The 236,116-nt window shown below is 36.7% G+C and overlaps 2 protein-coding genes, 1 long non-coding RNA gene and 1 pseudogene across 3 annotated transcripts; 2 read left to right on the forward strand and 2 right to left on the reverse strand.

Annotated features, from left to right (window-relative positions):
- Nucleotides 1-1,220: 1,220 nt before the first annotated feature.
- LOC149787562 (protein SPMIP1-like) lies at nt 1,221-2,721 on the reverse strand. The gene has a single exon (XM_089973711.1). It carries the CDS (start codon nt 2,590-2,592, stop codon nt 2,011-2,013), a length of 582 nt encoding a protein of 193 aa, XP_089829837.1. The 5' UTR covers nt 2,593-2,721; the 3' UTR covers nt 1,221-2,010.
- Nucleotides 2,722-2,786: 65 nt separating this feature from the next.
- LOC149787563 (F-box/LRR-repeat protein 5-like) lies at nt 2,787-150,659 on the forward strand. The gene is made up of 10 exons (XM_089973713.1): nt 2,787-2,875; nt 9,228-9,563; nt 13,176-13,320; nt 19,402-19,605; nt 25,219-25,370; nt 25,933-26,046; nt 30,109-30,191; nt 33,908-34,849; nt 43,903-44,132; nt 137,597-150,659. Exons 1-9 carry the CDS (start codon nt 2,789-2,791, stop codon nt 44,129-44,131), a joined length of 2,292 nt encoding a protein of 763 aa, XP_089829839.1. The 5' UTR covers nt 2,787-2,788; the 3' UTR covers nt 44,132; nt 137,597-150,659.
- LOC149787564 (uncharacterized) lies at nt 67,560-69,045 on the forward strand (annotated as a pseudogene).
- Nucleotides 150,660-200,092: 49,433 nt separating the features above from the next.
- On the reverse strand, nt 200,093-205,015 carry LOC149787565 (uncharacterized). The gene is made up of 2 exons (XR_016424368.1): nt 204,740-205,015; nt 200,093-200,466 (listed from the first exon to the last, which is right to left on the reverse strand). It is a non-coding gene; the product is annotated as an uncharacterized LOC149787565 (long non-coding RNA).
- Between the last annotated feature and the right edge of the window lie 31,101 nt (nt 205,016-236,116).

Genomic DNA, 236,116 nt, shown 5'->3' on the forward strand with positions numbered 1-236,116 from the left:
TGGTCGCTTTTGATATCTCAGTTCTTAACAGACGAATATACGGGTACGGAGCCCTACATACTTTGTAAATTGAATACTGTAAACAACTGAATACTGACCTGGGCACAGAACAAGAATTTATTTTAGATGTGTTTTGTTGTGGCTCATATCAGCCCAATCGCTAAGCTCGCAATGAACTTGTCCAAGTACACAGCTATACTCAAGATAACTATACGATATTCTTGATTTAGCGCACTTAGCTATACAAAACTTATTATCCATTACATTAGTTTCTACATACGTTCGTGAAAAACAACAGGTCCTTTAACAAATATTACAAAGCAATATTTTTTTCTGACAATATCTTCACGCTGAACACCTTGCATGTAATCTTAAAACACTTCATGTGTTTTTATGTACGAAATGGTTGATAATATGCTTTAGATAGGAATGACATGTATTGAATTTCCATCCATGAAAGATAATTGTGTTAATTTATAGGCAGCTGCACGCATTGTCATCAAAATCCAGGTAAATTGATAAAATAATGGTTAGCATGCCTGGTTGCTCATTGCGGCAACAAGTCGGTACGTATCCGCAGGTAAAAGATACATATTAATTTGAAAAGAGGTGTGACTGAGAAAATTATATTGAAGCTCATTGAAATTGATAGCACGGAACCAGTCTACGAAACAGCTATTAATCACGTTATTTGAAGAAGAAAAAATTCCCCAAACTTATTAAATAAATTGTTTCACAGATTTCTAATTGAGATGGTCAAATGTATCTAAACAAAATCACTACACAGTAATCTAAATAACATAATCTGCGTAGGTTAAAAAACACCATACTCAGACGCAAATAAGAAAGCATGGTGACACACAGTTAAATTATCATTAATGTAGAGAATTTATAACATTATTTTGTCATCAAACAATTAGTAATATGGCCTGTGGGCGACCTCATCTCAAATACAGTAATATGGGAGGCAATACAGAAATACCAACTATGAGATTGAGTACCAGTACATATTTTGTAGGGTACGTGTGTGTGTATGTATGTATGATGTATGTATGTATGTATGTGTGTGTCTGTGTGTGTGTACGTACGTGTGCGCGCGCGTTCGTGTGTACTAGTTAATAACGAGGTATGGTTGCGGTGGACACAAAGTGCAAAAGGTATACCTTTTTGCTATAAACACAGCGATCTTCTGGGGCATACAAAATAAACAAAGCCACAAGTTCAGCAGCAGAAATAATTTATATACAGTTATTTTGGTAAAGGATTAAATTTGTCAACCTATATGGATAAGATATTACGATATAATAAACTTTTTACATTATTGTACATTTTGCATATGTGCCAAATTGGACGGATGACACTGATAAAGGATGAGTCTGACTAAGAAGTCAAACAAAGCTAACATCTAGAAATATATACTACTGTATTTACAAGGTGTATGTACATATTGCATAATATGCTGCAAAATAATTCACCACACTATCATACAACAACACACAATTATAGTTGAGCATTTGAATCTTAAATATAAATTACAATGATGTAACTTCATATATTAAAACGAGAGTTAAACTAAACACATACATTGGCGAGGTTAACGTAATACCGACAAGTGTAGAAGTTCATTCATTTCTTCTTGACCTGCTATATCGTGGCCATATTGTCCGTAAGTTGAAGGCTTGGAAGTGTATCCTTTTATCACGAAAGTCTCGAAATTATCTTGAGAAATCCAAGGAACGAGATAACGTAGAACGATTGATGGATACATCGCTGCAAGGAGGGCTGGCAATCATAATTCCGAGGTGCGCCTGACACAAACGGCATATCATATTATTAAGTCCAGGAAGAGCCCCTTGAATTGATATTAAGTGATAAACGAGTCTTCAACTCCTAGTTATCGTACGAGGGCATTTCAATTAAAGCATCGTGAGAAAATCGTTTAAAATGAAATAAAAAATTTACTTTGCAAGAAAATCTTCAGGAACACTGGCAAAAAGTACTGAATAAAGCTTAACAAGTTTCATACAATGGGTTGTTTGGAACGCCTGTTCTAGTATAGAAGGTGTCCGCTACAATACGGGTTCTACCGTGAGGGGGTTTCTTAATGTTCTCCTTTCTAACCACATCCCCCAATCTCCAACCATATTCCCAGGAGCTTAAGAGCGGGAAAGAAAATTTGTCCTCTGGGCTCTTCATGTATCTTGAATGTAAGTATTGATATCTACCTTTTCCCTCCTTGGTAAAACCATCGAACAGCTTCAATTTGGTGTTTGGGGTAACCGGTCGCATCTCCGCCGTGAGCAAGCTAGGATCCAAGGATTCCTTTGCCGTAAAATCATTGTTATGCGATATTTTCTTGTTAAACCTGGATTCCTGAACATCAGTGTTCATTCTTTCTAATAAACCATCTCTTGGTTTCGGAGCATTTTCAATTTTCCTCTTGAAAACTTCGTATTGCTTTGACTTCTGTCCAGTTGTAGCACTGGTTGAGCGCTTGTGAAACCAAGCCAGGCGAGTGTCTCTTTCTTTGTTGTATGACTCCTCCAAGAATTTCTGGATTTGTGTGTTAGCTGGGTAGTTTCTGCTAGCCATACTCGCAACTTCTTGTCGTAGCTTGTTTGATCACCTTGGAAATAGTTTTCCGTTACATTATACAGTTAACTTGCCGAGGCACATCAGTAAACGGAACTGTGCGGAACATATCAACGTCGCCAAGAGCAACGTGACGTAACAAAGTCTCGCGAGTGGACGCGAGATAAACTTAGTTCCGCTTAAAATCTCAATAAACATGGCGCCTAACTGTCCTGAAGAAGTCGATGTGTTTACAGTTCCTCATTCGCGAATGAAAGAACTTGTACAGAAATATTTGGACATGGTACCCTAAATGATTGCCCTATTTCAGAGATACATTTTGGTGTTGTTGCCATTTTCAGGCAATCAGGCAATATTTAGACGCACTTAGTGTTTTTGTCGTCATTTTGACACTTGTTTTATGTTCCGATTTTGCCTCTGGTTATCATGTGTTATGGTAATTTGCACGGAGCAGAACCTAAACTGTTTATTGTAATTCATTCTGACTGCAGGTAGTTTCTAAATTATGGTAAATAACAAATGGGTACAAAATATTGAATCAAGACCCTAATAATGTCGTCGTACAACAAGTCCCCCTTTTTTGCGTTCCATTTATCCGTAAATAATAAATGTACTGTTTATCAGGGCCGATTGGGGATGGGGAGAGGTACGTGCCCCCTCCCCAGTGATAGGACCCCACCCCCTGGCTGCCACGGATAAAATTACATGAGTTAAAATAACCACATTTAGATCTAAACAGTCTAATACATAGCCTAAAATAGATATACACCTATGAATGACTGTTTTCAGGGCATTTGTTTAGATCTATAATGGCCACCTATCTTACGTGCACAGTATCCCCCAAAACCTTAAGTCATTGATATGAGCCAACTACATGTCAATTTTAATTTCAAAACTTTATATAATACAAGGGAGGATTCTTTTACTGTCACCTTTTAAGAATCTACGTTGATGTCTAAAACTACACATCTGGTAGCATGAAAAATTTAGCACTGCCACTTAGATTAGTTATTTGAATTCTAATGCATACATAAAATTTGATTTCCTTTCCCACCTTTAAGGAATGCCAGTCTGTTTTCCAACATTACACTAGGACATGGAATACTGCACACATTGGTTAACCAAAAATGAGGTGATCATCTGGCACAGTGCACTGTTTTCTGTAATCCTACAATGTAAGACATAGCACATGTTGTTTTGCTTTAGTGCAATGTCTTACCATCCAAATAATGGCCTTGTATAGCGTGTTCCGATGTCATTGATGTTGGAATGAGCAATCAAAGTTTCAGGAACATCTCACACACTTGGCAGCCTAGATCAACACTCTTCTCCCCCCCCCCCCCCAATGTTTTGGACTACATGCATCATTTTCTTCAGCGTACTGACCTGGTTGTTGATAACATGGTTCAGTCTATAACACCGTTGGGTTCTATGGCTTCCAACTACTGTGTTATAGTAGGGTCACACTAGTAGTAACTAGATTACCCTATTTTAAGTGCAAGTTAGTACAAATGTTTAATCAACAATCCTTAATCAAGAAATTTTATGATTTCTTTCCAAGTTCACCATAAAATGGCACTTGAAAAGATTTCTAAATTTGTTTGAAACGACCCCTATACCATGTACACGAGAGCATATGCACATGTCTTTCAGATCATACTGTTAGTCCTAATTTCTTTGTTGCTGATAAAACTTTACAGTAACTGTTCATAGACAACACTCTGAAGAATTAAAGTCAGTATATGAATGAATTAAACTCTTTGTTTCAACCAAATCAACGTACCACAGTCAACATGCAAGTGTATCTATTTTTAGAAAGATGGGTTTTCTTAATAGAGCCACTCACTTTGTAGTTTATTAGGATTGCATATGTAAGGTATTGTTTGTCTGTGTACCTATGGTAACATCAGGCATTGGTTTGCTGATTTTCATTACTTCATATTTTTTTACATGAATGAGTTAACTCAGAATACAACCTTGACTGTACAGCATTTCTCGAATTACACTACAGAGCATTGTCTTGCATGTTTCTGACCTACATAATTGCATTTTAAAGCTAAATCTTCAATAACATAATATTTAGACTTTGCTTTCTATGAATTGTATATTTTCCTGACAACTTTTATGAAAGAGACAGTCTAATAAAGTGGTACTTCCCGGACACTGATGTACACATGGCAGTTAAAAAATTCATGTTACCGATTTTATTCTTAGAACACAAATTGCTATTATGTTTAAGTTTCAAAAAGCATGTTTTTATCATGTAAGAATAACTTGCAGAAATTGATAGCTGCTAACTTACTTGTGAAAGGGTTAATTGTCAATCAGCTATCAAAACACATGCCTGTGAATGTGCAAGACTTTGTCGTCGCAGTTGATATCAATACCAACTATATATTGGCTTGAAGCCTACATTTCGCTTTGATCTATATAACATAACAATGGAACTAACTTGATAAGGTGAAGGAGCATTTCAAAATGATCATTCAGTGTAACGTCTCTTAAAAAAATCACAGTACGAAGTTGTTTTCGCTTTCCTAACAGAAGAAGGCAAGTTTTCATTTTTTACTAAGTCACCCACTTCACCTGGTAGTGTGACCCCTGAGTTGTTGTTAAAAATATTGCATGTATTCATCTGAAAACCAGATTATATAGCAATAAGGATATACATCTATCATTAAACAGGAATCACATTTATATTTGAAGATCACATATACATATATTAACATATGAAATAGTTTCTGATATACTCCTTGTCCCCCAGCTGAGTCATACCAAAGACTTATAAAAATGGTACTAACAGCTGCCTTGCTAGGTGCTCAGCATTAATAGGTTAGTGTTAGTACTGGTCGGCCTGGTGTCAGGATAATGTGACTGGGTGGGACATCATGCTACATGTCTGTGGCATGATGCCCCAGTGCTAGACATCACTATAAACTGTCACATTGCTGACATCGTAGCTATAAATTTGAAAAATTGTTAAAGCAACATTAAAAATTCAAATCAAACACATACTCCTTGTCCTTTATAAAACCCTGAATTTATTTTACAATGTTTAAACTGTTATTTGGTGAGTGGTCTCTTCATTTTCATTACGATGTTTAAACTTATTTGGTGAGTGGTCTCATCATTTTCATTTCTTTCAATTACATTATTTATTTCCTCCAGTGTTAAAATCGTTCTCTTTTCAACTGGTGGTTCTCCCATTGTTATTAAGATGCTAGGTCTAGGTGTTGAGATTATGAGTGCTCATTTGTAATAATGACTGATGATGATGGTTTTGATTAGGGTTTGGGGAAATATGGAATATGTACATGTACATTTTATATGTACCTTTGAAAGAAATATAAAGACATCAGCACACAGTTGACAATTACAAATAGTTGAGCAGATCCCATCATCATTCTTGTGTTTAAGTAGAAATTAGACTTACATTTTGATTGTTTTGTGAATTTAATGTTCAAACACACACAGCTGTACTGGATCTGTTTCTGTTTGTCCATAGTGACAAGTTTAGGCTTTCTGCCAAAATCAGAAATCACTCCATCTCAAGATTTTATCTAAGTTGGGATGAATTTTCTTACAAACAGAAGATTAGTCCATGTCTCATGGGAAAGAACAGAGAAGATTCTGTTCCTGTTGGAGGCACTGAGAGTCAAGAGCACATTGTTGGCTTGTCCTTTTATCTCTTCGCTTGAGACCTTGAAATCATCACTGGATCTGGTTCTCTTAGGTAAACTGCACACTTGCATCCTATCCAGTTTCCCCTTTCGGCAGCATGGAATCTACATAGGGACTGATAAATTACTTAGATTATTTTGAGATTTCTGCCATTATCTTATTTGGTGGACAAATCATGCCTGTTTCAGGTTGGACCCGGCCCCCACCCCACACCACTCTTACCTGTATGAAGCCATTTCAGATTTGTGGTGGGGCACACTTCTAGAGCCAGAAGGAGTGATTCATGACCCAGGAAGACTGTACTTTCCACATCAACAATTTGGAACTGGACTGCTTGGGTGGCCTAGTGGTTAGAATGTTTGCCTTGGATACAGGTCACAGGTTCAAACCTTGGCTGAGTCATACCAAAGACTTTTAAAAATTGTACTAACAGCCGCCTCACTTGGCGCTCAGCATTAAGAGGTTAGTGTTTAGACTGGTTGGCCTGGTGTCAAGTTAATGTGACAGGGTGGGTCATGGTGCTATGTGTCTTCGGCATGATGCCCCAATGCTAGACATTACTATAAACTGCCACACTGCAGATATTGTAGTGATATGACTGAAAAATTGTTAAAGCTACATTAAAAATACAAATCACACACGCACACACACATTTGGAAATGATTGCAGTGTTTGGGTGCAATTTTAAATTGACCAAACTTTACCAAATCAGAGTTCGTGTAGTGGTTTCCATCGGCATTTTGGTGGTAGCTTACCTCAAGAGACAACGAGGCACATATGCTCCTTCTCTCAGCATGGAGGTTTTGAAACTACCTTTTTTTATCAACTTAAATTTGTCACATTCCTGGCAGAAATATTTTCATGTGATTTTTTTTTCTTCTTCCTATGTTTAAAAGCAAACTCTCTCAGTGAAATTACTATCATTATATTTTGTATACCAGCAAGCTTTCTCACATGTCCACTTTGGCTGTGCCTGAGACTCGAACCCATGCAGATGGAGGTGAGATGGCAGTAATCCGTAACGGAGAGCGCTTTAGACCACTTGGCCACTCGGAGCCCCAAGTATTTGTTGTAATATAGCACTGAATCAAAAGCTGACTTCCTTCTGTTGTGTTAATTTTGTCTTTGGTATCAAAAAAAGGGGTGGACTAGTTGAAAGGTATGCAAATCCAACCTGCATAAGAGCTAGTGGCCCCGGTCTAGTGTTAGGTCGACTCATTTCCAGCAATCAATCGATCACTGTACAATTTTTTGGGAGAATGAAATATAATTAAATTATCTTAAATTAGCGTACTCATTCACAAATTTGAAGCAAGACAACCATGCAAAATGAATACTTGTTGATATAAAATTTTGTTTCACACATACGTTTTATTGATGAAAAGCTGGTTTCAGAGTTTGTAGTTAATTTGTAATTCCTAAATTGGCACTTGGAGATTTCCTCATGGAAGAGAAGTTTCGCTATTACTTGCAATGAAATCATGGCATCAATATTTTATTATAGAACAATAAAAAATGTGACTTTCGACTATGCCATTTGTTCCGTTTGTTTTTTTACAATAAAAGGAATCTTGTTTGATTGTGAATTTGAATCAATAATTAGTCTGGTTCCCTGATTAGTATGCTCCTTGAGTTGCATTCCACAGAAGTAGAGAGTAAAACATGGAACATAAGGATCAGGAAACCAGACTAATCAACAACATAAAGCAGTGATGTTTTTACGTACATGTGAAAGTTGTTGAAACATGATGGAATAATGTTAGTGACCTCACAGTGGTTGGACATCTTGAAAATAATGGTCAGTTTTACATAAAAACAAATAACTTTGTTAGAAATACTGCTTTATTGACATTTATTTTCAATGTGATTTTTAAACAAGTACTCGGCCATTAAATGGATCAGTTTGCTTACCCACCCATTCACCTCCAACACGGTTTTCTTGATGTTCAGCGAGGATGGTATAATTTCATATTGTCTTGGAGATTCCTCGATAACTCATGCCCTCGCTTATAGTGCAGTCTGTGTTTTATGTTGTGCATGAGTTATCAAAGGAGATGTGTATTTTGTTAATCTGATTTGAAAATGGTGTGATTTGATCTCAAAAATGGCCACAATGGAGGCCTTCTTGAATATCTTGTTACCACTATACCCTCTCAATAGATGGTTTTATTGACTTAATTCCACACAGGCAGAGGTGAGATTTGAGTTATCTGTAAAGGCAAGTGCCAGTGGCTTTAGACCACTTGGCAGAGGTGAGATTTGAGTTATCTGTAAAGGCAAGTGCCAGTGGCTTTATTCCACTTGGCAGAGGTGAGATTTGAGTTATCTGTAAAGGCAAGTGCCAGTGGCTTTAGACCACTTGGCCACCTGGCGCCTCTGATTAGTTCAGTGATCTTGTAGTCATGATGGTAAAGGGTGGTGACAAAGATTTTTTCTTGAATCTGCGAATAATGTCAGTTCAGAAAATGTTTTTTTTTACCATATTTGTTGTGTTTGAATTTGTTAAGAATATCTGAAATGTTTTACATTTTTAGTAGTTCAAACAAACTAAAAGGAGAGAAGAATTATACTTCTCATGAATTCCTGTACATTCTTTTTGGTTTAAATGCATGTACAAATATCTGCACACAAACAAATCATGCACTTTGGTAAAAAGAAAACTGTAATAACTCCACATTAACTTCACATTTGTTAAGAAAATATGAAAACTCTATTACTTGCATCACATGAAGTAATCCCTGCCTGATTTGGACTAGAACTATCCTTCATCCCATTTTAAGACTGAAATGTCCATCATAAATATTTTCAAATATGGCATGTATATATTTTTACTGGATTTGAGCTTTAAAAAGAATCTTTTGATTAAGTGAAGCAATGTTCTTGAGTTTTAGATTTCCCCAAACAGCATTGTCCACATTTTTCTAATGTCATGTTGGTTATTACTTTCATTTAAGATGATCTCCACAAATTTTTCTGATGTGTTTCATCTGACTACACTGCTGAAGAACCTGCTTAATACATTTCATGAGTTCAAGGCTCACGAGCAGATCGAGAACAAATACATCATGAAAAAATTGAAGAGCAAGCTAAAGGCCCTGTCAATTCAGAACACAGCTGTTTGTAACTGTCACAAGGATAACAAGCTTACAGATATTCTCAGTCTCCTAGAAGATGGCTATCAGTGTACAAAGAAATCGGATGCAGAGCGGATCAACTATGGAATCAAATTGCGCAAGGCTTTGGAAGATTTTACGCAAGATTTTATACCTCATATGGAGGAAGAAGAAGAGGTAATTAGCTTTGACATTACTAGGAGGGAAATTAAATCACTTGTTAATTGGAACATCTTTACCATATGTTCCAGCACATTATATAGTAAAAAGCATCTTAATGTCTTAGAGTTCTTTTATAGATCGAGAAATACTGTATGCACTTGCTTATAAGATAAGTCCAGCTGCAAACTGCACAGACCCAGATCTGCCATTGCATAATGCACTGGCAGATCTGGGTCTGTGCATTTTTTTAAAAAGGAGTAATCAGCAGAACAAACAATAGACATCGATCTGCAGGCACATTATGTGACAGCAAATCAGGATCAACTTATAAGAGAGCATGCATGGTAATCCAGTAATCTTATTACCATAAAAGAAAATACTTGTACTTATAATTAATAATAAATTGTCAGAAAGGAGCTAAAAGAGATGAACATGTCTGAGATAATTTGGTAAAAGTTTGGAAAATTAAAAAAGTATTCCTTATTCAACATATTTAGTACTTGTAAATATTTGAAATTTGAGATTATGTTTCAGTTTTGAAAGTCATAGACCCTCATCACTAGGAATGCTATTCTCAGTTACTGTAGTATCATTTATTTTTGTGGGAATCATTGTTCATGGTTTGTTTAAAAATAATAAATTAAACTTGAACACCAAGAATGGCTTGTCAAGATCAACTCAACACAGACCAATTATTCCTCCATCAGTCATGTATGCAATCGATCAGTACCTGATGCAAGATAATCCTATCACACTCCATCAGACATGTATGCAATCAATCAGTACCTGATACAAGATAATCCTATCACACTCCATCAGACATGTATGCAATCGATCAGTACCTGATACAAGATAATCCTATCACACTCCATCAGACATGTATGCAATCAATCAGTACCTGATGCTAGATGATCCTATCACACAAACAGGGTTTGGTTATACCTCTCCATCCACTTTGTTACATGTGGATTAGAATTCCACAGCCAGTTAACACCTACCAGTCTTGAAATCAGGTTTGATGAAACAGGGGCTGAATGTCATTTTGACACATCAAACTATGCAAAAATATCATCAGGGAGACTTTAATGCTAAGAAGGAAAATTCTGACAATGTATGTAACTGGTGGTCAAAACTGCCCAGTCATGTCAGTAAAATACTACCTTACATGCATTAATCCAAAAGCTGAATCACTGTTTTGTCACACTGATAAAAATGCTTTTGAAAATCCCCAATTGTGTCAAATATGGTACACAATAAGATGTGTTGGAAAGAGACAATTTAGCAGTTTCATGCTTGACATATGCAAAAATGCCCATATATCTGCAAAGTATACTGCCCACTCTTTTGTGCCAGTTTTAAATACAATGACAGATGCCAACCTTCCTTCTAGGCAGTTTGTCTCTGTCTGACCACTCCAATGAGCTTTCATTGAAAACTTACACAAGGCCCACTACTCATCATAAGCAACAAATGAGCAACATTCTTTCTAATGTATGTTCAAATGTAGCATTGTTTGCTTAAGACTCTTCTGCAGTACTGTCTCATGCCACTGTAAATGTTCAAATGACCCCAACAAACTCAAGCAGCTGTTTAAGTAAATGTTCAAATGACCCCAACAAACTCAAGCAGCTGTTTAAGTAAATGTTCAAATGACCTCAATAAACTCAAGCAGTACTACTCAAGTAAATTTTACTGAATCTGCTCAAAATCCTCTACAAGCACTATCACATAATAAAATGAAATATATGACAGGTTTCATTACCCAATCCACCTGTCATTTCAATAACTGCACCTTCCAGTTTAATTCCAACTAAAAAAGTAGGTGCAATGAAATGAAATGCCCCATGTCAACTATCCAGGCTAGAATAATAATTGACAAAACATCATGTATCACTCCTGGTTTTTATTATATGGCAATTTCCAGTTAATAATTATAGAAAAATTAAGAAAATGCATAAGAAATAGTTGATACAAGTACAAATATTACAGTTGTAAATACATGAATGTGTCATACAATTTTTCATTTTTATAGTGATATTAAATTCCTGTATTGTAATTATTATTGTACTATATGTAGAAATTTAAGCAAACACAAATGTCACAAATTACGTTGTCTTGCTGTTTTGAACCCGTGTGAAACTCTTAACTTCTTACACTAAGAGCATTCAACATCATCATTTACCTCTGCTTGCATCTGTTCTTTCGTGTGTCTGTCTGTTTATATTCTACATTGACGTCACAAATTTGATGAGCAGGATCAGGTTATGAACCATTGTCACTAAACAAAATCATGGAACAACAATAGGGATAAAATACATACTCAACTATTTTAAGCTGTGTGTGTCTGAATGAATAAAACTGATTTTCACACACCTTCTGTATCCTAACCTCATACACCTACATGTATTAGTCCCGCCTGTTTATAAACACAGAAATAGGTTTTGAAGAACGAAATTAGATCACTCATGTGTCAGAACAGTGATGAATCTGCCAAATCATCATGTCAGTCTACAAACACACAAGTACTTAGAACCATGACATCGTGACTTTAAATATTGAGCTTCCACTTTGAATACACATGTCCGTTTAGGTACAATATAAAAATCATGGTAGCATTGTTCAGATCCTTATATTTGCTTTCACTGGTTAAAGGACTGGTATTATCATGACCTCATTATGATTAAGCAGGACAATCCCAAATGCTATAAATAGCTGTGTAACAGAAATCCCAAGCCTGTATTACTATGCTCAATGAAGATTTTTTTTTTTATGATGCAAACAAAATAACATAACGAAAAGTTTCAATTTCAATTATAAGAGTTTATCAGTTTTTCTCAGTTTATCATGGTATAAACTTGCCATTGCCGACTCACAGTTTTCATATTTTGGCGTTATTTGCCATGTGAGTTGGCAACTGACAGTTTATACCACAATGAAGTCAGAAAAAACAATGTTAAACTCTTAAAATGAATCGATGGTTTTGCCTGTCAAAGTTTGTAAATTAGGAGGCATTTAATTTCATGCTTTAACGCTATGAAAACCAAAGATAAAAAAAAACAAAAAAATACAACAATGCCAAAAGAAATGGCAGTCACTTAAGTGTTTAAAGCAATATTACCGCAATATATCGGCATAAAGCAAAGTTCAGTAAGTACACTGTTTTTGTCCAAGTGAAGAACCTCAATCAGAACTGACACAACCAACAACACTGAAACAAGATGAGCACAAATAAAACACCTGTCAGGATCAGTCACTTACACTGGTTTCTTCTGAGTTGAGTCCTGAACATCAAAGGAAGCTGATGCCATCAAAGATGATAGTTTAACTGAAAGACTTCAAGACAGCAGAATCATTCCTTTCTCTGCACCAGCTTCATGTACAGACTAACTTCAATCACTATACATACTTCTGTATTTTGTTTTTGGAGATGTGGGATGGTGTGTGGTCACTAATTTATGGACTGTTTGAGAATGTAAATTAAGTTTGTTATAGTTGCAGTCATAATGTTGGATAAACAGGAACAGTTTAAAGTTTCTCAAGTTGTGTTGCAACAGTTGTCAAAAAGTAACAAATTTGACTTTAAAAATTTTTTGTTTTGTAATGATTCACTATTTTGTTTTTAAACAGGTATTTCAGCCACTGTTGATGAAGTATTTCACCTTTGAGGAACTTCGAGAGCTTAAAGCCCAGGTTCTTGAGCAGCATTTTGAGAAGACAGAGCCCAGCGACACATCACCTGACTCAGAGAAATACGTACAGGACAGTTTGTCCAGTAAGACATATTGCTAATATATTAAGCACAACTTCAAACACAAAACCAGATGCATAGAACCATTAGAAAATGTTTTGGAGGCTTAGTGTCATCAGTTTAAGTTGTTTTCTTAGACTTTGTGAGCTGAACATTCTTGGTCCATTCACAGTTATCCCCCAGAATTGTTCCATGTCCCACAATGGGGCAGAACATATTATCTTATGAGATCTTTCCACATGTTTGTCCGTGCATATGATTCCCAATTAGTTTCTGAACATTAACTCGAGTTTGCCACCATCTGCTCAGAGATTCTTTTACATGGATATGTGCTGGCTTTTACCAGTAAAATTTGTCACTGTACTGGTGAAAAGAGCGGTTGGTATTCATGTACAGACAGACTGTAAAATGTATTTCAAGTTGTGAAAGATAACTTGTCTCGCCATCAAAGTTTGTATGAAGCTGATCTATTTTCTTGTAATTGTAGACCATTTCCCTACCCACTTTGATCAGTGATTGACAAGGACAACAAAGCAACAAAAGAAGTTGGCTTATCTCTCTGATACAATGGCGTAATTGTGTATACATGCAGTATAAGTCTCCTGGGCTAGTCTGGTAGAATAGAGAACTTACAGTTAGGGCTGGAGTTCCCATGGTTATCAGATTACTGAAAGATGGTATTTGATTGCTGCTGCAATTTAACAAGTGAAAGAGCTTAGAGGTCAGTTTCATCATGTATAATTTCTGTCAAAACAATGCCTAAATCCATGAAAGTGACAGTTGAAACTCCTTCCAGTACTGTTGTTTGACTAATTGCAGGTGTGCGAGGCAATAAGCAATCTCATTTCATCTTCCTAGATGTTAATCAAAGCTTTTATTTCTTTTTTTCAAAAGAAATTATTAACTACATGTTTGTTTGCTGAGGGTCTTATTTGGTTTGGATTTTACCACCTATGGATGACTGTAATTCGTGTGACCTTTTAAGCCATGCTGAAGCTGAAGGCTTTCACTCGAACCAAGACACTAAAATAAAACATATGCCGTGCAGGTAAATGCTTTATTTAGTTTATATAATTGAACTCAGAACCAAAGTTGTTAAGGGGGTATTGATTAAGTTATTGACTCACAGTGACAATAGGGGAATTGGATTGCTTAGAGTGTCCTCCCACCCCATTTAAGATATTTTGACATTTATGTTGGGGTGTGGTCATGAATATGGCAAAGTTGGAATTCACTGCAACTTGGAGAAAGTTAGTTTTATCAAGCATAGAGCACTTGTCAGCAATGTTTATTTTTGTGTGACATCATTTGACTACTGCATTGACCTGTGGTCTCTGCTTGATGAATCTGGTTGCCGTGACAGCGACAGTTTTCTGGTCATTGTTCTTGGATTAAAAATGTTCAGAATTAAGTATGCTTTAGTTCTTTTTACAGGTATGATGTGACTTTCATTTAATATTTAAATTATTTTACAAGGGTTTATTGTTGACAGTTGGACCTGTGATGTCATGGACATGTAGGTTGCAAGATTTGTTTAGTCATGTGACTAGCAATGCAGATGTTAAGTACAAGGTCAAATTTCATCAATGCAGTAGTTTTGTCTGTCAGCAGTTCAAAGACAGTGAATATTATACTCTGAATTTTTGGAACAAAAAGTCATCTTCCTATTGCAGGTAGTCCTAGACTGAAGGTTATTTAAATTTATATGGTCTGTCATGTGCAAAATCCAGCTTTTTTGATAGGCAAATGGTTCTGACCCCACACCTGAACAAAAATGTCAAGTAGCTAAATATGGCAACTGTGTTACTGAAGAAATTCCCATTTGATTCAAAATGCCAAGAAGTGTTTGAAGGAGGGGTACTAAGCGAAAGCATACATATGCACAAGGAAGGGGGTAGAGAAAAAGAGCACAATACAAAGGGGGGAGGGATTGGTTGATCTGTTGTGTATGTACTAAATTTTCAGCCCCTTAGAAGATGTCTGTCAGTTCTGGGGTCAAAAACTAAGGTTATTGGCTGAAGAAAAAAAAAAGAAAATGGCCTATGCACTGTAATTTAATTTCTACTTCATAGACCTGGACCAAAGCGTTGAATGGTTTGCAATTGGGGAAGGAAGAAGCCTATGCATTTTTGGGTGTAAATGTCAAAGGTCACTGTGGCTGAAAGAAAAATGGTTAAAGCATAATTATAGTTCTTCATTACAAGTCTGGGTAGAACTTTGTGGAGGACTTGTGATTGGAGTAAAGTACAAGCCTATGAGTTTTGTGGTCAAACCCAAAAGTCAGGGATGCTGGCTAAAAAAACTAAAAGTGCAAAGAATTTCAGTTCTTCATGTACTTTCACTAAAGTTTGGGATGATTTGCCTTTTAAGTAAAGTACAATCTTATTAGTTTGGGAGTCAAAGGTCAGGGTTGTTTAATGGAAAATTAAAAATGTTTTGTGTACAAGACTTTCATTTCTTGAATATGTACTTTCACTAAGGTTTGTGGGAGAATATCTATTAATTTTGATGTCAAAGGGCAGAGTTGTTGGCTGAAAAATTAAAAGTGGCTTGTGCACAATAATCTCATTTCTTGATCGTATATTTTCATAAAAGTTTGTGGATGAGTGGCTTGTTGAGTAAGAAAGAAGCTTAATTTAATTTTTCTGGGCCAAAAGATCAAAGACAATGAAGCTACCAGGCCTTGTGAGTGTAGTTTTCATGAATAATTGACAGTGACATGATTTGATATTAGCTGTTTCTGAGAATTTGCACAATAAAATGTGAAGTTCCACAAATAAAAAGCTCTAGAGTGTGAATAATCTGAACAAAGTCTGTCTTTGGTAAATTTGTCTGCTTTTTTCCTGATCACCAAGGTGTATTTTTGTATATCTGAAAACCTTTTCCATGCTTCTTTCACACTACTGAACAACAGGTGATAGAAGTTCCATTAAGTTGTGCTGAAGAAAATGGCTCATTATAAGTAAATTACAGTTTGCTTCAAATTACCCTCTATCATAATTTCTGACTCGGATACTGAATGTGCTGTTTATGACTTGGAAACGAGTAAGACTTCAGATGCTGCAGTGGGACCACTGATCGAATGGAAACAGTTGAAGTTTCTAAGGGAATTGGTGATTGCAATTTTAGTGTTGGCTGGGACTCTGTATATAAAGAATCCTCTAACAAGAAGAAAGAGTAAAAATTTCAGAGGTCTTGCTGTCAGGAATACAAATGCTTAGAACTGAATCACACCACAGTAGATATGTTGTGCAGTTTATATAAACAGTGTGGGGAAAATAATCCTTTTACATTGAAAGTTGGTTATCTGAACAGGACAATATTTATACAGCAATTTTCAACAGAATAACATTAATACAGCTACAGGCTGGTTCAAATGACAATTTCAGTTTAATTTGGGTATTGGATATGGCATTGGAAGGGAAAATAAGAGGTGGGTGTAAATGGAGAGATGCCACCCTGGAGATTTCATGACTCCTGCTTTTTGGAACTAAAGAAGGTCCTTGTCTTATCTAGCTGATTCCAGGCAGCATCACTGTAAGTTCAAGGTCACTAACTGATAGCAGAAATCTGGTTTTCAAATAATTACTTGAGTTCTAGACCACGTACCTCAACCAGAGAATTTGGAAGTGCTTGCATGTACATTATTAAAAATATTTATTCGTTTTTTGGGATCAGAAGGTCAAATTTCAGGGTAAATAAGTTTCATGACCACTTTGTGCAGTACTTGCATTTAGAGTAATAAAGAAACTCTTAGAATTTATGATCTAAAGGTTAAAGGTCACATCCTTGGTGCCTGTAATAAGAAAAAAACAGTTTCTTCAATACTGCTGACCTCGATCTGTTGTCAAGATCATATAGACCAACAATGCTAACTTAGTGCCTATAGGATTATTAAACACAGGACAGGCATATAATGTGCTGTTCATGGTTCTCTTGTTTGACGACGCAGTCATGGTTGTATATCCTTCATATTTCCTGGAATATGAAGGGTTGTCTTGACAAGTCCTTGAATTTTTGGAAAAAATGGTTTTTAGCCTTAAGAAGTCAATGAATTAGTTGAAAATCTCCTTGAAAGTTTCCTCAAACTCTTTGATTTTATCGGAAAAAATTTGGGTATGGGGTTGCAGCCAAATTACCTATTGAAAATACAAACGGTGAAAATTATGAAAGGAAGATAACTTCACTCTTTACATTCAGAATTTTTACTTGCTTAATTTCCAAATTTTTTAAAAATAAATAGGATAAAATTAGATTGATGAAATGCCACATGATGTGGGTAGTGACAGACCAGATAGATTTGTTTAATTCTGGACATATGATGGACCAGATTGTATAAGGTAAGTAAATACTGTAGCAGACGTACCAGTAAGAAAATCTCCCAAGGGCACAGAAGGTTAAAACAATACTTGACATGTGCACCAAGACAGATTAGTTCTGACAGTATGCTAATCCGAAGTCATGGTATCATAAAAGAGAACCTGCTTTGAGGGTAAATTATTAGTAACTAAATGCTTGTAGATGAGCCATTTAAGAAAGATTATGTTTATCTGTTTATTATATAATTGGGATTGATGGCATCTGTTTGTATAAATGATCCATAGAATGTTTTTACATGTTTAATTAATATACCTGGTCTTTATTACTAGGCATATATATGGCTTTGCTTTTGATGCTTTGCCGACAGAGACTCAGTACTTAGAACATCGATTTTGAAAGGATGTACATTTATTTACATAGCCCTGACTGTAATTTATCTTTACTAGCATGTCTAGATGTCAAAAATGACCAGTCAAGTGTCATTCACTTGAACTATTCTTCCAGGATAAAGGATCAAAGGTTTTGAATCTGTACCAAAAGCCAATTTGGAGAAGAATTTGGCATAGGAACATTATAAATTATATCAGTATTTAAACACAGTGGATTATCATTCATAATCCTGACGGACTTGTTAAACTTGTACTAGCATCTCTTTCCTTACATATTTCTTGAGATGAGGATTGTACAGTTTTCTCCAGGACACCAAAACCTGTGTAGCTTTAATTTTGGACACATGAAAAATCCCTACAACTGATTCCAATTTGTGCAAGTTTTTTATAATCAGCAAGCTTTTATATTATTAGGTACATTTCTGCAAAGCATGTATCAGTCATGTATTTGAGCTATCAAACAAATTTGAAGGAGTGTAACGTGATTAGGTGAAGTTATATCGGTTAGATCTTAGCGGACAAGGAGATTAAGACACATGTTCATCATTCATCGGTACCTAATGATTGTTTTTAATAAAAACTAATTATGCTTTGATACATTGTTTCAGTAAGCATCATTCAGCAGCTCCATTGTATTGTAAGTCCTTCTATGATGTTTGCAGAACTTGCATTTTATTATGTACCATATTCAGAAAAATAGTGCAAAGATTTTGTGACTTAATTTTTTATCAGAGGAATACAAACTCTCATGTTAAATGTCATAAAAAATCAAAAAGTCCTCATTGTCATGTACATTCAAGTGATTTGCATTCAAGTGATTATCGTGTGTACTTTCCGATGGCAAATTTACATTTATTCTTGTATACCATGTACAAAGGTACAAATGAGCCCAAATCTTGCTTGGTTGGCTGATAGAAAGTTGTAAATGCATCTAGTTTTGATAAAGAAAACAGTACCTCAGAGTGACTGAGATTTTGGGAATGAATCTGGAATAAGACTTTTCCATAGTCTGCAAAGTAAGTAAACACTTATCAGCTTTATACACTCGGACTTGTTTCTAGACTTTGCTCTTTTATCTTTTTAGCTGATATAATTTTATTAAGAATTAAATCCTGTCAAAATTCCAGGACAGATTTCTAGTAACTCTTATGCACCAGCCATCTGTCCAACTTGTAATCCATGTGTTATGGATTTGGTATCTGCCAGGGCATAATAGGTCAGCTGCATCCATGTGTCATTGTGAAAGGCACTTGACTAAAGTTTCCTCAGCCAATTATGTCTTGAGAGTGCCTTAAAAAAAGAACCAACCACTTTGTCAAGTTAAATATTTCAGGTCAGTTTCTCTTTTCTCAGATATTTGCATAGGTTGCATATTGAAAGGTTTCATATTTTCCAGCTGAAACAAAGGAAGAGGAAAAGAGTGATAATCCAGAAGAATGTCTTGCAATTGAGCAGCTTCCTGATGAAGTGTTGCTGAATATATTTTCCTACCTGAATCCCCAAGATCTCTGTCGAAGTGCCCAGGTGTGCCGAAACTGGAATAAACTTGCCTTTCATGGCAGTTTTTGGAAAAGTTTATACCCTGTGCAGTGGGCCAAAGGTGATTTCTTTAATTAGCTGCAGAAAAATGTTTTCATTTCATGGATGCTGACACCTGTAAAGGTTTTGGATGAGGTAGTGATGATAAACCAAGATTTTAACACAATTTGTTATTTAAAGTGCTTTTTTTATTTCTGTTATTCCAAAATAGTTGCTTTAATTGAAATGATAGGTTGAATTTGGAAATAGAATTGAGTTGATTCAGATATGAAGCATGAAGCAGAGAGCTTATAGATTAATTTAGAATCCTTCAAAGCCTTTTGCAGACCCCTTTGGTGCATAGAACCTATCACAGCAGAGATTTCGATTTATTGAAACAAATTGTGAAAAAAAATTTAGGGTTCAAAAAACACTATTGCCTGTGAATGCAAAATCTAAGGCAGCAGAAGAAAAGGGAGTCATGGTAGCTCAGTGATAGAGTGTCAGACTCAGAATCCAATGGTCATGAGTTTGATACCCACCTGGGCCAGTCCAAATTAAAAGTGTTATAACTAATGAGAACGAGCTTATTACGTATTATGATGTGGTGCCTCTTCCATTAAGCACTCATGAATGTGATTCTTGTTAGAGTTGTGTGGGATATTGGTGAACTGTGCATTGAATCTGAGTTACATTTAATATGTGGACTAGGCATTTACAGTAGTTACATAAAAGTTGTAAGATTAAGCATCTTGATAAATGCAACCAGTTCATAGCATAAGGTAGGGGAGGTAACTCTTTCAGCTTCAGCTGCTCCCAGGGTGTGCAGTTGCATGATTTGTGTAAATTTGCACACTTGGATTGCAGTGATGCATGAGAACTCTGCAGATTTATTTCATGTCATGCATATAAAAATGTACTCTGTGCTGTATACAACTTTATTCATCCATTCACTATTAAATGGGCTTGTGAATATGGTAAACATTGTAGTGCTTGTTGTGATTTTTTCATAATTGTGTACAGGTCTGGTTTGTTTGGCTTGGCATAAATGTTTGTTCAACTAAATTTAATTGGCCCCATAACAAGCATTGGTGTTGGAGTTTGAACTTTGCATCAAGGAAGTTTTACTAATATACGTTTGTTATATGGGCTATCTAGAAGACCAAAAATGGCTGATTCCCAACGTTGTTAATCTTTAGATAACAATTTATTTCAGCATATACTGGCTAATAATAAAGTTTGGATTATCAGATTATAGGTGCTGGGAAAGTGTTAATGGAGAAACCAGTGAGTGATTTTGAACCCAAAAAATGGCATTAAATAGAATCCGATGTACATTAAGGATGGACAAAAACAGATGGCATGCCAGTCAACCCCTCATTTCAAGCAGTATTTTGACATTAAATATAGAAAAGGCAGACAAACAAGCCAAATTAAAGTCAGACAATTTAAAAGTAGAGGGCACTTTTTGTTTCTTTTCTCATCATAATTTATATCCTGTGTTACAAAAAGATATAGGGGGCCCTGAGTGGCCGAGTGGTCTAAAGCGCTGTCCGTTACGGATCACTGCCATCTCACCTCTGTCTGAGTGGGTTCGAGTCCAGGATTCGGCCAATGTGGGTATGTGAGAAAGCTTGCCAGTAGCTTCTCGTGGGTCGGTGGTTCTTCTCGGGGTTTTCCCAGGTTCTTACTCCACCATTAATACTGGTCGCCATGCATAGCCTGTTGTGTGCTGAAAAATGGCGTTAAACCCCACAACAACAACAAAAACATATAGCCCTAGCATAACGGTTACAATTAATCTAATAAATAAGAATCTAAAAATAAAATTATAAAGTAAAATACCTGTTTGAACAAGTAGATTATGGCATTAATGGACTTAATACAGCATTATGGATAGTTAATCAGGCATAGTAGTCAGTAAAGTTCCAGTTCAAGAAAGTGACATTTTGGCACAGCCTGTGTTAGTAAAAAATCTTATTTTGGAGCAGAATTATCCAAAAGACAATACCTGTGAGCTGTGAAAGGAGGTTCACACAACAGAACAATATTCATGCACAGATATGAAAGAGATTAAGCTGTGAAACAATGAACAGATTGATGCTTATCTAATTAGAGGCAACATCTTTAAAAATTTTGATTTCATTAGGGTTCTTATAGAGTGGGCAAGGAAGAAAGAGATGAATATTTAAGTGTTATTTAAAGGTCACCGGCCATACTCCAAACATTTTCCTATTTATATCAGATTTGAATTACATGATTAAAAATAGATATACTCGCACAAAAAGAACAAAGAAACTTTCAAGTGTAAAGAAGAAATAATAATTTTATTACTCGAAATAGAAGTATACAATGCTGTTACTTCCCCATAGTTACGATTTCCCACCTATAGAGGATGCAACTGGAAATGACGTACATTTATCCATACAAGACAAAGTACATACTTCTTCTTGTCAAAAAATAAAACACTATAAACTATGGATAGGGAATATTTGGATGAAACTAATGATAACTAATTTACTGTTCAGCCTTATATTGGTATGCGTGCACAACACACTAGATTGTGTCGCTTTCAAAACTGTTCCATTGTTTCAATTTATTTTGAAAATTCCCATTAATACAGGTAAAAATAATCAATGCTGGCTTCCCTGACTTTATATAAAAAAAGATGAAAGCAATCGGCACACTTATAGAATCCAAACTTTACTTCATTTTGTTGGCCGACTTCAGAAGAACAAATTGGCACACTGAAAAGATACCAAAGTCAAGTTTCGGGGGTTGGTTTGCATTGTAATAAAATAACCTGTGTATTTGTTATCCTGTCGGTAATTTTAAATAATGAGTTTATTGCTCCCTGCCAGTTGTGTTTATCACCCGGGCTTCTGTTTGTTTGCCATATGTAATCATAATTGATGTTTGCAGGGCAAATAGTATACACAATAATAACTTGTTTTAATAATACTTTTGTAACTCATGCTAGCAAAAAGATTATCATTTGCACTCACATTGAATGTATTTTAAAATAATGATTTCTTTTATTTGTGAGATACCGACTTATAGTTAACCTGGATACGATACAATCTGGGTCAGTTTGCAGTAAGTAACTTATCATGCATAAATGGCAGGTGCCTTCAAGCAATTGGGTGATACTTTCGTCTCATTTGCGATTTTGTTATTTGACATAAGTGATACACACTACACTAAGGATGCATTTGCAAGCCGGCATCCACTACATATATGGAGTTCATGGATATATATATTTTTTAAAAAATTTTCGCAGGATGAAAAAAGAAGGAATATATGATAACAATACAAGGTTCATTTCTTTCATTTTATTTGCAAACAAGTGTATGTTTATCAATTTATTTTGTACCGTGTGTGTGTGGGGGGGTACAAATTAAACACAAAATGATTTCCTTTCTAATTTGTATGGAATAATGGAGTAAATATGATTGACGATATTGACCAGTAATGACAAGCTTTCAATTTACGCACGCAAACACTAAGACAACTTGAAAAATAAAAACAAACAATAAAATTAACTGGAAAGAGCCTCATATTGCAGCAACTAAATACTGAGAAAATGCTCAACATTGTTCTCTCTCTCTCTCATGTGTAATCTAGTATGTATTGTATGCAGCTGTGTTACAACGTGAAGCCTAAAATTAAGTATATTTGTTATAATATCTCATATACACTATCCTTAGCAAAATATATACATATTATGTAGAATATTTTCTGTTACATATTTTTGTTTTATAAATGATTATTGATAATTTGACCAGAAGGCTTAAATTGAGAATGTTGTTGTGCAGATACATATCGTTGTTAGCATAAAAAATGCATATAAATATTTTAATTAGAACAAGCAAGATATGTCAGTTTGTGTTTTCTCTCATAAATATGGATGTTACGAAGTATCATTATTTTCTTTCAAAGAATATCAAAATAGTTTGGTTAAATTTATTTTTTTCCCCTAAATCTATCTTACATAGCATCTGCTTTTTTGTTGAAGAAAAAAAATGTACAAACTATTGTTAAGTTTGGCTGAATTGATTGTATTTCGAGTTGGGCCGAATTGTCTTTGGGCCAGATTCACTATAATCTGGCATAAATGATACAACTTTCCCATCCCTCCCCTATTCGATCCCACAGATTAAATAAAACTTTTTTTCTGGTAAACATGTTTTTTTGGAAAAAGAAAGAATGCTTTTCCCCATCATCACTCTCTTGGTTACATCTGTGTGCAACACAGTGCACCATATTTGCTGTACAAAAGCACAATCATATGCTATATCACATAGACATTTACTTGGGGAAATTAAGCACTTGAATGGCTAGGTTGAATAGAAGGGATAAATGTATGTCATATCCAGTTTTGGCATGCGGAAACTACCAATTGTTTACGGAGATTGCAGAATAATTTTTTCATTTTATAAAGCGGAGTTTTAAGTCTAATTAAACATTTTTATGTTGTGCATACATAACCAAAGCGTTTTGTTTATAACTATAATAGTATCACACGTTTGTACAATATAGATGGCCAGTGACCTTTAAGTATTGAACTGTGGCTCTTTCCTCTTCCCCCTTATTTTTGTAACAATGCGGGAATTCCCCCTGATGATAAAATCCTGGGAGCATCCCTGCTTGGTGGTGAGGGTGCAAGGGACAGTTTCATGCATAAATTTAATGCCATATTCACCTGTCTAGTATGTACAATCTTGAAAAATAAAATAAACAAGTGGGGTATTTAAATAAAAGGTCCATTTTTTTGGATAGCTATCATAAGAATATTATTCACTTGACCAGAGTAGTCAATGGCAGTTCATAGAAAACGAAGTTTATGCACCACAACCCCAAATATATACCTGTAGTTTTCATGTCCAAAGGTAATTTTTGACACCATGTGATGCTCATAGTGCAGACACAAGCCTTTTTCCTAGGTGATAATTCTGCAAAAGATGGTGTACTAAATAAGTTGATACAGTTGAAAATAGTTGCCATCGAAGCCATTTCCGAGATAATCTTGCCTCGAACCCACATGTTTACTGGGTGGATAGCTCTTCTTCCTAGCCAACTAAAGGTATTCCATTGTCTACATACTGTAAAATAACTATGGGATGTGTACATGCCTTGCAGCACTTTCAAGAATAATAAAAGCCGGAAACACCAAGTTCACAAATATATCCATATCATTAATTAATAAACAATAACAGCTGAAAGAGTCGCATCGTAGCCTTGAGTTAAGAAATTTGACGGGGCCAATTTATGAAATCTAAAATAGTAGATTGTCTATGCATACTCTTTGTAAAGTTTAATATTTGACATTTATGCTTATTGAGAATTTAAGTGAAGATTACTTTGGGTTGAGGTTTTAACATTTTATTTACTGTGAATTCACTATTATTTATGGAAAACCAATTTTTTTTAATTTCATGGTCCCACAAGCCAAAAATTTAAAAACTCCAAAAGTCACGACTGTTATGTAGAAACAATAGGTTGATGTCCCTAATGTGTGAATTTAGCACCAGTGGAAGCATGATAATTATTACCCCATCAATTTAGTACCAGTGAAAGCATGATAATTATTACCCCATGAAAATAAATGACTACAGCAGTTTTTATGGTATACTAAAACTTTGCCTAAAAATTACTGCCTCTCTACATAATTATGGCATTTACAACTGATATACAGGGCACTGGGATTACCATTTGGGGGACTACGTTGAAGAGGAGGAGGAAGAAAATGTAATGGATTTTCTGATGGTCAAGAGATTAGATGAAGATGCTGATATAGATGAGTCAGAAGGAATTGATGAGAGGCAAGAAGACAGCTGGGCTCGTCAGGTATTCTTAATGTTAGACCTCAGAATTTTTTTCCAGAGAGAAATAACTTAAGTGTGTGTTCAGGATACACAATCATGAAATTCCTTCTAGTGTTTTAAAAATTGTACCAAAAGGTTAACAAAATGCATGTAAAATTGTGCATCATATTTTCAAACCCTGCATTTATTTCTTCATTAAATTCCTCATATTTTCTGATAAAATACAAATGAATGGAGGGAATTTCCTCCCTAAATTGTCATTTCAATAATAGACCATGTAGCATGTGTCCAGATGTATTAATTTAGTGTCTCATAGATAATTGTGTATGCCATCATAATTTACTTCCAGATTTATCTAGTATTATTATCCACGTAGGACTAGATTATTGATCATTTTAATAATGTTGGCAGGTTAACCGCCAAGCAGTCCTCATTCATCTGGGTACTAAATAACAAATATACATGTATATACTTCATAGGAATATAATTCAGTCATGATATTAACAGAATTTAAATTGAATATTTTTTTATGGATGAACTTTTAATTTATTCATGAGCATTACACTGTTAATGTATTTTCACAGGTGCGCCATGAGTCCCAGATCCTCACAGATATGATAAAGTACCTTGTTCCTAAGGTTGGCAGCTTTATTAGGACTTGCAGTTTTGCCTACAGCAAAGGACTGTCCAATGGAATAGTAAGTTGAGTTCATTGTCAGTAGTATATTGATGATGTTGGTGATGATGATAAGATAATGAAGATGATGATCATGATGAAATAACATAATGAAGATGATACTTTGAATGATTGATTGCTTTCTGCATTTTTCCATGCAAGATGGAACTTTCCCTATCAATTGATATTAACCTTGCAGTATAATTAATTCAGATGTTATTTAGATACATATTAGTTTACATTGTGTTTACATTAGTTGTACATGATGTTTTCATTACTTTTTACATTGGTCTTGATATCTCAGCTTTGCACCTGAAGAGACTTTAGAGAAGCAGATATTTGAATGAAGAAACTTAAGAATTATTTCACAGCTTGCAAGGGGCCCTGAGTGGCTGAGTGGTCTAAAGCGCTCTCCGTTACAGATCACTGCCATCTCACCTCTGTCTGCGTGGGTTTGAGTCTCGGATTCGGCCAATATGGATATGTGAGAAAGCTTGCCAGTAGCTTCTCGCGGGTCGGTGGTTCTTTCAGGGGATTTCCTGGGTTCTTCCTCCACCATTAATATTGGCTGCCATGTATAGCTTGTCGTGTGCTGACAAATGGCATTAAACCCTACAACAACAACACAGTTTGCAAGTTTTAGTTTTTTCAGATATTTTTCTTTTTCTGCCCAACCATGAATGTGGAAAATGCATATAGTATTACCCTTGCCCTCATGTTTGTCCTTCCATCCATCACACCTTTGTCAAATTTTGTATATATGTCAGTTTCTTGGATATTTTAAGCCTTAGAACCATGCAGTTTTGTATACAGATGTGTTCATGGGAGTACAACAGATATTAACCTAAAGTAAGTCACTGTCATCAAAATTTTATGGTCCAGCGACTTTATTTAACTTTTACCATTTATCAAAAGTAATTGACATGGCACATGATCGAGACAAGTGGAGGGAACTGGTCAGATGTTCAGCAGCACAGTGCCTCGACGACCACACTAGGTCATGAGACATCATCATGATGATGATGATGATGATGATGAAAAGCAATTGCTAGCTTAATTACCAGCAATGGAGTGGGACTTAAAGACCACACAATTGAATAGTTTGTCAGGAAACATGTAATCAGCTTATGACCAATGAATCATACTTAACTGTAAATACCAGTGGCCAGTCCAAAACCAAATTTCTGAATAATTTTGGATTTAAAAAGAAATTTTAGTTATTAACTGTTGAATGTGAATGTGTTAATTGTATATGCATTCCTTTTTAGAATCGTCCAATAATTATCAGGAGTGTACTTGTTGTCTATATGATCATGACAATATTTCTGAAGTTTACTAATTATTTCCTGTTTTTGTTGAGTGTGTTTTATGTTTACTTGCCCTCTCTGATAAATATCTTGCCCATGTGTTGGCATCCCACTCAAAGTTTCCCAGACTATTAGATCAATAGTTCAGTTAGAAAAACTTCAGACATCATCATCCAACTTTAGTTACAGCTTTTTAGATTGTAACTTGAACAACAATTAACATACATATAGCAAATTCATCTACTACATGTACAAGGTACTGGCCATTTAAGGGAGGGGAGTGCTGTGATTTTCCTTTGAGCTGAACTATTTTATATTCGTTTATCTCAAGATAATTATTTTTTCCAGTTCATATCATGGATATAATACAGTTTTAGTTTGCTATAAATCAGAGCTAGAATTATTTTTTCAGCTATTGACAGATGGAAATTAAAAAAAAGTGGTAGTCCCCTGCTCCAGTGCATTGAATTCTTGGCCCCTTCCCTAGAGCATTGAATTCTTGGTCCCCGCCCCAGAGCATTGAATTCTTGATCCCTGCCCCAGAGCATTGAATTATTGGTCCCTAATATAATTGCAGTATACCTTGGTACTAGGCTCCTGCCCCAGAGCATTTAATTCTTGGTCCCTGCCCCAGAGCCTTGAATTCTTGGTCCCTAATATAATTGCGGTATACTGTGGTACATATTGCGGTATTTTCAGAGATACTGTGATGTTCAGAAAAACTGCAGTACAAAATTTTCCTTGATAGCAAGCTCTGATTATGATTAGCTCTTTTATGTTAATTTGAATTTCAGGTGATAATACAGGCTTGGAGTTGGTCCCATGTACACTTTTTCAGGTGATAATACAGGCTTGGAGTTGGTCCCATGTAAACTTATTCAGGTGATAATACAGGCTTGGAGTTGGTCCCATGTAAACTTATTCAGGTGATAATACAGGCTTGGAGTTGGTCCCATGTAAACTTATTCAGGTGATAATACAGGCTTGGAGTTGGTCCCATGTAAACTTATTCAGGTGATAATACAGGCTTGGAGTTGGTCCCATGTAAACTTATTCAGGTGATAATACAGGCTTGGAGTTGGTCCCATGTACACTTATTCAGGTGATAATACAGGCTTGGAGTTGGTCCCATGTAAACTTATTCAGGTGATAATACAGGCTTGGAGTTGGTCCCATGTAAACTTATTCAGGTGATAATACAGGCTTGGAGTTGGTCCCATGTACACTTATTCAGGTGATAATACAGGCTTGGAGTTGGTCCCATGTAAACTTATTCAGGTGATAATACAGGCTTGGAGTTGGTCCCATGTAAACTTATTCAGGTGATAATACAGGCTTGGAGTTGGTCCCATGTAAACTTATTCAGGTGATAATACAGGCTTGGAGTTGGTCCCTTGTAAACTTATTCAGGTGATAATACAGGCTTGGAGTTGGTCCCTTGTAAACTTATTCAGGTGATAATACATGCTTGGAGTTGGTCCCATGTAAACTTATTCAGGTGATAATACAGGCTTAGAGTTGGCCCCATGTAAATGTATTCAGGTGATAATACAGGCTAGGAGTTGGTCCCATGTAAACTTATTCAGGTGATAATGCAGGCTTGGAGTTGGTCCCATGTAAACTTATTCAGGTGATAATACAGGCTTGGAGTTGGTCCCATGTAAACTTATTCAGGTGATAATACAGGCTTGGAGTTGGTCCCTTGTAAACTTATTCAGGTGATAATACAGGCTTTGAGTTGGTCCCTTGTAAACTTATTCAGGTGATAATACATGCTTGGAGTTGGTCCCATGTAAACTTATTCAGGTGATAATACAGGCTTAGAGTTGGCCCCATGTAAATGTATTCAGGTGATAATACAGGCTAGGAGTTGGTCCCATGTAAACTTATTCAGGTGATAATGCAGGCTTGGAGTTGGTCCCATGTAAACTTATTCAGGTGATAATACAGGCTTGGAGTTGGTCCCAAGTAAACTTATTCAGGTGATAATACAGGCTTGGAGTTGGTCCCATGTAAACTTATTCAGGTGATAATACAGGCTTGGAGTTGGTTGCTTGTAAACTTATTCAGGTGATAATACAGGCTTGGAGTTTGTCCCTTGTAAACTTATTCAGTGATGCGTAGTTTACAATTTGTTTCTTTTACAAAATGTAGTTTAGCTTGATAGGTAAACAAAAGAATATCACAGAAAGGTATTTGTTATTCATTGCAGCTCATACTAGACTTTAGATGATTAGGTTACAGGTTTTAATCCTTCCATTAGATCAGCCATGGTGTACCCATTGGCAGGGTACTTTACTCCAAATAACCTTATTGTTTTGCTGTGCTATAACACGCCAAATCAGACGTACCAGGTTGATTGACTCTGACAGTTAATGCCTGAGAAACTGACCTGGACACAAACTTAGCCAGTCACTGGAGTGCAAATTATCGGTCAGTCACCTGATCTTGGTAGGGTGCTGTTGCATACATCAAAATGCATCTAAATATCTGTCTAAATCATAGATGGGCATTGCCTGAGACACTGAAATAATCACAGAACTCTGTAGCATTAAAATTAGATTATATTTGCCTAATTTTGGTTGATGTGTGTCTGGGGGGACATGGCAGTGTTGGAAATCTTAGTGCAGAATATAAGCAAGGTGTTGGGATGGACAGATTTAAGGCCAATAGTGACACTTTATGTCCCTTCCACATGAACACATTTCTTCTTTTTTACTTGAATGCATGTCTATAAAATGTACTTTGTGATAGGATATCATGCTTATTTCTTTCAGTTATACAGAATTTTTTCCCTTTGTCCCAATATGGAATATCTAGATCTGACCCAGACAAGAATAACAGACTTGGCATTTAAAGGGTAAGTAAAGATTGTTTTTCCTTTTTTCGGTAGATATTAACCTAGGTAAGGGTTGACATGTACGAATTTATGGAGGAAGAAAAGATCACAAGATACTGTGAAGTTTATGAATAGGAGACAGCATGGCTAAGTTTTGCAGATATACAATTTTCATCACAGACCACAGTGTAAAAGACAGTTGCTGAGATTAATGCATAGTCACACCAACAACCCATGTAGAAACTACACTCACTTGAGAAGAAAACAATTGTTTCCTGTTAGCTCGCATGTTTTCCAGACAGGTTATTTTTAGCACAACACTTAAAGCAGTCAGAATCAGTTGCCCAATAGTAGTTGCTTTTACACCAGGTATATGTCATGCTTTATTTTACCAGTGAATCAGATATCATGAAGTCCAAAATCCTATCACACTCTGATGAAATTGCTCTTATAAAGAGAAAAGAAAAAACAAACAATTTTTATACGAGCTTAGTAAATGGTCATTTGAGAGAAACATGTAAAAGATGAAATTTGGTGCCCTAAGTAACTATTAAACTTTCAAAAGTAGACATTGGGCGACCTGCATGAAAATTTTAGTGACTGTTTAAAATTTTCTGTTGCCAGGACTTAATGATTTGATCACCTATGACTTTGAGTGCAGACAGCCAATGAGTATGGAATTAATGGCAGAAGGTTACAAAATATGAAGGTTTTAGTTGAGCCAATGTAAGGAATAATTGTATAAAAAAGCATATGCTTATTTATTACTTTTACACCCTGATCGGTCTGACAACTTTTAATAGCCATGGTCTGCTTCATTCTCAGGCCAGCCATTTAAATTAATTATTTAGAGTTCTCAAAATCATCTCTCTACATATTGACTGGCATTAATTGAGTGATACAAGGGCCATTGCCTTTGCATTCTTCTTACCATAGTTTATATTAAAGCTTTTTTTTTTGCCGCTCCGGTGGCCTAGTGGTTAGAGCGTCTGCCTCGGATGCAGGAGGTCGTGGGTTCGATCCCTGGCCAAGTCATACCAAAGATTTACAAAAATGGTACTAACAGCTGCCTTGCTTGGCGCTCAGCATTAAGAGGTTAGTGTTAGGACTGGTTGGCCCGGTGTCAGGATAATGTGACTGGGTGGGACATCATGCCACATGTCTGCAGCATGATGCCCCAGTGCTAGACATTACTAAAAACTGCCATACTGCAGACATCATAGCAGTATGACTGAAAAATTGATAAAGCTACGTTAAAAATCCAAATCACACACACACATATTAAAGCTTTTGCCAGATCTTGTAGCTATTTTAATACTGCTTTAGTTTTCCATGTTTGCATTTTTTCCAGATCTGTGGTAGTACCCCAGTTGTACAAAACAAGGCCAGTGACCTACATTTGACATTTTTTTTGGCCTAGGTTAAAAATTTCATGACTACATAGGTTTTTTGCATTTTGTTTACAGTGTTCTATCCAGACCCATGAAACACGGTGACAGAATTTATCTTAATGAACACTACACCTACATTAAGTAGTAGGTCATTATGTCTTATATTTTAAGATTCTCTAATGTGGGTTAAAATTTATGTTTTATGCTCAATTCCCTGGCACTGTTCATGCTATAATTGTAAAATTGATGTTAAATATTCCTATGAGTATCATGTCCTTGGAACAAATGAGGCACATCTTGACCTAATTAGCTAATTTTAAGAATAATTAGCTAATTTTAAGAATAATTAGCTAATTTTAAGAACAATTAGCTAATTTTAAGAATAATTAGCTAATTTTAAGAACAATGATTTAAATGCAAAAAAAAACCCACAAACCAAACTGATTATCATTATGTTTTTTAATATTATTTTTTGTTGTTTATGAACTGTCACCATATATGTATGTTATTTCATGGTATGTCAGCACAGTACTGGTTATATAGTGCCAATTAAATGTTAAGTTTTTAGAAATATCAAGATAAAAAGATGCTTAAAAGCTTGTGCTTGAAAAGGGTCAGCATTTGTTTGTCAACATCACTTTTGTGTAAAAAAAATTCAGCATGATTATGTTTACACAGGCTGCTAGAGATCTCTAAAAGCTTTCTTGAGGTGAGCCATAATCATCAAAGACAGACTTTAACCGATTCGGCCCCGATCCCGTCTGTAGGCGCGATGAGGCTGTACCCTACTTCGAGCTCTGCAGCATCAAGGTCATTTAAGATACACCAACATGGGTGGTATTAAAGAAAAGCAAACAGATATAGTTCTAAAATGAAATCAAATAATCTGGAACTCCAAATTTTACCCTTCTGCTCATGCACAAGCAAAATAACCAATGGAAAATGATGTTTCTAATACAATTAGGCATTAATCTCATGGAAAATCTGTTGAAAGCCGATGTATTTCTTTGTATTCAGAAATAGCCCCCCAAATGTCTTTCCTACTTACATTTCAGGCAAAAATGACAAAAACCTCTGGGGCCGAATGAGTTAATGGGAGAATTTTGGTGACGTCACCAAATCTGAATATTACTTATTTATTTCATCATTTGTGCATCAGTATTGCACATAAGTTACAAAAAGAGCCATTCTTTGACAATTTCTAAGAAATTTCCATAAACTTGATTAACCGATTCGGCCCCAGTCCTGTCTGTAGGCGTGATGAGGCTCTACCCTACTTCCAAGCTCTGCAGCATCAAGGTCATTTAAGATACACCAACGTGGGTGGTATTAAAAAGAAGCAGACAGATATATCTCTAAAATGATATCAAATAATCTGGAAGTTCTAGTTACACTAATCCTCATTTTTTTGGACCTGTTTTTTTTTTCCTCACCCAAATTATGCTTGTGGTCGGTATGCAATTTTGTGTCCGGATTTTAGACCTTTTCGCCTCTGAGATGTAAGGCAGACTGGTCTGAACTGCACACAGACAGGTGAACCTTTGCAAAAACTAGGATAAGGTGGGCATTTGGAGAAAAAGAGAGGTCTCCATAAGAAAATGATGGGTCCATTAAGCAACAACAAAAAAAGTCAAAATTTTACCCTTCTGCTCATGTGCAAGCAAAATAACCAATGGAAAATGATGTTTCTAATACAACTAGGCATTAGTCGCATGGAAAATCTGTTGAAAGCCGATTTATTCAGAAATAGCCCCCCAAATATCTTTCCTATGCACATTTCAGGCAAATACGACAAAAACCTCTGGGGCCGAATGAGTTAATAGCATCAGGACGTTAGTGTTTATCATCAATCATGTGTTAACATCAAACAATGTATATTTTACAACCAAGAAATAGTTTTATATCAACATTATGTTTTGAAGTTTGTCTTTGGTGCCTAAATACCAAGCTTGACGGATAGCTTGGACTTAGGGCAAGAAATAAAACTTTAGATTTGAGGTCTAATGGTCAGAGGCTAGGGTCATGTAAAGTCTGATAAGGAAATGTTTCTGCTAAGTAAATTTATTTCTTCAAGACTGCATGTCTTGACCAAAGTTATGGGTCATTAAGACCAGTCTGTCAGTAATTTTTAGAGTTAACTGAGTCCTGCTAGTGCTGACATTGAGGGCTGTTAAACATGGGGCAGGCATATATTCACAGTACTCTTGTTTCTGTATATTTACAAGTTTGTAATTTTTTAGGCTTTTGACAGATACACATGTTATCATTTGAAGCACAGGTCAGGAAAAGATGAGTTCCTTTGAATACTACAGACAAGAGTTAAATTGAATACCATTTCTATTTCAGCTTAGAACAAAGAAAAGGTGGATGCAAACTTCACCACCTAGACTTGTCTGGATGCTTGTACATCACAGACAGAACTCTGAAGAGACTTGCCCATTCCTATGGTGTAACTAATCACAGATCTGGTCACACTGAAGTGTCTGACAGTGAGAGACAGTATGACAGTAAAACTCAACACCATCAGCCTGTAGAGGAACTGTCAGAGGAATGTGCCAATGAGGGTCATGACAAATTTGAGTATTGGAAGATTGAGAAAATACAAAAACATGGAGATGAGATTGATTCATTAGATACAAAGCACTCCATAGCTCCGGGAAAAGAATTACTGGATAATGATGTCACAGCACTAAATCTGTGTGTAACCAGTCACGAGGATAGCCCATTAAGTGGCTGTTCCAAAGCTGTAACTAGATCACAGAGTTGGGATAAAAACAACGTTAAACAAAAAGAGATTGATATTGAAAATTGTGTACCAAACACAGTATTTAGTGAGAAAATGACGCTGAATGCCAAAGAAGATCCAGATACACATTTTCAGTTGGAAGAGAGGGCAGCTGTATCTGGCAGGACAGTAAGAAATTTCTCCAATTGGACGTCCATGCCTGCTGGAGAGGACCTTCATACTGCCAGATACATACATTGTCAAGGATTGTCCAACAGGATGGTGCAAGACATTTTGAAAAATTTACCATCTTGTGACGTGGTGGATAACAGTACTTCTGGGAAACATCTTGACAGAAAATGTTGCTCTGATACTGAAAGGACTACATGCTGTCACACAAAATCCAAATGTGATTTGAAAAGGACTAACAGTGAAAGAGAGCCAAGGACAGAATACGGTTCTCAAACTGTGCCACAAAGACTTGATCCAGGACAACCATGTGATTGTTCGCTGGAGTTTCTCAGTCTCTCTGGTTGTTTCCAGATTACAGATGAGGGACTGAGGTATTGATTGTTCTCACTTTCTCACTAGCATTAACTAGCAGTGAGGCATATGTATCAACATTTCTAATGGCAGTGATTGAAGATTTTGTGTTGAAGTTTGGAGTTTTCAAATACATTGGAGTCATCTTAGATACATCGGGGTACTGTTTATAGGTTAGTCATAGTATTAAAAAAAATACCATTATTATCTAATATGACTAACGTAAATTGTGCCATAATGTATCTAATATGTCTTTTTCTGACATTTAAATAGCAATATGATGTATCTTACCTGTAAACTGTACCAAGATATTTCTAATATAACTGTGACATGTAAACTGTACCATAATGTATCTAACATGACTTGGTCTGACATGTATGCTGCACAAAGATGTAGCTAATATGACAGTCTTACCTGTAAACTGCACCAAGATATATATAATATGACTGTGTCTTACCTGTAAACTGCACCAAGATGTATCTAATATGATAGTGTCTTACCTGTAAATTGCACCATGATAAATGTGATACGACTAGGAAACTGCTAATTTAACCATTGTTGACGGACCTTACTTTTAACTGACATGATTATAATGCCCAGTCAGGTTATAGTGTGGCACTGCATCCTTTGCATTGTCCATTGTTGACTTAACGAATTGAACTTGTCAGCATCATTTCATCAGGACTTTTAAATTTTGTGAAAATGGTTCCTGTTCACTCTGAAATATTGGGCACAGGTAACAGACATTGGGCACAGGTAATAGAAATTGCAAAAGCTTTAAATTGTTTCTTTTTCAGGCGTATTAACTGATTGTAAACCAGAGTTGACAAGGAATATCCTAACATGGAAATCCTTTCAGGCATATTAACTGATTGTAAACCAGAGTTGACAAGGAATATCCTAACATGGAAATCCTTTCAGATGTGAAAACATGATGTTGATTTGTTACCAGATATGGTAGTTATCACTAAATAACAAATCCATTAATCTTTTTTTTGTTCAGAGTTGTTAGTTGATCATAAATGAAACTGTATCGCTTCGACAACCTATATTATTTTTACAACAGCCATCTTGAAAATGTTATCATCACTAATTCTTAATGGATTGTCATATCAAAATATGTCTTCTTTTCATGTCTGGTTGGTCCTATTAAAATTGTACTAACCTGGTGTCCAATATGGCAGCCATGGCAGTCATCTTGAAATCATGATGTTCAGGAATGAATCCCTAATAATGTTGAATGAGGATCCATTTAAATGTTAGAAAGCTCAACAGTACAAGTTTCCACTCATTGCACAATTAGTCAGGAAAAGGCTGTTGGAGAGACATTGTTACCACACAGAGGGCTGTGCTGTGTTCAGACGTTGATGATATGTTAATTTTCCTCAAGAAATAAGCAGTGACTTATTTAGCATCTTGCTATAAATAAAAAAAGAAAGATAGTTCTAATGTAGTGAAGTTGTAATTAAAACATAGACTGACTAGAAATGGCAGTGAGATTTTTGTTGCTAATAATAAGACTTATTTTAGGTAGTTTGTAGATTTTTGTTATTTTTATGTTAATTTTATGTTCAGTTGACTACCATTTGATGTCTTACAAGGTAACATCACTTAGAGATGTTTTACTTTTCCAGTAGTAAATGTTATCGTGATTTTTTAAAAATCTTTATTTTAAAATCAAGATACTAGCTTGTCTGTTTTTTTATTCAGTTACAGGTTTTGTATTAGATGTAGTGGAATTGGTCAGGGAACCAGACTAACTTTACTGGAATACCTTCAGTGCTTTAAAGTGCAGATATTTTGTGATGAAAAACTTATAATCAGGCTGTTGCTTATTTTACTTTTTTATTGGCATCCAACATGCAGCGTTTGAGGAAGAAAGGGACAATAAACTCCTTAAAAAGTTTTAATTGTACAGAAGAATCAGAGGGTATACTCAGACTCTTGAAGGAAAAGGTCAGGAAGAGCAACTATCACGTTTAATGAACATGATGTATTGACTTGAGTAAGTCAAATGGCAGGAGAGACAACTGCCATCACCATGGCCAAAGTAATTTTTTAAAAAGGATTTATGTCAAGTTGAGAGATATTAAGAATCTGTTGAGCTCCTTAGGGTCTGCAACTGCAGTTGTGAACTATGTATGAGGTAATTAAGGTTGAAGTTGAGCTCCTTAGGGTCTGCAATTGCAGTTGTGAACTATACATGAAGTAATTAAGGTTGAAGTTGAGCTCCTTAGGGTCTGCAATTGCAGTTGTGAACTATACATGAAGTAATTAAGGTTGAAGTTGAGCTCCTTAGGGTCTGCAATTGCAGTTGTGAACTATACATGAAGTAATTAAGGTTGAAGTTGAGCTCCTTAGGGTCTGCAATTGCAGTTGTGAACTATACATGAAGTAATTAAGGTTGAAGTAAACTTTTCAAGCTTTTTAGTTTAAAACATTGTTTTCCATCACTGGATAAGTCTAGAGTCATACTTTTGGACTTTTAACGCATGTTTTCCAGATTGAAAATAGAAGTACATGATATTTTTCTTACACCTTACTAAAAACAGGTCCAACTTAAGGAAACAAAATTGGCTGCCTTACTAAGTCTTGGCATCTCTGTTACATAGATTTCTCCTTCAGATATCCCCAATCACATTACATTAGGATCATTACCTCATGAATCCAGCTACTAAAAGATGAAAATCATCTTTTCTATTGCATGTAGAAAATGGGCAATAACTCTTGCCCACTACCTTCCCTTACCACTGCCAGGTGTTGCTACTTTTTTTATCTTTGCTGCTGTACTGCTAACATCATACGTTTTAACTCCAACAAGCCAACCCATTTTATTGTTCAAATTAGACCATCAAACCTTAATTTTGGATTTATTGTTTTGGACATCTGCCAAATTTGAGTGACTTTGTAACCTTTATGGCTGTCATCTGTTTAACACCATGTTACTCCATTCTGTCATTGACCTCATGTCGTCATTTATGAGTTAGCATGACACTATTTTTGCTGATTCCATTAGAGAGTTAGTAGCATGCTGAATTGCTAATTTATGCTATTTTCTCTTTGTGTCATTTGAGCAGAAATGTTAACCGAATTCATGAAATGCATAAGTACAACACGTGGCCTAAGAGGTTAGAGCATCTGCTTCAGATGCAGAAGGTTGCTGGTTTGAACCTCAGCCAAGTCATACTAAAGACTTATAAAAATGGTACTGGCAACTCCCTTGCTTGGCTTTCCACATTAAGAGATTAGTGCTAGGAATGGTCTGCCTGGTTTCAATGTAATGTGAATGAGTGGGACATGATGCCCCATTGCTAGACATCACTATAGACTGCCACACTGCAGATATAGCACTATGACTGAAACATTGTAAAAGCTACAATAAAAATCCAAATTACACAATCACACATATGTTCAAAGCTTTTTCTAGAAGGCATCATAATATGACTATTTTTATTACTCCGTTAGTAACAGGGGTGATATTAGTGTGTCATATAACATGCTGAATTATTAGTTTAAGCTTTGTTTTCTTGTGTCATTTCGCTAAAGTGGGTATGTGAGAAAGCTTGCCAGTAGCTTCTCCTAGGTCGGTGGATTCTTTCCGGAGTTTTCCCGGGTTCTTCCTCCACCATTAATACCGGCCGCCATGTATAGCCTGTCGTGTGCTGAAAAATGGCATTAAACCCTACAACAACAACAACAACAACAACTCTTTTGTAATTTCAGTAGAAATGTCAACTAAATGCATGAAATGCAAAAGTTCATAGTAAAGGAAGTCAACCATGACACTTGTTTTGTATAAACTAAGTCTGTATAATCTTTGACATGCAGTGTGTGTAATACATGGACAAAGGCAGTCTGGGCTACAGAATTAACGAGTTAGTAGAAATGTCAACTAAATGCAAGCAATGCACAAGTTCAGAGCATAGTCTTGAGTGAATTTTTTCTCTCCAATAACAGCTATAGTCCATAAGACAACAAAGGGAAGGAAAGATGTTATAATTTGAAGAAGATAAAATTGACGTCCTTAATATATATCCAAAGACAACACAAATTTCATCACCTCCAATTAGTTTTTGGGGGCAGTGTCCCCTCAATTTTAGGCAGCCCAGTGAGCATAAGTTGCCATGTATGCATGTCAAAGCATGGTCTTTGGGCCTGTAAGTCAGGACGCATGGGTTTTGTATCATTAGATCTGTTTAATAATACAGCTTCACCATCACTGGCCCTCCAGCCATCGCTGACTGTAAAGCATGAATGACCTTTTGAGAAAATGGTCCAGCCGACTAGGGTTTATTAGGATCTTAGTGACTAGCCATAACTTTGGTGACATTCAGTGACAGATTCAGTGAGAAATCTGTCCATCCAGACACGCCCTCAGAATGGCAGGTATCAGTGATAGCTGTCCAACCATCCCAGCATGATCAAATGGTCCAGCCAGCTAGGATTTGCAGGGATCTTATTGACATTTAGCCATAATGTCGGCGACATACCCTTCTGCTGCTCAAGATTATAAAATAAAAGCATTCGAAGATTTCTGCCAGGAGGAGGAGATGCCATCCTTTTGGCTCCTTCCCCAGTTGGCTAAAATTAAGATCAGTGACCATCTGTCAGGTAGAATTGCTGACTCGGGGAATTCTAAGGCTTTCTTTTCAGGAAGATATGTTCTTGTGTCCCTTTACACAAAAAAATGTAGCAGCAGGTCACATATCTACTCCACTATTTATAAAGTGGACAAAAATGTTTTCCATGCCACGTCAAAGCTAGTATGGAATGTAGTCGCAGCATCTTCAGTGTTAGACTTAAAAGCCAATGTGTTTACTGCTTCAGCCAGCTTCAATCTGATATGACGTGATGCATGTCTGCAGTCAGTGTCACTCAATCATGGCTTTACAGATGACCCCGTTTTGGTCACTGTTACTCTTTCGAGGAAAAATTGAAGAAGTTCAGGGCAGGCAACTTAGGAACTGCCCTCCAGCTCCCCACACAGGCATTTTGAAACAATCGGCCCCCTCCACTGCAGAGAGACGACTAGCCGACAAGGGATCATCTCAGTCAGATGTGCAATATCGATCCCAGCCTAATACCAGGAGACAATAGTCTAACCAAGCCTAATACCAGGAGACAATAGTCCAACCAAGCCTAATACCAGGAGACAATAGTCTAACCAAGCCAGGAGGCAACCATACAGAGGCTTCAAGAAAGCACGTTTCTGTCTTCACATCTCCTGACTCTAGACATTGACCTACTCTCCCCACCACCTGTGGACAGCCTACCTGTTAGTGGCCACCTCCTTCAGTTTCAGGCTCACTGCATTACCATATTCCATCAGAACAATTGGGTGATCCATTTCATTTCGGAGGGGTTTCAGATTTAATTTATCCTTCCCACCCAGAGTTTTAATCAAGGCTGTTTCTTTTTTTGTAAGGCAACAGCAAGTTAAGAATTAACCAGAGTTGCCTCAATTAATTCATTTCAGCACATAAATTCAAGATGGAGACAGCAAGATCAATCCATTTCTCATGAGTATGCCATCAGTCTTGATCTGAAAGACACATTGTCATGTCCATATCCACCCCCCATTACAGAAATTTCACCATTTGCTTACCATGACAATGGACCGCTATGGTGGCCTAGTGGTTAGAGCATCCGTCTCGGATGCAGGAGGTCTTGGGTTTGATCCCCAGCCAAGTCATACCAGAGACTTACAAAAATGGTACTAACAGCTGCCTCACTTGGCACTCAGCACTAAGAGTTTAGTGTTAGGACTGGTTGGCCTGGTGTCAGGATAATGTGACTGGGTGGAACAAGATGCTACATGTCTGTGACATGATGCCCCAATGCTAGGCATCACTATAAACTGCCACACTGCAGACATCATAGCGATATGACTGAAAAATAGTTAAAGCTATGTTAAAAATTCAAATCCCTTTGGCTTCAACTTCAGCCCTTGGGGATTTTATCAAGGTTATGGATTGCATCTTCACCCAGTTCCGATCAGCTTCATCTGCAAAGATGGCAAAGTACCTGGATGACATCCTTCAAAAACATATAAGTTCCATTTTACTCTAGGGCAGAAATGATTTTCTCACTTTTAAATCATCTAGGCTTTCGAATGGACTGGGAAAAGTCTGACCTCCATCCATTGTTGTCCATCTGGGTATGGAGTTTATCACCATCCTGAATCTGATATGACTTCTTTGTGTGGCTGTCTTTTTATGCAACCCATACAAATGACTTTGCCCATACAATGGCACCCTATTTCAAGTTCCCCTGATCAAACAGTCATGATCATAACCAAGATACAATCATTCCTGCATCAGTGGTGCAACCCTGGTTGGCTGTCCATGGGAATCATGTTGGAGAAGCCCCAAGCAGAAATAATGGTATGTACCAAATGGTATGAATGGTTGAAGTGCCCAACTTCACTATTGTCATTGACTTGTGGGAACCAGGAGAATGGCCTCTACACATCAACCTTTTAGAAATGACGGCTATGATCAATTCTTTGCACTTCTGGAAAAATTGACTCTCATGCAAAATGATCCTCATTATGTCCGACAACTCTGTGGTGATGTCCTACCTCTCCAATTGGAGGCACCAAATCACCCAACCTGTGTGTTCTGATTTGGAAGTTTGTGTTGATGCAACAATCTCCCAATCAACATACAAGTCGTTCACATTCAGACTCAATATTTTGGCTGATGCTAACCAGGTAAGGTCAGGTCCTTTACAATGTACGGTCTTTCCATCAATCATCTTTACTCGGATCTGTGCAATTTGGGGGTGTTTGATGATGATCTTTTTGCAACAAGGTGGAATCACAAGTTGCCAATGTTTGTTTTTCCAGTTTCAGACCCAGAAGCTTGGGCCATGGACCCTCTTTCAGTCAGTTGGGAGAGATTTGGTGCATTTGCCTACCCCCTTACGGTCTTGATACCAAAAATAATCCTACAGTTATAGGGTCAGAAATGCAAGATGATTCTGATAGCCCTGCCCAGGAACCATGGTCACAGGTGTTCCAGCCCAGACTGTCTTACCGCTTGGCTCTTGTCCTGACAGCCTTGTGAGACAAACATTTTAAACCTTCGATTGTGGTGAGACTCTCGAAAGCAAGAAGGCCCATCAGTCTGAAAGCTAATGAGTGATGGTGGCAAATTTTCAAAGACTGGTGCCATATCAATAACACTGTCCCTGTGAGTTTCTCAATCCTTCACCTGGCTGACTATTTCACTGTCTCTTCAAAGAGAAACAGTTGGCCCCAGTTACTATCACAGGCTACCACTCCATGATATCGGACACATTCTGGCATTATGGTAGACAGATCTTTTAGCCAAATTTGATCTCAATCAACCAAAATCCTTCACTCTGTTTCAAAATGGAATCTGTTCTGAGTTTTAGCCATGCTCAAATAAATTTGAGCCTTTAGCCCCCACTTTTCTAAAGTTACTATCATACAAGCACGTTTCCTGATATCTTTAGCTTCAGCATACGGGGGAACAAGCCACATACCCTTTCCGTTGACCTGTACTATCTTCAGTTCCGATTCGATTGTTCAGTGGTCCTCTTTAACACAACCAGGCATTTTAGACAAAAATAGGTTACTGTCTGTCGGTAATCAAAGAATTGTTATTCACTCACATTCTTCCTTAGATAGGTCAAGAACAGATCTTGTTCATGCACTCGGGTACTACGCACAGAGACAAGTTGTGGACTTGCATATGCCTTTTTCTTCTGGTGAAAGCCAGGAAACAGGATACCCCTCCTCAAGCCCTTGCTTCATGGCTGAAATGGATTGTAAGCTCAGCATACTCAGAGGTCTCACAAGATCTGAATTGCCCCATGAAGATTACAGTTCATGACATTAGAGAGATATCTGTGAGCCTCGCGTTCAGACTTAATGTTTCTATCCAAGTTGTAGCAGAAGCCATTGGCTAGCATGCAGAGTCAACCTTCTTGAAATTTTATCCCAAAGATTTAGCAGCCCAGATGACCATCAGACCCAATCAAAATAACAAAGCCTGTAAGCTTTTCTGGATTCACCAGAGAAATTTTGTAGGAAGAAGATTTCAGTAATTATCTTCTTAACCATATATAGGGTTCATAGGCTGTGTTGCATATGTCATTTGAAGATCAAGTTTTGATTTGCATGGGGAATCCAGCCATCATTTCCTAGTTGGATACCTGAGGTAGAGGTCATATGCTCAGTACTTCCTCCTATTACCTATTCTCCTAATATAATGTGAATGGAGAATATATTTGAAAGATAAAGCAAAATGTTTAGTACATTGTGTTTCTCCAGTCACATTATTCAAACACCCTACCAACCACCCTGCCATGTGAGCATTTGTGTTCGTATATCGCTCAGCTAAAATAAAAAATAGTGACACCTGGCAGTGGCATGGGAAGGTAATGGGCAAGAGTTATTGCCATTTGTCTATACAAGACAGAAAAAGATGATTTTTGTCTTTTGGTAGAGCTTGATTTGTGAGGTAGCACACTAATATTTCTAATGTATAGTGCTTGGGTAAGCTCAGAGAAGCACAATTTACTTAAAAATTTGCTTTCTTGCCCAGCTGCTCTTGCATATGTATATTAGGCAGATATCAGCCAATGAGTCATCTCATATCCACTTGGGTATCTTGTTATTATCATGAAAATATTTCAGGAACCGTGTTTTGTTTTTGTTGGTTTTAATACATTATCAGTCATATTATGCTGAGAAAATAGTAGTTAGGGGCCTTTCCCAAGGACACACAAAGGAAGCTGACCCAGGTTGGTCTGGGTGGACATCAATCACACGACCATTGAATTATAATTATGATGCTCTCCCCACAGAGCTATCGTGACTTCCTAAAATGATAACAAAACTGCAACAAGGAACTATTAATCGGAAGTTCATACTTCCTTCCTTCTTCGTTTATAGAAAATTTAAAGGTAGTTTTCAATAAGGAAAAGTATGACTGTTAAGGAATTTGTAATTGTCCTTTTACAATACTAGAGACTATCTTTAAACCTATACTTATTGAGAACTTTTTAAACTATTTTATTGATGACTTTACCTATCACATAACAGGAGCTTGTTGGGGAGTGGACGGTTGCCATACTTGGTACATCTTGACCTGTCTGGCTGTATGAAAATAACTGGTGGAGGACTGGATGAGTTTGTTAGCCACTGTACTAGGCTTGGTCCAGAGCACTTGTTCTATTGTGATAACATACTTGATGGTCCCTACCTTGACAGTGCCAATGGATGTCAAAACTTGCAGTGTACTTCCAGAGTCTGCTGTCGTTCAGGGGAATAAGGTGAGCATATATTTTGAAAAATCACTTTTTTTAAATTATTTTTTTGGTATGTTTTCAGACACTTAATTTCTAATTGCCACATTTTTGTGTGTGCCAAACTTGTTGTTCATGCCTTGTATTTTTTATAAATATTTATGAACTGATGTTATCAAACACGAGTTTTATTCAGCAATGATTAGATAATAGAAATCAATACCATGTTTGAAAAGTGGAGGAATGGCTTGCTTTTCCTTGGAAATAAACTTTGCAGATTGCATGTTTGAATCAGATTGTAGAAATTTAAGAGAACCACTTTTGTTAAATCGCTGAGTCTGATACATGTTATGTACCTGTAGAGAAAAAAAGCTAAAAAACTTTAGAAGTCTCTGGAACCCTATCTTGATCAGATTAAGATTATGTCATCACTGTCTTGGATGAGTTTGTGAACACTCTGGAGGCCATAGTTGTGGTCTAGGGTTTGCATAATCTTTTGCCTCTTGTTTAATTATAAACTCTGCAACTATTTGGAGTTATATTTGTGCAGATTCCCATGATGGTGATGAGTAGATGATGGTAAGAGAATAAAACATGACTGGTTATTTTGCTTCATTTGTGAAGTTGTCTCTCAGTATGTTTGCATTTTCATATGGACTGAAAAAATTGATGTAACTAGGCCTGTGATGTCATTGCATGATTACTTTACCACGTGAATTTGGCTCCAAAAAATAGTGGAATAGTGCTTACAGATATTAGGAGCACTTGAATTAAGTTTTCTTTCAATTGTTTGTTTTTGTACGCTGAATGAAATAGGAGGGTATTCAGAAAGTCATGAATATTAGTACGCTATACAACAAAGGTCTTTATTAGTGAATAGTACATCTGTGCATCCCCTCAATCTTCTCCCTGTGCACCTCTACGAACGTCCTCAGTCTGGTTATTAAATGGCATATCTATAAACCTTTTGGTACTTGGTTCATGCAGTGGAAAACCATTTTTCCAACTGCATAAAGACTTTAAAATTATCTGCCCATCAGCAAATCTTTGAGAATAGGATTCGGCCAAAAGGATGAGGTTCAATAAGGACTGCTTTTGGCCCCCAGTCAATTCCCGTGCAACTTGTTTAGATAAAAGAGAAAACAAGGAAATAAGGAAACTTTCAGGTTTGATAAATGTCAAAAATGCTTTTGTTGTACATTGACTGGGAATCTATTCAGAAGAAGAACTCATAAGCTATCAGGCACAATCCCTCAGACATAACATCAAGCTGTTGAGCATCTGGTCTTTTTATCAGGGGAGCAGCATACTTAAGGATAAATATAATTTATTCCCAATTTTAGGCTGGCAATCAGTCTATTACTTTATCATTTAATATAACATAATGCAATAACTATGGCTGACAATGTTGCCCAGTACTGACAAGATTCGAGTGGCATGTGCACATACTCATATTTGTATATATGCAACACCCAGATACAGATCAAGTGGCAAAATACTAAAGATATGCCTAAAAAAGACTGCCACATTTCTAGTTAGGGTCATTCTCTCTCTCTCTCTCTCGTGTTATGGATGCTCTTGGTCAAATATTGATAGGAATATATATTTGTATGATAATCCAAATTCATTTATAGACTCAGCTCTCTGATGATGTATAGTGAGGCATACAGTGTAACAGTCCCCTCTTTACATATACAACAGATAAGTCCGATGATGTATAGTGAGGCATACAGTATAACAGTCCCTTCTTAACGTGTACAGCAGATAAGGCATTAAGACCTAAAATTGATACGTCTCGTGTCACAATTGACCTTGCCCATTAAGGGTCAAATGGTTATATATTATTTTGCAGTTGAACGGAGACCTTATGAAAACTGCAGAAAAAACCCATTCTTTTAAATTCATTTTAAACAAGACATGTGAAACCTCTTTATGTCTTAGGGATTCAAAAACATTAATTTTTTTTTTCTGGAAGTGGGGAACACAGCTGCTTAGTTGGTAGAGCATTGGATTCATAATCTTAGGGTTGTGGGTGAGATACCTTCCCAAGCCACAGCCTGGGCAGGCTGTCTCAGTATGTTATTGGGAAGGGCACTTCCTTTGGCATGATCATTGTCTGTAAACTGTTGTTAAAACCCCATCCAAACAACTACTGTGTCTGATCATTAGCACCAAAAAAAAAACATTTTTTCCTTTTCATCATCAGTCTCCATCAATGATGAGATGACTGTGTATATGTGTGTGTGTGTGTGTATGTATATATATATATATATATATATATATATATATATATATATATATATATATATTACACACACACATGCGCACACAGAGTAAAAACTGTTATGAGCAACCTCTGCTATGAGCAGCCACCTGTCATTTCCAACCACAATTGTAATGCACAGATCTGTTTTATTACATAAATGCTCTGTTGTCTGCGACCATCTGCTGAATGTGACCAGTGACCGTGATGCCTTAGCAAAATATGCATTTCAACACTGCTATGAACGACCACATCGCAAAAATGACGATAAACTCCATCAACCTTTATTTAATCCCTGTAACAAGAACCGCTCATACCATTCTGAAAAAAATAAAATATAGGCTGGCTACTAATAGCTGAAATTTTGTAGGTTTGCTTATAGTGTTTTATAGTTTCTTTTGTAAAGCAGACTAAAGTACATATAGATTATTCCTTTGTGTGGTTCCCTGCTTTCTATGCTCCATGCATTGTTCTCTGCTATTCGTATCATCATCATCATCATCAAACCCTTATGCCAAGAGGTCGCTGGGGCTCCACAACCAACTCTCTCCATCTTTCCCTGTTCTCCACTGCCCTTTGGGAGTCTCCAGTTCTCCACTGCCCTTTGGGAGGCTCCATATCCCATGCTTGTCCACTCTTTAATGTTGTCTTCCCACTTCTTTTTCTGTCTGCCTCTTCTTCTGCACCCTTGCACTGTGCCTTCCAAGATAGTTTTTGCCAGTCCAGATGATCTTGAGTCATGACTGTACCGCTTTAATTTACACTCTCTTACAAGGTGTCTTCATAAGATCTGATGGCACATTGGATCCTGTTGTGGACTTCTTTGTTGGTTACATGGTCAATGTATGAGATACCCAAGATCTTGAGGTAGCATCTCATTTCGAAGGTTGGAATCCATCTTTGTAGATTTGATGTGAGCGTCTGTGTTTCACAAGCATACAGAAAGATGGATATGACAATAGAGCACATCAGCCTGATTTTGCAACCAAAAACAATGTTGGTATCTTTCCATATTGGTCTCAACCTTGTTATTGCTGCAGTTGTCTGGGCAATCCTGCAGTGTAGTTCTGGTTTGGAACCCTCATCTGTGATAACTGATCCCAAGTACTTGAAGCTTGTGACTCTTTCCAGCATCCACTGACCTTTATTTCTGCACTGATGTCGTTGGTATTGTTTGTCATCAGTTTGGTTTTTTCAGCACTAATCTCCATACTGTATGCTGTGGAGGTTGTGTCGAGGCACTCAACCAGGTCAGCTGGTTCTTTTTCCTTTCCTACTAAACCATCAATATCATCTGCGAAGCAAAGGTTGGTGATTGTTCTTCCTCTGATGCTGCCCTTATGGTCATGCAAGGCATCCTCCATGATCCTTTCCAGGAAAATGTTGAAGAGTGTAGGTGACAGTCTACATCCCTAACTCCAACTGTTGTTCAAAACCAATCTCCTCTGCTGCCATTGATGAGGACAGCACTGGTGGCTTTGTCATAGAGGTGCTCAACAACCTGCACCAGGTTTGAGCTGATGTTATGCTTCCTTATAGTTGCCCATAAGGCTATACCCTGTCAAGGCCATTTTGAAATCTGTAAATACATGGTATAGATTCTGCTGATGCTGAAGGTATTTCTTGCAAAGGGATCTGAGATTGAAGATTTGTTCTGTGGTACTCCGTTCTGCTCAGAAGCCTGCCTGCTCTTCAGTAATAATTTTCTCTGTTTGAGGCTTTAGCCTGTTGAGAATTATCTTCAGCATGACTTGGCTCGGGGGACTAATCAGACTGATGGTTCTCTAGTTTTGTCATCGCTGTAGGTTTCCTTTCTTGGGAAGCACGATTACCAAGGATTGAGTCCATGTGATAGGCTATTCTCTTGTCTGTCATATCTTGTTGCAGATTGTTGTCAGGAATGTGACTATCTCCTCTCCACCTGCTTGAATGAGCTCTGCTGGTATGTTGTCAATGCCAGTTGACTTTCCTTTCTTTTGTGACCTAACTGCAATTTCTACTTCATGAAGAATGGGGTTATCGTCAATTTCTTTTTCTCCTTGGGCCTCATGATTGTACAATTCTGAGTAGTATTCTATCCATTGCTTTAGGATCTCTCGATCTTCAGTGAGGCATTTTCCTGATTTGTCGTGGATGGTGGTCACAGTTTTCCCTTGTTTATATGTTGTGAGATCATTTCTACTCAGACTGTCTTCGATTTTGCAGCATTGTCTTTCTATCCAGGATTCCTTTGCCTTTTTTCATGCTTTTCCCGATCATGTTGTTTATCTCCCTGTATTGTCTAGCTCCTTCATGATCTCTTTTTCCCTTTTTCAGTTCTCTTCTTTTGTCACATAGGCCATCTGTTGTGACCCAAGGTTTTTTTGTTTAACGATATTTGCCAATGATCTAGCTAGCTGTGCTTGTTACAGCTGTGTTGAATGTGGTTGTTAAAGACTTGAGGTCGGTGTCTTGGCTGTCCAGGGTTATCAAAGGTGGAGATTTACCACCTATCATTGCTTGGAAGGCTTCTGCGACTTTTGGATCTTTCAATTTTTCAAGGTCAAATCTGATTCTTGGTTGGTTAGGTTTTTTGATAATTTTCAGGTGGAGGCGAAACATCATTAATAAACCATGGTCAATTTCAATATCTGCTTCTGGAAAACTTTGTGTTCTGGCGATATTCATTCCTGTGCAGAATTTTTTTTATGTAGTCAGTCTGGTTGTGATATTGTCCATCTGGACTGTGCCAGGTCCATCTTGTAGATGCTTTGTGAGGGCCGAAGATTGTTGTAGGCAGCAAACTCCAAGAGCTTGAGTCCTCTTTCATTTGCTTCTGCATTTCAGAAGGGTCTTCATGTGCTTTGCCAGTTTTTCTGTGAATGAACTCCCACCTTTGTATTCCAGTCTCCTTGTACAAACAGAATGTCCTTCTTGGGTGAGTTGTCAATGACATCATGCAGTTGGTTGTAAAATTTGTCCAGTTCATTATCATGATAGGCCTGTATGATTGTGATGTTGAAGCGAGTCGCCCTCAGGTGGATGGTAATGAGCCTGCTTGAGACTGGGCAGCAACCCATGATGCTGTTCACAATGCCCTTGTGGACAAGAAATCCAATGCCATGATTGTGTTTGTGCCCTCTTCCGCTGAAGTAGAGCTTATGCCCTTCATCCGTTGTTATTTCACCAAAATTTTTTCCAGCTCATTTTGCAGAGACCAATAATGTTCCAGTTGTACCTGTCCAACTCATGTGTAAGTTCGTTCAACTTTCACACAGCCCTCAGTGTTCTAACGTTCCATTTACCAGTGATGATGTTGCCTCTTCCATGGATCTTGGTAGTGGGGGCACCAGTAACATACTTGTCACCTCGTTCCTGGTGTGTAGTGGAAGGTGCAGTCATTGTTTGACCTGGGCTGCAACCAATCCGGTATGGAAGAATCGTTAGTTGTCTCCATGTGGTGTGTCAGGGGCAAGATACAGCCTGGCAGAGCCTATCCCTCTCCAGACTGGATGACCACAGCCGAAATCCACTGATATAGTGTGGCACGCCCTGGTCCTGAACAAATGATCGTTGAGTTCATCTTGGTGCCATTCCGCCCTGGCCGTTGACTTCATCGAGGAAGACTTCCACCCAGTGATGCTGTGCTATTATCCCACTATCTTTTTTTATAGTTGGAAGACTCCTGGGGGCGGGAGCATCTTATTCCATTCTGTATGGATCCAATGGACCTGTACCACTGCCCATAGTCTGCTTTTCTTACAGGGGAGAGCAGTGCAGGGAGCATATGAAGTGGGGAGCCAGACTCATTATTCCCACACTTAGCCTGCTTCCCGGCTTCATCCTAGATCATATACTTGTATGAGTATGACCCAGCATCCCTATGCACGACCGTATCGCAAGAACATTGACAGACACCACTGACTTATATGAAATCAATTGTTACAACGATTGTTCTGATCAAACACAAACATAAAAGGAATTTTTTTTTTTAAATAAAAAAGGATTGTGGCTAGCGGTGATAGATGCTACAGTCTGTAAACCAGGCTAATGTACATGTCACTAATTGCCATTGTAGTGCCGAAATTGATGTAGTGGTTACATATATTGTTTTTAGAGTTAATCCGTATTGCCTGAGGGTGAATAAGTTCATTGTTGATTAAACCAGCAAGAGAGAATCGTTTGCAGGATTCGATTGATAGTGTTCAAGACTTGTGATCTTTGTTGTTTTTGCCCCCAGTGTTAAGTGATTACATCCCAATCACAAAGCTGTCATCTATTCAAGTTTGTGTGACTGGGTTACACACTTTGTTTATAGAGTTAATCCCTGTATGTCTTCTTTGAATGAAGCCGTTAACTTTTGTCTCTTGAGTAAATGGTTCTGTTTCTGGATGAGATAATTGTTTCTTTTTATTTCATTAATTGTTAGATATGCAATGCACATATATAGATTTTTCATTATTTTCTCAAAGCCCAGTCAAAACCATCTTTAGGATACTACAACTAATAATGTTAACACCTAGAACCTTACTAACAATGCAGGAATCTCCAACTAAAAAAGAGAAAAATTTTAAGGCTGGAGAAAATAATTATTGTAACAAAAAAAAAGTGAAAAAGAGCAGACCACTTGCAAAAAAGCGTGAACATTGGTAAAACAAATTTTGGATGTTATAAAGGAAAAGGAGTATTTCGGAAACAATTTTATGTCCTGATATATGTGATCTTTAAATGTAAATGTGATTTCATGTTTAATGAGATATATACTTTTGTTTTTAGATGAATGCATACAATATTTTAGCAAGAACTATTAATAAAGAATAGAATATATGTACAGTGATTGTGGTTATTTTTCTTTAAATTGTTCTAAAACTGGACCTTGGAAAATGGTATTTTTGTACAAACCTGCTACAAAAGACCACCTGTCTTGAGAGACTGGTTTATATTGGTAGAAGGGGCGGTCTCTCATAACAGGTTTTTGCTGCTGTATATATAAACAATGTTGAGGTTCTTGGGGAAGTAGATGCATCAGAAGTTTTGATGATCTGCTTTTGTTTTCTTTTTTTTATGAAAACAAACAACTGATTTTATACACATTATTGCACTAAAAGTAAACAAATTGTACAATAATCGTTTTCTTAAATAAATATTTCTTTGAAAATTGCTGCAATCAATAGTTTGTTTTATAATGTGCCAGCAATCTACTGAGTCTGTTTTTTAAATCACGTTTTTGGAACAAATGAGCAATGATACTAATGACTATTGCAACTGAGTTTTACTGGATTTAGTGCTGATTTCATAAATCTGATGTTTTTATTCATATCATCCTATTTTCCTGAATGCTAGTATATTTGAATTCATAGAACATTAGAATATAGATAGATGTAGTAAGTGCAGCTAATATGATCATAATGAAAAAACTACATGATTTTATTTCTTACATTATTCCATTTTAATAGACCTTTTTAATTTATTTTATTCAGTTGCTTTTTTATTGCTGTGAACCTCATTCCTCAATGTGCGATTTCTATATTTAGCTGCTTGTTGTCCAAATATTCCAGCTATTATTTTCACTACAGAATGCTTCAAAATGCACCCAAAAAGAGAAAGAGGAAAGAATGCAGTTGCCCTTACAAGTAGTATTTGACATTTGAATGTCAGTTTGTTTTAAAGAAACATAAAATGGCATTTTGTGTTCTTGTGAAGTGTTACCATAAAATTGTATGGTAATGAAAATGGCAGCTTGTCTAAATGACACATTTTGCCTTAATTTTTCTGCTCACTATAGATTATTGCAAAGGAGATCATGTATAAAATTTACATGTGTTAGATTGTTACACAAAGTAATATCTCATAAAATCAAACATGTTCTCAACTGCGCTGTTAGTTTTGAGGACTTAAAAGAGGTGAAAATGGTGGCAAGATCTGAGTTTTTGATAAAAGACAGGCCTGATTGGGAATGAAATAAACTGTTAATTTTAAACTGTTACATTATATCACGTGTACATATGTTGCAGTTGATATAGAGTGGATATGGAACAACCATAACAAATTCTCTTACAGTTTATGTTATCACTAATTTGGTGTATACACATACATACAGACAGAGGAACCTTGTTCATTCAGATACAGGGGGTATTTTATATTGGATATTTTAGGCTCCGTTACGGATCACTGCCATCTCACCTCTGTCTGCGTGGGTTCGAGTCTCTGGTTCGGCCAATGTGGGTATGTGAGATTGCTTGCCAGTAGCTTCTCAAGGGTCGGTGGTTCTTTCCGGGGATTTCCCGGGTTCTTCCTCCACCATTAATACTAGCCACCATGTACAGCCTGTCGTGTGCTGAAAAATGGCGTTCAAAAAAAAAGAGAAAGAGGGATAGTTTAGGGTTTGATTTCAGAATAGAATGCAATGTTAATTATTGACTCATTAGCAGCTGTAGCAGTCTTATAAATATGACTGCAGTTTATTACTTTACCATAATGCATTTATCTGCAAGATGTCAGTTTGTGTTCATTCTACTTTTTACATTATTATGGCAACACCATTAAGCAAATGTAGACGACTAGAGATACCAGCCAGTATATACAAGATTTTCTAGCACAAAGATGAACCAAAACCTAACATTCAAGATATATACAAGCATAATATACAAAGAATCCTGGCAAATCAATCCACCAAAGAATCCACAAAGGTCACAAATTTCTTGAGGAAATTTACATACTGTGTACATACACAGTGTGATGTCTTCAGTTTGTTAATTCTTTAAACAACTGCTCCGGTGGCCTAGTGGTTAGAGATTCCGCCTCAGATGCAGGAGGTCATGGGTTCAATCCTCGGCTGAGCCATACCAAAGACTTGCAAAAACGGTACTAACATCTGCCTCGCTTGGTGCTCAACATTAAGAGGTTAGTGTTAGGACTGGTCAGCCTGGTGTCAGGATAATGTGACTAGGTGGGACATCATGTTACATGTCTGTGGCATGATGCTTCAGTACTAGACATCACTATTAACTGCCACACTGTAGACATCGTAGTGATATGACTGAAAAATTGTTAAAGCTACATTAAAAACCCAAATCATGCACACACAATTCTTTCAACTTATAGTTATGCATATGTACCAGTGCATTATGTAAAAAAGTAAAATAAACACAAACTCAGTAGATGTATTCATTAATTTATTTCAACTATTATTGATTTTAAATACATACACAACTCGCAAATACATGTATATATACAGTAAATGGACAAGAAATGATGACATTGTAAAGTAAAACATATTCACTGGGAATGAAGTTGTCCAGATTAACATATATGTATATTGTAATATAGGATTCTTAATTTTTCATTTCAGCAAGCAATCACACATCTTTTAAGAGTTAGAATTTCTTAAAGTTAAGAGAGGGAATGTCCAAAGTTTCTGATTTTCATTGTTACTTTTCCCTCAGATCACCATTATTTTCAAGACTGCAGCTTTATTAATAGATTGTAAAAAGTAAAGTTGCTGGTAGATATTTATATAAGTATATATTTTCAGAAGAAATATTCCAACAGTCTCAACTGACTTTCATACCAAATGATAAATTTTGGTCAAGCCTCCATTCTCAAGAGCTACACATGTTCATCATAAAAAAGGAAAATTGATGATTGGCCAAATAATTGGAGGGTGTCTAGGTCATTACCCCAACTAGAGCTCAACCAATCAACTGTTGCCTCAACATTCGTTGCTTCATAAATAGATTACAATGGCATACAGAATGTGAAAGTTAGTGGGCATCAGCTGAGTCACCTAAAATATTCATTTGGCAACATTTTTCTTGTGAAAAGTTTTCACATTCTTACAGAAATAAAGGTTCAGTCTTGAAAATACCTGGTGATCTGGGGCAACTGTAACAATTTGCCTGACCAGATGTAAACATGTTGACATTCTGTCTCTTAACAATTCATAGTTCTGACTCGTAAAGCTATGTTAGCTTGTTGAAAGGGACACTTCATCCACATCAAAATGATGCCTAAAATACAGAAAAGTGTTAATGCAAATACCGTTTATGAAATTGAGGGCTAGACGTAAATCTACAACATAATATGTTCATAATATTTACCTGTTTTACTGGCAAGCTGACATTGGGTATACCTGTATAAGAAAAGAAAATTGAATTCGTGTAAACTGCAAGATGTTTCAGACTGAAAACAAATTGGCAGATTAGAGATATGTTGATCATCGACACTTGTTCACAATAGAAAATGCACTCGGGTTTGTTCTCAATATACAAATCTGCGTGTACTTGTACCAGAGAGAGTACATAGTTTAGTTTTACTCAGCCCAGTCAGTTTTTACACTGTCAGTATGAGAGGATGAATGGTGTCCATGTAAATACACAAAGGATATATTGAGGCATTGGGTTATGTGGAAGACTTCCTTTTTATGTTTATAAACAAATGTGAGACGGAAGGAAAACTTCATACCAAAATATTACCATACGTAAAATATAAGCTACCCAGCCTTTTCTTCTTGATATATTTCAAGTGATCTACAGAATTTTATTAGCTTTTACATGTATTGTTATTTTCTATTTTAACACTTAAGGAAAGAAAGGAAATATAATGCACTTTACATTGTTTAAATACTCATGTATATACAGGTAGTCCTCGAGATATGTAAGTTGCGAAATACATTGCAGATATTTAAATGATCGGTAAATATATGCATAGACTGTTATTCCACCTTTGAGCTGATAGCATCCAGAGTATATAGTTCTGTATCTCTTCTCATGTACATGTGTAAATCATTTTTATTGGAATATTTCAAAATTCTTAAAGTTTTTTATTGAGTTTTATTAAAGGTATTCTTCACAATGTCCAGTAAATAATTTAGAGATTATTGAAATAAACAAGTCCTGCTGTCTCAAAGTCACAGATACTTAGGTCAGAGATCATTAACACATTTTTATGTGAGCTGCAATTATGCGTTCAACTTGAATCAGGATGACTGATGAGATTTTAAGGTCCACTAATACATGTACTGGACAGTGATGTTCCCCTGGGATGTCTTCCATATCTGTTGTGGTCTGTTTAGCATACTAGTTGTGGAATATGATTTAATTCTTCAGTATCCTCCCTAGTATTGATTCCAGTCTGCTCATTAGGGACTCACAAAGGAGTGATTCCATTGTTTTTCAGTTTATTAGGCATCTTCTCTGCTTGATGGGCTTTGAACACATCACATATTGCCACTGCTTGCTAATTGCATTGATAAAGGGGCACTTGGGCATGCCTTTAATTCACATGTGGAATGGTGACATCATCCAGAAATGATTTGGCTCTAAAGGCAATGTCATGACTGGCAGAAAGTACTGATGGTGCAGTAGTAAAAGATCATACACATGTGCTTTAATACCCAACTGTCTTCGTATTGTCAGCTGCATTAGCTCCCATTTTTATTGAGGACTCAAGATGAAAACAGTATAAGTGGTTGATCTTGACAGTTTTGGGATTTGTGCTCATACATATGGTAGAATTGTTTTAACTTGTCAAGCAACTGCAATTAGTTCTCAGCATAGAATTGTTCTTTTGTGTTTTTTATTTTGGGTGTTTGTGGAGGTTAATTCGTGAAATTAAATGCTTACAAATATTCAAATTTTGACTTTGACAGGGAAATCCGTAAATTTAAATACCCATGAAAATGTTTATTTTTTCCTTTTCTCTTCACAAAATCACAAAAACTGAGACCCACAAAATTAAATGAAACCACAGTGTCTGAATAATATCTTTCAATTTTGATCAGACTTGTTATAAACAATTGTTAGGACATATTTGTGTCTGCAGTGGATTTCCTATCAACAAAGTAGTTTCCTTAACCATCCGATCTTAAACATTTTTGAATTTTGGAATGGCTGAGTCATTTCTAATTGAAGTTGGTAATGTTGCATAGGACTTGTTCTATCAAAATTTGTTTAGGATGGCTCCACCACAATGGTATGGTTTCATGGCAACCATATGGAAATGCTTTTTACAGCTTCATCAGAACAGCTTAGCCAAGTTTGATCAAACTTCATCAGAATACTTCTTAGGTTATGCTCTTATCAGATTTGTGATTATGGTGGCTACCCTATTGGTAATGTAGCTTCCATAGCATCTTGTGTAGAAAAGGTTTTTTTTAACCTTTTCTCCAGAATATGTGTGCCAGTTTTAATTCAACTTGGTAGGAACAGTTCATAGGACCTATTCTACCAGTTTTTGTCTAAGATGGCTTCCTAGCAACAGTGTGACATCCATAGTAACTGGATGGAAAACCTATTTTCAACTTTTTCTCCAGAATTGTCATGCACTGACTCAAACAGATTTATATTTAGGATGGCTCCCAAAACATTGTATGTAGCAACCATTTAGAAAACCCGTTTTCAGCTTCTCCAGAAGTTAGTTTTAATCAAACGATTCTTTGAACATAACTCAGAACTGTCTACTTATGCAGTCCGTGCATAGTTTCTGTGTATTTTGACCCCAAGTTACGCATCTATACATTTGCATACCAAACTACACATTTATATTAGAGTAATCTGGGATTACCCGGGTTTTCAAACCATAAAATGCAGAGCCTAATTTCAACAGTTTCTGGTTAACCTTAGCTTCTGGATTCTCAGTTCATTTCAGTCAGAACTTCTGTCCTTGCTTCTTCCAAACATATTGGTATTTTGAACATCCTTGATGTTATGGATAACTGCCTGCCAAAAAACCCAGTGAAGTAGGCTATTCAAACATTCAAAAAGGGATGAGTGGCTGTTTAAAGGAATCAAAACTCAGATCATCTTACATTCATTGCATGACATGCAATACAGATTTCTCCACAGGAGTTTGACTACACACAATTATTCTAAAGTACACATTTGGGTTCATAAAACTACACTTGTGGAAATTGAGGGGTAAATGGATCTGGTTAGAATATATACTTTGGATATGATGTGGTAATCTTGAGTTCAGAGTGACTACCAGTACAATTACATCCATGTGTGAAACCTACACAAGCTGAAAATTATATAATATTCATATTTCTGTTTTTTTGAGCAGATATAAGACAATAATTCATGAGTGCAGTGGAAACCATGGCAATGCAAAATGTTTCCATTTCTTGAGTAAAAAATTTACTTATATCTACTAAAAGATGTAGATTTTCCCTCTATTATATACTTTTATGGCAAAAAGCCTAAATTTGCATGGATTGGTGGCTGCTTTAACCCTTTACCTCATAGAGCAAAGTTACCCAATGCAGTGCGCTATAAATAGAACACTTGTTACTTATTCGACTCCATACACATAGACCTGCCTGTTAACTGTTAAGCAATGTATTGTATTTTACGTTTAACAGCAATTTTAAGCATTTTAAAATTTTGGTACACATCTATTATGTATGGAAAAAATCAAGAGTAAAGTCTGATTGTTATAGCTGTGTAATTTTTTTTCAAGGTAGAAATTTTTGTGTGCTTTAAAATCTTGAGATAACTCGTTCACCGTTAAGTCAGTGAAGCCGTGTGACCAACTGTAGCTGCCATTTCTCATACTCGGAAATTTACAAGTCTTTTGTCTGTGCCTTTGTCACTTAGTCATCTGAATTTGATAATTTATAAAAACTAATTGCTGCCTACATCAATATCAGAGCCTTTACCTACGTTATTGAATTTTCATAGTTGTGATTCTAATCATGAAAACTTTGTAAGTGCTGAGTGAAATCTGTGACCTTCATTTTGGAGAGTGGATAATATGACCCAGTTACTTTAAATAGCAGATTTTGACCAGAGCATAAACAGTGACCGCATGATCTGACGTAATGGTCAATTGCAGAAATGAATGTAGTATCTAATAGGGGGTTTTCCCCGAAGTTGGTGCTATGAAAACCCGCTTAAAATATATGATGTTTACAGCAGGCGTCTAAAGGCACTTCCATGCGAATGGTGTAGAGGCATCAAAAGGCGCTTCCATGCAAATGGAATAGAGGCGTCAACAGGTGCTTGCATGAGGCAAAGGCTTAATACATCAATGGAAAGTTCAGAAATTTTGCAATAATTTTAGAACAGTGACTACTTACAAATTTAAATTGCACAAATAATGCTTTAAATTGTGTATTTTGTCATATTAATGCATGTTTTCATGTGGAAATGAAAAGATTTTATTTTCATTAACATGTTTCTTGTCTGGATTAATACTGTGAAGATTGCTGGGATGGGGGTACTACAGCAATGTGACAATGCTCCAACAGGTTTCAAAGAGTAAACATCAATAAACAATAGATTTGAATGATTTTGAGTTTACTTGTCTGAATTTTAGGTGCAATTTTTGTTTATTTTTGCATTCAGATATGAAATTTTGTTTGTTGGCAGGCATGCAGTCTATTTCAGTAATAGATGCTGCACCATGATTTTGATTGTCACTTAATTTCGATTTGCAGTCAACACAAATCAAAGTCTGATTTCTCCATCATTTTTTAGACAAGCTTATGATTGTGACAACAGTTGAAACAGCTACTTGCACATTTTTATTATGTAGTCAAGAGTTTTTCTTAAAAAAATGTACATAAAATGTACCGTTTGTTGTTTAGTGTAACAGGTACAGTACTGTATAGTGACACAGAATATTAAAAAGTGACAGGTCATGTAAGTTCAGTCGCTGACAATTTGTTTAATTAATGTGGAAAACTACTTATACAAGAAATTAAATACTTGAAAGCCTGTTTATTTGTTGTTTGAGGTTAATTTTGATGCATTTTTGACATTGCCTTTCCACTGATTCATTGCCTTTTCACTGATTCATTGTCTTTTCACTGATTCATTGCCTTTTCACTGATTCATTGCCTTTTCACTGATTCATTGCCTTTTCACTGATTACATGTATTCTGGAGTCAACCATATTGACACATTTTAAGATCTGTTCATTCTGATGAAAGAGGAAGAGATAAGGAAAAGGAAGGAAGAAAAAAAATAGGCCTAAATATGAAAACACAAGTCTGAAGAAAATGCATAAGGACGTATAATTCGTAAATGGACAAAGAAAGAAGTTTCAGAAATTACATCTCCCCATATAATATATATATATATATATATATATATATATATATATATATATATATATATATATATATATATATATATATATATATATATATACATAATAAACTAACATAAGTCTGCTCTATTTTCAGACTGCCTTATTATCTGATTTGATAATCATAGAATGAAGATATTTCACATCATATTCATATAGAAGGTGCCAGTGTATCATCTAATCAAAATAGAAACATAATTAAACAGCATGTGAGATACCACCAGTTTCAACTAAATACATTTAGCTGGAAATTATCCTGATATAATAGTCTTTCAACCCAAGCCACCTGCATTATTACTACTGTATTTGCCTTTTTGGCCAATATACATCAGGTGAGTGATACCTTTGTCTTGATTGTTTTGGACTAAACTTTTGGGACGCTTGGGGGTGTGAGTGTTTTATGAACACATGCCTTTTTAGGTAATATTTTCCAAACTTTGTGTGCACTGACAGATCAATGTCCGTGCTTTTTACTTGCTGTTACACTCTTTAAATTAGTCTAGACATTTATTTGCTGATACTATTGCAGTACTGATCTTTAAATCACAGAAATTTAAATTTTTTCCAGATATAATGAGATGATTCAATCTAAAACCAAATTTATGTGGTTAATAGTAAATAGAATTATACAACTACATGCACATATTACAAATGAGTGTGGTGTGAAAATTTCTGTTGCAGATGTGCTGAATTTGAAAACTTGAAAATGTTTATGTGCCAAAATATAAAGATAACCTATATTCAGATACAGCACTGTTTATATAGGACTTGTATGGCTCATTATAATTGAATAGGGTACCATTCTCAAATGTGGGGAAACACTGATTACGTTACTTAATACTTCGCAATCATTCAGTGGCTGCAATGTCAGTGTTGAATTTTTGTTTTTTAGCCATACTGGTCATTAAACAGAGATGAGATGGTCTATTTTCCATCATCCATCCATCCATCTGTTAGTACAGGTTTATTATCATTACTCCCCCTAAACTACTTTGACGTTTGCCATAAAACTTTACATACACGTTCTTCACATGGTCTAGTTTGTCCGAAATGAAATTGGTGCTGCTCAAACATTTCATGGATTTTATTTTTTTAAATATTAGAATGACCTATAAGGTTAATAAACTCTTACATTTTCATTTAATTATAATGCCTGGACTCATAATTCATTTTCATTCAGTTCCTCTTTCAGTTGACAATACCCTGCGGCCCCGGAGTGGTTGAGTGGTCTAAAGCGCTCACTGTTCCGGATCACTGCCATCTCACCTCTGTCTGCGTGGGTTCAAGTCTAGGATTCGGCCAATGTGGGTATGTGAGAAAGCTTGCTTCTCGTGGGTCAGTGGTTCTTCCCAGGGTTTTCCTGGGTTCTTCCTCCACCATTAATACTGGCCGCCATGCATAGCCTATCGTGTGCTGAAAAAATGGCGTTAAACCCCACAACGAGAACAAGAACAAGGACAATACCCTGACTTGTATTCCATTTTCATTCAGTTGACAATACCCTGACTTGTATTCCATTTTCATTTAAATGGCAATACCCTGACTTCAATGTTCCCGCTAAGCTGCACACGCGCAGCTTGTTTGATGTCTCAGCACAGCTAAATGTATTCTGTGCGCAGAGATATTTCTTTTGATTTCTCGTGAACAGTTTCTTCTATTTGATTACAGTTGTTCGTTGTTCAAAATATTTTCAGTCTTGACATGGTTGTTACACCCTGCCTGAGGATACAATTTCCGTAAAAAAATTAGCTCAGTAGGTTTTGCAGTCTGCTCAGTGGCCTTTGCTCGGCGCTCACTAGTGTACATGCCTTAGAGGGAACGTTGCCATTTTTATTTAAATGACAATACCCTGACTTGTATTCAGTTTTCATTTAAATGACAAGACCCTGACTTGTATTCCATTTTCATTTAAATGACAAGACCCTGACTTGTATTCCATTTTCATTTAAATGACAAGAGCCTGACTTGTATTCCATTTTCATTCAGTTGACCATACCCTGGCTCATATTCCATTTTGATTTAATTGACAAATCTTCTGAATGTATTTCATTTTCATTTAAATGACAATACCCAGACTTTAATTAAATGACAATCATTTTTGATATAACTTGATTTGTGACCAAAAACAATATGCATCAGTGTTTACATAAATAACGCATCATTGCACAGAATTACCCAATGCGCAAAATAGGCCGACATGGTGGTATGTTATAATGATTCATATATATAATGTAAGTGCTTCAAGTGCTGTGGCAGAACTGACTCAGGTAGATGAACAAATCAATTTCAGAACATTTTCTAATCAATTTTCTTTTTTTTTCTTCTTCATTTTTTGGTTGTTATGGGGATGGTTGGCTGACCACAAACATATTTTTGGGGAGAGGTTGCCTTAGTCCCCTTGAGGTACTATTGTTTAATTTTGCAGGGTTTTTATCATTGATTCAGCTTCTATATAGCTTCTATAGTTACTCTTTTCCCAGAAGGCCAGAATTATCACACCCAGCATAAGACTAATGATAAGGCAGCTTTTACTTCTTGGACCACACTTCAGAAACATTTATCTCTAAATAATGCTGTGAAGAAACCAGTTTTGATGGTTTTAAATGATTGGCCTTAATTCAGTCAAGAAGTACTTGTAATGTTTACTGGGTCATTTAGTGCACAGAATAGTTTTATTTTTGCAAATGTTAAATTTGATGTCTACAGAATATGGATTAGTACCTTTCTACCAGTATCTCTCCAGTCTGAACCCCCTACTGTTCATAATTAGAAATTTTTGTATAATGATTACCATATATACCTGCATATATGTTGGATTCAAATGCAACTCCTTAGACTTGAATCTTCTGTTGCATAATCCAGGAGCAGATATGAGTCTAAGCATTTTCTTCGGGATAATTAGTATAACAAACAGTATAGATTCTGACATGCAAGTGCATTATGCAGTGGGAGCTCAGGGTCTGTGTTGTATTCAGTTAAACCCAGCTTACATGTGAATATATACGATAGAGGTGTTCTGATTATGTTTTTAAGTGTGTATTGGTTATGTGAGGTTTGTCACGACATCATTTTGTCCCCGGATGACAGGTTTTGCCTTATAGAGTTATCTGTTCATACTACACTGTGAAAGCATGCTGATACTCGTACACATCAAGATACACCTATGGGCAAACACAAACAGATAGGTACTTTGGGGAGGACTCTTGCTGTTTTTTTTGTATTTAATGCTATACTCCTATATTTGAATGACCGTTGTTATGGATTAAAATATATATACTCTATGTCCAAGGAAGTATGTATTAATGATAATTAGGTAATAAATCTCACTGATGTTACTCCATAGTGAACATGTTTGAACCCCAGCCAAGTCACACCAAGGATTTTAAAAAATGGTACTAGCAGCTGCCTCACTTGGTGCAGAAGTGAGTGTTAGGACTGATTGGCCTGGTGTCAGAATAATGTTACTGGGTGGGACATCATGCTAAATGTCTGTGACATGATGCCCCAGTACTTAACATCACTATAAACTGCCACACTACAGACATTGTAGCGATATAACTAAAATTGTTAAAGCTACATTAAAAATCTAAAAATTGCACACACTACATAGTGAAGAAAAAAAACATTCCTATTATTAGACTTTTCTAGCACAATGAAAATTGGACATATTTACTGTATGTACTCTTATAAGGCAGTCATGCTGTAAATTTACAGACCCAGATCTGTCATCACATAATGTAATCAGTAGAATAAACAACATAGACCCTGATCTGCTAGTACAGTATGCTTTAGTAAATCAGGATCATTGTTTGCAGTTTGACTCAACTTATAATAAGTTTTATATATACAGTAGGCATTATCAGATTCAGTTTGAAAGTAATTTTTACTGAGGCTTGGTGGTAAATCTGGTTCTTAATCAGCTTATTATTAACATTTAACTTTACTGACCACAAGGCAAGTAATCGTACTGTATTGTTCTGTCAACTGGCCACAAGGCAAGTAATCGTACTTTATTGTTCTGTCAACTGGCCACAAGGCAAGTAATCGTACTGTATTGTTCTATCAACTGGCCATAAGGCAAGTAATTGTACTGTATTGTTCTGTCAACTGGCCATAAGGCAAGTAATCATACTGTATTGTTGTCAACTGGCCATAAGGCAAGTAATCGTACTGTATTGTTCTGTCAACTGGCCATAAGGCAAGTAATCGTACTGTATTGTTCTGTCAACTGGCCATAAGGCAAGTAATCATACTGTATTGTTCTGTCAACTGGCCACAAGGCAAGTAATCGTACTTTATTGTTCTGTCAACTGGCCACAAGGCAAGTAATCGTACTGTATTGTTCTGTCAACTGGCCATAAGGCAAGTAATTGTACTGTATTGTTCTGTCAACTGGCCATAAGGCAAGTAATCATACTGTATTGTTGTCAACTGGCCATAAGGCAAGTAATCGTACTGTATTGTTCTGTCAACTGGCCATAAGGCAAGTAATCGTACTGTATTGTTCTGTCAACTGGCCATAAGGCAAGTAATCATACTGTATTGTTCTGTCAACTGGCCACAAGGCAAGTAATCGTACTGTATTGTTCTGTCAACTGGCCATAAGGCAAGTAATCTTACTGTAGTGAGTGAATGTCACCAGCGTGCAGCAATTATCCATCTTTTAAGTGCTAATTTTAACTAATTTTTAAAACAAAATAGCCACTGAACAAGTTTGAATCTAAAACAAATTGGCAAAAAAAAGGAGCTGGGCATGGAGACCTAACTACCAGACAGAATTTGGCCAAATTTGAAATAGAGCATCCTAGCCTCAATGCCTTTCAGGTTGTGGATAGAATAATAAGTTATCATGATAGTACATTTAAAGGCTGGAGGATGATAAATTGGAAGGTTGGATGATCATTTCTGAAGTCTGTCAGCCAGTTATTCAAAATATGATAATCTTTTTTATTTTGGTACCCCACCACCACTTCATAATCATTAATGTGTGTCCCAGATTGTTACACGGGGGGAGTGATTGTCCCTCCGTATTTGGTTTTCGTTATCTAGGGGTTGACCACCCTCGATGTTATTGCCCGGTTCAAGTAAATAGAAATATAAGTGGTGAAACTTATAGGTGGAATAGATAGAAATCTGAGCAGGTATATAGAACAAACCAACACAAGCCCCCGTACTTGTAAACAAACAATTTAATCAGTTACATACAAACACTGTGAAAATTCATTACATCAGGAATGTACTCTGCTTTTAGAAATTTAACTTTCACCGAAATACAAAGAAAACGCAAATAGATTTAAATAAAATAGCCGATCTATTTACTGATAGATTTAGTTCATCATAGGATCGAGTGAACAATCGAAGTCAACGTCTTGTACGATTTTATAACCTGCTCATCCTAAGTCTGTTTTTGCTTCCTCTGTCACTGTTCAGACCCTTGGATCTCAGGATGATACTTTCTACCATCCGTCTCAGGACACTCTCAGAATAAGTCTTAAGAAATTAATACGTCACAGGATTATACGTCTCACTGCACTCTTCTCTATGCTTCTCCGTATAGGTCTCAGAATAACATCACCTCATACGTCCCATACGTCTCTGTAGCTATTTTCTCCCTTTTAGATAAATATAAATAGAGACAACCTAAATTTCCTGTTATTTATGAAACGGTTAATTCTTCATTATTCTCTCTCATTATCAGATTTCACTATCAGTGCTAAACAGACGCTAAGGCTATCAATCGACTCCACATGTCCTATAAAGACCCTAGTTAGTCAAATGGCTAATTCGTTATGCCTTGACCTTACACATTAACACATACGCGAGGCCTGGGGTTCTGAGCCAGCCTCAATTTACACAGCAAATAAATAGGATACATCACATCAATCAATTACTAGATCATTTCCATCAATTCACTTATTCTTAATCATACGTGAAATCTTCTAAATTCAGCGAATTCACACGGATTCTTGTAATCATATTAACTAATATAATGCATTAAATTCTTAGAACATAATCCTTATGCAAACAAGACGACAAATTCAAACAATTCGTCAAACTTAACTAAAGAAGATTAATGTACAACTTCCTATGCATAAACTCAACACATTTATACTTCATAAAGCAAATTATTACATGAATGTAGAAAAAAGATTCATGCAGATACAAATAAATAACTTCAGCAAAGCATTATATATGGCATCAACAAATTACATGGAATTGTCACACTACCTTTGCTTTCAACGTTCCTCCCTCTAATCGGTAAATTAGTTCGTCGGTTCCTTTTGACAATCGTTCCCTTTTTGGACAACAGTTCTCTTTTAACGAGAATTTCTTGCAAATTTCTGGAGTCGTAACCTTTTTGGGGTTTCCACTTGTAGGAAAAGCTTAGACTGATTAAAATTTGATGCGGGCGATATTAAAACCTATGAAATTTTGTGTTGGAACACGCCCTCTCAGAATCAAATATCTCTGCCGCCTTTTTCCAGAGGCGCCAAAGTCAGGGTCAGCTTGACCTGGTAGTTTGAGTAACAGAGTTTCTGCGTTCTCTCAATTGTGACAACTTTACCATGAAAATGAAGTTTTCCTTGTCCTAAATTGTCCGTGTGGCTGCTGTATAAACAAATGTTTAATTAGGAACGAAATTCTCCCTTTAAAGGACATTACTGTACATGGTAGTATGGTGGTATGATATGCGCCTGTCTCAATAAATCTAATTAATGGTTGTCTGGTCTCAGCTAATGTATTCTTGTTAGATCGACATAAAATTTGCCACTTCACACAAATGATAAATTGTATGAAAGCTTTTTTTGTGGTTTTTAAGAAAATGATATGTGACCTTAATATGCAATAGACTGCTGTAATATTAGTTAGCCTTTAGTTATTTAATTACTTACTGTGAACTGTTGACTGATAAATGCCAAATCCAGAGTATATTTATACAGTATCTGTAAGTTCCACTCATTCTCTTAAATGGATATGTTTTGAGATAAGAAAGGATAGAAAGACATTAGAGAGAGAAAAAGGTTTTCAAACAATAGTATTACTGAAAATAAAAGAATGCATAATAAGTGATACTAGTATCTTAAAAAATTGATTTAATTCATTATGTGTTTGTGTGTGTGATTTGGATTTTTAACGTAGCTTTAACAATTTTTCAGTCATATTGCTACAGTGCCTGCATTATGGCAGTTTATAGCGATGTATAGCACTGGGGCATGATGCCGCAGACATGTAGCATGATGTCCCCAACTCAGTCACATTATCTTGACACCTGATGTCGCCAGTCCTAACATTAACCTCTTAATGCTGAGCGCCAAGCAAGGCAGCTGTTAGTGCCATTTTTATAAGTCTGGTATGACTCAGTCAGGGTTCGAACCTGTGACCTCCCACATCTGAGGCTGATGCGCTAACCATTAAGCCACCAGAGCAGTTGATTAAATTTATATTCAAATCAATTCTTCATTCAGGTGAGACTGTGGCCAAAAAAATTTAATCTTCATGAAATCATGTCTCATTTTATCCATACATGTTTAATTCAAATGAAAAATATGACAGCAAAATATTAGCATCTTGTCAATCAAGTCTCCTGGTACACACACGTTTGTCAGGTAAATAATCCTAAGTTTTTTATTAAACAAGTCCAGCTTTCTCAAAGCCATGGATAATTAGATCTGATCTTTCACACATTTTCACACCAGCCACAATTCTCCATTCAGCATGAATTAGCTTGATGGATGAGATTTCAGATTCCACTAATACAGTACACTGATCTTCAACAGTGATATCTTCATTTTTCTTGATGGTTTTTATGACCTGTTTTGCATACCAGTTGTGGGAAGAGTGATTTTAATTCTTATTTATAGTATTTTGTATTGTAAAGTCTAGTTGCTGAAGTTGGTTCATACATGAGCCAGACTCAGATGAAGGAATAATTCCATTATATTCTGTAAAGCCTTTGGCCTCACATGCATATATATCATGTTACTCTGTCATTGGTGGAAACAGGTGCTCTTCAAAGAAAAGTTAACTTTTTTATCAGTCACATGATGTGTCACCTGAAGTATCCTATATAAACAAGCCACCCACACAAGGTATCTCATAGTTATTCGGTGTTGTAGCGGAGCAGTAAGTTCAATAATAAGTGCGTATTTGGTATTGAGGTGGTGGTGTAGCCAGCTTAGGATGTGGTCCAAACTATACGTGTTATTTGTCATAGTTTCTTTTTGTTTATTTGTAATGGCTATTGAAGAGGACGAAGTCCTCTCAATTACTGACCATGAAACTGACTTGGAATTTTCAGGTTTTGGGCCTGAGGTTCCTCAAAAGAGAGGGGAGTTAAGAAGCCACAAAAACAAAAAGTAAAGAGAAAAAAGTCTGATGTGGCTAAAATTCAGAAAGTGGCAACACCAAGCCTGTTATGGCAACCAAAAAAGCAAAAAATGTTGGATAGTGAAGGACGTCCAATCTCATAGACATAAATAACCTGTCTGAAACAGATTTTGAAGAAAAAATTGGGCCTGAATGAAATGCAGCCTGTTATGGCAGATGATAATGAAATTGATGCCATTTTTGATGAATGCTTACCTGAATTACATGTAGAAGTTGAAAATGAAGGGCCATATAGCGATGTTGATGTTACCACAGGAGAGAGCGATACAAGCAGACCTACTCAAGCAAATTTCTTTGAGTGGAAAAATAAATGGGGCATTGTTTGATGTTTTACAGCCTGATTACAACTGTATTTCTACTAGCAATGCTAATAATAAGTGGCAGTTACCCAAACTGAAAACTCTCCAAAAGGAGAGCCAATACCTAAATCCTTAACAGGGCTGATTAATAGGGCATGTACATCTTTATGTGCGGGGCCCCGAGTGGCCGAGTGGTCTAAAGTGCTCACCGTTCCGGATCACTGCCATCTCACCTCTGTCTGCGTGGGTTCGAGTCCAAGGCTTGGCTTGCGTGGGTACGTGGGAAAGCCTGCCAGTAGCTTCTCGTGGGTCGGTGGTTCTTCCCTGAGTTTTCCAGGGTTCTTCCTCCACCATTTATACTGGCCGCCATGTATAGCCTATCTTGTGCTGAAAAATGGCGTTAAACCCAACAACAACAACAACAACATTTCTTTATGTGCAACAGATGATATTGTACAGAACTACAAGATCCCAGAAGACTGTGATAAGTTGGGCCCCCCACTTGTCAATCAAGAAATTAGGAATGACCTTAACAAGAGTTCACTCTTATGACAAAACATTTAGGGATATACAAAAGCTTGTTGCTGGAGGAATTATGCCAGTTGACCAATTAGCAGTATTACTAAAGTCTCAGATTACCACTAATGAAGAAGCAAAGATCCTAATTTTAGATGTCATTACCCTTATGGGTCAGGTGCAATATCATATCTCCCACAGAAGGAGGTATATGATTTGACCACATTTATAAATGAAATATTCCAGTCTTTGTAATATGCATACCCCCATAACAGCAATGCTTTTTGGGGATGATGTGGCTGAGGAAATTAAATGATGTGACACTTTGTTTGCAAAAGAAAATTTTGCCCAGATCTACAAAGGTTTTAATAGAGGCCATGGTGCTAGAGGCAGTGGACCCATATGAGGTCCAGATTTCAATCAGAGGGCAAGATTTAGAGCTCGACCTTATAGTGCTCAAAATGCATAGCCCAGAGTGGCTGAATGGTCTAAAGTGCTCACCGTTCCAGATCACTGCTATCTCACCTCTGTCTGTGTGGGTTCGAGTCCAAGGCTCAGCTAGTGTAGGTATGTGGGAAAGCCTGCCAGTAGCTTCTCGTGGGTCGGTGGTTCTTCTCTGGGTTTTCCAAGGGTTCTTCCTCCACCAGTTATACTGGTCGCCATGTATAGCCTATCTTGCGCTGAAAAATGGCGTTAAACCCTAGAACAACAACAACAACATCAAAATACATACAGGTATCAATAGCAAAATTCCAGTAGAGGACGGTGTCCTTCCTATAATAGCCCCCAAATGAGGCCACAAATTAAAATCTATAGAGGTAAGTTCTGTGGGGAAACACTGTTTTGCTACTGTATATAGAATAATTTTACTAGTGATCCATGGATATTGCAAACAGTTTTGGGGTACAAAATAGAGTTTCATTCCATGCCTTTCCAGACCTTTTTTCCACAGAAATTCCTTTTTCTGATGAGCAGAGAACCAATATATCCAATCAAATCACTGAACTTTGTACACAAAGGAGCTGTAGTTCCATCCACATGTGAGAGTAATCAATTTCTTTTGAACATTTTACTAATGAAAAATTTCAGCCAGTTTTTAACCTGAAACAGTTGAATAAATTTGTTCATTATGAACATTTTAATTAGAAACATTTCATCCAGAAAAATAACTTCTTTACTTATGTTTATCTAAAGGATGCTTATTTTAGAATTCCAATACATATAGATCATCACAAGTTTCTAAAGTTTATTTGGAACGGTCAACTTTTTCATTTTGTATGTTTATCTTTTGGGCTTTCCTCTGCTCCAAGAGTTTTCACAAAGATCCTAAAACCATTTATGCATGGTTCAGACAGCAGTGCTTTAAGTGTTCCTCTTTATTGATGACTCATTGAATTTGGATGGTGATAGTTACATTTGCTTGCAAAACACACGGACTATAATTGAGACATTAAAATCTCTTGGTTTCACTATGAATCTTGAAAAGTCCTTGCTTACTCCATCCATCTTTTTTTATTTTGTGTTTAAGGTTTTTCTTACTGAGGAGAAAGTGGAAAAGATCTGTGTTTTTGCCAAGAAACTCATTGATAGAAAGTATGTTAGAGTACGAGAGTTGGCATCATTTATTGGTATGCTTATTAATGCCTTTTATGCAATCCTGGAAGCCCCAATGCACTACAGGTATTTCGAACATGATAAAATAAAAGGCCTTTGTAAAAACAAAATTTTTGATGATACAGTACTGTTATGTCCACCAAGAACATAAATAGTGGTATCTAAATGTTGCAGACAGGACTGGAAAATCTATCAGACAAGACAAGATTGCTTTTACTAACTGATGCGTCACTTTCAGGGTGGGGAGCTTATGATCTTGATTCAAACAGATCAATCTCTGGTAGGTGGAAAAAGAGTGAGACCATTTTTTCCATAAATTACCTAGAGTTGTTAGCAATTTCTTACAAGCTTTTAATTCAGATTACAAAAATGTCCATGTTGAGATTCAGTCTGACAACATGTGTGCTATCTTGTATATTAATAATATGGGTGGAATGGCATCAATTCTATTGGATCAACTAGCTAGACAGATTTGGGAATGGTGATTGGAAAGAAAAATATTCATATCTGCAGTCCATATAGCTGGCAAATATAATATACATGCAGATTTTCTGTCCAGGAACTTTTCTGACTCCACTAAATGGACGCTAAAAAAATAAATTTTTCAAAGATTGTGTGCACAGACTTTTGTTCCAGACATAGATTTTTTTGTATCCAGATTAAACTGTCGGTTAAAGAAGTTCATCTCATGGTTTCCAGAACCAGGTGCTTTTAAAATTGATGCATTTTCTTTCTCCTGGCAGGATTTAATCCAATACATTTTGCCCCCTTTTAATCTTGTTGGGAAAATATTGAATAAAATTATTGCTGGTAATGTTAGTAAAGCACTCTTAAATGTTCCACATCGGACATCACAATCCTGGTTTCCTTTACTCTTGTCATGTTTAATTTCTCTTCCAATTAGACTTCAGGGCACAAAAATATACTGACTCTTCCACACAATGGTCCAACTCATCCTCTAGGGAAGACACTATCTTTAATCACATTGACTGTATCAGGAGATTGCTCCAACACCAAGGACTTCCAACAAAAGCTGTGGACATCATTAACAATTTATGGAGACCAGGAACAACTAAACAGTATAATTTGGCATGGAAAAAATGGAAGTTTTGGTGTACGATCAGGGAAATTAATTCCTTTTGTGGCTCTGAGATAACAGTTATTTCATTCTTAGATTCTTTGGTAACTGAAGGTGAGTCTTATACTTTGAGAATGTTTGATAATGCATGGTGTCTCAACCCTTTGTTGATTAATAGATACACCAAAACCAAGATATGTTGACATTTGGGATGTAAACCTAGTCTTAACATACCTGTGTACCCTTTTTCCTTTGGAAACTATATCTTTAAAGGTCACCTGCCACCTATATTGTACAAACGTGTGATATTATTATAGTTATAAACAAAACGCATTGGTTATGTATGCATACCATACAAATTTTTAATTAGACTTAAAACTCTGCTTTATAAAATGAAAAAATTATTCTGCAATCTCCGTAAACAATCGGTAGTTTCCGCGTACCAAAACCAGACATGACGTACATTTATCCCTTCTATTCAACCTAGCCATTCAAGTGCTTAATTTCCCCATGCAAATGTCTCTGTGATATAGTGCACGATTGTGCTTTTGTACAGCAAATATGGTGCACTGTGTTGCATACGGATGTAACCAGAAGTATCATTTATGCTGGATTATAGTGAATTTGGCCCAGAGACATTTTGGCCCAACTAAAAATACAATTCGGCCAAACTTAACAATAGTTTGTACGTTCTTTTTCTTCAACAAAAAAAGTAGATGCTATGTAAGATAGGTTTTAGGGGAAAAAAACTAAATTTAAACAAACTATTTTGATATTCTTTGAAAGAAAATAATCATACTTCGTAATGTACGTATTTATGAGAGAAAACAAAACTGACATATCTTGCTTGTTCTAATTAAAATATTTATATACATTTAGTTTCTATGCTAACAATTATATGCATCTGCACAACGACATTCTCAGTGTAAGTCTTTTGGTCAAATTATCAATAATCATTTATAAAACAAAAATACACAACAGATAATATTCTACATAATACGTATAAATGTTTCTAAGGGTAGTGTACATGAGATATTATAACAAATATACTTAATTTTAGGCTTCACATGGTAACACAGCTGCATACAATACATATTAGATTACACATGAGAGAGAGAGAGAATAATGTTGAGCATTTTGTCAGTATTTCGTTGTTGCAATATGAAGCTCTTACCAGTTAATTTTATTGTTTGTTTTTATTTTTCAAGTTGTCTTAGTGTTTGCGTGCGTAAATTGAAAGCTTGTCATTACTGGTCAATATTGTCAATCATATTTGCTCCATTATTCCGTACAAATTAGAAAGGAAATGATTTTGTGTTTAATTTGTGCCCCCCCCCCCCACTCACGGTACAAAATAAATTGATAAACATACACTTGTTTGAAAATAAAATGAAAGAAATTAACCTTGCATTGTTATCATATATTCCTTCTTTTTTCATCATGCAAAAATTATTTTTTAAAAATATGTGTCCATGAACTCCATATATGTAGCCGATGCCGGCTTGCGTATGCATCTTTAGAGTGTATTGCTTATGTCAAATACAAAATTGCAAATGAGACAAAAGTTCACCCGATTGCTTGAAGGCACCTGCCATTTACACATGATAAGTTACTTATTGCAAACTGGCCCAGATTGTATTGTATCCAGGTTAACTATAAGTTGGTATCTCGCAAATAAAAAAATAAATCATTATTTTAAAATTCATTCAGTGTGAGTGCAAATGATAATCTTTTTGCTAGCATGGGTTGCAAAAGTATTATTAAAGCAAGTTATTATTGTGTATAATATTTGCCCTGCAAACATCAATTATGATTACATATGGCAAACAAATAGAAGCCCGGGTGATAAACACAACTGGCATGGAGCGATAAACTTATTGTTTAAACTTACCGACAGGATATCAGATACATTAGTTATTTTATTACAATGCAAACCAACCCTGGAAACTTGACTTTGGTATCTTTTTAGTGTGCCAATTTTTTCTTCAGAAGTCGGCCGACAAAAGGAAGTCAAGTTTGGTTCCTTTGGATTCTTTAAGTGTGCCGATTTCTTTCATCTTTTTTTTTTATAAAGTCTGCCGACACAGGGAAGCCAGTATTGATTCTTTTTATCTGTATTAACAGGAATTTTCAAACAAAATTGAAACAATGGAACAGTTTTGAAAGCAACACAATCTAGTGCGTTGTACATGCATACCGATATAAGGCTGAACAGTAAATTAGTTTTCATTAGTTTCATCTAAAATATTTCCTATCCATAGTTTATAGTTTTATTTTTTGACTTCAAGAAGCATGTACTTCATCTTGTAGGGATAAATGTACGTCATTTCCGGTTGTGTCCTCTATCGTTGGGAAATCGTAACTAAGGAGAAGTAACAGCATTGTATACTTCTATTTCGAGTAATTAAATTATTATTTCTTCTTTACACTTGAAAATTTTTTTGGGTTTTTTTGTGCTAGTATAACTATTTTTAATCATGTAATTCAAATCTGTTATAAATAGGAAAATGTTGAAGTATGGCCGGTGACCTTTAAGGTTATTACCAATAAGCTGGTTGCTCTTATTGCCTTATCTACAGCGCCAAGAGCAAAAACTCTGAAGTCTTTGAATTTACATAACATGACTTGTATGGCAGATAAAATAGTATTCAGTTTTTCGGATTTGTTGAAAACTTCAAGACAAGGTTAAAATTTCCAGTTGGAACTACTACATTATAAGGATGACAAGCTTTGTGCTATGCATACTTTGTTGCATTATCTTGACGGGACTAAAAATCTTTGGAAATCTATTCAGGTTCTGGTATCTTATTGTTCCTATAGAGCCGTGAGATCTAGTACTATTGCAAGATGGTTAAAAATGGTTTAGAACAATCAGGAATTGATACATCTAAATTCAGAGCTCATTCTTACAGAACTACTGCAGCATCACATGCTTTCAGACAAGGTCGTTCCTTGCACAATATATTGCAAACAGCAGACTGGACATCAGTAAAGGCTAACAGTAAGGGTTTTGCTGAAGCAGTTATTAATAGCATTTAAATATAATTTTTTTGTTTAATTATGATTTACTGGTTAACATGTGTTCCCTTTTTCCTATTGATGTTTTTAGCAGATGTTTTGTTGTCAGTCTTTAAAAATGCTATGATATGATACATGTGAGGGCGAAGGCTTTATGGAAAATAATGAACCCCTCATCCAAGCATTTGTGAAGGATGAGGAGCATTATTGGAATAAAGCCTGAGACTAAGCATGTATACACCCACCCACCCATCCTTTGTTGCAAGTTGAGGTTTTACTACAATGGGGTTTTCCCTCCCTGTCTTATATAGACAAACTATGAGATACCTTGTGCGGGTGTCTTGTTTATATAGGATACTCCAGGTGACACATAATGTGACTGATAAAAAGGTTTTCCTTTCTTTGAAGCGCGCCTGTTTCTGCCAGTGACAGAGTAAGATGCTATGCATACATGCTCAGCCTCCAGCTTTACTCCAATAATGCCCCTCATCCTTTACAAATGCTTGGATGAGGGGTTTATTGTATTTCAGTTTAATTAGCATCTTCACACTTTGATGGGCTCAGAACCAGAGATTGACACTGGCTGCTAATTGACCTATCGCCAGTTGTCAATCATTTTGCTCGATTGACCAATCAGTGAGCGCTATTATACACACCTCCAGACACTGTGTACGTCCGCCATTTTCCTCCAACAAGCTGATTCTGTCGATATCGACTCAGCTATTGTATATATTTACAAATTTCACAACGGTTCGGAGAAGTCGCCACACTTCGCCTGGAGAAATCGCCCCAAGGATCACATATAGTAATTCTGAGATATAGCCACATGGTTAAGGCTTTATTTATTGTTGTTTTTCTTCAACTTAATAACTTATTAAATTTATACAATTTGCAATTTTTCAACTTTTCCATTTGATCAACTCCGTTTCTGTACTTAATGAAAAATATGTGTTATCTGTTTTGCTCTGCTCTTCAAATCATTAGATGCATTTTAATAATATTTGTAGAGAAAGTGTTATCAATATTTTTTATTAGATTTACATCTAAAAATGAAACATGCGTACTAGATGCAGTATAAGTAAATTTAATCGTCGATTAAAAATGATTTAGGCGATGGCGATCAGTAATTTTTTTCAGTTCTTCAGTTGAATGGTTCCAGATCATAAAAATGTCATCTAAAAATCTGAACCAAAGAGATGGATTAAACTTTTCATTTTGAATAAAAAATCCTTTTCTAATTCACCCATGAAAGGGTAGAGTATATAGGAGCCATATTAATACCCATTGTCTGTATGTAATTCGTATTATTAAATTGAAAATAATTATTTTCCAAGATTAAGTTTTTATTATTTTACAAATATCTTCGCTAGATAGTGTGCTATTATTAGGTTTGTTATCAAGAAAATATTTGCATGCTTCGATACCATCTGCATGCGGAATGTTGGTATGTAGTGATGTTACATCTAATGATACCAGGATTGAAATTATCAGACAGATGTGGAATAGACTTTGACTTTTTAATGAAAGTAGTTGTATCTTTAATGTATGAAGGAAGTGATTTCATTAAAGGTTGTAAAACACTATCAATAAATTTGGATAGGTTTTCAGTATATGAATTACAACCTGATATAATGGGTCATCCTGGAAAATTTAAAGGTAAATTATGGTCAGGATTTGTACGAGTTTTGGGTAATATGTAGAATTGAGGTGTACGTTATGTTAAGAGGGAAATTATCAAATTCCTCATATACGGAATTATTATTTTTGAGGTGTACTTATGTTAAGAGGTAAAGTATCAAATTCCTCACAAACAGAATTATTATTTTTAGCGATCTCATTAATGCATGTTGAAATTTTTTATTTAATTTCTAATTGACGTTCAACTTCTTTAATATAATCATCTTGATTCACGATAATAATAGTGTTTGACTTATCATCCTTTTTATCACTATACTGTCGTCAATCATTAGATTATATACAGACTTAATTTCGTCCTTATAAATATTAGTATGATGTTGCTTTAATTTAGTTAATATCTCTTTTCTGATCGCGTATATATAAAAATATAAATGTGAATCACGTAAAAGATGACTTATTTCTGTTATAAAAAGGTTATTTGGGTGACAAGTTTTGGAAACCAATTGGGGCGACTTCTCCAACCACTCTGGGGCGACTTCTTCAGATACGTGGGGGCGAGTTCTCCACATACCGACGTAACTCAGAGAAGTGCAAGCGATGGATAAATGCTCTCGCTTTCTGTCTCTTTCTCAATGTTGTTTCATATGGCAAATATTGCTCACCAATATCGTCTGGTATATCTTTTAATGTTATCACGCCTGCCATTTTCACAGAATTTTTGTCGGAGGTTAAGACATTGTCAAGTCACGTGTTCGGTAGGCGGAGCGATCAACCTTCTGGCGTAAGGTCAATTACATGAAGCTGCTGGTCATGTGTTTGGTTCACAAGTTGGATGATAACTTGATCCAAACTGACAGGGATCTTAGCTGAATTTTACCACTGTTAAGCCCCTGTGTTAGCACCTTGGTTGTCCTAAAGTAATGATAGGTGCAACTTTATTATTTGCATTGTTCTTAGTAAGACTTCATACTCATGCTTTAATGACCAGTTACTTAATGTTGTTTGCTTGGAGGGCTAACTTTGAATGTAAATTAGGTATCTTGACAGGTGTTAGATTTGTACACATGCTGGTGGTAGTATCATTTTAACCAGTGGTTCCCAAAGCCCAGGTCACAGCCAGAAAAGGTTGGGAACCACTGAAGTGACAACCATTTGTTGTCTTCATAGTTGTCTTCTTTTTATATTCTTTATTTTTTGGCCTTTGTGTGTTTGTTTGGGTTGTTTTAAATACCTGCATATATGTGAACTTTGACAGGCAGACTCCTGATTTTAAGTACCCAAGGAAATTTCATCCAAGTGGTCAAGTTTGTTTTTATTTAGTCACCTGATTGGTTAAGTCCTGATTTAGGGATTACCAGTATTTCTTTTAATTAGAAAATGTTCTATCTAGAATATTGTCAGTTGTGTTAATTGAAAATCCATACTTTCTACCAAAAGTTTGTTTTCTGTTTGTTTTGATCAAGCTAAGAATTTGCCTCAGAAAAATGGGGAAGCTGCCAAATATGGTGGAGAACTTCATCACAAACTAAAGTATGCACATCAGAACGAGAACTACATCAAAAGCCTTATGATACCTTTATTGAATTATTTGCACATGCTCTGTAAAAGAAAGTTTTCACAGTAAGTTGAAAAAAAGAAACTTGGAAATGTTTTGGCCAAGAATAAATCTTAGTTCATCTTAATAAATCTCTGTAATAAATGCTTTAATGGTTTGTGACTTGCACATGATCTAATTGGCAAACAATATACATATATATATGCGGTGGTCGCTACTGTTGCGTTTCCATTATGTTACATGGATCACGGAACAAGTCCCGGTTAGCTCTCTGTATATGTGTGTGTGTGTGTGTGTGTGTGTATGTATATATATATATATATATATATATATATATATATATATATATATATATATATATATATATATATATATATATATATATATATATGTACTGTAGTATTTTTGAGAAATTTAAAAAAATCATTGATGGAAAGGACCCTACAATGCCCTAACTGATCTTGTAATTTACTTACAGCTGGTGTTAGAGGGATCCCAGAACAAGTCTCAGAAAACAGCCTTTCACACACTAAAATTTAGCATTTTAATGGCATTGACTTTTATATTTCTGTAAGAATTGATTGAATTTGTTTCTGGGCCTGTAAAACTATATAGTACTTGCCTGACTGAACAAGAGGACTTTTCTTAGATTCTGAGAGTAGTGTGAGAGGATGGAGGATGATAAATATAAAATTAGTGCTGAGAGAAGTTATGATTGGTATAATATTGGTTGTAAGCTGTATGGCCACCATTACTGAGAATTGAAAACCCTTTCACATATAAGTTTTGTTTTTTTAAAGAAAAAAACCTGAAGATAATTTCTCATAAATTTAGCACCCTATCAAACATAGTCAGTGTTATTATCTGGAAAACCTTTTAACAACTTTTTATGTACAGTTTGACTGAATTAGACAGAAGGCATCAAACACAGATTCCTTGGAAAAATGCTCTTGCTAATTTCTGTTGCTAATCAGTTGGAGCCAGGTGATTAATATCAGGTTCATTTGGGTCTCTTGTCTATCTCTAGTTACTCATCTAGAATTAACTGGAGGTTAATTTAATGTTAATTTTAGAGATCTTAAGAAATTGGGACACTGTACAGTAAGAGAGCCAGGTCCATGTTGCTCTAAAATCAGATTATTTTTTTATACAGTGCATTCGTGTTTCTTCTTTTGGACTACATATGCACATTTTGGGGAAATACAACTGATAGTAATATTAAAACAATCCACAAAATTTAAAAAATGGCAGCAAGAATTATCCTGAATTTATCTTTTTATGCACCATCCATAAATCTATTCTCAAAATTGAAATGGCTGAAATTTGAATGCAGATTAGATTATCAAAATTCCATATTAATGTTCAGTAAAGAATGAACTTTTGTCCACAATATTTTAATGATATGTTTCATTGTAAGTTGGAAGAACAGTATCATAGTCCTAAATTGAGATCAGTTACAAATTATAATTGCAAACACCATTTTTAAAAACAAGTACTTTTCAGAAAACATCATTTGCTTACTCCAGTGCTGTTCTATAAAATGAACTCCTCCAAGCACTTAAGAAACAAATCAAAATGTGTTCAAAACAAAACCATTACTATTGTGCTAGACAGTTTGTAAATATAGAAATATATGCACTCCAATTTATTCTGTTAATGCACTTCATATACACTTTGTTCTTATATACTTCATGTATTTAAACATGCTTTTAAATGATTCACCTGTACCACATATTGATATGATTCTCAATACACAGCCTGCGATACAATACATATATGAACTTTATGGGCTTTTCAAGGTAGGCGGTGCCTTTTATGTATTTTATGTAGTGGTTGTATTTCCATTATGTAGATTACAGATAGAGATATAGTTATCATATATTTGTACGCAATTCTCAGTGACAAGAAAACAAAAAATACTTTCAAACAGACAACTCGTTGGCTGTCAGTGAGTTTTATTCAGCGTTTTAGACCTTTTAATGGTGACTCCATTTAACTCGCTTTATCAACCAGACCCTTTGTTTTGCACAACATGAATCCTTTAAAAACGTCTTATTACCAGTTTCATGTCTCAATTAAACTTGGAAGACATTACCTTGTCATCTTTGAAACAGAAGAAATAAAGCAATTTCCTCATACAAAAAAATCTCATCTATAACAAATCTGGGCCATGGAATTAAGGTGAATACCAACGAAATATACCACAATGAACTTCCGCATATGCAAAAGACTGCTGTGGACACAAGTTCTTGTATTTGTTAGTGAAGAATGAAAACTATTGACAACACCCAGCCCTATTTTATAATTAATTTTTTTTTTTTACACAAGGTAATAAACTTGAGCGGTTTGAAATCTGCCCCCTTGCTGATTCTGTGCTTATTTTATTTAATCTATCATCACCTTCATTCACTGGTTAAATATCCTAGCATAAAAGGATACATTTAAAATTTGTTTCCCGTATACATTGTAAGGAGATATTACTGGGATTTTAGTTTGAGGGTGACTTCACCGTTTGTCCCCGAAAGAAGGGGAGAGTAAAATAGGAGGGGGATAAGAAAATGGTCATAGCTCACTATGTACTCTACACTTCAGTATCTCTCTTTCTTCCTGCTCCACTTTCTTAGAGCTCTAGTAGATATCAAAATCTTTAAAAGATGTCACATCTAACTGTACAAGTATTTCTCTGTTATTTTATAGTATACTCTGTTCTTTATATGTGTATGAATATTATTCTGTGCTTCCTTCTGAAGGAGCAAATGCATAAATATCTTTGTCAGCTTGAAGATGCTGGCTTACACCACTGAGATCTTGGATGGGATTGGTAATGAGCTAGAGTCATCCAATTTAATGATGTAATCTTGCATCTGATTGGATGCAGTTGTTACCACTTTAGGATCCATCTAACATGGATCAAAACTGGAATATATGCTTCAGTCATCTGAATCTTGGACTGTTTCAATAATGAGTGACATCTATGGATATTAACAACGTGATCTTGCATCTGATTGTCTGGGCTTCTTGCCAAGCCATAATTTTTTCTGTTGGATTTATTATCAACGTCTTGGATAACTTTGATTTTGGGCAAGAGACTGTGCAAATTAATTATACATTCATGTTTAGAAGGGAGCTTGCAAAATTTCAGATGGTAGAATCATAATCAAAGGTTTGCAAGTTTGATATATGCCCAGACCAGCTTGGGTTAGCTGTGTCACAGTGTCTTTGTGAAAGGCATTTTGCTGCCATTTTCTCAGCATGAAATAGCCAATAATGTGTTTAAAGTACCATTAAAAACATCCACACAAAATCTCTTTAAAAAGAATTTGCATCTGGATATAGTAAAATAGGTAAAATAACATAATGTAAAGCTTGGGAGATAGTTTACATAGCTTGTGTTCTTACAGTATTACATAAGCCTGCTAAGTGAAATGGCCATCTCTTACATTATGTAAAGCAGATAACTGCAACAAGGGTCACTCTGTACTCTTGTTTAAGGTACATTGTTGGGTTTTGACACAAATGTTGAATTGGCTACAAGCTGTATGAAATATATCGTAGAAGATAATTGTTTTCATGCCTGAAATGTTTATAGGAATTGTTACAAAAAATAGATTGCAGAAAAAATCTTGATGTTGGGATTGTACATGTTTTTACTGAAAACTCATGTGCGTAAGCATTTCGTTCAGTATCAATGTTTATCTCTACTATTCATAGACTAGAAGAGCTTATGAACATTGTCAAAGTTATTATTGCTACTCCTAAATTTGTTGGTGGCTTGCCATGAAACTTTGCACACACGTTCTACCCAAGATCTACTTGATCCTAAATGAAAGTGCCACATAGACATCCAATATGGCCACAGTTGTGGTTTTCTTCATAATCCTGTTGCTGCTCAGTGCATACGTGGTCATATCAAGATTGGATTTTCATGACAGTACTTTGGTCCTAAATGAAAAGTGAGATCCAGTAGGACTTCTACAGCAGCCATCTTGAAAATGTTCTTGTCATTACAGAACAGTTATAGTAACTTTGTTTTTTTTTAACCAGAAGACTTCTGATTGGTTCTGAGTGAGAGTGATGATGAGCTGACCTTTAGTAGCAACATGGTGACTATCTTTCTATTGCTACTCCTCCTTGATTTAAAGTCAAATTGAAATTAGGTTTTCACCAACAGATTTCTTATGGAGTGAAATTAGAGGTCATTGCTTGCATTTTTGAACTTCACTGAGCTTATAAACACAGTGATTTGTATATATACAAGTGATGATTTTGTACATATACAAGTGAATTGTACAATAAACACAGTGATTTGTATATATACAAGTGATGATTTGTACATATACAAGTGAATTGTACATAAACACAGTGATTTGTATATATACAAGTGATGATTTGTACATATACAAGTGAATTGTACATAAACACAGTGATTTGTATATATGCAAGTAATGATTTGTACATATACAAGTGAATTGTACATAAACACAGTGATTTGTATATATACAAGTGATGATTTGTACATATACAAGTGAATTGTACATAAACACAGTGATTTGTATATATACAAGTAATGATTTGTACATATACAAGTGATGATTTGTACGTATACAAGTGAATTGTACATAAACACAGTGATTTGTATATATGCAAGTAATGATTTGTACATATACAAGTGAATTGTACATAAACACAGTGATTTGTATATATACAAGTGATGATTTGTACATATACAAGTGAATTGTACATAAACACAGTGATTTGTATATATACAAGTGATGATTTGTACATATCCAAGTGATGATTTGTACATATACAAGTGAATTGTACAATAAACACAGTGATTTGTATATATCCAAGTGATGATTTGTACATATCCAAGTGATGATTTGTACATATACAAGTGAATTGTACAATAAAGACAGTGATTTGTATATATCCAAGTGATGATTTGTACATATACAAGTGAATTGTACATAAACACAGTGATTTGTATATATACAAGTGATGATTTGTACATATACAAGTGATGATTTGTACATATACAAGTGATGATTTGTACATATACAAGTGAATTGTACATAAACATGGTGATTTGTATATATACAAGTGATGATTTGTACATATACAAGTGAATTGTACAATAAACACAGTGATTTGTATATATCCAAGTGATGATTTGTACATATACAAGTGAATTGTACATAAACACAGTGATTTGTATATATACAAGTGATGATTTGTACATATACAAGTGAATTGTACATAAACACAGTGATTTGTATATATACAAGTGATGATTTGTACATATACAAGTGAATTGTACATAAACAGAGTGATTTGTATATATACAAGTGATGATTTGTACATATCCAAGTGATGATTTGTACATATACAAGTGAATTGTACAATAAACACAGTGATTTGTATATATCCAAGTGATGATTTGTACATATCCAAGTGATGATTTGTACATATACAAGTGAATTGTACAATAAAGACAGTGATTTGTATATATCCAAGTGATGATTTGTACATATACAAGTGAATTGTACATAAACACAGTGATTTGTATATATACAAGTGATGATTTGTACATATACAAGTGATGATTTGTACATATACAAGTGAATTGTACATAAACATGGTGATTTGTATATATACAAGTGATGATTTGTACATATACAAGTGAATTGTACAATAAACACAGTGATTTGTATATATCCAAGTGATGATTTGTACATATACAAGTGAATTGTACATAAACACAGTGATTTGTATATATCCAAGTGATGATTTGTACATATACAAGTGAATTGTACATAAACACAGTGATTTGTATATATCCAAGTGATGATTTGTACATATACAAGTGAATTGTACATAAACACAGTGATTTGTATATATACAAGTGATGATTTGTACATATCCAAGTGATGATTTGTACATATACAAGTGAATTGTACAATAAACACAGTGATTTGTATATATCCAAGTGATGATTTGTACATATACAAGTGAATTGTACATAAACACAGTGATTTGTATATATACAAGTGATGATTTGTACATATACAAGTGATGATTTGTACATATACAAGTGATGATTTGTACATATACAAGTGAATTGTACATAAACATGGTGATTTGTATATATCCAAGTGATGATTTGTACATATACAAGTGAATTGTACATAAACATGGTGATTTGTATATATACAAGTGATGATTTGTACATATACAAGTGAATTGTACAATAAACACAGTGATTTGTATATATCCAAGTGATGATTTGTACATATACAAGTGAATTGTACATAAACACAGTGATTTGTATATATCCAAGTGATGATTTGTACATATACAAGTGAATTGTACATAAACACAGTGATTTGTATATATACAAGTGATGATTTGTGCATAAACACAGTAATTTGTACATAAACACAATGATTTGTATACATGTATATACAAGTGAATTTTGACCAGACTTTGTATTTTATATTTGCAATCCAATGAACAAGTTGATTGTCATCACTATAACATCTATTTTAAGGTGTAGATTTGTTTGGTCATTTGTTGTTGTTGTTCTAGGGTTTAATGCCACTGGGGGCCCCTGTGGGGTCGGTAACTATTGGCATGTGAACATGATAGCACACAAACAACTATGAATGATTTATGTTTTTTTTATGAATCCTCATTTTGGATATATCTGAGGAATACGTTGAATGATACCACTTAAATAAACTGTTAGGATTTTGGGGGTGGGTGTGCAAATTATTATTTGGAGATTTAACCAAACAGAGGCATATCTACATTGTGACAAGTTGAATAAATTTAAATCTGTAATATCAGGTTCAAAGTCAATGGCCTAAATAAAAAAAAATTGTGCAGCTTCTACAGGTTTCTGTGAACATGTAAAATCAGACATGGAAGATATTTTGGTTCCCAGATTTGGTATGTTGGTGTTTCTTAAGAATATCAGAGGAGGTTTCAGTACTCAGCATTTAAAAAGGACAAGTGGTTTCAATTTGGACTATTGAAAATTCTTCTTCAGCAGTTGAAGAAATCCTTTCTTTCTATGGCTTGAAATCAATATTCTGTACATGTCAGAGCAGCCAAGCTTGTGAATAATGTAATAGTTCATTGCTAAGATTTTAATGAGTGAGGAAGTTTAGAACATTGTCAAAAGTTCCCAGTATGGATTAACTTTCATTTGAATTAATTAAGCAGTGTTAGGAAATTATATGGATTTGATGTCATTTAATACAAAGATTGTATTTCTGGAATGCAAAATCGAGTTCTTTTTCTCTCTTTTTTTCTTTTGCATTTCAGAGTTCATTACTACCTCCAGATTTAGTAAACCTCTGATAGTGCTAACTTTGACTCATTCTTTAAGCAGTGTTGAAAGGTTTTCTACAAATTGTTTTAAAAGGCATCATGTTTAAGATTAAATTCATTCCGACTTGACCTGTTGTTTTAGTTGCCGTGAAGTAATGTTGGAATTTTCTTCTCGACTTCATGCCAGTATATTTACATAGATACTTAACTTTATACCATAATGTTTACATGTATACTTTACACCATTTGGAGGAGATCTGGTATAGGTCTTCAATGGGTTATGATTCTTTTAAAACCAGCTTGAACTCTGTTAACTTCTTGACACTAGTCAGCATTCCAGGGGACATTTTTTCTTTTCATTTGATATTAAAGGGCATGCATCTTTGTTAAAAGCTCTTCAGTTGTTATTCAGATCATAATTCTGACAGACTTAAACATCATATAGCATTTTGGCACAGACTTAAACATCATATAGCATTTTGGCCAAATCCCAGTCATTAATCATGCAATTTGATATGTGAAATAACAAGGGTTCAGCTTGCATGCAGACAGGGAACATATTCATTATAAACAGGCCAATAGAATGAATTTCAGATAACTGCTAAAAACTTGTTAAATAGTAACCGAAATGGATATGTGAGGTGTTTAAGGACTTGCATCTTCTATAATTTACAATTTTGGATTTATTTGTTCCTTATGATACAATAATAAAACCTGCTCTCGCTAAGGTTGGATCATACCATCTTGTACTGACAGTAGTATCTGCATAAACACTTCTGAGGCTATCTCAGCTGACCTATAGTACAACTCCAGATAAAACTAGCTGGTCATTGGGATATATTTAGCACTGTATTGATCAGCATTTTGAATTGCCTTAATTAGTCCCTCATCTCCTGCTTAGATAGCACCACAGGAAAAAAAATCCTATTAATTTCATTTCGTATATGTCTATTCCTTGTGTAAGATTATTTGTAGATACCAGATGTTACTTATATTGTCTTTCTAACTTAGCTATAGCACTTTGCGATCACTGTTGTAAGTAAGTACTTATTTTGAGTTTTATGTTGCCACATCATAATACTTGCATGGAATTCTTGTCATTGGATCGGTATGCTAATAGGAAAGGGTATTTTACATTTGCCCATATGTCATTATCTTTTCATTGAGTTGGAAAATAATGTTTTTAAGAAGACCTTTTATTTTTTATATTATTACATCAAATCTTTTTCCTAAAAAATAATTGTTGGAAAAAATATTTTAAAATAGAGTGAATAGATGAAGAATATGGATATATAAAATATTTTATAAGTAAAATGATCCTAATTGTCAATTGTCATTTATTGCATATTTAAAAATATAGTTTGGATGTGAATCACAAAGTTATTTTTATTGTGTCCAAACATTTACTTCAGAAATTTGATTTCTTTGTTTCTTTGATAAATAAATGTAGGCTTACAGTCCTGACATTGTGCAAAATTCAGAAAGAACATTTTCATGTTAATTTTTAAAATATTGCTCAAGTTTCAAGATAAAATGCATTGTGACAATTTCCAAAGATACCCTCTGCAAAATAAAACATTCAGATAACAATACCCTGACTTGATACCATGATCTGTGGGAGCCATGTTAAGGCATTTAACTTGTGACCAGAAATATATGGGTTCAATTCACACCATTGGATAAGCCAGGCTCAGTTTACATAGCGAGTCTTTAGGCAAAGCGTTTTACTCTACTTGCCTTGGCACAGTATAGCCTTTCAGAAACTTGTTTTGCCATAAAGTGCTAGAATAAAGACCACATACTGTGAAATATTTAGTAATTTGAAGGAAAAATTAAGTTGTCATTACTGTATTTTGTTATGAATTAATAGAATAATGATATAATTTATTTTCTTATTATTAATGATGCTTTGTCTTGTCATTTTTGTTTTCTTTGTCTCTCATTTGGTCTTTATGTTAATATTATTACTGCTTTTACTAGACCATTACTACAGCTACTTCAGCTGCTACTTGCATATTATGATTAGAGGCCTCAGCATCCATTCAGCTGCTACTTGCATGTTATTATTAGAGACCTCAGCATCCATTCAGCTGCTACTTGCATATTATTATTAGAGACCTCTGCATCCATTCAGCTGCTACTTGCATATTATTATTAGAGACCTCAGCATCCATTCAGCTGCTACTTGCATATTATTATTAGAGACCTCATCATCCATTCAGGTGCTACTTGCATATTATGATTAGAGGCCTCAGCATCCATTCAGGTGCTACTTGCATATTATTATTAGAGACCTCATCATCCATTCGGTTGCTACTTGCATATTATTATTAGAGACCTCAGCATCCATTCGGTTGCTACTTGCATATTATTATTAGAGACCTCATCATCCATTCGGTTGCTACTTGCATATTATTATTAGAGACCTCAGCATCCATTCGGTTGCTACTTGCATATTATTATGATTAGAGACCTCTGCATCCATTCAGCTGCTACTTGCATATTATTATTAGAGACCTCATCATCCATTCAGCTGCTACTTGCATATTATTATTAGAGACCTCATCATCCATTCAGGTGCTACTTGCATATTATGATTAGAGGCCTCTGCATCCATTCAGCTGCTACTTGCATGTTATTATTAGAGACCTCCGCATCCATTCAGCTGCTACTTGAATATTATTATTAGAGACCTCAGCATCCATTCAGCTGCTACTTGCATATTATTATTAGAGACCTCATCATCCATTCAGCTGCTACTTGCATATTATTATTAGAGACCTCAGCATCCATTCAGCTGCTACTTGCATATTATTATGATTAGAGGCCTCAGCATCCATTCAGCTGCTACTTGCATATTATTATTAGAGACCTCGGCATCCATTCAGCTGCTACTTGCATGTTATTATTTGAGACCTCAGCATCCATTCAGCTGCTACTTGCATATTATTATTAGAGACCTCAGCATCCATTCAGCTGCTACTTGCATATTATTATGATTAGAGGCCTCAGCATCCATTCAGCTGCTACTTGCATATTATTATTAGAGACCTCGGCATCCATTCAGCTGCTACTTGCATGTTATTATTAGAGACCTCTGCATCCATTCAGCTGCTACTTGCATGTTATTATTAGAGACCTCATCATCCATTCAGCTGCTACTTGCATATTATTATTAGAGACCTCAGCATCCATTCAGCTGCTACTTGCATATTATTATGATTAGAGACCTCAGCATCCATTCAGCTGCTACTTGCATATTATTATTAGAGACCTCAGCATCCATTCAGCTGCTACTTGCATATTATTATGATTAGAGACCTCTGCATCCATTCAGATGCTACTTGCATATTATTATTAGAGACCTCATCATTCATTCAGCTGCTACTTGCATATTATTATGATTAGAGACCTCTGCATCCATTCAGCTGCTACTTGCATATTATTATTAGAGACCTCATCATCCATTCAGCTGCTACTTGCATATTATGATTAGAGACCTCTGCATCCATTCAGCTGCTACTTGCATATTATGATTAGAGGCCTCAGCATCCATTCAGCTGCTACTTGCATATTATTATTAGAGACCTCTGCATCCATTCAGGTGCTACTTGCATATTATTATTAGAGACCTCATCATCCATTCAGCTGCTACTTGCATATTATTATTTTGGACCAAGTTATGCCACTTGTCAAGCAAATTTTTATTTTCTTTAGGAAACTTTGACTGTTGCTTGTGACAAAAATTTAAATGTACTCAGATGGAATTTGGTAACATGTTGTTGTTGTTAGGCTATACATGGCAGCCAGTATAAATGGTGAAGGAAGAACCAAGAAAATCCTGGAAAGAACCACAGATCCACGAGAAGTGGTAACATCATTGGTTCTTAAACATAGATGTGCCATTTATGGGTTCACTCTCCTCAAGAGAAAGTTGGACAGAATTATAGTCCTTGTCAAAGAACTGCATATCTATATTTGGATGTTGCTTGTAATTAGAATAGCTCAAGAACCAACCATTAAACATATTTTGATACAGTTTTGTTGGAATTTAGGCATTCCTTGTCATCAGTTAGAGGAGCATTGCCCTTTTAATGCCCAAATTCTAATTTTGGTTTTCCCACAGAGGTTCCTCTCTTTCAAGGTTCTACAGCGGCATCAGCTTTAAGACTTTGTGTTAGTATTTGTTAAACTTGTATTCAGGGAGAATTTTATATTGGTGGTGGAAATTGTTTAAATTCAGATCTTAATGATTCATGCATCAGAATTGATGAGCCATGATTTTAATAGCTAACTTTATTATGTTTATGCAGACTGATTTAAATGAAGCATAAACTAAAAACATACAGCATTCAAATCCTGAAAGTAATTTGAATCATAGTTAATCTGTTTGATTGTTAATATGTTTGTTTTGTTTACATTCCAAACAAGTTTAGGATCACAGAAGAAAAAAAATGGTCAGTTGGATAACGAGAACCACATTTTAGTTTATTTGCCCTATTTTTGGTGCTTGAAAATGAACTTTTTGTTCTCAAAATGTTCTTCAATTTCCTAATGAAATATCTGTATGATCCATGTTTTATCATCAGTGTCTTTGACATGGGTTTTCACCACAAGACTTGTGGTATGTAGTAGGTCCTAAATGAAAATGGTACCAATCTGATCTCAAATTTGACAATGGTGACCATCTTGAAAATCTTATAATAACTTCTCCTACAAGGATAGTTTTATTTACATGATTTTTTTTAACTGAAGGACTTCTTATAATGTCTATGATGTCTAGTTGGTCTGAAATGAAAATGCTAATCTTACATTCTAGTATGGCAGCCATGATTGTAATGTCCGGAGCTTTACCTCATCACAAGACCAGCCTCAGGTTGTTGTCAGGTTGGTCTGTGTTGCTTTGAAATCATAAGTAGGACAGTTTACACCCTGACTTGTTGGGCTACTTTATTATAACACAATTTGGTATGTGTTGCTTTGAAATCATAAGTAGGACAGTTTACACCCAGACTTGTTGGGCTACTTTATTATAACACAATTTGTTATGTGTTGCTTTGAAATTTTAAGTAGGACAGCTTACACCCTGACTTGTTGGGCTACTTTATTATAACACAATTTGGTATGTGTTGCTTTGAAATCATAAGTAGGACAGTTTACACCCTGACTTGTTGGGCTACTTTATTATAACACAATTTGGTATTTGTTGCTTTGAAATCATAAGTAGGACAGTTTACACCCTGACTTGTTGGGCTACTTTATTATAACACAATTTGGTATGTGTTGCTTTGAAATCATAAGTAGGACAGTTTACACCCTGACTTGTTGGGCTACTTTATTATAACACAATTTGGTATGTGTTGCTTTGAAATCAAAATTAGAACAGTTTACACCCTGACTTGTTGGGCTACTTTATTATAACACAATTTGGTATGTGTTGCTTTGAAATTTTAAGTAGGACAGTATATCCTGATCTACTGGGACATTTTACAGTATAGTAGATCTTAGTCTCTCCTGTTTGCTTGAGAAGAGTGCACCATATTTACTCTTGTATAAGTTGAGTCAGACTGTGAAAAAAGCGATACTGATCTGCCATAGCATAATGCACCTACAGATTAGGGTCTGTGTTATTTATTCTACTGATTACTCCAAAGAAACTGAACAGATACAGATCTGCTGTCACAAAGTGCTGGCAGATCTGGGTCTGTGCACTTTGCAGTTGGACTGGACTTACAAGCAAGTACATGTATATACAGTAAGTATTATAAGTAGACTCAAGCAGCAATTAAGAATGTAGTAAATGGAATGTTTTACTCCCTGGTTTGGAACTAACTGTATTTTGATTATGTGAACACTGTAAAATGCAAACTTTTTATGCCATACATAGTCTTAATCATCAAACAGGCAAATTGAATGTGTCAAACAACTTAGTGACCAAATACCAAATTAGGGTGTGTTCAGTTATACAGCTCTGTTTGTTTGAGTTTTCACATAGTGAACAATCACTATCCTTTCATAATATGTGTGCAAAAAGATGCTGAACATGTCTTAATACCGGTAGCATAGATTATATTGATCAAACACACCATAATTTATTGATTGTTCATAAAGCATGAGCATTAAGCTGACAACTTTAGATAAAATGATCAAAATTAAATTGTTTTGTATAATTTTAAATCATTTCAGAATTTTTGTGCTTTTAGTCAATTTGTCTGTTAAAAATACACAAATGTGCTGATTTATTTGGAGCCCTGGTAGACCCTTCACAAGGTGTCAGTGTGTACCTGTCTGGTTGCACCATCTGCCATACAATTAGCATTGAAAATCAATCTCCCAAATAATTCAGTTATAAATGCTAAATTAAGCACTACAATTCCACTGTATTCCATAGCGTCAATAATACAGTAATAAAAGCCTGAGACTTCAGTACATAAATTCCTGTCAATGATCCATACACCACCAATTTCTAGTTGGCACTTTTTTTGACCTGCTGATAAATATTGTATTCATTCATTGAGTATCAGGGTTGAGGTCCTTTGTGTTGGGTACTGTCAAGTCCTGCACTGTATTCAAGTATTTACAGTAGATGTATGCACAGTACCTAGCTTCTTTGCTTGTCCTTCTAGAAGATGATTTGGATTTGGGGGGGTTATGATGTGTGATCTCCCCACTCCTTATGGTGTTTGGTTATTGTTATCTAGCAGATGAGCAACGATGGTGTTGTTGCCCAGATCGAGTAAACAATAAAATAAAATATGAAATTAATGTATGGAATAACAGATATCTGAGGAAAGACCGAATAGAACAACACAAGGTCACATATATAAAATATAACAATTATTTAATCAATTATGTAGACATTGTGAAATTGAACATGACATTTGAATGATTCGTTTTCTCTTAGAAATGGAGTTACAAAAAATGTATGCGAATTTTAATTAGCTGTTCTGCTACACTGATAAAACAAATTTCATCATGTTGTTGTTGTAGGGTTTAATGCCATTTTTCAGCACACGATAGGCTATACATGGTGGCCAGTATTAATGGTGGAGGAAGAACCCAGGAAAACCCCGGAAAGAACCACCAACCCACAAGAAGCTTCTGGCAAGCTTTCTCACATACCCACATTGGCTGAATCCGAGACTATAACCCACGCAGACAGAGGTGAGATGGCAGTGATCCATAACAATGAGCACATTAGACCACTTGGCCACTCTGGGCCCCAATTTCATCATGTAATCAAGTTCCTGATCAAACTCAAATTACCACCATGTCAGCATCACCTGGTTGCTTCTGGTCTTTTCCAAATCACTTTTCTCTCTCTCTCTCTCTCTCTTTCTCTCTCTCTCTCTTCCTCTAGTCGCTTTGGATCATCGACCGTCTTGGTTGTAAACTGCCCTTTTTTCTGCTGTGCAGTACAGGTATGGAGCTACTTTTTCCATTAGGAGGATACTGTTAGGACTGGTTGGCCTGGTGTCAGGATAATGTGACTGGGTGGGACATCATGCTACATGTCTGCGGCAATATGCCCCAGTGCTAGACATCACTATAAACTGCCACATTACAGATATCATAGCGATATGACTCAAATTTTTTTAAAGCTACGTTAAAAATCCTAATCACACACACACAAATTTCCAGACAACCTATGAGAGAAATTACTTATTAATTTTGCTCGGGGTTAAATTCTGGCTTCCCTGAGAACTTAGACTTATTTAATGATGGAGAATACTTTAGGACCTTGAATTCCATCTGGGAATATACCCCCCTCCACCCGTCTAGCTTAGCCCATCAGGATTACATTCTCTAGCCACCAAAATATTTTAACACTCACAATCTAGTCAGAATAAACCTTTATAGTCCACCTTAATGTATCACTATTCTGGAAAATATAATATTATGACACCTGTTTCAACTGGTCCAAGATTTTTCAAAATGTTTACTCAAGTTTGTCTGAACTCTGTCATTCTCAGTTTTTTGACCTTACACTGATGTCTAACACCCATGCACATTCTCAGCTTTTTGACCTAAAACTGACATATCTAACACCCTAGCACATTCTCAGCTTTTTGACCTTACAGACATATCTAACACCCAAGTACATTCTCAGCTTTTTGACTTTACACTGACATATCTAACACCCTAGCACATTCTCAGCTTTTTGACCTTACACTGACATATCTAACACCCTAGCACATTCTCAGCTTTTTGACTTTACACTGACATATCTAACACCCTAGCACATTCTCAGCTTTTTGACCTCACACAAACATACCTAACAGCCTAGCACATTCTCAGCTTTTTGACCTTACACTGACATATCTAACACCCTAGCACATTCTCAGCTTTTTGACCTTACACTGACATATCTAACACCCAAGCACATTCTCAGCTTTTTGACCTCACACAAACATACCTAACAGCCTAGCACATTCTCAGCTTTTTGACCTTACACTGACATATCTAACACCCTAGCACATTCTCACCTTTTTGACCTTACACTGACATATCTAACACCCAAGCACATTCTCAGCTTTTTGACCTTACACTGACATATCTAACACCCAAGTACATTCTCAGCTTTTTGACCTTACACTGACATATCTAACACCCAAGCACATTCTCAGCTTTTTGACCTTACAAACATATCTAACACCCTAGCACATTCTCAGCTTTTTGACTTTACACTGACATATCTAACACCCTAGCACATTCTCAGCTTTTTGACTTTACACTGACATATCTAACACCCTAGCACATTCTCAGCTTTTTGACCTTACACTGACATATCTAACACCCTAGCACATTCTCAGCTTTTTGACCTCACACAAACATACCTAACAGCCTAGCACATTCTCAGCTTTTTGACCTTACACTGACATATCTAACACCCTAGCACATTCTCACCTTTTTGACCTTACACTGACATATCTAACACCCAAGCACATTCTCAGCTTTTTGACCTTACACTGACATATCTAACACCCAAGTACATTCTCACCTTTTTGACCTTACACTGACATATCTAACACCCAAGCACATTCTCAGCTTTTTGACCTTACAAACATATCTAACACCCTAGCACATTCTCAGCTTTTTGACTTTACACTGACATATCTAACACCCTAGCACATTCTCAGCTTTTTGACCTCACACAAACATACCTAACAGCCTAGCACATTCTCAGCTTTTTGACCTTACACTGACATATCTAACACCCATGCACATTCTCAGCTTTTTGACCTTACACTGACATATCTAACACCAAAGCACATTCTCAGCTTTTTGACCGTACACTGACATATCTAACACCCAAGCACATTCTCAGCTTTTTGACCTTACACTGACATATCTAACACCCAAGTACATTCTCAGCTTTTTGACCTTACACTGACATATCTAACACCCTAGCACATTCTCAGCTTTTTGACCTCACACAAACATACCTAACAGCCTAGCACATTCTCAGCTTTTTGACCTTACACTGACATATCTAACACCCTAGCACATTCTCAGCTTTTTGACCTTACACTGACATATCTAACACCAAAGCACATTCTCAGCTTTTTGACCCTACACTGACATATCTAACACCCAAGCACATTCTCAGCTTTTTGACCTTACACTGACATATCTAACACCCAAGTACATTCTCAGCTTTTTGACCTTACACTGACATATCTAACACCCTAGCACATTCTCAGCTTTTTGACCTCACACAAACATACCTAACAGCCTAGCACATTCTCAGCTTTTTGACCTTACACTGACATATCTAACACCCTAGCACAGTCTCAGCTTTTTGACCTTACACTGACATATCTAACACCCAAGTACATTCTCAGCTTTTTGACCTTACACTGACATATCTAACACCAAAGCACATTCTCAGCTTTTTGACCTCACACAAACATACCTAACACCCTAGCACATACTCAGCTTTTTGACCCTACACTGACATATCTAACACCCTAGCACAGTCTCAGCTTTTTGACCTTACACTGACATATCTAACACCCAAGTACATTCTCAGCTTTTTGACTTTACACTGACATATCTAACACCCTAGCACATTCTCACCTTTTTGACCTTACACTGACATATCTAACACCCAAGCACATTCTCAGCTTTTTGACCTCACACAAACATACATAACAGCCTAGCACATTCTCACCTTTTTGACCTTACACTGACATATCTAACACCCAAGCACATTCTCAGCTTTTTGACCTTACACTGACATATCTAACACCCAAGTACATTCTCAGCTTTTTGACTTTACACTGACATATCTAACACCCTAGCACATTCTCAGCTTTTTGACCTCACACAAACATACCTAACAGCCTAGCACATTCTCAGCTTTTTGACCTTACACTGACATATCTAACACCCTAGCACATTCTCAGCTTTTTGACCTTACACTGACATATCTAACACCCAAGTACATTCTCAGCTTTTTGACCTTACACTGACATATCTAACACCAAAGCACATTCTCAGCTTTTTGACCTCACACAAACATACCTAACACCCTAGCACATTCTCAGCTTTTTGACCCTACACTGACATATCTAACACCCTAGCACAGTCTCAGCTTTTTGACCTTACACTGACATATCTAACACCCTAGCACATTCTCACCTTTTTGACTTTACACTGACATATCTAACACCCTAGCACATTCTCGGTTTTTTGACCTCACACAAACATACCTAACAGCCTAGCACATTCTCAGCTTTTTGACCCTACACTGACATATCTAACACCCTAGCACAGTCTCAGCTTTTTGACCTTACACTGACATATCTAACACCCAAGCACATTCTCAGCTTTTTGACCTTACACTGACATATCTAACACCCAAGTACATTCTCAGCTTTTTGACCTTACACTGACATATCTAACACCAAAGCACATTCTCAGCTTTTTGACCTCACACAAACATACCTAACACCCTAGCACATTCTCAGCTTTTTGACCTTACACTGACATATCTAACACCCTAGCAGTCTCAGCTTTTTGACCTTACACTGACATATCTAACACCCTAGCACATTCTCAGCTTTTTGACCTTACACTGACCTATCTAACACCCTAGTACCAAGGTTAAAGTCTTTACAAGATACCATCCTTCATCAAACATTGTTGCCATTATTACAAATAGATAAACGTTTAAATATTTAGGCTTTGTCAAAGACCACACAACAGGCTTTAACCACATTTGACAGAAAGCACTTTATGAAGGGTTTCAGTTTGAATACCTGTTGATAATCAAATATGGTGGATATGATAACTTATTTTCAAAAACCCCAGAACTTGACCATATTTGACAGTAAGCATTCTTCTGTAAAAGTTTCCAGAATTGTACAAATGATGCCAGTTCTCTACCAAATGTGGGCACATTACTCTGAATAAATAATTGTTTTAGCAGTTGTTTTTTTAAACGAAAGCTGCACAGAATTTGACCAACCTGGATAGAAAGCATCCTAGCATAAAGGCCATTCAGCATTGGACAAATGATGTTGTTGTATCAGTGAATATTGATGACAATGCAGGCTACACAGAAACTTTCAAACAGTTGTGTTCAAGATCTGCAGTCAACAGGTATAAAGAAACTTCTACAGAAAGTAACCTACTGACCTAGTTTTATTGGTGATGTGCGCTTTCATTTGGCTTTTAGGTAGATGTCAGCCAAGTGAGCAATTTTTGGTCTACTTTAGCCTCTTGTTTATTTATTATCGTGACAGTGTCAGTGATCAGCAGCAGGTCAGGCTTGTAACTGCCTTCCTTGCATGTACACAAAATACATATCATTTACTAATGCTGCCAACCGCTCTGGTGGCCTAGTGGTTAGAGCATCCATCTCGGATGTGGGAGTTTGTGGGTACGATCCTTGGCCGAGTCATACCAAAGGTTTACAAAAATGGTACTAACAGCTGCCTCGCTTGGTGCTCAGCATTAAGAGGTTAGTGTTAGGACTGGTCGGCCTGGTGTCAGGATAATGTGACTGGGTGGGACATCATGCTACATGTCTGAGGCATTATGCCTCAGTGCTAGACATCACTATAAACTGCCACACTGCAGAAATGGTAGCGATATGACTGAAATTTTTTTAAAGCTATGTTAAATATCTAAATCACACACACACACAAACACACACATACACACATTTGAATCATTACTATGGTGTGACCTATTTTCTTTCAGTTAAAATAATGAAGAGAACCTAATCCCTCTTACTTGTAGCAGGTCTAGAAATTTACACATATTAGCAGAGGCAATTATATGGGGTGACTGGTGTAATGGAGATGGGATCAATTTGTCTGTCTACAGTTATACCATATGAACTTATAAGACAAGTCCAGTTGTAAACTCCATGGACCATGGGTCTATGCAGTTTGTTAGGAACAATCAGTAGAACATACAACACAGACCCTGATCTTCCAGCACATTATACTACAGCAGATCAGGATCTTTTCTGTTGTTTGCAGTTTGACACAACTTAAAAGTGAGTATATGTGGTACCCAACTGCAAAGAAGATCCAGCAAAAACTCTGACCTGGTACCACATAAAATGTACCAGCAGGTAGAATTAAAAATGAGACTGATTTGTAGGCACATTTTGCAACAGCAGATCAGATTGCATACTGTTTTCAGGTGAGACAGGTGTTATGGATAAGAAATTATGGAAAGTATAGCCAGATCTTTTAGCTCAAACAAAATTACAATCAGTCAGTTTGGTTATTGTATACAGTCGATTATGACATGGCTGTTCTTAATATAATCGTACTTTTAAGAAGTGTACTTTAAATCTTGGCTTGTCATTTAGGTTCAAAGTTTTTTTTTTCATCCGTGAAAGTTGATGAGCTAATAGAAGTGGTATTTAGCAAAGACTGTCTTGCATTATTCTGAGAGGAATAAAGAGGTGATTATTGTGTTAAATCAATTTTTATTAGCAGGTGGTTGTTTGATGAAATTATCTGCACTGTTTTACTGCTGCCTAATCTGTCATGATGGATCTCATCAAGAGTTAAGCAGACACAGTGTGTAGTGTTTTTCAGCCATTGACAAGTATAGATGAGATCATTTCCACAGTAGATGCATACTGTACAATATGAAGTATTGGCCAGAGCATGTTCATAGATGTATACCGTACAATATGAAGTATTGGCCAGAGCATGTTCATATATGTATATTGTACAATATGAAGTATTGGCCAGATCATGTTCATAGATGTATACTGTACAATATGAAGTATTGGCCAGAGCATGTTTATAGATGTATACTGTACAATATGAAGTATTGGCCAGAGCATGTTCATAGATGTGTACTGTACAATATGAAGTATGGATCAGATCATTTCCACAGTAGATGTATACTAGTGTAATATCATAAAATACTGAATGATTCTGACAATGTAAAGTTAACAGAGGAAAAAAATGAGCATATAATAATAGATGCATACTGTACAATATATTGTATTGGTCAGATCATGTTCATTGATGCATACTACATGTATAGTGTTTCATTATTACCTGGAGTTTATAATGGCCATGTGGCCATTATGATATATGGCTGAACTTTAATAACTCTATGTGCTGTGGGAACGAAAATTTGCTCCACAAATCATAGGTCATAGACCTGAATACCACGCGCAATGACATGTTATCTTTCCATTGTCCATCTTTCTATTATTAGCACAAGGTACTTATCACTACTCCGAAGAAAATACTTGATAGATTGCCATGAAACTTGACACACACTCATCACATGATTTATATGGTCCTAAATGAAAATGGTACCAGTCAGACATCCATTGTCACTAAAATGACCACCAGAATGGCCATCTTGAAAATCTTCTTACTCCTTCTGAATGGATGGTCAAATCAAAATGGGTTTTCACTGTGCAACTTTTTATGATGTCTAGTATCTAGATGGTCCTGAATAAAATGGTGCTGATCTGGTATCCAGTTAGAAATGTCTGGACTCCCAATTAAATAGAGTTGTTGATCCCTACCTTTCTGATTAATGTTGCTACTAGAGAGCTCTGAATCAGATTGGATGATTTTTTGATCTTATACTGAACACAGTTTATTTTGTGGTCTGATTGGTTAGTGTTTAGACACTGGGGTATCCTTTCTATTATAGATATCCCTGAGGTGTTCTTTTATTCTCACTTGGAATTACCTTAAGTCTCACCTACGTAATGTTTGCCACAGAGATGGCAGGGGAGTAAGTAGACAGAATTGGATGCATGTTTCTCAAAGTCGGATTCTTCAGTACAAATACATCTATTTCATAATAATTGACTGTACAGACCTGATTATTGCAATGCTACGGGTGGTAGAAGTTATTATGTGGAAAGCAATGTTTACCTGTAGGTTTACAGTATAAATCAAATACTACTTTATTATTTTCCCACATAATTGTAGTATCAAGGAATGTGATTTTTTCCGTTAGAGGATTCCATTGCAATTTTAATAGTTTTGTAGTAGCTATTAAAATATTTGTGGAATTTATATAATTCCAGCCTGAACCAGATCATAAAAGTATCATCTATAAGCCTTTGTTAAATACAAGTTTAATATGGTGCTAAATTTAGCATAAAAATATTGGCATACAATGGAGCCACTTTGGTTCCAATAGCAGTTCCACCAGTTAGCAGGTAATGGGAGTCAGTGAAGGTAACATTTTTGCAATGTAGTACCAGTTTTAATAGGGCTGCTACTCTGATCGGAGAAATGATATTTAGGTTCATTTGCATATGGAGTTCTGGCTATTAATGTTAAATCTTCGTGCTTGGATATGCTAATATATAGAGAAGTGATGTCAATTGTGACCAAAAAGAAATCATCAGGTAGATTATGGATAGCTGCAGCTTTCTTTATAAAATCTGTGGCATTCTTAATACATGAAGGTGTAATTTGATAACTGGTTTAATGAGTTCATCTAATAGACTAATGGTTTCTTCAGTAGGAGAGCTGTTTCCACTAATAATAGGTCTTCCTGGAATAAGGCTTTTATAACTTCTAGGGAGATTGAATCTCCAAGATATGGATTTGGTTCTCTTTCTAATGCATATTAGAACCTGTTGGAAATGAAACCACAAAAAAATGTGTACAGAAATTTTAGATGATATACCTTGACAAACATTTGTGGATGGCACCTTGATTAAGGTAAGAATGAGGCCAATTGACTTGGGAGTCAAAAGGTTAAAGGTCAAAGCCATGGTCACTCAAGGGAAAAAAATCGGCTTTAGAAAATAACTTTTGTTCTAGAGTAATCTTATTGGATGGCTTTGTGGTCTAAAGGTCATGGTTTTGGTAAGTCTGATCAGAAAATAATTGTTTCTGCAAACTAAATTTTGTTAAAGACAACAGATCTTGACTTCACCCAAGTCAACTATACCATACCAATTCCTGCATAGTGGATGATAAAACACAGAGCTGCCATACAATGTAAAATAAGACCCATTCTGCTATTCCTTTGTATTAAATATTGATAGTTACTCCAACTGGAATGTTGAAAACTGATTTCTTTTGAAGAAGAAGAAACAGTATGTAGAAAGAGCTCACCATGGCATTGATTCTGTTATGAAGCATTATACTAAGACTAATAATTAAACGAAAATGAGAATTAATATAAATTAAACATAGTTATCCATGAAACAGAGTAGGGCACAACACCCTGGGGAGATGGCTTGGCATCATCTGGAGAGGGCAAGCTGTAGCAATGTTCTAAAACAGGTTGGGGACAAAACTGAGGTCGGAAAATTGCCCAATATTTCTCAGGTTGGGGACAAAACTGAGGTCAGAAAATTGCCCACTATTTCTCAGGTTGGGGACAAAACTGAGGTCAGAAAATTGCCCACTATTTCTCAGGTTGGGGACAAAACTGAGGTCAGAAAATTGCCCAATATTTCTCAGGTTGGGGACAAAACTGAGGTCAGAAAATTGCCCAATATTTCTCAGGTTGGGGACAAAACTGAGGTCGGAAAATTGCCCAATATTTCTCCGGTTCTCGGCTTATTTTCTCCCACTTAACCTCAGAAGAGATATTACAACTTTTCATGTGCCATAATATATATAAATAAAGGATACAAAAGAGATATTACAACTTCTCATGTGCCATAATATATATAAATAAAGGATACAAAAGAGATATTACAACTTCTCATGTGCCATAATATATATAAATAAAGGATACAAAAGAGATATTACAACTTCTCATGTGCCATAATATATATAAATAAAGGATACAAAAGAGATATTACAACTTCTCATGTGCCATAATATATATAAATAAAGGATACAAAAGAGATATTACAACTTCTCATGTGCCATAATATATATAAATAAAGGATACAAAAGAGATATTACAACTTCTCATGTGCCATAATATATATAAATAAAGGACAGTTTATACAAAAGAGATATTACAACTTCTCATGTGCCATAATATATATAAATAAAGGATAGTTTATACAAAAGAGATATTACAACTTCTCATAATATATATATCAATAAAGGATACAAAAGACATAAATGTCAGTTTCATTACTTAGTGATGAGACTATTTTTCCAATAGTTTCTCATGTGCCATAATATATATAAATAAAGGATACAAAAGACATAAATGTCAGTTTCATTACTTAGTGAAGCAGCAGGGAAGTTCAACAGACTTTAGTCGACAATGGTCGACAAAAATCTAATTTTTTAACCAAAAGCGTCGACACAAATTTGATAAAGCGTCGACACAATTGTAGCAAAGGGAAGTTGTACAGACCTTCCGTTCCAGACCAAATAAAGCTTCCTACGCGAACATTCTCCGTAGAAGCCTCAGAAAGCAGAAATAACGCCTTCTACGGAAGCTAATTTTCGTGCATTTCAGACCGGATGCATCAGGTGGTCGCGCCGGTGTGTTAGTAAATATAGCGTCCAGGACAGGAAAAAAGAAGAATTCGGGGATAGTATTTTTGTGTTAATTTTTTTGTTGCAACGTTGGGCTGCTTTTCTCATGAATAAATTTGATCGAGACCAATTCGATACCGACTGCGTGGATCATGAAGATTGATCGTAATAAAACCATGCGGCGTTGCCTGAGCGCGGCTAAACAAATTTTTAAATTTGTTTATGTCCATGTCGCCGTTGCACCAGGTCTGATGAATATTTCTCAACGTGTGCGTGTCTACGCCATTGAACACCGATAAAATATTACAATTGTCCCTAATCACCTTGGGAATCTGCGTATATCTCTGTGTTACGTAAATCACATCGGTGTTCTTGTGTCTGCCACGCGAGAATATCCTAGCTGGGTTGGTCTGCTTGTCCAGCATAACGTCATCGAAAACAACAAGATTATTAATATCACCGTCCAAATTTTCCACAGATGGAGCTTCATTGATGTCTGTGATGAATTCGATTGTGCCTTCGTCGGTGTTGTCGCTAAATTCTTTTAACACCTGATAACAACGTTGATCGTCAACGGATGGTGCAACCAAATACAACTTATCCCATTTTAGCCATCGCATGATCAAATTCAATAACAATTGCGTCTTTCCAGATCCTGATGGGCCGATGATTATCATTCTGATCGAATTCGGTAATACCGCGTGATGTTTCACCTGCTCGCGTCGCTTCGTGGCTGAAAAATCAATTACATTCATGTTACTAAAATACATGGATCTATATTGTGTTAAGTGTCGCACACACACAGCTACGTTAAATCCAACCGAAATCGTTACACGCAATAACAGAAACGCAATTGCGGGGGAATGCGAAGTTTGCAAGACACGCAAGTTCAGATTTGTAAAAAAAAAACTAGAAGAACCGGAGGAGACATTGCCGCCTCCATGAAAAATCTACCTGGGCTGCCCTGGGCGAAATATCCCGGAGAGAAGCATCTACCAGGGTACAATTATTGTGGACCCGGAACGAGACTCGATATCAGACTCGACAATAATAACCAACCATTTCAGGGTGAAGATCCGGTAAACGCCATCGATAGCGCTTGTTACTACCACGACCTCGCATATCGCAGCGGAGATTTACAGCAAAGACATCTCGCTGATATCAAGCTAATTCACGCACTAAACGCGATTCCTGACAAAAGTTTCAAAGAGAAATTGGCATCCTGGTTGATAAAAGGCGCGATGAAAGGCAAATTAGTATTCAGTGCTGGTAAATAAATATGGAGCAAATATATTATTCTCCGCGAGGATTTTGGCGAGGAAAATCAGCAATTGCCAAACTCGCTAAAGCCGCCAAAGTAAAACAATCCGTCGCTGAATCGTGGCTATCGAAACAGGCAATTTGGCAAATATATCTTCCCCCGCCTAAGAAAATACTGTATGTGAGCTTCACCATCAGCGTCCCTAATGAGGTTCATCACGCGCATCTAATGTTTCTTCCTCACGATACCGTTGACGGCGTCACATACAAATATGTCCAGACAGTTGTTGATATCACTAGCAGGTATAAAGAAGCCGAGCCATTATCGAATAAAACAGCAACGGAGATCGCTAAGGCGTTTAGCGAAATTTATTCACGATCCCCGTTGACATGGCCGAATCTTCTTCAAGTTGATCCAGGTCGAGAATTTCTTGGCGCGGTTACTTCATTGATGAAAAAAAATAATGTGAAAATCCAACGCGGTATCATAGGTGTTCATCACAATCAAGCTATCGTCGAAAGATTCAATAAAACGCTTGCAGAACGATTATTCGGATACCAATACGCGCGTGAATTTATTCAGGATAATCGATCTCACGATTGGGTATCAAGATTGCCTCATGTAATTAACGCGCTGAATAACGAAGTAACTCGAACAATAGCAGTGAAACCTGCAATTGCAATTACAAAATCTAATATACCCCTAAAGCGAGATTCCACAATTCAGCCTGTGCTAGGTAGTGTCACAGTCAGATATTTATATAAAGAAGGCGAAGCTGAAGGAGGCAGAAAAAGAGCAACCGACCCAACCTGGAGCGTTACAACACACAAAATATCCGCCGTAACAAGATCGTCAGGAAGACCAGCGATTTATATCCTAGATTCGTTAGCGCCTCAACGCGGATTTACCAAAGAAGAATTGCAAATAGTACCCGAAGATACTCAACTACCACCAGCGTCACTTATGTAGTTTACTCGAATTCGTCCTAGCTGGGATAATTTTCTTACTCTCGACATGGCCAAATATACCAAATTTGACCAAGAAATTCTATCATCGACGATCCAAACTTGGCCATCTACGGTCAATCCCTGCGATGAGTGTATCGTTGTTGCGTATCCTAGTTTCCACGGTGATTTTTCTGCATTTATCGCGTCATTGACAAGACTAATATCAACAAAGATAATATCATTCAATACCAAAATCTTTTCCTCTCCGCATGGCAAAATAATATTAATATTTTGTTTCCTGGTATTAGCGGGCCTGTAACATAATGGTACCTGCAGCGTTGGAAATTTCTCGCAATGCAGCTTAAATAGCATTTCCTGAATAATATCACGAATAATTTTCCTACTAGCAACAATCAAATGATCGGGACGCCACAAATTTAGAAAATCGCTCATTGGAGTCTCGTCGATTATTCTCCTCATGACGTCACACTGAATCTTATTCGGTTGTAGTCGAATCAATTTTTTGAATTCGGTCAGTAAAATATCAGTCGATCTATAATCGGCATCGATTTCCTCATAATAGTCAACGAAGTTTCTGAGCCATTCGTGAGACGATTCACCATCGATAGGATTAGGTTGACCGTGATCTCCGCACATTATCACAGCGGTATTTTTTCCTTCCAGCCAAGCTAAGATCGATTTTAAAATATCTAGATTCACAGTGCAAATCTCATCAAATATTATAATCTTGTTGATGTATTTGTTTCCCATACGAGCCGAATCCCATGATCCACCGCTGTATTTGAAATAACTGTGATACGTGCAAGAATTAACTCCGCGCTGCTTTATTTCTCGAGCTAATCTGTGAGTCGGAGTCAACACAATCATATCGGAGTTCGTAAATAAGTTTATTGCTCGCGTTGTTTTACCGCTACCACCAGGCCCATTCAGGTAGACGAATTTACTGCGCGAAATTGGATCAAACGCAGATGCGGCCACAGAAGATTCCAGAATCAAAGATTCTCCAAATTTATCTCGATGAAATTTATCGCAATCTTCGACATCGGCGTCTTCGCAATAATCTAGAATATCTTCGTTTTTTATCCTCCAAGTTCCCCATGAGCTACCATCGGTGATTAAATTTTCCAGCCTGTATTGGTATTTTTTATCGATATAAAACGAATCCGTTGCGACTCTTACCGCGATATCAGAAAATTTATTTATCATCGAGAGCAAATTTATACTTACATAAGCGAGCATCGACGATCGTAAATGCGTATATTGCGCAGATTCTCCGTCAAGGTAGCTAATTACGGTACCTAACTTTACTCCATCAATGATAATATTCTCTCTATTACAAAATATTCCTCGCGATACCGTATCGACGATAATAAAATCCATCTCGGCGTCGTTGATAAATAATCTAGCGTGTCGGTGTTTATGATCAACAGATCCACCTTGAGTAAATTTACCAATTATCTTTCTTCCGATATCTTTCGCGTTGTCACAGTCCGTCGGCAACCACACATCGGTCTGCTTTCTATACGATATAATCGCCTCGCTCACTGTCAACGACACTAACATCGACGAATCCAGCATATATCTCAATAACACCGTAGGGACCCAGCGACGCTGAGAGAAATGCCTACCAAACCAAATATAGCAAATTTTATGTAAATTTTCAGCAAACTCGAATGAAGTAACACAAGCGAATCCGGTCATGACAAAATCAGGCAACGGTCCGTTAATCGCTACTCTTGTCATCTCGCTTGTAGGATGGCCGAATTTAGCAAAATAATCTGCACAATCGCCATATCCGAGGAAACTTCCAGGATAACACGCACTCATGTCGACGGAGATCATATTTTCGAAATAGTACATGGTATTCCACAATCCGCCATGGCCGTATTCGATACAACTAAGTTGGATATCAGTGAGATATTCGTTTCTCGTAGGCTTCCATGAGTTTTTCTCTCTAGCAGCGTGAGCGGCCACAGATGGAACTGTAAAGCAATTCGTTAGTAGCTGATCGGGATTCGACGAATATTTCACCGCGAGATTTTTCATCGACTCGTGTAATATTTTCTCCCGGTAAATATCACCGCATGGTAGAATAAACTGATCGTATCTTTCTTCGCTCGAAAACAACCATATCGATATTGGATCAGATGCGCTTAATTTTTTGATAAATCTGAACATGGCATCGGAATTGTCCTTTGCGGCATCTACAGTGGAATTTTCCGCAGATTTACTATCTGTGGGATAAAATTTAACAATACGATCTCGTGGAAATATCATTACCGATTGCGACCACGCATGTGAATTGTGATCGACAATCTCGATTGGCGCTCCTCGGGATCTGTACGGCGATGAATATAATATTTCTCCCGATAACGTTTTCACGGTAATAGGAAATTTAAGTTTTTTACTCAACGCAGCTACATCGTCCACCGATGCACCATCAGCGACAGTCTTTGCCCACGTGTTAATTTTATTCAGCCTCAACTGGGTCAGACCAGATCCACGTCGAGCGTTTTTCATGTGCTCGATAACATGCTCGGCCACGCAATTTATCATCGGCGATTCTTTCATCGCAGGTAGATTTTTCACATCCGGGTTGTTATTTAGCCGGTAAATACCATAAACGACTGCACTAGATGGATATGCCCTAGCGTAATAAGGACCGTCGATTCCCAGTAATAATCCAGGCTTGGAATTTTTATCGAGAATAACATTTTTCTTACCGCCACGCACTGGATCTCGTTTATCACGAATAATCCAAGTATCGTCGGGCATTTGTGCGATAAATTTTATTCCAAAGATAAATCGCTCTTCGGAATGTTCGTTTTTTATGTGCTCGATTATTTTCTTGGCTCGCTCCAGATTCATCGTAGCATCAACAGAATTTGTTTTCCAAGTCGACCAAGTGTGAATCGCTCCATCATCGAAAAATTCTCTCTTCGCTCGGTCAGCTTCAGGTATAATATATTCTGCCTCATCAAGATCAAATACATCCATGATTATATTTTAGACAAATGTTTAAATTATAATGAATCAATGCAAATGGATGCTGATCGGCTCAACAAAATTTTGTGACAAATCCTGTAGAGGCGATTATTGCGGTGCTCATATACATGCGATTCGGCATGGCAGTAAAGGACCACAACGTTGCTTAGTTTGCCAAGTTGGCACTCGAGGAAAGACTCGATTGTGTTTGGCTTGTGGAGGAAAGAATTATCGAGAATTGCGTCGATATTACGAAAAAAGATCCTCGTCGGTGATAACCTGCGAAGAAGATTATATTAATCGATTCAAGGCAAATAACGATTTAAACAAATAGATTATTGTATATGGATCTGAAATCAGCTGTTCCAGAAACAACAATTACATGCGAGTTTAAATCTCATCCTACGATCATGGGATACGAGGCATCATCGGATGGTATCGTCAGAAATATCAAAACGAAGTATCACGTTGGTTTCGTTTGTAATTCTGGCTATTTTAGATTTACCGTCAACAAAAACAAAAAACAAAGAAAAACGAATTATTTTATTCACAGGTTTGTATTCGAAGTTTTCAATGGACCAATAGAAATCGGACTTGTTATCGATCATATCGACGGAAATAAACTCAACAACAAACTATTCAATCTTCGAGTTGTAACTCAGAGTGAAAATTCAAGATTTGGTAATACCGGTAGATTTCCAAAATATTCCAGAGCGGTAAAATCGATAAATCAAGAAACAAGCAAGGAACTTGCATTTACATCGATGACTGCCGCTGCAAAACATTTCGGTATTAATTCGAATTCCGTGCGACGCGCGGCAGAAAAAATAATCAACGCAGCATTTTCCTATGAATTTAACGCGTGGATCAAATTTTCTTATATTCAGATAATTTCAGATTCAGAAAGTGAAATCGAAGATTTTTGAAAATTAATTGAATATTACAAATATAATATAAATGAACGAAGAAAACGTAAACAACATCATCGAAGCCATCGATGACCTGAAAAATAAAAACATAAATTTATCCTCAGATTTGGACACAGGTAAAATCCGGTCCGAGTTTGAGACGATTGTTCAGGGAAAGCTCGAATACAGATACACGCTACCGTCAGAATTTAAGTTTATAAAGAAAATCCAGATTGCGATGTATCAATCACTTGCGACCGTCAGCGATAATCAAATCGAGGATTTCGTTAAATTATCGACGCTGGTAGAAAAAGTTAGGTCGAGTTTATCAGACGAGTATGAGTCAAGAAAAATTACCAGCTCGCGTGTCAGGCAGTTGAAAAAGCTGGTTGATGAAAGCAGAATCGAAGATTCTAGAGTCAAGGAATCTTCGATTTCCTGATTCTTGAAGATTCTGAAGATTTTATCACAAAAAAAACCAAATTTTATTATTATTTTTTTATTATTTTATTGAAATTGTATAATTTTCTTATTTCTGACTACCATTTACCCCAGCAGATTCACGAAATTATATAAATTGCACAATTTAACGGGTATTTACCCCAGCAGATTCACGAAATTATATAAATTGCACAATTTAACGGGTATTTACCCCATCAAATTTACTAAATTACACAAATTTCTTAATTTCCCTGATTTTTATTAATTTTTTTTATTATTTACCGAAATAATTTATTTATTGAAATTGTGCAATTTTCTTAATTTTGACGGGTATTTACCCCATCAAAAACATAAAATTATATAAATTACTCAATTTGACGGGTAAATACCCCAGCAGATTTACGAAATTATATAAATTGCACAATTTGACGGGTATTTACCCCATCAAAATTAAAAAAATCTACTAATTTTGAAAATTTCCTTGGGTTTTATTATTTTTTTTGGCCATTTTTCTTTGCGGATAGATTCAAAAATCTTTAGAATCTCCGATTCTATTTTCACGATCTTACCAGCAAGTTGATACTCAGCGTTTCTCCGCGTATATCAAGCAAATGTCCATTTTGATCCGTCAGTTTGAAATTTATCCTCGACAATAATCGATTGTGGCATCGCAGGTAAAACGGATTTACTGGCTCTTTTATTATCAAAAAACCCGGAGATGCGCTAGGTGAAAACGAATATAAGATAAATCCCTGCTGTACCTGCTCTCACACAGACGAATCCACGTTGTAGCTACCTTCAACGACATCCGCGTGAAGATAAATCGCGATAACCTCCGTTATATTGACGATACCCGGCGAGATATGCCGCCCTTGCCCGGCAGGATCATTATTATGTTTGAGAATCGATTCTGATTGTAGTTTTTTAGTCCACGCGGCATGTAATTTCGGAAATAAATCATCGATGGTATCAGTGACGGATTTTCTCATTTCATCAACATCATAATCGGGAAATTTGAAATTTGGTAGCGTTTCCTCGGTTAATCCAAATACTCTCATGAATTTTTGTTTTTCTCCTGAATTTTTGATCAACTCGAATTTGCTAATAGGAAGAACATAATCGGCAATTGATATATCGTCGATCATCGCCCGAATGAACATACCATGATAATATTCAACATCATTCGCGAGTTGATTTAAAATCTTCACGCGTCCGATAATTTCACTACATGAACCTGATTTATTTAAGATGCATTCATGAAAGGATTCTCGTAGTAAATTTAATTGTAATTTATGTTCTTGAATAAATTCGTCGAGGGTTCTTCTTACCAAGATACCGTCTGTGGGGGCTATTATCCTGTTAATGTTGGTAGCGTCGAAGATTTTCACACCGGGGGGAATTTTAGGAAGAGGCAACCATGAGAGAATTCTTTCGTCCCTAAAAGTAAAAGCGAACATTACCAAGTTAAATTTGTGGTTATTCATGAGATTGATGGCATTGTGGATCAGAGGCTTGTGTTTGATATCTCCGTACCATCCTTCGTTGGTGGTAAAATCTGATTTTTTTGGCTCCGGTAGTTCTGGAGGAGCTTCCTCGTGCCAACCTGGAATAATAAAATCTGGTTTTTCTGGTTTTGCCAGAGGTGCGATTTCGGGCCAACCTAGAACTGTCCTAATCGATGACTGGTAAATATCGACGATATATGGCGATTTTACTTCGATTATCGACGACAACGTTGGATCGTGCGAGGATATTTTTATTCCTGGAGTAGCATCGCCGGTTATATTTGATATCCTACTGGTAAGTTCCTTATCTAGTTGCTCAATTTCGTAACTGCCTGTTGGTATGCCAACGACGATCCAATCGGGAGTTCCATCGGGGCGGTTTTTACTGGCAAAAACAAGCGAATTATTCGATGATAATCTACCGAATGATTTCGATCTAACATTGGGCCAGCTGTTATAGACACGTAACTGTGACAGCGCAATTTCCTTGACGCTAATTGGTATTGGAAAATCGATACTAAATTCTGGCCTGGTTGAGCTTGCCGATATCAGTGTCGTTATCGGTGGTGTCGTGTTTGTCACGATTTGAGTTAGTTCCGACATTATTGATATTCATTTGTTCAATCTCGGAGTAGATATTTACCATCACAGAAAATTCTAGATCGGATATAACGCCGTCGTTGAGACTCTCAGAAAGCAACGACGATAATTTCGAATACGCCTCGTTGACCTGGGATAGTTTACTCGTGTATAGGGACAATTTTTCATTCGTGCATGATGATATTTTTTTTGCGATAATATTAAGAACACCGGCGATTGTTGTTGTCGACGAGATTATTATCGTTGCTACGATTGGTGCGATTGTTGTTACCGCGGATAAGATTATTCCCGCACCGGCGATTATTGCACTTACCGCGTACACAGCAACATCGATGGCAACTAATCTGCGCTGATATTTTTTTATTTTTGTTTGATATTCGTCGAGGAGCTTTTTTAGCGAATCCTGCCATGAACGCGCCTGATTGTATCGGTAGTCCGATGCGGTCATTTATTAGTTATTTATCTCAACAATTATCCAGTCGGTTTGACGTTACCTATCTCAACAATTGTAGTTGGTACGGATTTACCATTTGCAAATGATTCGGGTTGACCAATTGGATATATTCCGGATAAATATTCGAAAATTACTTGACAATAGGCCATCATCACGGTTCTAGTTGGTGGTTCTAGCCTAAAAGTTTTCGTTATATTTTTAAATATAGTCATAACAAAAAACCCAGGATAATATTCACGAAAATCATAACCATCGTCTATTGTTACATTGAATTTTGTCATCAAGGAGATAATATATACTCGATATACGCCAGTAATTGGCGAGGTAAAGCTAAATGTGTTATTCTCAGGTGTCCAAGTAAGATCCTGTATTTTTACCACAAATGGTACATGACAAGGAATATTTTCTGTTTCTACCTCCGCTGGTATCGAAATACGCGCTGATCTCCCAAGATTCATTGATGATATTTTTGTGTTAAAATCTCGAATTTTTGTAGTTGCGTCGAGAAGTTTCGCATTTAAATCTCGAATTTCTCCGTCATACGACGATACATCAACCTTTTGAGGCGCCAAATCACGCGTCTTGGAAATTTCATCGTTGATTTTAGCAATATCCTCGTTGATTTTTCTCACATTCTCGCTGAGATCGTCGTGTGATGTTTTATCGACTTTTGACGCGCCAATTCACGCACCATGTTAATTTCATCGTTAATTTTGATAATATCATCGTTGATTTTTTTTGTTTTCTCGCTGAGATCGTCGTGCGATGTTTTATCGCTTTTCTGACTCATTACGATATTTATTTCGGTAATATCGGCGAGAATATTAGTAATATCCTCATTGATTTTTCTTACTCTCTCGCTAAGTTCATCGTGCAATGCTTGATCGACTTTTTTCTTTGCAAGCTCGTCTGCGGCGGTGGAGATATTATTGACGGATGTTTTTATATCCTCGTCAATTTTTTTACTAAGTTTACCTAAGGTATCGTCGAGTTTTTTAAGATCGTTATTTAGCCTGTTAAGTCTTTTTGTAAATCTGTCTTGAAGATCATCGTGTGATGCTTTATCAGCCTTCAGAAGCAACATTGCTGATAATTCGTTATCCTTTTTTTCCACATCAGCGATATTGGCCTTCAGTGGCAACTTCGCTATAATATCGGCGATATCAGCGATGGATTTTGATACCGAATCTGACAGGCTAGTAAATTGATTAATGCGATCGTTATATTCGTCTCGCTTGATTATATCAGTTAGTTTGACGTTGCTTGTTTGTAATCTCCCTTCGCGGCTCTGAAAAATGGCAACTTCGCCAGGATCCACTTCTGACAGCGATAGAAGATTATTAATATCATCCCTTGTGGCGAATTTTGATAGATCGACGTCAGTCACTTCTGCTTCCTTCTTCCTGTAGATAAATCTACCGTAAATATCAACCATGATATTTATCTACGGCGTATTTAAATACGATCCTATGATACGGGTCGGATGAATTTGAAATTGCATCAAGGACATTAATTGATTCAGGACCGCATATCGGTGGATCCATTAACGTCTGCGTAGGAAGTGTCGAATACCAAATTGGAATATTTAACTTTGACACGTAATCGATAAATTCTTTTGGTGGAGCTAATCCGTACGAGTCAAAATAAACAACTTCGCGAGGATTAATCGCGTAGGCGACCCAGTGTGTGCCAGGGCCGGTATTTGAATCGATTATTATTCCTGTCTCGGTGGGGTTTGGTTTTTCTGGTAGTTGATCCCACATAAATACGCCTCTGAAAAATTTTTTTTTTTTTTTCTTTGCTTCATTGAATAAATCTAAATTTGAATAGGCCGTGCTAATCTTAGGCCGGATCCGTACGGGGGGCGTCTTAGATAAAGGCCGCTTCCATTTTTTTTACCATATCGCCCTCCCATTACTTTGTGTACTAGTTTATCGCCTACAGCTCCGGCCGCACCTAATCCTATCGCTTTTGCAATTGCCGGAAGAGCCCCGGATAATAATCCAGGAATAGCGGCTAGGAAAGGGAAAATTCTGCCTACTTTGACCATGTCTCTGATGGCGCCTATACTAAGACTCACATGAACACCAGAATTCGCTGATTTGGCTTTGGCGAAACGTTCACGTTGATTCTTAGTTAGCGATAGTTTGTTAGGACCGCCATGAATTTGACCATTTTTCAAGGTTAATTTCATACCGCATCGCTTTGATATCGCTGATTGGAGCTTTTTCATCTGACCGGGGGTCAGAGTTATGCTGACGTGTTCGTATGGCATATTAATAATCGTTTAATCTAAATTTAGAAATCTAGGTTTTGTTACATTTTCTCAACAGGAGCGTCGATGACTCTCATTCTACCGCTGATTCCTTCCAATATCATTGTCCTATCGCTGAGAATCACCGCGATTGCCCTAGCTGCTCCGGCTGTGTTAATTCTGGCCTTGAAATGAATATCAACAACAGATTGTTTTACCAAATCGAGATGTTCCAAGGAAAAATAGTAGATGGGATAGTGAGTATTAAAATCCAGCTGTGATATTTGCAATCCTGTATCGATATTTTGATCGCGACCCATAAAACTTAACAAGCGATGATATGCGCGTGCCGTCGAGTAATTTTCAAAATCAATCGATATTTCCTCTGATGGTTCTTGTTGGCCGTTTATTCTTAGTGATACGTTTGTCGCTGCAAATTTATCGAATATCATGTGACTGTGAGTTTGATCGTATCTATTTGCATTTTGGAGAGCAACAAAGATGTGTCTGGGTGCCGAGACGCCTTGTTGTGACGCAATTCGCCAGGTAAATATTCCGTTAATATTAACGTCGAAGGAGTCGGTCATAGTTGTTAGCCAAGACATAACAGACTTACCACCTTGATTCATGAATGACAATAATTTTTCTTCCTCAAGTATCGATGGGACTATCGCTGGCATCCACAGGGTAAACTTGGTTAGTTCCACCTTACCGGCATCAGCAACGCCATCGCCTCTCCAGATAGCTCTGTTATTGCCTGCGTCGTCTCGAACGAATAATATCGTGTGTTTTGCTCCGTAAATAACTTTCCTGAAATGTCTGCAAAATCCAAAAATGTGAGATAGCGGAATTGCACAGGAGAACAACAGACTATCTCCTTTTAACATAAATCTTCGCGTGGCAAATCCAAGGTTGTAATTGCCATTGATGCCGAGCACTACATCGGCGTTGGTGGCGTTAGCATCACCGGCGAGATTTCTCGGTCTACCGATATTATGCTGGACATGTTCAGCGGCATCAAAGTTATCTTTGGCGAACATCATACTAGGACTGGCCGACCTGGTAAAATCATCCGAGTATCTAGCTAGGCCTATAATCGTCGTTGCTATATCAATGTTGTCCGTGATTGATTCGATTTCTCTTCCGTCGATCATGTAAGTGGCGCTCTTGAATAAAGCCATGATACCGTTGTTAACGAATCCAATTTTAGTGTTTGCTGCGTAGTTGGTACCGTCAGCGTTTTTCACAATTTTCCCAACAACTTCGATATATGCCTCAGATGGAAGAAAATATCTCATTGTATCGTGAACTTGAATTTCAATACGACCAATCGCGTTTGGTGTCACCGCGTCGTACGAGAAATACTGGAAATCTCGCACGGATGTGTCTCTACCTACAGGCTCGTCCATGTCAGATACTTCGTTTGACACTTGTGCGAACATTTATTAATAAGAATTTCATCTAAAACGAAGACCGCTGCCTATGAAACTTGTATTTGCAACTTCCTGTGCTAGATTTGTGTTAGCAACTTCCTGCGCTAGGTCATTTATTTTTTTATTTGCTGCGTCGTTTATAGCTTTACTGATCTTGGGGGGCATTTCGCTGGTGCTAGGTAATTTGACGGGTTGTTTTTTTTTACGCGTTAAATTTGATATTCTACCTCTGACAAAATCGAAGCCTTTACTGGCCAAATTGCCGATACCAGAGATGACAGTCTTGCCGATCTTTCCTATTGCTTTTGACGCGAATTGCTTAACTGTGGGTCCGATTTTAGGGACTACTCGCGTAACGAGGCTTTTGACAATGTCACCAAGTCCATTGCCGTGAATATATTTGTATACAGGCAATCGAGAGTTAGCTATGCGGACCTGTCTAGGTCTACGCTGATGTTTGTGAACAATCATGTTATTTCAATTGTGTTGTTTTAATCGATGAGTTCATCAATGAGCTCCTTGTAAATGTAGGAGTCGATGACACCGCCGCGAAATAATCGCTGACAAATATCGGAGGCCTCGTTGATTATTTCACGAGAGTTATTTCCGGCTCGCTTTCCTCCGATTAATATTTCAAGGCGAGATACATCGTTGACGACGCTGTCAGGACAAATAGTATATCCTCTTCCTGTCTTTGGTTCTGATGGTGTTGATCACTCACTAAACCACTCCGACAATACATCTTCTTCTTTTTGTTTTATTCTTTCTTCTTCTTCTATTTCTTTCTCTCTTCATTTTACTTTTTCTAAATATTCCATATATTTAGAATCTGATTCGTGAGGGTGAGGCTTTGCTGCAAAATACACCCAATCGATCCAACTTAATTTGTCGATATCTTTTTTGTGAAGTTTTTTTATTAAATATTCGTTCCTTTTATCATAATTTGCGGCAATATCGACTAATTTATCCTCGTCTTTGAGTTTTTCAAGAGCATCTTTGGTAAAATAATTACTAATATGAAATTTAGGTTTTTCAACTTTGGATGTTGTTTCCGGTAATTTTTCTTTTACTTTAGGGGAAAATCCTGAAGATGTATCTATCTTTATTTTTCTACTCCTAGGATCCTTTCTGTTACGTGCAGATATCCGAAATGTCATATACCTCGCCTCATTGGTGTTTATCCTGGGTATTCTAAATTTAGCCCGATATATCGTTTTATACCATTTATCTCGCCCATTAATTTTTTTTAGTCCCTCCTTCGTTAAATATTTTATTCCTCTATCAGTGAAAGAATCTTCCGCAAATTCACCAATTTCATTGATTACATCCTTTTTATCAAGTTCAATTCCTAACGTGGCCCAACCTCCAGGGGTAAAATATTCCATTAATTTACCGATAGGATCTTTCTCCTCCTCTTCTTCTTCTTCCTCCTCTTTTTCCAATAATTCTTCTTCTTTTTGTAATAATTGTTCTTGCCGCGCTTGTGCTTGTACTTGTGCTTGGTGAATTTGATCCAGTCGATCTGGCACTAATCAAGTATGTGTCTCAATATCTCTCGTCATGGGAACAATTCCGAGTTTCCTGAGTTCCTTATCATCTTTTTTGTCACCATATGCGACTCTCTCGACTGTTTCGGTGACTGGCTTTAGCCATTTCGACGATATCTCGGTAATTCCATATTGCGTATCTTCGTGCTCACGAACTTTTTTCTTAAATAATTCTTTTGCCGGGATAAGTTTCTTTAGTGACGCTAATTGCTCTCGCGCTAATCTAGCGGAATGAGGCTCTCCAACTGTGCTAGTTTTCCGACTCATATTATTTTCAAGTATATCATTTTAATGCGACGTAAAATTGGCCAAAACAGCCCAACGTTGCAACAAAAAAATTAACACAAAAATACTATCCCCGAATTCTTCTTTTTTCCTGTCCTGGACGCTATATTTACTAACACACCGGCGCGACCACCTGATGCATCCGGTCTGAAATGCACGAAAATTAGCTTCCGTAGAAGGCGTTATTTCTGCTTTCTGAGGCTTCTACGGAGAATGTTCGCGTAGGAAGCTTTATTTGGTCTGGAACGGAAGGTCTGTACAACTTCCCTTGATTATGAAACTTTATTTTTCTGTCTCGGATGCTATGTTTATTTGACACACCTGTATACACACCTGATGCACCTAGTCTGAAATGCATGAAAATTAATCTCCGTAGAAGGCTGTAAAAGTGAAATCCGAGGCTTCTACGGAGAATGTTCTCGTAGGAAGCTTTATTTTGTCTGTTCAGGATGGTCTTTTAAACTTCCCTGCTGCTCTTAGTGATGAGACTATTTTTCCAATAGTTTAGAAATATAAAAGAGCGTTACTGTAAAATCTATTAGCGATATTAGATCTATGTGTAATGCCTTGCACTTTGTGATTCAGTGTTCATCTCTTACCAAAACATTCATTCCAGCTTTTAGGGTTGGTTTCAGCCAAAGGCTGAAAAATGTTTTGGAAAAGTACCCAGACAAGCCCATAATTGAGAAATTTTTGTAAAAATGTTTTTTTTTCTTCTGATTTTTCAGATGTTTCTTTTTACAATATTGCGCACCGATAATGTACTATTTTAATGAGAAACCTATATGAGGTCAAGTTTTATTGCTTATCATGTTATCTTATGACTGCTAAATGGCATAAAGAACTGTATTATGTGTCTGTTTTTATCCATCAGTGTTCCTGACCATTGATCCGAGTATATTTTCACATCATCTATCAACCATGGGACTGTTCGCTTCAGATACAAAAAAAACCCCATGTATCATCAAATTTTAAATTTTATAATAATGTTTTTCATATTTACAATTCAAACTTTGGCATGCCATCATTTGGTGTGGTTTCTTTTAATAGATTACCTTCACAGACCAGTAGTTTTTATTTACAACGAAGTATAGCCGTTTTATTGATTAGTGACTCCTTTTGTGGTTATTTTATGCCACACAGTTGCTTTGTGCCAGTAATTGCAAACACTAGATGATACACATCTCAGTAGATAACCCCAAATTAGAGGAAGCATGAAAAAGGTGGTGTTCTAAATTTGTAATTGGCAGGTGGTTTCTTAATTGGAAATTGTAATATTGGAACTTGACTTGCTTAGACATGCAGTAAATCTGAATTATCCATAAATTTGTATCTATATTAATAAACATTTTTTGAATAGAATCCGCTAGTTACAATGACTCCTATAGTGCTTTTGGTGCCATGTATTTTAAGTCAAAAAATTTACCATAGTGCAAGTATTCATGATGTTCCTTTGGATTCACAGACTGTTTAAATAATGCATTGACATTGGAGGTAAATTCATTGCACCAGTCAGAAATGTTTTAGGTTAATGGTAGGTCATACAAATAAGGGCATTTTGTCCTTGCAGGTGAATTATCAACAGAAAAGGAACACAGAATATCAAAGTTCAGATTTTGTGTGTGTTTTTTTTGTGTGTGTGTGTGTGTCTTTTGGCGGCCAGGTCATACCAAAGATTATAAAAATGGTAGTAAAAGTTGCCTCACTTGGCGCTCAGCATTAAGAGGTTAGTGTTAAGACTAGTTGGCCTGGTGTCAGGATAATGTGACTGGGTGGGACATCATGCTACATGTCTGCAGCATGATGTCCCAGTGCTGGACACCACTATTAACTGCTACACTGCAGACATCATAGTGATATGACTGGAAATTTTTTAAAGCTACATTAACTGATTCGGCCCCAATCCCATCTGTAGGCATGATGAGGCTGTACCCTATTTCCGAGCTCTGCAGCATCAAGGTCATTTAAGATACACCAAAGTGGGTGGTATTACAAAAAAGCAGACAGATATAGCTCTAAAATGATATCAAATAATCTGGAAGTTCTAGTTACACTAATCCTCATTTTTTTGGACCCGTTTATTTTTTTTCTTCACCCAGATTATGCTCTTGGTCGGTATGCGATTTTGTGTCCAGATTTTAGACATTTTGGCCTCTGAGATCTAAGGCAGACTGGTCTGAACTGCACACAGACAGGTGAACCTTTGCAAAAACTAGCATAAGGTGGGCATTTGGAGAAAAAGAGCGGTCTCCATACAAAAATGATGGGTCCATTAAGCAACAACAAAAAAATCCAACTTTTACCCTTCTGCTCATGCGCAAGCAAAATTACCAATGGAAAATGATGTTTCTAATACAACTAGGCATTAGTCTCATGGAAAATCTGTTGAAAGCCGATGTATTATGATGTATTCAGAAATAGCCCCCCAAATGTCTTTCCTATGCGCATTTCAGGCAAAATTGACAAAAACCTCTGAGGCTGAATGAGTTAATGGGAGAATTTTGGTGACATCACCAAATCTGAATATTACTTATTTATTTCATCATTTGTGCATCAGTATTGCACATAAGTTACAAAAAGAGCCATTCTTTGACAATTTCTAAGATATTTCCATAAACTTGATTAACTGATTCAGCCCCAATACTGTCTGTAGGCGTGATGTGGCTGTACCCTACTTCTGTGCTCAGTGGTATTACAAAGAAGCAGACAGACATAGCCCTAAAATTATACCAAATAATGTAGTTCTAGTTCCACTGCAAAATACAGAGAGAAAAACCTCATTTTTTTAACCCTTTTTTTTCCCACCCAAAATTTGCTTGTGGTTGGATTTTTAGACCTTTTGGCTTCTGAGATCTAAGGCAGACTGGTCTGAACTGCACACAGACTGGTGAACCTTTGCAAAAACTAGGATAAGGTTAAACATTTGGAATAAAGAGCGGTATCCATACGAAAATGACAAGTCCATTAAGCAAAAAAAATAAAGAACTCCAACGTCTACCCTTCTGCTCATGGAAAATCTGTTGAAAGCCGATGTATTACAATGTATTCAGAAATATCCCCCCAAATGTCTTTCCTACGCGCATTTCAGGCGAAAACGACAAAAACCTCTGGGAACGAATGAGTTAAAAAATCTCTATCTCTCTCTCTCTTTCTCTCTCTCACACACACACACACACACACATTTGGATAAAGGGCAAACTGTGGAGAAGAGACAAGGAAAATGGGAGGGAATGCTATTTCTTTCATGCTGGAGCTTTGCTCTGCAACAAAAGTCACTGTATACAAGTTGTGATGTATTGCCCTCCATAGGGTTGGGCTCCATTATTGGTTGTCAGATCAATTTACAAACTGTTTGTTTGGAATCCTCAGTAACTGGGAAATATACTGGAAGGCAGTATGCCTCAGATATGGCTGTTATTCATTCACCAACCTCTGTCTCCAATGCCAGAGGATGGACCTAAATTCAGAGACTTTGGTAATATCTGAAGATCACCATGTTCAGTCATTATCACAAGTCTTTATCAGCTATTTTGTATAAAGGGCCCTGTATAACATGACTCCCACATGATTGGAATAACTCCTTTCCTACACTTTCATTTGTAGAACAGTGAGACAGTTAACAAAATAAACCATTATCTGCCAGTAATTGCATTACCACAGGTAATGATTTACACTGTTTCCTCCTGTTTTGAAAGCATGTTGAGTTTATGTAATGTGGTAAGGATCCTTCAAGTGGAATTGTATTCTGTTGGGGCCAGTTGTTTTGACTCTTAAATTAAAATTGAGGTAGTCTTTTGTTCAGTCACCATTGTCTTCATAAAATTTGTTAGTCATGCTAGTTTCATACATTATTCTGTCTCAAGAAACACGAAACTTTGCAAGACAAAGGTTTATCTTTCAGTTTGATCAGAAAATGCTCTAACATTAGCGTATTCTAGTTGCATGAATGAATAGTTTCTGTTGAGGCAATACACATGAATGCAGATAGTTAATTTAATGGGCTTGTGGAACTTGGAATGGAAAATTCATAGTGGCAATTTGGACATGCTTTTTCTTTGTCTAGCTATACTGATCGATGAAGTTAGAAAAAATAAAACAAAGAATTTCAGATAGAATGCAGTAAACCTTTTTTTATACCTTTTATTTTTTGTTTAATTTGTGATAGGAATCTTCATGCAAGATTAAATAGCCATATTTGGGGGGGGGGAACATTTACAAATTAAAAAAAAAAAATTAGTAAAAGAGTTATCAAATTTTATAACCGAAAAAATAGTTTGGCAGTGAGAAACGGTAAAATTTGGTCATTGCAAATAAAGGCACGTTAAAATAATCAGTGATTTTTGGCTGTATTCGATCTTACTATGCTTTTTTGATTCCCTTAATTTAAAATGGTTTATATTTGGTAGCATGGAAGAATAGCAGGTTTTGAAACCATCATGCTAACTTGAATTATTAGTAGCTCCCCAAAATATAATATTAGCAGTGACATGTAACAGATATTTATCAATCAATTATAACAAGTTCTATTTTCACATGCACTTTTTTTTTTTAAATCCTTGAATTCCAGTCATGATACATGTACTCAGAAGAAACGGAGATGGCTACCTGTATTTCTAGAAAGTTGTTAGGACTGTCACAATTATGAAATATGACTCCTCCTTTAGTAGATTCTAGAAAGTTGTTAGGACTGTCAGAATTATGAAATATGACTCCTCCTTTATTAACTAGATTTTAGAAAGTTGTTAGGACTGTCTGAATTATGAAATATGACTCCTCCTTTAGTAGATTCTAGAAAGTTGTTAGGACTGTCTGAATTATGAAATATGACTCCTCCTTTAGTAGATTCTAGAAAGTTGTTAGGACTGTCTGAATTATAAAATATGACTCCTCCTTTAGTAGATTCTAGAAAGTTGTTAGGACTGTCTGAATTATGAAATATGACTCCTCCTTTAGTAGATTCTAGAAAGTTGTTAGGACTGTAAGAATTATAAAATATGACTCCTCCTTTAGTAGATTCTAGAAAGTTGTTAGGACTGTAAGAATTATAAAATATGACTCCTCCTTTAGTAGATTCTAGAAAGTTGTTAGGACTGTCAGTATTATAAAATATGACTCCTCCTTTAGTAGATTTAGATGCTTTAAGCAAGAAAAAAGACAGGCCTAATCTTGAGGACATAAATCCTTGCCAACCATAATTAGGGCCGCACATTCTGTTAGTCCATCCATTCACACTTTTTGTAACCAGCATAGCTTTGCAACTCTTGCACATACACTCAACCCTGCCGTAACATGCCCGACAATAATGCACGTACACTCAACCCTGCCGTAACATGCCCGACAAATTCGGATGTAATGTGGTCGTGGTGTAGCTTCCGAAATTTTGTATATTCATTCACACATGAAAAAATTATTTTTGTTCAAAGTACATGAAATAGTGTATAATAAATGTAGAAGAAATTGCGTATGAAATCGAATATAATACGATTGTGGCATGGTTCCTGAAATTTTAAATACACATACGTGTATTTTTCTTGTGCCACGATTTTTTTATTGTAAGTATGAGAAATAGTGTAAAACGTTTATTATCATTTTGGGGAAGAGTTTGCGTATGAATTTGAATATAATACGATAGTGGCATAGCTTCTGAAATTTAACAATTTCACCGGGTTCTTGAAGTGTTATGCCAAAATAAACAGTATCGAAAATGTTACTTATTACTGAGCCATGAGTGAGGCCAGTAAATTGTCTTTGTGATTGTCTTCAATTAATTCTTTATACAATCGTTGCTCAAACAATAGCCAGCATGTGTTTCTTCTGTAACTGCATACACAACCAAGCAGCAGACATTGCGGTGGTTGATAAATTAAGATTCCCACAATTTAATAAACATTAAAAAATGAAAGCTGCCAATATGTTTGCTGGGCTTGGCGGTGTTATTAGATGCAATCAGATGACCAGCAATTAATGTCCACTTTATGAGCTGAAAATTGAAAGGCTATAAAATTGTACATGCATTCAGCTTAAAATTTGTTATAAAAGTGACTCTTGACCATTGCAGGCCTACTTCACTTAGTTCTCGGATTTTACTTATGTATGGTGTTTGCTTATGAACTCATTATTAATTTCCTATTTTTTATAAAAATATTTTACTATTATGAAAAAGCAAATTCACAAACGCAAGTTGTTCTCTGCACTTTGTGCAATGATTACGGTAGTAATGTAGTTTTCACACATTTCTTTCAGTATTCACAAAATCAGATTTAAAAGTTATATGCATGCTGAAAGCATGTGTTGATTGTTAATTATTCTTGCTGTAGTCGTTCAAATAAATAGGCAGACATGCATTAATTATTGGAAGTTTACAATAACTGAATGTACATGGAAACACATATGAGAAAATTTTAGCAGTTAGGAATTTGTACAGACACCGTTCATAGACCCTGGAATGTAATGAACTGTACACGTGCTTCATCTTTCTTAACCTAATTTTGCTGTTAAATTTTCCCATTGAATTCAGACACATAATGATCTGTGACAAAACTACTGAGTAGTTTAAATATGTATGCAGTTTTTGCAATGGAATTACATGTATTATAGATTAATTGCAAGCCCCAATGGTATGATATCAGATGGTTGTGGTTGTTGTTGTGGGGTTTAATGCCATTTTTCAGCATATGATAGGCTATACATGGCGGCCAGTATTAGTGGTGGAGGAAGAACCTGGGAAAACCCCAGAAAGAACCACCGACCCACGAGAAGCTACTGGCAAGCTTTCTCACATACCCACATTGGCTGAATCCAAGACTTGAACCCACGCAGATATAGGTGAGATGGCAGTGATCCGTAACAGAGAGCGCTTTAGACCACTCGGGGGCCCCCGATATCAGATGGCAAGTAAACTCTGTTAATACTCTGTTCATGCTATATATCATATGCTGAATTCAGGCACAATTATCTGGGACAAAAGTATTGAATATTTTAAATCTGTGTGCAATTTTTAAATGGAATTACATGCATTATGGATTGACTGCATGCCACTATGGCACAATAGTAAATGGTGTTGATACCCTATTTATCATATACATTCATGAATACACGTATATGTGTCAATTAGTTGTTCTCTGAAAAAAGTAAAATACTTGTAAAACCCCGCATTAACGTGACCCCGCTATTACCGTGATCCAATTTTGTGGACCCCAATTATCGCGATATGGTGGGGTTCCACTGTACGTGGATAGTGAATTGCCCAAAGCATGTAAATGTGCTTTTTAAAGATTGTGTCTTTTCTGCTCCAATTGTGATGTTATTGCCCATTTTCCATGAATTTAAAATTTTGTCTTTTGTAGAGACCAATAACCAGCATAGATCAGGAACCATTTAACATATTCTAACGTAATTTGGTGTGTACATTTTTGTCATAGACCTAGATGTGTTATATGGTTTTTGTCTTCCAATTCCATTCTACTGGTCATAGACAAGAAGTGATTATTATTGCTACTCTTCCTAAACTACATATACAACTGCCATGAAAATTTACACGCTCATTCATCCCAGTGTTACATTAGTCCTAAATGAAAATAATGATGCTTCCCTGACAAGAAATTAAAATACAACTTCAATTTTTTGCTAATTTTCATTTTAGAAAATTGACAATTCCAAAAAGAAAGGAATGATTTTAATTCCAACATTGAAATTATAAAAATACAAGACTCTTTCATATCTGCAGGATGCATTATCTGACTGCTTTCTAGCCATTAATACTTTATTGGTATAATTGATGGCAATTGCTTTCTAGCCATTAATACTTTATTGGTGTAATTGATGGCAATTGCTTTCTAGCCATTAATACTTTATTGGTGTAAATGATGGTAATTGCTTTCTAGCCATTAATACTTTATTGATATAATTGATGGCAATTGCTTTCTAGCCATTAATACTTTATTGGTATAATTGATGGCAGTTGCTTTGTAGCCATTCATACTTTATTGGTATAATTGATGGTAATTGCTTTCTAGCCATTAATACTTTAATGGTGTAAATGATGGTAATTGCTTTCTAGCCATTAATAATTTATTGCACTATAAACTGCCATATTGCAGACATAGTAGCGATATGACTGAAAAATTGTTAAAGCTACGTTAAAAATCAAAATCACATCACATCACACAATAATTTATTGGCATAATTGATGGTAATTGCTTTCTAGCCATTAATACTTTATTGGTATAAATGATGGTAATTGCTTTCTAGCCATTAATACTTTATTGGTATAAATGATGGTAATTGCTTTCTAGCCATTAATACTTTATTGGTGTAAATGATGGTAATTGCTTTCTAGCCATTAATACTTTATTGGTGTAAATGATGGTAATTGCTTTCTAGCCATTAATACTTTATTGGTATAATTGATGGTAATTGCTTTCTAGCCATTAATACTTTATTGGTGTAAATGATGGTAATTATTTAATTCTTAGATCATGATTTGCTTTATTTTTTTAGCAGACATTTCCTCTTAACCTGTTTTTTTTTCTTCTTCAAAATATTAAACTTAAAATGGATTATGAGTGCATTGTAGTGTCTTGACACAAATAAAAGGGGCAGGCCAATGTTAGAAATGTTTAAATTAATGATTCCCCTGAAGAAAATAATACACTGTTAAATAGTTTGTAACCCTCAAGCATAATGCAAATATACATGCTGGTTACAATGTCGTCTACTATAATGTGCAATGTCACACAGTCAGTCAGTTGTGTTATTTTTAACTAAGGTTAGCATTTATCCCTGCTATAAAATACAACACTTGGGGTTTTGATGCTGAAATAATCAATATTCAAGGGCTTTCTTTTTTGGGTCAGTATTTGCTGATCTAATTATACACTGGTTATAATCAATGATTTAAAAGATCAACTTGCATTTGTTTTATTATTGTTTAAATATCCAGTGTCCATCAAAACATGGTAATAGTTAAAACATTTTCATTAGACTGTTTCTGAACAGTATGTAGTAAGCTTAAAAATCAAGCTTTAAATTGTAGAAAAAACATTAGATTATCAAGGAAAATCCCAAACATCAAGTATGTAAATATATATCAGGGATCCTTAACTTTTACTGACTGCAGCTGGATATTTTGATGGATGGACACAAATCTGCTATCTGTAATATATTTCATACAAATTTTTTTTTTTTTAAAAAAAGCTGTTTTGATCTCTCTATAGGTCTCATCAGGTGGTAGCAGCCAACCATAACTTTATCTCCATAATTTGATATGAATATCCAAACAATTTTTTGGGTGTGTGGAGGGCAATTTTTCTTCTCAATAAAACATATTTACATATTATTCCTAAGACCTATCATAACACTGCCACATTTGCACTATGATATATCCACTCACTCAAAGTGTATCAGAGTCAATCTCATTGTTTTATTTATTTTCTCATAAGTTTGTTGAGTGTCAGATTATGGGTCAAAAATCCATTTTTTTATTCCGGTATATTGATTTTTTAAACTAGTTTTGTCAGTAATTCAGCTACTGACAGTCCTCCATAATTTGTATGCACAACCTACTCAGCAGTCTCCTTACTCGTTATTTTGTTCACACAGATGACTGCATCAGTATTCTGTCTTGGTTAACCATAATGAGCAGTCATGGTGTCCATGTGATTATTACCCGATGGTTTTATCTCACTAACATTTTCTGAAAAAATGTCAGACTCGAACATAGTAAATGCATTACAAATTTCATGGTCCGTGAATCTCTCATATATGTTTGTTTGCATAATCTGTACACACTTTGTTCTGCTTTGGCTGGCAACTATCATGCGGCAAGCACTTCAGTTTTACCCCTTTGAAAAGACTGCTGTTGCACATGGCTGTAGGTAACTCATTGCAGAGGGGACCAAGCTAGGGTGTATCTATGCGGCACTCGGATTCCTGCAACATAAAAATCCATGAACATGTTGCTTCATGGTAACATACAACAAATCTCATCTTCAAACACCAGTCAAATTTTAGTTTTAATTATTATTTTCCATATGCTTTGATATGGTGAGTAGTGCTTTCTGGCAAAACTAGGACAAAATAGTTCCCGACATTTACTGCACTATTGTTTACTAACCGACTAACTTGCCCTCCTCTCATCTCATTAAACAGCTTTCTATAACCTGTATAACCTTCAGGCAGTTGAGCTGTAACAAGCCTAGTTGGCAACATCTGATTTAAATAATGTGGAAACTAGACCTAGTCATCTTTGAATTAAATTTAAATGAGACCAAGTCACCTTTAAATTAGATTTAGTCTGCAACACCTTTTATTGATTGTCAGACAAGAAAAAAAGCTGTAAATTAGATATAGTGACCATTGAATTTCACTTTATTAAGATGTTTATGTGACAATTTCATGGATAAACAGATAAAAGACAATTTGACTTGATGACATTTTGAAACATTCTATGACAAATATTTATTTAGTCTAAGCATAGGCTGGGCTAAACCTCTGAACTGCCAGGCTTGTCATCTGGCAAATACAGCAAGTATGCATCAAGGGTTTGATAAAGAGAAGCCAACGTAGTGATTGGGGTTGGGGAATCCAAGTATGGTGTAATGAAGCAAACTTCAGCAGATTCAAACAAAACAATAGCAAGTATAATAAGTGTATTAAATGCATATTGTGACCTGTATATTACAATATAACACTAAATACATATCATGTGTTCTGTATATTAAAAGTACAACACTGCATATAATATGTTCTGTATATTGCAGTATAATAAAAAATACACATGTTGACTGTTCTGTATAATTCATCATCATATTTAATACATGTACATATCATGTGGTTTGTGTATTAGAGTATTATACTGAAAACGTATCATGTGGTTTGTATATATAGCACTAAATAATATCATGCATTACCTTTTTGAGTAGGAAGACCCCATCTTAACTTCAGCAATTTTTGCAGACCCTATCCCCAATGCTAATGGTTGTACGTTTAGGCTCCATTAATTGATCAAATACTTAGCCAAAAAACCATTGTCAACTCAGTAGCCATAGCAAATGAATTCACATTCTTCTGATGGCTATTTGTAGATTCACATGCATTTCATGTTCCCATGAAAGTGTTTAGTTTAAACATGAAAAAAAGTACAAGTTCAGCAAAACCTCAAAGAAAAGCATGTAATGTATGAGACAGTTGTCTTGTTAATTAATGATTGCGCACATGGAAATTACACAGTTTGTATTTTGGTCACAACTCAGTAGCCATAGCAAATGAATTCACATTCTTCTGATGGCTATTTGTAGATTCACATGCATTTCATGTTCCCATGAAAGTGTTTAGTTTAAACATGAAAAAAAGTACAAGTTCAGCAAAACCTCAAAGAAAAGCATGTAATGTATGAGACAGTTGTCTTGTTAATTAATGATTGCGCACATGGAAATTACACAGTTTGTATTTTGGTCACAACTCCTACACAACTTGATATAGTATTGATATTTTTAGAGAACAGTCCAATGTTAATCTACAAGGCTTTGTTAAGTATTGCTCATGTCTGTCAAAACTGGTTCTTAATCAGTAATTAAGTGCACACTAATTCAATAAGAAGACAATCATCCTTGTTATTGTAAACACATTGCTACTCTTAATTGAATCCTTACACTGGTACTGTGTATTTCAGAAACAGGATAGTTCAGGTTCCATCTTTTCAAATAATGGTTGGTTAAGAAACAATTCTCAGCTGGATTTGTTTTGTGAAGTAGCTAGTTTTAGTGATGTCTCTTGTTCCATATCCATCTTATTAATTTGTCCACGTTTGGGTTTTTATTTAATTTGCTCTTTATTGGAACTTTTTAAGTTTTATTTTGATAGAGTTGGACACCAATTGTATATGCAAGATTTAAAGGCTGAATTCAATAAAGCTGGAAGCAAGATCATCTTAGATGTCATAAAATATTTTTCATGGGCTGCATGTAAAACTCCTCATTTCATGGACTCTTATATGGATGCAATGTAAAACTCATCATTTCATGGACTCTTACATGGATGCAATGTAAAACTCATTATTTCATTGGACAAAGTAAGTTGCACAAAAGAAGTTCAGAAGTAGATAAACCCAAGGAAATTGTCAGATCCAAATAAAAAATTGATTGATTGATTGGTGCTTAACAGCACATCATCAAATAAAAGAGTATATATCATGCTGAGGTGTTTTGAGTAAAGTGTCTTCTGTAGGGAAACATGATGGCCTACTCAGCCAGGTGTGGACAGGTTCCAGATCTGTAGCCTTCAGGTTATGAGTCATGAAAGAAGACCTTCACCCAGATGGTACCATAAACATGACAAGTATCAACCAGGGAAAGATGTACAAAAACTGAAATAATAAAACCTAACATGAATTTTGTTGTATCTGTGATAAGATGCACAGCAAACTTCATACATTATGAAATACAGTGATCTAGCATCACATAAGCAAGCATAAAATAATGAATAAAAAGAACTGCACAAAATAGTGAACATTGAAGTATGTTGACCTTGCAAAAGCATTTGACTGCTAATTAAGATGCATTAGTGCCATAAAGAAATGTGACTGTGACTGAACCATTGTGGTAGAGGGTCATATATTCTATTTGCATGGATAGTTGCTGCGCTCAACATTAATACCCGAACTTAGCCATTTCAGCTTCACGAAAATGATGTACCCATTGTTTAATTACTCAACTACCTGATCACTTGTGCAAGAACAAAGAACAGTTTTTTTTGGTCATAATACAGAGTATTATGATGTGAAGTCAGTGTGTCTCTTAACAATTTTGTTTCCATGCAGTGAAGTGAATAGTGAAGAACCCTATTGATTTTGGGGTCAAAAGCTCAATTGTCTTGGTCACTTTGACTGAAAAAAGAAATAAGGTTTATCCACCATATGCAGTTACCAAACTTTGTGGACAACTTGCATATTTGGGAAGAACTCTGTCAGTGTTGTAATCAAAAGGTCAAAGGTCAATGTTAATGCGAAGGAAAGAAGAATGGTGGTCTCTGCACAGTTACTCAACGTGACCACCATCTACAGTTATCAAACTTGGGCTAATGAAGAACTCTGTCAGTTTTGGAGCAAACAATCATGGTCATTGAAGGAGAAAATACATGACTCAAGTTCTCACTCATCTAGATATTTGCCAAACTTCATGGATGGATGGCATATGGGGTAAGGAGAACCCTATCATCAACAGCTCAGTTTCCAACATCACTGGCTGAAAAATACAGATGGTGTCTGCCCAATAATATTAGTTCTGCATCACATACCTAAGCAGAACTTTATGGATGGCTAGCACTTAGGGTATTAAAGAAATGATTGATTTGGGGTTCAGAAGCCAATGTCACTATAATGACCTTATTTAAAGAGGGTAACACAATTAGCTAAAAACTAATCTATCTTGAGGCCCTCATACAAAGGAATTTATTTATTTTAGCTGCATCTCTGAAGCCACTGGATATATTGGGTTTGGAAGAAGGAAATAGAGTGGGCATTTCTAATCTAAACTAGAATACTATTCCAGAGTATTGGAAACTTTTTTTTAAATAACTCTTTATTTGGTTTGGGAATTTTACAGTCACTGACTGAAGGAAGAAAAAAGTGTATATTGATTTTGGGTTCAGAAGGTCAGAACATGTGATAATCCTGTATTGCAATAAATGTGATACAGAATAAAAACCAAATGTAATTTTTTTTATATGAAATTTCTTACACTTGGATGTACTGGATATGCTGGTTGATCTGAATATTTTCCTTCATGTTGTATCGTTTTTTCACGTTTAGTCTTTTTTGTTCTTTTTTACATTGTATCATTTTTATTACACCTGGCATGGCCCTGCATCCATCATGCATCATCTTTAGCAGCCATCCTAATAATTTTGTTAATGCTATTCTTTCTGTATGGATGGTTGTATCCACATATGGTATTCACTAAAAGACTTCTTTCATGTCTGGAAGGTCCAAAATGAAATTTGTGCTAATCAGACTTCCAATTTCATGGCCATCTTGTTTTTATATATATATATATATATATATATATATATATATATATATATATATATATATATATATATATATATATATATATATATATACTCCCCCATGATCCTAGATAGATGGTCCGTGCATCAAGCAGTTTTTCACCCACAGTGGCCATCCTGAAATTTTTGTTGCAACTCTGCCTGAATGATGGTCATTCATCATGAAAATTTCACTTAAGGACTCTTTATGATAAAAGCTTGATACTAAATCAAAATGGTGCCTTGCATACATTCAGCACAGTAAGGATCTTGTCACAAATTCCTGAGAATGAATGGTTGTATTAGCTTGGGGTTTCACCAAAAATCTCCTAATGGTGTTAAAGTTCATCCAGTCTTTCAATCAGTATGGTTGCCATAGTGGTTAATATCAAGATTTTAGTAAATTAGAATATCTGGTACAGTTTCAACACTTAGTAGTAAGAAAAAAGAAGTGATCTTTCATGAGCATCACTCCCATCAAGGGACTCTTGTTTTTCAGAACAGCTCAGCCTATTTTTAGATTTAACTGGGAAGGAATGCTCTATAAATTATGCTGTGTCAGTCCTGTATTCAGGGTGACTTCTTGAGCAATAATGTGGTTACTTTGCACCCAGGTGGAAACCTTCATCTTGTGTCATGTAAAGCAATTGTTACTAATGTATAGAAAAATACTGCATACAATTTCTCTTCTAAATGAACATACCATATTAGATCAAATTAAGCAGGTAAAATCCTAGCTAAATGAACACCATTCACATTTATATGAAAGATGCCAATTCAACATATAGTTCAGCTGAAGTTTTTTCACAGTTCATAGAGCATGGAAAATGACACCAGTTTGAGAAAAATATCAACAGCTGGAAATTTTTTATGATATAGTGTCTTTTAATCCAATACATGTCTTATTACCATATGCCTAATTACCATATATATTGGGCAGGAAACTTGTTTTCCTTGTACCAAGACATTTGAAAACTAAAAATGTATTACCCCACACACACACACACACACACACAGACACAACCTAATAATGCATTTGATGTGGAAATAATTATACCATCTTTGATCAGAATGTCATAAATACATTCTTTTTATTTGGGGGGCTTGGTCATCCTTGGCAGGAAGTGGATTTTATTCCCACCTGTGAGACATCACAGTACCGTAATTCAAGTTGCTATCACCATGGTTGAAAAGTTGTTGTTGTTGTTGTGGGGTTTAACGCCATTTTTCAGCACGATAGGCTATACATGGCGGCCAGTATTAATGGTGGAGGAAGAACCCGGAAAACCCCGGAAAGAACCACCGACCCACGGTTGAAAAGTGATTACAAAGAAATGATTTCAAAATCTAGGTCACATTTGAATTGATTTTGATTTTTGGGCATTTTAATGTCACTGTAACGCATTATTGGTCATATCATGCAGATGAAATAGAAGTCAAGTGCCTTTCTCAATAACACACACCTGGACTGGACTGGGAAGGTATTGAACCTACTACCTTTGAATTATAAAACTGATGTTCTGCCAGCTGAGCTACTGCAGTTTCCATTTTGAGCATTAAAATGTTTAAAGCTTGATTTTCATGTTTATTGCAGCAGCTATTTTTGAAATAGGGTGTCTTCAGAATTGTTCAGTAACCATTTTCTTTAATGTAAAAGGCATTTTCTAAATAAAGCACACAGGCAATGCAAAGATCTTTTTCATACATGTAAAAGGCATTTTCTACATACTCTTTGTGTGTGTGTGATTTGGATTTTTAATGTAGCTTTAACAATTTTTTGGTCATATTGGTACGATATCTGCAGTGTGGTACTTTATAGTGATGTTGAGCACTGGGGCATCATGCTGCAGACATGTAGCATCATGTCCCACCCAATCACATCCTGACACCAGGCTGACCAGTTCTAACACTAACTTAACACATTAACCCCTGGAGGTTTTTGTCATTTTCGCCTGAAATTTGAGTAGGAAACACATTTTCAAAGCTATTTCTGAATAGATCCAAAAACACCAAACCCCAAGTGATCCTTCAATAACATACTGCCTAGCTGTGTTAGAAACATCATTTTTCATTAACTATTTTGCTCATGCATGAGCAGAAAGGCAAAAGTTGGAGTTATTTTTTATTTTATTTTTGTTTTGTTTTTTTTGTTGCTAAACAGAGCCATTATTTTTGTATCGAGACCACTCTTTATTCCAAATGCCTATCTTATCCTACTTTTTGCAAAGGTTCATCTGTCTGTTTGCATTTCATATCAGTTTGCCTTAGATCTGAGACCAAAAAGTCTAAAATCCAGACAGAAAATCGGATTCCGACCACGGGCGAATTTTGGGTAGAAAAAAATCGGGTCCAACTAGAAATTCCAGATTATTTGGTATCATTGTAGTAGCCTACTGCCGAGCTCTGTAGCATCTTGGTCATGCATGATACACTAAAGTGGGTGGTATTATAGAAAGGTAGACAGATATAGCTCTACAATGATACCAAATAATCTGGAATATCTAGTTGCACTACAAAATACAGATGGAAAATCTCATTTTTTGGACCTGAGTTTTTTTTTACCCAAAATTCACCCATGGTTGGAATCTGATTTTGTGTCCGGATTTTAGACTCTTTGGTCTCAGATCTAAGGCAAACCGGTATGAACTGCAAACAGACAGATGAGCCTTTGCAAAAAGTAGGATAAGATGGGCATTTGGAATAAAGAGTGGTCTCCATACAAAAATAATGGCTCCATTTAGCAAAAAAACACAAAAAAAACCACACACAAATCCAACTTTTACTCTTCTGATCATGCACTATTCAAATAGCCAATGAAAAACGATGTTTCTAACACAACTAGGCAGTATGTTATTGAAAGATGACCAGGGATTTGGTGTTTTTGAGTCTATTCAGAAATAGCTTTCAAAATGTGTTTCCTACTCAATTTTCAGACGAAAATGTCAAAAAGCTCCAGGGATTAATGTGTTAACTGAATTTTATCAAATTTGACAAAGTTTTCTTGTTTGGAGCTTTTTCAGATTTATACCATTGAAGATGATCCCTATTAGATATGACCAGAAAGCATTAGGGATTTTCAGTATTGGATAAATATGCTGCTGTGCCATTAAACATGGATGAAAGCTAGAGAAACCTTGAATTAATTGCCTTCTTAAAACATGTATGTGCAATGTACAGCATAGGAAGAAATTTCTACATAAACATTATATTTACCATAATTTCATGGCCAGATGCTTTTTATTTGGCTCTCTCAGCCAGGTGAATAATGTCAGGGCCTGCTTTGGCCTCTTGTTAAAACTAATATAGGGTGCCACAATTTTTAGTGTTCCAAAATATATGGTAAATACTGTATTTGCGTTTAAGACATGTATTCAAGTCGAGTAATATCAGGTCTTACTGGGCCTCATGTCTTTTAAGTTTATTCGTATCATGACTAAGTTTGACAGTGCAGGTACCTTTACATTTATTCCAGCGGGCTCTAAAGTGAGGGCTAGGATAGTAATGGCAACATCAACTCGCTGTAAATTCTTATTATAGAAATAGTATAAAGAATGTTGTGTTCAATCTCTTTATCTTGATGTACATCATTTTGCAATAAACAGGCTTTCGCCTCACTCTTATGAAGGGTCTTTTTTCATTCTCATGAAGATACACCCATTAGCATTTTCGCTGCATGCCTCATTTTGATTTAGGAATAAAATCCATTGTCTGAATCATTGGAGCAAGAATTTTTCAATGCACTATATCACGTTCATTTCCTCTCATTGAATGTTCTCAATTACACTTCAGAAGTAAATTAATCTTCAACTGTTGTAAGAACTGTGTGAAATCCAGGCCACAGAACAGGAGATCCATTCAGTCTAGTAATTTGCACAGAACAGGAGATCCATTCAGTCATTTGCAAAATGATTTGGACTTGGGTATACATGTCTTTTTAAAAAAATAATATAAAGGCTAAACCACAGTTAATAGCATATACATTGAATGTGCTGTTATTTCGGGTCAGGGTAAGCATTTATGCTTATGAAAAACTATGTAGACCAATTGTCTGGCTGGTGATGATGTAAGTCTAGGTTTTTCTCCATTTAACTGGAAGTGGTTTGGCCACTTTTAGGAGGAAAAGAAAATTCATTATATACAGTTTATATTAGGATTATTATGTTATCTCTTGAATCATTTTTGACCACCAGGCCATAAGACCAAGTGACAGCTATCAGGAGTCTGTCAATTTTAAATGTATTCTCAACCCACTTGGCTCATAGGCATTGGGGCATAAAGACAAAGCAGGTTGTACAAATGATGCCAATCTACCCTTGGGCATGGCAATTATTACTAAAATTATACAAATGTCTCAGTGACTTCTCAAAACCATTCAAAAGAATTTTAACAAATTTGACAGAAAGCATCCTGGCTTTAAGATGTTTTCATTGGCAGGGCCAGCGCCAGACCCGGCCAGACTATCTGGCGCTCTAGGCTCTAGGCAAGGTTAGATTCGGGCGGGCCCCACCCCACCCCGAAAATATCAATTTCCAAATTTATAAACAATAAAAAAAAATTAAAAATGCTCCCCCCCCCCAATCAGCGCCCTAGGCGGCTGCCTAGTTTGCCTATATGGTAGCGCCGGCCCAGTTCAATTGATACAGATGATACCAACCCACACTAAAGTCTGAATACCATTACTAAAAATAGAAGAATTGTTAAACAACTGTCTCCAAAACATGATGAATGAATTTTAACAAAATTTGATGAGAAACATCCTGACAAAATGATCTTTTTAATTTATATAGGTGATATTGATCTGCCAGCATATATGGCTGCAGTTACTAAAAATAGAAAATCCTCTAAACAACTTATAAAGAATCAACTATTTGAATTTGACCAAAAGTTGAAAACATACATTGAAAAAGACATTTCAAGTTTGTACATTGATGCCAATCTGCCGTCAAATACGGCAGTTGTTACTAAAAGTAGAATAACCTCTGGAATGACTACTTCCCCATAACTGTTCTTCACAATTTTACCAAACAGATAGAATGTTTCTTAGCATGATGACTTTTCTGGTTAGTACAGGTGTCACCACTAGGTCTCTAACCAGCCATATATGATGGGATGGGGCCAAGGAGTGTCAACAAAACAGAAAGTGATGATCTAGCATTAAATATGACTACCATTACTGAAAAGAGAAAAACATTTAAATTACTTTTCAAACACAGCTGAACAAAACTCTTCCAAATTTATTTTTTAAAAAGCAGCTTCACATAAGGGCCTTTTAATGTTTGACAAATGATGTCAACTGCTATCACCATTAGAACAGACAGAAAAATGTTTAAATGGCTTAAATGGCTTCACAAAAACAACATTGATAGGTAGAAATAAACAGAAAGCAAATGAAGGTATGATGAAGATCTTTTAAATTGGTACAAATTATGCCAATTTATCATTAAATATAACTGCAGTTATTAAGAATACCTTGACAAATCAAACTTAAAACTAACTAAGGGACATAATCTGATGAAAATTGATGTAAAGGGTTCTGGCATGAAAAGCATTTTAATTTGGACAAATGAAAATTGATGTAAATTATTCTGGCATGAAAAGTATTTTAATTTGGACAAATGATAATTGATGTAAAGGATTCTGGCATGAAAAGCATTTTAATTTGGACAAATGAAAATTGATGTAAAGGATTCTGGCATGAAAAGTATTTTAATTTGGACAAATGAAAATTGATGTAAAGGATTCTGGCATGAAAAGCATTTTAATTTGGACAAATGAAAATTGATGTAAAGGATTCTGGCATGAAAAGTATTTTAATTTGGACAAATGAAAATTGATGTAAAGGATCCTGGAATGAAAAGCATTTTAATTTGGACAAATGAAAATTGATGTAAAGGATTCTGGCATGAAAAGTATTTTAATTTGGACAAATGAAAATTGATGTAAAGGATTCTGGCATGAAAATCATTTTAATTTGGACAAATATGCTGATCCACTATTAACTAAGGGTTTTCAAATTTGCACAAATGATAAATATCTGCCTTTCAGTATGGCTGCCATTACTTATCATTTACATCAGAAAAGCATTATACTGACCAAGATTGCTTGGGCAATTGCCTTGCATTTAGTTGTTACATACATATCAGTTAGGTGAGTGATCTCTGGCTTACTTGGGGCTCTTGTTAACCAATCACATGTATTGATTTTCAAACCCATGAAATTAGTGTAAAGTTAGTAACCTAATTAATTGATATTTGGATATCTCACTTTGTGCATAATATTTTATGGGACTATTTTTCGATGGAAGCTATCTGATGACTGCACATGAAGCATATCTATATCTTTGTATTAGAGACCCCATAATGGGTAAGTTTACCAAATCGACACTTTTTTGTATTTAAATTGTGTTCCATTTGCATTCTGTTTACATTCCATCGGCATTCTATTCATGTTTGCATTTCATGTATTATCTCATTATTGTTTATTTTCTCAGAAATGCATCCATATGTTGCATTTATTGCTTCCATCCATCGTTTCCTTTCATTTTTACTCATTTAGAATGAAATGGAAATGCACGTCAAAAATTCAGATTTTCCATCTTCAAGAGTGTTGGGTGTAAAGTTATCTTCAGAGTATAGAATCTGATGATTCTGATGATGGATTATCATGCAAAAAGGGTTTTGACAGGAAATTTAATGGCAGTTTGAAAATAATCCAATTTCAGATCCATTAATGAAGTTGTGGTTTCCATATTTTTTTACTATTCATTGTCTTGTTTTGCATTTGTGCTCAGTTTTCTTTGAAATACAACCATCATTTAATGCGCTTTCTATTGTTGTTTTTTGGGGGGGGTCTGCATTTTATTTCCATTCATGCAAAATTACATTTCCATTCCTTCAGTATTCTGTTTCCATTCTTTCTGCAATCCATTTCTATCTATTCTGCATTCTGTTTACATTCCATTTATTGTTTCTCTTGTGAAATACACTTTTTCAAGGTCAGTAAGAGTCAGGTATTTAATTTGGACTCCCTTAAGTTTTACAGAAATTGGCTGTATCAGTGTATGACATTACCAGTACATAGAATTCTAGGCATGGTGTTCACTCTGTTTTTGTTCTTTTCCAGGATGTTTTTGCTGATAACCGTGGAAGAAAGAAAACAATATAATGCAACCCTAGTGAGCAGAATGGCAACAATCTTTTTACAGTAAATGAACCATCATTATCACCAAACTTTCCAGGATGTTTTTGCTGATAACCGTGGAAGAAAGAAAACAATATGATGCAGCCCTAGTGAGCAGAATGGCAACAATCTTTTTACAGTAAATGAACCATCATTAACACCAAAATTTGTGTTTATGTTGTTACATTGGCATGTAAGCATATTGACGGCTGCCATTTTCATACTTCATTTGTAATCTTAAAATTAGGTCAATAACAGTGACTGTACACCTCTCCCAAGATACCTCTTGAGCAGTGGAGTCTGGACATCAACCACAGCGTAAGTGAGGGTGTGTGATAGAAGGTGGAGATTTAAATTTTTGTTAACAGTAAAAGAGGATGGGACTTTGCGATGCTATCAGCATCTGTTGATACACTAGAATTGTTTATATCCTTTGTCCTATACATACAGTTGTATAATGGATTTTAATATTAATGGATATTTGATATTATAAACTCATTTCATATCTGTAATTGATGACATGCGTTTAATGAATAGATCAAAGTTGACATGCTGTTTCCCAAAATTCATGCATCAAGAAAGTTGGAGCTCTGCTTCCCTCTTAATTTTCAACCATGTGTATCTATTGTAAGCTAACATAAATTAATTAAAGTTTCAGCCTATATCTGTGACAGCTTGTACCCTCTACTAATTTTAAAAGCAAAAGTATCAAGGATATAACAAATGAACAAAATCTACTCATTTCATTAATTGATTTATAATTTCTAACTTGAATGTAACCAAACAGTCCCAGTCCCATTAATATGTTTGCATAGGTTAATTCCTCAAGATAGTAATTTTAAATGACACCATACACTTCTTTGTTAATATCACATTGATAAGTACAGCTTCATACAAGTTTTAGTTCTACCAGTCTTACAGCAGAGGAGGTTATCAAATCGCCTGTTTTCTGTTGTCTGTCTCATGTCCATTAGTCCATTAGTACAAATGTGTTGTTGCTACTCCTCCTAAACTACTTGGAGGGTTACCATGAAACTTTCCACACACATTCATCCCAAGGTGTAGTTGATTGTAAATGAAAATGGTACTGCTTAGTCATCAAGTATGGCCACTGTGGCAGGCATATTGAAAATCTTGATATCTGCTTTCTCATCCTGAATGAATGGTAATATCAACATGGGCATTTGCATTAAAAGACTCTATATGATGTCTAGTTGGTCATTGATGAAAATGTTGTTTGGACATCTAATACAGCCACCATGGCAGCCATCTTGAAATTCTTGTTATTACTAATCCAGAAGAATTGATGGTCATGTCATCATAGGATTGATCTTAAATGAATAGTGTCCAGTAAACATTCAGAATGGCTACCACAATTAAAATGTTGAAAATCTTGTCAGTTATTCCTCAGAATGGCTGGTCATATTGGCACTGGGTTTTCACCAAAAAGTTTTCTATTAGGTCTGGTTTATCCAAAATGAAAATGGTGCCATTTTCAAAATCTTATAGCTCAGATATACCAGAGATAGTTTCTTCTCTCAGGATTTAAAAAGATAACATGGTGTTAAGTTAAATTCCTGGAAATTCTTTTTGTTTAGTTGAGTGTTTATTTATGGGACTTTTGTTACTAATAAAAGCAATCAGCATATAGCAGTTACAAAACTCTACATCCAGATAAAAATTTAATCAACTGCTGTGTGGGTCTAGTGGTTTGCGCGTCCGCCTCGGATATGGGAGGTTGTGGGTTCGATCCCGGCCGAGTCATACCAAAGACTTATACAAATGGTACTAACAGCTGTCTTGCTTAATGCTCAGCATTAAGAGGTTAGTGTTAGGACTGGTCGGCCTGGTGTCAGGATAATGTGACTGGGTGGGACATCAAGCTACATGTCTGCAGCAGCATGATGTCCCAGTGCTAGACATCACTATAAACTGCCACACTGCAGACATCGTAGCAATATGACTGAAAAATTGTTAAAAACTACGTTAAAAATCCAAATCACACACACACATCCAGATAAAAATCAGCTCAAACATAAAGAGAAAAGTCAAACATTTGTGTTTTATTAGAACTTGAAACTTATTTGCAAATGTTAAGAACAATGCAGTCAAAAGCAAAACTTTTGTAGTTATCTATGCAGTGTGTGATTTTAAGAAGAAATAAGTCTGTCCTGCACCAGGATATTACTGTCTTATCATCACTTTTATGTATGCAATGAGCTGGAGACAATTAATATATTATCATGTTGTAGGGCTGTTTAATTGTTAATAGTTGTCAGAATAAATCCAGCTTAGCCACTGAGTAAGCACTTAATTAGGCTCTCAGAGAACCAATTCATTATAGGCCCTCAGAGAAGCACTTAATTAGGCTCTCAGAGATCAATTCTTTAGGCCTTCAGAGAAGCACTTAATTAGGCTCTCAGAGAAGCACTTAATTAGGCTCTCAGAGAAGCACTCACAAGCATCACCATGACAGTTGATTGACTCTTTTTCACACTTCATTAGAAGAGGGCATGTGACTATTCTAAAGATTACATTGGAACTGAATTTACAGATAAATCACAAATCTCACTTGAAAATACATTTTTAACTGGTATATATTTCTTACAGTATTGTCACCAGTAGGCATGTACCAACATTTTCATTGATCAATATTTTGTCCTTTATTATGTTACTCATTGAGAAAATATTTTTGTCAAAGAAAGGCTTACAAAATATTTGATTTACAGTGTAAGTTTCAAATTTCTGCATGCTAATTGCCATTTTCAGTAATTAAAACAAGTTATGTATCAAGCTTTTGTGTATCAATTTTGATCTTGATTTTTGCATGTTATGTGAGTCTGTTTTTTTGTGCCTTTTTGTAAGATAAGAAGAAATGGAAACTGTGTGCATTATGAGTGGATTTGCAAGTAATCTGCATGACCTAAATAGGGAGCAGTATATATTGTATCTTACTTCTACCCCCAAGAGCACACTTTTTGACCACATGGCAGTTCGAGATGTTAAATAAGTTTTTGAATTTTTAGAGTATAGATACAACTTTATAAAAGGGATGTGATGAATAAAATGTATTTACATTTTGGTGTGTGATTCAGTCAAAATGTACATTATAATGGTGATGCACCCCTGCCTCATGCACAAAGTATCATCACAAAAGTGGGAAATTTTCCAATAAGAAACTTTGTTGGTTTTTATTTGTATGGAGCCTCTGACTGTGTACTATAGATTGGATCAGATGCATTGGGCGATGATTAGATTTTATCTACAGCACTTCCCATTAATAAGCAAGTGCAGTTTACAGAAAGAACGTTTTGGAGATAATCTGTAAATACATTCAGTGGCACTTCAATATAAAATTATTTGTATTTTGTTTTTCCATTTGTTTGAATTTTTGATATAGTTTTAGCTCTTGGCTAAACAGAACTAATTATAATGTTATATCAGATGATGACCAGAAGAATGACTTGTAAGTATATATTTGATAATATTTACCTGTCTAACTGCCAGGTGAGTAGTGTCTCCATGACAATAAAAGTCTTGTCAGCAATTTCACCACTGATTCTTAATTTGTAATTTGTTTAAAACTTTATAATTCTAAATAATGCAATATCTGAGGAATCAGTAGAAAGCTAAATGCTTGTGAAAAATCTCTCCCTTTTGATAATTTTATGAAGTTTTGAAGTGCCAAAAATATTTGTATTAATTTCAGCAGAGTACATGGCATTACAGAATAATATCTTAAATATGAGGTGATATGATAATGTGAAAAGGACAAGATGTCTTAGAGATGTATTACTTGTATTAATATTTTAATATACAGTGTTCAGCTGTCCAGGACAATTCATTATTCTGAAACATTTTTAGTGGTTACTAACTGGGAATTCAAATGACTTGTTCCTCAACGATGATGGTAAGCTTTCTTCAAGAAATTAAAACATAGATGATCTTTTGCAAATTGTAATAATATCTGTGTAAGTCATAATGTATATATTACATTTTTTCTTATAATTTTATAATTTTTAAGAGTACATGTATTTGGCATGAATTTCTAAATTTGCATAAATATATAAATATCTTGCACTTAAACTGTAAAAATACTGACAATATCAACACCTTGTTAATTGGTAATGTTTGGATTCAAATAGTTGTCAGAGCTGACAAAAAATGACAAAAATAAATAGGTTCATGTCAGATTACCAATGTTAATTAAGTAATTTTGGTGATTTGATTCTGTGATGCCATACCTGTTATCATGCTGCAAGCCACCTTAGTATGAATGATATGAGACACTGTAGTATGAATGATATGAGACTGTAGTATGAATGATATGAGACACTGTAGTATGAATGATATGAGACACTGTAGTATGAATGATACGAGACACTGTAGTATGAATGATATGAGACACTGTAGTATGAATGATATGAGACACTGTAGTATGAATGATATGAGACTGTAGTATGAATGATACGAGACACTGTAGTATGAATGATATGAGACACTATAGTATGAATGATATGAGACACTATAGTATGAATGATACGAGACACTGTAGTAGGAATGATGAGACACTGTAGTAGGAATGATATGAGACACTGTAGTATGAATGATACGAGACACTGTAGTATGAATGATACGAGACACTGTAGTAGGAATGGTACATAGGAGACACTGTAGAATGAATGGTACATATGATACTAGAAGGAATGATACATATGAGACTGTAGAAGGAATGGTACATATGCGACACTGTAGAAGGAATATTACATTTGAGACATTGTAGAAGGAATAGTACATTTGAGACACTGTAAAATTAATGGTGCACATGAGACACTGTAGAATAAATGGTTCATTTCAGACTTAAGTAGGAACTGTAAATATGAGACACTGTAGAATCAATAGTACATTTGAGACTGTTGGTACATGGTACATGAGACACTAGTAGCAGTGGTAGTAGGAATGATACATATGAGTCTTTTCATTTATGTTTAGTCTCTATAAGACTAAGCATTTGGATATAATAAGTATGTATAAAGATACTGCTGTATCACTTTGAACCGATAGCTTCTATCACTTATGATGGAACATGGGAACAGATTCCTAAGTAGGTGAAGATCGAGAAGGTAGGTGAAGAGTCAGAATTTAAGAGTACAGAAAGGGATACATATGTTACAAGAAAGGAAAAATAAATGAAACTAATAAGTAATGCAAAATATATTGCACCTTTTGAAACACACTCTTTAATTACTAAATTAACACACTATTTGATTTCAAGATAAAATGAACGAAGATTATTTAACAGTCTAATTAGACACTCCAGCTGTTGATATCCAGATAGTGTTTTATATAGCTTAATATGTAAATCACTTTAAGAAACCAGATTATATATATTTACATTTTGCCAAGAGATATTCAGTGCACTGGTATAAATGACCATGTGAATATGCTGTGAACATTTTATGAACAAAAATGTGACAAAATGTTTGTAATTATGATATGCTTACCTGTTATAGTACATTATATATTATGCCTTGCAGTCATATTACTGTAAATAGTTATAAATAATTCCAAAGATGTAATGTTCATGTGGGGGAATTTTGGTTCAAATACTTTTTTTTCTCAGTTTTAATGGTAGTTTTAACACATTATTGGCTATATCATGCCAAAGAAATTGGAGTCAGTTGCCTTTCCCAAGGACCCTTTAAGGCAGCTGGCCTGGGCTTGTATCAGACCTGCATTACTTAAAAGTGGATGGGGTGGGGGTGGAACTGTATGCAATTTAGATTTCCTGGTAGAATAATTGTTTTTCTCTTTTTGGACATTGAAAGGGTAATTAAACACAAAATTGGTACGTAAATTTTTCAATTATCTTATCAATTGGAACATTTTTATTGTAAATTCAGAGGAATTTTGAGACAGATTTTGCTAATCCCTATTGTATCTCATACCTGATTGATTGGGGGAGGGAAAGCTCCCGTCTATTTTAGGATTCAGGGTGTATTTGGAGCAGAATTGACAAAAACAGCATTTTTGGTCATTTTTGCAAATTATATATTGGATTTATATTGAAAAAGTATGATTAGCAATGAATAATTGTTATAACATAAGAGGTTTTGTTTTGTGTAAGTACACTTAATGATGTAATGATTTTTTTCAATAATGCCTAATTTATACTGATTCGGATCATCTAAATTGATTTTACTGCTTGGTTTGCTGTGTCAGCTTTATGCATCACCAGCTTTCAACATTACTTCAACATTTCCTGAACTAATTTTAGTCAGATGTGAAAAAGATACATTGTGGAATCAAGGCCTTTGCATTTTGTGGAATCAAGGCCTTTACATTTTGTGGAATCAAGACCTTTAAATTTTGTGCAGAATCATGCTCTTCCACTATAAATTGATTCTACTGTTACTGAAAGTAGGAAAAATGTTTGAATGACCAGACCTAGCCAGATTTTATATTTTTAATTTCTGTATATCCAAGGCCATTACTAAAATTAGAAAACTTTTGAACAATATTTTGGTAAGAACACTTGACCAGTCCTAACCAGATGTGATCACTTTATTTCCCAGGCATTTTAATGTTATAAAAATCATAAGCCACTAATATAAATTGTTCATCTTAGATTAAAAACATTTAAACAATTGTATACCCTTGCCTTGGTAGAGTGGTCTAAGAATCCAGTTGATTTCATTCTTAAAAAGCATAGGACAGGGTCACTGTGAATTAAAGAAGAAAAATTGTTTTTGCACAGTAAATTGAGGTCAGCTATCTGCAGTTATCCAACTTAGTATAGGGCATATACTTGGAGTAAGGAAGAACCCTAATGATGTATGGTCAAAGGTCAGAGTGTCATTGACGGAAAGGGGAAAGTAAAATAATTGGAGTTTTCTATCATCTGTATATAAACTTTGTGAATTTTTGTTATTTTCTTTTGTCTTATAGCTTCATGCATTATATGACAGAATCTTGTTAATGCAGTTAGTCTTGCCACTTTTAATTGATTGCTGTGAAATGTGATAAATATTAGTGTCATCACCAGAAAATGTGAATATTGACATTTGTATTGTGTGTTTGACCTATGTCTATAATGAGGGTAGGAGTTTTTGGTCTACCTAATTGCCATGGAAATTATTGTCTACCTGATTTTTGTTTCATGATGTTTACTTGAATTTAAGTTCAGGGTATGAATTTGTTTACCAGTTTTGTGTTTCTGGAAGTAAACTAGTTTACAATTTTGATATAAATGACCCACATCCTGTTCATTTTAATGTCTCATAGATCAGGTGATATTTTGTATATAAGGAACTGGGTGATTAGTTATCTATTTCTGTCTTAATGTCAGTATGTGGAATCACTTCAAGTTATATTCAGTTTTAATTGGAGAGGAATTATTTATTTAAGTTATTCATTGGAGTAAAACACTGCTTTGTGATTATTGAGGACTCTTTCATAGACATTCTACATTATATCATTGTGATACATCAAGACTGTTGGTACATCAGAACATTCAAGGTTCTTGGAATTAATAGGGAATATTCTATACTTTTGGACTTGCGATAAAACATTTAGGATTATTTGGGATTTAATTCCCAATACTAGAAATTTTTTTAAAATCTTGGTTTCACTTCTTTCTGTTACTTAGTTTAAGACCATATAGTTGTAACAACAGATCACTGCTTCAGAATTTTTTTTTTTTTAAAAACAGTTATTGCCAATTTTAAACGTCTGCCAATATTATGCTATGACTGCCTATCGGTTAACTGTTATTTGGTATTATAACTTAAGTTCTGTAGTGTACACCTCCACCAAACTTAAAGAATAGTTTGCACTTGAAGTAAGGAGGTCATATATTAAGGTCACTGTGACTATAAGAAGAAAAATGGTTGCACAACATTAGTTTTAATCACAGACCTGGACCAAACTTTGGATGACTTTCACTTTGGGTTAAGAAATAAAACTATCTCATTTGTGGTAAAAAGGTCCAAGATCAAAGCATAAAAGAAGAAAATTGGTTTCAGCACAAAAGTTAGACCAAACGTTGTGTATGGTTGTATTTGGGGTAATAAAGAATCCTATAGATTTCGTTGTTTTGGATGGCTTGTGCTTGAATAGAGAAGAGACCTATTGATTTCAGCATTCAAAGTCATGGTCACTGACTGAAAGAAGAAAAATAGTTTCAGTACAATAACTTGAGTTCTCCACCATTTACAGTTAACTAAACTTTGTAGATAGCTTGCACTTGGCACAAGGAAGAAGCATAGTTTTTGGCATCAAAAAGTTTTGTAAATTAATGCATTGTGTGACACAATCTTGTTAACCCAATTAGTCACTAATATTTTGATGGATTGCTTCTTGGCAGGCAAATATAACTCATCATCTGAAGAAGAGCAAATTGACAAATCAACTTGCTCATGTAAATTTTTTTTATCATTATTGCCTTTTTTGTAGCCTAATTCATTGTATGACACAATTTTGTTAACACAACTAGTCCTGTAGTTTATTGATGGATTGAAATATGGTAAATATTTTGGTCATCTCATAAAGATGTTCATATCAAGAAATCACTTTGCCTCACAAGTTTTGTTAAAGTTAATAACCATGTCTTGTAGCTTAATGTAGTGTATGACACAATTGCATTGTTAAAGTTAATAGCCATGTCTTGTAGCTTAATGTAGTGTATGACACAATCTCATTGTTAAAGTTAATAACCATGTCTTGTAGCCTAATGTAGTGTATTACACAATCGCATTGTTGAATTTAATAACCATGTCTTGTAATTTAATACAGTGAATGAGACATATCTTTAATGCATCTAGTCACTGAGTGTTTTGATGAATTGCATCTTGGGAAATATCACCACCAAAAGATGCACATGTGGGCAGATTATTTTGCTTGTGCAACTTTGAAAAAAAGTTATTGCCCTTATTTTGTAGTTTAATTCAGAGTATGACACACTTTTGTTGACAAAACTAGTCACACAGTTTTTAGCTCAACTGGTCATAGAACAGGAGAGCTTATGGGATGGTCTGTTGTTGGTTGTAAATCCATTAGTACAAGTTTACCCTTTCTAAACCACTTGGAGATTGCCATGAAAGTTTACATGAACATGCATATCGTGGACTGGTTGGGCCTAAATGAAAATGGTACCAGTCTGACATCTGTTATGGCCATCACAGCAGCCATCTTGAAAATCATTTTTACTACTCCTCAACAGAAAGTCCTATTGACATGGGGTTTTCACCAGATGACTTTTTATGATGCTTCATTGGTCCTCATTGAAATTTGTTCTGCCCAGACATCAAATATGGCCTCCACAATAGTCATCAAGAAAATCATGTCACTGACAATACTCAAAAATGAATCGATATATGAATTTGGGGTTTTCAGTTTTAAAAAAAAAATTCTTATGATATAGCTAATTGAGAACTGGCACATATTCGACATCCAATATAATCACTACAGCAGCCAGCTTGAAAATTGATTTTATTGCTGTTGCTACTCCTGAACAAAAAGTAAAACAACATGGGATTTTCATGAGAAGACTTGTTATGGTGCCAGGTTGGTCTTTTAAATACATATTTTGCTGATATGATATCCAGTATGGCTGACAGTGGCCATCTTAAAAATCTTATCACTGTTTCTTCTAGATGAATAGACATTCTTATAATGTCTTGTTGGTATTGATCTGACATTCAGTGTGGTTGCCATGGCAGCCATCTTGAAAATCTTGTTATTGCTACTCCTAAATGGAAAGTCATATTGACTAATTGGTCCTGAATGAAACAAGATTTGACATCAGATATGGCTGTGACATAAACATTTTGAAATTTTTGTCTTTAATTCTCCAGAGTGGATGGTCATATCAGCGGAGAGTTTTCAACAAAGGTTTTATAATGGTGTCTAGTTTGTGTTAAATAAAAATGCTGTTGATCTTACATCCAGTATGGCTACCACAGTGTCTAATTTGAAAATCTTGATGTTCAAGAATACAGAGATGGTTTCAACACTCAGCATTACAAAAACAGGAATGGGATTATCTTGAATTCCTGGAAATTCTTTTCAGACATTAGAGCATCAGACCCTTTCAGTGGACTCTTGTTGTTCTGTTTGACTTGGAGCTGGAAGCAGTGTGTGACAGAATAATGTTAATGCAGCAGCTGTTGTGGTTTTTAGCAGATTGCTATGAAACTTTTACATATTGCGATAATTTAATAAATATGCAAGTTTGACCCATCATTTTGCTCATACTACTTTCAGAAAAGTCATGTGTCTGAATTTAATACTGATTCTCTCCATCATTAGGGGGTGATGGGGTATATTTACTTAAGCAAAATTGGTCAACATTTCTTTAGTTTAAAAATAAATACAGGATCAGTTTAAACTAAATTTGACAATGCATACTAGCATCAAGTTTTATTTGACATAGCATACTAACATCAAGCCTTATTTGACATAGCATACTAACATCAAGCCTTATTTGACATGGCATACTAACGTCAGGCCTTATTTGACATGGCATACTCACATCAGGCCTTATTTGACATGGCATACTCACATCAGGCCTTATTTGACATGGCATACTCACATCAGGCCTTATTTGACATGGCATACTAACATCAGGCCTTATTTGACATGGCATACTAACATCAGGCCTTATTTGACATGGCATACTAACATCAGGCCTTATTTGACATGGCATACTCACATCAGGCCTTATTTGACATGGCATACTAACATCAGGCCATATTTGACATGGCATACTAACATTAGGCCTTTTGATAATTTTGCTGATGAAGGCAATCTGCCATCCAGTTTGTACAAAACTATTAATAATTTTACACTTTTAAAAAAGAAATACTGCTTGATAAATTCTGAGCAAATCGGACATGGAGCATCTCAGCATTGGCCTTTACTCCAGTGTTAGCCAGGTGAAATTTGATGTTAGACCCACTCATGACTCTTTGGTGGGGAGGGGGTATCTGGCTTTGCGTATTACAAATATACAGTGTGTCTGCAAATTAATTTATTGCACCTTAAACACTGAATTAAATTTAAGTATTTTCAACATTATTGATTCATTACGAGCCTTTAAATGGGTACAGTTACTTTAAAGATTGGAAAAGTCGTTTATAAAGAAAATGGATTTTTATTTGCTGAAGGTGCTGTGTTAGTTTTTTCTGATTCAATTGACTGTGTAATGGTTTGGTTAATATTAAGCCTTGAAATGTCATTAATTAAACATTTTCAAATGTTAAATATGAGCAGTTAAACAGGTCATTATACAAAATATGGAATGCGGTCTAGGTACTAGAATCATTCATTGGTGATCTGAATAAATTTCACAATGGCAGAATTTATGTTCAAAATTTTAACATGAAAATTTGTTGCACATTTTTAAAGTGTTATTTTCTTGTTTTGAATGCATCTTTATAAATTTTACATCGGTTTCCAATATTCTGTATTTTGCTTAAACTGAGACCCTCAGTCTCAAAACAAAATTTAAAAAAATTAAAATTGTTAAAGAGTTACCAAACATGAAGTTTACCTGTGTGCCATTTAACTATTTCTTGGTATGAATTTTCATGTAATGCTCTTAACACCAAACCACATTAATAACGTATCAGTTTTAATTGATTGCATAATAATGATGTTCTGCCATATTGATTATTGATTTTAAAAGTCCATTTGAATGTCCCCACTGCAGTGGCAGCAAGGGGCATACTGCTTTGCTTCTGTCTCGAATCCATTTTAGCATGATAGCACAGTTAGCTTATGGACTTTGAGTCATGAAATAATACCTTAATAGGGATATGAGGTGATGACCAGGTTAGACCTATCCATTAGATCAGTTTAAAAGTTTTTGTTTCGTTAACTTGTTGTTTTTTTAGCTGTGAACTGAAAATTTTCTTTTTCCGAAACCTCATTTGCTGGTACAATTAAGCAAAACCCGCTCAAGACAGAGATCTGAATTTGATAAGCCTATTTGCATTCAAATGGAGTTGACTCATTTAGATTTTCAAACCATTACAGCCCTTTTTCAAGGTTTGTTGTAATTTCTTTTATATTAGTTGGACTTAGCATTATTTAACAGAAACCTTGCTTGACAGTTAAGCAAAGGCCACATGATGAAGGCAAATGAAATTAGATGGGTATATTTGTGGTCATATGTAGATGTCCTGATTGGATTTTTAGGCTGTTGCAACAGTTTTTTTATATTATTTTAAAACACATTTTGAACATTTTGGATGGACTTATTTACAGACTTTTTTTGTTGTGCAATTTAGCAAAATCACATAAGGTTCACACATGCAACCTTGTAAGCATGATTGTATGTATAAAAGATGACTTTATTAGATTTTCTTACCATTATAGCAATTGTTGTAATTCTTCTAGTTTTAAGTTTTGGGGACTGAGACCTTTTTGGTCTGCATTGTGGGCATTGGTATTTTACAAACACAGATCTCTTGTTTTTAAAACAAAAAGATCAGCATGACAGTCTATTTGAACAGTTCTGGCCCTGGATCCTCAAATCTTTTGAAGGAAAGTCTTAAAACTTGGATGGTCATTTAGCTCTATATTTAATTAGAATGAAGATGTAATGATGATGCATTAAAATCTTCAACATTTTTTTTAAAGTCCCTTTCGTAGATTAGTAAACTTCAGTCCATATATCCCATCATATTTTGGGTGGTTTGAACTTCGGTGAATTTTGTGCTCAAGAGATGCCTAAGTCACGTAGTCATAAAACCGTATGAGCACACAAAATGTCCATAATCAAAACTAACATATGTAGAGGTATTAGATAATCCTGAAATGCTATGGTGAAGTTAGAGAAGTTCAAATTTGTTTACATTTAAAGAGTTTAGTAAACTTGGTGCTCAGACAGGTTTTGATTAGAGGGTCTTACCTCAAACCGGAAATTTAAGTAAACCAGACTCAATAGATGAATCACAGAGATTTGTAAAAATTGGCTCCTTAGGAATTAAAAAAATATGCATTACTTTGTTTTCTTCTCTTTGTTACGATCAGTTGGTTTTAATTTCTTACAGAAATGTTGGTGTATTATTATTATTATTATTATTATGTGATGGACTTTATGAAACCTGGGTCACTGTTGAGGAGTGGGGGGAAATATTCATAGAGAACACATGGGTATTTGGCATAGTAAGCCATTGCAGTTACTCTAATTATTATTGTTTTGAGAATCTGCAAGAATTGTCAATAAGTCACAGTATTGACGTTTTAAATTAGCAACTATATGACAAATGGAAATGAGCATCAGAAGTAAAATTTACAACAATTGGATCTGATTTTTAAACATAATTTATAAGCAAGGAATTCAACACCAACTATCTGTTATGGTAGATACAACACATTTTCAAGAGCTAGCTCTCTATCTCTCTCTCTCTCTCTCTGTGTGAAGAGAACTACTTTCATTTCTTCAAAATTAATTAGTTAAATGAAGTAAATGTTTCTTTTCATTAGATAAATCATTTGTCTAATGTTAAAATTTAAAAAGAAGAAAGTTAATAATTCAAAATGCATGCACTCGATATGTTTATTTTAAACCAACAGATGTTAGTACAATGTTTTTTTTAAATCCTGTTTTTGTTTGCTATGATATGACTATGTCCCAGTTTTTAGGATTTCTTTGTCATCGATTTCCCACATGTGGCACCTCTTCACACCACTACTTAGATGATATAACCTCTGTTACTTGAAAGTACAGGGATACTCTGATACTGTACATCTGTAGGTAAGCATGCTCTAATGTGTGTGATATTATTGGATTCCTCCATTTCACCTCAGGATAATGAAACTTAGCTATGTAATTGTCCAATGCGTGTAGAATATACTGATACATTTGTATACTGGGTCACATCTTTAAAGGATGGTCTAGCGAGCTGGTGTGATTTTATATTTCAGTTATCTACCAAGTATTTGTGTTGTATCAGATGCCTGCAAATTGTCATATTTGATAAAGTGTCAACACATGTCTATCCATAACCCCAGTACCTCAGCATCTGGGTCATAGCATGTTTTTCATCCATAGAGTTGAAAGATGACTGTGATAAGTTTCTTTGGGCTCGTGAGTGGCTGATGAGGCCAGTTTGTATTCTGAACTGTCTTTGGCACACGGGACAGTAATGCTGCTTGGAGATGCTTGAGCAAGAAAGGACATGTTCCAGCTTGAGATTTACATTCCTCGTGGTTCTGCACTGCCTCAGCAATGCTCAGCTCATAATCTTTTGCATGTCAGACTTAGATTTAGCATCACCATATAATAACATTACCAACAGTTACTTCCTGTAACTTTGTCTTTGGACATAGTATCCTCAGATTGAAGACCTTTCCATCAATCCAGTCCGGTTTCTGAATTTGAATCCAGTGTGATAGCCATGTAAGGCATCTGTTAGTATAGCAGAAAACATCATATTGAATAGGGTTGGAGCCAGCACGCAGCCATGCTTGATTTAATTGAAAACTGGAAATTATTCAGACAACTCACCATCTTCAGGGGCCCCGAGTGGCCGAGTGGTCTAAAGCGCTCACCGTTCCAGATCACTGCCATCTCACCTCTGTCAGCGTGGGTTCGAGTCCAAGGCTCGGCTAGCGTGGGTACGTGGGAAAGCCTGCCAGTAGCTTCTCGTGGGTCGGTGGTTCTTCCCTGGGTTTTCCAGGATTCTTCCTCAACCAGTTATAATGTCCGCCATGTATAGCCTATCTTGTGCTGAAAAATGGCGTTAAACCCAACAACAACTCACCATCTTTATGACGTGAGCGATCATGCCAATTGCTAAACCATTGCAACAAATTTCTCTGAGCCAACACATTTTGCCATGATCTTCCAGAGGCTGACTGTCAAAGGCTGTCATCAGGTCGACAGATTGCCTCCTCACTGATAGATAATTGTTGTTTTAGGATGTTGCTGAAGTGTTCTGCCCATCTTTATAATATCTTGTCTTTGTCAATGAACAGAGTGGTGGCATGAGTGCAAAATATTAGAGATGTTGCTGATGACTGTGACTTGTAGATTGTCTTTGGAGCATCATATAAATTCTTCATTCCGTTACTGTCTGTATAGGACTGAATATCATTTGCCTTGTTGCGCAGCCATGATTCTTGCCACTGGTCGAGTTGCAGTAGACAGTCCTCTTGATATTCTTGAAGGCTGCCTTCTTAGATAATGAAATGCTGTCAATATATGGCAGCATCATTCTTATCAAACTAATCTTGATTTTTACGTATGGTTGGACCAAGGACTTTGGATGCAGCCGAGCACACCAGGTCATTAAAAGATACCCAGTTTTCCTTAACGTTCTGGGAGTTCGCGTCACTTGTTTCTGGGTGGCTGCAAAGTTCTTCAACAAATACCCATTTTAACATTCTTCTGATTCAGTTTGGAGTCATTGAGTTTGTGGGTTGCGTTTTTACCTTGTGGTCATATACTGGACTGAATCCAGATGTTTTTACTTGTAAACAGTGAACCTGTAGTTAATCAAGCATTCAGCACTTCTCGTGGCCTTGTCACTCGAACATCCTGCTTGACTCTACTCCTGACTATGGCATGGTCAATGAGGCAGTGATGGAGGGCGGATGCAACCAAGACGTCTTGGTGGTGGTTGTTTAGGCGGAGGACTGATCGCGAGGTCATGTTCAGCACATTTCCTCAGTAGGAGGAGCCCGTTGTTGCATTTGCCAATACCATTTTTAGCAGACGAAGCCTGGTCGTGTCTGATTATCTTTGACAGCTGTAGCTTATTTCCATAAGTCGTCAAAGAAATAAGCGTGTTTGACTTCGGTACTTCTGTGATGGGAGTCCCATTTGCACTTATAAGTTGTCCACGCCCTTTGGAAGGTTTGTTGGCATGATGACTAACTGGGATCTTATGGCAAATCCAACTCCAACTTCATGTAGCTCTTCTTCGGCCACTCAAAAGAAGGTGAGTAGTAAGGTGGGATACCCTACGTACAATGGGAATTAGCATTACAAACCACCCTGGGACACTCTACGTACAAGGGGAATTTAACATGGCGAAAAATCGTGGGTCACTCTACGTACAAGGGGAATTTAACATGGGGGAATAGAGTTTGGGTTTGTTTAGGGACAAGGGGTATTGAACATGGGATTTTTTTTTTTTTTAAATTTTTTTAAATTTAAATTTAAATTTAGGCAATTGAAAAGTCATTCTCTTTTCGAGAAATATGCGTGGCCCTGAAAAGGGCCTTTGGGTTTATGTTAATGTATTCATTAACATAAAGGGTACCGCATTGGTCTTCTTCTTGTCCTTAGGCTGCGTTTCACTGTAGGACCGTAAATCAGGACTCTTTTGAGGCATCCTTGTCTTTCTACGTAGATCCTACGTATCCACAGACTGGTGTTTGTCCTGTGGACAATGGTCCACTTGGATCGGACATACATGGGTATGTCCGTCCGGAACATCATGGAAGACACAAGCGTAGAAGATTGCACATCGGTCCACATCTTGAAGCGACGAGAACAAGTGAATCAATGCACTGAACTGCGCTTATTTATAGGTAGAGGTAGGATTGAAACGGATTGAGTTCATTCACAAATCCAAACACGCGTTACAAAATTCAGTCAGCCCGCATCCAATCCGAAGAGAGTAGTCTGTGACGTCAGTTGGTCTATATAGATTCGCTAGCGCTTGTGTGCAGTCAATCTATGCGACAGTGATTCAACATGACGGAAACTCAGAAAACGATCCATTGGGGTGCACCAGCAGGGGAGACTGCCCAAGGGAACCCGGACTTACTTTCAGAAGAGGTACATTGGGATTTTGTGGATTTTCTTACCTCGCAAGAATTTGTTCCGGAACCTTCGTTACCTTCTTCATTACCGCAAGTGGAGAATTTTAGACAGAGACAGAAAGAAGAATTGGAGAAATTTATGCAACGACAAAAGGAAGCGGAACAAGCTTTTCTCCTACAGCAACAGCAACAGCAACAAGAAGAGGTAAGAAAAAAACAACAGCAAGAAGAAGTAGCAGCAAAGAAACGAGGGTAAAAATCAAACGGCTACGGTACTGTTGGACATTTTAGCGGAGTTAAGAAGTCTGAAACAAATGTATCAGACTTCTTTATCACGACCGAAGAGAATACGACCTTCCCGAGCTAAACACGCCAACCCTGTGACTAAGCCTGTCGTACCACCCTTAGTGATTTCAACCCAATCATCAGAAGTAGGCCTTGGCCGTGGCAAAGGCTTAAGGCAGTTAAAGTTGATTAGTTAAACTCACCCCTACACCAAAATAAAAAGGCCCTTTTCAGGGCCACCCACATTTCTCGAAAAGAAATACAATTTCAATTTGCCAATAACTCAAAAATAAACCCCACCCATTTTACCCTTATAGTACGTGTCTGTGTATGAGTGCGTGAGTGTAGCTTCTTATTTTAAAATCAAAACTCAAAGACACTTACCTTATATCATTCATGTATTCTTTTATCCATTTTTTTACAATCCAATTCACAATTCACCACAGAACACTTTAATTAAAAGTTCATTGACTTCTTCTTTCTCCTTGTTTAGTCTCTATGTTTTTTGAATTTCTTCACCGTTTTTTCCTCATTTTCTTCCCTTCTTCTTTTCTTCTCCTGTTTCTTTGCTTCTTTTAAATATAATTGTCTTCTTTCTTCCTCTTCTTCCTCTGAAGAATCCCTCTCTTCTTTCGAAGAATCCCTCTCTTCTTCTGAAGAATCCTTCTTTTCTTCTGACTCCTCTTGTTTCTTTTTTGGGCAATCTGGAGACCAATGTCCTTTTTCTTTACAATAATAACAGGTATCTTGACTTTTTTCTTTTTTAGCCCCTGTTTCTTTTTCTTTTTTGACGGTCTCGACACTCTGAAGACCAATGCCCTTTCTTCTGACAGATATAGCAAGTATCCTGACTCTTATCTCGAAAGGAAGGAGAGTAGTCCGTCGGCTGGTCTGAAGAGAATTTTCTAATGACCCCTCGCAAAGCTCTGACGAAACGTTCCATATGGGTAGTCTCTTCAATCGTTCTCCTCGGTTTGAGAGTGAAATGAATAGTGAAAGGACAAGACACACCCTTTTTATATACGCTGGTTTGCCATGACTATAAATTAGTCTATGGTGTTTGAACTTGAGTCATTTGACGTTTTGCACTCAAGATGAAACGATCCTATTCATTCGAGAAGAAAGAAGAAGAAGAAGAAAGTAAGAGGCAGAAACGTGATCTATCGCCTCGTACCAGGGCTGAAATCTTGGCACAAATTCATGCCAGTGATTTTGAAGAGGACATGAGCGAACCAGAATCCGAACCCTCTAAACCAAGTTGGTCACCCTTAGTCAACCCTGAAAAATACTATTCCATTCGAGAGACGGAAAAGCGCTCCTCTAGAAAATTTAGAACCACGGCTTACACCTACACGGTGAAGTTTAAAGATTTCAAGGCCGACGTACCCTTAGAGAAAGCAGAAGGGTTTATCACCGAGATGTGGGATTCTTTGCTCACTGCACTCAAGCGACAATGTCAACCCAAAGAAGACGATCGCTTGACACTATCCATAGATCACGAGGTTTGAAATCCCCTGTTTGGATCGAGTTTAGCAGACCCGCAGAACTAACTCCTTCCAAAGTCATGGACAAGATTCAACACGTACAACAATCTAATGACCAGTTTGACATCACCGATGGTAAAGCCACACTGAAAATGGCTCACGTCTCTCTTCCTCAAGGGACAGGACGCAAAAAGATGTTATTGGTGGACGACCTTCGCAACACCAAAACAAGTCTCGTCCGAATTAACAACCCTCAAGACCAGATGTGTTTAGCTCGAGCCATCGTGGTGGGACGAACCTATGCCAACAAGAACGACACGGTAGAATGGAAAAGAACCTGGAACACTATTCAACGTCCCTATCGAGCCAAACAACGAAACGAAGCAGAACTCCTGTTACAACAAGCCGGACTGTCCAAAGACACACCCTGTGGCATTCCTGAGATGCAAAAATTGCAAGATGCCCTAGCTCCACGCTACACCTTGAAAGTGCACCCTCAAGAAATGCGCGGGCCTCTGTTGTTTCGAGGCCAAGATTTTAAGGACGGAAAATACATTCATGTCTATCATCACGATGACCATTTCGATACCATTACCAGTATCACTGGATTCCTGGGATACGGTTATTATTGTGAGAAATGTGATTATGGTTATAACAATCGAGAGCAACACAAGCATTGTGGATTGAAATGCCCAGGATGTTTGGCCTCTCCACCCTGTCTGAGCGAAGAACCAGTGCCTTGTTCAACTTGTCTGCGCACGTTTGTCAGCCCTGCCTGTTACCAGCAACATCTGAAGACGCAAGGTTCACAGCAGAAATGTGCTTGTCAACTCTTGAGATTGTGCCCTACCTGTGGACAAGGCATACTTACCAACAATGCCAAGGCACACGTATGTCGAGGAAAGAAAAAATGTCACATTTGTCACCACATCGTGGACTTGGAACACGAATGCTACGTGCAAAAATACCAACCCCCACCAGAGAAAGAGGACGGTCACAAGAAGAAAGGCAATTTCATCTTTTTCGATTTCGAATGCATGCAAGAGACCGGCATTCACATTCCTAATTTCTGCGTGGCTCATCGAGCGTGCGAGAAGTGCATTCAAGAACCTATCTTCAGTCATTGCCCTCACTGCAGCAAGATTCCCGGAGGGCGTGAAAAAATCTTTCGATGACCAAACACGTTAACCAATTTTGCCCAATGGGTCTTAGACCCCATCGACAAGACGTGGAGCCAAGAGGACATCGAACGTTACGGAGATTGTCATCGTCATGCCACGGTGATGGCTCACAATTTCTCCGGATACGATGGACAGTTTCTTTTGAGGTACTATGCGGAACAAGGCACCGAACGTCCTAAAGTGACTTTGAACGGAGCCAAAATCATTTTCATGCAAGTGGGACAAGTACAGTTTAAAGATTCGATGAGTTACTTGGCCATGCCTTTGAGCCGAATGCCTAAAACGTTTGGAATGACAGAAATGGCTAAAGGGTACTTTCCACACTTTTTCAATACGGAAGCCAATCAACATGCTGTTCTACCCCATTTGCCTGAGGCTCACTATTACGACCCCGACAACATGCGTACCGAACAACGAGAAGCTTTCTACGCTTGGTACCAAGCTCACGCCTCGGACCCTTTCGACTTTCAGGAAGAAATGCTAAAGTATTGTCGTTCCGACGTGGACATTTTACGGCGTTGCTGTGGAAAATTTCGAGAACTGTTCATGGAACACGGAGGGGTCGATCCTTTGAAAGAAGCTTGCACCATTGCCAAAGCGTGTTCCTTAGTGTACCGCCAACGAGTCATGCCTGAAAACACCGTGGCTGTCATCAGTCCTCAAACGACCCACTATGTCAAACGTCAATACTCGGTCAAAGCCCTACGTTGGTTACATTACTTGTGCGACAAGGAAGACAAATGGATTCAGCATGCCCGCAACGGAGGAGGCGAAAAGACCATCGGAACGTATTCGGTAGATGGCTGGGACTTAGAAAACCCCAAGATCGTGTACGAGTTTAACGGTTGCTTATTTCACGGATGTCCCGTCTGCTACCCTGACCGTGACACTAAAAATCAGTTTTTACAACGGACCATGGAAGACCTGTACCAGGACACTTGTCAGCGACGCCTAAAGTTAGAACAGCAAGGATACCAAGTGGTGGAAATGTGGGAACACGAGTACGATCACCGTTTGAAAACCGATCCCGAGTTTAAACGCCTCGTGGAAAGTTACGTGTTCATGGACCCGCTGAACCCGAGGGATAGTTTGTACGGAGGAAGGACCAATGCCACCTGTTTGCTGTACCAAGCCGACGAAGAGAAAGGAGAAGAAATCAAATACTTGGACGTGTGTTCGCTGTATCCCTACGTGTGCAAATATTGTCGCTTTCCTGTAGGGCACCCGCAATTGTTCACGGAACACATCGACCTGAAAAACATTCGACAATACGAAGGCTTGATCAAGTGTAAAGTTTTGCCTCCCACGAACCTATACCATCCCGTCTTACCTCACCATTGTCAAGGCAAACTGATGTTTCCCTTGTGCCGTACTTGTGCCGAAACGTGCAACCAGGACCAACCTTGCCATCACATCCAGGAAGATCGGGCCTCGACGGGAACCTGGGTCAGCGTGGAATTGTTCAAAGCTCTGGACATGGGATACCAACTGTTAGAAGTGTGCGAAATTTGCCACTTTCCCAAGACACAACAGTACCACAAGGGTGACCCTACTCAGAAAGGCATTTTCGCCGACTACGTGGATGCCTTTTTGAAACTGAAACAAGAAGCCAGCGGCTATCCTTCCTGGTGTCACACTCCCGAAGACCGAATACAATTCAAAGAGAAATACTACGCACAAGAAGGCATCTCTTTAGACCACATCGAAAAAAACGAAGGCAGGCGATCGTTTGCCAAAGTGATGTTAAATTGCTTGTGGGGTAAAATGGCACAACGACCGTGTTTACCCAAGACGGAATATTTGACAGAACCTTCCCGCTACTTCCAGATGATTCACGACAAAACCAAATACATGAAACACGTGGACGTCGTTCGAGAGGATTTGATCTTGGTCAATTACGAAGAAGATCTGGACTTTGTACAAGACGACCCTTTTGGAAATGTCATCATTGCGGCTTACGTGACAGCTCATGCTCGCTTAAAATTGTACGAAGCTTTAGAACTGTTAGAAGAACGCGTCCTGTACTTTGACACGGACAGTTGCATTTACATCCATCACCCGATTCAACAGCACCCTGACATCGAAGGAGACCGTTTAGGAGCCTGGACAGACGAGCATCCCGACGACAAGATTCTAAGTTTCGTCAGTGGTGGTCCTAAAAATTACGGCTACGAATACCGGGACAAACAAGGAGAAGTGCACACGACGTGCAAAGTGAAAGGACTGACTCTGAATCATCGTACCAGTCGAGTGGTCAACTTTGGGGTATTGAAAGAAGCCTTGCAATCGGGAGAGGATGGAAACTTTAAAGTGACCACCTATCAACCGAACAAGATTGTACGTTTACCCACTCACCACATCGTCAGTCGACCCTTGAAAAAATTCTATCAAATTGTATACCAGAAGCGAGTGCGACTTCCCAATCACTTCACCTTACCGTACGGTCACGTCGGTATTGGTCTGTATATAAAAAGGAACCATAGGCAAGATCGATAGTTCATTGTTCATTGAAGTAACTTATCATGTCGTTGACGAAGAAGAAACCAGATTGGTTAGGAGTCAAATGTTGGACATCACCGAGACCAGGATTTTGAGGCTTGGACACAAGAGGTGGCCCAGTATGCACGAGAGTTATTCAAGGAAAAACGTTACTTTTCAACCTGTGTTAGTGACGGTGCCAGAAGAACCCGTCACCCAGGACAGGACTGTCGTGGACAGGCCTGAAAGACCCTTTCGGGAGGACACTTGTGTGACCTTACCCCTACTATAGAACTGGTTAGAACTTAACCCAAAACATGTTGTACAGACACTTGTGTTTATTCCACGTTCATGGTTATCATGTGCCTTTTATTCTTGTACTTAAGCCTTTGGCTTTTATGTATTTTTTGTCTTTCGTATTCATGTTTGAAAAAAACATTCAATAAACGTGTTCTGAAAAAGTATATAAACTCTTGTCTTGTTTGTTTTTCGTGTCACAAGTGACATTTCTCACACCATGGCTACCTCTGCTGTCTCTGCTCCCTCTTCCTCTACTGTCAAAGTCATCGACGAACACTTAGATCGTGCCAGTTGGGAGGCTTTGTATCTTCGCCATCCCTTTAACATGCTCATTGCTGGACCTAGCGGTTCAGGCAAAACCGAATTCGTCAAACGTTTGATCGAACATAAACATCATTTGATCGATCGACCCCCTCAACGAATCGTGTGGTGTTACAAAGAGTGGCAATCGGCGTACAGCCTCTTGCGAGAAAGTCAAGGCGATTCCATCGTGTTTGTGGAAGGCATTCCTAAAGAAGACGACGGCATCGTCTCTGACTCCCGTCTAACCCATTTGGTCATTTTCGACGACATGTTAGGAGAAGACGAAGAAGAAATTAAACTGTGGTTCACGCGCAAAGGGCATCACCGTAATGCCAGTGTCGTTTACATCACCCAAAATTTGTTTCAACAAAGTAAAGCCCATCGCACCATCAGTCTCAATGCGCATTACGTGGTCTTGTTTAAAAGCCCTCGAGATAAATCGCAAGTGCAAGTCTTAGCCAAACAGTTAGGAACGCCTTGGCTGACTCAGGCGTACGACGATGCCACTCAAACTCCACACACCTATTTACTCGTCGATTTGAAACCTACGACTCCCGAGGATTTGCGATTTCGTACCCACTTGTTTCACCACTGGTGCCAAGACGGAGGGCCTGTCCTGTACACGTCTCCGTCCTCGACTTCATTTCACTCCCCATAAAAAAATCTATAAAAACCTCAGACCCTTTTTCGTCTGTCTCACTCTCAGTGCGAACATGACTTCCCTTCAGTCGCATCTTCCCGTCAAATTAATTCGTGCCTTGTATGGCATCAGTCGAGAAAAAGATCCATAAACACGAGCTCGTGTCTTAGAAGCTAGTCTCAAAGAAGTCTTACGATGGTTCACGGTGACAGCACGTCAATTACTCCAAGGAATCATTCAGATTCCTCATCAAACCAAACGCTTTTTCGATCGAAACAAAGTCGCTTTGGTCCAACTGGCCGATCCCCGCATCGACACTCAAACCAAAAAACAAATCATTTTGAAACCTGGAGGGAGTGGTACTCTAGGAGGGGTCATCATTCGCTCACTCTTAAGATGGGATCCTAATGCCCCCAAAGTTATCCCCAAGACAAAAGTCCAACGAAGCCCCAAGAAGAAAAAGACCAGGTCCCCAAGGAGAACTTCTCCAGTGGCAGGACCCTCCTCTGACCAGACACCACCACCACCCCGGAAAAAGAAAAGAAGCCCCCAGAAAAAGAAAAGTCCACAGAAAACTAGTCGCAAGAGAGGCACTTCGGCCAGGACGCAACCTTACACTCGCAAACCACGACCTGCCACGGCGGTGACTGCGTCTCCGGCAGCTTCACGTTTGTCCACTTCTCCGTTAATGACACCCAGAACTGAAGAGTACTTGGAGACGTTGATCACACCAAGAACTTCTCCGTTGATGACCCCCAAAAGAACTTCCCCAGTGGCAGGACCTTCCAATTTAGTGGCAGTGGCTGCTGCTCACAAAGTACCTTCTCCCAAAATCAAAGTTCAAGAAAGATCGGGCATGTTACAAAGTTTGCTGGATTTGTCCAAGCAAGAACTGGCTCGATTTAGTCCGTTACGTACCCCTGCACGACGTGTCATGCCTGTCCTCAAACTAATACGACGTAAAGACAATCAGTGGCGACGCGTTCCAGTATAAAAAAGGCCTGTGACCAAGTCGGGTATCAGTGTTTTTTTGGTGCTCCTGAAGACTCAAAGATGTCACCCTCCAGAAAACCCCAAGGAAAGAAAAGGAAAGGACTGCCACCACGTTTAGCCAAACATGGGGACATGTTATCTGTCCTGTCCAAAGCTTCTCCACCCCTACGAAAAAAATTCATTCAAACAGCCTCCAAAGAGGTCATCGATACCGTGTGCGAATGTTGTTTGAACGTTTTGAAAGGCACGATCCCTTTGTCCAAACACCAGAAACAATGCTTAGGCAAACATCGTCACGTTCTTCGCCAAATGGTTCAAAAGAAAATTCCCATTCGTCAAAAAAAGAAGATGTTAGTGCAACGTGGGGGTATTTTACCTCTCTTGTTAGGCCCCATACTGAAAGGAGTCTTGGGAACCATGTTGGGAGGACTGGTGGGAGCAAGATAAAAAGGCCTCGGAAGTTCCAAGATCTCAGAATCGACCCCTGACAACCCCACGGAAGGACGAAAACTAGCTTTAGTACCTTACAAACGATGGATGGAATACCATCGGTGGCAAGAACAACACACCCCGCATTTACCTCCCAATCCCCATTTGAGCGAGATGTCCCAGTTACAACACGAATTGCAGTCCTTGATGGATCGCCAAGATTTGTCCGAAACAGAAAAATCGCAAAAGTACGGTCAACTCTTGCAACGACTGCAACTCTTTCACCAGAAAGCTTTAGACGAAACAGCTCTACCCACTCTGAAAGATTTTAAGACCTTGATGAAAAGTCCAGCACCATCACCAGTACCAGTACCAGTACCAGTACCACCAGTACCCGTGACCAAGACAGAAAAAGGAGAAGAAGAGGAAGGGTTTCAAACTCCACCAGAAAAAGTACGCAAGTTAACAACACCACCTACCTCCAGAATTGGATGGATTAAAAAGATGATGGCCACCCCTTCTTCCTCACAAGAGAAAAAGAAAGTGAAGACAGAAGTGAAACAAGAACCGATATCCCCCGCTCAGACATCCTTGTCCTCTTCGACACCTATTGCTGGCCGCACACGCAAAGCATTGCAATCCAAGAAAATACCCCAAGAGAAAAAGAGTAGCATCCTCCAAGAGTGGGTGTCTTATTAACACACCAACCAATACAAAAAAATGGAAAAAGTCTTAGCCAGCATTTACTACGATCCCTCCCATCCTGCAGGTTACGCAGGAGTTCAAATATTGTATCGTGCTGCCAAAACGCGACTGAAAAGTTTCCGTTTACCTCAAGTGCAACGATGGTTACAAGAACAAGCTACCTACACTTTACACAAACCCATTCGACGCAAGTTTGCCAGAAGTCGCACCCGAGTGGAAGGCATTGATCATCAATGGCAAGCCGATTTAGCCGATGTCTCTCATTTGGCCAGCTACAATCGTGGCTACAAATATTTGTTTTGTGTCATCGACGTCTTTTCCAAATTTGTCTGGGTCGTGCCCTTGACTTCCAAATCGAGCAGCGAGTTAGTGCGAGCCCTGCAACGGGTGTTGAAACAAAGCGGTCGTCACCCTCTTCGATGGCAAACGGACAAAGGCCACCGAATTTCTGAGCCAAGCTTTCCAAAAAGAATTAAAGAAACGTGACATTCATTTTTTTACCACCGAGAATCCCGAAACCAAAGCCAGCATCGTGGAACGTTTTCAACGCACTTTGAAAGAACGCATGTGGAAATATTTTACGCATCACCACACTCTGAAGTACATCGACATCTTACCGCACCTGGTGCAAGCGTACAACCAATCTTACCATCGAAGCATCGGACGTGCCCCGCAAGACGTGACTCCCGACAACGAAGTGCTGGTGTTTGAGCGCCTGTTTGGTACGTCCCCGACGAGGGCTGTCCCCAAGAAAAGTGGAGAGTTGGCCGTAGGAGATTGGGTGCGCATTGGCAAAACCAAACGCACTTTCGACAAAGGTTACTTACCTAACTGGACGACCGAATTGTTTCGCGTCACTGGACGAGTGCATGGCCGTCATCCTACCGTCTATAAATTGGAAGACATGAACGGAGAAGTGCTCAAAGGAACGTTTTATTTGCCCGAGTTACAACGTGTCACCAAAAAAGAAGACGACGTGTACGACATCGAAATCATTCTCGAACGCAGAACCCGTAAAGTGGGCAAACGACGTGTCAAAGAAGTCAAAGTACGTTGGAAAGGATATCCACCCAGTTTCGATTCTTGGATCGACGCTTCGCAAGTCATCGACTATAAAAAGAAGTGACCATCATGCCCTTTCACACAGCAGACGCAGCTACGTCGACCACTCCTCCTTCACCTAGTTCTTCTGTGCAAGATTTACAAAAACAATCCTTGTGGGTGTGGTGTGGAGAACGTGTGCCTAAAACGCAAATCGTCTTTTTCTGCCAAATCTTCGTGGTGTATTGTGTCATCGGGGCAGCCATCGCCAATTTGAGTTTGCAACAAGGAGACAAACAATTGTGGACCATTTTATTGAGCAGTTGCATCGGTTACCTGCTTCCTAATCCCTCCCTGAAATTCACCTCGAACGGGAACCCCGGGAACCTTGTGTCCAGTGCCAGTGCCAGTCACCACTTCAATCACAACCAGAACCCCATTTTGGGCGGAGACACGCCTCTGACGTCCAGTAACCCCTCGGACAGCCACAGAACTCTGGAATTATGAGTCACCAAAACCAATTTTACTTAACTTTACCCAGTGACAGTTCCATGGAGGTGTTTCCCAAGAACACGTGCTGTTACACGGCCAAATTACCTCAAGCCATCCAGTTAGATCACGAAGCCCATTGGGAAGTGGCTTTAGTAGAAATGATTCACCTGACCCAAGTCCGCAATGTCCTTCCCAATCAAAATTTTTTTGATGTGGAAGTTCATGACGAGCAAATGCAACAGTGGATGGATAGCAATGTCAAATATGACAAGAAAACCCGTACACAAAAGTACACCACCTATCACTTGTTCATTCCCCCAGGCTATTATTTTAGTGGTCAACATTTGGTCAGCACCATAACCTCCAGGTTTAATGTCGTGTTTCTGAAAGCTTTGGAGCATGTCAACAAAAGTGTCACCATGGAGTACCACAAAGCAGCTCGTCGCTTCTTGATGAAATTTGAACGAAGTAAAATCATGTCCATTTTATTTTGTCCTGAATTGTTTGACATGTTGGGCGGAGACATGGACATGAGAAAGACCATGCTCAAGAAAAACGAATTACCCATCGTTTACGACAACGAGTCTTTTAGCAAGTTATTTCGTGCCCCGGTAGAACTGAACCAAGGACTGAATTTGATGTTCGTGTATTCCGATGTGGTGGAGTACAACGTGGTGGGACACACCTCCGTACCGTTACTGCGTGTCATTCCTTTCAAAGTGGATTCTGCCACAGATGCTGACGAGGAAGGTGGAAACACTTACCACGTCCACCGCAAATTTGTCCATCCTCACTATTTGCCTGTCAGCAAGTCGTATTTGGACACGGTCAACATTGCTATAAAAGGAGATCTGGGACAAAATATTTCATTCACCAAAGGAAAAGTCACGGTGAAACTCCATTTTCGAAAACGGTTCTCTCACGACTCTTAAGTCATGTATCCAGTGTACCGAGGGGTTGCTCGACAGCGAGGACACGGCTTAGGAGACATGTTAAAATCGGCCTTTCGTTCGGTGGCCCCGGTGTTGAAACCGATGGTGACACGCGGATTGCACGCCTTGAAAGATGCGGCACTGACGCAAGGCAAAGAATTTCTCCAAAATGTCATCATCGACAAACAAAACCCTAAAGAAGCCTTCATGAGGGCAGGCAAAAATGTCTTGCTGCAAACGGGCAAAGACATTTTAGGCCAACGAGAAACACCTATAAATGCCCTGCACGCTACCGAGTCAGGCATTCAGCAAGGACAAGGCAGAAAGAGACGACGAAGAAAACACCCTTTCACCAGACTTCAAGCGAGAAAGGCCAAGAAAAGAAGAACCGTTCGAGACTTAGACGTTTTCGATTATTGAGAAAAGAGACAAAAAAATGATGCACCGAGAATCATGCGCTTGTTCCAAGACGGAACTGGATCTGTTTGCCATGCCCCCCACCATGATGACCATGCAAGAATCCCAGTGGGTGGAATTTCACCCCGTCTCCTCACTGACCGATTCCGCTCCCATCGAGTTTGAAATCAAAGGACAGCCCGAAGATTACATCGATCTGAATAGCAGTTACTTGTACCTGAAAGTCAAAATTCTAGATAAGACTGGAGGTGCTATAGACGATGAAGCAGTAGCTCCCGTCAACAATTTCATGCATTCCTTGTTCAGTGGAGTGGACTTGTACTTGAATAACAAACTGGTCAGTAGCAGCATGGATACTTACCCTTATCGTGCCTACCTGGAAAATCTCTTGACGTACGGAATAGATGCCAAGAACACTCATCTCAATGCCTGTGTGGTATGGGAAGCTGACGAACCTACCAAGTTTGAAATATTGGAAACTGATGAAAAGAAAGACAACAATGATGGATTTGTAGAACGAAGAAAGAGAATCACGGGAGCCGACACAAGTTTAGAACTGATGGATCGTTTGCATTTGGACATGTGGTTGCAAGAAAAGTATTTGCTGAACGGGGTGGATGTCCGCCTGAGACTGAATCGTAGCAGTGCCGCTTTCCATTTGATGGCTGATAGTGACGGTTACAAAACCAAAATCCTAGAAGCCAGACTCTACGTACGCCGTGTGGAAGTGTTACCTAAAGTGGGAAACGACATCAGTCAGACGTTGAGCAGAACGACCGCCAAGTATCCCATACGACGCGTGGAAGTGAAAACCTTCACCATTCCCAAGGGACAGCGATCCATGATCGAAGATCATCTGTTCCAAGAACAGTTACCCAAACGTTTGATCGTTGGTATCGTCGAGAATACAGCCTTCAACGGAGCTGCCGAAAAAAATCCTTTCTACTTTCAACACTTTGGCGTGTCCAAAATCGAAGTCAGTCGCGATGGCAAGACCTTGTTAGTTAGTTAGTTGGATTATAGTGGTTTTCGTTCTTTTGAACATGTACCACTTTTTTATTCACGCACTGCGTGATTTTTAATTACTCCTGGGGGAAGGAAAAGGAGCCTCATCCCCCAGGCTTTTATGTACTCAAAGAGTACTTTTTAATTTAGCCACTCAGGTGTAGGACTAACTAGTCCTTAACAACCTGACTGAAAGGCTAATAGACATGAGTGGGAATAGTCACACCACACACTCGTGTTTCTTAGTTGGATTGAAATGCCCCAGGTGTCAAACCAAGCAGTATGTGACTCCCGCCACGATTGGTCGGCAGCGATGAGGTCACATTAGGACACCCGGTCTTGTGGCATTGACGAAGTGGCCCGCTTTTTTGATATCATCAATTGCCTTTCCCAGTCCGATATTCCGGTAGACAGAGCCTTCCTTTTTTCCACTCTGTTTAGGTGGTGCAGGTTCATCAGCTTCATCGCCGCTGGATGATGATACTTCCAGGGCCGCTGCCAGCGTGGAAGTTTCAAATTCTTCAGTGTCGTCTGCCAACATTGCCTGGATTTGGCTGAGTATGTTAGTAGAAATAGCTGTGGAAGCTTGATTTAAAAGTTCAGCCAGATGTTGTTTAAGAGACAAGGAGACGGTTAGGAGTATTTTTTTTTGTTTTTGTTTTTTTTTTTGTTTTTTTTTTTGTTTTCTTTTTTTTTTTTATTCATCAATTCCTTATTTATTTTGATTCCCTATCTTATTGGTTTGGAATGAAAACTTGTTTTTATGGTTGTTTGTATGTTATTATGGAGTCCTGTTTTAATTAATTCCTATTTTCCTATTTTAATTTTTTGTGGCCTTAATTGGTTTTTATTATTCGGGGTATGAACGGCTGTGTCAGTTTGTGAACCTACGAGACCTAGCAGGCCGTCATAATTCCCAAACAGTGATTTTGTAATATTCGTCCTTAACTGGTTTTTATTATTCGGGCTATGAACGGCTGTGTCAGTCTGTGAACCCACGAGACCGAGCCGGCCGTCATAATTCCCAAACAGTGATTTGTTATATTTTTAACTGGTCTTTGATTTACTTTCTTAGATTTTTTTGAGTAGATTGGATTCGTGTATAAAACTTATGATATTTTTGAATGTTAGATTAATATTGGGGTTTGTGTTCATCAAGAATTCTGGGTATGTTGTAGGGGATCCAATTTTATGCTGTTTAACTTTAAACTTAGCCCTTTCTTTTTCAAGTGTATGGCAGTTGTTAAAAATATGCTCTATGTCTTCTGGGACCCTGCAGTGGTAGCAGTTAGGGTTATGTGGTTGTGGTCCTATGTACTGTCCGAAGCTGTTAGCCAGCTTGGTTTTGCCCGTGAGTATTCTATTTATGAATTTTTGTTCACTGCCTTTTGTTTTGGGTGGTTTCCTATTTCTACATACTTCTTTAATGATGGTTTTTAGTTTCCTGCCTTGAGTGCTTGTGTTCCATAATTCCTGCCATTTATTATCAATGAGGGTTTTAGATATGCTATTGAGTTCGCATATGCTATAATCTAGGTTGATGTGAGTGGTTTCGTTTAGTTTTTGTTTAGCTGTTATATCTGCCATATCGTTACCTGGTATGTTAATATGGGATGGTATCCACATAAATTCTACTTGTAAGTTATTATTGTTCAGTATTTTTAACAATAAATTGGTTTGCCTAAGATAGTTTTCTCTTGATTTGGTGTTGTTATTAAGTATTGAGTTTATGACGCTTAGCGAGTCACTTATTATTACCGCTTGGGGTATTTTGTTCTCTTTGATCCATTTGAGTGCTTCAAGTATGGCCCAGAATTCAGCTGTGTATATAGAGCAAAGGTTAGGTAGTCTTCTTCCTACTTTAATGTTAAGTTCGGGGATTACGTAAGCTGCTGCTGTTCTGGGTGGTTCTGTAATTTTGGATCCATCAGTGTAAATCTTAATGTAGTTGCAATATTTTGAGTTGATTTCTTCTGTACAGATTGTGTTTAGTTTGAGTTCCTGTTCGTTTTTATTGCCATATTTCGTAATGAGAGTGTTAACTGTGGGGTTGATATTTATCCATGGTTCTTTGTCATAGTGATTTGCAATTTCTGCTTGGAGTTTGTCTATAGGAAGTTGTTCAACTAATTGATGGACTAATTTCCCTGCTGGTATGTTTTGTGATAATTTAGTTCTAAAAGGTATGTTGCATTTATTTATAGCTAGCCGGGTGGGGTGGGTGTCGGGGTGTGTTGTTAGCCTGGCTGCATATCTGAGGGTGAGTTCTTGTCTTCTAAGGTGGAGCGGCAGTTCTCCAGTTAAGATTTGAAGTTCCACTAGTGATGTGGATGGTAGTGCACCAGTGCAAATAATTAGGGCCTTTCTTTGTATGCTATCTAGTTTTTTGAGGTTATTTTGCGGTGCCGAGTTGTAAATTTGGCATCCGTAATCTAGTTTAGATCTAATTAACGATTTATATAAAGCTAGTAAGGTTTCTTGATTGGATCCCCAGGTGGTTCCTTTAAGGGTTGTAAGGAGGTTAAGGTCTTTATTACACCTTTTGACTAGTTCGTTTATGTGGTGTCCCCAGTTTAGCTTGGAGTCATAATGCATTCCTAAAAATCGTGCTACATTTACGAATTTAATTTCTTGATTTTGGATGGTGAGTTTGGGAAACTGATTTTGTAATTTACGTTTGGTGGTGAATAATACTGCTATGGTTTTTTCATGGGATATTTTGAAACAAGACCTTGTGTACCCGACCTTTCGAACCTGACTTTACCAAGAAGAATTACTTGAGATCGTACTTGTCCCTGTACGAAGCCACCGGACAGTTAGGAACCAATACCAGTCACGTTATTACGTACGAGGATTATGCAGGAGGCTACGCTTTGTGGGCTTTCGATTTCACTCCAGACCAAGGCAGCGACGAGGGACATTTCCACCCTATAAAATCCGGCCAGATTCGTGTGGAAATTCAGTTTAAAGACCGAGACCCTGATGAAACGGTGAACGTCATCCTGTATGCAGAATTCGATAATACCATAGAAATCAACAGTTTTGAGAGAAGTCATCCTAGATTACTAGAAACCATGGAAGACTGTTATCCCTCTTTACCTAGTGGAGAAACTTTAAAGATGGAATGTGATGAGACTGTGGTAAAAATGTTGTGTTTTGAAAAAAAATTGTTTGATGTTATGATGTTGGATTATTGTTAAAAATGTTAGAGTTGTTGTTTAGTGTTAAGTGATTTTTGAATAAAAAATGTTGTGTTTTGAAAAAAATGCCTTTGTCTTTTGTTTAGCTATAAGAATGTTGGATTGATGCTCTTTCATTTCTTACTATCCCTCTCATGACACTCACTAAACGTTGCGACTCAAAAACCGTGTGGGGGATGTTTTCCTTCACGTCCGCGCTTTGACTTTAAGAACCGGGTTGTTTCCAGTCTAACCATCCATTGTCGACTCATCCTCCTAAGAAGATGTGCTCCAAACTAGCTAAGCTCAACGAAGCCTACGTGAATTTGCATAGGGTCAGACACAGTCTGATACCGAAGCCAGAAGAAATAGAGAATGTGAGAATGTTAAAAATCACTGAAGACCTGATAGAAGAGCTCTTCAGAGAAGAAATGAACAGGGAAAAAGAAGAATGGACAGAGAAGTACAGACTTCAGAGACAGCAGCAACAACAACAACAAGAGCAGCAGCAGCAACCTGAAGCTGACAGAGGCTTTGTCGATTGTCGTATCGACACCAAAGAGTTCTTCTTCTCTTTCCGAAGAAGCAGACCTATCGCCAGAAAGTCTATCCTCAGAGGACATCGCATTCTTAGAAACTAAAAAGAATGCCATAGCAAAACAAAAACAAAAACAGCCCTTTTCAGGGCTACCCAATACTCTAGAAAAGAAATAACAATCGATTTGCCAATGTGTGTAGGTAGAGTAGTGTGAAAATAAACACTAACTCTTTTTTAAAAAAATGTGAGGGTATGTGTTTGTGTGTTTGTGTTTGTAAGTGGTTAAGTAAGTTGGTATGGATAGTAGATTAAAATGATGTCTTTTTTTTTTTTGGTGTTTGAGGTGTAAATTTGGGGTTAGATTGGATTGCTTTGCGTATGTGGATAGTCTATTGAAGTGATTTATAAAAAATTTTAAAATAGTGATGGGTAGCATAAAAAAGTGAGTGAGTGTTTCTTTTAGGTCCGCGAGTTGTTGTTTTTTTTTTTTGGTTATGATCTAGGTAAGATCAATTTTATGTTTTTAGGGGGATGTTTTCCTTCACGTCCGCGCTTTCACTATAAATTTAAACTCGTTCGGCAGTCCAGCTACCCTTGTTGATTGATCAACACCAAAAATGAACACGAGACTGGAGAAACTGTTGGAACTTCATGTGCATCTGGAATATGCCAGGCGCATATTAAATGAACTGGCCGCGGAAGCCATTGTGGAGGAGGGAAGGATAAGAGAGGAGGAGGAAAGAAGAAACAAAGAAGAGGAGGAGTGAAGATATAAAGAAGAAGAGGAAAGAAGATACAGAGAGGAGGAGAGAAGATACAAAGAAGAGGAGGAGGAGGAAAAGGAGAGAAGAAGAAATTTCAGAATCCCAGAGAGCGAAAATTGGGATTCTGAAGCGACATATCCTGCCTCTGCTCTCTCCCCCAAAAAGGTAAAAAGTAACTGGGGGACAAGATGTGTATGCGGCGCCAGGCCTGGAAGGTGCCACCATTAACCAGGTGTCCATGAAGTTCCAAACAAAAAAACAGCCCTTTTCAGGGCTACCCAATACTCTAGAAAAGAAATAACCATCAATTTGCCAATGTGTAGGTAGAGTAGTGTGAATATAAACACTAACTCTTTTTTAAGATAGTGTGAGGGTATATGTTTGTGTGTTGGTGCTTGTAAGAGCTAAGGTATGTTTGTGGGAATAGTAGATTATGGGTTTCTTTATTGTTTCTTAGCGTAGGTGAAGAGTATAGTTAGGGTTCTGTAAGCGCTCACGTACGATTGTGTGGATAGTAGATTATGGATTTTGTTTATTGTTTCTTAGCGTATGTGGAGAGTATAGTTAGGGTTTTGTAAGCGCTCACGTACGATTGTGTGGATAGTAGATTATGGATTTGTTTATTGTTCTTAGCGTATGTGGAGAGTATAGTTAGGGTTTTGTAAGCGCTCACGTACGATTGTGGGAATAGTAGATTATGGGTTTCTTTATTGTTTCTTAGCGTATGTGGAGAGTATAGTTAGGGTTTTGTAAGCGCTCACGTACGATTGTGTGGATAGTAGATTATGGATTTTGTTTATTGTTTCTTAGCGTATGTGGAGAGTATAGTTTGGGTTTTTATTATATGAAATGAGAAAGTATAGTTTGGGTTTTATTATATGAAATGAGAAAGTATAGTTTGGGTTTTATTATATGAAATGAAAAAGTAGGGGATGTTTTCCTTCACGTCCGCGCGTTGTTTGGTCATGATCTAGGTAAGATCAATTTTACGTTTTAGGGGGATGTTTTCCTTCACGTACGCGCTTTAAGTATAAGAACCCACAGTATTCGTCGTTCAAACCATTCTGCAAAGAATAAAAAAAGAAGATGGCTTCTAACCAAATGGACAAAATACAAACATTACAAGACGTTTTAGACAACTTAGGAATGATGGAGCAGATGTTGATAAGACTGGTTGAAGACCATTATTCCTATAGTCCCCATCGTGTAAAGATGGAAATTAATAATTTAAAAAAGGTAAAGGACAAGATTAGTGGTGTCATGAAAGAGATAAAGGAGGAGAAGGAGGATGAAGAGGAAAGAATAAGAATAAGCAAATGGAACGAAAAGATTGAAAAAGAAGAAGAAAATGAGAAGAGGAAGAAAGAAGAGGAGGAAGAGAAGAATAAAGAAGAGCAGGAGAAAAAGAAAGAGAAGAAGAGAAAGAGTGTTGGAGATAAAATAAGAACTTGGTGGAGAAAAAGAAGAAATTAGAAGCAGAAGAAGAAGAAAACCCAAAGGCCCTTTTTAGGGCCAGCCATATTTCTCGAAAAGAGATAGCCTTTCCATTGCCTACCCCTTTTTAAAAAATTTTAAAAAAAAAAAAAAAAAAAAATCCCATGTTCAATTCCCCTTGTCCCTAAACAAACCCAAACTCTATTCCCCCATGTTAAATTCCCCTTGTACGTAGAGTGACCCACGATTTTTCGCCATGTTAAATTCCCCTTGTACGTAGAGTGTCCCAGGGTGGTTTGTAATGCTAATTCCCATTGTACGTAGGGTATCCCACCTTACTACTAAGGTGCAGCCGGTCCCTACTTAGATGAGTTTTCCTGTTTCAGTTACGTGAGTTTCACTCAGGACATGGAAGAAGAAAAAAAACATGATCATCTGACATTAATCCCTAAGGCAGTCCTTAACAACAGGAGCCTGCCATAGAGGCTCAAAATTTGGAGTTTATATTAAAACAGGGAAACACAATATATGTGTTTGTAGCAACACATAATCCTTATTATCTTAAGATATGTTGCGTTCATCTTTTCAATTACTTTATGTTAATAATTGCAATCCTTTTCTTTTTCTTCTCCAGTATGTTATAATTAATTTGGTTTGTTATTATCCCCAAAGTCCGCTCAGTTATTACGGTCCATCATTTGTCCGCTACATCTTTTTTTCCTACGTGAATTTTAAATTCATTATGCCACTGATCTCTTCCATATCACATGCCATCTTTGTCCCATTGCTTGACCTTTCATACTACATTGACATAGCATTATCAGTTGTGTATTCACACTTGGCAACAAATAACCTTTTTAAGTTTGGTTACGATTTAACAGTTTTGATACATTCTTTTATAGCATTCAGTCAAGATTAAATTTACCTAACTGCACTTAGTAATACACACCCATCGGGGTTGGGGTAACTCTATTCCGAGCGCTATTAATAAACCGATTTCTGGAAAGTTTCATTTTATGACACTTTTTCAACGAGTACGAAGTTGTCTCTGCATCGTTTCAACTTTGGCATCTTCCGATACTTAGAACCTAAATCACTTTGCCTCGTTCATCTGTCTGACCGTTATCAAATGGACCCTACTTAAAAATCTGTCTGACCATTATCAAATGGACCTTACTTAAAAATCTGTGTGACCGTTATCAAATGGACCCTACTTACAAATCTGTCTGACCGTTATCAAATGGACCCTACTTACAAATCTGTCACGCCCCAAACCAGGGACATTAAAACCACCGCAGTCTATCAGTTTAACACGGTTCCTAAACTTCTTCGTCAACTTAATTATTTACTTGTCACACTGACCGCAGTAAATATGGTACGCGAACATCTACTTGACATCTACAAACGTTTGTACTGTTACAATCTTGAAACTAGTTTAAAATACTCAGTAGGGTATAAAATAGGCTATACAATGGCGTCCAGTATAAATGGTGGAGGAAGAACCCGGGAAAATCCCGGCAAGAACCACTGATCCACGAGAAGCTACTGAAGAAAGTTTGTGTGTGTGTGTGTGTGTGTGTGTGTGTGTGCACTTTGGATTTTTAACGTAGCTTTAAAAAAAATCCAGTCATATCGCTACGATGTCTGCACTCGGGCATCATGCCGCAGACATGTAGCATGATTTCGCACCCAGTCACATTATCCTGACACCAGACCGACCAGTACTAAGACTAGCCTTTTAATGCTGAGCGCCAAGCGAGGCAGCTGTTAGTAACATTATTATAAGTCTTTGGTATGACTCGGCCGGGGATCGAACCCCAAACCTCCCGCATCCGTACTGAAGAAAGAAAGAAAAAAGAAACTTTGGGTTATCTTTATTAATTAAAAAGGTCTTGATTTCCAAATCTGTATAAAGAGCAAGTGATATGGATACATTTATTACATGAAACAAGTAGTATTTGTATTGGAGTATGGTGTGCTAATACATTTAAAGTAATGTTTATTATTTGTCCTTTGAATACATTTTATTCAATTATCGTACCATATAATTCCAACTGTAGTTTTGTTTCTGGTTTTCTGAAAATAATTTGAAGTATTGGAGGTTTTATTTTCTGCAGGTTTTTTAATAAGTTGGTCGAGAAATTTGCTTCTTGTAAATTGAAATACTGTTATTCAGTATTAGATGAACACTTTTCATTTATAGGCAGGCAGTTCCAGGATAAAACCCAGTGTAAATCTAAGAATCGAGAAATTAGGGATGATATTCGGTTTATTTTTACGCCCTTCATAACGTTATATATTGATGTCGGTCATCTGTCCGGTTGTCCACCCTCCAGATTTACCATACTTTATGTGGATGGCATGCATTTAGGCTAAGGAAGAACCCTATCGATTTCAGGTTCAAAAGTTCAAGGCTACTAATTGAAAGAATAAAATGGATTTCCTCTCAATATCACGAGTTGTCCACCGTCTACAACAGAGGTCTCAAACCAACATGAAGGTATTTTCGATGGCCCAAGGGCCACACCACCTTTGTTATATCTCATGACACCCTGTGACGCCAATCATTTTGCGGGCCACAGGATACGGCTTGGCGGGCCGCGTTTTTGAGACCCCTAATTTACAGTGATGAGACTATTTGTCATAGGTAACTATTGGGTTAAGAAAGTACCCTATAGATTTCTGGGTCATAAGATCGAAAATCAAGGTAACTGGCTGAAAGAAGAACTTTTCTTTGCACAATGGCTCAAGTTCTCTACCATATACAGTTACCAAACATTATGGATAGCTTATACATGGGGTAAGGGGAAAGAAAAAATATCACGATCTTTGGGTCAAAAGTCGGGACCACTATGACTGAAAGAAGAAAAATAATTTCCACACAATAATTAGACCTTTCTACTATCAGCTGTTACCAAATTGTGGATGACGTTCACTCGGGGTTGGGAAGAATCCAATTGATTTTCGAGTCCAAAAGTTAAGGTCACTATGGCTGAAAATATGAACATGGTGTATGCACAATAACATCATTTATACATCACACACCTCAGCCAAATGTAGTGTATGGTTTGCTGTTTGAGTAATAAAGAAGCGTATTCATATTGGGTCTTGACGTGAGGGGCTAATGTCATCTACGTCACCATTGCCCTTTTATAGTTCCCATAACATTGCCGTACACTGTGGTAGTGATGTAATGTCGTTTAAGTCAATAATGAAAACCCAAAATTAACGTACCGTCAGGAGTACGTAAAGGTTATATAACGTGGCCTTGTGGGCAATGTATTGATTTATCCTAGGAGACGAACAATTTTCCTGATATATGATACTATTTTATCATAAAAGTCACAGCATCAATGACTACCGCACATAATGCAACATGTCTTTGGACAAAACAGCCCTCACGCGATTGTGTTTCCCAGTTTTGTTTGAATCGGTATAGAATAAACTATATTTTTTTTGGGGGGGGGGGGGGGGGCACGAGATTTGTACGACCTCGCAATATATATATATATATATATATATATATATATATATATATATATATATATATATATATATATATATATATATATATATATATATATCCGATACTTTAGAAGTGATTAAAGTCGAATTTAAATACAATTTATCGATATGGGGTTATCACAGTAACACTCTTCTTGTCTTGTTAGTCCTAAATGAAAATTGTTTGCTCGGACATAAAATACTGCCACCGCCGCTCCGGTGTCTTAAGCGATTAGAGCTTCTGCGTCGTATGCGGGAGGTCGCTGTTTCGAACCCCGGCCGAGTCACCAAAGACTTATAACAGTGGTACTAGCAGCTGCCTCGCTTGGCGCTCAGCATTAAGATGTTAGTGTTAGGACTCGTCGGCCTGGTGTGAATAATGAAGACCTTTTTATTGTGTCTATTTGGTCTTAAATCAAAATTGTGCCAATATGATATCCCACATGGCCGCCATTTTTAAATGTTATCGCTACCGTTGGTGGAAAGTCATATCAACATTGTTTTCAACAGAATGATTCTTCTAATGCCTTGTTGGTTCTGAATGAAATTCGTGCCGATATGACATCCAATAATGGCCACCATGGCAGCCATACTGAAAATCATGTCACACTGCTGAACGGAAAGTCAGTTAGCATAGGACTTTACCAAAAGACCTCATAAAAGGGTCGTGTTTTTCCTAAATGAAGCCGGTGTCGATTGTACATCCAATATGGATGCCACGGTGGCTAATTTTAAGATCTTGTCTGAGTAATATCGGCGATAGTTTCAACATCCAACAATTGAAAAGAAATTGTCATAACTTGAATTCCTGAAATTTATTTTCTGTCATTAGAGCTATCAGTAAGTTCCATCGAGTGACTCTTGTTTTAGAACGTCTTCAGGCGGTTATACGGTTAAATATTCAGTAATGCCGCTATTTTCCTCCTTTTTAAATTTTTTTGCATATAACATAACTAAGTTAGTTCACCATCACGCATACTGTAATCTGCTGCAGTCTTTATGAAGTTCGATTTCTTCTTTGATCTCCTTTAATTTCCGCTGGATAATTACCGTTCGTAGAATATTCAAGACGAGCTAATGTAAAACACAATAAAGGAAAAATAAATTGAAACTTTCGTTCAATGTACACGCAACAGGATTACTAAGAAGCTGATGCAAGATATGGCATGCAGGACTAAAACGACATGGAAGCATCACATATACTTGACTTATTACAGATGTGTTCGGGTTATTTTTTTTATTTTAAACTCTGATTAGTTTTTAATACCGTATTTTTATATCAAAACTAAAGAAGTCATACATTTCAAACACGTGCCAGGCACATTATTGTAAAAACAACAGTCCGCTTGCTGTTTGTGTTTTAATAATGTCAGGAATGGTTTATACTAATATTGCTAAATCAAATTGGCCATTTTGGTACGTATATGTTTACTTATGAAATAAAACTTCTTTTTCTTCCTTTTCATTATAAGCAAAACTTTAACATGGACGTCATTTTCAAGGGTAAATAATAATCAAAAACATCATCGTTATTCTTCTTTTATTATTATTATTATTATTATTATTATTATTATTATTACCATTAGCTTACTCTGGCCATAAAGCAAAATGAGATTATGGCATGATAATTCGTCCAACTTTCATAGTGCACTGTACATCCTCCGTTCACCATGATATTTACTTCTCAAAAACTGCTCAGTTGAATTTGACCTAATTTTTGAAGAAAAAACAAAAGATGAGAGGTCACGGGGGTATAGAATGTCAGTGAAACACATATTCGAAATTCCTTTAAAGGGAATTTATATTTTATATATTCCTAGTCTAATTTAGGGGCCCCGAGTGGCCGAGTGGTCTAAAGCGCTCTCCATTGCCATCTTACCTTTGTCTGCATGGGTTCGAGTCTCGGATTCGGCCAATGTGGGTATGTGAGAAAACTTGCCAGTAGCTTCTCGTGGGTCGGTGGTTCTTTCCCGGGTTCTTCCTCCACCATTAATAATGGCCGCCATGTATAGCCTATCGTGTGCTGAAAAATGGCGTTAAACCTAGCAACATAACACCAACACATAGTCTAATTGGCTAGGTACTGCGCTACACTATTGCCGAGTATGCATTTTAACACGCATGTAACTTTGGTTTTTGTGGGATTTTTGTGTGTTGGAAGTGAATTTCACAACAGGTCATGCGTAATGACTGGTTGACGAGACCAACATCTGTGTGCAATAAGACCAGAATAAGTGCTTGTTAATGTCATTATGCTTGTAATTTGACTATATTTGAATATTTAAAATCAATAAGTTAACGTTTGTAATTTATACATTTGACCTGTGTTCCTATTTATTTTTTTTATTTGATAACATCCCGCACGATCGGCACATGTAGGATATTCACTGGTTCATATGCAAGCCAGATAATATTTTGTCCTCGTGGTATGTGGAGGACTCACGGTACTAAATGAGTTCTCATAGTAAACCTATGCAAACACCATGATATTCAAAATTCAATAACTCTTTTGAGTGCTCATGATCAAACCTATATGTATTAGTATATTTGAAACCTGGATGTCAGCTTCTTTGTTGAGGAAAGGATGTGAGCCGCGGCATTTTCTGGACCTACATGTGTTTGCAACATGTGCTTTGAATTCCGCAGCAAGGAGTCGGGTGCTAATTTTAGTAATGATTGTTCCAAACTCAAGACTGTTAAAGGACTGAAATTCCATCAATAAAACAATGTCTCTTTTTTCACTTACAACTAGGATAAGCTCTTAAAAGATTCTTTTTCCTAAAACATAACTTACATTATTAACCAATCCTGGTCAGCCAAACCCATATACACTCTATTTTCACCCCTTTCCAGGCTGGTTCCCATTTTTCCATATCATTAGTTCCGTGTGTCCTGGAGAGCTCTGAGTAAATATCGATCATACCTCCAAAACAGAACAAACCTAAGTCTAAAGAAGGCAGTTCGGATGACATGATGAGAATGAGTGTATCAGAAGAAAAAGCTTCTTTCAAAATAGTGTGCTGGCTTCAATCCGCCAGTCGGACGAAAATTGCAATGACTGTGTCTTAAAAAGCTTCCAAGATAGTATGCAAACATCGATCCGCCATTTTGTCAGAACTCAGATGCAATCCGAAAGATCAGATAGAGGGAATTAACAAGAGAAAGAAAAAGACAAGCTGGCCACCATTTTGTAAGAAATTGGACCAAATAGTTTTTAAATAGCATTTTAAATATGTATCATACGGAAGTTAAAGAGGTAATTTTGAGAAATACGAAGCAGATGAAAAATTAGATAAATTAATTGGGGAACTGTTTGATGTAAAAGTTGAAAATGATCAGCTGAAGGAAAGAATGGAAGCCTTGAAGAAATCAAAGGAAGACAAATCGGAGAAAACTGCGAAATTAACATAGACAAATAAGCTGATATCGAAGAAGGTTGACAATGAACAGCAATACTCTAAGAGTTATTAGAGAAGCGAAACACGGATGAAACTCGGAAAGAATGCGGAGAGAGAGAGTGGTAAGATATTCGGAAACAAGTTAGGCATAACTGTCTCGAGTGAAGATTTTGTTGTCATCCTTAGAATTGTTATGTTTTATGCAGGTTGATTCAAATTCAGCAAGAGATCAGTGAAGTTGGAGATGATGAGTAAAAGGAAGAACTTGAAAGATTCATCAAAATATATTGTACTATATGGACGAATGGAATACCAGAGATATTGTAGGGTGGGGTGAAGGGTGTTAGCAAATAAATCGAGGGCAATACCCTTTGAGTCACCCACCGTACAAGACAACACGGGAGAATTTCGTCTGATTCATTTATGACAGCGGCATTATTTCCAATTTATATATAATTCGCTTTCGTTTCTCAACTAGTGACACCGTTCTGATGGCCTTCGTGTTTAGAGCGTTCGACTCTGATGCGTGAGGTCGCAGGTTCGAACCCCAGTCGTGTAATACCAAAGACTTATAAAAATGGTACGAACAGCTACCTCACTAGGCGCTCAGCTTTAATAGAATGTTAGTGTTTGGGCTTGTCGGCCCGGTGTCAGGATAGCGTGAATGTGTGGGACCTGATGATATATATATGTTTGCGGCATGATGCCTCAGTGGTTGTTGTTGTTATAGGGTTTAACGCCATTTTTCAGCTCAAGATAGACTGTACATGGCGGCCAGTTGTAATGGTGGAGGAAGAACCCGGGAAAACCCCGGAGAACCACCGACCCACGAGAAGCTACCGGCAAGCTTTCTCACATATCCACATTGGCCGAGCCTGAGACTTGAACCCACGCAGACAGAGGTGACATGGCAGTGATCCGTGACGGAGAGCGCTTTAGACCACTCGGCCACTCGGGGCCCCTGCCCCAATAGTACTGCAGACATCGTAGCAATATGATTGAAAATATTTTTTTAAGCCACATTACAAATCCAGATCACTAACGCTCACACCCAACTAGTGACATATCCCTGTTGTGCCATTTGCATGGGGGGCAGTAAATTGTTGCATCGTCTAAAATGACTACATTAGACTTGGAGCAATTAATCATTTTAAGTTACCAGTGTAATTATGATCATTAGTCACCGAACATAATATTTTTGTTATACCAGTTATATTGTCAGCCAAAATGTTTTCACAGAAGACGACGACCTTATTTGTCGCATGTTTTTGTGCCTTTTTTAAAGGGAATGCCGAGAATGACGACATTTATATTCTCAAGTTATTGATCTTGTTGAAGATATTTATTTAAGAAATAAATCGATCGGATATACTTTGGAAATGTACGAAGTTTCCAATGGTCATTTTGGATGGTGAAAACTGTTACAGCTCTTATGTGGCCGGTATTAACAAACGAAGTTCTTTCTTTTAACCTATTCCGTATTGAGGACAATCTCAATTTGATTAAGGCCAACGAGAAACTACAACAGGGGTGCACAACTCGCGGGCCGGATCCAGCCCTTAAACGTGTTCTGTCCTGCCCTCAGGGTAAATTAAAACAACACAGAAATCTGGCCCGTGAACAGTAATCATATTAAAGAAATTAGAAATCCATTGGGCTACAAAAAATAAATTTATATAAGACCTTCATGTCAAGCAGTAGGTTATTCAATATTTATTAACGTTAATTTCGTTTACCAAGTCGCTGTTGTATAGAACATGTAGCGTCGTGTTTGCGGCCCTCGAGTGGTCTTAGAAAATGCAATCTAGCCCTTGGCCGAAGAAGGTTGTGCACCCCTGAACTACGGCTAGATAAACATGTCACACTAAAGAAACACTACGGGGGAGATGTGATACTTGAACAGACGATTATAATTCTACTTAACAATAGTTATTCTTAAGGTATTTTTATTTACCGTGACTTCATTATTACATATTTGATTTTTCACCCATAAACCCTAAGATATATTGCCAGGAGCTGACCAGAAGTTCTTTTTTTTTAAACGGCAGGTAAACATTTCCGACATTTGGAGATCAGCAGTTTTCTCGTCAACAAGGGGGACTTTGCGAACGTCAAAAATCAAAACATTTTTTTTTATATTACCTTAAACTAAATAAGTGTCTTATTCATACATTGTACAAGTGAATATAAAGACACTGACAACATTGTATTCCAATTTTTCCATGTACGGTAATTTGGAGTAAATCGTCCCTAATTATATATAGAATTTGACACCGCTTTGATTTACTCCGAAATAAAAGCATTAGCCAGCGGAATCAAAGAATCTAAATGCGTGTTACTATTCATTGTTTCAATTTTACGCGCTTTTGAATTTATACAAAGTAGTGGATTAAAATTCGAGAGGGTAATTAAGAACACTACAAGGTAAAGTAGGGGTTAGTCCGTGTTTATAACTCTGTATAATCTAACAATCAAGGAGCAGCCCTGAAATGTATGTCTCATAAGCTGGCGATCATTTGTATTAAAATCACAGACTGAAAAGGTACGAAATTATTATATGGTCTGCCAATCTTGGTCCATACTTTTGTTGTGTAAATTATGTTCGAATCCGTCAGAATGACGTCACCAGCGTTAATATATTCAGGTACTGATGGATTAATGCTCGTGTCTTGGATGACGGGGAGTCATCAAAACCATTCCCAATCACCAATTGAACAAGAAAGGGCTGTGAGTTGGCCCCAACCCTCTTCATTATGATGGTGTGTGTGTGTGTGTGATTTGGATTTTTAACGTAGCTTTAACAAAATTCAGTCATATCGCTACGACGTCTGCCGCGTGGCAGTTTATAGTGATTTGTAGCACTGGGACATCATGCCGCAGACATGTAGTATGATGTCCCACCCAGTCACATTATCCTGACACCAGGCCGACCAATTTGTTACACTAACCTCTTAATGCTGAGCGACAAGAGAGACAGCTGCTAGTACCATTTTTGTAAGTCTTTGATATGACTCGGCTGGGGTTCGAATCCACGACCTCCAGCATCCGAGGCAGAAGGTCTAACCGCTTAGGCCACCGGAGCAGTCCGTAAGGTGTGAAGAGTAGAAAGGTATGATAAATAGGACACGTGCTTGACTTTAACACGAACTATTTGGATAGCAAATGTATCGATAAAATATATAGCATATATTTAAATTTAATTTGAAATTACTTTGTAGAGGTTAAAATTGCACTCGGGTGTGAAGCCGCCAAAAAATATAAATCAGAACTAGTATTTTAATTTTTCATGGTTGTATGTGTTGTCATTATTGACACTGGTAATGTGCCTATCAAATTAGTGATGCAGGTTGTTATGTGTCAGGCAGTTAGATATTTTGATTTTAATTAATGTATTATCTATTAAAATCTTTTCACAGCATTGTCAGTTTGTATGTGTCGATATTCATTTGTTACTTGGCCCAGATGAAAATAAGATAGATAACATGCATTGAACTCAGTCCTTTGTCTGGTGTTTTGATTTTAGATCAAGATTTGCTATTTATGGATAGTCATATAAGAATATTTTCAGAAAAACTGTAGGGCAGATGTCGGCAACCTATAGCACGCGTACCAACGGTGGTACGGGATTGTTACAAAGAATACTATTATCAATCAATGGATAGACAGTGGGGGGTCCATCCAGTAACGATATAACAGGTTATTGTTACAGGTTCCCCAACTATATATCCTCTTTATAACGAGCTCCTGGTAAGGCTGGCACACTAGACTTTTGGGAAAGGCACGCGGTACAAGTTGTGTTTTTGTTATTGTACCAAAACGATAATTAAATTAATGGGACGAATATGACTTGGCAAACAGCACTCTACAACTGAGCGGATCGGGTACAGCAGTTCTAAAAAGTTACCGATGCCTGCTTTAGGGGTTTAGCCAGTGGTAAGGAAATGAGGGATGTTTTGCACTGTGTAAGGATAAAAAATACAATATGAAATCGTCAACCAAGGTATGCATATAACCAAAAAAGCACAACATCTGTTGTATGCTAAAGCTGAATGTGGATTAGATGCTGTTTTCAGTTCTTAAAAGAATGGGGGAGGGGGCAATATTGTATTCAGCAATAATTTTTCTTTATAAAGTAAATCAATAGGAAGGAGATAAAATTGTAAATTATTTGACAGTTGACCCCGAGAGCTAAGTTCAAGGGAAGAGTATTACATTAATTAATATATATGGGCCTAATAATGATGAGAGGGACAGTGTTATGAAAATGAAGAAAAATATAACTTTTAATATGATTTATTGTTTGTTGATTGGTACTTGACCATAAAAAGACTTTACAAAATTAACAAAACATAATGCAAATGCTTTGAACAAAACGTGATAGCTATGATGGAAAGTTTCGAGTTATTAGATATTTTGAGGATCTTAAATGAAAACGAAACAATAGTTTGCATGGTATAGAAATAATCCTAGACAGCAAGTTCATTTAGATTTTTATGTGATTCCATGTTATTCAAGTGGCTTTAAGTTGTTGTATTGAAGATTCCATGTTATTCAAGTGACTTTGCTTTAAGTTGTTGTATTGAAACCCGATCATTCATTAACAATTTTAAAAATGAAATTTTAACAATGTTAGAGGCATTGACAATCGATAACTCTATTAAAGGATGAAGAATATATTAAAATAGTGAATAACATAATGTATGATTATAAAATAAATACCGTTGAAACTGGTGAAATTAATATCAGAGACATTAAACCTGAGGATCTTAAGTTCAGTATATCCAATCAATTATTTTTAGATTCCTATATTTATTACTTATAATTAGTGGAAACATTATAAAGGATGTTTCATATGAGGACAAAAAGGAAAGTTCCGAAGAAAACAAACTTAGGAAGGATATTGAATATTTAGCAGAAAAAGAAATTTGTGAAGATAACAATGCACACGATATGACAAAATGCACAACTTCGTAAACAACAATACTTGCAATCAATGAGAAATACGAAATGCAAGGGCTGGTGATAAGATATGGGAGAAAATCCAACAAAATACTTCGTTGATTTAGAAAATATCAATTATACTGATAAAATCTTGTCAAATTTGATTAACGGATTCGGAAATGACTATACATACAACAAATGTTATTTTAGAACAACAACACAATATTACTTCAATGACGATACTAGTGTTTATGGACCAGAGTGAACTTGAATATGAACTAGGTCCAAACGAATGTATGCTTACTATAACATGCCACAAAATTAAAGAGTTTAAATTACTTGTCAATAATTAGCAATGGTAGTTAAAGATCTGCTTGCGTTTTGATGGATTTACAGACCATTTTTTCTGTTTTAAACTTTTGGGTAGATTTGGGGGTATTTATATTGAGATGAATAAATTGTAACTATAAATCAGGAATATTATCAATTATCAAAAATATGTTATGATTACATGCATACCAAAACCAGATAGAAATATATGCTTCTTAAGTGATTGGCGACCAATATCATTATTGAATGGAATTTACATAATTCATTCAGGTTGTATTGCAAACAGAATAAAAGGTATTTTGGATGATGGATTACATGAGTCTGATCACGACCAAAAGATATATGTGGTCTAAATGTGCATAGATTTCGAAAAGGCAATGAGACTGTCAAGGTGGAAACTGTTTAGGGCATATTGGATGTCTGAGCATCACTATTTTCAGCTATGTTCAACTAGACTTTGGGATGAATATGTGTATAAAGTATCATGGCAGTCCTCGAAGTAGGAGGAATAACGATAACAAACCTGAGCTAACCGATAAACGAACAAGAGACAACAGTCCATTCCATAAGCTCTTCTGTTTTGTTGGCCAGTAGAGCTAAAAACCGCTCGACTCAGTTTGACCAAACCAGACGGAAAGCATCTTTGCATGAATGTCTTTCAAATTCGTTCATATGATGGCGATAAACCATCATCGCTATTTCAAACATTATTTCAAGCGTATTACGTACCGCAGAGACAGCTGTAATATATAAATTCTGTCTTTTAAATAACTTTAACCGCTTTTCCGTCGCAACTCACAGATAAACGTGACTTGGTCTATGTATGCATTTATTCATCTTCTAATCAAGCCATATTTGGTTCATTTAAAGGAATTTTAAAAAAAAAACTGCACAGGCTTTTATAATGCTAAGAAGGGTAATATCTTTGGGTGAAACACAAGTGAAACATTCATCTTTAAAAAAAAAATCAAACCGCCGTTTGAGTCTAAAATGTCAAATGCATGAAAAATGCTATTTAAGTTTTATATTTTTTTTAAAAATCGATTTAAAAAACTAAACAACTCAGTAGTGAAAATTGTTTATCCGAGTGAACAAATTTTAAGTACCTTAAAGAATGAATAAAATAGCCACAGGCATAGCATACAATAGTCATTCACAGATAAAGTTACCTGCTCAACTGTATAATCCTGCTGTGCAAAATTTAGGGTTCTTTTCCGTTAATATGCTACAGGATGGATGAATGTGTTAATGTGCTGGGACTCCGAGTGGAAGAGTGGTCTAAAGCGCTAGCCTTTTCCGATCGCTGCCATCCCACTTCTGTTTCTTGAAGTTGAGGGTTCGAGTATCGGGCTCAGCCGATATGGTATGTGAGTTGCCTTTAGCTTTCCGTGTATCGGCGGTTCTTCCCGGTGTTTTCCTTCAAACATATTTACTGCGGTCATGTGTAGCTTATAATGGCTAAAAGATGACGTTAACTCATTCAGCCCCAATCCCGCCTGTAGGTGTGATGAGGCTGTACACTACTTCCGAGCTCAAGGTCATTTAAGATACACCAAGGTGGGTGGTATTACAAAAAAGCAGATAGATATAGATCTACAATGATACCAAATAATCTGGACATTCATGTTGCACTACAAAATACTGAGGGTAAAACCTAATTTTTTGGACCCGTTGTTTTTTCCACCCAAAATTGTGTGTCCGGATTTAAGACTTTTGGCCTCAGATCTAAGGCAGACCGGTCTGAGCTGCACACAGACAGGTGAACATTTGCAAAAAAGTAGGATAAGATGGGCATTTGGAATAAAGAGTGGTCTCGATACGAAAATGATGGGACCGTTAAGCAAAACAAAAAAAAAAGAACTCCAACTTTTACCCATCTACTCAAGCGAGAGCAAAATAACCAATGGAAAACGATGTTTCTAACACACCTAGGCATTAGGCTAATGGAAAATCTGTTGGAAGTCGATGTATTAGGATGTATTCAGAAATAGCCCCCAAAATGTGTTTCCTACTCACATTTCAGGCGAAAACGACAAAAACTTCAGGGCCTAATGAGTTAAACCTCAAAAACAACTATTTTGTTACAGATAACAGTTTTATGTAGGTTGCCAACCTCCCCGAACCCTCCACGACTTCCTAAATACAATTTTTTGAAGAATATTTCCCATTACACCTAGGTGAGTGTGAAACACTAGGAAAATTTCAGCTTAAAAGATAGCCCCCTTCGCCCAACATTCGCGCCGCCACTTCATGAAGTTTATAAAATATCACGTTGCCATCTTATGATAATGAAACTGCCGTATTCCAATGTCAACTGCGTCACGCTTCCTGTGCTCGTGAAGTACTAAATCGCTCATTCGCAACTTCGAAGTTAATCCTGCGGTTCATTCCTCGAATATATGCAGATAGCTGCCATTTAGATCACCTCGGCAATGTACGAAACAAGGATTGACCCAGAAATTGCGAGTGCATCCACCTATGTTTTTCAACCGTAACCTCTCGGACAATCCGACAGTCCGTCCGTATTTAGAAATAACTGAGGTGGTCGAATGCCGAAATAGATCCGAAGCATATGTTTGTCCCGCACATTTAGCACACGTGGTTCGAATGCTAATCGCTGTACGTTTACTTTATTTATTTTATATACGACACGCCCTATAGTTCAGTTCCCTGTTTGTATGCTCCCTGCTGTGCATACCGCAACACGACTAAATAATCGGGGAGACACAGCTTTTGCTACCGGTACTTACTGACATTTGCTTTCGGATCTACCCCGGTTATATCTGTAAGACTAAAATATGCCTCGGTTGTATATAGGCGCAGCAATGTACAGAAAAATCATACATTTTGTTCACCAGAAATATCTCCTCAAGAAAAGGAAAAGAACCTGTGATCTATTCTGACCACTTTGGCTATTTCTGTAATTGGATAGACCGCAGGATTAACCGAAATGTTTGGACTGAAAGAAAGAAAAACTAGTTCGACCACTCGTAGCTTCTCAGTCAATCCTTGATTCATAAATAGCCGAAGTAATCCGAATAGAATCTCTCGACATACATTCTACACGTGATCCGTACGATTCTCTCTAAGTTGCGAACGTGTTCTATGATATTGGCTTTCCAATTTGAGTCGGGTACTAGCGACTGCCTGATATACAGTCATGAATGTTTACATCCCTGACTCGTTAACGATAACGCAAGAATAAACGGGCACTTAGCTTGACAGTCGCATTGTCGACAATGCCATTTGTCATTTGTATAAGTAACGAATGCCACGCGATACCACAAAGCTTGTATGCGTGGTGCAAATTTCCGTGTAGATGCCTCTGGTATTAACAAGACGAAACGACCTTTATCAAAATGGTCATATAAAAACTAACCATACTGCATCGCTGTTTATCGATTATTGCACATCCTGGTATGCCCCTTTAGACTCTTCTTTCTTATTTCTTGATAATTGTACTGATAATTGTGTGATGTGATTTGTATTTTTAACGTAGCTTTAACAATTTTTCAGTCATATCGCTACGATGACTGCAATGAATCAGTTTATAGTGATGTTAGCACTGGGGCATCATGCCGCAGACATGAAGCATGATGTCCCACTCAGGCACATTATCCTGACACCAGGCCGACCAGTCCTAACACTAACCTCTTAATGCTGAGCGCTAAGCGAGGCAGTTGTTAGTACCATTTTTGTAAGTCTTTGGTATGACTCGGCCGGGGATCGAAACCACGACCGAGGCGGACGCTCTAACCACTAGGCCACCGGAGCGGTCACTGATAATTGTATTATTAAAATAAGTTTTTGATAATTGTACTGTTTCTGGACATCTGTTCTATTTTTAGACGCCAGGCAGGCAGGCACAGCAATCAGCATTGAGTGCTCCAAACAGAAAGAGAGTATGTATGTATGTATGTATGTATGTATGTATGTATGTGTGTGTGTGTGTGTATGTATGAGGATTTAACGGCACCTCAGCACAATCAGTTTTGTACACAGAGAGCAAGAGATGACATAATTCAACGTGTCAGATGTATTTATTTATGTAACTAACTGGTGTACAATATATAAATTATGCATATGGTAAAATGAACAACTTAGAATGAAGACACTGAACTGTCCATAAGAATCGCTAGTAAGTTTGATACAGTTGGACACACACCTTTAGACGATCATGGTTTGCCTTTGTCTCTTTCATGTTTTGTGGGGGGGGGGGGGGATGAGGTTATCCGTATCATTAGAAACACTTATGGCTAGTTCCCATATTGCAATGACAGTTGCAAAAGAAGACCATATATAAACATTTTTCTGTGTTTATGGTTATAGCTGGAAGACCCCCAATTGGCTCACGTTCTGTTAGTATAGTATATTTTTTAGTCTCGGGAAAGCACAATGTATGGTCTCAATCACCTACAATATATTCATTGAGATAAGTTTGTAATCATTTGTTGAATTTACTAGGTCTGAGTTCATACATAAATTGTCCTTGAACTCGGAAGATATTGGTTTAATGCATTTGTTGGAAATTATATTCACACACACACACACTGTAACTGCAATGAATTTCTAGTTGGCAAGTAATGTAGTTAGGACAAGGAGTGGTGTCAGTTATTTCCTTCCTGTAATTAAATTGTGAACTCTTTTCAAGCTAGAAACTGGCGCATGGCGCCATTGATAGTCCATTTAGTGACTTAAAGCCAACTGGTTTTCAGTACTATTTACTAAGCTGTCTAGTTATGTCACGATTCCATTTAGGAATGAGGCTATCAGCTAAAGAAAAACATTACTTTCACGCTAATAGTGTTGTGTATCTGCGTCAGGCTGCTAACTAATCCATATTAACCTTAGTCTGTTGAATTACGATACGACGATATATCAGCCTTATTTCTGTTACGATATAAGACGATATCTGATGTAACAAAAGTGGGGATTATTGTTCGATCACAGAAGTGAAACAATCCTCTGAAATAAATATTTTGTTTGCGTTTTTATTTATTTAAAGTGGAAAATAGCTCCATATGTGCACTGGAAAGGAGAAAAGACAGCCAAATAAGGCTCATGAGCCGGAAAAGACTGGAGACACAGAGAAGAGGAAAATGAATATACGGCGTATCTGACCTGTCAACGACATTGCATTTGAGAGGACCGAAAGCAACTGATTTATGTCGGCATGCTGAGCAAAATTGTTTTTTTTTTATTCACTCGATTCTAGGATGATATTTGTCTTATCAGTATAAAAAGAACGACTAACTGCGTTTCTTATTCATTCTGTAATTTTGTTTCTAAGAGAGCGTGTATCGTTCAAATGTCATGTTCAATTTCATTTTTTATGTAATTGATTACATTTTTATATTTTACATGCTTGGGTTCGTGTTGTTCTATTCTATATCTCAGTTTTTCCGTCCATTAATTTAATATTTTGTTATTAATTACTCGATCCGGGCAATAAAACCGTGGTCGATCATCAGAAAGACAGTGATAACCAAACCAGAGGCGCCATAACAAGCAAGCATCCTGGTACAAAGGGCTTTCAAATTTGTAACAACAATCCTTCAAACTTCTCAAAATCCATTGACGAGAATTTTATAAACTTTGACATAAGCAGACTCACACGAAGATCTTTGAAATTTATAAATATGATGCAGATCCGAGTATGACCACGTTTGCTAAAAATAGAAAATCAACTGTTACTAAAAATCTAAACCTTTAAAAGACCTCTTGCACCATACTGCTAATTAAAATTTAAGCAAAGCTGACAAAAAGTATCAAGGCATGAGGATCTTTCTAGTTAATTCAAATAATGCCGATCTAGCGTCAAATAGGACCAGTCTAGTAGAGTTTACAGGTTTATACAGCTTGTCCTGGTTCTCCATTAAATGTGGTTACCGATACTAAATCATATTAAACACTGAGCATGATTGTATAATCTTTAACAGAAAGCGTTCTCTCAAGAAGACGTTTCAAAGTTGTACAGATAATGGCTATCTGCGATCAAATGTTATCCGCCGATACTAAAGATAGACGGGTCTTAAAACTGCAACCTTTCCAAAACAGATAAATAGAAATTTGACTAAACTTTATAGAAAGTTCCTAGCATTATTATATTTAAAGTCTCTACGAACGAATGTGGCTGCCATTAGTAAAGATATAAAAACCTTAACACTTTTTTTAAAAGTGCCTAATATAATCTGACCAACCTTGATATAAGGCATCCTGATTTGAAGACCTTAGCATTGGTGCAAATGATGCCGATCCCTCCCAAAATAGATAAAAAAAATTGCAACATCTTCTCAAGAACCGCTTGGTTCAATTAGACCCCATGTGACATAAAGCATCCTGGTACAGGGGGCTTTCGGTATTTTTACAACCTTTGCTGATCCACCATTACATATGACCACCGTTTTTAAAATATAAAATATCTAAACGATTTCTTTACCCAAAGCACTAAACAGACCTTAAGTAAATTTGATAGAAAGCACTCTTGTGTAGTAGTCTCTCAGCTTTATGTAAAATGACGGTAATCCGTAGTCGAATGTAGCCACGGTTGTTAAAAATAGAAAAACAATTAAATGGCTTATGAAAAATTACACAATAGAATTTTACTAGATATTAGGGAAATCATACTTGCCTAAAAGACTTTCAGATTTGTGCAAAATGACGTCTATTCGCCAAGTAGAAAAACGTTTGCACACGAATGATTTTGTCCTGCTATTCAATATGTCTACCGCTACTGAACCGCATTTGACCAACTTTGACATTAAGCGTACTGTTTAGTTGTTATCTCTTGCACATCTTGAAAATGTCGTTACTCCTGCATGGATGGTTGTACCAACATGATGGATTGACTAAATGACTTCTTATGGCGTCTATCGATCCTAGATGACAAAGGTCCTATCAGACATACATTATGGCCGCCACTGACCATCTTGAAAATATTGTTACGGCTACTTCTACGTGTATTATCATATCAGCATGGGGTTTTCACTGCCGCCATGGCAGCCATATGGAAAATCGCGTTGTTACTTCTCGAAACAGGAAAATCAGATCTACGTAGCGTTTCTAACAGATTATTTCTGATAATGTTTTGTTGGTCCTAAAATTATGTCTGTTTGATCCTAAATGAAAAAGGTGCCGTTGCAGAAGAATATCAGAGATAGTTCCAACACATAGCAGTTAAAAATCAGCAATGTAATATCTTGAATTCCTGACTGTATAACAAAGCCCCATCGAAATATATTTGTCCACATGTCTGTCGTCGATAACATTTTTTTTGTTTGTTTTTTAAATCTATTAGAAAAGTATCAGTGACACAGTTCAAGACGAATAATTCTCAACTAGGTTCCATCATTAAAGCTTGCGTTGCTGATCATATACCATCGTGCAAATGTGTTCAACACAATGTGTTTATTAAATGTGGTCCAATTTGGCTTTTCAGCGTCCAGAATTGTTATCTGATTAGTGACGTTACGTTTAGGTTATGATGGGAGAAGTTTGCGCAGTGGTTCAAGTCTCGGTTTGGCCAACGTGGGTATGTTAGAAAGCTTCCTTTGGGTTGGAGGTTCTTCCCATGTTCCTCCTTCACCAAACATACGTGCCGCCATGTACTGTAAAAATGGCGTTAAACCCACACAAACCAAATTAAACATTCTGTAGATTTTTGGTTACCTTCCTGCGACCCCGAGTTATCTAACGCGCTTACCCGTATAGATCACTCACACATCTCAGTTCTGTCCACATGAGTTCGAGTCTCGGCTCGACCAGTGTGGGCATGTGAGAAAACGTGCCAGTAGCTTCACGTGGGTCGGTGTTTGTTTTCCGTGATCTTCCGGGTTCTTCATCCGCCAAATATACTGGCCGCCATGTATAAACCCATCATATACTGCAAAATGGCGTCAGAAACCCAACAAAACCAAATCTTGGTTACCTATCTTCTTTTCATTGTCAGTTCATTTGTTTTACATTTATGCAATTGAAATGTACGTGTCTATGTTTGACATGAAATTTGTGGTGAAACTAGTCTGAAACTTTTCACTGAACTGCATCATTACATTAAGGTCCGATCTTAACATTTTGGGTTGTGATTTAATTTATATTTTAATTACTACAAAAATTATGTTGGACATAAACATCGCAAGTTTGTATAAAATTTTGTTTTACATGATCACGTGACCAGCCTCACCAGGTGTTAAAATCTTCGGCGGTTTAAGGGCAATGTCTTCATAAGGGTGCTATTTCAGTCGTTGGATTTAGCTGCTAAGAAAGTAAGGACAACTTTTAAAATTGAAAGACTTTGTAAGAAAAATTACTCTTCTAACAATGTGTCTCGGTATTCTGATGCAGACGTCAATACCAACGTTGAAATTATCTCAAATGCTAACTAAGTCAAGCGTATACAATTATTCAAAATAAACTATTGTGGAACCTGCTAAGGACTTAGACGACGGTGAATAATAAAGTCCAATGAAAATAACCCCGAATTTAAGTCTTTGAAGGGGTTACCAAGAGTCAAGCAGATGGATGATGTTACAAAAAAAAAAAATACAAAGAACAGTGACGAAATCTTAAATACAGTTCTTTTCAAAAGATATGCTACTCATTCACTCTACTTTAATTGATGTACGTAGTGAGACACCGTCTCCATTACTACTATATCCATTTATTTTATATTTCATAATGTGATGTTGAAATAAATCAGTGGGAGAAAAATTATATTACCACATTGGCAATACCACTTTTATCGCCATTGTGGCGATATCCGTTTTGGAACTACTTTCTTTTCCCCTTCAGAAAATATATCTGCACATCGGTTGGTTATTCAAATCTTTTATTTTTATGTTATTTTTATGTCTTTTTCATTATCTTACTTTTTTAGCTTTCTCTCTCTCTCATCGATCTCTCATCGATCGATCGATTGATCAATCGATCTGAACAGATCTTAAAATGTATCAAGACCGCAGATCCTCGTGTATACATTTACATAATATGGAGGTTCCTTTAACAAAAATATGCATTTAAAGAACTCCACAATAAGAAACAAACAGGCTTCAAGTATTAAGTTTTTAATGTATCTGTCCGCGTGAATCCTGCAAATTAGTATTGACTGAACTTATATGAACTGTTGATTTTCGATATTCTGTGTTGTCCATACAGTATCTTATACCTTTTACACTCTAAGAAGGGGGGGGGGGACTTTTGATTAAATATAGTAATAAAATTGTTTAACTATTGATTCTAAATATCAGTACAGTCATGTCTGGGAACGATGAAGAAATCGGGCATTGATGAGTATTGATTAAGAATCGCAAATAAGTGACCGACTACCAAGGCAAACAATTACCGTTTGAATGCAGAAATAAACAAAATAAAGAACCAACATCCATACAAGTAAACTCGAAATCATTAAATCCTCTATTTAAGATGCAGCACCCTGAAAACTATCGGATGCGATCGCTTTGTGATGTTTCCACGGTACTCCCACCAAAAAAAAATATTTACTGTTTCAATCCGCGCAAGATGTGTGTTAGAAACAAATCTCTTCATTTTCGTTTTTGAACACTGCCATTGATTTTCAAAATACACAAAATGGTATACGCATATGCTACATTAGTTCAAGTCGCTGTCCTAAAACATTTGTGCAATTTCGGAACGTTCTTGTATCAATGTAGTTTTGCAGTCGTTCATCACATTGGTACATAACGGAGAGAAGAAAAAAAAATCCATTCACATCAACGTTTTACGCCTGAAAAACATGTTTGTTTTTTTGTTGATATTAGAAAATATTTCACTCGAGAAATGAAAACACTTTGTATTGTGACCATACAATGTTTCCCACTTACTCGTAAAATATCTTCATATATCTACTTCAAAAAACATTAGATATCCAGTGGGTAATGTCACACACACGATGCAATATGTATTACACCAGCAGTAGTACAGATTTCAAAGCAGTATATTCGAAGATAAAACCGCGATGCCGATACGTAATGATGTTTTATTGCACAGAAAACCATGAAAAATAATCTCTTGAGCACTAAATGTTGCCTAGGTAATGTTATTTAATTCAACACTGTTATCAATCAGTGTTTCTGGTTACATTTAACGAAACGCTGATTCGCATGTATATTACAAGATATGTAGTTTTTGTTCCATTAGGTACTTGTTGTTTTTTTTTAAAGCACTAAACCAACCCCCCAACCCCCCGCTTCCAAGTCACTTAAGAGAGACATATCAACCTGCCAAAATATGTTAGAGACCAAACCACACTTCCGCTCAGTGACGAGCAAAAATTGAACATTCATGGTCACAGAAACTGAAAAATTACACATAATGAACCAATCGGCACAGATCTGACTGAATGACAGAGAAACTGGACAGAAGTCCACTTCTCTTCCCAAGGTCATACTTTACAGCAGTCCATTAGCAGAACACCTATCCTTCCAATGCCATACTTGACAGAAGACCAGTAGAATACCTCTCTTACCACGGCAATACTTGACAGAAGACCAGTAGAACGCTTCTATTCCCGAGGCCATACTGGACAGAAGACCAGTATAATACTTCGCTTCCTAGGCAATACTTGACAGAAGACCAGTAGAATGCTTCTCTTCCCAATGCAATACTTGACAGACGACCAGTTGAATACTTATCTTCCCAAGACCTTACTTGACAGAAGACCATTATAACAATTCTCTTCACAAGCCAATACTTGACAGAAGACCAGTAGAACACTTCTCTTCCCAAGGCCATACTTGACAAAGACCAGTAGAACAAGTCTCTTCCATATGCGTTACTTGACAGTAGACCAGTAGGACACTTCTCCTCACAATGTCATACTTTCACTGAAATCATGCTGGCGATAATTGCACCAACTTTGACTGTAGTTCCAAGAGCAGGAAAGAAAAGGAATCTTACTGGATACGCCGCCTAAGAACACAAAAACCAAGCGATTTTAGCCAAGTAGACTCCAGACACCCATACGCAAATAAAACCTTTTTATCTGTTTAACCTATAATTTTCAACAACAGAAAGATATGTCATTGCTCAAACGCTTACCTATAGTTACTGCTGCCATTGAAGTAAATGCTGGTACTGGTATTATTTGTAACATTATTAATGTCTTGACAGGAACAATAACTAACAGTGATATAATACAAGATTATCCACTGTATATTAGGAAAATGGATAGCACTTTAGTAAGACAATAACAAATATTTTATCATTCAGTTTCAAACTAATAAGGCATCCTATATGCCCGAATAGCACTCTAGTGGCGTGTCTGTGTTTGTGTTCAGACTGACTGCCCGTCTCTTTGGCCTGTTATCACTTACCTCGTCAAACCACGTAAACTGTAAGTAAGTAGTTGGCGGTACGTAGATTATTTTAGGGGAATATGGGTGTTGGGGAAATTTTGCAAGCAGACAAAAACCATTTTATTTTAATAGATATGTTGCTGTAAGGACACCAGCAAGACCAATTGGCCCTTTTGATTTTATTTTTCACGTATCACGCAGTTTTAACGATCAGTTCTCATTTGATCCTTTGATTCTTTACTCAGAAGTATATCCTTCAAATTTAAATAAAACCCATACATGAAGTTCAAAGTAAATAATCATACGTTTTACTTGTCGACTCGGTTCTTGAGAAGAAAAACAATTAATTGGAAGAAGACATACTTTTTTAGAGTATCAAAAATTTTACGTCGTCGACTATGAATAGGTGTATGGTATTGAACCTAAATTCTCATCAGTACTTAAACTGAACCAGAAATGAAAAATAAAATGCTCACTTGCAACAGTTCAAATACGGGAAGAAGTATCTAATTTGATCAGAAATAAAAGAGAAAGTGGTTTATTTGTATGTATTAATTGGCTATATATACTAATTGGTTAGTATTGTGAAAACACTGGATAGAGATATGAGTGAAGTGTTGTATTATTGTACTATAAATTAAAATTCACAACAATTGTACAAGTTTTTTTTTTTTTCGGGGGGGGGGTACATTTTACACCTTCGACGTTGAGAAGCATGTTCGGGAGAAATGGGAGGTCTTACATGTGGATATTAACCCATATCACCGGCCAATTTCTAAATTGAACCCTGAATGTCGAAAATGAAGTTGCGTTTCCAATGAGCCTTTCGGCCAACTGCGTTTGAGTGGTAATCTGACTGCACTTTATCATAAATTTTTGAATTATTACAAGGGGAACGGCGGGACATATGTCAGGCGCTTCTCTAGCAATCGGAATGAACTAGACCTTTTTTGGGCAATAAAAGGAAATTACTAAAAAAGAATGCCTTGAGTGGTTTCCTTTACAGTATACACAGATCCTAAGTACTTGTTGTTGTAGGGTTTAACACAGGTGCTCGACGCGAGCTTGATGTTAAAAAAAAAAAAACAAAAAAAAAACAATCATCTAAACGAAAATATCATACAGAGTGACAAAAATACCTTAGATTACCCCCATGACCATCATATATATATATATATATATATATATATATATATATATATATATATATATATATATATATATATATATATATAACGGGTCATGCGGGTAATCTAAGGTACTTTTGTCACTCTGGGTGATTTTTTCCTTTAGATTATTGTGGGTTTTTTTTCGTAAGCTCGCGTCTAGCACCTGTGGGATTTAACGCCATTTTTCAGCACACGATAGGCTCTATACATGGCGGCCAGTATTAATGGTGGAGGAAGAACCACCGACCCACGAGAAGATACTGGCAAGCTTTCTCACATACCTACATTGGCCAAATCTGAGATTCGAACCCACACAGACAGATGTGAGATGGCAGTGATCCTTAACGGATTGCGCGTTAGACCACTCGGTCACTCGAGGCCCCATCCCAAGTACTATTGACCAAACAATATACACAGATCCCAAGTACTACTGGCCATACATTATCACACTAGGTGACTACAGTGAGAGGAAGGATAATACAAGGGTTCAAATGACGTCTTGTGTGCTAAAAAGCGGAACAGGTGAGAAAAATATAGGCCCAGATGTCACATGATCAATGAGATCTCTGAACCATTACACTATGCTTTCATCACATATCACCACCAACGTCAGACGACATAACAAAATACTAATCACGCCCGAAATAACTCCTCTGTACTGACTTAAGTTACATAATAAGGGTATATGGTCACTGACAAAGATATGCACTGTTAGCGATGAGCCAATATATCATTCATACATTAGAGACATTGAAGTGCGTGTGTGTGCGTGTATGCTCTCTCTGCAACTATTATATTCAAAACTTATTATTTTGGGTTAACAGTGGAAACCAATGTAAGGCTTTAGGATACATAGACATATGCATGGACATGTACATGCGGAATTTTTTCTTCTGGTTATTGTGGTGGGTTTAACACCACCAATGTAAGGCTTTATAATAAATGGACATGTGCTTGTGGATGTTTTTCTTCTGGTTATTGTGATGGGTTTAACACCATCAATTTAAGGCTTTAGAATACATGGACATGTGCTTGTGGATTTTTTTCTTCTGGTTATTGTGGTGGGTTTAACACCACCAATGTAAGGCTTTAGAATAAATGGACATGTGCTTGTGGATGTTTTTCTTCTGGTTATTGTGATGGGTTTAACACCATCAATTTAAGGCTTTAGAATACATGGACATGTGCTTGTGGATTTTTTTCTTCTGGTTATTGTGGTGGGTTTAACACCACCAATGTAAGGCTTTAGAATAAATGGACATGTGCTTGTGGATGTTTTTCTTCTGGTTATTGTGATGGGTTTAACACCATCAATTTAAGGCTTTAGAATACATGGACATGTGCTTGTGGATTTTTTTCTTCTGGTTATTGTGGTGGGTTTAACACCACCAATGTAAGGCTTTAGAATAAATGGACATATGCATGGACACGTGCATGTGGATTTTTTTCTTCTGGTTATTGTGGTGGGTTTAACACCATTTTTAGCACTTGATAGGCTATACGTGGCGGCCATTATAACGGGTGGAGGAAGAACCCGGGAAAACCCATAAGGAACCACCGACCCATAGGAAACTAATTGCAAGCATTCTCACATATCCACATTGCCGAGCCCGAGACTCTAACCAACGCAGACAGAGGTGAGATGGTAGTGATTGATAAAGGAGAGCGTTTTAGAACACTCGGTCACCCCGGGGCCCTGTATTTTGCTGGCACGTCAAAAATCTATATACAAAATTGTTAGTTAGAGATACTATATGAACATAGTCATTTAGACTCGTGAAATGTTTTCTCCAGTATTATGCTTATCAGACAAATGACCAGAGATCCTTATTGAAACGCGCTAATTCTCTGAAGCAAACAGTTGTCACTCCAAAGACTAATTACAATGATATATGTTCAAAATTACTGCACGAATTACTTGTGAGGTTTCGTTACTAAAGCGTTTATAATGCTCTTTGTAAATTAACTATACGGCAATCATTTTTTAAATGCTCTCCAGGAGGGAAAATATTGAGAAAAATAATGTCCTTTTGTAACAGAGGTGTCAAGTTATATTTCCTAATTGCTAGTTGGGGTTTTTTTCCAGCAAAAAATTCTGTCGAGGACACAATTTGGTAAATAGAACATACATACCATCATAACATGCCACCAGTAAAGTGTGTTTTTCTTGTTTGAATTTTTTACGCTCTAGTGCAAAAGTGTTTCACTTAAAATGCAAAAATTGCATGACTTATCTGAAGGAGATAAAGAAAAAGGTGTCAAACACATTTGCATTACGACTCTTATAAGACAATGTGTCATCAGGAACACTAACTGGATTCCTACCCAATCTGAAGCAATGACGTATCAGAGAATGGTCCGCTGCAAAATATTTCTTGTTATTAACTTTAGAAACAGGACACAACAAAAAGAAAAAGGGAATTTATTGCTAAATTGAAAGGAAATTTATATCTTTTTTTTAAACTTGAGTGTTCACAGTGCCATATACGAGACTTATTCAATGGACCTCTCAACCTGGCTCTGGCGACGGTCAGTCATCCAGTACAAAACAATGACCCGCTTGTCAACCTGATCACCAAGCTAGGTGTGGATTTACTAAATGTCATTTTTCCACACAGGCGTGTCGGTCTTTCAGTTGTCCGGAGCCCAATGGATCGCCTATGCGTGGTTGTGCTATATGCAACATAGAAGCGCATACTATTATAACTTGGTAACAGCTCCTCCAGATTTCACAAATTGTACACAACTTTCTTAAACGTCCTCTGTTAACTGCCATTTCTCTAAGGAGAGAGAGAGAGAGAGAGAGAGAGAGAGAGATTATTAGTATTACGTTAATAGAAAGTTAATAGCAAGCGATAGATTTCAACATTAATGGTAACCAACACGTTTAGTGAACGAGTGTACATATTACACTAAATATTTTAGTAACAACGAGTGTACCACAATTTATAAAATAGATATTTTCCGAAAATAAAATAAATATTGTTAATTGGCTATATTCTGATGATGATAAATGACGATTCACAATTCAGACTAGAACATCTTTATTAGACTAAAATAATGAGTGTAGGAAATACAGAAGTGATACGTAAATTATGTTAAAATAAAAGTATATAAAAGCATTAAGCACGTATCTATTATTGAAGATTTTTTTTTCTTTCTGCTACCATACGGATTATTTATATATTGCTATGACTTGGAGGCCCAATCCAAGAACACCAAGGACTATCAGTGAAATAATATTTTATATAAAACCTATAATATTAAAAGAATATCTGATAATATTACAAGAAAACCTGAAGCATTAATTTAAAATACTAATTACATTCACTTGGAATAATTAATTTCATATATACATATACATACGAGAGAGAAAGAATGCCTCCTTTCCTAAGTCTTTCGCGAGTCCATTGTGTACATACAAATACGAGTACATCTATTTCTGATGGGTCAGCTAGGAAGGACGAAAATATGCATGTATGGGGTTAAACGGCAAATTAACAACCAGAACAGGTTATGTTTAAATATTTTAAAGGTTATGTTGTTTTGTTTTGTGATTATCATTTTAAATATTAAAATGACAAGGAAGATAAACCATTCTAAATAAAATAAAACATTTGCTCCAACATGATAAAAAGTAAAGATATTTGAGTTCTGTCAGTGTTATAAAGAGACAGATTTATGTAAAATCTATAAAGTAAAGGTGTCAAGATTGGCTGATTTTGTTTTATAAAAATATCGTCACAATGTAGGTGATATTCGGAAATGAATGGTCTGATGGTGTCGAGTACGAGTTTAAATTTCCTCAGTTTTCTAACAGTACTAGATACTAGGGCGAAGCATTGAAGCACGTGCGTGTATAATGAAGCATACATAGATGCAAAATTGAGGCCTTAAGTTGATCGTAAATTTAGAAATGACGTTAAATGGAAACTTTGATTAACGGATCAGATGACCTCCAAGTGAAAAGGACGTAAATCTGTGAAAGTATCTGGAATTATGGTCTAAAAGAGGTAGCAGATTAAAATCTTGTCACATGATCTCAAAGATTTCCTTTCATGAAGCAGACTGGTCGACGCATATGCCGGCGTGTATCTGTGACCAGAGTGTACGAACAATGGGAGACATAAACACGCTTGTTTTTGTTTTCAGATTATAAGAATAAATGCATTTCTAAATAAAATATATATCTACACTGAACAAGACTCGAAAAATGTTCCAATTAATGTCATTAATACTTTGTTTATTTTATCATAACAATCAGATTTGTGTATGTGTGTGTGAATAATAAGTACATCAGGATAAACCGCTTTCACAATGTAATGCCAATCATTTTTAAGCCATTGTTTTGCACGTCAAATCGGCCGGAGTCTGGTCATATCGTTTTTCATATACCTCTCATTTTCCTGCTACCAGGTTAGACACGAAGATAACAATTTGATAAACAAGGTGCACATTATCCGTCTAATAATAAGGTCTTTGATTTTTAATTTGTATCGATTACATCAAATTTTAGATAAAAAACAACTGACTACATAAATCCGGTTTGAGATCCCGTACAGAACCGGTGTTAAATCATAACACTGCTTAATTTCACCAGAAGACCTTAAAATCTTTTGTTAACTTCTTTCATCCAAGCATATCGCTCGCTTGAAATAGCAAGTATAATTATTTGCTGAACATCTGCTGTTAAATTCTGCAAGAGCGCAGAACTTGGACATTTTCGACCTGTCGATGCACGAGATACTGGTATGGTGAAGTCCTCACAAGATGAGCTGATTAATATACAAGGGCTTCTGCAGCATGTTATCAAGCCATCACGCAAGCTCTTTTTGTCAGGCTGGTTATCAAATATTTTCCATTGTGCATGTTAAAGACATGCGCAGGTGTTTTTGGGGTTTCAGATACTTCCTTCTCTCTAATATCCTGTCATACGAGTTATTTTTTATTGACCATATTAGCTCCCAACTTGTATACGTCTTTGTGAAGTATCAGAAAAGGTAACACAGGTGAGACCGTCCCTTTATTTCACCTCAGTTTGAAGACAGAAAATCAAAGTCTGCAAAGAAATAGGCTTGACACACATACCGACCCCAGCGAAGCTTCATGTTGCTTTTTTTCTTTTCTTTTTCCTTCTTTTAAAAAAAATGGTTACGTATCCCAGATGTATGGGTTCCTAGCTACACGTCATTGCCATTCTAGAAATAAACAGCCACCCGGGGTCTTTATATAAACGTAGTTTAAATGGGCGTATATTGATGTGCCGTTGAGTTTTATAATTATGTTTTGCTAATTATGATGGTATAGTTAGCTGCCAGTCAAGGGACAACTGGTGAACTATGAGAGCTGACATCCAAACTTTAGCCTGATTTATAATGACATGTAGACCTATGAATCATTAATATTACGCGCACAGGCTTAACAGAAGTCCCTTTTTTAAACCATGTAAATTATATCCTTTGTCGAGTCATAATTGATAGAAGAGTTCTATTTGTGTAATGGGCGACTTAATAAAGGGGTATCCATATGAATCTCACAAATGACTGATATTATGTAGAATTAATGTTGTAATTATAGTGTATCTGTCTCGGGGGAAAACATTGCTGGCAATGTAGGTATACCGTAAGATCTATTGAAGTAACTATAAACATACGTATAGCTTCAATTCGTAAAATCCTTACGATCACTGCATAATATTTCTATTATTTTCTAATGGAAACTTTGTGTCGTATAATAATATGGTAGTTAAGGTAGTAAAGAAAAATGATCATTATTTATACTATGTTTCCGTTTGTTAACATAAATATAAATCTACATTTTGTTTTTTTAAACTTAAACATTCTGCAAATTTGTACACCGTGGTTGATATACCTTATATCGGTACGCTTCACTTGATTTGTCTTTTCTGTCTTTTTATATTTAAAAGAAAAGTAATTTAAATAAGTCGTAGAAATTGATCAGAAATAAGAATCCAGATATTGTGTTCTAGGCAATTCTGTGAGATGATTCTGCTAGATTTTAGACATCCCCTCCGTTCCCTCCCCTCTCCACCTCGTTATATACAAACTCAAGCGTATCCTTTGGATGAGCTACAAGTAGACAAACATGCTTAGTTCGAGCGCACAGCTGTCAGACTAATACCATTTCCATCAATCAGCTGGCCATTGTTTTCTTCCGCCATATGTTTACTGCTGGTCTTTCACATCAAAGGATACTAAGGGGTCAAGATATCAATTAACTTCTCCACGCACAAACAGTAGGATCAGGTCAGCTGTCAAGTCCATATGTGTCCGTTCTTACCAAAGGTTGCAGCTGCTGTCTGCTGTGGTGGTATCAATATCAAAATTAACTGAGCTGAAAAAAATTAACTGCGAAAGAAGAAAAAAATCGAAGACTTTTTGTTGCTGTGTCGAGAGCTAACTGCATCAAACGTACATATATCCTGGAATCAAGTACCTAGAAATGAATACTGGAGTATATGTGTAAAATCCGCGTGACTACAAAACTAGACTTGATATGTTAAGGTTCGTCATTTGTGTATAATGTACACGTACAGGAATCAGTTTCCTGAAATAAGTTATTTGGGTACAAAATGTTAAAAACAGTAGTTAATGTCGCCAAAACCAGAATGCCAGATCGATGTTTGGGTTAAATATGGGGTACTTTTACGCTGAAATGCGATGGTGACCGAATCATGATGAAAAAATCGGATTCACATTTAAAAAGTTCAGATGAATAAATGTCATCAAAAATATCTTAGTGGCAATTTCATTTGTTCAGACCAATTTTTCCCGCTAACAACATATGTCATGGGTCAATGAGGAACGAAGTGGTTTGAAGAACTTTGGCTAGAAAACATGTGTACTCATCAACATGTTGCTAGGTGTCGTCTTATTCCAAGGTCCCACGGCAAAGATTTTGTTACATAAATGTTAACTGTAAACACACGCACATACATTATTTTCCTTTGAGACCCGATTTTGTCAGCCGTATTTTATCCAGCTTAAGTTACATAGATCCGCTACCAATGTGTGTATGTGAGAGAATACTTGCCAGTTGATTCCAATGGTTCGGTTGTTCTTGCTGGAATTCTCCCCGGGTTTGTCTCTCCTCCTGTTATACTGGCATCCATGTATATTATCGTGTACTGAAACAATGGCGTTAATCTCACAACAACATAGATCCGCTTTATTCAGATGTTGTTTTGTTGATATCGAGGTTTCTAAAGAACAACCGGACATACCACCATAATAAGTAGGCGTTCCTTGAGTCCGTATCTTAGCAACAATAACAAAGGTTGCTTTAAGGAAGACCTAGTTGTATGTATTGACGACCCAGGTTTCCCGTCGCTTACTCAATATCAGTATCATAAAATTCAATGAGCTTTGTACAGCCTAATCTGTCAACGCTTTGTTAATTTGAAGGAAAGAATGCCATGGCTTAGCACGTTCTTGGAAAACGACAAGAATAACTATTGTGTACTGCCACAATCCTAAATTGTGTTTGTCATAATTGTACACGTTATTTATATTAGAGTTAGGGCATACTGCATTATATTTTGAACATGTTGGTCTATGTATAACCATCTGAACTCAGTGAAAGCTGTCTTAACTTTGTTGCAAAACAACTACAAGAATACGTGCCGAAATGGTCATTCTCAGAGTAAAGACTGTGACCGACTATTTATTTTTTTGCTTGGTGGGAGATGGCGTGATTTTTCAGATAAAAATTTATGACCCCAAAGCGCTTGACAAACATTGCTCCGTATAACTTGTATATTTTTCTATCCATTTAGTCAGAAAAAAATATACAATATTATGATAAAAGAAAACAACAAATATCATTGTTTGAAAGAATATTCCAGCCCCGCCCCCAAAAAATTAAATTGTCGGTCATTAATTGATAATTTCGGGGTGGGTAGTAAACAAAACGTTCATGCTATACTTGCAACATTTAACTCTTGTAATTGATTTAACCTCAGAGAGAGAGAGAGAGAGAGAGAGAGAGAGAGAGAGAGAGAGAGCGAGAGAGGGTGGTGAGTAGTGGGTTGGTAGCATAACATAAATCTCATGTACAGTTAACAACATACATATACTGAGGAATGATAAGTTCTTAGCCTTTTTGACCTATCATTTTAATAAATTTTAACATTTTTAAATTATATCAAAGGCCCCGAGTGTAAACACCCATAAATCTAAATAATACTATCGAGGGGTGCTGTCATAATCTATAATAAAACAACAACCATACAGGGATATATGGTCATATAAATAATACATGTATCGATCATGCAGTCACTGTCTTTTGATCCCTACCTACGCGCAAGCAATGGCATGCCACCACGTCTATTATTTGGCACAGCACACATTTTGACATTTCTAAAAATATCACAAGTATACATCTAAAACTTGCTCGAGAATTGCACATCAAGACACCGCCAAATTAATTACAATAAGAATTAATCAGTTTGAACGTATGTAGTCCTTGGGCGAGGATGGGGATATGAGAGAACGAGAGCTTTAAAAAGCACGCGTGTGAAAGGCAATGGACCATTCCAGCTTTATTTAAGGACTATTGATAATACAAATAGGTTTAACAGGGATGGTGGGTTAGGTATAGCCAGATGTCACGTATATTAAATAATGAATGAAAAGCTAAAAAGTATTAAGAAAATGTCATTTAAATGTTCCAGGATCTGCTTGCGGATAGTGTATTGATATGAGCTATATAGGCAACTAGATATTGCATTTTACGCGCAAAAACTATCAGGGCACTGAAATAGTATTGAGATATTGCAATGTGATTGTCTTGTTGCACGATGCAATGAGTGTTAAATTTTTCATATACATTTGTGCTTTACGTACAATGCACGTGGCAAACAATGTGGTGCCATGTAATGGGAGCTGCCACCAGACCACCCGGTCCCATGACTAATAGCCATATTACACACATACCTGTAACCCGATGGCTATCGAACTTTCCATATTGAATTTACAAATATGTTCGGTTCTGATAATAGCGAAGAGAATTCCGAAACATTCCTGAAATACACACTATTAAATGATTTATTTGTTTGTTTACATTTTACTTTTCTTCTTCTCCTCTTTCACCGCATGTAGTTCTCTAAATATTAATCCGCCAAAGCTGATATCTTTGGTTATCATCAGTCATTCTTTCTTAATACCCATCTAAATACAATGAAAAGCTTTTGTCATTAGCAACTTATCCTTAGTAGTTGTTGTTGTTGTTGAAGGGTTTAACGCCATTTTTCAGCACAAGATAGGCTATACATGGCGGCCAGTATAATTGGTGGAGGAAGAACCCTGGAAAACCCCGGGAAGAACCACCGACCCACGATAAGCTACTGGCAGGCTTTCTCACGTACCAACGTTAGCCGAGGCTGAGACTCGAACTCACGCAGACAGAGGTGAGATGGCAGTGATCCGTAACGGTGAGCGCTTTAGACCACTCGGCCACTCGGGCCCCCCTTATCCTTAGTAAACCATAAATATATGTATAAATGGGACATATATTGAATTTGCGTGTAAGTATGAGAACTATTGAAGTCGTGGTATGCATTTCCGCTAGTGTGTGAGAAGACACTTCCCGTAAAGTAATAGTGTGATTGAAATTAAGAAAAAGACAAATTTTAAGAAAATTGCAAACTAATCCAGTAAGATATATGAGCGGTTTTATACTTTCGAAGAAAGCACTTCGTTCAGGTCTGTTATATATTACGATTGCCACTGATCGTAGATATTTAAATATAATGCAGCTTGCTTAGTGATGCTGCAGGTGCCTTTTCTAAAGTGGATTCTACGGTGTTTCGAATAGGCCACATTTAGGGACAAAGTCGACACTGCAATGTGTGTGTGTTTATATATATATATATATATATATATATATATATATATATATATATATATGTATGTATGTATGTATGTATATATATATATATTGACAGTATTTTTGTATTTGTGATAAATGGTTATTTATGCTGTTTTGTGTATGATATATGAACACTGGGTAAAGTAGTTTTTATTGTTGTAATTATTTGCAAAGTCATGGGGTGCTTTAGAAAGCAAGCTACAAGGGGATACATTATACCAAAGTCCTACAATTTTGTACATTTTGCCTTTAAACCATTACTAGGATGCCACGAAAGAGGTTAGAGATTTAAATACAAGATTTTATAATTAATACAATATACAAAAATGAATGACTAATTTTGGTAGAATAGATAGATGTACAACATGTACAGAAAGACATGTGAGCAGATAATATGAAAATATTCCAGACTTCATTTTGGGAATCATCATGATGTTTGAGACTAAAAACTGTGTAATTATGATTATTATTATTATTATTACCAGAGAATATGGAGACTTGTGCCATTGTTTTCATCATACAATGCTGCTCATTATGGCCAGTACAGGCCCTCCTATAATTTTTTTTTATATAGAAATTACTGTCAGTGTTTTCCAGGACTGACTAGAATCCATTTTATTTGCAGACAAGCAGCTGATGCTCAATTTATCCAAGTTTTATACAAAATGGATTATTCATAAGTGTCAGTGGCATGTCTTTTCAGTAGATAGAGACTCCATATTACCCTATTCTGCATCAAATCTGGACAAAAAAGTGCATTTTTTTTCATTGGACGTTATTCTTTCACACACTTATTGCTAAATCTTGCAGATACTGTACTAAAAGACATGGGACATAACTATTACAAATAACTGGCCACCATTGCTTACAATCCAAGTACCATCCCAGGTCCACCTTTACTGAATTGTGTATTACCAACAGCCCCCTTAACTCCATTATCATTACCATTACGAGTATTGCTTAATGCAATCACGTGACAACGTGCTCAAGTTCAAGAAAATAGCGAGATCATTTGATTGCTTTCTCCAGATGATGACCCATCTCGACATTCTAAATGCGACGTGGAAACATAAACAGTAATGGATATAATTAACCAAGAACCGCCAGTCTTGCTGAATATCTGCAGATTATTACGACCTGCTTGATTCTACTGTGGAACCTTGGATGGAGAGAAAAATGGAATGAGAGAAAGAGAGTTAGTTGAAGAAGAAGAATAAGACCGGTGCTTTAGAGATTTAATTAGCCTCATTAACGTTGCCAACATTATATTTTCTAAGCTGTAATAGAAAAGAAAATGGTTATATATATATATATATATATATATATATATATATATATATATATATATATATATATATATATATATATATTCTTTTTTCTTTCCAGATTCATATATCATAAGCGCATGCAATCTCAGTTAGTCGGAAATTGCTCTTCGAACCCGTAGCCGTTTTGTTGTGTTCCAGAATCCATGGAAAATCTTGCTACATGTCGATAATTTGGCAGAGTGGATTTATTTTTATTATGGATACTCACTCGTATATCATACAATATACAAAAGAATAGTAATACTGAAAGTTTATACATTAATTTTCAATTAGAATTATGGTTTTCAAAAAAAGAAAAAAAAAAAGGGAAAAAAGAAAGGAAATAATAAACTATGGTATTATCTCATCGTACTTTTCACAAATATACATCTTGAAATCTGAAGCAGTTCACTGGCAGAATATGTTAGAACAGAGGCATACTAATGGTAAATGGCGCCTGGGGCGACGATAAAGGCCTAAAGGGGTTTTTGCGCCCCAAGCCCTCTGTCGCCCGGGGCAAATGCATCGTCCACCCCTCCCCCTTTAATACGCTTCTGTATTAGAACAACAGTGGAAAATACCCACGTCTTTAACAAGTCGTTAAGAAAATACTTAAAACGAAATGGATTAGTTGAAGTGTTTCCCAATCACTCGTCCGGGAGACTTTATTTGAATAGTTGCCTTTGGCAATTATAAACAAACTAGTTGAGTGCACATACTGAATGGGTAGCTATACAGCTCTAACGGTATTTAACTGATTCTATCTAGGGGGTCGATCACGGGCTATAATTCTCGATGATATCAGGCCGATTTTAGTATTGTTTTGTTTGCTGGTGACGATGACAAACTATCGTGGCCAGGAGAAATGTAAACCAGGGTTAAAGAAGTTGTCGAATAAAATGTCCTTGTTTTTCTATTTTAATCGTGTCGCTACCATACCATGTTCACATGTGGCACTCTCTTTTCCTCACTTCTCTTCTCTTGTCTTCTTTTCTCTTCTCTCCTCTCCTCTCCTCTTCTCTTCTCTTCTCTCCTCTCCTCTCCTCTTCTCTCCTCTCCTCTTCTCTTCTCTTCTCTGCTCTCCTCTCCTCTTCTCTCCTCTTCTCTCCTCTCCTCTCCTCTCCTCTTCTCTTCTCTTCTCTTCTCTTCTCTTCTCTTCTCTTCTCTTCTCTTCTTGAATAGACAAGGTCTACTCTATATTTTAATCACTTTCTTTGTCAAACCTATACTTCTCTCACATTGTCCAAACTTCACTAGTCTTTAACCCAACTCCCGATTTTCACTTCTTCAGACTTTGCTGGTATCCCCACGGACATTGATTGGACAAATGAAAGGGGGTTGGAGTGGATGAACAAATGATCACACAATACCTTATGCTATTAAAACGTTTCATGCAACAGATGAAGAATAACAACATAATCAATGATTTTAAACGGATAATATTTGTATGAATGTCACTGCCAAAGTTCTTCCCTCGTCGCAAACCACAGACGATTATCCGCTACGCTCCTTTATCACCCGCGACTACGAGTATGACGTGTTGAGATTTCCTTGTTTTCTCACGAGTACTATTCACGAGAACGTATTAAAGAAAATACACTTTCAACAACACAATGTAACAATCTCTAACACTTTGATGAAAATATCCGTTTTATCGATCGTTAAGTGGCTCTGCTTTGAAGAGACACTTTGATTGGCTCATTCAAACAGAGTGAAAGGTCATACTGGGTCACAATGGCGAGTAAAACTGATCCACGCTCGCAGTAATTTCGTAGACAGGTTTATACATACCGCGAGAACAGCGGAAATCACTGCACGGACGGCATGGGTGATTAACGAGCGTAGCGGATTATCACCGATGGCTTGCGACAGAGATTTTCTTCAGGTAGAGAACTCACTATAATGATATGCCAGTTAACAAGAAAAAGTATGTTAAAAAACAAAACAAGAAAATCAAAGCGTAATAAATTATACTGTAGACGTTGTCAGCAGAAACCAAGCTGGTTTTTTTGCGATGTGAAGGATAGGTAGTCCATTCGCGTAAGTTATTCCGCAAGCACCATCTTGAAAAAAAGTAAAAACAGTGACATAAGGGTCATAAAACAACAGAATCACATTAACATTTGCTACTTCTGTAGAATCAGCAACGTGTTAAAAGGTTAAAGATTCCAATCGTGATCGACGTTTGTTCAACAGTTAATGATAGATGTCATGTGATCTTGTGGGTTAGTATTGTTCATTTTTGACGATTAATATCAAATCGTTTAAATCCTTGTAAAATACTGACTTGGAGTTGCTAAGAAATCAATATCGATTATATATCAGTTACTGTGCATGCAAGCTATACTGTATTTATCACCAGTTTCAATGTATTGAAAGAACGGGGTAAAAAAAAAAAAAAAATCCTGTTGACTACACTGATAGTGGGCAAATGTACCCATTCCTGAGAGTGATATGGGTTCGGCTTTGTAACGCATGCAACAAATGTCAAGTATGTCAGACAGGCAACCAGAAGTACCAATAAACTTCTTTTTTCCCCTTTGTTGCCCAGTGCACATTCTATCGAACCAAAAATAAAGGTACTTTAAACGGATAATAAATTTATGTATGCACCGTGAAAAAAAGAAGGAACACACTAATATAAGGCTAGATCAATCGTCGCTTAGACCAATGGTTATATAGAAGTAGAAGCAGAGTGAACTGCAAAAGGATCCGAGAAGGAATATCAACCCAAGGAATTAGGCGGTCCAAGGATAACCGAGTGGTTTAAGGCGCTCGTTTTACAGATCACCCATATTTCACCGTTGTCCCGCAAACAGGATACATTCACGGTTGTAATTTGCGAGTCAGTCGACTAATTGTGTGATGCCTTTATAGACAAAACTAATTATATGCGTAATGAAACCGAGGTTAGCATTTGCATATTTGATCAGATACTAAAGATGGCTGCCATGTAAATAATTATATGAACTCTGTTCGTTCACCTATGACAGGGATGCACAACCTTTTTCGGCCAAGGGCCAGATTGCACTTTCTAAGACCACTCGAGGGCCGCAAACACGATTATACATGTTCTATGCAACAGAGACCTGGTAAACGAAATTAACGTTAATAAATGTTGTAATAAAATACTGCTTAGTTTTATATAATTATATTTTTAGTAGCCAAACGGATATCTAATTTCTTTAATATAATTACTGTTCACTGGCCAGATTTCTGTGTTGTTTCAATTTGCCCTGAGGGCCGGACAGAACACGTTCGGGCGCCGAATCCGGCACGCGAGCCGCGGGTTGTGCACTCCTGATCTAGGATTTATTCATCAGGGAAGTTAGAACTAAATCGCTATTTTGTAATTATTGTTTAAGGACATTTGGATTCTATTTTTGTGATACATCAAGACCGTTAGCGCATGAGCACTGTTTCAAGCTATTGGCATCTCAGCATATTCAGTATTGGAATGAATTCGGAACACCACAGAAATTCATTTGGAATGTTCTATACTTTTTGACTGTGATAAAACTTTTAGGACTCTTTGGGATTTAATTCACAATACTGTAATTTCATTCTCAATTTTCACTTTGCATTCTGGGGAAATAAATTGTTTGTTGACTTTTACAAAACTTGTTGGCTTTCGCTCTTTTCTGTTACTTAGTTTAAGACCTATAGAGTTCTAACAGTATGCTATACATACAGTTGGGTCTTGTTATTGTCTTTTTATTATTGGGGGAGAGGCAACTTTCTTTCGTTTGTTGTAGCCCTAAAAAGGATTTTTTCCTTCTTGGCGTTTTCCCCTCTGCTTTATCCTAGCATCTTCCTTTTCTTCTCATGTGTCTTCCAGGCATCTCTTTCTTCGTGTTCTCGTTCTCCGCCGATGTATGTGTTTGTCTCTCCCTCTGACTCGAATAGAAATGGGTCCTGGCTTTTGAATGTAATCTACCTGTGTTCATACTTTAAGGTATCAAATGTAATTTACTTAAGTATTTTAATATTTATTTAGGTAATTGAACTAGTCACAATATATACTGCGCTTAAATACTTAACACCTCACTCTCCTTAGACTTGATATGCGAGTAAAAACGAAGATCTGAGTGCAAAACTGAGATCGGTATCGTTAAACAAATATGCCAGCATAATAATACTATATAGGTGGAAAAAATTGTAGTTCTGGACATAATATGTGGGTTATTCTGAATGACTTAACTAACTACATTTATCAGTTAATAGTAACACCGATAGTGTACCTGGAAACTACACCAGAACGTATTGTGATGTGCGTCCACTGAATTTTACTCTGAAATAGATGTGCGTGGGTTATGGCATAGATTTCATTCCAGTGTATTATGTTTTTGTGGATATAGGTAGATATCTACGGAATAGCGTGTATTCCGAAGATGGTGTTCACCTTAACAAGAAAGGAACATCAGTATTTCTAAAGAACACTCTCCAGTACTGTCTATACTTGCTTGTAAGTCCAGTAAAACTGCTTATAATTGCTTGTAAGTCCAGTAAAACTGCCTATGCTTGCTTGTAAGTCCACTACTGCCTATACTTGCTTGTAAGTCCAGTACTGTCTATACTTGCTTGTAAGTCCAGTAAAACTGCCTATACTTGTTTGTAACTCCAGTAAAACTGCCTATACTTGCTTGTAAGTCCAGTAAAACTGTCTATACTTGCTTGCAAGTCCAGTACTGCCTATACTTGCATGTAAGTCCACTACTGCCTATACTTGCTTGTAAGTCCAGTACTGTCTATACTTGCTTGTAACTCCAGTAAAACTGCCTATACTTGCTCGTAAGTCCAGTACTGCCTATACTTGCTTGTAAGTCCAGTAAAACTGCTTATACTTGCTTGTAAGTCCAGTAAAACTGCTTGTAAGTCCAGTAAAACTGCCTATACTTGCTTGTAAGTCCAGTAATGTCTATACTTGCTTGTAAGTCCAGTAAAACTGCCTATACTTGCTTGTAAGTCCAGTACTGCCTATACTTGCTTGTAAGTCCAGTAAAACTGCCTATACTTGCTTGTAAGTCCAGTACTGTCTATACTTGCTTGTAAGTCCAGTACTGCCTATACTTGCTTGTAACTCCAGTAAAAATGCTTATACTTGCTTGTAAGTCCAGTAAAACTGCCTATACTTGCTTGTAAGTCCAGTAAAACTGCCTATACTTGCTTGTAAGTCCAGTACTGCCTATACTTGCTTGTAAGTCCAGTACTGCCTATACTTGCTTGTAAATCCAGTAAAACTGCTTATACTTGCTTGTAAGTCCAGTAAAACTGCCTATACTTGCTTGTAAGTCCAGTAAAACCGCTTATACATGCTTGTAAGTCCAGTAAAACTGCCTATACTTGCTTGTAAGTCCAGTACTGCCTATACTTGCTTGTAAGTCCAGTAAAACTGCTTATACTTGCTTGTAAGTCTAGTAAAACTGCCTATACTTGCTTGTAAGTCCAGTACTGCCTATACTTGCTTGTAAGTCCAGTAAAACTGCCTATACTTGCTTGTAAGTCCAGTAATGTCTATACTTGCTTGTAAGTCCAGTACTGCCTATACTTGCTTGTAACTCCAGTAAAACTGTCTATACTTGCTTGTAAGTCCAGTACTGTCTATACTTGCTTGTAAGTCCAGTAAAACTGCCTATACTTGCTTGTAAGTCCAGTAGAACTGCTTATACTTGCTTGCACGTCCAGTACTGCCTATACTTGCTTTTAAGTCCAGTACTGTCTATACTTGCTTGTAACTCCAGTAAAACTGTCTATACTTGCTTGTAAGTCCAGTACTGTCTATACTTGCTTGTAAGTCCAGTAAAACTGCCTATACTTGCTTGTAAGTCCAGTAGAACTGCTTATACTTGCTTGCACGTCCAGTACTGCCTATACTTGCTTTTAAGTCCAGTACTGTCTATACTTGCTTGTAACTCCAGTAAAACTGCCTATACTTGCTTGTAAGTCCAGTAAAACTGCCTATACTTGCTTGTAAGTCCAGTACTGCCTATACTTGCTTGTAAGTCCAGTACTGCCTATACTTGCTTGTAAGTCCAGTAAAACTGCCTATACTTGCTTGTAAGTCCAGTACTGCCTATACTTGCTTGTAAGTCCAGTAAAACTGCCTATACTTGCTTGCAAGTCCAGTACTACCTATATCTGCTTGTAAGCCCAGTAAAACTGCTTATACTTGCTTGTAAGTCCCGTAAAACTGTCTATACTTGCTTGTAAGTCCAGTAAAACTGCCTATACTTGCTTGTAAGTCCAGTACTGTCTATACTTGCTTGTAAGTCCAGTAAAACTGCATATACTTGCTTGTAAGTCCAGTACTGCCTATACTTGCTTGTAAGTCCAGTACTGCCTATGCTTGCTTGTAAGTCCAGTAAAACTGCTTATACTTGCTTGTAAGTCCAGTAAAACTGCCTATACTTGCTTGTAAGTCCAGTAAAACCGCTTATACTTGCTTGTAAGTCCAGTAAAACTGCCTATACTTGCTTGTAAGTCCAGTACTGTCTATACTTGCTTGTAAGTCCAGTACTGCCTATACTTGCTTGTAACTCCAGTAAAAATGCTTATACTTGCTTGTAAGTCCAGTAAAACTGCATATACTTGCTTGTAAGTCCAGTACTGCCTATACTTGCTTGTAAGTCCAGTAAAATTGCTTATACTTGCTTGTAAGTCTAGTAAAACTGCCTATACTTGCTTGTAAGTCCAGTACTGCCTATACTTGCTTGTAAGTCCAGTAAAACTGCCTATACTTGCTTGTAAGTCCAGTACTGTCTATACTTGCTTGTAAGTCCAGTATAACTGCTTATACTTGCTTGTACGTCCAGTACTGCCTATACTTGCTTGTAAGTCCAGTAATGTCTATACTTGCTTGTAAGTCCAGTAAAACTGCCTATACTTGCTTGTAAGTCCAGTACTGCCTATACTTGCTTGTAAGTCCAGTAAAACTGCCTATACTTGCTTGTAAGTCCAGTAAAACTGCCTATACTTGCTTGTAAGTCCAGTACTGTCTATACTTGCTTGTAAGTCCAGTATAATTGCTTATACTTGCTTGTACGTCCAGTACTGCCTATACTTGCTTGTAAGTCCAGTACTGTCTATACTTGCTTGTAAGTCCAGTAAAACTGCCTATACTTGCTTGTAAGTCCAGTACTGCCTATACTTGCTTGTAAGTCCAGTACTGCCTATACTTGCTTGTAAATCCAGTACTGTCTATACTTGCTTGTAACTCCAGTAAAACTGCCTATGCTTACTTGTAAGTCCAGTACTGCCTATACTTGTTTGTAAGTCCAGTAAAACTGCTTATACTTGCTTGTAAGTCCAGTAAAACTGCCTATACTTGCTTGTAAGTCCAGTACTGTCTATACTTGCTTGTAACTCCAGTAAAACTGCCTATGCTTGCTTGTAAGTCCAGTGCTGCCTATACTTGCTTGTAAGTCCAGTAAAACTGCCTATACTTGTTTGTAAGTTCAGTACTGTCTATACTTGCTTGTAAGTCCAGTAAAACTGCCTATACTTGCTTGTAAGTCCAGTACTGCCTATACTTGCTTGTAAGTCCAGTACTGCTTATACTTGCTTGTAAGTCCAGTAAAACTGCCTATACTTGCTTGAAAGTCCAGTACTGCCTATACTTGCTTGTAAGTCCAGTACTGTCTATACTTGCTTGTAAGTCCAGTAAAACTGCCTATACTTGCTTGTAAGTCCAGTACTGCCTATACTTGCTTGTAAGTCCAGTACTGTCTATACTTGCTTGTAAGTCCAGTACTGTCTATACTTGCTTCTAAGTCTAGTACTATCTATACTTGCTTGTAAGTCCAGTACTGCCTATTCTTGCTTGTAAGTCCAGTAAAACTGCTTATACTTGTTTGTACGTCCAGTACTGCCTATACTTGCTTGTAAGTCCAGTAATGTCTATACTTGCTTGTAAGTCCAGTAAAACTGCCTATACTTGCTTGTAAGTCCAGTACTGCCTATACTTGCTTGTAAGTCCAGTAAAACTGCCTATACTTGCTTGTAAGTCCAGTACTGTCTATACTTGCTTGTAAGTCCAGTAAAACTGCCTATACTTGCTTGTAAGTCCAGTGCTGCCTATACTTGCTTGTAAGTCCAGTAAAACTGCCTATACTTGCTTGTAAGTCCAGTAAAACTGCCTATACTTGCTTGTAAGTCCAGTACTGTCTATACTTGCTTGTAAGTCCAGTATAATTGCTTATACTTGCTTGTACGTCCAGTACTGCCTATACTTGCTTGTAAGTCCAGTACTGTCTATACTTGCTTGTAAGTCCAGTAAAACTGCTATACTTGCTTGTAAGTCCAGTACTGCCTATACTTGCTTGTAAGTCCAGTACTGCCTATACTTGCTTGTAAATCCAGTACTGTCTATACTTGCTTGTAACTCCAGTAAAACTGCCTATGCTTACTTGTAAGTCCAGTACTGCCTATACTTGTTTGTAAGTCCAGTAAAACTGCTTATACTTGCTTGTAAGTCCAGTAAAACTGCCTATACTTGCTTGTAAGTCCAGTACTGTCTATACTTGCTTGTAACTCCAGTAAAACTGCCTATGCTTGCTTGTAAGTCCAGTGCTGCCTATACTTGCTTGTAAGTCCAGTAAAACTGCCTATACTTGTTTGTAAGTTCAGTACTGTCTATACTTGCTTGTAAGTCCAGTAAAACTGCCTATACTTGCTTGTAAGTCCAGTACTGCCTATACTTGCTTGTAAGTCCAGTACTGCTTATACTTGCTTGTAAGTCCAGTAAAACTGCCTATACTTGCTTGAAAGTCCAGTACTGCCTATACTTGCTTGTAAGTCCAGTACTGTCTATACTTGCTTGTAAGTCCAGTAAAACTGCCTATACTTGCTTGTAAGTCCAGTACTGCCTATACTTGCTTGTAAGCCCAGTACTGTCTATACTTGCTTGTAAGTCCAGTACTGTCTATACTTGCTTCTAAGTCTAGTACTATCTATACTTGCTTGTAAGTCCAGTACTGCCTATTCTTGCTTGTAAGTCCAGTAAAACTGCCTATACTTGCTTGTAAGTCCAGTACTGTCTATACTTGCTTGTAAGTCTAGTACTATCTATACTTGCTTGTAAGTCCAGTACTGTCTATACTTGCTTGTAAGTCCAGTAAAACTGCCTATACTTGCTTGTAAGTCCAGTACTGCCTATACTTGCTTGTAAATCCAGTACTGTCTATACTTGCTTGTAAGTCCAGTAAAACTGCAAGAAGCAAAGATCATGATCTGTCGTAGACTCTGTGCTGTGTGTTCTACTTACTACTCCTAGCAAAATGTACAGGGCCAGATCTGTTGGCACACGGTGACGTCAGATCTGGGTTTGTGCAGTTTGCAGTTGGATTCGTCTTTGTGGTATGTATCAGAAATTATCTAAATTACAAGCGACACCTAGAGTTAGGATGCTGTGTTCTGCAAACTGTTTGCCTAGAACAAGAATATCCTCACACCAAGTCAGTTCTAACCTGCCTTGTATACCATCCACCTAATGCGCAATTAATTGATTGGTCAGTTCGAAGATCAAATAATCATGACTACATCTGGTAAATTCTAATTGGTTCCTCTCGGTGATTTTAAAATAACCTTCCATCCATCATGTAGCAGTAGTAACAAGTTAAATATGACACAAACCTGTAATATTAGCCAGCTTGTAAATACACCAACGAGGCAAACAAAATTTTCCCTCATTCATAATTGACCATGTACAATCTATATAGATTAATGAGCACTGTTACTTGCCATAAATTATCACAATCCAGTGTGTCTTACTTACAAGATTTATTCACATGCCCCAAAGAAGGAAATGCATTTAGAAATTCTTACTTGCAAGATTTATTCACATGCCCCAAAGAAGGAAATGCATTTAGAAATGAAACACAGACGTTATCACAACAAAACTGAAGTGATAATATTCTCCTAGATTTAGCTAACGCATCATTTGAAGAAATTTGGGAATGTTAGGACCCACATGAAGGTCTGATATGTTTTACTCAAAAATAAATGACACAATACAAGACTATACGGAATTAGATAATATGTGGGCTCCATGCTTGAGAACAACCCTGAAAAACGACTTGAAACAATGGAAATAACACATGAAGATGTACGGCACTTTCTCAAAAACCTTCGTACTCAGAAGTACACAAGGATAGACGACATAGGACCAAAATTGTTTAAACTAGGTGCTAATATAATACACAAGTCAATAGCATACACCGTAAACGTAAGCCTAAAATGTAATAACATTTATTATACCTTAAAGAGTTGACACACTGTAAAATATATGCTGACATTTGACATCTTATTGATAAGAATAGGAAGTGTTGACACAGAAGACTTCAATTTACTAGCTACACTATTGATATCATATACAGGAAACTTTTAGTGGGATGCAAACACCAATGAATGCTATTTTTCAGAGAGAAAACACACTCAACAAGTGAGAAAATATTTAGTGGACTTTAGAAATTACGTAAAATTCAAACAGAAAAAAACTGCTTTCCAGTATATCGTAGGCTGATTCGCAGTCTTTAAAAAAACTCACGCGCTTAAAACATTACACATACGTTAATAAATGACCAAAATACGAATATTCATTTTAATCCGAATTGTTTCTTCGGACATTTGATTTGGCCCTTGTTTTTCCACATCTCATTTGGACACCACGTTGGTATTAGCGTGCAGAAGTGAGATGTCAGTGGCATGTGAAGGCGAGCGCCTTAGAACACTCAGTCGCCCGGTTCCAGACAACGGAATGTATATAAATACCAAAACGACCAATGCAGTGTTACTAGGAACATCCAACAGATCATGTAGAATGCTATAATCTCATATGCTGATGATGAATTAACTTGGAATTATCGCATAAACCGTGTCTATACCATTATAGGTTCCACACTAACATTACTGCAACGACTGAGAAATATCTACCAATATATACAAGGAAACCCATTGTATTCAATATGTATTAATGTATGTAAGGAAACCTGTTGTATTCAGTATCTATCAATGTATACAAGGAAACCTATTGTAATCAACTTACATATTACCTATTGTAATCAACTTACATATTACCTATTGTAATCAACTTACATAGTACCTATTGTAATCAACTTACATATTACCTATTACGGACTAATATTTCACAGTATGAGGTTCATGCACACAAACTAACATTAATCTTATAACCAATCTTCAGAAACGTGCAGCTGGATTTGTACTAGATGTCGATCCAATGACACCATCCATTGACACCATCTGCATGAAATGTTTAGGCCTTTAAACTCGCTCCCTGTTGTAACACAAATATCTCATATGACATATCAATTTTAGTCTATAACGCACTTAGAAAGTTAACACATTGTAAAACCTGAATGATATACCAAACCAGCAACACTGCCTATGTACACTTTGGTGCCCAAGACAGCAACACTGCCTGTGTACACTTTGGTGCCCAAGACAGCAACATTGCCTATGTACACCTTTTGGTGCCCAAGCCAGCAACACTGCCTATGTACGCTTTTTGGTGCCCAAGACAGCAACACTGCCTATGTACACTTTTTGGTGCCCAAGACAGCAACACTGCCTATGTACACTTTTTGGTGCCCAAGACAGCAACACTGCCTATGTACACTTTTTGGTGCCCAAGACAGCAACACTGCCTATGTACACTTTTTGGTGCCCAAGACAGTAACACTGCCTATGTACACTTTGGTGCCCAAGCCAGCAACACTGCCTATGTACTCCTTGGTGCCCAAGCCAGCAACAATGACTCTGCGGACTCTTGCTGTTTAGCATCAACCTTTGTTTAAAACTACCAAAACCGGGAATCAATGCATTGAAAAAGACATTTACATATACAAGATCTACGAAGACCATTCAGTAAATATTTTAAAAAGGCATTTACATGCACAAGATCTACCAAGACCAGGAATAAATGCATTGAAAAAGATTTTAATATGTACAGAATGGTCAGAAAGGAATAAATACAGTGAAAAAGATTTTAATATGTACAGAATGATCAGAAAGGAATAAATGCATTGAAAAAGATTTTAATATGTACAGAATGGTCAGAAAGGAATAAATACATTGAAAAAGATTTTAATATGTACAGAATGATCAGAAAGGAATAAATACTTAAATCAGTTACAAACATGTTGCAGTGATGTACATGTATATTCATTACAAGTTTTAAATTAAATATTTGTGCGACATTCGCTGGTAATAAACAAGTGCGCTCTTTCTTTTATAAATGCTATGTACATGTATGGAATGTTGTATGTCCTTGAGGGCCTCCTGTGAGAGTAGCTAAACATTTGTGTAACCGTGTGAATTTTGTAACATGTTATGGCAACACATAACTGAGTGAATCTTGCCGCTGTCAGTGTGACACGTAAGAAATTAAATGGATGAATGGGCTTAGGTACGGTAGTAAGACGCTATGATACTTGTGTTTAATGTCCTTGGCTTGGGGCGTTATTAATTTTCAGTGATAACGGTCAGACAGATAGACGAGGCATTGGGGAAAAAGGGGGCATTTAAACAAAAGTGTATGACCCGCTAAACAAGAAATAAATACCATTCAATTAATTACAACTAGGGGACAGGCTAACAAACTAAATTTAAGGAACAACAAGACCAGATGTCGTAGCGACCCGAGTATTCGGCAAAGATATCTGTCTTATCAAAATAGATTTAGCCTTAAAATAACATCACATAAATAACTCTATCCACAAGCTAGGATAATAATCAAAACGAAATAAGTCCAAGCCCACCAAAACTAGTAGACAGGCTAACAAACTTACAATTAGGGAATAAATAAGAACAGATGTCATAGACAATTTTAGCGACCCGGGTATTCGGCAAAGATATCTGTCTTATCAAAATAGATTTAGCCTGAAAATAAAATAACATCACATAAATAAAACAAAATAGGAACAATTATCATATCTAGTAAACAGGCTAATAAACTTAAAATTAGGGAATAAAAATAAGATCAGATGTCTTTGACATGTATTAGACCCGAATATTCGGCAAAGATATCTGTCTTAATCAAACAGACTTAGCCTGAAAATAACATAACATCATACTAATAGCTTCATCCAAAAAACTAGGAAAATAAATCAAACATAAAGATAGATTAGCAAGTACTTAGCCCAACCCTAAACCCACAGATATAGAAACAAACAAACTGCAATAACCCTTAATCTAAATATTTATTAAAAAAATCTTTTCTTGTATTTCTTTTTCTTTCTTTAATTTTTTTTAAAAATTAATTATTTTTCGGGGTGCCACAATCCTAACCCTTAACCTAACCCTAACCCTAATCCTACAACATGAAATTAAGGACACTAACATCTTTTCCTACCGCAAGGTGATCGCTGATTTTATGTGGTACAGCAAACGCAACTGTACTAAGGCACAGACTCTCCTCGAGGCACTAAAAACAATCAGAACACCTAGATAAGGCCCCAAAAACTAGAATAAATAAGGTGGTTTAAAAAGTCCAAGACCATCAGGCCCCGCTGCACAAGGCGGACAAGTCTATCAAGATAGGAAATCTTACTATAACCCCCAAATTAATGCCTATAATATGATCCAAACCCCAAGGACCATCAGGCCCGGCTGCACAATGCGGCAACCAAATACCTAGCGAAACTAGTTAGGACCCTAAACTTAAGAATATATGAGGTGATCCAAACCCCAAGGACCATCAGGCACAGCTGCACAAAGCGGCGCACCATTAAGCCTCGGAAAGTTTAAATAACCATACACAAAAGGGTGAACCCAAACCAAGAACCACCCTAGCCAAATCAGACTCAATAGATAAAGTTTAAATAACCCTACAGACTATTACTAAGCGGTCACTGGTGCGTTACTATCTTTAAAACAAACGGCACAGAATATATCTCCAAAAATCCGTCGAGAGGACAATTCATTAACCTTTTGGCACGGGAGTCCAAAAATTTATACCCTAGATAAACCAAGGTGCCTTCCTAGTGAGCAGGCTCCTCCCTGACCGAACCTTCTTCCTCGCCACTGCCGGACATTAGATTAATAAACGTGCATAGCACGTATTAAATATATGAATGGAGAGGCACGTTTTCCTCTCTTCGTGAACAATTAAGTAACTCTCCACATGTGAATAAAAACCTAGGTGTCCCGATGTGACGTCATAGTGGCAACCAATCGCTACAGGCGGCACATACTGCTTGGTTGACACCTAGCTCAGCTAATGCAGACTGAATTGCTACCTTTAACTCGAGTGTGTGCTGGGTCTATCCCCACTCGAGTATAGTCTTACATTCAGGTCGCTAGGGTCTATGAAGCCAGTCATACTGACCCAAGACCTGACGGCTCAGTTAAATAGTGCCTTTTATGCACAGTAAAACGTCTGTAATTTAAATGATGATGATAGACGATGCAATGTGAATTTGGGGGTATAAGTATCGAACAATGACAGAGTTGAAACGATGAAGAGACAATTTTGTACCAGTTGAAATAAGTGTCATAAGCTGAGACTTTTCCATAAATTGATTTATTAAGAAAACGCGGAAATATGAGTTTTTCGAACCTGGATAGGCGTGTGTTAATTTTCTGCTGTTATATAAATTTATTACTAACTGGTTAAGCTAAATAAGGGGTAGGGGTGTTTCCCAAAAGTAATTAAATGTTTTACATATTCTCCCTCAAAAAAGTACTCAGTCCAAGTTACTGTGGGAAGGCAAGAATTTCTTAGCTCCATGAGAGTAGCAAGTATTCTCTGATTATAAATTGTCCAAGGGACGGGTATCTGGAAGTTTGAGGGCCACGAAACCTGAAAGGTACAGAGAGATTCTGCTATGATAGAAGCAAGCGAGTCTCGAAAGCACAGGGGAAATAGCTCCATATATGCACCCACACAGTGGGCAAAGAAATCAGACAACCAAATCATGGCTGATGACCCGAAAGAGGCGGGGTGGGGGGGTGATGTAATAAGTCGAATCTAACCTGCTACCAACGTTGAATTTGGAAGGACTGGCAAGCAACCAGGTTATGCCGATGTTCTGGGCAATTGAGGTCCATCGCTCATTCGATTTCATGATGAAATTTATCTTATTCTTATCGGTATAAACATAACGGCTAATTGCATTTTTATAAACTTGAAGTGTGTCCATAAAATGTTATGTTCCATTTCATTTTGTTTATATAATTGATTAAATTGTGATATATACGGGGCTCCTATTGTTCTATTATATATCTCTGCTCAGATTTACATTGGTCCCATCTATAAATTTCATATTTTATTTTATTATTTATTTGAACCATGCAATAACACCATGGTCGATCATCCTCAAGATAGCGATTACAACAAACCACGTAACAATTTTTCTAAATGAGTTGTATCCTCTGAAAATAAATCATCATCATCATCATCATCATCATCATCATCATCATCATTACTACTACTACTACAACAAATAAATAACTGGACCATATAACTTATATGGAGATTCACGTGATACCCTTTCATCTTTTGTGGTGTAAACTGTGAAAATTCAAATACTATATAAGAGAGACAGAGAGAGACAGAGACAGAGACAGACAGACAGACAGAGACCTATACACAGGAGGACAGGCACGGATGGATAAGGCTGTTTTGGGGTGGAATCATGTGCATTTGGATAACATATGTACTCAAAGGAAATAGATCGAACCTTTACAAATTTGCATTACTTTAAGACCCTCTTCTTTCCTCTTTCTTCTTCTTCTTCTTCTTCTTATTATTATTATTATTATCATCAGCTACCTGATACCCTTCACGTGTTGATACCAATTATGTGGTACCCCAATTTTAAATACGGATATCTTGTATTTGTCGTTTTTCACAGATTGTCATTTTATCATGTTCCAGCCTATGCATTCTCAGTTTGAGCGACAGATTTCATTTTAGGTCACTCTTGTTTGATTTAGCGCCGCCAAGATGATGACCCCGTGATGCACTAAAACTAGTATTGTCCTTGCACCTAAAGTTTTAGGCTAGCTTGTGCAAGGTGTTGTCTTCACCAGTTATAGATTGTATGTTTTCTCGACCTCAAAAAACAATCTGATGTCAACACGTGGGCGTCAAGAACACTGAACATAAGCTGATCGAACTTGTACATCTGATGTAAAATACAAAACTGCACGCAAATGACGATGAATAGTGTGCTCGCGATGCGATAAATGAGTACAGTTTGTACTTCGCTTTTTGGCTCTTTTCAAAGTATCTGCTACCTGGTGTTGAAGGTTTATTTTAAGAAAAGTCAGTTTAAACATGGGTTAATTTTTTATAAGACAGCCATATGGCGAAGCGCATGATATAATGTCCGTCCGTTCAAACATCCACCCATGCGTACGTTTTTTTACTAGCTTTGCTTCCACGCAATAACTGGAGTTGTTCATCACCTACATTTACACAAATATGTGGAGAGTTTTTAATTGGAAGAAGAATCATGTTGTTTTGGGGGTCAAATATCAAAGGTCAGGATCACTTTGACTGAAAGAGGAATCAAATTGTCCAAACAGTAGCTTGAATTTTCCTTCGTTTATGGTTTTCAATTTGTGGATGACCGGAACTTAGAGTAAGAAAGAACCCTACCGATTTTGTGGTCAGAAGCTCAAAGGTCAAGGTCATTGTGTCTGAATGAAAAATATATGGCATTTGGACAATAACTTCAGTTATCCAAATATATGATTTCTAAAATTTGTGGAATACTTGCACTTAGAGTAAAAAATTCACCATGTCGATTTTGGAGTCAATACGTCAAGGTCAAGGTCATTTGAACTGAAAGAATAAAGTTCTTTCCATATAACTGCATTAGTTATACATCACATTCATATATTAATCTTTGTAGATGGCTTGCAACTAGGGTGGAGACGAAGCCTGTTGATTCTGTAGTTAAGTGCTGAAAAGTTTTAAGCCAAGACCACTGTGACTGAAAGAAAGAAAAAAAATGGTTTCCACACAACAACATTAATTCTACATCACAAAGCTGAACCAAGTTTGTGAACGGCATACGTTTGGGATAAGAAAGATGACCGTTTTTTTTTTCGTTTTTTTTCTGACGGGGTAAAGGGTCAAAGGTCAGGATAACATTAACTGAAAGAAGAAAGGTGGTTTTCTATATCCAAACATACTCAGTTATCTACAAGGAAAAGTATTAAATACTAGGCGGGTATATAATGTACCGTTCACGGTAATCAGTTTGCCCTATAGTAGTAGTAGTAGTAGTCACTGGCAAGCCAATTAATTTTCTACATGTCTTTGATAAAGTATCCATTATTTTGGTAGGAAGAAACTGTAAATGATATCACTCTCGATGTCATTAAAAAGGCATGTTAGATTTCCAATTTTCTAAAGAGGAACTTTAAATATCCAAAAATGGTGAAATGAAAGATTGGGGAAAAAATTGAAAAGAAAGCTTTTCTCCCACTTTATTCATATGTAGCAGATTAAAAAGAAATTCTATGGAAGTTGACTTGACTCATATACTCTAAATTATAAAACAAAGTCAAAGTACTTGACTCATATACTCTATATTATAAAACAAAGTCAAGGTAGTTGACTCAGATACTCTAAATTATAAAACAGAAAGTCAAGGTACTTGACTCATATACTCTAAATTATAAAACAGAAAGTCAAGGTAGTTGTCTCTAATACTCTAAATTATAAAACAGAAAGTCAAGGTAGTTGTCTCTAATACAACTAGATGATTGAAAAAAAAGTCTAAGGTAATTGATTCATACAGCTAAATGATTAAAAAAATAAAGTACTTAATTTGAATGTTATACAGGTAACTAATTGAGAAGAAAGTCTATGGTAGTTGATTTGACTCATATACAGCTAAAAGATTTGTTTTAAAGTCTAAGGTAATTGACTTAACTTGTTACAGCAAAATTATTAAAAGGAAAGTTTACGGTATTTGACTCGTATACAGCTAAATAATTAAAAAGCCTAAGGCGCTTGACTCTACTCATATAGAGATAAATGACTAAAACGTAATGTGGTTCACTTGACTCGACTCATATAGATATACATGACTAAAATGTAATGTGGTTCACTTGACTCGACTCATATAGAGATACATGACTAAAACGTAATGTGGTTCACTTGGCTCAAATTCAGCTAAGTGATTAAAAAGAAGGTATAAGGGACTTGATCTGACTCAAATACAGTTAAATGAGTAAAAAAAAATATACCTGGCTTGAATGTTATACAGATAATTAATTGAAAGAAAAGTCTATGATAGTTGACTTGACTCGTATACAACTAAATAATTAAAAATCCAGAGTCTCTTGACTCGATTTATATAGAGCTAAATAATTAAAAGGAAAGTCTGGGGTTGCTATTTTGGCTCACAGTAGCTACATGATTAAAAAATAAGGTAGTTGACTTGACTCATATACTGCTAAATGACAGGGAAAAAAACATCCAAGGTATTTGACCTGACTCATATATAGCCAAATGATTGAAAAGGAAGTCTAAGGTAGTTGACTGGGCTATATACAGCTAAAAAATTAATAAGGAAATGTAAGGTAGTTGACTGGGCTATATACAGCTAAATAATTAATAAGAAAGTCTGAGGTAGTTGACTGGGCTATATACAGCTAAATAATTAATAAGAAAGTCTGAGGTAGTTGACTAGGCTACATACAGCTAAATAATTATTAAGAAAGTTTAAAGTAGTTGACTGGGCTATATACAGCTAAATAATTAATAAGGAAGTGTAATGTAATTGACTGGGCTATATACAGCTAAGTAATTAATACGAAAGTCTGAGGTAGTTGACTGGGCTATATACTGCTAAATAATTAATAAGGAAGTGTAAGGTAGTTGACTGGGCTATATACAGCTAAATAATTAATAAGGAAGTGTAAGGTAGTTGACTGGGCTATATACAGCTAAATAATTAATAAGGAAGTGTAATGTAGTTGACTGGGCTATATACAGCTAAATAATTAATAAGAAAGTCTGAGGTAGTTGACTGGGCTATATACAGCTAAATAATTAATAAGGAAGTGTAATGTAGTTGACTGGGCTATATACAGCTAAATAATTAATAAGAAAGTCTGAGGTAGTTGACTGGGCTATATACTGCTAAATAATTAATAAAGAAGTGTAAGGTAGTTGACTGGGCTATATACAGCTAAGTAATTAATAAGGAAGTGTAAGGTAGTTGACTGGGCTATATACAGCTAAATAATTAATAAGAAAGTCTGAGGCAGTTGACTGGGCTATATTCAGCTAAGTAATTAATAAGAAAGTCTGAGGCAGTTGAATGGGCTATATACAGCTAAGTAATTAATAAGGAAGTGTAATGTAGTTGACTGGGCTATATACAGCTAAATAATTAATAAGGAAGTGTAATGTAGTTGACTGGGCTATATACAGCTAAATAATTAATAAGAAAGTCTGAGGTAGTTGACTGGGCTATATACTGCTAAATAATTAATAAAGAAGTGTAAGGTAGTTGACTGGGCTATATACAGCTAAGTAATTAATAAGGAAGTGTAAGGTAGTTGACTGGGCTATATACAGCTAAATAATTAATAAGGAAGTGTAAGGTAGTTGACTGGGCTATATACAGCTAAATAATTAATAAGAAAGTCTGAGGCAGTTGACTGGGCTATATTCAGCTAAGTAATTAATAAGAAAGTCTGAGGCAGTTTACTGGGCTATATACAGCTAAATAATTAATAAGGAAGTGTAATGTAGTTGACTGGGCTATATACAGCTAAATAATTAATAAGAAAGTCTGAGGTAGTTGACTGGGCTATATACAGCTAAATAATTAATAAGGAAGTGTAATGTAGTTGACTGGGCTATATACAGCTAAATAATTAATAAGAAAGTCTGAGGTAGTTGACTGGGCTATATACTGCTAAATAATTAATAAAGAAGTGTAAGGTAGTTGACTGGGCTATATACAGCTAAGTAATTAATAAGGAAGTGTAAGGTAGTTGACTGGGCTATATACAGCTAAATAATTAATAAGAAAGTCTGAGGCAGTTGACTGGGCTATATTCAGCTAAGTAATTAATAAGAAAGTCTGAGGCAGTTTACTGGGCTATATACAGCTAAGTAATTAATAAGGAAGTGTAATGTAGTTGACTGGGCTATATGCATCTAAGTAATTAATAAGAAAGTCTGAGGCAGTTGACTGGGCTATATACAGCTAAGTAATTAATAAGAAAGTCTGAGGCAGTTGACTGGGCTACATGCAGCTAAATAATTAATAAGAAAGTCTGAGGTAGTTAATTGGCTCATATACATCTATTTAATTGAAAACTAAGGTAGTTGAATTGACTTTATATACAGATAAATGATTTAAAGAATGTGTATTCTAGTTAACTTATACAGCTAAAAGATTAACAAATGATCTTGTTGGTTTGACTGTTTTACAGGTAATTAGTTTAAAAGAAAGTCTAAGATAATTAACTTGACTCGTGTACAGCTAAATGATTATTTTAAAGAGGTCTAGCTTACCTGGCTTGATTCATATAGAGCAAAATTTTAAAATGAAGAATATTTCCACAAAGCATGAAAAGAAACACAGGACGGACCCGTTATCCCACCTGTCCGCTTCCTTTCTATTTCCAGTTATACAAGAAAATCAGATCAACTAGATAACGGTTTTGCTTCACTGAATTGACACCATAGAATCCATTAGTGATTGTCTATACTCGTTTTTCTCCATTTCCTTTAGATCAGACAAAGTGCCTATTGACAGATAGATCTTTTGTGTTTTATTTTACAAAACATGCAAGAGGCTCGAGCTGATAGCTTCAAGAAAGTCTATATCCGCCCCCGCCCCCCAAAAGAAGTATTGTTGGAAATGCTAACAAGTTTACGAGATTAAATTCGTCTATAAATAATAGACCATTTGCAGGTCATATTTAATTTCTTTTCTTAGGTGAAATAGATGTCCTCAGCCAACCTTATTCGCTAGCAAATTTTTCTCAATTCACTTTGTTCCACGCCTGTGTTACTAAGTGGATCAATTTGTTGACACTTCCTAGCTCCGTCCCAGCATATATGGCTGGTTAGAACTTAGAAATGACACCCTGTTTTTCCAAAAGTGTGCATTAGTGTGGGTTTCCCCTGTCCTCCCGTATATCTGTAGGTTTTTGTGTAATTAAAACAATAATGCAAGGATCCTTAACTCGCTAAGATGTACGCAAGCCAGGTAGTCGATTTTCCCTCCATCACTTCAGAATCTTTTGGTGTTTGTATAATTTTATACAGTATGACGTGTATTAAAAAAGCGCCAGTCACATACTGGATATGATAGGTAAACTCTACAGCCCGCCTGCTCCATGGTTGACACTGGTGTACTCTGAATAATAGGAACAAAAGAAAATGAGTATGCACCTCGTTAAATAACAGAGTTCCTGCATGGTTCCTCGAACGAAATGGAAATAGGTTCAGTGATCGATTATAGACTTCCAGGCTAGAAGTAGTGGAGCTGGCGAGTCCACTAATTGCCAGAAATAATGACTAGACGGAATTGACAAATAACATTAGAGTTGACGTGGGCGTAAAAGTAAAATTAATTATTCTGTGCACGTTATAATTGTATGTCTTAGAGTAAATAATGACATCTCACGCTTAGAAAAAAAATTTCAACTTGAAGGCATGTTTTTCAGGTGCAAATAACTCGTGTGCTTGTAAACCGTAAATCGACACAGCTCTTAACTAGTTTAAACAAGCTGGACTACGCAACCCATCTTTGGAGGACAAATAGAAACTAACGCCTCTAGCTGGCAATGTATGAAGGGGAATCGCCGCAATAATTTTATATACACGGAATTATTAACTGAAATAACTCCTGTGTTCGTATTTTCTATGTATATACCATGTGTTATACTAAAAATTTCTTTCTAATAGCTGTGGTACTGGAATTGCATATCTTTAAATGTCACGTGATGATGCAAGTAATTAGATGCCAATATATTTAACTTTACACATGTCATTGTGACCATTCCAGTTTTCATCTCTCTGCATTCGGACAAAATACATTTAATGATATGTGTTAATTGCAATAGAAATACAAAAATTAACTCTAAGTTACAATATAGCACAATGAAAGTTGCAGGTAATATATATAATAAGCTTTAAAATGGTGTGTAGGAAAGATGGTTTTTCTCAGGTCGTAAATTAAACTCTTTTAATGATAATGCTTACAAACTGCTGAAAGAGTGAATCTGAACACTGCAATTTGATTCGAAAAGTAGAGATCTTATCTTACCCCGAAGTCTGTATGCAATGTTCATGTTATGTGTCAAGTGTGATCGCCGATCATGTGGCAGTAACTGCTCCGTCATCAAGTTCGATCTTTCACATTGTTAAATACTCACACAATCTTCTAGAATCTTACTTATATGAATGTATCACACCCATAAATAATCATTACACCTAAGTTCCTGTCCAAATCAGTATTTGAATATCCCTAAGCTGGACGATTTCATCAGCTGGCACTACAAAATACACGTGCAGTCATGACGGCCAACGCAACGTCACATGACCGGTTGTACACTAAATTTGTAAAATTTCTAAATTTGTACATTAACTTTACTTTGTTCATTTGTAAATTCTGGCCTTCTTTTATACATGTATGTGTATGCTTTGAACGTTTATTATTGCATTTATCATTTTTATGCTAGTGTTACGGGGTACAAAAGTTGCAAATAATAACATCCAACACAAAATAGATTGATAACCAATTTTTAATGTTCACCCAAACTACGGCTCAAGACGACTGTCCTTTACACAGAACAGATTGGTAGTTTTACACGAGGGCAATAGTTTATCAAAACTACGGAATGGAGACAAAGTCAGGGTTCATTAACAGTATAAATTCTTGTTCTTACAGTTATGACAAATACAGACGCCAAGTCCTATGAGTCAGAATCTTTATCAGTATCAAACGTGTGAACTATTTAGAATTTGTTTCTAAAATTACCCTATCTGACAGCTTAAAATCCTTTAAACTAAAACTACCATATACACCCATGTATCTTGTCTTCATTATACTCAATGTTTATACAATAAATTGGAGGTAGATGTTAAGCATTAGCATGACGGCAACAGCTAGTCAATGTATTTTCAATGTTGTCGGCACTCACTGGTACTTGTTTACTCTTCACCCATGCCTAGCAGCCATGGTCCTGACTAACAAGGCTTTGCTATTTGACGGACAAGAGATAATACAAAATGTTTATATATTTGACGGACAAGAGATAATACAAAATGTTTATATATTCTACTCACTGAGTATAAATGGACAAGTAATGCCAATTAAATTGTATGATGACCCTAAGTTTTTGTTACTGCGTGAAGAGTATCTGTTTGGCACAATCCGACCTATTTGGTGTCTCGGATAAACAATGATTGGTTATAATTACGTCATATGACTAATTTCCGACGAGTATAAATAAAAATGTAGCATTCTGAAAAAATTTGGCACTGTTGAAAACTCTCAAGGATAAAAACAACTGTACCTGGGCCGGTATATTACAGACTAAAAGTATGTGAGATATATAAACGGATCCCCGATTCTATCCACGTGCCTTGGTTGACTTGTTACCAAAGGGGAAAAAAAAATCAAAATAACATATTTTTTTTGGTGATAACAGTCCAATTATGTCGGCAAAATAGCAGACACTTTCTTTCACATATTTGCATATTCATTCTTCATTTTATTTTTTTTTTAAATTTCATTTTATTATGATGACAGACAGGCAGAGAGGATTGAAGGCTGCTCTTTGACATCATAACCAAACTTAAAAAATAATATTCTGTATGGATACGCACGTAACAGAATAGCAGCAGCATCACATACACCTACGTTTTGGTATCGAGGGATTTAAAATATATTCCTTCTGTCCTTAAAATACATTCCTTCTGTCCGACCCGCTCCTGTGACCTAGTGGCCTCGGATGCGGGGGGTCCTGGGTTCGATCCCTGGCCTAGTCATAGCAAAGACTTACACAAATGGTACTAACATCTGCCTCGCTTGGATCTTAGCATTGAGAAGTTAGGGTTAGTACTGGTTGGCCTGGTGTCAGGATAATGTGACTGGGTGGGATATCATGCTACAAGTCTGCAGCATGATGCCCCAGTGCTAGACAACACCATAAAAACTGTCACACTGCAGACATCGTAGTGATATGACTGAAAAATTGTTAAAGCTACGTTAAAAATCTAATTCACAAGTCACACATTCTGTCTGTCTGTCTGTCTGACCGTTCTGCCTGTAACTTTTATCCCCTCCTAAAGTACCTAATGGGACTTCACCGCACTTATTTCATAGGCTGTCAGTGTGGTCAATATCTGTTAGAGGTGGGGGTACAGTTTTCGGCTTCTCTGTACGAGTTTTGAGAGGAGTCAAAGGTCGCGCGTATATCAATTTCAATAACCTCGACAGTTTAAAATATTTTTTAACCAAACTTTATTTATTTACTTCTTCAACAAAGACGTGCAATATTTGTAAAGTATTTCGGGTTTAGGACCTATAAGTCACTGTCCCGACATAGAGTGGGTTGGGTTGTCGGGACTTGGGTATCTAAAAGGTCTCCAGGTCCAACTAAGCTATTATTTTTATTATTATTTTTTTTTTTTGGGGGGGGGGGAGGGGTGATAAAACTTACAGAAATGGATTTGCGATAACGATAGCGAATCAGCAAAATGTCCTTATTCCAGTTTTTCTGCACGCATATCCATGTTCCTGATAAGTGACACGTTATTTGCTGCAGACAAACGCGGAAATTCCTGTATAAATCTACAATTTTTGCAAGGTATTTTTGTTAATTTTTTGTGAATTATTGTGGGTAAAACTGGTACAGTGTAACAGTTTCATTAGTTTTGGCCCTGTTATGATTTTCTCACTCTTTAATCTACCCATAATGCCTTGCGGAAAATTATGGTATCGATTTGTGCTGGAATTTCTGTTACGTAAGCCGTCGTCTGCTAAACAGTGATACAAATAAAACAATGACTATTTAATTGTGTCATTTAATTTCATTCTTAACAATGCATGGCGCAGTTAATAGTTGTAGATGTACCTGTATACTTGTAGGTATGATATATATGTTCTCTTATGTTTACAATGTTTTAATTTATATCTATATTTTATTTTAGAGGTATGGACTTTGTAGTCTGAAATAAATAATTCTTATCTTATCTTAATTTATTACCTACTCAAAATAACTGAGTTCTCGTGCTTTCAATGTTAGTAGCTACAGTTTATATTTGATGAAGTGGTTTCTCAAAAAAATGGAGGGATACCCCAACTCAACTGTGTAGAAAAGACTTCGTTACACTTTTTCTTAGAATCTTAATCTGAACTTGTCTTTTCAAAGTCTGTGTACATAAAATTTTCTCAGCGTGTGTATGTGTTTTGTGCGCACGTTTTCTTGTTTTGCCTGTTTGTGTTTGTTTTTGTTTTACATTCATGTAACTTAATGTAAATGAGCATGGAATCACAGCAGATGAAAGGGACTGTGCGTGTGTGAAACTTCATCAGCCAAAATCGTAGCTTTTGACTAACGAATATACTTAATCTCCACGATCAACAGTATTTACGTGAGTTCTTCTGTCTCATTTTGACGGTACGGACTTAAATGTGGACACTTAAGGCATACAAACAAGCTCGTTTATCAATGGCGATGAGACTTTAAGTATCAACACAGATTTAAATGGCAGAGTAAACCCTTTATCATTCTATCTGTTCTCCTCCCATTTGTTATCTCTCTACGAGGTATACACAACATAGTATATATATCATGTTTCCATCAAGCGTCCAGCAATGCATTACAAATTTGCTTGAAACTGGCGCGTGAAAAGTAAATACAGTTCCGGTGAAAATCGTAAAGATGAACATTTCCAATGTTTGGTATACGGCAGTAAGATACATGGGCAAACGTTGTTTTTGAGGCCGAATTCCTTTGAAACAGCCCGTAATAACTGCATCACGCTCAATTTATAGTGCATTGTCTGCGGTCTTTTCCCTACAATGGCTTTCGTGCAGAATGTGAAAATTTTACCAAATACTTATAACGTAATAGTCATTATTATATACTTAATAAATAGTCCTATTAGTTTAACACTGTTTCTCCCATTTTGCTCAGTATAACCCCATCTAAGTACGATAGGTAAAATGTCAAACGCTTCATACCTTTCTGGGATTATTTGTGCAAATTCATTAAAAGAAAGTTCACTAATGAGTTCATGCTTGATTAAAAAAACTTTTGAATGTTTAGGGACGGGAAATACGGGATATATATGTTTCTTTGGTAGATTTTCTGAAATCTTTCACTCGAAAGTAAAACCATCGATTTTGCATGGATGTTATACATTCGGTACCAATGCATTTAACAGCCGCATTATTGCATCGATAAAAAGAAGTTAATTAAGATGACAATTATGAACAGCGACGTTTAACGAATATAGCTTGTACATACCAATGCTTCAAACTGTGTATTTTGTCAAATTAATCACTGTGTTAAAACGAAAATGAAGATTTTGTTTTCTTTTTAAAAAAATTGTTAACGCATTTCATGCGCGGATTGATACTGTTGGTGCCGAGTAATACAGAAACACCACACAGCTGTTGTATCTCACAGACTTCAGAGCGTAACATCTTTATACGTAAGATTTTAATGATTGTGAGTTTAATTATAAGGATTTTAATTCTTTATTTTGGCTGTTTCTACATTAAAACGTAAATTTCTGGGTGGCCTTGGAACGCTTGTAGCATAATTCGGTAGCAGACTGTGCGTCCAATTTTCGATTATCATGTCATTTCAGTTAGCAATCAGCACTAATGAACGCTCCATTTATCCATCGTTTTCAAACACTATTGTAATGCAAGTCTAAATTGCAAAAATTTTTTTAAAATTACTATACTTAATCAGAATTGCTTTCTTAAAAATGCTTATCGTTTTGTCGTAGAGTATTACAGGTATACAATAGTGTACGGTTTACTCATAGCAACAGGCCATGTAAGTTCAACTACTGACCGTTTCCAGGATTCATGGAGACAATTAATTATAAACAAAAGTTAACACGTCAAGTTTAGTTCTTGCTGTCCAGAGTTCGTTTTTAGAATTTCTAGATTGCGCCTTATTTATATAACTGTACACTAACGAGCCTACAGTTAACGCGTTTGAAGATCTGTTCAACCAGATGCAGAGAGAGAGAGAGAGAGAGAGAGAG

The sequence above is a fragment of the Sinohyriopsis cumingii genome, chromosome 11 (genome assembly GCF_028554795.1).
Source record: "Sinohyriopsis cumingii isolate HCF-2022 chromosome 11, ASM2855479v2, whole genome shotgun sequence".
Classification (NCBI taxonomy): domain Eukaryota; kingdom Metazoa; phylum Mollusca; class Bivalvia; order Unionida; family Unionidae; genus Sinohyriopsis; species Sinohyriopsis cumingii.

Excerpts from the sequence above, each read along its gene's own strand:
- LOC149787562 (XM_089973711.1), bottom strand. The coding sequence starts at position 2,592 with ATGGCTAGCAGAAACTACCCAGCTAACACACAAATCCAGAAATTCTTG.
- LOC149787563 (XM_089973713.1), top strand. The coding sequence starts at position 2,789 with ATGGCGCCTAACTGTCCTGAAGAAGTCGATGTGTTTACAGTTCCTCAT. Across the intron at positions 13,321-19,401 it reads CGTACAGGACAGTTTGTCCA|CTGAAACAAAGGAAGAGGAA; the intron begins GTAAGACATATT and ends CATATTTTCCAG. Across the intron at positions 25,371-25,932 it reads AAGACAGCTGGGCTCGTCAG|GTGCGCCATGAGTCCCAGAT; the intron begins GTATTCTTAATG and ends GTATTTTCACAG.